The sequence below is a fragment of the Mus caroli genome, unplaced genomic scaffold, assembly GCF_978045245.1.
Source record: "Mus caroli unplaced genomic scaffold, Mus_caroli_1 scaffold_1, whole genome shotgun sequence".
In the NCBI taxonomy this organism is placed as follows: domain Eukaryota; kingdom Metazoa; phylum Chordata; class Mammalia; order Rodentia; family Muridae; genus Mus; species Mus caroli.
This window is the reverse complement of record NW_028227256.1, coordinates 135,836,656-136,117,546: the sequence shown is the minus strand read 5'-3', so window position 1 is coordinate 136,117,546 and position 280,891 is coordinate 135,836,656. Positions and strand designations below refer to the sequence as shown.

General features: G+C 39.7%; 1 protein-coding gene across 1 annotated transcript; it reads left to right on the top strand.

The window, feature by feature from the left end:
- The first annotated feature begins 66,007 nt into the window (after positions 1-66,007).
- Crb1 (crumbs cell polarity complex component 1) lies at positions 66,008-270,120 on the top strand. The gene is made up of 12 exons (XM_021170879.2): positions 66,008-66,077; positions 106,405-106,983; positions 114,459-114,654; positions 121,281-121,420; positions 129,553-129,735; positions 219,324-220,280; positions 224,884-225,431; positions 227,116-227,281; positions 230,341-231,247; positions 233,225-233,353; positions 236,353-236,479; positions 269,905-270,120. The coding sequence occupies exons 1-12, from the start codon at positions 66,008-66,010 to the stop codon at positions 270,118-270,120; spliced, it is 4,218 nt and encodes a 1,405-aa protein (XP_021026538.1).
- The last annotated feature ends 10,771 nt before the right edge of the window (positions 270,121-280,891 follow it).

Here is a 280,891-nt window from a genome sequence, read left to right as displayed (position 1 = left end):
GGCAAACACCCAAGTGCTGGCTGGAAGTAGTTGTATGGCTTTCCGACCTACATATGCGTAAAATGTAAGCACACCTAAAATTGTGGGGTTTGTTTTTATTACCTTACTATGAACAGAAGATGTGCATGTAGATGTGAAGCTGAGAAAAGGACAACCAAACCTCTACGGGAGAATAGCCGAGATAGCAGCTTTATTCATAATAGCAAGAAACTGGAAACAATATCGATGTCCCTCAACTGAAGAATGGATAAAGAAAATGTAGTGTGTCTTTAGAATGGAATATTATTCAGCTATCAAAAAGAAAGACACCATGAAAGACCCGTGTGGTATGTATTCAGTTATAATTAGACATTAGCCATAAAGTGCAGAATAACCATTCTACAATCCACAGACCAAAGAAACTGGGCAATAAGGAGGGCCCAAGAGAGTATGTGTGAATCTCACTCAGAAGGGGACACAAAATAGTTACCAGAGGTGAAAGAAGAGAGGGAATTGGGTTGGAGAGGAGGTAATGAGGGAAATGGGGATGGTGATCAGGAGTCGGGGTGCGGAGCTGGAGGATGCTGGTAGTGAGAATGGAAATCAGTAGGGGGGGCATCTCTGGTGACTCCGGTAGACCTGGGATGGGGAGAGGCTGTGGGGAGTCTATAGGGGTAACCCTAGATGAGATTCCTACCAGCGGTGGATATAGAGACTGTAGCCAGGTCGGACTTCCAGAGGAAGAAGGGGGAAATCAACACGCCTACAAAACCTTCAACCCAAAATGTATCTGCCTATAAGATGTGCAGGGATGAAGATGGAGCAGAGACTGGGGTAACTAATGACTGCCCAACTTGAGACCCATCCCACTTGAGAGAGCCAATACCTAACACTATTAATGACACTCTGCTATGCTTGCAGACAGGAACCTAGCATAACTGTCTCCTGAGAGGCTTCATCCAGCAGCAGATGGAAACAGGTTCAGAGACTCATGACCAAACACTGGGTGTAGCTCAGGGATTCTTATTTATGGAAGAGTGGGAGATAGAACTGAGTGAGCCAGAAAGGTCAAGAACGCCACAAGAACACCCACAGAGTCAATTAACCTGGACACATGAGTGCTCACAGAGACTCAACCACCAACCAAAGTGCATGCAGGGCCTGGTCCTAGACTCCTCAAACACACACATTGGTAGCAGATGTGCATGTTGGTCTTCATTTGGTCCCATAACAATTAGAGTCCAGGCTGTCTCTGACTCTCTTGACTGCCATTGCATCCCCTTCTCCTACCTGGACTGCCTGGGTATGTCTCAGTGGGAAAGGAGGTGCTTAGTCCTGTTGGAACTAGATATACCAGGGTGGGATAGTACCCAAGGGGCTTCCCCTTCTCTGAGAAGAGGGGGTGAGGGTAACAGAGGAAAGAATTTATGAGAGGAACTGGAAGGACAGGAGGGATGAGGAGCTGAGATTGGGATGTAATGTGAATTTTAAAAATAAATTATGTAAAGAAAAAAAGGTGTAGAACTCTTATATCACCCAGCACATGTCTGCCTGCATGATGCCATGCTTCCTACCCACCACGATGTTAATGGACTGAACCTCTGAAACTGTAAGCCAGCCCCAACTAAATGTGTGTCTTTGTAAGAGTTGCCTTGGTCATGGTATTTCTTCACAGCAATGAATCCTAACTAAGACAGAGGGAAACCCAAATTGAGGTTTTGACATTAAGCGACTCATAAGGGCTTATTTCCCACTCTATTCTTATGTGGAAAGATGAACCAGCCAGCCTCCTCCGCCTTAGGCTTAAAATCCAGCTTATAGTAAAGATAAACTAGAATCTTTTCTGTTCATGGTTAAATCTGTTTCTCAAGAATTTGGCTATGCTCCACCTGTGGCTGTAACTACTAATGGTTCTGTACTGCCTATTCCAAGGAAGAGAATCATGTCTTTGTTTCATTAAAAAAAAAAAAAAAGTTCTTTAACTATCTTGAAACCATACCTTTGTTCAATAGGTTGTTATGACTACCTTGTTATAACCATCTTGCACTTATGACTTTGTTTCAGGAAGTCATTATGAATAATTTGTTGTGCTTATATTCTTCTCCAATAACCCTGCCTACTGTGATATTTTGCCTGATATGCCCCCCATTTGGAAAGCCCCTACACTTGAGCTATAAAACGTTGTCTTCACATCCACTATTGACCTCTGGAACTCTGCCTTAAGGGGATGCATACTGTGTATACAAATTAAAGAAAGGCTTGTTTAATTAATTGCTTTACTTAATTTGGTCATGATGATTGTTTTGGTGGTCTTTCTATTCCAATCTTTGGGACTGACAAAAGAGATTATCTCTTGAGATAATGACAGAAAGGCTTTTAAGAAGTCATAAAATATTCCAATCAGCCCTTTTAAGTTATGCTCATTCATGAAGGTAGAGATCTCGGGTCAATCACTGTACTGGAGATATAAGTCTCAGTGCATGAACAAGGGGTGGGGCCTTCACTATAATTATGAAATTAAAATATTGCAAAGATGTTTTTAAATTCCTATAGATTCAAGGACAACAGTAAATTAGACTTCACATTGATCTCCTCCCCATTAGCATATATACATTGTATAAGGCATTGGGTTACATAAGAATATGTTCATACAAATATATAAAGTACTTTGAGCATATTCTTACCAGCACTTGCATGCTCTCCCACTCTTTTCCTCTTCCTCTCTGACAGTACAATCATCTGAAAATATCTCTTATAGTCTAAGAGTTTGGAATTTTCGCTGGACCTCACAGCTAATGTTAATAATACACGTTGAAGTCACATAAAATTGCTAATCAACTGAATACTCAAATTGTTTGTTTCACCTGCCTTTGGGAGTAAGATGTAAAAACAGAACATATTTGCCATAGATTTTGCATGTAATGAGCTTTTACAATCTAAAACTAATGTGTATCTTTAATCTTAGACTAATGCATGTACATAATTTTCAGAAAACAACAAATACAGAAATTGAAAAAATCTCCTTAAAATCTACCAGAAAGAATGAAAAGAATTATTTAAGGATATTGGTTTATAAACAAGGCTGCTGGGGTTAGTTGCAATCAGTGACTCAATTTCTTGTAAAACTCAAAAGTTTTCTTCAAAATATTTCATTCCTTCCCCCATGTGATGCTTTCTGTGCTGTTCAATAAATATAGAGCAAAGATCTTTAATAGACAGGCACAAAGTACACACAGACACAAGACAGGCACAAAGCAACAAAAAGATTCAGAAAGTGACCTTTAGGAAGACACAAGGTCAGGCTCATGCAACAGACATAGGATACAAGACACAGGGAACATGAGACAGAGAATTCAAATCTGGACTCACTCTTGGTTAAATGCCTCCAAGGGGGAAGGGAAGTGCTTTCATTTCTTTTCTTAATGTGCCATTGATGCATTATGACACTGTTTGAAATCTAGGAACCACAAATGAGAGAAGACATACAATGTGTGCCAAAGTCTGACTTAATATCCACTTTCTGCAGATGACCTGCTCATTTACATAGAGAAATCTTTTTATAATGATGGTGAGAATGTAAAATAGTCAGCCACTATTAAACTCAGTATAGTGGTTCTTAAAAAAAAAAAACTGAAATTAGATCTACCACATACCCCTGCTATTCCATGCCCTTATCCAAAAGACACAAATCAGCATGTCACATAGTCAGTTGCACATCATTGTCATTTAATAAAACTATTAGCAGTGGTCAGGTTGTGGAAACAACCTGAGTATCAATCAACTTATTTTTCTTTTTAAATTATGGGTATACCTATATATCTCTATGTGAGTTTGTACTGCATATGGAGGGCAGAAAAGAACACTAGAATCCACAGAGCTGTAGTGACAGACACTTGTGTGCTGGAAACGTAACTAGTGTTCTGCAAGCAGCAATTGCTTTTAGCCACTAATCCATTTCTCAAGCCTAGGTCATCAACAGTTTTAACCTTTTTTTTTCCCAAAAGGCAGTCCATAGATTGAAAAATTCATTTGATAAATAACAAAACATCCATGGAAGGAGTTACAGAGACAAAGTTTGGAGCTGTGACGAAAGGATGAACCATCTAGAGACTGCCATACCCAGGGATCCATCCCATAATCAGCCACCAAACGCTGACACCATTGCATACACTAGCAAGATTTTGCTGAAAGGACCCTGAGATAGCTGTCTCTTGTGAGACTATGCAGGGGCCTAGCAAACACGGAAGTGGATGCTCACAGTCAGCTATTGGATGGATCACAGTGCCCCCAATGGAGGAGCTAGAGAAAATACCCAAGGAGCTGGGGGGATCTGCAACCCTATAGGTGGAACAACAACATGAACTAACCAGTACCCCAGAGCTCATGTCTCTAGCTGCATATGTATCAGAAGATGGCCTAGTCGGCCATCACTGGAAAGAGAGGCCCATAGGACTTGCAAACTTTATATGCCCCAGTACAGGGGAATGCCAGGGCCAAAATGTGGGAATGGGTGGGTAGGGTAGTGGGAGGGGAGTGTATTGGGGACTTTTTGGATAGCATTGGAAATGTAAGTGAAATAAATACCTAATAAAAAAAAAGAAGAATGTACACCTAGAATAGTATAAGGAAAGCTAATGAAAATGATAGAATACTCAAAGCTATAGATTATAAAGTAAGAAAATGTTTGAAAAGACAAGCCCATAGATATTAATTTTTTTGTGTGTGGGTGCAGTGTTATCATCCATCTTCTGGCTCCTACCACCAAGTCTTTCCAGCTGTTGTCATGTGTCAGTGTTCTAAGTTACATGGGACAATCAAAGAAATGGGGTCACTTCCGGGTGAAATATGGCATTGCAGGCAGCAAGGAGGAATGGCCTCAATGAGCTGAACCTCGGACAGCTGTTCAAATGCTGTTTGGGGAGGGGGATAAAACAAGCTCCTCATACAAAAGCTTCTGGTCTAAGCTAGATGTTTCATGAAGGAGAACACCACACCACTGCAACTTTAGTCTTCACTGTGTACTGTTTGCAGTACTCAATACTGTAAGACATTCCAGGTCAGGTCTGCCAGGACAGTCTTGTGACCAAAGTCAGGCAAAGGATGGAAAGCTCCTTCAGACAAAAAAAAAAAAAAAAAAAAAAAAGACTCTATAGAAAAAAAAATCACCATTTTCTACAATGATTTCTTCAAGTTCAAAGTACTTTTAAAAACCATCTATTCATTCTGGTGTTAAACACCCTAGGTCCAGTGAAAAACAGCTATTTTCATTCAAATTTTTACTTTAGATATAATGATTCTACCAAACCCACCACAGTCATGTTGGTCCAACCAAGATGAACTCAATCTCTTTGGAACTATAAGCCAAAATAAATCCTCTCTCTACTAAGTTACGTCTGTAGAGGATTCTATCTAAGTACCAGAAAGGAAACTGATACACCATATAATACGGTTTCTTGTCTATCTCACTCATCAGACAAAAATCATATAGGACAAGTTGTATTAATCTCTTACACTGCTGTATTTTAATAACTAGTAAAATACCCAGAGGCTTCATTGTGATACTCACTATCCCAATGAAGACAATGGATGTAGATTACACACTTACATAAATCAACTTGCCCCATATGGAACTGTCAAATAGATGATGCAAGGCCTATGCCTGTCAGTGAAGAGTACAACTATCCCTCACCCATTTGGATACTATCACAATCCTTTTAGAAGAAATTCCATGCAACACAAACAATGACTGAAGTCCTCATGAATAGTCTTAACCCAATTCAGTATTACTTGTTGCACCAAGAGATAACCGATGTAGTCCTTTCACAAACACTGATGTGAAGAACAGGGCTGATAACAACCAGGTACAATGGTACTTTCAACTGCCATACAACCCTATTATAATCAGATTAGTCTTAAAAGTGCATTATTAAGACTAATAATTATAATTATTATTATTAGATTATAATTAAGATTATAATCTTAAAAGTGCATTATTAAGACTTAAAAGGCTTAAGTGTATAAACATCTTGCACCAATGAAAAAGGAAGAGACCTTTTGAAAAGTGACTATAACACTGTCAAGTAAAAACTCCCATGCAAGAGGTGGTATATGAATTGTTAGCCCTAAAGACCATAAAGACTACTTCTATTGTTGCTGCATGCTAGATCTAGACAGTAAGACTCTGCTACTGATGACATTACACACTCTGGTTGTCGGACACAAAGAAATAAAACTGAATTTAGCTGCAAGTTCCCTCCTCACTGGCTGACACTCATAGTACTGAAAGGTGCTCACAAACATTCCTGCTCAACTATAGATCCTATTTGCTACAGTATTGAAATGCCAGGCAGGATTTGCCTATACAACAGTGGCACAATTATCATAGATACAATCAACTTAAGTCCTGCTCTAAAATACATAGGTTCATGACTTGGACTGTAAACCAAAACAAAAATTCATGGCTTAGAAGGTCACAGGCCCCAGGGAGAAAACCACAGCTACTGTTTTATTAAATGAATGTGATATGTATGTCACAGTGCTTTCAAACATTTGTGTTAAGCCCTTAGATCACCATTGCTGTTAGCCTCAACCAGGAAGGGAAGGAAATTTACTTATGGAGTAGCTAGTGTACATTATATCGGTGCTATAGACAACAAATCTATAAACAGCATTATACAAAATGGAGACAAACTGATATTTTTTCCTCTAAAATAATGAATAAGACAAGGATGCTCACTCTTTTCCCCTTATTTAGTACATTTCATGAGGTCTGAGTTAGAGCAACCATAAAAGGAGATATAAAAGTAATAAAATAAAAAAGGGAAAGGCTGAGTTACTCCTTTTTGGAGATGACATGAGTTGATACTATAAGTTAGACAATAATAGTATATTAGAAGACCTTATAGAATCTACTAGAAAACTTGAGATCCATTAAACATAAGTAGTAGGATGAATATATATAGTCTACCTAGAGCTAGCATGCAGTATGCACACACACACACACACACACACACACACACACACACACACACACTATATCCTTTATATATACTATCAATAATCTCAGAGGAAAAAATTAGTAAAATATATAACACTATCTCCAAAAGGTACCTAGAAATAAACCTAACCAAAGATGTGAAAGACCTCAACAATGAAAACTTCGAGACAATGAAAAGAAAATTCCGAGGAGACAACTAGAAGATAGAAAGATTGCCCATGGTCTTGAATTGGCATAATTAATACAATGAAATGGCTATACTACCAAGATTAGCCTAGATATTTAATATAATACCCTTAAATTTTCAATGGCATATTTTACAAATATAGAAAAAGCAATAAATTCATATGGAGCCACGAGTACTCATGAATATTGAAAGCAATTCTAACAAGAAAGAACACAGTTGCAAGTATTAAAATGCCTGACCTCAATTATACTACACAGCTATGGTGACAAAGACAGGCTGAAACTAATGGAACAGAACAGAAGAACCAACAAATCTATGGCTACTTAATTTAACAAAAGTGGTAAAACTGTGCATTGGAAACAATATCCTATTCAACAAGTGATACTGCAAAAATCAGATATCCACTAGCAGAACAATGAAATTTGATCCATATCTTTCAAATCAATTTAAAGTAGATCAAAAACTTTAAAACCAGAAATTGTTAGAGCAAAAGATAGGAAATGCTCATCAGTGTAAAGTAACCTTTATTTGTTGGATGTAGCTGTCATCTCAGAGCTTATTCCTTAATGAGCTCATCCTTTCTAGCTCTTTCTGAACTCTGGCTGGCTGGTTCTGACTGTTCTAGCTCAAAACTCCTCGCCAAGTTGACTGATTCAAACTGGCTTCTCTTGGTTTCTCACTGAAATATTCTGCTTGGCCTCAGACTAACTGGGGCAGTCTGTTCTAGTCTTCTGGATCCTTCTCATTCTTTCACTCATTTCTCTGTGTCTATAAACCTGTTTCAGTAAAAGTGCCTGCACTGCTCTCTCCAAATTCACCCCTTTGCTCTCTTTTCTTGTGAGACCTGGGTGTGTTCTGTCTTTGACTCATTTTGTCAAATCTTTCTCTGATTCATAATTTTGCTCCTTAATTAGACATCACTTTCAAACTTGACTGCTGCTTTCTACAAACTAACTTTACCTTCGTTGTTTGGTATTAAAGGTGAGTACTAAGGGTGTTTCTGTATTCCAGCCAGAGGGACTAAAGAGGTGTGTCATACCAGCAGGATCACACAGACCTAGAAGGCCTTTAGATGTGATCCCTAACTATAGCAGCCAAGATAACTAGGGTAGATACAAACTTTCTGAACAAGGTTTCAATAGCTTAGGAACTAGCCATAAATCTCAACAGGTAAGACCGGATGATATAAAGTTGCTTCACGACAAGGTAAACAGCAGAGCATACAGAATTGGTCTAAAACTATATTTCACACAGGGAGCTTAAAATCCAGAATTTATAAAGAACTACAGAAATTAAAACCAAAATGAATAATAATAATAAAACTGCCAATCAGAAAACAAGATCATGGAAACAGTTTTAAAAAGAGAAAGCACAAGTGGTCAATAATTATTTTTTAAAGTGTTCACAGCCCTAGTGATCAGGGAAATACAAGTCAATACTACTTGGAAATTTTATCTCTCTTGACTCAGAATAACTCAGAATGACTCAAGAACTCTGACAACAAATGTTGGAGAGGATGTGAGAAAAGAGAAATTGTTATTCACTATGGTAGTGAATATGCAAAATTAATGCAGCTATTATGGAAATTGGTTTAGAGGTGCCTCAAAAATTAAAAATTGAAGCTGTAGAGATGGCTTACTGGATAAGAGCTCTTATTAGCCTTCTAAAGGACACAAGATCAACTCCTAGGAACCCACTGGGCAGCTCAAAACTACCTGTAACTCCGTCTTCAAGGGATCCAGCACCCTCTCTGGCATATAGATGTTACACATTGATTCATGCATGCACATGTGCACACAGATACATACATAAAAATAATAATAAACTTTATAAATTAAAAATAGATCTACTATATGATCCTGCTAATCCACTCCTGAGTAGTTACCCAAAGATCTACAAATTGTACCACAGAGATGTTTGCACCATAACCATTTGTTACCATTTTATTTAAGACAACAAAGAAATGAAACTAACCTAGATGTCCTCCATCAGATGAATGGATAGTGTGCTGATCAGTTTTTTGTCAACCTAACACAAGCTAGTATCATCTGGAAGGAGGAAACTTCCTGAGAGCAAGTGACTTATTGTGGCACAGTGGGCCAAGGCTTAGCTACAGAACAAGAGCCAGAGGAAGAGATCAAATTCTGTATAGTTTCCTGTGGATTGAAATATTCCATCCAGAAGCAAGGCAAGAGTCAAGAGATCATGAACATCAGTAGAAAAACAAACTTCTCATGTATGGGAAAGTTGAAACTTGTAAGGTTCATAAAGGCCCTTTCTCAGCTTTAAGAAGCAGTGAATGACTTCAGGAGAAGACTCTGACCACCAAGCTGCCCAGAGGAGACTTCTCAGACCTGTTGAGACCCTCACAAGTTTTCCAGAGAGATACAGGACTACAGCTATCCTGAATCCTACCTCTGTTGGATTGAGATTTTTTGGTGTTGCAACTGATTTGAGTTACATATGATCCTGTAAAAATGCCCTCATCCATATTTTTGTTGGCAACCCCAATAAAAATTAAGATGGACTTTGGTGCAATAGATATTTTTGTTTCTCATGAGTTTTCTATCTGGCATAAGTGGACATATGTATTATGTTTCCACAGTAAAGACTCACACAAAATGTCCAAAAGCTGTAGGAAGATAGTTCATGCTTGGCATTGAGTATTTCACCCAAACTTTGATGGCTTCTGAGAATGTGGATTTTTTTCTCCTACTGGGTACCTTCATTTAAACTACTTAACTACTGTTTTTTTTTTTTTTTTTTTTTTTTTTTTTTTTTTTTTTTTTTTTTTTTGCTGTATTTGAAACTGCCAGCTCAGAAAGATACTGAGTTACCATTGGTATTATATAACGAGTATCACTTCTTATGAAGGATGCTCAGGATCTCTGGAGACCCATCATTATCTATTCCAAGAAAATACCAATTGGTCTTGGATGGCTAAGGGGAGACTAACAAATAGTAGCAAAGTCCAGTAAAGCATTTTAAAAATCACATCCATCAGATGTTTTGTCCAAAGAGCAATGTCAGTGTCAGCATGTGTTATACATGATTTGAATATCAGCCTAGGGAGTTTCTTCAATCCCTTTACCTTGGTCTTTCCCCCAGTGTGTCCGAGTCTTCTTATGAGTTCAATGTTTTTGGATCCCCTTAAATATTTTATATTCTAATAGATCTAACTTCTACTCACTGTTCCTTGCATTCTGCCAGCCATAAGAAATGGCAAACAAACATCTCCATCTTCTATTTCCTTTTTTGTACTTTCCCCATAAAAATCAAAGCTAAATACCTGTGATGAATATTCCTGGTTGTCAACTTGACTACAATCCAGAAATGGAGGACACATCTGTGACCCAGATCTTGAGGCTGGAAGACACAAGCTTCTGACCTGGATCTTGACACGGGATGACATATGCTTTTGATCCAGATCCTGAGGCATAGGGATCATAAAAAGCTTAGGCCAAGCAAAGTAGTACATGTCTTTAATCCCAGGAGACTGAGGCAAGCAGATCTCTGAATTCAAGGCCAGCCTGGGGCAGAGCAAGTTCCAAATCCAGGCTTGGTGGTATACACCTTTAATCTAGGCCATACCTTCTGTTGGAGGCCTATACAAGGACAGTGGAAGAAGAAAGACTTTCTTCTTCTTCTTCTTCTTCTTCTTCTTCTTCTTCTTCTTCTTCTTCTTCTTCTTCTTCTTCTTCATCTTCTCTTCCTCCTCCTCCTTCGTCTCCCATCTGTCTCCGGTTTCCTGTCTCTTTCTCCTTCTCTTTCTCTTTCTCTTTCTCCTGCTTGCACTTACTTGCCAGCACATCTGTTGGAATTTACTACTTCTTCAGGATTCCAGCTTATGCAGAAGGTCAGCTGAAACACCTAGCTTCATGGGACTACTAGATTCTTGGACTTTCTATTTAAAGCTGCCCATTGTTGGGTTAGTTGGACTTCACACTGTAAGTCATTCCAATAAATTCCCTTAATATATAGAGACATTCCATAAGTTCTGTGATTCTAGGGAACTCTGACTAATACGATTCCTCAGTTGCATGTCTTGTCACACTCAACAGAAGCTGCACAACTGCCACCTCAACCTGCTTACAATTTCATACCTGATATACTGTTAAGGATTACAATGTGTTTCCTAACCCATCCTTCATCTGGGCAGGATCAGTATTCATACATGGCAAAGTATATTCATCAAAAAGGAGAAACAGACAGCCACCCTGACAATCCCATGAAGAACATTCTACTTTGGGATGGCTTTGAAATGGTTGCATGTCTTACCACTCATCACAGGGACCAGGCAATCAGCATCACAGCAAGGACATACACTATCCCATGGGTAGACATGGCCATACCAGGACTGACTCTGTGATGCACCAACACCACCTCAGATAGGCCTCAGTTGGATGTCTTACATTTCAGTGCCAAAGCAACCACTACTCAACTCATCTTTGGTTGCTTTTGTGAGTCCTTTGTCTGGCCCCATTTGTGTTCTGTGACTTTTGCCACAGAAGCATAAACATCTCTTTGTCTCTGATAGAGCACCATCATAAACTATGAAAACCATTGCATCTAAGTCTAGTTTGCTGAGCTAATGAGTTTATTGAGTTACTTATAGGAACATTGTTGACTCAAAGGCATTTGCATGACTGGAATGGCCATCCCCTTATAGGTGAAGACTCATAAAATGTATTGCTAGAGCTCCCAGCACCGCATGCCAGAATATATATTAGACAATGTCTGCATAGTCAAGTGTCTGCTTTTATAACCTGGGAGAAGGGTCCTTATAGATCAGGTTACTTTCTGAGCTTCCTGGACTTGGTAAGTTTCATGAGGTTGTTGAGCTGTGTAATTCTTACTTCCTTCCTGATGAGCCTCAAATGTTTAAACACAGAAGAAATGGCTGCACAGTAAGTGAATTATTCTAAACGTAGTAAGGGGTCATCAGTGTTCAGCCTTACAAACATGCTGAAAGCCACAGAGCTGTACACTTTTACTTGCAGAACTTTAATATAATGAACTAATATAGTTTATTTCAATACAGGTATATTTAAGAAGTTGTAATAGGTTACAAACATTTATATGTGTGGAAAAGAGTACTGTTGTATACATTGAGGCCAGCAGCTAGTTAGATTCCCCACCAGCAATCAGTATGGTGTTGCCCCAGTGAACCTAAACGTTTCCATTACTGTGTGAACAGGCACTTCCTCACCACAGGTCCTGGTTCCTAGAAAAACCACAAAGGCAGATAATCAACATTTCACAACTATTTCCCCATAGGTATCCTCTTTTCTAAAAGCTCTTTTAAAAAACCCCAAACAAAAGGGCAGACAAGGGAAACCTTCCCTTGAGACCACACCTGTTGGGAGCTCTGGAAACCATTGATCGTAGTCACAGAACCTTTGCTCTCAGAAGTTCTCCTTCCCCTGTGGCTGTCCCATAAGCTTTCAATTTGTTTGTTAACATGTCGCCTGAGGGGTTCATTTTCCAGAGTCCATGAGTCTTAAACCTAGTATTGGGGAACTCTATTGGTTATCTAGCACCTTAATGCGCCAAGTCCTTTTTACTCTGTTAACTGGACCCGTGCCAGGGGCCTAGAAAGGGGTGTTCCCCTAGCATGGAGAGGAGAATCAGAGGGATTTTGCTGACAGGGCTTGCATAGAGGAGACAAAGAGTACTTGAGGGAAGGGAATAAGCCAGGTAAGATGGTCAGGGGAATCTCTTAGCTGATTGGCTAGCAATCAGATGCTTCTTTATACAGGTTTCACAGAGCAAAGTCAGACTAATGATTACCCAAGTGGTGCAGAATATGTGCCACGGACTGGGCCCAGTCAGCCCCCCTCAATCCGTGGGGATCAGGGTCTTGGACAAATGGGCATAGAGTCGGCGAAAATGGGGGTGACAAACACAACACTAGAGTGTGTGTTGGATCTGAATGTATTGTCCAAACAAACACCAAACATTTTTATACAGAAGAAAAACATGAAAAGCCAGGTGAACACATCCGCCAAGTTACATTGACACAAAACAAAAAGAATGCATACATAAAAAGATAGGGGGGACCAGGCCCCGTTTACCACTTAAAAATGGAGCCAGGTGAATACTCTGATGCAATGCTAGTCTATTGTTAAACCCACCACCAGGGGTTCTTTAGTAAATACCTGATTATGCTATTCTTCTGGGCCTAGTAAAGAAACATGTACCAGGGGAATTCCCTTCCACTAACTCTTTCATACAACAACCCACCTATTTCCTAGACCATTGTGTATTCCTGTGTTTGGATGTGACGGCTATTGTCCTAAGTAATTACTATGCAGATTAGCCCTGTGCTTTTCCAGCTCTGTTCTTTGTAATGCCTGATTATTTTTACTGTCTCACTAGAAGTTAATTTGAATGTTACTGAATATGTAACATTCTTACTGAATTCCAAGCTCAACATTGGCTTCAAGGATTTTCTAGGAACCATTGGAACACTGGTGGAGGCTTAGCTATATGTCAAAAACCAATCCTTAAAAGCACTTATAATAAAACAATACTGAAAGAGAGCATACACCAGACTAATGCAGGGACAGGGTTTGAGTATACTGGCTATGGGAATGCCAAGGTTCCAGGAGGCAAAGTTTCCTTGAAACTCTTCGCCTCATGACTGCTTTCAGGCCCTTAGGCCTACCAAGCAGACTGCACTGGAGTGGACCTAGCAAATATATATTTGACTTTTCATTACATGCCCAGCATTACAAGTTCAGTTACAATTAGAAAATACAAACCGAACAGATTATTCATGTTATTATTAGCCCCACAGCTTTAATATAAGGAATCTTATGAATGACTCCTCCAAAGCAAACACATTCAACATATGACAGCCTGCTTTTAGGCTTTCAATGTTTGCTGTTTGAAAGCACTCCAGACAAACAGAAAATATCTGAACCAGTCTTTTTATGAATATCCAATACTGATATCTAACTTTTTTCACTATATGTCTCATTATTTATGCTATAAAGTAAGAAAAGTTTATTTTAATCAATCTATCTTATTTACTGAATTCTATTCATCCAGGATGTATGACTCCCTATCTGAAAGCTGGATTTCCAGAGACTTCTAAGCCTATAGTAAAAAAAAAAAATAAATAAATAAATCTGTAACCTATTCTTCTGGCCAGTCAGAGTTTGTCAATTGGCAATTGTTTATCTTGTAGCAGTTATGCTGCTTGAGTTAGCTCAGGGGCAGAAGCTCGGAGCAGATTCCTGGAGCAATGGTCTCATCTAGCTATCTGTGCTTAATGATCCCCAGAATAAAAGGGAAACTTCCAAATAGTAGCCAGATAAAATTAATTTTGGAATTTCCCTAAAAGACTCAGACATATTTTTCTCAAGAAAAGACATAAATTGAATCATAATGAAGAAAGCTCCCAATAATGCAAGAGGCAGAGACCAAAACCCAAGAGTTAGAGATACAAGGACAGTGATTGTAGTGGAAAAAAATGTAACATAAAATCAAAAAGACTAGGCCTTTAAGCACAGGCTTGAGAATGTGACCTTTGTGACTCAATGCTCCAAGGCATGCTAATCATAAAACAGAAAGCAGCATTCCTCCACCCACCTGCTTCCTAGGTTCAAGGAATGTTTATTAAAAAAAATAAAAAGTCACCCTGACCATTCCTGGAACCCACTATGCAAATGTGCTATTATTAGAGGCTCATAGAAACTGTCTTGAGAAGTAACTACACAATTATCAGGTATTTTTCCTTGTGACTTCCCACTTACTTGTGACTCTTAACTGGTATTTTTGGTATTTTCCAATAATGCCCTCCCCACTCCCTTGAGTTGTGGTTTTTTTCCTTTAAATACCCCCTTCCCCAACTACTGAGGGTTCCATTGTCCTCTACCCCTGTGTGGTGTACGACTGTGGGCCCCAGAGTATGCCTGGAATAAAAAGTCCTCTTGTGGTTTGCATTAAGGCCATTTCTTGTGAGTGATTTGGGGTGTCGCCTCTCCTGAGTCAGAACAACGTGAGAGAGTTCTCACTTTGTGGGTCTTTCAGTAGCAATCCTCACAGATTGCTGGAACTGTGTCAAGCAGCTGTGCTGGCTTCATGTCTCTCGCTATTTCCGATGGTTATGACTATACCAGATCCTCCCACCACGGGTGTATGTGTGTGTGTGTGTGTGTGTGTTTGGGGCAGGGAGGGGGGTGGTATTCAGGTTTTCATTGGTGTGAAGAGTCGCCATTACAAAAGCAACTCTTATAAAGGACAGCATTTAACTGGGGCTGACTTACAGTTTCAGAGGTTCAGTTCATTATCATTATATTGGGAAGCATGGCAGCAGCATGCAGGCAGACAGTGTGCTGGAGAAGGAGCTGAGAGTTCTACATCTAGATCTGAAAGCAGCCAGATGGAGACCTTCCACACAAGGTAGAGCTTGAGCACTAGGATTCCTCAAAGCATGCCTACACAGTGACACAGTCCTTCCACCAAGGCCACACCTCCTAATAGTAGTACTACCCATGGGCCAAGTATATTCAAACCACCACAGTGTGTACAGTATGTATGTGTGTGTATGCATATGTATGTATGCCTGTATTATGTATGCATGTATGTATGAATGTAAGCAATGGAGCCTCTCTAAGCTCAGATGGGCTTAACTCAGGGAACTAAGGTGCCAGAAGATCATTCATTGGTCACCAAAGTTACACTTTGCCAGTGGCTTCTGGATTTACTCTCTTGTATCAGTGAGAAATAAATAATGCAAATAGATAAAGGGGATAGCAAAGCAAAAGTGGAATTATTGTAGAAAATTAAAGATCCTCAGGAGTGAGAGAGATCTAAGAGAGGGATACCACTAAGCAGCGTGATACAGTGGCCTTTTATAAAAGTATGGCAGGAATTGAACAAAGGCTGAGGTGATCTTTAATAAGATTCATGAATTTTCTGAGTGTACAAGGATGAACCAGTTGACACTCAAATGCTTCACAAATTTCCCCATATCCTCTTGGCACAACTGCATAAATGGTTGTCACTGTTTAGTCATGAACGGCAGTCAGACATCATGGTCATCCATCTTCATTCCTTTATGATATTGCCTTGATTTGCTAGTTGTCAACGTTGTCCAAGTCTACCAGCAACTATTTAAGTTATATTCCCTTCATTCTGAGATTATGGAGCCAGCTTGTAGTTTACCACGGACAACAGATGGCTGTGAAAAGCTGACTAGGGCCCCAATATGGCATGAGATATAGTCACTAGTGTAGAAAACGACCCACTGAGTAGACCATGGAGATTATATCAAACTACAGACAAAAATTTTTCTCTAGGTAGTGGAACAGTGTAAGGTTTTATTTTATTCACTTCCAAATATTTTTGGCTCCTCTATTATAAAGCAGTATTTTCATGACTATTCTTGGCTGTGATGGGGCAGAATGTGGCTGGGGCAGGAGATACCTTGTTCTTAAAAGGAGACAGGGCAAGAAGAGTGGGGGAGTTAGGAATAACTTCCAGGAGCACTTTCTGATGGCTTTCTTCCTTCATTCAAATCCCCTTCTAAAGTCTACACAACCTTCCAAAACAGCATCATCAGCTGGGGATTAAAGTGTCAAACATATCAGCCTGTGGAGAGCATTTCCCATTAAAACCAAAACATAGGTCAAAGATAACTATATTGGAGATGGCGGTTACACTTTTAAAACAGGGGGAAAGAAATAAAGAACTAAGTAAATTAGCTATATAAACAAGTGATATAAATCTTACAAGAAAGGTTAAGAGCCCAGAAGGAAGAATAAAACAGAACCAGAGACATGAAAACCCTGAACCAGAAAGAAGTCATTTCATGAAAAGTAAGAGCAAATCTCCCTTGAAGGCTGAGTGACTGCCCACGTTAGACAAGGAGAAGAGGCAGCCAAGTGATGCATGAATTAGGCCATGGGTGGTAAGAGTTCTAGGAAGTAAAGGTGAATATTAAAATTTTTTGTGTTTGAGATGATTTACTTCTACTTTGTCAAGATTGGAAAATATTCTGGAAAGTGATCACCTGAGATAAAGAGTTCTTCCTTATCCTACCTAGTTCTCTATGAGGAGGAGGTCACTAAGTCTTCATAAAAAATTATGCTGAGGATGCAAACAAAGCTAGCCTACCTAGACTACATTGGCTTTCTTTTTCTTGAGTGAGTAAGGTATGCAAAGTAGTTCCTGAAGTAGGGAAAGCATGGTAGATATTTTTGGAGGGCACGTTGTGGAAGAGAGAGGAAAGACAAACAAGAATTAGTTTTAGTCTGGAGAAGGGGATGATTGTACTAAGAAACTTGTCATAAGCCTGGTGACCTGAGTTCAATCCCTGGAGCACACATAAAGATGGAAGGAGAGACCAACTTTAAAAGATGCCCTCTGATCTCTCCCTGCACGCCACAGCACCCACTCCCCATACAATACACAGCATGTGCACACATATACACACATGTACACACATACACTCTAGTGCCTTAGGATTTCTATTGCTGTGGTGAAACATCATGAGTAAAAACAAGTTGGGGAGGGAAGGAATTATTTGACTTACACTTTCACATTGTTGTCCATCATTGAAGGAAGCCAGGACAGGAACTCAAACGGGCCAGGAACATGGAGGCAGGAACTGATGCAGAGGTCATGGAGGGGTGCTATTTACTGGCTTGCTCCCCAGGCTTGCTCAGCCTGCTTTCTTATATAACTCAGAAGCACCAGCCCAGGAGTAGCATCACCCACAGTGGCCTGGGCTGTTCCTTACCATCCCTAATTAAGCAAATGCTTGACAGGCTTGCCTGAAGCCTGGCTTTATGAAGGCATTTTCTTGATTGAGTTTCCCTTTAGTTTATGTCAAGTTGACATAAAACTATCTAGCACAAGTAGTAATAAATTCAAAAGTTAAAAAGAGAAAACAATTTCCAAGAGATTGATTCCCATCTGTGCCTGAGATCTATGATATTGTATTTACTCATCAGAAATGGGGACCGAGAAGGGGACAGATAGAGACTGAAAAGGTGACTCACAATCAATAGCAGTGGCTGCTCTTCCAGTGGACCTGACTCCAGTTCCCAGAAATGTAAGATGACTCACACCTTCATATAAATCCAGCAACAGCAGATCCAGCGCCCTCTTCTGGCCTCCAAGGCACTTGCCCTCATATTTGCAGGTACCCATGTAGATTGCAAAAATAGCAGAGAATACTGTGGGTGAATACTTCATTATGACTCTTTGTATCCTGTTAGTGTCAGTTTAAGTTTACATTTCTCAAACTAGAGTGGCGAAAAAGGAGATATTGATAGTATTCCAGTCCCCGCAATCTCTTATATAACCCCTCAACCATGCCCCATCAGCTCAGTCCACGTAACAGCAGTCCATTGGCCAGAATCATCACTCGTCATATGGTCTGATCTTGCATCATGGCGCACCTGCGCAGTTCTCATGATGGTTGTGGCTTATTTTCAGGTGTATGAGGAAGTCAGGTGTAGGTCATAAGACTTGGCTGCAGTCCTGGGCGCCATCTTGGGACTGCTGCCACACCCGCTCCTCACATCTCCCCCTTCTTTACTTACTGGCAGAGAGAATGTCTGTCTTAGCTTGCCCCCTGCAGCAATGCCCCTTACCTGTCCTTGGGAGACAAACAGCATTGGTTTGATCCCTGTCTTAGGTTGGTGACACACCCAGGGAGTCTTACCCATCATTGACTACTTCTCTAGCATGCCAAGCCACACTTAAGGAGATTGTCCTGTTTCCACTGCCGCAAAAGCCTGTATCATCAAGGCTTGGACTCTGCATTCGGCAGGTGCACCAGAAGACCAGGATGCTGATTAATATCAGACACAGGGCAAGTCCATCAATTCCGGCCCACTCTTTCAAGCAGGAGACAGCTGTGAGCAATCCAAAGCTTCTGAAACACCCACGGATAAATTATTCACAGCTGTGGCAGTTTGTAAACAAAGTAGCTTGAACAGGCAAAGGTACAAAGCAAGGCATCCTAGTCACAACAGCCAAATGATATTCAGATGCATTCCAGCACATACTATAATAACAAATATCACTACCACAACTAACAACATTATTCTCATAACTACCATTATCAACAATAAACACAAAAGGAGGCCACATACAAACAGGCATACACTGAAAAGAAACATTCCTTCCTCCAGCAAATTGAAATACAGAAGTTTTAAACACATTAGAATCATTCCAGTAAAAACTTGCATTGCCCCAGGCCCCTCCCGCCACCATGATTAAGGGGGGAAAGATCAGTGCAACTACCATTCACCCCACCTAACAACCATACATTAAAAGGATTACTAGCTCCTACTTGAGCTGGATTTTGATATGTCCAATTATACCCTGAAAAGGAACTATTATGGACTCTACCTATCTATATAAGGAGAAAAGAAAAAATAATTCTTCACTGCCCAAGGTGGAAGAGAATCAGGAACACTCCTACAAAAAGGGGCCCATCTAGGATAGGAGGGTATAGTGTCATTGCCCTTGGATATACTGGCAGGCCACACCCCTCGAACCCAGGTAGCATTAGCTTTAGTAGATACAGCTGAACACAATCACTCATCTGTGAAATATTTTGAATCATCTGAAAACACAACAATCACTTTAGCTGAAGCAGCATAGATTCCTGCACTGGAGATATCTCTCCATCCCATGGTAAAAAAGGCAATTGTAGCGAAGTATTAAATGTAAAGAATCAAGGAAACACTTGCGCTGAATGCGTCAACGGCATGGGTTTCGGGAACACAGACATAATTCCCCAACGTAGCTCATTTGTTCTCACTAGTGGGAGCGTTCCCAGCCACAGGAACATCCACGTCCTCATCGTTCTGCTTGCCCTGAATTGCTCTGGTCAGCTGTTCTGGGACCGACCCACAGCAGTTGTCGGTGATCCTGGGGAAACACACAAACAGACCCCCTCACCAAAACCAATTGAAAGCACTCCTCTCTTACCTGATTCAGCACCTCATTACCTCTCTGGAGTTCTGCACCACATCTTTCTCTATCTTCTATGCAATTTCTCACTAACTTCCAGACCAGCAAAACCCCTTTTGGTAAAACCCCCTTTTCCACTGCAAACCTCAAGACCCCATGGTGCTTGGTGCAACTTGTCCCAAAACCGGGAACTTTAACTTGTCCCAAAACCGGGAACCTTAACTTGTCCCAAAACCGGGAACATTATAGTCTCAATCAGAGAACTTAAATTGTCCCACTTACCTGGGAACCTTACCAGCTAGATGCCCTGACTGCAATGAGTTCTGAACATTCCCCGTACGGGCCACCATTTGTCACCTCTGATTCTGACCAGCAGAAAGGAAAGATGACACTATGTTCTTCTCAAAGCAGTTTATTCAGGAACCTTTCAACATGCATGCAGGAATCTTTCTCCAGAAATCAATCTCTCTAGTAATCTTTTCCTATATATATCTCGCCCCCAATCTCAATCCCTTATATAACCCCTCAACCACGCCCTATGAGCTCAGTCCATGTAACAGCAGTCCATTGGCCAGAATCACTCGTCATATGGTCTGATCTTGCAACATGGTACACCTGCACAGTTCTCACAATGGCCGTGGCTTATTTTCAGGTGTATGAGGAAATCAGGTGAAAGTCATAAGACTTGGCTGCAGTCCTGGGTGCCATCTTGGGATTGCTGCCACACCCGTTCCTCACAGATAGATATACCTAAATATGTAAGTACAACCTGCTTAATCTGATTAGTGTTACATCTATGTATATGATTTCAGACCTGTCCACTTGGTATTGCATAACCAATTAGTAATCTAAACGTAATGTTTTCCTATACATATTTAAGCAATGTTCTTTTGTTCTGGACAGTTACTAATGGCTATGTTTTTATGCTTCCTGTCCATATCAAAATTTTTGTGTCACTGGAAGAATATTAGTTTAAAAAAACCCAACAAATCAAACAAACAAAAACAATCCCAAAAAGCCTGCCTGAACCTGGTTTTATCACTATAAGATTGTTTGTGGAGCTGAAAGATAAGTATGCTTGTCAGAGCTGACCTTAAGATTAGAGGTAGACACAGAAAGTGTCATGTTCTTTTTCTTGATCATCTACTCCATGAGAGAAATATGTGCTTCAGTTTTTATTGACCATTAACATTTTCTCTTTTGATATTGATGAACTGCAAATCCTCCCAACCAAACTCTTTGCTCCAAGAATATCAATGAAAGGTAAAACAGACCCAGGTATCTTGATAAAGGTATGATATCACTAACATATTATCACATTAAATTGATAATTGAGTATAGTATTGGGGGGCTGTTGTTTAATGAACACAGAAATATATGTATAGTTATTTCTTAAATTATTATAAAATTCTTATAAGAACTTTATTTACAATAAAAAACCCTTATAATTCAATTTTAATCTATGAAAAAATATACTCTACTAAAAATGTTCAATATGTGAGGTGTTTCCAATTTATCCTTTCTTTAAAATTTTTTGACTCCCTTTTACCTTTCAAACATTTAACATCTTATCAACACAGTACAGTTTGAAACTCAGAGCCAACTCCTGTGATCCTCAAAAGCATATAAGTGTGGATAGGAATACATTCTTTCAAGTTATTAAAAAATCATATATACTTTTTTTAAATTTAGGCAGAAGTGCAGTTGAGTGTGTTAAAGTTGCAGTATGGAAACACATTTCATTTTTATGGATAAACATTATTTCCACTGGAGGGTGCAATTTGCCAGCATATCAGCATTTCCATAGTTATTGTAATGAGTAAACTTAATAAATAATATCAGAGAAGTGATTATTTCCAAAACACGAATCAAGAATACTGAGCAGATTTCACATACCTCTAAATAAATTAAAATACACCACTTGGAAATTAGGCTTTACTGTACAAAAAAACCTCATGATTTATTTCAGATAAAGTGATTTATAAATTAAATGCAATTGTTAATCTTTTATTATTTTTTGAATGCCATGTTCAGAAATTTCAGTGTCAATACTATAAAATGCAGACAAAATATTCACAATGTTGTTATAATCTCACCTATAATACTATGAAGTTTTGATAGTTGCTGTCTTTAGTGGTCTAGGAATATTTTTTAAAGTCTGTATAAGATATAGATAAATTTTGGCTTATTACACCAATAATATATAGTCCAATAGTAAATGTGAATGTAATAAGCATCAAGCTAATCAGCACATATAATTGAAATTTTAATTCTTATTATATAACTAAAATAGTATTGATATTATTACATGCTGTGGTTAGCCCTGGTGCTGTTTGTAATTTGATGCTAATTCCACTTCCCCAAGAGGGGCTACCTGGGCTGAGGAGTGAATCACATACTCAGGTGACTTCCTGTGAACCTTCCCCTAATGATTAAAGATTTCTAGGAACCAATCACTGGGTGAGGAGTAGGTGAGACTTTTGGGTAAGAGAGAGGAAGAGGGAGACAGGAGCCAGATACTTTTGGTCAAAAAGAGGTTAGAGGACAATATGTAGCTAAGAAGAGGTTCCTGGATTAGATGGCAGATCAACCAGGATTCACCACTGACGGAGTTAAATTTAGTATAGCTTACAAATTAGGATGGTAGTTGCTGTGCCCTACAATTAGTTACTTGTTGATTCTGAACTAAGTTTATGTGGTGTTTTCCTTCACCCGGGGACTCAACTGGGTTCCAGGGAGAAAGGTATGGCAACAAAGTGTGGGTTTGCAAAAAGTGCACCCCAAAAGGTCATGGGAATTTGGAAGCGTGGGGCTGGTGTGGTAGTGACCCACCAGTGGGAACTTAGCAACCTGGTGGAGAGATTTTGGAGCTCTGGGTCAGAGAATCTCCAAGAGATGAGAACAGGCCAATGTCTTGTGGGTGGTACTATCTCTGGGCTGATAGTCTTGGGTTCTATAAGAAAGCAGAAAGAACAAGCCAGAGGAAGCAAGCCAGTAAGGAACATCCCTCCATGGCCTCTGCATCAGCTCCTGCTTCTGTAAGGCCCCAGATGCTGGGCCTCCGCTCAAGTCCCGGGATGAGCTGGCCAGCACCCCAGTGTCCCGAGAGAAAACCACACCTGATGCAAACTGCAAGAGGTTTTATTATCAGCTAGCTGAGGACGAAGTCCCTCCACCCCTCCACCGTGCAGGGCAGGGGAGTTCGACCCCGAGTGGTGACAGTAGGGAGGTTTTTAACAGCTAGCTGAGGAATTGGGAGGAGTTGGGAGGAGATGGGAGGACCTGGGAGGAGAGTTGGAGGAGTTGGGAGGAGAGTTGGCTACAGCTCTTTTCTGGTGAGGGGGGGAGTGAGCTGCAGCCTCCTCTCCAGCGTCTATCTCCATGTCCTTGGCACAGGAAAGCAGGCATCTCCGGTTGTACAGTATAGAAACAAAAAGATCTTTTGCTGGCTATAGAGAACAAAGAGCTTCTTTCTAGCTGTATTTTTAAAGATCAGGGAAAACAAGCTTGGGAAACATTTAGGGGCTTTACCTTCCAGGGAGAAACACTCTAAGTCGGGGTCTCACACTTCCTGACCTGCTTGAGTTCCAGTCCTGACTTCCTTGGTGATGAACAGCAATGTGGAAAGTGTAAGATGAATAAACCCTTTTCTCCCCAACTTGCTTCTTGTTCATGATGTCTATACAGGAATAGAAACCCTGACTAAGACACATGCACAGACTATGAATTTTGCTAATAGTATTTACTGAGCACTGGCTATTAGTGGTTAGTTAGACACTTCTTAACTTTCCAGTTATTTCCTTGCTCCTCACCACAGTCTTATAGAGTAGGTACCATATTCCCCATTTCACAGATGGATAATTAAAAAAAATGTGAAGTGATTTTCCATGTCCATACCAGTGCCACCCAGGGCTCAATTTATGTCCATGGTCCTGGGCCCAGACTTTATCAGCATTTAACAACTGTGTTAACACACTTGATGTCCACTACTATTGCTCAAATGATAATTTTAATGTTTATTTTAGGTATAGAAGGTAGACACTTTCAATTGCAGATTAGTCTTCCAATGATAACCGTTCAAAATAGCATGCATGTCCATGTGTGTGTGTGTGTGGGGGGGATACATGTGTGTGCATTTTCTGCTTGGCCTAAGCTGATTAAACTCATGCAAATAAAGAAGTCATCTAGTGGCATATTATTAACTCATCATTTTTTGTTTGATTCTTTTTTTTTTTTTTTTTTGGTTTTTTATTTTTGTTGTTTTGTTTTTCGAGACAGGGTTTCTCTGTATAGCCCTGGCTGTCCTGGAACTCACTTTGTAGCCCAGGCTGGCCTCGAACTCAGAAATCCTGAGGCCTGCCTCTGCCTCCCGAGTGCTGGGATTAAAGGCGTGCACCACCACGCCCGGCTTGTTTGATACTTAACCAGCAAAAAAAAAAAAAAAAAAAAAAATAGTATGAAAAACTACTGTATATTGTAGCACTACAATATGCCTATTATATAACACTGTAATAAAATCCTTGCATATACCTTTAAGCAGAAGGAAAAATGAAGGAAGTTTCAGGTTACAAAACCCTTCCACTAAGAACAAACATTTAAAAGTCTTTTTTCCTATGTGGGTCACTATGAAGCAGGTGTTCTTTAACTACTCCTGTCTAATTTCTATTCTACTAATGGTTGACAGCATTAAAACAAACCCCCACCTTTCAGTCACTTCTTCAAAAGAATAACACATGGTTTTTATTTTTTCAGAATACAAAGATGGCTCTTGCTGCTTCAGTACACAGAGAACTGAATTTGCATGCCCACCACAAAATAGAATTAACAAAGCATTACCTATGATGAAGTTGAAACTAGAAGAAGGAGTTAGCTTTATGTTCTTTTTCATGGCTCATATATCCTTTGGCCTACACTCCATCCTTCTTACTTTGAACACCAACATTATTATGGCAACCTGTCACGAAAAGTCAAAGAGTAATTTCGCCATCTCAGTTATTCATGACCACATAATCAAGTTGGCAATAAAACGTCCACTGTAAATGTCATGTGGAAGGTCTAGGAAATCTCCTTAAAATATTGTTTGTGCCCCTTAGGTGCTTGCTTCAAATCATCCTTTGTTCCTGCCCTCCAGGAGAGGATGGAGAGCAGCTGGGCTTAGCTGCCATTTTGGTGCTTGGCACAGGAGGACAGAATGACAAAGCAAGATGGGGAAAACATTTCTGCCACACTAATCATCTAAAAGAAGGTTTTCTTTTGTGGGGTTTTGTGCTTTTAATTTTTGTTTGGTCTTGTTTTGGGGAGTGTCTTTCGTTTTTATTTGATGTTACAAGCAGCTGAATCTACTTCTATCAACAGACCTGAATAAGGTTTCAGAGCCTATTTTCTCTTGCTTTATTTCACTAGCACCCTTACCATAGCCTGTCTTCAATGGATGTGATTCTACCACGACATCATAAAATATCTTTAATTTTAATGTTATGAAATAAACAATACTTTCTCATTTTTGCACAATGATTTCTTTAAAGGTTATTTGCATCTATAGCTCAAAATTACTTTTAAAAGTTGTTCTGTAAGAAATGATAACCTGAGTAGTGTGATCAACTATCAAACATCAATTATTAAAATGCTTTAATTCAGGCCAGATTATATTTCTTCTTTTGTCAACAGAAAACTACAATTTTGGATGAGGTTTTTTTCCCCCACCCCTAAATCCATATGGTGATATTTTAGCCTCCAACGGGATAGTATTGTGAGCTGAGGTTTGTTGAAGGTAAAATAATTTTAGATCAGGCCATGACGATGGAATCTCTGGGATGAGATTAGTATTGCTATGAAGGCAGTGTATAGTGATATGGGCCTATAATTCAAATACTTCAAAACTGAGGAAGAATGATTGCTATGAGTTTCAGGCTGGACTGGATTATACAGTTGTCGACTTTCGCTGTGTCTGCAAGAATGGGGTGGACCGTCTCATGCTGTGGACAAATTTATATCAGTTTCAGTGTACTTTCACATACAAATGTAACAAAAAAAGCAACAATCCAAGTAACGTTCTTTGGTTTCAGAAAAAGTCATATAAACGAGCATCAGTAGTACATAGTAAATACTAATAGAACACCTCTTTCTCATTACTTTCTGAGGACTGACCAATTTAAACACATTTTCCTGGCATGCACTATAGATTATATCTGAGAAATCATGAAAGCAAGGCAGAAGGCCATATTCAGAATCCGGGTACACTGACCAGGTTGGCTTCTGACATCCAACAAGAAAAAACCTGTCTTATAAGTTGAATGTAAATGTTTGTCATAGGAGACATGGATTCATTGCCAAGAACAACTGTGGAAAGCCATGCAGCGAGCAATCGCTGTGGAGAGCCGTGCGCATGCCGCGAGCAATCACCATTATAAGATGGCACTGGCCTCCGCTGTGACTAACTAGTAAACAAGCCTTGTGCGCAAGTGCGGGAGTGAACTCACTCCTCGTCACTGCCCATTCTCGGGGTGTAATAGTGGTGTGATGGGCGAGCAACGAATCAAGAGCTGTCACGCCACATCAGGTGCTGAAACGTCATGGCTGAGTGCTATATAAGGGACTCCATTTTCTGGGGTCAGGATCTTCCTGAGAAGTAAGCAATAAAGCTTTGCTGCAGAAGATTCCGGTTGTCCTGAGTGTGTTCTTGCCGGCGGGGACAAAAGCTCGGGATAAGTGGCGCCGAAGACCCGGGAACTACCATCACACCGGCGCAAGGAAGATCCCTCGTTCGCGGGGCGGAATCAGAACTGCGGGACACTACAGCTCTGCAAGGTAAGTATTGTCTTGAAATTTCTCCAGAGTTAGATGCCCTTATGATTGTTTGCACGGCGATCGCACTTTCCCTTTCAGTTTCGTTTTGTTTCCACCGCTGGAACTGCTGACTGGTTCCCAGTCGCAGTCAGGCTCGGACAGCACCTGGACAGTGCCTGGACAGTGATTAGTTTCAGTCACGGTCAGGACTGGATAGCGGCAGTATGGGAATTTCTCACTCTGTAGTAGTGGCGTTAAGGTCGGTCCTGAAGCAGTGTGGCCTAAAAATCGCCACTAAGAGTATAGAGGCATTTGTCAGGGAGGTAGACCGTGTGGCACCATGGTATGCTTGCTCAGGTTCGTTAACTGTCACTTCTTGGGACAAACTGAAAGGAGATCTAGTTAGGGAACAGCAGAACGGCAAACTTAAAGCAGGGATCATGCCGTTATGGAAATTGGTCAGATCGTGCTTAACAGATGAGGATTGTCAGCAAATGGTAGAAGCAGGGCAGAAGATTTTGGACGAAATTCAAGACAGTCTATCAGAGGCAGAGTGGGGAGAGAGATTGAAAGTTGGGACGAAACAAGGTGCACCGAAGAATTTAGGCCTTTCCACGGGCCTTGAGCCCGAGGAAAAGAGATACAAAGGAAAGAATGCCTTGGGAGAGATTAGAAAAAGGGATGTAAAGGGAGAGAAGAAGAGAGAAAGAACTGGAGAGGCACATAAGGAAAGGAGCCTCTACCCGCCATTAGATGAGTTTAAGGCACTAGCTGTCAGTAGCTCAGAATTGGATAAGGAACTTAGCTCCTCTGAGGAGACAGACTTAGAGGAAGAAAGATACCAGCCAGATGAAAGACGAGCTAATCAGTTACAGAATAACATAAAGAAAGCAAAAGTAGCTAGAGACAAATGTCAAATCACTATGCGATCTTCAGATCCGCAACCTCTGGGTCCTAGTACACCTCCGCCCTACGTGCAGAGGTATCAATCAGACTCATTCATTTCAAAAGAGGAACAGAGAAAAGTGCAGCAAGCGTTCCCAGTCTTTGAAGGCACAGAGGGCGGACGCATTCACGCCCCAGTGGAGTATATACAGATTAAAGAACTAGCAGTCAGTTCGTAACTATGGAGTCAATGCCAACTTTACTCTAGCCCAAGTCGAAAGGCTTGCGACTCTGGCAATGACCCCCAGCAATTGGATGACCGTAGTAAAAGCCGCATCTCCTAACATGGGAATGTATTTAGAATTGAAAGCTTTGTGGCAAGACTCCTGCCAAGCACAGGCAAGGGCCAATGCCAATGTTGAAGGGGACCAAGGAACATGGACTTTTGAGTTGCTTACAGGTCAGGGACAACATGCTAATAACCAGACAAATTACCATTGGGGAGCTTATGCTCAGATCTCAGCTACTGCAGTTAAGGCATGGAAGGCACTCTCTAAGAAGGGAGAGGCAAGTGGGCATTTGACCAAGATCACCCAGGGCGCACAGGAGTCATTCTCAGATTTTGTGGCTAGAATGACAGAAGCGGCAGAGAGAATTTTTGGGGACCCAGAGACAGCTATGCCTTTAATTGAACAGTTGATCTATGAACAGGCTACCCAGGAATGCAGGGCAGCTATTACACCTAGAAAGAGCAAGGGACTGCAGGACTGGTTGAAGGTTTGCCGTGAGCTTGGAGGGCCACTCACTAATGCAGGTTTAGCAGCTGCCATTCTACAAGGGCAAAAATGCCCTGACATGGCTGAGTTCAAACTCTGCTATAATTGTGGCAAACCGGGACACTTAAAAAAGGACTGTAGAGCCCTTGTCAAAAGGAGAGCACCAGGACTGTGTACTAAGTGTGGAAAAGGATATCATTGGGCTAGAGATTGTCGTTCAGTCAGGGACATTCGAGGCAGGCCCCTGCAGCCAGGATTCCCTCAAGCAGTAGATAATGAGACCATTCCAAAAAACCAGTACAGGGCCCTCAGGTCTCAGGGCCCGAAAACATATGGGACCTCGACAGGCAAAAGGTGGACCCCACAGTCCGCAGGGCAACAGAAGGATCAGCTGGGTTGGACCTCCGTACCACCACCCGATTCATGCTAATGCCCCAAATGGGGGTACAGCCTATTCCTAGTGATTATAAAGGACCTCTGCCATCCGGGAGTGTTGGCCTAATATTGGGCCGGGCCTCCCTTACCTTACAAGGTCTTATTGTTCACCCTGGAGTCGTAGATCAAGACTATGAAGGGGAACTTCAAGTTCTCTGTTCCTGTCCTCAGGGTGTCTTTTCTATTTCACAAGGGGATAGAATAGCTCAGTTAATAATTTTGCCAAGCCTACATGGCTGTTTTCCTTCCTCTGGTGTCCCTCGAGCTACCAGAGGGATTGGTTCTACTGGAAATGATTCTGCTTACTTAGTGATGCCTCTTGACTCCAGGCCATTCTTAGAATTAGTTATAGAAGGAAAACAATTTAAAGGGATTTTAGACACAGGAGCAGATAAAAGTATCCTGTCTTCCCAATGGTGGCCAAAAACTTGGCCCGTTACTCAGTCATCACGTTCTTTGCAAGGTTTAGGTTATCAGTCCTGTCCCACTATTAGTTCCCGTTCTTTGAGCTGGACAGCTCCTGAAGGTCAAACAGGACGATTCACTCCCTATGTTTTACCACTCCCAGTAAATCTCTGGGGGAGAGACATTTTACAGGCACTAGGACTGACCTTGACTAATGAATACTCGCCACAAGCTGTTCAAATAATGAAGAAAATGGGCTATAAAGAAGGAAGGGGATTAGGGAAAGGAGAGCAGGGTAAACTTGAACCTATCCCTCAAAAAGGTAATAATGGGAGACAAGGTTTGGGTTTTTTCTAGGGGCCGTTGAGGGCTCCATGCCCATACCATGGCTTACAGAGGAAGTTGTATGGGTTCCTCAATGGCCTCTCTCCTCTGAAAAGTTAGAAGCAGCTACAAAACTAATTTCTGAACAGCTACGCTTGGGTCATTTAGAGCCCTCTACCTCACCCTGGAATACACCTATTTTCGTAATTAAGAAAAAATCTGGCAAATGGCGCTTATTACATGATCTTAGAGCTATTAATGCACAAATGCGTCTATTTGGACCAGTTCAGCAAGGGCTACCATTGCTTTCTGCCTTACCCAAAAATTGGGAAATTATAATTATAGATATTAAAGATTGCTTTTTCTCTATACCTTTATGCCCTCAAGATAGGCAAAGATTTGCATTTACCATCCCAGCCATTAATCATTTAGAGCCGGAACAAAGATACCAATGGAAGGTCTTAACTCAGGGGATGGCAAATAGTCCTACCATGTGTCAACTGTATGTGCAATTGGCACTTAAGTCAGTTAGAGAGCATTTTCCATCATTACAGGTGATAATTTATATGGATGACATTTTGATTTGCCATAAAAATTCACAGTTATTGCAAGATGCATACCCTATATTAATAAAAACGTTAGGGCAATGGGGATTGCAGGTGGCCACTGAAAAGGTGCAAGTTGCTCAAATGGGATCCTTCCTAGGGTCACTCATTTATCCTGACAAAATTGTTCCTCAAAAATTAGAGATTCGCAAAGATCAACTACATACCTTGAATGATTTCCAAAAATTGCTAGGAGATATTAATTGGCTAAGACCATTTTTGAAAATTCCATCAGCAGAATTAAAGCCCTTATTTGACATATTAGAGGGAGATACCCACATCTCCTCCCACAGAGCACTTACCCCAGCTGCATGTCAAGCTTTACAAACAATAGAAAAGGCCTTACAAGATGCTCAATTACAACGCATTGAGGAGTCAAAGTCATTTGAATTGTGCATATTAAAAACTGCACAGTTACCAACAGCAGTCTTATGGCAAAAAGGACCCTTATTGTGGGTCCATCCTAATGCTTCCCCTGCAAAAATCATTGAGTGGTATCCTAATGCAGTTGCTCAACTTGCACTTAGGGGGATAAAAGCAGCTATTACTTATTTTGGGAAAGAACCTCATATGCTAATCGTACCTTATACTTCTGCTCAAGTTCAAACCCTGGCAGCAACAACTAATGATTGGGCAGTCTTGGTTGCCTCTTATTCAGGACAAATTGATAATCATTATCCAAAACATCCAATTTTACAATTTGCCTTAAGCCAAGCCATAGTGTTTCCAGTAATAACAGCCAAACACCCACTTCCGGATGGGGTAGTAGTGTATACAGATGGATCCAAATCTGGCATAGGTGCATATGTAGTAAATGGCCAAGTAACATCTAAACAATATAATGAGACATCACCCCAGGTTGTAGAGTGTTTGGTAGTTCTAGAAGTCCTTGAAACTTTTCCGGGACCGCTCAATATTGTATCTGACTCCTCATATGTGGTCAATGCAGTTAATATGCTTGAAGTTGCTGGCTTAATTAGACCCTCTAGCAAGCTTGCTCACATTTTTCAGCAAATTCAGTCAGCCTTGTTACATAGAAGACATCTTGTGTATATTACTCATGTTAGGGCTCATTCTGGCCTTCCTGGCCCCATGTCTCATGGAAATGACTTGGCAGACAAAGCTACTAGAATAGTGGCTGTTGCTCTGTCCTCGCAGTCAGAGGCTGCAAGGGAGTTTCATAAACGCTTCCACGTGACGGCTGAAACATTACGCCGCCGTTTCACTTTAACTAGGAAAGAAGCTCGTGACATTGTCACCCAATGTCAAAACTGTTGTCAATTTCTGCCTACTCCTCATGTAGGGGTAAACCCTCGACATCAGACCATTACAGGTCGGGCAAATGGATGCCACTCATATTTCCTCCTTTGGAAGAAATCAATATTTACATGTTTCCATTGACACCTGCTCTGGTGTTATGTTTGCTACACCTTTAACAGGTGAGAAAGCCTCTCATGTTATACAGCACTGTTTAGAAGCATGGAGTGCTTGGGGCAAGCCCACAATTCTTAAAACTGATAATGGGCCAGCATATACCTCTACTAAATTTCAGCAATTTTGTCATCAAATGGATGTCACTCACTTGACTGGCCTTCCTTATAATCCTCAAGGACAAGGCATTGTGGAACGTGCCCACCGTACACTTAAGTCTTATCTTATAAAACAAAAAGGGGGAGTTGATGAGACTCTGCCCTCAGTGCCAAGAGTAGCTGTATCTATGGCACTCTTTACACTTAATTTTTTGAATCTTGACGAGCAAGGTGGCTCTGCAGCTGATTGACATAGCTCAGACCCTGATAGACCAAAAGAAATGGTCAAATGGAAGGATGTCTTAACTGGTCTGTGGAAAGGCCCGGATCCTATTTTGATAAGATCCAGGGGAGCTATTTGTGTTTTTCCACAGAGTGAAGACAACCCATTTTGGCTGCCGGAACGAGTCACCTGCAAGATATTCATCAAGGATGGTGCAGAAGATGCAGACCTCCCGAGGACTGCTCCTGATCCTGACAATGGTGAACTTGTCTCAGGTTCCTAGTATGAGGGGCGAACAGAGATGGGCCATTCTTTCGACTTTCCCTAAACCAATGCCAGTTCGCCATAATGCTATAGTTTTTCCAAAATTCTTTACTACTAATAAAACATTAGATTTGCCATATCTACCCTATGATCCCACCCGAGCACCATTAGGGGAAAATCGCTCTTTATTAGAACAGGGTTCTTTATGTTTTCAAATTAATGGACCAGGAAAATGTATCAACCTCACAGCTCGAGGTTTGGGGAAGTTTAATGAGCACCGAGGAGGTTGGGTAAGCACAACCCAAGATACTTCCAACGCAGATATAACCTTTACAAATTGGACCTTTTGGCAGGAGGCAATTTGGGTTAATGGTACATTTCTACCACCTAACTTTTCAAACAAAGAACGTCCCCACCAACCAAAAATAGCCCCTCATTGTAGCTTGGAAGATGAAGGGCTGATACTGCCTTGGTCTGATTGTCAATCCTCCATCACTCGTTGGGCAGATCAGAGTAAAACCTTTTCCTTTTCTCCCAACATGATAGATGATCCAGAGAAGGAATTTGTTATGAAAGAGGGACTTTTCATACAGGACTTTAGAATGCATCCCTTTCACAAGTGGGTGCTTTGTGGAGTCAATGGCAGTTGTACAGAACTCAATCCTTTTATCTTTATCCAGGGAGGAGCAGTTGGAAAGGCTTCTTTTACTGGCATCTCAAGATTTGCTCAGTATTGGGGAATACATGCTGCCTCCCAGGACTCTTATGGATATACTAATACCAGTGTAGAGATCACTGGGTTCAATAAAACTTTGGTAAACCAGATTAATTATCCATCTACCCCAGTCTGTGTTTACCCCCCTTTCTTGTTTATTCTTTCAAATGATTCATTTGAAGTCTGTTCCAATGATTCTTGTTGGATTTCTCAATGTTGGGACATAACAAAGAACACCTGTGCCATGGTAGCACGGATCCCACGTTGGATCCCTGGTCCGGTGGAAACACCCTCTACCTTACCTCTGTTTCGACAAAAAAGAGATTTTGGAATTACTGCTGCCGTGATCATAGCAATTTCAGCCAGTGCAACTGCTGCTACAGCTGCAGGGTATGCTATGGCTAGTACGGTTCAATCAGGCACAAAATTAAATCAGCTTTCAGCAGATCTGGCTGATGCCATCACTGTCCAAACTTATGCTAGTACCAAGTTAAAGGGAGGGCTGATGATATTGAATCAGCGCCTTGACCTGGCAGAAGAACAGATAGGAGTTCTATACCAGATGGCCCAGTTGGGTTGTGAAAGAAAACTGGAAGCCCTGTGTATTACCAGTGTCCAATATGAAAATTTTACTTATGCAGCTAATCTGTCTAGACAGCTTTCCTTGTATCTTGCAGGAAATTGGTCTGAGGGATTCAATGAGACTCTTGAGGCCCTGAGGGTGGCAGTTTTAAAGATCAACTCAACGTGAGTGGACCTGTCATTGACAGAGGGCCTCTCCTCCTGGATTTCATCTGCATTTTCTTATTTTAAGGAATGGGTGGGGGTGGGTTTATTTGGTGTTGCCACCTGCTGTGGACTTGTGTTCATGCTCTGGTTGGTTTGCAAGCTCAGAACCCAACAAACACGTGACAAGGTTGTGATAGCTCAAGCACTTGCTGCCATTGAGCAAGGCGCCTCCCCCGAAATCTGGCTATCTATGCTCAAAAATTAGTTGACATTGGTGGCTGGCCTCTTTTGTAGAGTTCGCCCTAGGTCATTTAGTAGTTACTGTCACATAGCACTGCGGTATCCAGGGACGGGCAACTTTCCTCATGCACAGATCATCCTAAGACACGGGGCCCAGTGGCGATAGGGTTACCCTATGACAGGAAAGGCTGTGATATTGGAGGAACGACCTAAGACAGGAGCCACAGCGGATGGGCATAATTACACAGACCTAGTCCAGCCTCAATTTAATAAAATAAAAAGGGGGAGATGTGGAAAGCCATGCAGCGAGCAATCGCTGTGGAGAGCCGTGCGCATGCCGCGAGCAATCACCATTATAAGATGGCACTGGCCTCCGCTGTGACTAACTAGTAAACAAGCCTTGTGCACAAGTGCGAGAGTGAACTCACTCCTCGTCACTGCCCATTCTCGGGGTGTAATAGTGGTGTGATGGGCGAGCAACGAATCAAGAGCTGTCACGCCACATCAGGTGCTGAAACGTCATGGCTGAGTGCTATATAAGGGACTCCATTTTCTGGGGTCAGGATCTTCCTGAGAAGTAAGCAATAAAGCTTTGCTGCAGAAGATTCCGGTTGTCCTGAGTGTGTTCTTGCCGGCGGGGACAAAAGCTCGGGATAAACAACCCAGGAGGAAAATGCATCTGATGTACAAGGCTTTCTGCCTTTTGCCCTGGGGCCTCTCCCACAGGTCTCCAAGGCACTCACTGGGCACCTTGTGCTATTCTTTTGACCGTGTTCTGACATATAGTAAGTTTCATTATGACCTAGGTGAACCTATCTAAAAACACCTACAAAGACACAACAGCAACAAAATTATTATCCAAGGTGCATACCTCATCAAGAACTCTGCCCCTCTGGCAACTTGCTCATGAACTTCCAGCTTCCAGACCTGTAGGAAATAAATGTGTACTGCGTTAGCAGTCCAGATTAGCAGGTAGGTACTGTGATGTTCTCTTCTTAAGGTAAAATATACCACAACATATTTGGGAGGTTAACAGAGGACAATAAAAAGGACTGCGCTTATCTACTATTACCAAGTAAGTATTCGCTGCTATGAATAGATTTTTCTTTCTACGATAGATGACACCTACTATAAAAATAACATTATCGCGAATTTAGAGCTGATTCGGGCACCAAGAAAAGAAGAGATTTGATAGCTCCTTCACAAAAGCATTTCAGGCATCCTCTCAAACACTGAATAACTACATGGAATTTCTACTTTACTATTATTTTTTTTTTATATTTTTATTACATATTTTCCTCAATTACATTTCCAATACTATCCCAAAAGTCCCCCATAGCGCCCCCCACTTCCCTACCCACCCATTCCCATTCTTTTGGCCCTGGCATTCCCCTATATTGGGGCATATAAAGTTTGCAAGTCCAATGGGCCTCTCTTTCCATTGATGGCCGACTAGGCCATCTTTCGATACATATGCAACTAGAGACAAGAGCTCCAGGGTTCTGGTTAGTACATCATGTTGTTCCAACAATAGGGTTGCAGATCCCTTTAGCTCCTTGGGTACTTTCTCTAGCTTCTCCATTGGGAGCCCTGTGATACATCCAATAGCTGACTGTGAACATCCACTCCTGTGTTTGCTAGGCCCCGGCATCGTCTCACAAGAGACAGCTATATTTGGGTCCTTTCAGCAAAATCTTGCTAGTGTATGCAATGGTGTCAGCGTTTATAAGCTGATTATGGGACGGATCCCTGGATACAGCAGTCTCTAAATGGTCCATCCTTTCATCACAGCTACGAACTTTGTCTCTGTAACTCCTTCCCTGGGTGTTTTGTTCCCAATTCTAAGAAGGTGCACAGTGTCCACACTTTGGTCTTCATTCTTCTTGAGTTTCATGCGTTTAGCAAATTGTATCTTATATCTTGGGTATCCTAAGTTTTGGGCTAATATCCACTTATCAATGAATACATATTGTGTGAGTTCTTTTGTGATTGTGTTACTTCACTCAAGATGATGCCCTCCAGGTCCATCCATTTGGCTAGGAATTTCATAAATTCATTCTTTTTAATAGCTGAGTAGTACTCCATTGTGTAAATGTACCATAATTTCTGTATCCATTCCTCTGTTGAGGGACATCTGGGTTCTTTCCAGCTACTGGCTATTATAAATAGGGCTGCTATGAACATAGTGGAGCATGTGTCCTTTTTACCGGTTGGGACATCTTCTGGATATATGCCCAGGAGAGGTATTGCTGGATCCTCCGGTAGTACTATGTCCAATTTTCTGAGGAACCGCCAGACTGATTTCCAGAGTGGTTGTACAAGCTTGCAATCCCACCAACAATGGAGGAGTGTTCCTCTTTCTCCACATCCTCGCCAGCATCTGCTGTCACCTGAATTTTTGATCTTAGCCATTCTGACTGGTGTGAGGTGGAATCTCAGGGTTGTTTTGATTTGCATTTCCCTGATGATTAAGGATGTTGAACATTTCTTCAGGTGCTTCTCTGCCATTCGGTATTCCTCAGGTGAGAATTCTTTGTTCAGTTCTGAGCCCCATTTTTTAATGGGGTTATTTGACTTTCTGGAGTCCACCTTCTTGAGTTCTTTATATATATTGGATATTAGTCCCTTATCTGATTTAGGATAGGTGAAGATCCTTTCCCAATCTGTTGGTGGTTTTTTTGTCTTATTGATGGTGTCTTTAGCCTTGCAGAAGCTTTGTAGTTTCATGAGGTCCCACTTGTCAATTCTCGATCTTACAGCACAAGCCATTACTGTTCTATTCAGGAATTTTTCCCCTGTGCCCATATCTTCAAGGCTTTTCCCCACTTTCTCCTCTATAAGTTTCAGTGTCTCTGGTTTTATGTGAAGTTCCTTGATCCACTTAGACTTGACCTTAGTACAAGGAGATAGGAATGGATCGATTCGCATTCTTCTACATGTTAACAACCAGTTGTGCCAGCACCATTTGTTGAAAATGCTGTCTTTCTTCCACTGGATGTTTTTAGCTCCCTTGTCGAAGATCAAGTGACCATAGGTGTGTGGGTTCATTTCTGGGTCTTCAATTCTATTCCATTGGTCTATTTGTCTGTCACTATACCAGTACCATGCAGTTTTTATCACAATTGCTCTGTAGTAGAGCTTTAGGTCCGGCATGGTGATTCCACCAGAGGTTCTTTTATCCTTGAGAAGAGTTTTTGCTATCCTAGGTTTTTTGTTATTCCAGCTGAATTTGCAGATTGCACTTTCTAATTCATTGAAGAATTGATTTGGAATTTTGATGGGGATTGCATTGAATCTGTAGATTGCTTTTGGCAAGATAGCCATTTTTACAATGTTGATCCTGCCAATCCATGAGCATGGGAGATCTTTCCATCTTCTGAGATCTTCTATAATTTCTTTCTTCAGAGACTTGAAGTTTTTATTATACAGATCTTTCACTTCCTTAGTTAGAGTCACGCCAAGATATTTTATATTATTTGTGACTATTGAGAAGGGTGTTGTTTCCCTAATTTCTTTCTCAGCCTGTTTATTCTTTGTGTAGAGAAAGGCCATTGATTTGTTTGAGTTAATTTTATATCCAGCTACTTCACCGAAGCTGTTTATCAGGCTTAGGAGTTCTCTGGTGGAATTTTTAGGGTCACTTATATATACTATCATATCATCTGCAAAAAGTGATATTTTGACTTCATCTTTTCCAATTTGTATCCCTTTGATCTCCTTTTGTTGTCGAATTGCTCTGGCTAGGACTTCAAGTACAATGTTGAATAGGTATGGAGAAAGTGGACAGCCTTGTCTAGTCCCTGATTTTAGAGGGATTGCTTCAAGCTTCTCACCATTTACTTTGATGTTGGCTACTGGTTTGCTGTAGATTGCTTTTATCATGTTTAGGTATGGGCCTTGAATTCCTGATCTTTCCAAGACTTTTATCATGAATGGGTGTTGGATCTTGTCAAATGCTTTTTCCGCATCTAACGAGATGACCATGTGGTTTTTGTCTTTGAGTTTGTTTATATACTGGATTACGTTGATGGATTTCCGTATATTGAACCATCCCTGCATCCCTGGGATGAAACCTACTTGGTCAGGATAGATGATTGTTTTGATGTGTTCTTGGATTCGGTTAGCAAGAACTTTATTGAGGATTTTTGCATCAATATTCATAAGGGATATTGGTCTGAAGTTTTCTATCTTTGTTGGGTCTTTTTGTGGTTTAGGTATCAGAGTAATTGTGGCTTCACAGAATGAGTTGGGTAGAGTACCTTCTGTTTCTATTTTGTGGAATAGTTTGTGAAGAACTGGGATTAGATCTTCTTTGAAGGTCTGATAGAACTCTGCACTAAACCCATCTGGTCCTGGGCTTTTTTTAGTTGGGAGACTATTAATGACTGCTTCTATTTCTTTGGGGGATATAGGGCTGTTTAGATCATTAACCTGATCTTGATTCAACTTTGGTACCTGGTATCTGTCTAGGAACTTCTCCATTTCATCCAGGTTCTCCAGTTTTGTTGAGTATAGCCTTTGGTAGAAGGATCTGATGGTGTTTTGGATGTCTTCAGGATCTGTTGTTATGTCTCCTTTTTCATTTCTGATTTTGTTAATTAGGATGCTTTCCCTGTGCCCTCTAGTGAGTCTGGCTAAGGGTTTATCTATCTTGTTGATTTTCTCAAAGAACCAGCTCCTTGATTGGTTGATTCTTTGAATAGTTTTTCTTGTTTCCACTTGGTTGATTTCACCCCTGAGTTTGATTATTTCCTGCCGTCTACTCCTCTTGGGTGAATTTGCTTCCTTTTGTTCTAGTGCTTTTAGGTGTGTTGTCAAGCTGCTAATGTGTGCTCTCTCTAGTTTCCTTTTGGAGGCACTCAGAGCTATGAGTTTTCCTCTTAGAAATGCTTTCATTGCGTCCCATAAGTTTGGGTATGTTGTGGCTTCATTTTCATTGAACTCTAAAAAGTCCTTAATTTCTTTCTTTATTCCTTCCTTGACCAAAGTATCATTGAGAAGAGTGTTGTTCAGTTTCCACGTGAAGGTTGGCTTTCTATTATTTATTTTGTTATTGAAGATCAGCCTTAGGCCATGGTGATCTGATAGGATGCATGGGACAATTTCAATATTTTTATATCTGTTGAGGCCTGCTTTGTGACCAATTATGTGGTCAATTTTGGAGAAGGTACCATGAGGTGCTGAGAAGAAGGTATATCCTTTTGTTTTAGGATAGAATGTTCTGTAGATATCTGCCAGATCCATTTGATTCATAATTTCTCTTAGTTTCACTGTGTCCCTGTTTAGTTTCTGTTTCCATGATCTGTCCATTGGTGAAAGTGGTGTGTTGAAGTCTCCCACTATTATTGTATGAGGTGCAATGTGTGCTTTGAGCTTTACTAAAGTTTCTCTAATGAATGTGGCTGCCTTTGTATTTGGAGCATAGATATTCAGGATTGATAGTTCCTCTTGGAGGATTTTACCTTTGATGAGTATGAAGTGTCCCTCCCTGTCTTTTTTAATGACTTTGGGTTGGAAGTCAATCTTATCAGATATTAGAATGGCTACTCCAGCTTGTTTCTTCATGCCATTTGCTTGGAAAATTGTTTTCCAGCCTTTCATTCTGAGGTAGTGTCTATCCTTTTCTCTGAGATGAGTTTCCTGTAAGCAGCAAAATGTTGGGTCTTGTTTGTGTAGCCAGTTTGTTAGTCTATGTCTTTTTATCGGGGAGTTGAGTCCATTGATATTAAGAGATATTAAGGAAAAGTAATTGTTGTTTCCTGTTATTTTTGTTGTTAAAGTTGGCATTTTGTTCTTGTGGCTGTCTTCTTTTAGGTTTGTTGAGGGATTACCTTCTTGTTGTTTCTAGGGCGTGGTTCCTGTCCTTGTATTGTTTTTTTTCTGTTATTATCCTTTGAAGGGCTGGATTCGTGGAGAGATAATGTGTGAATTTGGTTTTGTCGTGGAATACTTTGGTTTCTCCATCTATGTTAATTGAGAGTTTGGCTGGGTATAGTAGCCTGGGCTGGAATTTGTGTTCTTTTAGTGTCTGTATAACATCCGTCCAGGATCTTCTGGCTTTCATAGTCTCTGGTGAAAAATCTGGTGTAATTCTGATAGGCTTGCCTTTATATGTTACTTGGCCTTTTTCTCTTACTGCTTTTAGTATTCTATCTTTATTTAGAGCATTTGTTGCTCTGATTATTATGTGTCGGGAGGTATTTCTTTTCTGGTCCAGTCTATTTGGAGTTCTGTAGGCTTCTTGTATGTTCATGGGCATCTCTTTCTTTACATTTGGGAAGTTTCCTTCTATAATTTTGTTGAAGATGTTTGCTGGTCCTTTGAGTTGAAAATCTTCATTCTCATCCACTCCTATTATCCGTAGGTTTGGTCTTCTCATTGCGTCCTGTATTTCTTGGATGTTTTGAGTTAGGATCTTTTTGCATTTTACATTTTCCTTGATTGTTGTGCCGATGTTCTCTATGGAATCTTCTACACCTGAGATTCTCTCTTCCATCTCTTGTATTCTGTTGCTGATGCTCGTATCTATGGTTCCAGATTTCTTTCCTAGGGTTTCTATCTCCAGTGTTGCCTCATTTTGGGTTTTCTTTATTGTGTCTACTTCCCTTTTTAGGTCTAGTATGGTTTTGTTCATTTCCATCATCTGTTTGGATGTGTTTTCCTGTTTTTCTGTAAGGACTTCTACCTGTTTGATTATGTTATCGTGTTTTTCTTTAAGGATTTGTAACTCTTTAGCAGTGTTCTCCTGCAATTCTTTAAGGGATTTTTGTGCTTTCTCTTTATTGTCTTCTGCCTGTTTAGCAGTGTTCTCCTGCATTTCTTTAAGTGTGTTATTAAAGTCCTTCTTGAAGTTCTCTATCATCATCAGGAGATATGCTTTTAAATCCGTGTCTAGCTTTTCCGGTGTGTTGGGGTGCCCTGGACTGGGCGAAGTGGGGGTGCTGGGTTCTGATGATGGTGAGTGGTCTTGGTTTCTGTTAGTAAGATTATTACGTTTACCTTTCGCCATCTGGTAATCTCTGGGGTTAGTTGTTATCGTTGACACTGTTTAAAGATTGGAGCAGAAGCTGTGTTCCACTCACCAGCAGTCTCTAAATCCTGCGGCGGGGGTCGTGGGTAGCTGATGGTACCCCGGTGCTGGTCCAGCCGGAAGAGGCCTGTGGTCCTACACAGGCCGATTTTCTGCTTCCCTAACTAATGCAGTCTCTGGTCCCGCGTGCAATTGGATTGGAGCAGAAGCTGTGTTCTACTCTCCAGAAGTCTTAAGATCCTGTGGTGGGTGTTGTGGGTAGCTGGTGAGTGTCAGCCGACCCTGCGCCCCAGCTGCCCCGGTGCTTTTCTGACCGGAAGAGGGTTGTGGCCCTATGTAGGCCGGATTTCTCTCTCCCCAACCAGAGCAGTCTCAGGTCCCGAGTGATTGGACTGGAACTGAAGCTGTGTTCCACTCACCAGCAGTCCCAAAATTCTGCGGCGGGGGTCGTGGGTAGCTGGCGGGTGTCAGGCAACCCTGCGCTCAGCTCCCGCTACCCCGGTGCTGATCCGGCCGGATGAGGCCTGTGGCCCTACTCAGGCCGGTTTCTGCTTCCCTAACTAATGCAGTCTCAGGTCCCGCGCAATTGGATTGGAGCAGAAGCTGTGTTCCACTCACCAGCAGTCCCAAAATCCTGCGGCGGGCGCTCCCGCTACCCAGGCGCTGATCTGGCCGGATGTGGCCTGTGGCCCTACTCAGGCCGGTTTCTGCTTCCCTAACTAATGCAGTCTCAGGTCCCGCGCAATTGGATTGGAGCTGAAGCTGTGTTCCACTCACCAGCAGTCCCAAAATCCTGCGGCGGGGGTCGTGGGTAGCTGGCGGGTGTCAGGCAACCCTGCGCTCCCGCTACCCAGGCGCTGATCCAGCCGGATGAGGCCTGTGGTCCTACTCAGGCCGGTTTCTGCTTCCCTAACTAATGCAGTCTCAGGTCCCGCACAATTGGATTGGAGCAGAAGCTGTGCTCCACTCACCAGAAGTCTTAAGATCCTGTGGCGGGTGTTGTGGGTAGCTGGCGAGTGTCAGCAGACCCTGCGCCCCAGCTGCCCCGGTGCTTTTCTGACCGGAAGAGGGTTGTGGCCCTATGTAGGCCGGATTTCTCTCTCCCCAACCAGAGCAGTCTCAGGTCCCGCGTGATTGGACTGGAGCAGAAGCTGTGTTCCACTCACCAGCAGTCCCAAAATCCTGCAGCGGGGGTCGTGGGTAGCTGGCGGGTGTCAGGCAACCCTGCGCTCCCGCTACCCTGGCGCTGATCCGCCGGATGAGCTACTATTATTTTTAAATCATAAAACTCACTAAAACTCAATCTAAAACTCACTAAAACTAGTCTAATAGTTGTTTGAGTCATTTTCAAAACATGAGAAAGGATTTTGACAGAACACTCTTCCCTAAATCTTTAAGGAAAACATTTTAAGTAAAAATCACAATGTTTAATCTAACAGTTTTAACTTACCAATTTCAGTATTTAACTTTCTTAGTGGCTTTTAGGAGATAAGAGGTACCCACTCCACCTCCATGCTAGTAGGTAAATAGCTAAGATTCAGGATTTTTCTCAAATATTATTTTTTAAATTTAACATCGCACATTTGATCTCCCCAACCTCTGTGAACTGGTAACTACAAAATGAATATTAGGTATGATTGCCAGGTGCAACTGTGCTGAAAATATCCAAGTATTTCTCAGGCCTTGAGCAAATTCACGGAGTAGCCTCAATACTCATGTGCACTGGGTGACACGGCCATAGTGCACGAGAAGTGGGAAGTCTTGCCACAACGTCTAAGAGTTCTGAATGCTCACCAATCCAGTCTCTCCTCAAGAGAGAAAGGTCCTTGACTCTTATCTTTATCTAACATCCTCTCTTGCTCCATCCCTTCCTCCAGGCGAGCAGCCCACTTGTGAACTTGCCCTCAAGAGAAAGAGAAATGAAATCCCCTACTCCACTCTTCCGTCGCCTGCCAATCTTCACAGTTCCTTCTTCACAATGGTCTGAAGCAGCAAAGGAGAATCTTCAGATCCAGAAAGCTGAGAGAGCAATGCACCGACAGTGCTTAAGTAGAAAGGAAACCTTGAGGCAAAGTAGTGTGTGGATGAAATAAACTGTGGAAGATGAGCTATCTCTGCTCAGTCTCCCATTGTATCTACAGCCAGACTCTCGTAACTAATGGATCCTGTGTCATCTAAAATGCAGGATCTGAATAAATGACAAAGACCCGTGGGGAGCCTAGCTTCATCACTGCAGCATTTGCCACTGTATGACTTGAATAAGAAAACAGTTTTAGTTAAAAATGGTAAAAGTGAGGATGAAGAAGGGAGTGGCTCGAGCATTTCATATAGAAGCAGAATCCCACACACATAACAGGGTGGTGTGTGAAAGTCACTCAGCAGATCCTCAGACATTACACCCTACAGAGCATTTTAAAAATGTAACGTGCACTAACAAAAATACAGCATGACAAACCAATGTATGAAACACGAGGAATGCTTTATTCTTGTGTGATGTTTCTTGAATGATAGGCCAAAGAAGAGCCTTAAACACTAAAACTTATGGGGCTGGTGGTGTAACTCAACGGCAGAGTTTAAATAAACACATACATTTCCAGTAAGTATTCACAAGACTCTATATCAGATGAGACAACTTTTACACCATGCATGTTGAAGAGTACTACCTCATCTTCATTGGTTTTGATACTTTTCAAGAAATACGTTTAACATTTGAAAAGCACAGCTGTCATTTGTCTGCTACCAGACTCCCTTTAGATGGAATTCTATTGGTCCAGTGCCGGGAAGGTAGGCACGGGGCTAGATTCCAAGGAGACTAGAATCAAAGCAAGATGTATCGCAAAGTTGGACAGAGTACACTATGAAAGCATTCTACCAGTATTTGACAGCTTAGGAAGAACTTTTGGAAATGGTAAAAACCTGCTGATGGATTGGCATTAGTTTCAAGGAGAAAGTACTGATCCAAAGTAAGCTAGATGCATATGTAGCAGAGGATGGCCTTGTCAGGCGCCAATGGGAGGAGAGGTCCATGGTCCTATGAAGGCTGGATTGATGCCCCAGTGTGGGGAATCAAGGGCGGGGAGGTGGGAGTGTGTGGGTGGGTGGAAGAACGCCTTTATAGAAGCAGGGGGAGAGAGGATGGGATAGGGGATTTCAGGGAGAGAGGGAAACAGGGAAAGGGGATAATATTTGAAATGTAAATAAAGAAAATATTCAATAAAACAACAACAACAAAAACAAACAAATAAAACAAAGTAAGCTAGATAGAAACAGAGCAATTAATGTCTAGATGAAAGAATTGACTAAAAGATCAGGTGCAGCATTGGATACACCACAAGACTCCAGTGTCCGTGATGAAGAATGAAATTTTACTATTTGCATTTGTGAATATGTTACTCAGAGTCCCAGAAACATTGAATAGCACCTCTTCTGTAGGTCAGATAGGATAACAGTAGGTGCTATTTGTGGCACAATGGCAGAATAGTTCCAAAGTTGACCTCCTCCTAGTCTCTAAAACCTAAGATTATAAAGCCTTCATGCCAAAATACTCTTTCGGGGCTTTGGATTACCTGGGTGGGCTCAGGGAATGACAGTAGTCTTTAAAACAGTGATTCAGGTGGGTCAGTGTCAAAGGGAGCCTTGGCAATACAAGCTGAGGTTCAATGATGGAAGCCTGGGCCAGGGAATGCAAACTGCCTAGTGGGTGAATGCAAATCAGTCAGCATGTTTGACTAGAGACTCAGAAGGAATATAGTCCCACCAACATTTTCATCTCAGTTCACCAAGACAATTTTGGAGTGTAATTTCTGAGGTATGTGAGAATGTTTTTAAAATTGTTTTAAGCCACCACTTTCAACAGTTTGTAACAGCAGCAACAAGAAATGAACATATATAAGGACCCACTTAACTAATGGAAAGGGCCTTTGGGATTGAGCCTAGTGCCTGTCCTTCAACTTTGTCTCTAATTCTCCTTCTTCTCTTTATCCTCCTCCTTTTCCTCCACTGTTTTGCTATTTAAGGCAGGGTCTGCTTGCAGGCAGACCCACAATAGATTGTCTTGCTCACTGCAGTTTGCCTGGTCACAGTCTCCACCTCTAGCAAAAGTTTTCTTTTTCTATACTGTTGGTAGAAGCTCTCAAGAACCTTCCAAGCTTCTATTTTCCCTGGATACATGACCTTTTCATTACCCTCTATTTACCACCAGCGGTCCCCAAGCCTACTTGTCCTCCTCCTCTTCATCTTTCTCTTCTTCCTTCTCCTCAGAGATACCCAAGTGGTCAGCATAATGGAGACAGAACAGAAATATATGAATACAACTATGAGAGACAGCATACAGCCTGAAGATATTTGTGCTACTCGTATCAATTGTGATTGTGTGTTTAAAGATATGATCTCATATTTGCTTTTCATATTTTTTATTTTGGGGAATTATGATTTAACTAAAAAGCATCCATCTTTTTTATCCCACTCCCCTCTTGCTCTCTTTTAAAAAATACTATGACATCTTTTAATTGGTGTATAGATATATCAATGTATCTATGTATATATAAAATTAAATATATCCCAATCAGCCTTTATAATGTTATCTATATGTATTCAATCTCAGAGCCATCACCTAGTATTAGTTAGCCAACCTTGGGGCAAACCATTTCTCCTGCTCACAGCATTCCTCAGTTGCCACAGTTCTATGATTCAATCCTCTTCAACAAATGAAACTCAAGCCTCCTCTTAATACTAATGAAAATTATAGAAAAAAGACAGTCATGTTTACTTTTAGGGATTCACTTGTAAACAGCACTGTGGCTTCCTGTTCTTGTTTATATAACTTTTTTTCAGGGAATACACCTTGTTGTCACGAGCATACTCATGAAACACTGGACTAACTAACCCATGCTATGACAGATGAAGGCTATCCCAGTGAACTTGAAAAGGACCTCTCAAGTTCTAGACTAACTTCTTCCCTTGATGCCCAACTCCTGAGTGAAACTGATCTATAAGCATCTATTTCTGTTCTGCTGATGATATAATGGTATAAAATAATATTTGTCGTTTCAAGCTGTTAAGTGTGTTGTAAATTTTTTATACCACAAATGATAAGTGTCATATTTCTCAATGGCCACCTTTAAGTATCCACTGCTGAGAAGGCACTGAACAGAGAGAGAGGAACTTGTCACATTCTTGGTCCTTTCCTATTATCAGCTAGTTCAGTAGCAGTACAGTTTGTTTTGTTTTTGTTTTTGTTTTTGTTTTTGTTTTTGTTTTTGTTTTTGTTGTAAGCATGGAGAGACCATGAGGGCAGAGAGAAAAAATATTTACAGTCACAGGAACATGGGTTTTCATCTTCCAAAGCCAGTCAAGCTACCATTGGTCCTAGATGTTCAACCTCCCAAAATTATGGAATAACATTAAAACATCCTATGAGAAAATCAGCAGAACTGTTCTTGGCTGAGACTTGGGTTCAATTCTTCCTTCTGTGGTACAGAATTAGGTTCCTGCTTCAGAAATCTAGTGATTTCCTATTTTATATGCCTGAGGAGGTTTAATATTGACAGAAGAAAGATTCTGTTGAAGCTGTATCTAAGGGACCAGGTCAAATATGATTAGTACCCATGTTTCTGAACCACGGTGCATATTTTAAATCCATAACAACGTGTGCTATTGTGTCCCTACAATTCCGACACAGAGTTGTGTTTGGCATACCTTGTTTTAAGGACGAAATACTTCCACTCAGGTCTCTGTAAGTAAACTACAGTGGACACTTGAGCAGCTTGAAGTCTCTAAGTGGCAATCTAGAAATGAGAAAAGTCAACATTCCAATAAGGATAATTAGACTTGACCATCATGGAAAAGTAGGACCATAGTTGCTTGTAAAATGCTCACACAGAGAGATTTTTCATGCAGGCTTTGTAATCCTCAGGTTATCTTTTAACAGAGTCCATGTCTAACTTGATAGATGAGGGCAGACACAGGGTCTGCCTATCCACGTGCCTTAATGGATAGGCTGCCAAATATTAGTCATATGAGCTGGAGTGTGCTGGGTTGACAGTAACCAGCTAAATCACCCACTGAGTACAGAGGAGGCTTGGGCCAGCTAATCAGCTGAGGTGGTTTAAACACCAAATCTTAAATTAAATGATTGTTGTGAGTATCTAAGTGTCAGAGAGACTTATGAAGAAGAGTGAGTAAGAAGTAAGTAGGAAATGGAGTTTGAAACCATCTAGCACACTGTGACCACCTTTTCTCAAATTGGTATAATCCAAGAACCTTTTCCAAAAAGTGGAATATATTAACAATTAACTGAATGTAGTCCAAATATAGTACTCTGCTCTCATCATCTATTACACCCATAACTTCTCTTACTATCTATCATTTGTGAGTTCTAGATAGTATTTTCTCTCAATAAGTCATCCCTTGATGCAATGTCTCTTTTAGCCAACATTTACTGTGTAAATATTTCTTGTGTACATTCTTTGCAACAGACTCACATTGGAGATTGAAACCAAGTAAATTGTATCATGTATGTGTCAAACACACCTTCTAAATTCTAGGAAACTCACTTTTACAAAACACAAGTGATATCATTCTGAGAAGTATGTTTAATAAGAAATGAATGGACAGAATCTTCACACACACACACAGAGAGAGAGAGAGAGAGAGAGAGAGAGAGAGAGAGAGAGAGAGAGAGAGAGAGAGAGAAAACCTTTCTTAAATCCCTTTTTATCCCCTTTTATTGCTTTTTTTCCTGAACCAAATGCAGTTTCCCAAGTTTCTGTTTTGGAGTCATGGTCTGTTTTATACTGGGACACTCATTTGAGAAAACTAGCTTTTTCTGAAAAAATCTGATAAATACAAACTCACAGTAGTGTTTTCCACTCCATACACAGCAGTCCCATAATGCCAGTGCCTGCTGAGTTTTATCCTCTGGGTACCTTTCTCCTAGTTGTCTCCCAGATAATAGAAATTATAGGAAAAAAACAAAATAAGCTTACTTATGTTGTGTTTTACCTAAAATTAGTTGAATAAAAGAAACATTTGCTTTAAAAGGAGAGACATTCTTTATTTACTATTAGGGATTTAAATCAAAACCTTTCAACATCTGTTAAGAGTGTCCTTGACACAGGACTGAGACCACAGGTAAATCTTGATCTTTTTGTATGCTTTGGGTTAGGCTTGACCCTCCCTTTACCTATGAATAGCCTACTTATATCATCTTTGCCCCAGTGTTGGGTTTGGACAAGCATGAAACTCTGAATCTTATCCCATGGTGCATTCTTATGAGTTCCAGATAAAAAGTATTATGGAAAAAAATAAAACTGTGCTCTGACAACCATAAACATGTGGAGTGACCTTAAGAAGTGTTGCTGTGTCTGGTGTGTTATGGTTTTTAATTCCTTCATTGCCTTCTTGTATTGACTATAAATTTCTGCTCCATGTTAAAAAGGGAGGTGGTTTTAAGATTACAGTTCTCTTTATCAGATAGTAAACATCTTTTCCTAAATTATATCTTAATGACTTAATTTTCTTGTCATCTTTGTGTTATTAAAGTGAAATGCAATAAAATACAAATAAAGTGATATAGCATATGATAAAGAATAAAAGGGCTCACAGTTTAGGAGGTGCAAGCCTGAGGGGCTGTATTCAGTGATGCTCTTTATACTAACACAAGCCGGAAGCTGAGGGAAAGATCACATACACTAAACATACTAAAGCGAGGTGAATGCTTTAGTGTATGTGAATAGATGATTCAGACCACCAGCAAGGTATATTCTGATTATTCAGTATTGTTTGTGTGAGTTCATGAATTCTGAATATGAAGAAATGGACTACTTGATCTATGTTAATGAATTTGGGGGTACAGTTGTTTAAATTCTTCTCTTTATGACTCTTGGGGCCTCTAGCTACAGCTCTCCTTTCCTTTCTACTATTCATATTTGATGTCTTTCTTTTTGTGTTTGAGATCTTAGAGGAGGTTTAACAACTTATCGATCATTTGAAAACTTTATATCTTGTCATCAAATTTCTTTTCTCGATTTCACCGATGTCTGCCTATTTTTTCACATTTCTAATTTTCTTACTATTACTGTGTTTTCAGTATTGAGGCATGAAATTTTCCATGGAATATATTTAGTGCTATTTAGAAAGGGACATTATTAGACATTTTCAGGACCCAGGACCTCACTAGTCCTAGAAACTGACTAGATTCCATGATTTCCCACCTGCTGAATTCTTAATATACTTAAGTCTACAACTAGGTTTTTGCTAGATTTCCCCCCATATTTTCCTCCCTATTTTTTTTCTTGCCTTCCTGTGGGTCACTAGATCTTTTTTCTTATTTATTCACTTCACATCCTGATTGTTGCCCCCATTCCCAGTCACCCCTCCCACAATATCTCCCCTCCTTCTCCTCCAAGAGGGGGGAGGTCCCCCTGGGTGTCCTCCCACCCTGGCACATCAATTCTCTGCAGGGCTAGGCCCATCCTCACCCACTGAGGGCAGACAAGGCAATCCAGCTAGAAGAACATATCCCACAGACAGGCAACAGATTTTTAGGATAGCTCCTGCTCCAGTTGTTCGGGACACATATGAAGACCTAGCTGTACATTTCCTACATATGTTTGTGTGTAGGATTGGGGGTGGTAGGTCCAGCTCAGGTATGTTCTTTGGTTAGTGGTTCAGTCTCTGAGAGCCCCAAGGGCTGAGGTTAGTTGACTCTTTTGGTCTTCCTGTGGAGTTCCTATCCACTTCGGGGTCTGTCATCCTTCTTCATATTCTTCCATAAAAGTCCCCAAGCTCCATCCACTGTTTGGCTATGGTGTCTGCATCTGTCTGAATCAGCTGCTGGGTAAAGCCTATCAGAGGACAACCCTGCTAGACTACTGACTGCAAGCATGGCCGAGTATCATTAATAGTGTCAGGGATTGGTACTTGCCCGTGGGGTTTGGTCTTTAATTGGGCTGATTATTCCTTGGCCATTCCTTCAGTTTCTGCACCATCTAACATCCCTGAATTTCTTGTAGACAGGATAAATTTTGGGTCAAAGTTTTGTGTGTGGGTTGGTGTACCTATTGCTCCAGTGAATTTCCTACCTACCTGGCCACATAGGGTGCCCTCTTCAGGTTCTATATTCCCAATGCTATGAGTCACAGTTAAGGTCACCCCCATTGATTCTTGGATGCCTCCTCTATCCCAAGTCTCCTGCACATTCTCAAGATGCCCTCCTCCTTCCTATCCCCACTAGTTATAGATTTCTATTGATTCTTAAGACTAACTGGCAATCTCTCCTGTCCCTTCTCACATCTGATCCTGAACCCTTCCCATTTTTTACTCCATCCTCTCTCCCACCCAGTTCCCTCCATCTGCCTCCTATTCCCCCACTAAGTAAGATTCAAGCATCCTCATTTGGGCTTTCTTTCTGCTTAGTTTCTTCGGGTCTGTGGAGTTTAGCATGGGTATCCTGTGCATTGAAGCTAATATCCATTTATAAGTGAATAGTTATCATTTATTTCCTTTTGGGACTAGGTTACCTCACTCAGGATGATATTCGCAAGGTCCATACATTTACTGAGAAATTCATGATGTCTTTGTTTTTAATCACTGAATAGTATTCCATTGTGTAGATGAACCACATTTTCTTTATCCATTCTTCAATGAGGGACATATTTATGATTACCCTTTCATGTATGTAAGATGACTTTTAATATATTTCTGAGCTCTTTATAAAGCTTTTTTGGCAACTGTTCAGGTTATTTATAGTATATGAGTACCAATCAAAACTAAAAGGAGGAGGATGTGTAAACTTAGGTAGGTTCTATTCAATTTTAGGCAAATCTTGATGAATGCTGACTTAGTTAAAATATTAGCTGAGAAGGATGGTTCTAGGAGGCTTCCTTTGTTCCTGCTGCTGGGTTACATTTTTAATTGCTAGTTCCTATATCTAAAAAAGAAGTTTTTCACATTTTGACATGTTGACCTCCAATTGGTACCATTCTATATTTTCAGAATAGTTTCCACATTTTATTATGTGAAGCTTCCTTAATGCCTTATTATGTCTTTTTTTTTTTTTGTGGTTTTTCGAGACAGGGTTTCTCTGTGTAGCTCTGGCTGTCCTGGAACTCACTTTGTAGACCAGGCTGGCCTCGAACTCAGAAATCCGCCTGCCTCTGCCTCCCGAGTGCTGGGATTAAAGGCGTGGGCCACCACGCCCGGCTGCCTTATTATGTCTTAATGGATGATAGGTTTCTTTGTTAGCGATGTACAAAATAATGATGTGCGTTTGCAATTGTTTTTATCTTAGAGTTGACAAATATATAACTAATCTGGAATAGTAGTAAATAAGTCCTGGCATGACTAAATGTACAGTGTTTATATTAAGCTAAAGGTCACATTAAATAAATTTATGGTTAAGCATTGGCTTCAATGTTACTTTTCCATGTTTGGTATAAAACAGGAGTTTGAAGAAGGGTAGCGGGGAGGGACTGTAAGATTGAAAGAAACAGGGGAATTGATGTAATTCTGCTACAATTTAAAAAATTAAAAACATAGAAAACTAAAAGCAAACTTCTCACTACTACTTTTTTCCAAAAAAAAATCTGCCATAAATACTCTTACACAGTCTTTTTCTTACTGGCAAAATATTTCTCAGGAAACCTAAGGATTTTAAAATGGACTTTTTATTTCTAACTGTTTCACATACTTATAACTTCTGATTACAATTAGGAATTGTACAACTGAGGTTGGAAGAGTCATAATGCTGACTGGTTGTAATTCTACGAGTCATAAATAGTAAGTCCTAAATAAATGTGAAAGGCATGATCCAGAGAAAAGGGAAAATATAAAAGCTAATGCTATTATTTCCAGCCTATCTAGCCTTCAAGGGCATTTAACAGTTAGTAGAATATTAGCAGCAAAGACAGATTTCATGATTAGAAGGTTCATTAGTAAGAAGGTACAGAATGCTAATCACAAGACTTTCATTTGCACTGACAAGGTCTGACCTAGCTAGCATTCATCAGTGACAGTGGAATTGCTCCCTGGTGGTATCAAGCACAGGCAAGGCAGGGAAAACATGTTCTTCACGGAGGGATTTATCAAAATAAGCAGAACTGTATCACACACCAGTGCTTTCCAGTGCTCCCTGGAGAATGGCTGTGATCTTGTTGGAATCAGCTTGTTTGGACTGTAAAATATAAAATGCCCAGGGGGAGTTTGCATGTTAAAGAAACTTTTAACTTTGTCACCCCAGCACAACTATCACATGAATCTGCACTTTAAATGATGTAATTGACTGTGAATAGGTACCTTAGCAATGCTAACCCAGACTCAGAGAATAAACGCTGATATTAACTAAGAATTACAAATGTTTTTCACATTCATAGTTTTTTTTTATTTTAAAACTTTTTTATAAAAGAATAACTATTAGTATCAATCAAAAACACATATTTTTAAATCTAGAAAAGCATTTTCATATTTTTATTATAAATGTGTATTTAGAGGCTATTTTCCTAGGCGACACAATAGTTAATAAAATGTGTCCTCCTAATCAAAATGTGTGTTGTGAAAAATTATCAAGTCCCTAAAGTTGATGCTATAAAGGGCAAACTGATCACTGCCAGTGTTTGTTTGTTTGTTTGTTTGTTTGTTTGTTTTCATAAAAGCCTTATTGTTAATTTGTCATAAAATTTAAAAACTAAATACAGTAATTAAAAATTATATAAAGCAAAAATATAAATTGAACAAAGAACCCAGACTCCAGGGTCACATAAATTTAAAACAATGAATCTTTACAAGTTCTATTTATTGTATGTACACTTGTGTGTGCCGCATGTTGAAACATACATGTGGAAGGTAGAAGTCAACGTTCAGGAGTCTGTTCTCACCTATCACATGGGACCCAGGGACTGAACTCAAGATAGCAGACATATCGGAGCCCTTCCCCATGGCATGTGTGCTTGTGAATACACACACACACACACACACACACACACACACACACACACACACACACACACATACACACACACACCATGCAATAAAAGACCAAAGAGACAGATTTCTCAGACTAGATGATCAAATGTTTTTTTTTGTGTGTGTTTTAAATTAAAATTAAAAAAAGAAAATTGTCATATTATGAATAGACATCTCTTTATCCTAGATGTCCATTTGCTCATGGAACAGCTAGATAAAATTATTTCTTTTTAAATTCTTATAATATCTCATGCAAATATAAAATGAATGCATAATTATCTCTTCTTTTGCAGCCTGAATGTTCTATACATGCTATGCATACTGTCTTTTCATGCTGCTCTTCTGGTTTGGATAGTTTTTGTCTCATCGAAGGTTTATCACTGGAGGCTTGGTAACTAGGGTCATCATAGGGCAGCTAAGAATGCCTTTAAAGGTAGTGCCTGGTGAGAGGTTGGTGGGTGTGTTGGATAGTTTATGTCAACTTGACACAAATCAAAGTCATCTGAGAGGAGGAAACCTCAATTTAGATCTCCATAAGATTGGGCTAGAGGCAAGCCTGCCTGTGAGGCATTTTCTTAGTGATTGATGGATGAAGACCCAGCCTATTGTGAGTGGTGCCATCCTTAGGCTGGTGGTTCTGGGTTCTATAAGAATTTAAGCTAAGCAAGCCATGGAGGAAGCCAGTAAGCAGCACCCTTCCTTGGCCTCTGCATCAGCTCCTGCCTGCAGGTTCCTGGCCTGTTTGAGTTCCTGGCCTGACTTTTTTCAATAATGAACAGCAATATGGAAGTGTTAAAACAAAACAAAACAAAACAAAACAAACAAAAAACCCACCAACCAATAAACAACACCCCCCCCCACACACACACAAATTGCTTTTGGGCCATGGTGTTTCATCACAACAATAGTAACCCTAAGACAGTAGGTTATTGAGGCTGCTTCCTTTGGAAGGAAATGATGGTCTCCTGAAGAAATGTTTCTTGAGAGTGAAAATTTCAAGAGTAGTTCCACCCCTAATCCTATTCTAGCATCCTGTATGGTAATATGATCTTTTGTTTCCTCGAATGTTCTTGCTATGATACAGTTAGGCCATCATGGGAAGCTGGACCAAATGTGCTGTCTTTCTTGGGCTTTCAGTTTCCATGAACTAAATAAGATACCTTTTCTTATAAGGTTATATAGAGTTAGGTATTTATTATACTGTTTGTGTGTTTTTATTGAAATTCATAAACAGCTTTGTGCACAGTTCCCCATCTGAACTAGATGGTGTGATTTTTACCATGAAGATACTATATTCTTTGGATATGAAACACAGAGAAATAATGCTGGAACTGAACTGGAGGCTTCCTCCCAGCTGTATAGTGTCCATGGTGTTTGAAGATGCTTTGGAGGCTGTTTGGGAGAGAAATAACCAACAGTCTTACCTAGCCCCTTACCCTAAATGCTACAATACAGACTTGATAGGCAACATACACCCACTGCTGCAATAGTGGCATGAATGTTCTGGAGACAACCAACCACTTTTTGATGAACTTAAAAGCCCATCCCACAGGAGTGAATATGTTACTGGTCCTATGAGCTTGGTCAAAAACTCATGGCTGTAGAGCCACAGACTTGAGTGGGGAATCTATTTCATTTGGCTTTTCCTCGGGGATTCTGTCACTTAATTAAATTCTATTTTCATATCTTGAATAGTTCTCATTATTTCATTCTGCTATTTGATTTTTCAGACTTCATTCCTACATTTAGTGATACCCTCTTTGACTTCCTTAATCATGGTTATTATCATTTCTTTTAAATCATTGTTACTTTTCTTGGAGGACATTCCTGTTGGAGGAAAAATTTTAAATCTATTATTTTGGTTATTCATCATTGTGTTTTGTGATAGGACATATGACATTAGAGTTAGTATTAGTATTGTTGACAGTCTTCATGGTGCAGAAATCTTGCCTCTCCTTTGCTGAATCAGTATTTTATCTCTGTTTCATGATTCCTTGGTTGTAGTGCAGATCAATGAGGCTTAGGTTTCAGTCTTGAAGCCTTAGGAGAGATTCTAACACTGACTCATTACTAAATGTACAGGTAGTCTAATTGCAGGCAGTCCAAATATAGGTAGTAATGATGGATCTCACCTTGGTCAGAGAAACTTTTTTTTTTTTAAGTGAACAATGATTAAGACTCAAAGCACTAAAAGTATTGTGACTACTAAGTGCCCATCTCTAAACAGGATACATCTTACCTCCTTCAGTGCCCATGGAACATCACAGAAGAGTAAGTAGAAAAACAAAAGAAGCCAGAGACTGAGATGACTGGGGCAACATTCAATAAAACTCTGTCGTTTTTGTTTTTGTTTTTGTTTTTTTTGTTTTTTGAGACAGGGTTTCTCTGTGTAGCCCTGGCTGTCCTGGAACTCACTCTGTAGACCAGGCTGGCCTTGAACTCAGAAATCTGCCTGTCTCTGCCTCCCAAGTGCTGGGATTAAAAGCGTGTGCCACCACTGCCCAGTTGTCTTTTCTTTATAACATAGTTACCACACTCATGAACACACTGAAAGTGTGATAACCTGCACAAGATCTGTACTTCCCCTCCCAAAAAAAGACATGAAGTTAGGAGGTGACTAGTTGGGAAGAGGGTCCAGATGGACTGAGAAGAGAACAGGACAGAGTAATGGAGGTCCAATATTATCACAATATCTTGTATGAATGTATGAAATTGTCAAAACTATAATAAAATCATTTAAAAGTGTATAAATAGCTGCTCAATTCTATTAAATAATCAAGTCATACATTTAACTTGAACCCCTTTGAAAGACACATTGCTCTCTAAATTTTTATGATTACAATGAAATCATCAATGTCCTACACAGGACATGGAGTTTTAAAGTTAGGAAAGGTGTTTTGTGAATAGTGTATATACAAGCTCTCAACCTAAGTTACCTAAATGAAGGTTAGGAAATAAATGCTTTCAGAGTGGAAGCATCTAAACCACGGGTGTTCTAAATGCATTGAGATAATGACATACAGTAATACCCGTTGATGGTAATGAACAGAGCATTAAAAAAAAATGTTCTAGTGTGCTTTTATTTCTTCTCACCTGGGGTTGTTTGTAGGTTTAAAAGAAAAAAAATGTATTTTCTGGCTAGAGGAAATGTAGAATTATGAAAGATTTAATCAGGTTAGTGCAGACAAAAGTTACAAGAAAGAACTGTAAGAAATCAAAACCTGAATTCTAAGAAATGTACATGGTCCAAAGATACAGGTGAACTTTATGATGGTTGCTAGCTGGAAAAATTCAGAAAGGAAAAATATATCGATGACAGAAATCGCATATTTTGAAATTGATTTTAGGAAACAGGCTGTATGATTTCTGCTCTTTGCCTATATGCTATTCTGGGATTGGTGGCCTTGGGTGCTCACAATTTCTACAAGCAACTCATATTCCTACCTTTTAAAAGAAATCATCTATCCCCTACCCTCCTCCTCCTTTCCCTCCTCCTTCCCCCCCTCCTCCTCCTCATTCTTTCTCCTCTCTTATTTCTCCCCTTCCTCTCCCTCCACTCTCATGTAGCCCAGACTACACTCAACATCTCTAGGAAGCTTGGGATGGACTTCACACTTCTGACTCTCTTATCTTTACTTCCTTAGTGATGGGATTCTGTAATTCATTGAACCCAGGGCCTTTATACATGTTACATAAAGACTTTATCAACTGAGCTACACCCCTAGCCATGCTGTTTGTTTTTTAATCACCTCATACTTATTAGTATTTATATAATGTTTCTTTTGGTTTTGAAGACTGGAGAATTCTGAAATATTTGATGCTATATCATTTATTGATTTTGGATTTTTTTGTTAAATAACTCAAGTGATTTATAATAATAATTCTCCCTTGATTCCTAATCAGAGTAGTGAAAGTCATGTTTTCTTTTGCTTCACTGAGACAAGACTAGGTCTCCTGATGCATCCCAGGACCATTTGGAACTCACTATGTGGCCCAGGCTAGAACACTATGATTGCAAGCATGTGTCAAGCCCACCTCAGGGAAAACTGCTCGAAGCTATTTTTGCATTCTTCTGTGCATACACTTTCATGACTCTCTCTTAGCTTTACTCGAATCTCTCAGGTCTTTTTAAGCATAGTACATAGTTTCTTTATATTCTAAGATACTAGAAAACAGCTTTTATAGGGTAGGTTGTTTTGTCAGTCTCATTTTCCTTTCTTTGTTCTTTTTTTTAAACATGGAAGACTAGTGTTCTCCAAAACTCACTACAATTAGATTCTTTTATGAATTTATTGTACGTTCCTTCCATTCTGTTAATGTCTTCTATTAGGTGTCACACTGGAGCTCTGTCAAAGTAAGTTATATGAGTTGAGTGTCTTCCTCACATTACAGATACTGTGGTGGTTTGAATATGTTTGGCCCAAAGAGTGGCACTATCAGGAGGTGTGACCTTCTTGGAGTAGGTGTGACCTTTTTTGGAGTGGGTGTGTCACTGTGGATGTGAAATTTAAGATCCCCATCCTAGCTGCCTGCAAGCCAGTCTTCTCCTAACTGCCTGCAGAACAAGAGGTGAAACTCTCAGCTTCTCCAGTCCCATGTCTGCCTGGACGCTGCTATGCCCACACCTAGATGATAATGGACTGAAGCTCTGAACCTATAAGGCAATCCCGATTAAATGCTGTCCTTATAACAGTTGCCTTGGTCATTGTGTCTGTTCACAGCAGTAAATCCCTAAGACAGGTACAGATATAAAAAGGAAAGAAATTCTGCTCAGTCCTATGGTGTTTGTTATTATCATGCTGGACACTAACTTTCCTGTCTAGTTTACTTTTGAGCCCAGACTCTATGACATGTGACCCTGATGTCCACTCTATCAGTGAGGCCTTCTCCTCGGGATGTTTCCAGGGCAGAGTTGAGTGGTAGGATATTTGCATGCTGCATTAATTCTAGTTTCTAGTATCAGTTTGAGGGAAGCCAGGCTTAGTTTCCTTTTTTCCCCCCACTGGGTTTGCATTCACTCCCACTATGCAGGAAATAGTTTATTTTATTAATAATATGCTATTATATTTATTTATGTACTAGGAAGTGGAACACAGTGTGTGTCTGTGTGTGTGTGTGTCTCTGTGTGTGTTGTTTGTTTGTGTGTGTGTGTGATGATTTCCTTTCTGTGAAGTCTCCTAACATTGCTTGCTTTGAATACCACTGATCTGCACTCATGTTTCTAGCTGAGTTGAATTCTATTTGTCCTCCATTTTGCTCACTTGGGCAGCTATTCTCTTTTTATTGAAGCTTTAAATACTTTCCATTAATATACACCCATTGTCATAGTTACTAAGTTATAAAAACTTTTTAGAGTTATTTAAAAATCCAAACTTAAAGAAAATGCTGAATTTCATGCTTTATTCTTTTTATTGTGCCTGGAGAGATAGTTAAGTGAAGTGGTTATGGACATAAATTCTATATACAAACTATCTGATTTTCATTATAGAACAATCATAAACTCTGAAATTAGATACAAGTGGTTTAGCATCTCTAAATAATATGAGAATCCAAATGAGCTGTTATCTACAATGCTTAGAGCAATTCTAAATATACAACAAACAATGTAGAAAACTTTTCATCTTTATGGTAGTAAGGGTGATAATGATATTTCTTCTTTGATTTTTCATAGTAGACTTACATGTACTTGTTTAAGGAACATGATCAGTGGGCTGGTGAGATTGCGCAGCAGATAAAAGCTCTTGATGGCAAACCTGATGACCTGAGATTTAGTCTCAGAACCCACATGGGAGGAAGGAGCAAATCGACTTCCACAAGTTCCCTATAGACACACACACACACACACACACACACACACACACACACACACACTGTCATGTGTTCCAGTCTCTCCTGCATACATAAATATAATAAAATATTTTTAATAAAAATGTTCAGAGGTGTTCAGCTCACCCAATGTCTATACAACTAAGTCAATATTAAGTTGGAAATATGATGAGTTAGAATGCATTTTAGACTCGTTCCTGTAGAACATGAGAACTTCGTCACTCAGTACCTTAGCACATTGGGGTCTGGTTGTGATGACTATGAGCTTTGACTCCCTACCAATGTACAGTATCCTGAGAGGGTATCACACCAAATTCTGCTCTCCCTAGTAAACAGCAAAACTAAAAATACATGGTTTCTAAGAGATGCACATCACTTTCACACAATTCTATACTTGGCAGTCATAAATTAAACTATAAGACTATCTGCACTTCCAGAGGTCCTGAGTTCAATTCCCAACAACCACATAGTGACTCACAACCATATATCTGTAATGGGATCTGATGCCCTCCTCTTGTGTGTCTGAAGAAAGCAGCAGTGTACTCACATACATAAAATAAATCTTTTCTTAAAAAGACTATTCTTAGTGTTTGGGCCCTGATTCACAATTGTTCCATCCTTTGTAAACATGGTCGGCTGAATAATTTGTGTTGTATAGGGCCTTAGATGGAATTTTTTATTTTCTTAAAGAAACTTGTCATATATAATTAAAGAACTCTGATTTAAATATGACTCTGGCCCAAGAAAATACTTATCAAGCATTAATGTACCTCAATCACTCAAATGTTCATTGAAAATGAGCATTAGAAATAATAAGAAAGAGTCCACAGTTTAATGCATCTTCATTACTTGAACATAATGCTTACTTTGGAGAACCGAAGATACATCATGGCCTGTCAATCATCTACATTATCCAGATGTTCAGCTGTAGTCACCAAGGAACTGCAGGCTTAGTGTTATACATGTGCCTACATTTTTACCAAAGCATTATGAGCTAGGGATTGAAATACTGTACTAGAATAGTTCTTGCATACTTGTCAATCATCTTTGCTCGTTCACTTTAGGTTTTTTTTGTTCTCCCCTAGGTAGCTAGGAAACTTTATCTGTACCTCTGCCTTACCTTTTTGTGTTCTGATATGTGTGATCCACTCCACATCGCAGGTAGCCTCTCTTGGGGAAGCAGAATTAGCATCAAAATACAAACATCACCAGGGCAATCCAAAACAGTTGTTTATTTTTGAGATTGCATATTTCTTCCCACCAAATCCTTCCACATTACCCACCTAATTCTTCAAATTCATAGCCTTTATTTTCACAAGTTGTTATTGCATGCATATATGTAGTTGTATATGTATTTCTAAATACAACCCATTGAGTCCATATAATGTCACTTGTATGTATGTATGTTTTCAGGGTTGACCATCTGGCACTGAACAATCAATTGGTGAGCTCTTCCCATCTCTCCCCACTTCCAGATTTACTCAGTTGCTGTAGTTCTTTGTGTAGAGTGGAGACCTCATCATTTTTCAATGTTCAGTTTGGTGTGTTTGATGATATCATACTTGTTCAGCTCACATTTGGGCAGACATGTTGGTGAGACTTTGCAGGGGTAGCTTCGATGGTACTAGGAAATATAATCTCAGTAAACTCCCTGACCTTTGGCTCTCACAATTGTTTGCTCACTTCTGCAATATTCTCTCTGCCTTAGGTGTGGGCATGTTCTGTAGATGTATTGATTAGGACTTGGCTTTTCAATTCTGCATTTTGGTTGGTTTTGTTTTTTCTGTAGTGGTCTCTATCCCTTTCCAAGAGATGTTTCCTTGATGAGGAGTGAAGACAGATATGTGTCTGTGGGTATAAGGTATAGTGCTGTTGGGGATTGTGTTGGTTTAGTGAATTAGTGGTTGTGGATTCCCCTCCAATAACCTTGATTTCACTAGCACTGAATACAACAAACCCTCTGGGAAACATGGAAAGCATTTTCATAAGAGGAATTTATAGTTCTAAATGATCACATTAAAAAAATCAGAAGGTACTCAAACAAATGGTTTAATGATAGAAGTCAAAGAGTTAGAAAAACAAGAAGAAACCAAACTTAAACTAAGTGTATGTCAAGACATAATAAAAATTGGAGCAGAAGTCAACAAATTAGAAACAAAGAAAAAAATTAAAACATCTAAAAACTGGTTCTTTGAGAAGATAAAAAAAGACAGACCTTTGGCTCAGCTGAGAGAGAGAGAGAGAGAGAGAGAGAGAGAGAGAGAGAGAAACCTAAATTATCAGAATCAGAAATGACCAAGATAACATTATCACAAACACCAAAGAAATCAAGAGTATAAGGGAATATTTGAAACCCTGTATTCCATCAAGCTGGAATATCTAAATAATCGATTTTCTAGAGGCAGCTAAAACACCATAATTAAACCAAGAAGTCAACACCCTAAACAGACCCACAACAAATGAGATTAAAAAACTAATATAGTAATGAAAGTCCTATAAAAAGCCTTCCAGAAAAAAAGTGTAAAACCAGAAGGAGTCATAGCAGTATTCTACCAGGCATTCAAAGGTCTACAGACAGTTCTTAAACTAGCCAAGAAGAAGAAGAAGAGGAGGAAAAGGAGGAAGAGGAGAAGGAGGAGGAAGAGGAGGAGGAATTTTAAGGGAAACATAAACATTCAGATCATGGTATATTCATATTCATATTTTGTAAAGAATTTCCTAGCTGGCCTCAAGACTGACAAGTTATTCACTCATTTGTTTTATGGCTTAGTCCTTTAATTCTTATTTTTAAATACAACAAGTATAAATTCCTAGAAGCATTCTTTATATATCACATTTCCAGATTAGTTTTAATACTTCTTGTCTTGAAAATGATACCTTCTAATTTTTGTAATTGTGACAGAACTGAAAAAACAACAGAGACTTTTGTTACCATTAGATTCTGTCTGTGCTTCACACCACATATCTTCTTTTTGGATCAGTTGGTTACTCTTCTGGTGGTCTAGTAGTTAAAATTGAGTGCTCTCTGGTGTATTGGCTGGCTTTCCCTGTGACCAGTTCCTTAGATTTCAGGTCTATGGACTAGGATAACAATGCAAGTCTGACATATAGATTTTACACAACGAGATTCCTAGAAAAGACCTAGAGACACAAAATGATGACAGTTCATTTAATAATAATAATTGTTATTATTATTATTATTATAAAAATAATGTTATAGACATAGAATGGTAACAGTTAATTTAATATTAATTATTATAATTATAAAAATAAAGATAAATAATGTTGTAGACAGTAGAGAAACTTTAGGAAAATGGCTATTAAAAAATCAGAATGTAATTCTGCTTACCCTGCATCTTTTATTCCAACTGGAAAAATGTAGATATTAGAGCAAGAAATATATAATACTTCTGCAAAGTCAGGCACAGTGGTGCATCTCTGCAAACACCATTACTCAAGATGTTTCAGCAAAGGGTCAGAAGTTCAAGCTTAGTCTGGACAACATGGGGAGACTCTCATCTCAAGCCAACCACAAACAGCAAAATTACCTGTGTCACTTGAAATCATTTTGAATTAAGCTTTATAAATTAAATTATTTGTGACAAGTAGAAAAGATCTCTTAAAAATACTGACTACCACGAGTGTTGTAGAAATCAATATACATACACATATTATATAATCTAATATCTATGTATATATCTATATCTATCTATCTATCTATCTATCTATCTATCTATCTATCTATCTATCTATCTATCTATCCATCTGTCTGTCTGTCTGTCTGTCTGTCTGTCTGTATATATTAGATGATCTTACTCTGTTGCCTCACCTAGTCTTGAACTCGTGGACTCTTGTGATCTGTCCTACTTCATTCTCTGGTATTTTAAACTACAGATGTATGTCCTGACACAAAACTACAATTTTAAGTGGATCAGTTCTGTTCTAGCAAATAAAATAATCTGAGAGAGATCAGAGAATATCCTTGGTAAAAATTATTAAGTTTGGCATCAGGGGAACAGGAAGACATCCAGAGATCTGTCAATCATGATGCCATGCAGCACAGGCAGGGAAAGAGTGCCCTCCACAGCCCTGTCTGCAGCCACTCTTTGTGGTGCAGGGGTGGGAAGACTTCCATAGGTCTGCCTGCTGCCACACCACATGGACAGGCTGTAAACAACCTAGAGGCCTGCTGCTTGTCACCACACCACATGGTGCTGACAGAGGAGGTCCTCGGGGCACGGGTGAGCCATTCCTGAGTGCAAAACCACAGGAGTACTAACCCTCCCAGTTCATCTGCTGCGGGGTTGATAGAGCTGGCCCTGGGGTCATGAGAGTGGGTATGGTGGCCCTGCCCCTCGCTGGCTCAAGCACTCAGGAGAGCAGACTCTACACCTCACCTGAGCAGCGCAGTAAACCTAGCCCTGAGGGAGGGGGCGCCAGTGAGGCAGCGCTTGTGGCCTAGCTACACTCACTGGCCCATAGCACTCAGGAGAGTAGGCACTGCACTGCGCCTGTGCTACACAGTGGCGTTGGCCCCATCCAATCCTGTGTGAGCTACCCCTGAGGGTGTGAGGAAAAGAGCTGGCCCAGAAAGATCACGTTGCAGAGTGGGCCCCACGACTCAAATGGACGTCATAGTGGAGCTAGCTCTGGAGGTGTGGGCAAGCATGAGAGCAAGAGAGGCTGACACTGCTTCCTGCTGATGGAGGCATTGAGTGGCCAGAGTAGTGCTGCAGAGCTCACCTTGGCATGCTGATCAGGGAAAGCCAGAGGCTGGCCGGCTCTGCTACCACCCTGGCCCAAATCCAGTGCTTTGTGCTGACCCACTCTGAAATCTACAGCATCTGTAAACGGTTGGGGAGTGTGCGGGAGCTGGGGGTGGGGCTGTCTTGCTGATCCAAAGCTGCAGGATCTCCATGACACAGGGCAGCAAGAGGATAATTGGGAGGAGTCCCAGTGAGGATCCAGTATTGATGGTGTGACAGAAGCCTGAGACCTCGAACAATGCCAATGACTCATTGAAATGAACATTTTCAAGTGAAGACAGTGGACAGAGAGATACACTGTAGGACACACTATGACCCACTACAGCTTCCATGACAAGATATTTTATCCTTTGTTTTGCGCTCTCTCTCTCTCTCTCTCTCTCTCTCTCTCTCTCTCTCTCTCTCTCTCTCTCTGTGTGTGTGTGTGTGTGTGTGTGTGTGTGTTTATTTTGGGGGTAAGACTACAGTTGTGGAGGGCAGATATAAGGAGATGGAGAGTTTGAGCAGTATAATGCATTTTTTAATGCCCATTTTAGTTTCTGAATAATAGACATAGACCTGGTATTTTTACTAACAAGCTGCAAACCTAAGCTGGGCAGGCTCTAAGCTATTCTAACCCTCTAAGCCATTTACCTCCCTGTCACAGGCCCCATATTACTTGCAGTTTGAGTCTCTTCCTGGCTTGCTGTGCTCATATGAATCCTCACAGCTGCTCTCTCGCCTTGATCGATCTCATGGCAAATCCTTTGGCGACCTGCTCATCATGACTCCTCCTCGACCTTTTCTCGTGGCCACCTTTCTCCTTTCTCATCGCCCTCTCCTCTCTCTACCTGGGACACACTCACACACTCACACACACACACACACACACACACACACACACACACACACACACACATCCGAAGTCCCACCCTATTCTCTTCTGCCCAGTAAATTGGCTGGCCAGCTCTTTATCGACCAATCAGAAGGTGATGGAGACAGGTGATGCTTCATAAAAATAATATGGAAGTCCAAGTCTGTCCTGTCCTCAACTCTCTCCCTGGTATAAAAACCAGCATTTGAATAATACAACCTTTACACAGTACACAGAAAGATCATTCCTATATTGCAGAACTGAGGTTTATGATGTGAAAAGAATCAATAAAAAGTTTTTAAAAAATGAACAATGCAATTTAAAAGAAAACACAGAGCTCAAATGTCTCACCTTCTGCTAGTTCAGTTTCCATGCAAAAATTGTTTTGTACTACATGTTAATTGGATCTTTTATAACCCAACCAATGAGCATAATTCTCAGACACTGTGGAATATGAAATTCCAAATACATATTTGCCATTTTGTAATATATATATATACACACACATATATACATATACATTATATATGTATACATTATATATACACATATATACGTCATATGTATATATATACACACACACACACACACACACACACATATATATATATATATATATATATATATATATATATATATATATATGGAGAGAGAGAGAGAGAGAGAGAGATTATGGTCTTTCATATGTAAGCAGAAAATATAAAACCTTCAAAAATAGATGCTGCGGCATCATTAAACATCTAGTTGAACTATGAAGATTTACACAGAATCAGTCGTTTTAAGCTACAGAGCCCACACTTGTTATATAAAAAGCATAGACTTGTACTAAGATAAATACCAATCACAGAATTCAGCATTCCATTTTTAGTTAAGGGATTTCTTTTGCTCTATTAATTTGCATAAGTTAATGATGTTAAAAGGTTAATAAATCCTAGAGGATATAACTTCATGAGCAAAGTGTAAACACTTGAAAGAAATATTACCCCCGTGTCTCTATAATTCTAGCCAATGTTATGTGATAGCTTATTTTTTCTTATAATTTTTCTAACCTATCAACAGCAAAAGCACTACTGAACTGTCATTGTAGGGTTTAGAAACAGAAAAGGTTACTAACCTGTAAACAGAGTTTTGAAAGAGAATGTAATTTACAAAAAATATAGTGTTTCTTTAAAAGTAGCCACACCAGAATAATCACGTGCCAATACTGTCACAAGCAATTAATTTCTCTATTAGGAGCAATCAAGGACCCTATCCTAAAATAAAGCCTTTCCAGGAGGCATTGTTCACAGAAGCCTGAGGGGGGCACGAATCCAATCCAGGCTGGAAAAATCTGCTCCAGGATTGACTGGTTACTCGTCTTCCTGTGCCTGTAAGGTGCTATGAAACAGAAGTGCTTTCTGAATCTCTGTCTGTGGAGGAGCCCTGAGAGGGGTGGGACAGAGATGGCATCCTGGCTCTCTGAGGCACCTGCTCTTCTCTGAACCACACAGTAGTCAAGAGCCTAACAGGGATAGCTTCAGCAGCACTTCAGAGGGTGTTCTCTAAGTAAGAACATGAAGCTCAAGAGAACTGCCTACCTTCTCTTCCTGTACCTCAGCTCCTCACTGCTCCTCTGCATAAAGAGTAAGCCCTCCCCAGTTAGCAATGCCCTGCCTCTCTTCCTGGCTTAGTAGATCTCTTGTATATAGTTCCAAGGAAGGGTGTGTTTGTTTCTTGTAGGTGTTAGTAAGTGCTCTTATGGTTAAGACAGCACTTTTGGTCCAGGTTTTAGGATTCACGGTAAATAGGTTCTCAGGCTATCTGTTGACTGAAAAGCATAAAACTGAATGAAATAGCCAGGAGGAAACAGATTTTTTTTTCTTCATTCTTTTTTCTTTTTTGTATTTGCACACTTATGAAATAGTTTGTGGCACTTTATAGTTGGTCTTTGTTAAAGAGATGTTACTAATAAGTTATCTTGGCTCTTATTCTCATATGCTATGAATTTGTTTCCACACGTTAATAATTCTGCATTGCAACACTTGTTTTTGTAATCAGAGGGGCGGTCTCAAGGCTTCCTAAAGGAGAATGGTTAAAACTGTACTTTTTCCCAGCACTAGAGAAATAACCATATAGTTGTGTGCTTCTGCCTGATAAACAAAGGCATCATTTTTACAAACTTCCCCAAATATAAACTGGAGTGACGCCACCCCCCACCCCCACCCCTGATAATCTTGTTATGTTTGTGGCAGTCCCAAGAATCAGGGAGAATGGCCCCAGCTGTGTGTTTATGAAGGACCATAGCTATTGTACTCCTTTAAAAAGAAGACAAGGAGAGTGTGTGCCTGTCAGAGGGGCCCTGTGATTTACGTCTGTTGCATCTGAATATCAATACGGACAAAGTAAGGAGCAGCTGTCTTTGTGTGAGACCACTGGCACCAACACAGTGGTGGGTAATCTGGGTCGTGTTCTGTCACTGCAACAGTGCTATGAGGTTCTAACTGGTATGGTTTACAGCTGGACAAACAGCCGAGATTAGGTGAAGACACAAACAGGTCCTCTTGCTAGGCAGCTGGAACAGCCAGAAAAGCCAGATCAAACTTCAAATAAATTCTAAAACGCTCATCATAAAGCACATGGAGGGAAAAAAATTCAGAGATGTATTGGATAAAGAGTTATAATTTTAAAATTGCTCATCCTCTTTCAAACTTATAATGGGTTCCAAGTAACATGCAGTGGGTGAGAGGTACCTTACGTTGATATACACAATGGGAGGATACACACAGAAGGGAGACATAAAGTGAAAAAATGATGCCATTTTCTTTGTGGCAAAGAACTTTGTCATTTTGTGAAACACTCATTAAATTGTCTACAGTGTTCTTTAGAGCTCATATATGTAACTTCTCAAACATGTAACTGTGTAAAAGAGAACATGCATAGGAGCATACACTCTCTTTGTTTCATTTACTTTACCAGTAGACTCGAAACACATATCTGTAACTACTTCATTTATTCCTCAGCAAACCTTGTTTGTTTGTTTGTTTAAAGTAGTAGATTTGAAGCTTCATTTTATTGAGCTTTTAAGCAGACAGGGAGCCTTTTATCTGTGTTATATTTGTTGCTAGTTTGTAACAGTGTTGCCTTTGTACTCAGAACATTTAGTTTACACTATTTGGGGCAGTAGAGTTTCAGTCAGTGACTTGGGTCTGCTTGGATCCAAACACATTATATAGGTCAGGCTAGCCTCTTACTTGTGACCTCTAGCCTCAGCCTCCTCAGTGCTGCGATTACAGGTACGCACCACCAATGCACCCAGTAAATTAAATTTAACATTAATTTCCTTTTTGTGTGATACCAGAGATCAACTCTAAGCATCCCATAAGTGCTAAGCTGGTGCTCTTCCACTAAATTCCTTCCTCATCTCTTTCAAGTTTTTAATTTTGAACAGGGTTTTACTAAGTTCCAAAATGGCCTTAAACTCACTTTGTAGTGAAGTTGGGCCTTGAACTTTTGATCTTTCTGCTGAAGGTCTGTCTCTAGAGTCTGTATTCTCAGCCGACATGTACTATTCCCATGTGGTAACAGTATACACTCAGCTCAGAACACCACGAGCATGTAGGAAAACTTAGTGATTAGTATCTTACTACTTGAAATCTAGTATCATATTAGTTTTTATTCACATTTTGAAATTTATCCTTTTAAATGTAAGAAAAAAAGGAGCTATTACTGGCTCCAGATTAAATCACTTTTGTAGAGTTGTAGCTTGACTCCTTGTCACACAGATGCTGTTCATTCTTAGCACCCTCCTCTCTTCCCGTCTTGCAGTTAAGACTACACAACACGAGGAATATTAAAACAGACTTCCACGTCGGACACCCACTTCCTGCTCCTCAGTTGGTAGGTAGGCAGCCATTTCCCTGAGCTGGGCCTTCAAGAATCTATTCTCTTAATTGTTCTTATATCTGTACCAGAATCTTGCCAAGTTTATTCAGACATATAGGATCAGGTGTACTTTAATAATTCGAGTAGGGCCTTCTCATTTTGCTTCTGACATATTAAGCGAGAATCTTATTGGTGTGAGACTCTCCTGTGGCCCATTATTTTGTAGCTATATTAAATAATGGGAGCCCATTCTAATAACTATTGTGACCTTGATATTAGCTTGCTATTGAGGCCTTTAAGAAGCTACCATATTAAAGCAGCCTTCAATTACATAACAATTTGTGTCTCCTTTTCATTATTCTGTTATAACTTCAGAGAAAAATGGAATCTTCTCTATGCAGCAGTCATGTCTAGATTAATGTGACTTATTTTAATTTATATTCAGAGCATGACCAGTGCATATAACAGGAATGTAATTTGAGAAAACCATTATTAGGATTATGGGCACAACATAAAAGAAGCTTAAGGAGCATCTTGTGGAAGCTAGCAATTATTAAGTAACTGAATTTGAATAAAGTCCTCATAAAGAGTGTTTCCTAAAGGATAAATAGGGTCTACGAAGATAGGACATGGTCTGATTTATTCAACCTTAGCGCTATTATTAAGAAATAATTGAATTTTCTCAAAAGATCGGAGAGGCCTGATGTAATTTACTATGGAATAGCCACTTATGCTTTAAAATTCTACACTTGCGGAAGATTTAGAATTTTGATAAGTTGGATGCTCATAAAGCAGTGTATGTCACGGTGCTTACAATAATGCCCGTGGGAGAGTGGCGCAGTGTGTGTCACAGTGCTCACCATAATGCCCGTGGGAGAGGAGCTGCGGCTTCTTCATACCTAAGTAATTCCCTCCTCCATTTATAGTAAGTTTTACTTTGTACAAGCCACCCATTGCTTCCCACAACAATGCAGAATTCATTTTCATTTCTCTTTTCGTACACTCATCATAAGCAGACCAGATTTTTCTTGCTTTCTTCATCGTTAGTGGTTTTCAATGATGACCATTTATGATGATATAGTTTCAAAGTTGGCTGTTGAGTGGGCAAGGCCAGCAAGGATGTTTGATTCTCTTTTCAGTTTTCTTGCTGATTCTTAGGAAGTTTCCAAGACAGCCAGTTTTGTTCTTTCAGCAAAAAGATGTCCCTTTTTTACACCACTGCTCCATCACGCTAGATTTAGCTTTACTATTGCTGCTTACATTGCTCTTAACTGTTTTGTTCTATGTCACATACTAAACTGTAAACTCAGTGCATTTTTGATGTATTTATGCTTTCCCATGAGGCTGTTGGTTGGCTGTAGGAGTCATGAGTGTTTTGTTCATGGTTATTGGACATGGAGCTAAGGTTGCTTGTCCTTAGCTTCCAGATGGGCTAGTTGCTAGATTATGAAACTTCATTAGTCACTTCTTAGTCTACTGATTTACATGTTAAATAGTTGAGGTCAAGTCGTTGAGACCAAACATCTCTTTTGAAATATATTGAATAAAAAGACCCTCAATCTCTAAAGTTGTGAAATTTATATTTTCTTCACTAGGATAGACAACAAAAACTAGCTTGCTGCAGTAACCAATTAAATATTTATATTGATCCCAGCCATGGCAGCAGTGTGTTTCTTGATACTTGCCCCAATGTTCTGAGTTCCCGAATACTTACTCTCTCTCTCTCTCTCTCTTTCTCTCTCTCTCTCTCTCTCTCTCTCTCTCTCTCTCTCTCTCTCTCTCTCTTTATATTTTGATGTGCTTTAAACAGCTCAATGGCTAGGCCATTTTCTAATCTCTATGTGGCTAATCTCTTCAACATTCTCTAATTATTACATACTAAAATCTATATTCCATCTTTGCTGCCCTGGACCCAGTTGGGCAGCCCTCTTGGTGCCACTCTTCTCTGGCTCCTACATGGTGGCTATGCTCTCTGTCCTGCACCTTCTTAGGTGTGAAATTTTTCCTTTCCTTCTGGCATGATGGATCTCCTTCTTCCTTCCTCCATAGCCTGGAAATCCCCAAATTCCCACCTCTGTCTGTCCTGCTCAGCCATTGGCTGCTGGCAAGTTTATTTACCAATCAGGAACAACTAGGAGCAACGCTCAATGTCTTACATATGGACTTGCAGATTCTTAAGCAAACAATTTTAGGGACCCAAATTAACATAATACAAGCAGCATTAGACCAAACCCACTACACTAACTAAATAAGGAAAATGTGTACTTATAAGCTAGTGGTACATCTCAGTGGAGAAAAACAAAGAATGAGATAAAAAAAAGAGAACTATGGGATTTATAATGAATAACTTTTTTTTTCTGTAGAATATATCTAATGCAGAAGTCTTGAGGCAGGAGCATGCCTATAGACTTTGAGAGATTGCTGCATGTTCTGCTCAATTTGAGTGGACTGATGGAAAGAGAGGATACTAGTGTAGGTACCAGTGCTGTTACTTATAGTATCTTCAAGTTTAAAAAGCCCTACATAGTAGCCATTATTAAACTCACTAGTAATACTAGTGTATTAGAGTAGTAGAGTAGTAGAGTAGAGTAAACTCACTAGTGTATACTAGTAAAGTAAGATAGATTAAAGGGTATACTCAAAACACAGCTATAAAGTGACTCAAACGAGATTTTCAATCTTTGATCTATCTAGGTCTAAGAAACATGCAAGCTCTCAAAAGCCAAAACATAAATGATCAGGACTTGTGCAGGCTGATATGTGCAGCCTGACACTGTTAGCAAGAAATCAGCTAGCGTGGAGATAACTACAAATATCATCTTCGCAGGATTTGGGAGAATTTGTTTAAAGAAAAACTGGGTCCCAGATAATCAGGTGTCTATTTCTTCTTTATGCTACTCTGAGTTTAAAAAAACATTCACAAATTTAACTGACGCCTCAGCCCTGTGAGTGAAATCTGCAAAACTGGAGCTGCTGGTGTGTGGCCTCTGCTGACCTTGTTATCATCATCTTTTTGGTTCTTCACATTGTCGTACTAATTTCCAGATGAGTGACTCTTTTCTCTGGATTCAAAATCATCGAAACGTTTACATAACTTCACTCAGGCAAATTGGAAAGAGCAGGATGCTAATGAGGCGGAGTTTATGATTTATTCTCTCAGTACAGTTCGCATTGCTTTGCCAAAGACCAGCTCCAGACAAGCAAATGTGTATTAACAAATTAAGCACTGCCGCTTGTAAAAGCAGCTGGGGATAGCACCAGTAACTTTTTCATGCAGATAATTTGTTAATTTGATTTTACATATGCCTATATTTTCAGCTAACTCTTTCCTGTTATGATAGTTGATTTTAATTCTGTAATTTCTCCTAAAGTAATCATGAAATAATTAAAGAATTAATCTTATAAACCTAATAAGTATAGAAATAAAATATTTTCTAGCCTTACTTGTTGAGGTTTGGACTGTTGCTTTATACTGTAATGCTAAATACTGGCTCTCCAAAATCTGGTTGCCCCCAGGAAGAATATTCTCATATAAGCCAAGTGATGCTATCTAACCTTGCTCCTTCATTTTTAATGGTTGTTTGAGTAAAGATTCCTACAGCCTATAGCTGGACAGAAAAGAGGTAGGCAGAGCTTCAGTTTCCCAGGCTAGGTGTCTGAGGCAGAGAGCATGAGGAGGAAAGAGAGGAAAGAGTAAGGAGAAAGGAGAAGACACCATGAGGCAAGGGATTCTGAGAACAGGCCATGAAGGCTGGCCAGTTGGAGGAAGAGTAGCCCAGGCAGAACATGGAAAACCATATCTTGGGGTTATTAATAGGGAGACAACTCTGAAAGCATCATGGCTAAGACCATTACAGCCATCCTTGTGAGGCCATTACCACCATCCCTGTGAGGCCATTACAGCCACCTGGTGATGGGTGCCAGTGAAGGCCTGGAAGTCTGAAACACCCACCAGGAAGAAGCAAGCACCCTGCATGCTCCCAGCTGGCACAGCTAATGGCAGGGATCTCTTTTTTCTTAAATATGAATAGTTTTCACACAGCCATTATTCATGCCGTCAGAATTTGGGAGTGTCAATTTAAATGCCATATAAGCTTTCTAAACAGTGGTAGATTGAACTATTTAAAACTTTGGTCCCCTTGATCCCAGTTCCCTGGTATCAATAAGTATGAGGAGTCGATAACAGACTTCTGGCTTTACGAAGGGAAGCATTTACATGAACATAATAGGCAACTGAAATCATTCAATTGATAGGAGGGATTCAGTGGAAAAGTCGTGAGTCAATTTTGTGACTAGGTTCCACCTGTAGGGAGCAATCCATTGCTCAAGCTAAAGTATTAAAGATTATGTGTCACGTATTCGTCACCAGCAGCATGTGTTATGAGTCAACTTTCAAATTCCACGATGCTTTATACATTTAATGGATAATTTCCTATGTGACTCCAAAGGCCGTGAGCTTTAGGGATAAATGGTTTTCACAACCCAGATATTGTAAAAAATTCTAATTCTCAAAGCCATTTATTATTTATTCTGATGGGCAGTGGTGTGTGCTAGAACTGGACTGCAGATCTTCTCAGCTAGAATTCATCTCACAGGTGGCTGCCGTTCCACAGCTCTCTGTTTTTTCCCATTAGCAAGCTTGTCTTTAAAATCAAGCTGAGTGCCTGTTATGTAATGTTCCTAGGAAACATTTTGTTATTAGTTATGCAAAATTAGTGAATTTATTTATGCACAATCAAAAATTTCCCTTTTAAGTAAATGCGGTTTTGACTGCTATGATATCTATCTGTATATATCTCTCTAAGTTTACCTATGACAGTCAAAACTCTTGGAACCCCTCTAGTTTGACATTTCGCAGATCACGTGGTTTTAGGTCAAGTCCTAGTTGCTTCCTTCAGTCTCTCTTGGAGCTCACCTTAGAATATTTGGGCTCCTACTCTCTCTCTCTTTTGTTGACTTGACTTGCTTATATGTTCTCTAATTTTTCAGCAATTTAGTGTGTTCCTTAATTTATTACCTGAGGTTTGAAGTTTAGTGGCTACATGTTTCCTTTATAACTGATGCTTGCCTTTGAAATCATACCTATATCTGGGGGGATAGTGTTTGCTGCGCCGGTGGATCTCATTGAGTTCTCTAGTACCCATGTGACAGTGGACATGGCTGTAACTCTAAAAAGGGAAAGGCAGAGGAAGCAGGATCCTCAAGAGTTTATCACCCAACTCTTCTAGCCAATAACTCTAGGGAGAGTGAGAGAGCCTGTCTCAAAAAGCAAGGTGAAGGTACCTAACTTTGTCCTCTATACTTTGTATGCACACAACATGGTACACACACAGGCACCACATCTGATACACACACATACACACAAATCACAACACAAAATACGCTTATTTATCTTTGTGAACTACCATATACCTGAATTATAATTTACATTTGTTTAAAAATGAAAATCTTCATTTTTACACAGTTTATATTTTATATGTACTAAATATCTTATTCGATGTGTTTACATATCACTCAGCTATGCTTATAAAATATAGATATTATATATGCTTTCTTGTCATACTTACTTTTCTCATTACATAAAAAGAGTATTTGCCCGTCCAGTATCTCAAGGGTTAGCCATTTAGTCTTTTGTATATTGATTACACAAATTGACCTCTTAATTTTTTTCTTAGTGTAAAATTTTGAAATATATTTTATGTTGTGGTCATGAAAATTATTCTACAAGTATTTTTAAGTGCATTTGGCATTTGGCTCAGAATTAGGTTTTATACTCCTTCCTGGTATGGTGTGCCTCTTCCTGTCCCCATCTCGTGTGTGTGTGTGTGTGTGTGTGTGTGTGTGTGTGTGTGTGTGTGTGTGTGTGTGTTAGAGAGAGGGGCATCTCAGTTTGTACAGACACAGCAAATGGGTGCAGAGTTCTGGTGATTTCTTAGGAAACATATGTGTAAAATCCAGGTGACCATTCGCTGGATCCTTGTTCTTTTATGTCTGCTAATGGAAACACTTTCTTCCAAGATGCTCCCTTTAAGTCCTTCTAGCTCTTCATGCAGATTACTCGGCAATCTTCTAGTGAGCAAATGAATTTGCCCTCCTTCTCTCTTCTGTCAGGACACCAGGCTAATACACATGGACCTCGTGTTCATGTCAGCGCTTCTCTGTGTTACTTGCTAACCTGCTTTTCTTCACTTACATTTTCCAATGATTTTTGTTTTATTCATGACTTTGTTTTAAGAGTATTTTATTTTTTTATTGGATATTTTCTTTATTTACCTTTCAAATGTTATCCCCTTTCCCAGTTTCCCTGCCTCTCAGAAACCCCCTCCCATACTCCCTCCCCCTGCTTCTATGAGGGTGTTTCTCCATTCACCCACCCACTCCCACCTTCCCACCCTTGATTCCCCTATATTGGGGCATCTATTTAGCCTTCATAGGACCAAGGACCTCTCCTCCCATTGATGCCTAACAGGGCCATCCTCAGCTACATATGCAGCTGTACTCCTTGGTTGATGGCTTAGTCCCTGGGAGCTCTGGGGGATCTGGTGGGTTGATATTGTTGTTCTTCCTATGGGGTGGCAACCCGCTTCAACTCCTTCAGTCCTTTCTTTAACTCTTTGATTGGAAACCCCGTGCTCAGTCCAGTGGTTGGCTGTGAGCATCCACCTCTGTATTTGTAAGGCTCTGGCAGAACCTCTCAGGAGACAGCTGTATCAGGCTCCTGTCTGCAAGCACTTCTTGGCATCTACAATAGTGTTTGGGCTTAGAAACTGTATATGGGATGAATCCCCATGTGGGAAAGTCTCTGGATGACCTTTCCTTCAGTCTCTGCTCTATACGTTATCTCCATATTTGCTTCTGTAAGTATTTTGTTTTCCTTCTTCTTGAGCCTCATGTGGTCTGTGAATTGTATCTTTAGAATTTGGAGCTTTGGGGCTAATATCCACTTATTAGTGAGTGCAGATAATGTGTGTTTTTTTGTGATTTGGTTATCTCACTCAGGATGATATTTTCTAGTTTGATCCATTTGCCTAAGAATGTTATGAATTCATCGTTTTTAGTAGCTGAGTAGTACTCCATTGTGTAAATGTACCACATTTTCTGTATCTATTCCTCTGTTGAAGGGCATCTGGGTACTTTCCAACTTCTGTCAATTATAAATAAGGCTGCTATGAACATAGTTGAGCATGTGTCCTTATTACATGTTGGAGCATCTTCTGGGTATATGCCCAGGAGTGGAATTTGTGGGTCCTCAGGTAGTATTATGTTCAGTTTTCTGAGGAACTGCCAAACTGATTTCCAGAGTGGTTGTACCGGCTTGCAATCACACCAGCAATGGAGGAGTGTTCCTTTTTCTCCACATTCTTGCCAGCATCTGCTGTCACCTGAGGTTTTGATTTTAGCCACTCTGACTGGTATGAGGTGGAATCTCAGGGTTGTTTTGATTTGCATTTCTCTGATGACTAGGGATGTTGAACATTTCTTTAAGTGCTTCTCAGCCATTGGATATTCTTGTTGAAAATTCTTTGTTTAGATCTGTATCCCATTTTTCAATAGGGTTATTTGATTCTTGGGAGTATAACTTCATGAGTTCTTTATATATATTGGGTATTAGCCTTCTATCAGATATATGATTGGTAAAGATATGTTACCAATCTGTTGGTTGCCGTTTTGTCTTCTTGACAGTGTCCTTTGTCTTACATAAGCTTTGCAATTTTATAAGGTCCCATTTTTCGATTCTTGATCTTAGAGCATAAGCCATTGGTGTTCTGTTCAGGAGATGTCCCCCTGTGCCCATGTGTTCGAGGCTCTCCCCCATTTTCTCCTCTATAAGTTTCAGTGTATCTGGTTTTATGTGGAGGGCCTTGATCCACTTGGACTTGAGTATTATACAAGGAGATAAGAATGGGTTGATTTGGGCTGGTAAGATGGCTCAGTGGGTAAGAGCACCCGACTGCTCTTCCGAAGGTCCAGACTTCAAATCCCAGCAACCACATGGTGGCTCACAACAATCTGCAACAAGATCTGGCTCCCTCTTCTGGAGTGTCTGAAGACATCTACAGTGTACTTACATATAATAAATAAATAAATATTTAAAAAAAAAAAAAGAATGGGTCGATTTGCACTTTTCCACATGCTGACCGCCAGTTGAACCAGCACCATTTGTTAAAAATGCTGTCTTTTTTCCACTGGATGGTTTTAACTCCTTTGTTAATTACCAAGTGACCATAGGTGTGTGGATTCATTTCTGAGTCTTCAATTCTATCCCATCAATCGTCGTTCCTGTCTCTGTACCCATACCATGCAGGTTTTATCACTATTGCTCTGTAATACAGCTTGAGGTCAGGGATGGTGATTCCCCCAGATGTTCTTTTATTGTTGAGAATTATTATTATTATTATTTTTTGCTATCCTGGGTTTTTTTGTTTTTCCAAATGAATTTGCAAATTTCTCTTTCTAACTCTATGAAGAATTGATTTGGAATTTTGATGGGGATTGCATTGAATCTTTAGATTTCTTTTGGTAAGATGGCCATTTTTACTATATTAATCCTGCCAATCTATGAGCATGGGAGATCGTTCCATTTTCTGAGCTCTTCTTCCATTTCTTTCTTTAGAGAATTGAAGTTCTTGTCATACAGATCTTTCACTTGCTTGGTTAGAGTCACTCCAAAGTATGTAATATTATTTGGACTTTGTGAAGGATGTTGTTTCCCTAATTTATTTCTCAGCCTTTTATCCTTTGAGTAGAGTCTGGCTTCTGGTTTGTTTGAGTTAATTTTATATCCAGCCACTTTGCTGAAGTTGTTTATCAGCTTTAGGAGTTTTCTGGTGGAATTTAAGTACACCAGAATAATACTAATAGTACACTTAAGTATACTATTATATCATCTGCAAATATTGATATTTTGACTTCTTCCTTTGCAATTTGTATCCCTTTGACATTCTCTTGCTCTCTAATTGCTCTAACTAGAACTTCAATTACTATATTAAATAGATAGGGAAAGAGTGGGCACCCTTGTCTAGTCTCTGATTTTAGTGGGATTGCCTCAAGTTTCTCTCCACTTAGTTTGATGTTGGCTACTGGTTTGTTGTACATTGCTTTTACTATGTTTAGGTATGGGCCTTGAATTCCTGATCTTTCTAAGACTTTTAACATGAAGGGATGCTGAATTTTGTCAAAAACTTTTCAGCATCTAATGAAATGATCCTGTGTTGTTTTTTTTTCCTTGAATTTGTTTATGTAGTGGATTACATTGATAGATTTCCGTGTATTGAACCATCCCTGCATCCCTGGGATGAAGTCTACTTGGTTATGGTGAATGATCATTTGATGTGTTCTTGGATTCGGTTGGCAAGAATTTTATTGAATATTTTTATATCAGTGTTCATAAGAGAGATTGGTCTGAAGTTTGCTTTCTTTGTTTGGTCCTTTTGTGATTTAGGTATAAGTGTAATTGTGGCTTAATAGAACAAATTGGGTAGTGTTCCTTCTGTTTATATTTTATGGAATACTTTGAAGAGTATTGGTATTAGATCTTTTTTAAAGGTCTGATAGAATTCTCCACTAAACCCGTCTGGTCCTGTTTTGGTTTGGTTTGGTTGGGAGACTATTAATGACTGTTTCTTTCTCTTTAGGGGTTATGGAACTGTTTAGATGGTTTATCTGATCCTGTTTTAACTTTGGCACCTGGTATGTGTCTAGAAAATGGCCCATTTCTTCCAGATATTCCAATTTTGTTGAGTATAAACTTTTGTAGTAGGATCTGATGATTTTTTGAATTTCCATGGTTTCTGATGTTATGTCTCCCTTTTCATTTCTGATTTTACTAATTTGGATATTGTCTCTGTGCCCTCTGGTTAGTCTGGCTAAGGGTTTATCTATCTTGTTGATTTTCTCAAAGAACCAGCTCCTGGTTTGGTTGATTCTTTGAATAGTTCTTTTTGTTTCCACTTGGTTGATTTCACCCCTGAGTTTGATTATTTCCTGCTTTCTACTCCTCTTGGGTGAATTTGCTTCCTTTTGTTCTAGAGCTTTGAGGTGTGCTGTCAAGCTGCTAGTGTATGCTCTCTCTAGTTTCTTTTTGGAGGCACTCAGAGCTATGGGTTTTCCTTTTCATTGTGTCCCATAAGTTTGGGTATGTTGTGGCTTCATTTTCATTAAACTCTAATTTAGATACTGCCTCTGGCCTCTGGTAAGTCTGGCTAAGCGTTGATCTATCTTGTTGATTTTCTCAAAGAACAGCTCCTAGTTTTGTTGATTCTGTGTATAGTTCTTTTTGTTTCTATTTGGTTGATTTCAACCCTGAGTTTGATTCTTTCCTGCCATCTATTCCTGTTGAGTATATTTGCTTCTTTTAGTTCTAGAGCTTTCAGGTGTGCTGTCAAGCTGTTAGTGTAAGCTTGCTCCAGTTTCTTTTTGGAGACACTTAGAGCTCTTACCACTGCTTTCATTGTGTCCCATAAGTTTCGGCATGATGTGTCTTCATTTTCATTAAATTCTAAAAAGTCTTTAATTTCTTTCTTTATTTTTAAGAGAATTTTAATTCTATACAAGCAAGCCTATTCACTAAAATATAAGTAAACTATATATTCATTAAAGTAAGAATATCTGTTGAAATGACACCTGAGGGAATTGTTTCCTTGTCTCTGGTTCTTTGGTAATAAACATAAATCTGTTTTAATTGAAATGAACTCACATTCTTGTTTAAAATAAATATTTTTCAAATGAGAAATGAAACCTAAGTGTACTTTATCCTATGTTTTTACACTGTTTTCAGTTTTGTAGATTACTGCAAAGTATTAACTTCTATGATATCCCACTTAATTAACTCTAAAACATAAAAATAATAATTACAGGAGATAGAGTGTCCTCATATCTTAATACTGAACTTCAGTTAGTAACACCCATACATTCATACAAAATTATTTATTTCTTAACACTAATCATACAAATTCTATCAAACTCATATGTTGATAATAAAAACATTGAGATTTGCAGGGAGTGGACATGTCTGCCTTTATTAATGTGAGGTAAGAAACATAAGACTTTACAAATTCATTCTAGATTTTAATTGTATTATAGAATTTAATATATAGACATTATCTTCATTTTTAATATTAATTGAGTACCTTATTTATTGTTTATGAACATTGAAGAAATATCCCACTCAAAGTAGCTTCAAATTATATGACATAATTTTATTCAATTGATTGTTATCTCAAATTACTCACCAAAAGTTCATAACGTTGTTGGACATTAATTATAGTACTGTTTTTCTGAAGGAAGGGCAGAATTATCTAGAGATTTTATTTCTATTTTCAGAGAGTTGTATAGTTTATTTTAGTTCCTAGAGTTCTTAGTTGTCATGCATAGTGTAAAACATAGCACATTCTTGTAAAGTTTGTCATTGTTCATTAAACTTTAGATAGCAATTATCCCCAACTGCATCACATATACACATCTGTCTATGTATCTGTATACCTATCCATATATAGAAACTATAACAACTTTCATTAAATGCTAACCTTTCCTCTCTTGCCTGTATTCTGGAAGGACTGTGCTTAGGTCAAGGCTTTGCTTGAGTCTTCATTAGTCTTTGTGATGCTTTCATGAGGTGAGACTGGTATGCTTGAAATTCTCACAAATCATTCCACTTTCCAGCAGGCAATAGGGTACTTTTTGCAATGACTTATGAATACAGACTTTTCCCCCCTAGACTGTAGTTGGCTTACTGTATTGTGTCATTGGAGTCCCCAATGTCTGAGTTATTGACAACCAAAGCTAAAAGCCAGCGTACCATATCCCCAGCTAAAGGCAAGAGCAAAGGTCAGAAGGAATACAGAGAGTGCTGTGACATTCGTTGGCCAGTGAGATGGCTTATTTGAAAAAGATACCATTGGGGCTACAGAACTGTGCTACATGCCTAAGCCTCCCGTGGTGGAAGGATAGAACTGCCCCTGGCAGATTGTTCTCTGACCTCTCTGTGCATGCTCCCAATAAATAAATAAGTAAATACAAATTTAAAGCCTGTCCATCAGTCTGCATAAGCCATCTAGGGCTAAGGAGTACTGTCTCATAGACACGGAAGCAAGGATACATTTAGATTTAAATAATTTAATTTAAACAAATTACCTTAATTCAAAATCTAAATTTGGAGGCTGGAGAGATGGCTCAGTGATTAAGAGCACTGACTGTTCTTCCAGAGGTCCTGAGTTCAATTCCCAGAAACCATATGGCGGCTCATAACCACCTAGAATGGGATCTGATGCCCTCTTCTGGTGTCTCTGGGGACAGCGATGGCATATATATATATATATATATATATATATATATATATATATAAATATATATATATAATTTATATATAAAAAATTGGATTTAAGTTTTGGAATGGTCTCAAGGACTACCTGTGTAGCAGGCCTCATCATGACAGCTTCACCCACTCTTATTTCTCTAGAATAGAATAGTTCAACTCCAATCTTTTGTGTGTTCAGCACTGTGTATTTAATTGCTGCTATATGTTTAAGTATCTGTATTTTAGTTACCCTTCTTCTTTAATGTTTATTAATTGATTGATATTTATTAATTGATATATATGATAGCCAGTTAAACATGGTGAAGTGATGGATTAAGTGTGACAGACAATTGAGGAAACCAAGCTGACTTCTTCTTGAGTCCTAGTGTACCTAGAATAGTACTGACTGAAGTTCTGTCGTATTGAAGATCAGTGTGAGCCTCACTATGATATAACAGATGATTGGAATATAACTGGGCTAGTGGCATATACAACTATGTGCATGAATTAAAATAAACAATCTTGAGTGGAAAAATACCAAATTAAAATAGACTATGGCGTGCTATATTTTTAAACCTCCATATTAAGCAAAAATTCAGCCATGTAAAGAGTTTAAAGTGGCTGAAACCTGGGAGGTAAGCGCACAAGGGGAGTACGGAGGATGCTAATCAGGCTGATTAGCAGAAGGAATCCAGAACACAGGATGAAGTCAGCCAGAGAAGTATACTCGCAACACAGGCCAAGACACACACACACACACACACACACGGAAATTTTTCATGGAACATATTTATAGTAACTTAGGGGAAAAGAGCTGCTTTATGCCTAGTCAAATTAAGATCTTGTAGTATTAGAAAATGACACCCAGTTAAAATCAGAACAGAACTCTTTAATGAAATTGAGGTAGGAGAATATGCTTTGTTGTGACTCTGTGTTAATGTTGGGTTATTGAGACCAAGGCACTCTTGAACTCAATCCTCAGGTCTTTGTCTCCTGGTGCTCAGTTATAGGTGTGCCTGTGTACCATGCCCAACTTCTTACTAATTTAAACTACTTTCACAAAGCATCACAACCACTCTCTAAATTTCTGATCTTCAGTAAGGCTGTACTAAGCTTGAGCATTTTGTGTGTCATTACTTGCTTTCTAGTGTCCTATTTTTTCACTATGAACTGTTGACCAAGATGAACACTGTATCCAAACAAATGGGCTAAGTACCCCAATGAAAAGACCTGGAGTGTGTGTGTGTGTGTGTGTGTGTGTTTATTTTCTGTTAATTTTTACCATGAAGAATTATGATCCTTACTAGTAGAATGTTAAATGACTATAACAGTCCCATTGTTATAGAGAGTTTTTGGTGTTTAAATAACCTTTCAACTGGTTTATTCTTGCATAACCCATTAAATGTGGTAGGATGGGTAGATAGGTATTATCAGCCTAAGGTTGTCTACAATAGAACTAGGACTCTGAGAATAACATTTCTTGTCCTAGTTAAGCTGACAATAAAACAGAATCAAAAGTTAGATGTTGTAAACCATGCTACTTTATACAAGTAATTGTATATTTTTGAGAGCTTTGTAAATGAACATTACCTATGTCACTCCCAACCCAACTCTACCTCGTTTCCTATCTTCCTTGCTGTCCCAAATTCAGGATCTTATCTATAATTATTATTGCCACACATAAATATGCATGCACAGTAGCAAATGCACATGCCCACACCCACACAATGCATGCATGTGCATATGGAGTCCATGTAGCAGTGTTTGCATGTAGAAGTGTCCAGATGAAGATTATTATCTGGTCAAAATGCAGAGAATAAATGACTCCAGAATGCCCAATTCTAACTGGTATACCTGCAATGAAACCCCTACATTTAAAGTTCAGAGAAAGTCATGGAATATCCGGACTAGTGAACAGAAAGATTGTAAGTGCTAGAGGCTAGGAAGTGTCCCCTAGGATCTGACAGGGAAACATGCATGTTAGCAACAGCGTAGATGCCTGAGCAAAAGCAGCATACTGACATCACCAGTTGACATACCAACAAGCACGGGAAACACCACATGGTTTTACCCAACAAGTTGAAAAACAACAGGTGGTCAGTGGCTTCCAAGAAAAGGAGAATCTGTCTTTGAATCATAGACTCCCACATAGGTTGCCAAATCTCAGGTCAGTCATTCCATGTTTCGATAAAATATAAAGAAGTCACGTGATACTGTAACACCTATTTAATATTTATCTGCCAACTGGAACTATTTTTTATTGAAAATAGATTTTTTTCATACAATATATTCAGATTATATTTTCCCCCAACTCCTTCCAGATCCTCCCCTCTCCCATACCCACCCAAATACCCGCCTTTCTCTTTCTCATTAAAATGCACACCAACATCTAAAAAGCAAAATAAAGCCGGGCGTGGTGGCGCACGCCTTTAATCCCAGCACTCGGGAGGCAGGGGCAGGAGGATTTCTGAGTTTGAGGCCAGCCTGGTCTACAGAGTGAATTCCAGGACAGCCAGGGCTACACAGAGAAACCCTGTCTCAAAAAACCAAAAAAAAAAAAAAAAAAAAAAGCAAAATAATAAGATAAACAAACAAAAATATTATATAACAAACAAAAACAAAAAATTCAAGAAACACAAACACAGTGACCACACATTCACATACACACATCCCATAAAAACACAATGTTGGGAATCATACCTATACATAGGACCTGTAAGGTTATTTTTTTTAAGCCATGACAAAACACTGTGAGACAAAGAATCTTCAAATTACATTGAATTCGGGGCCTAATTTTCAGAGTGGTTTATATACTCAGTGAGACTCCACTAGAGAAAACAACCTTTCCTTTACAAGAGTTTAGCAGTTGGAGAGAGCTTCTGGGTTAGGGGTGGGACATTTGTCACCTTCTTCTCTTAGCACTGGGATCTCATCTGGCTCTGACCAGTGCCAGTTTGGGACATGTTGCTTCAACCTTTGAGAGTTCATGTGTGCCTCTGTCCTATGCTTAGAAGGTCTTGCTCTGTCCCCTCTGGCTCTTACAATCTTTCTGCCTCTTCTTCTTCAGATCCAAGAGGCCGTTAGGGAAGAATTTAATGTGGCATCCCATTTAGGACTGAGTTTTCCAAGGTTTATGACTTTCTGTACATTTTTTCAGCTATGGGCCTCTGTATTTGTTGTTATCAACCACAGTGGGAATGAGTAGTTTGCTCTGATGACAGTTGAGCAAAACATTGCTCTATGAGTACAGAAGAATGTCATTAGGACTCATTTTATTGCCACATTCCTTTAGTAGAACTGTAGTATTTGGTTTTCTGCTAGGTCCCTAGCCTATCTCATCTCAGGCTCTTGACAACTCAGTCATGAATGGGTTCCATCCCATGGAGTTGGCCTTAAATCCAATCAGATATTCCAAAACTTTTGTGCTACTACTACGCTAGTATAACTTTCAGGTATGCCACTCTTGTAGATTAAACTATTTGGGGCTAGGTTGGTATTTACCTTTCTTCTTGGATAGCATGCAAAGTACTGGCCAGTACCATGAACTCTAGTCCTTAGGGATGAAAGATGTAGATAGGATCAAGCTCAACTTTTCCATGTTCAATCAGCTTTATGGGTGTTACTTCAACAATAGGCCTTTATCATCAGTTTGTACAGTGTAATCAATAGCCTTACCAATAGTCAGAATTATTTGGGTGTTCCCATGGGGCAGTTTTGGCCAACAACTCAACTAGGTGTAACCCATTCCTGGTACTGGAAGCTTTATGTGGTAACAAAAGATGCCCAGTTGGAGCTCCTTCTTCTTTTTATTTGATGATTCATTTTTATCACCTTCATATATGTACATGTTTTAGGAATCTTCTACTATATTGGGTTTCCATATGAGTCCTCAATGGCCATTATTTTTGCTCTCCCTCTATATTTTCTCTCTCACCCTTTCCATTTAATACCCCCATTCCAGCACCTCTTTCCCACACAGCGATAATTACCTATTCTATTTCTGCTTCCCAGGGTGACTCAATCCCCCGTCTAGTCCCTTATTCTAAACCTAGCTTCTGTGATTAAATAGATTATAGCCAGCTTATCAAAGATTTTAACAGCTTACAACCACATATAATCAAATGCATACCATATTTTTTTTCTCTTTGAGTCTGGGTTACCTCACTCAAAATGATTTCTTTCTAGCTCCATCCATTTACCTGCATATTTCCTGTTTTCAATTTTTAACAACCGAATAATATTCCATACATAAATACATAAACTTTCTTTTTTCTATTCATCCAATGATCTGTCTATAATTTCTCACTACTATGAATAAAGCATCAATGGATGTGGTTAAGCAAATGTCTCTGTAGTATGATGTAGAGTCCTATGGGTATATGCCAAACAGTGGTGAAGCTGGATCTTGAGGTAGATCAATTCCCAGTGTCTTTAGGAACTGGCATATTAATTTATATAGTGGTTGTATAAGTTTATATTCCCACCAGCAATGGATGAGTGTACCCTTGCTACACATCCACACTGACATGAGCTGTCATTTAGTTTATGGATCTTGGCCATTCTGAAAGGTGTAAGATAAAAATCTCATAGTTTCAATTTGCATTCCTGGTGGCTAAGACTGTTGAATATTTCTATAAGTATTCCTCAGAAAGTTGCATTTCTTCTCTTGAGACCTCTCTATTTAGATCTGTACTCATTTTAAGAAGGTTATTATTTGTCTATGCTCAATTTTTTGAATTTTTTAAAAATATATTTTAGAGATTAGTTCTCTATCAGATGTACAGCTGATAAAGTCTTTTTCCATTCTGTAGCATGCTGCTTGGTTCCAGCAATGACTTTCTTTGCTTTACAAGCTTTTCAGCTGGGTGGTGGTGGCACTTGCTTTTAATCCCAGCACTTGGGAGGCAGAGGCAGGTGGATTTCTGAGTTAGAGGCCAGCCTGGTCTACAAAGTGAGTTCCAGGACAGCCAGGGCTATACAGAGAAACCCTGTCTTGAAAAACTGAAAAGAAAAAAAAAAAGCTTTTTCAGTTTCTCAAGGTCTCATTTATTAATGGCTGTTTTTTGTCCATGTTTTATCTTTTCAGAAAGTCTCTTTCTGTGTCAATGAGTTCAAGGCTATTCCTCATTTTCACTTCTATCAGAAGGTTCAATGTATCTAATTTTATGTTGAGTTCCTTGATCCATTTGGAGTTGAGTCTTGTGCAGGGTCATAAAATATGGATTTGGATTCTTCTGCATACAGCCATCCAGTTTTATCAGTACCATTCATTGAAGATGCTGTCTTTCTTCTAGTGTGCCTTTCTGGACTCCTTATCAAAAAATCAAGTTTCCATATGTGTCTAGACTTCTTTCTGGGTCTTCAATCTGATTCTATTGATCAGAGTATGTTTTATGTGCAAATACCATGCTCTTTTTTTATTATTATAGCTCTGTAATACAACTTGAAATCAAGGATGGTAATACCTCCAGCAGTTCATTCATTATTTGGAATTGTTTTACCTATCCTAAGTTTTTGTTTTTCATTTTTTCATATGAAACTGAGAATTGTTCTTTCAACATCTGTGAAGAACCGTGTTAGAATTGTTATGTGGATTTCATTGACTCTGTAGAGTGCTTTTGGTAGGATGATAGTTTTATTATATTAATCTTACCGATTCATGAGCAATGAAAATTGTTCAATCTTCTGATATCTTATTTTTTCTTCATTATCTTATGCTTATTATTATAAAAGCCTTTCCAATTGCCAGGCAGTGGTGGTGCACACTTTTGATCCAGGCAATAGGGAGCAGAGGCAGGTGGATCTCTGTGAATTCAAGGCCAACCTGGTCTATACACTGAGTTCCAAGACAGCCAAGGCTATATAGAGAAACCCTATCACAGAAAACAAAATTTTCTCACTTGTATGGTTACAGTCACCCCAGGATATTTTTTGAGTCTATTTGGAAAGGCATTATTTCCCTGATTTCTTTCTGTATGCTTATCATTTCCATACAGGAGGGTAATGGATTTTTGTGTATTAATTTTGTATTTTTCAGCTACTTTGCTGATAGTGTTTATCAGCTGTAGAATTTTTCTGTTGAAGCTTTTAGGGTCACTTATTTATATACTATCATATACATCTGCAAGTAAAGATGATTTATTTCCATCCTATCTGTATCCTTTTGATCTCTTTCAGTTGTCTTAATGCTCTATCTAACACTTAAAGTACTATATGAAATAGATATGGAAAAAGTGGGCAGCCTTGTCTTATTTCTAATTTTACTGGAAATGATTTGATTTTCTCTCCATATAGGTTCATGGTAGTTGTGGGTTTGGTGTAAATCACCTTTATTATTTTGATTTATGTCCCTTTTATCCCTCTTCTCTTTATGAATTTTATCATAAAATGGTGTTAGATTTTGTCAAATATCTTTCTATATTTAATGTGATGGTAACATCGTTTTATCTCTCAGTCTGTTTTATGGTGGGTTATATTTATAGATTTACACATGTTGGACCATCCTGCATCTGTGGTATGTAGCCTACTTGATCATGGTGGATGTGCTTTTTGATGTATCTTTGGTTTCACCTTGCAAATATTGAGAATCTTGCATCCATGTATATAAGGCCTATTGGTCTGCAATTCTTTTCCTTTGTTAGGTCTTTATATGGTTGTGTATCAGGTAAAACCATGGGCTCATAAAGCAAAGTGTTCTTCTGTGTCTATTTTGTGGAATAATTTAAAGATCATCAGTTTTACTTCTTCTTTCAAAGTCTGGTAGAATTCTGTACTAAAACCATCTGGCCCTGGGGCTTTTTCAGTTGAGGTGCTTTTAATTACTGCTGTCTATTTGACTCTGATAGGTAGCACCTACTGAGGAAATTATTCATTTCTTTTAGACTTTTTTCCAAATTAGTGTAGTACAAGTTTTTAAAGTATGTCCTTAATGATTTCCTGGGTGTTTGTTCTAGTGTCCCCCTTTTGTCTCTAATTCTGTTGATCTGGATCTTTTCCCTTCGTCTTTTAATTTTACTAAGTGTTTGTCAATCCTATTAATTTTTCTCAAAGAACCATTTTTGTTTGTTTCATTAAACCTTTGTATTGTATTGGGTTTTTTGTTGTTGTTGTTGTTGTTGTTGTTGTTGTTTTATTTCATTGATTCCAGCACTGAGTTTGATCATCTCTTGACATTTACTTCTTTTGGGTGTGATTTCTCCTTTTGGTTCTAGAGCTTGAAGTTGTACCATTAAGTTACTATGCTAAGATAGCTCCAGTTGTTTTTATGTAGCCACTCAGTGGTATGAGCTTGTCTCTTAGAATCACCTTCATGTGCCCAAAATTTCAGGTACATTGTGTTCTTATATTCTTTTCTTTTCATAGGTTTTTATTTCTTCGTGTTTTTTTTTCTCCTCCTAATGTCAAAGCCATGACAATGAGTTTGTTTTTCTTTTAATGTGAATTTTTTTCTTTTACTGAAGATAAATTCTCCCCCATACAATATATTTTCATTACAGTTTCCATTTCCCCCTACTTCTCCCAGTTCTGCCCTCCTCCCTCTCACTCAGTTCCACTCCCTTTGTCTTCCATTAGAACATCCTTCTAAGAGATAATAACAAAACATAATAAAATAAATATAATAAGACAAAACAAAGACCATCACATTGAAGTCAGACAAGACAAACAACCAGTAGAAGGAAAGGAGCCCAAGAGAAGACACAAGAATCAGAGACCCACATGCTCACATACTCAGAGGAGTCCCATAAAAGTAGAAAACCAAATGCAATAATATATTAACAGAAGAGCCAGTACAGACTAGTGTGTGCCCTGTGCTTGCTGCTTCAGTCTCCGTGAGTTCATATAAACTTTCCTCAGTTTACTTGGAGAGCTTTTTTCTCCTGGTGTCCTCCATCCCCTCTGGCTCCCATGATCCTTCTACCTTCTCTTCTTCTGGAATCGCAGAGCTTCGAGGGGAGGAATTTGATGGAGACATCCCATTTAGAGCTGTGTGTGCCGAGGTCTCTCCCTGTCTGTGTAATGCCTTGGCTGCAGGTCTCTGCATCTGTTCCCATCTGCTGTAAGAGGAAGAAGCGTCTCTAATGATTCCTCAGTAAGGGCACTGTTCTATGAGTTGAACAAAATATCTCTGGAATAATTTTATTACTGTATATATTTTAAGACCTGTAGGATTTGGTTTTACCCCAGGTCTTTGGTCTATCTCTTCTCTGGTTCTTAGTCACCTAAGCAGTGTTAGCTTTGGGTTCCATCTCCTGGAGTGGGCCTTACGTCAAATCAGATATTGCTTGGTTACACCCTCAAGCTTTGTGCCGTCATTGTCCTAGTATATTTTGCAGGCAGATCAGCAGTTTAGGTCAAAAGGTTTGTAGTTGGTTTGGTACTTACATTTCTCTTTTGGTAGTGTGCAGAGTATCTTTGACAAAGAAACTAGAACAAAAGGGTGAAGGTTCTGTATAGGCACCTGTTAGACTGTTCCATGTTCAATGAGTTGTATAGGTGGTGTCTTCAGCACGAGGCCTTACTATACATTTGTGGAGAGTAACTTATTGTCTTGGCAACAGCCTGGGTTGTTTGGGGATTTCCATAGGACCCCTTTGGCTAACAACTCAGTTGGATGTAACTCAGTTCCAGTAGTGGATGGAAGCTTTGTTTACTGACAAGAAATGGCCAGATGAAACTCCATCTCCACCTACACTCACACACACACACACACACACACACACACACTCATACATACATACACACATGTGCACACTTCTATGTGAGTAAAATAAAAAATACACACACACATATTAGCAATTAGATGGTGATGATCATTTCATAATGAATTCATATATCAAAGAATGATAGTATTCACCTTAGATACATTAATAATTTATTAACTATATCTAAATAAAATAGAAAAAACAGTCAAAATAGTAAAAAATTATACATTTTAAAAATAAAATATGTGACTATTTTGAGTAAGCTTGGAAAAAAGATGCTTTCTTAACCAAGACAACATACTTTGAATTCTTAAGAGAAATGTGCTATCAAACTATTATCTTGCAGGTTCTTTTCCCTGTAAATTTCCAAAACAAAACAAAACAAAACAAAACAAAACCAAAAAGAACTGAAATTTCCTTTGGCAAAAACAGTAGGTGGTGGGTGGGCAGGGAAATTCATTGCTTGTCCAATGTCAATAAATTAATTTCCAACAATAATACATTCTATGTGAAATTCATACTTTATAATACTTCAATAGAACAAATGTCATTTCCTATCAGTTCTCAAACTCCAATTTTGTAAAATCTAAGTTAAAACTCTATACATACAATAAATAAATGTTTCTAAAGCTACTTTCTACTCACCAATTAATATAGTTCTCAACCTACAATGACACCCCACTGCCTACAACACTGAAGACACGCAACCTCCATGCTGACACCAACAACCTTTCAAAGCATCTGTATGTGATTCTTTCTACCAATAATATGTGGAATTTAGCTCAAAACCACTTCTGTACAATGTCAGACCTTGAGAAAAAAGTACTATGTGCATATGAACATCAAAAGTTATAATAAAAGATCCATACATTCTTTCAGCTTTCTGATTTAATATATAGACCGTCTGTTGGGAATCAGGACCAGGAAGCTTCATAAAATATGTTTGGTGTGTGTCAATTAGCAGGAAAGTGAATGACAGGTACAACAATGCCCGGCCAAGGCTTCTGTTTTCCTCCCACTAACAGGCAGCTTCCTTATGTCTTGCCTGTCTATCTCTGTCTTTCAGTTCTGTGTCCCTTAAGCCTATGGTAGCTCATTCTGTAGAGAGCTTGGCTCTGCATGATAAATAACAAAGACAGGTCCTTGCTATTCCATGCTCACGAACATTATTACTTTTAGCATCAAAGGGTCGTGAAGGCATTTCTTTCTGTAGCAACTGTTTATGTGGGTCTTTGCTGAATCTATATTGGTTGTTCTATTGCTGTATTTATATTGGCTGTTTCTAGGGTAAGAAACATCATTTATTAAATATGATTATAAAAACTAGGCTATTAAGTAATTTGGGGCAAATTCATAACATGATTATAATATACTGTGGTGCTTTCCTCTCATCTCGACGTTATTTTTTAATCTAAGCAATACAAATTAAGTATCTCAAACATGATGAGAGAGAGCTCTGACATATTAAATATCTCTGTTGTGATAGAGACATGGGTAAGCACTTTCAACATACTCACTAACTTAATTCTTATATTAATCCCTTGAAAGCTGTGTGTTTATTTCCAATTTACAGATTTAGTCAACAGATCTTGGATACAAAGCCAGAGCTGCCTAATATAAAATGTATTAATGACTTCTGGCAGAATAAGAGTCAGTCTTTCCCAGGAATGAATCCCAGAACTGGTTATCCAATGTCAAGTGGTCAGTCCTAAAAGCATATCTGTGTGAGCAAGGGCTACATGTGACCTAGGGCCACAGCAAGTATGGTCAGGAAAGTTGGTTGGAGCTATCACACAAAAACATGTCACTTGGGTGTTGTAATCAAAATGGATAAAATTAGTTTTGCTTTCACACAAAAATGTGTACTTGCTCATGTGTAGTGTTGATGACTTGATCATAGTAACTATTTTGAAATAATTCTAAGTAGATTTAAAATATAATGTTAATACCCCTCAACAAAAAGCCGTTTTGGAGAATTTCCTTAAAACTATTCCTACACAAAGCAAAAACACGCATATGGGAAGCAAAGTAAACTGAGATGTACAAAACCCCACACATTTCAAGACAAATATCAGAGTCAATATTTAATTTAATATTTATGTAGGTCCTCAATTTGAAATATAAGCCATAAATACAAATCCCTAGACAAAGGCAGCAGCCAAAAAAGGAAGCACTATCTTCAACTGCCTCACATATTTTAGGTTTTTCTGAAGAATGGGATTAATAAAAATGATACTCAAATGCAGTGAGTCAAGTTCCCCATCTTATTCCAAGTATCTCTCTCTTATTTCAGGAATTTCAGAATCTCTTTTATTCTGACTTGAGTAATATAGGTTATTCTTTCTCAAATAAAGTATTCAGAAAATGATGATGGTTGTATCTTTCTGTAGATATTCTATGGTGATTATCTTGGAGGTAAGCTGTGGCTGGATGGTAGCATTTGGTTTTTACCCGGGAATCAAGCATTTGAATATTAGCCTTTGATTTGTAACAATGTTTTCCCATCCATTGTGCTCAGACTGCGGGTTTTAATGTACACAGGGACACTGTCTGTGACCTTTACTGATCTCATATGTCTTACATTTTGTTGGTGTCATTGCAATATCTTCTCCTCAAGTTGTTTTTAAACTTTTCAAAGTCAGAATTGGATATATGTCTACAAATAAAAGATTTGCAACTTAGCAACATATAAGGTGATGTATCATACAAAGAGATGAAGTCCAAAGCAGAGAGAAACATTGAGATAGAAATAGAGATGAGAGATAGATAGACAGACAGACAGACAGACAGATGATAGATGAGGGGGTAGTAGAGATGAAATGGCCATATGTTTATTTTTATTTAACTAAATAATTTTTATACAAGATTACTAAAATTGAACACTGCATTACGTTTTAAACTTTGCATTACTGGGGGAAAATATATGAGTGAGTTAAATATTGGTTGTCAGAAATTGAATTTCAATATGGTACCGTATTAGAACACCATAATATTTTGTGGTAAACTATGATGAGAGATAATCTTATGTATTTGACATGATTTAACTTGGCAAGTTAAACACAGAAGAGACCATATTAGGCAAAGGCATATTATTGGAAAATTATATTTAAAGAATAATTTTAAAATGTAAAAAAATACATTTAATATTTCAAATACTCTGAATTTAAACCCAAATAAATAAAAGAAACAAGCAAGCATGTGATTGGGTGGAAAATTTAAAAGTTCGTTTTAAGAATCATAGGACTCTTTCTCTGAGAAGTGCAGGAAGATTCCCCTGCCCTTGTGATTGCTTAGACTGGGTCCTTTCCACTCGGTTTCTGTCCTCATTAAATTTACTCTTTCTTTTCTGTCTCCAGCACACGTTGAAACAAAACCATCTTGGAAAGGGGATGATGGCAAATGGATGAAAGACTAGCTTCTTGTCATTTAGTGGTTACTATAGCAATAATCATGATGGGGGATTTCCAGCTGCAAGTGGTTTCTATAACAACATGATAGGGTGCTTTTGAAATGGACCAGAGGCAAATGGATTCTTCATGGGTTGTTGTTTTTTTTTTTTAACCCTTTTATACCTAGGATTGGCATTTTCTTGGAACACATGGTTTATTTAACAGAACCTTGAAATTATTGCTTTAATGCTTTGAGGATTAAACAATCAATTATTTTATACAGTCCTGGCTTGAGCTGATGGTATTTTGGGGTCCTTTACTTCTGGATACCTATAGCATCTGTATTTTTTGTTTGTTTGTTTGTTTGTTTCAAGACAGGGTTTCTCTATATTTAGCCCGGGCTGTCCTGGAACTCACTTTGTAGACCAGGCTGGCCTCTAACTCAGAAATCCGCCTGCCTCTGCCTCCCAAGTGCTGGGATTAAAGGCTTGTGCTTCAGGTGCTTCTCTGCCATTCGGTATTCCTCAGGTGAGAATTCTTTGTTCAGTTCTGAGCCCCATTTTTGAATGGGGTTATTTGACTTTCTGGAGTCCACCTTCTTGAGTTCTTTATATATATTGGATATTAGTCCCTTATCTGATTTAGGATAGGTGAAGATCCTTTCCCAATCTGTTGGTGGTTTTTTTGTCTTATTGATGGTGTCTTTAGCCTTGCAGAAGCTTTGCAGTTTCATGAGGTCCCACTTGTCAATTCTCGATCTTACAGCACAAGCCATTACTGTTCTATTCAGGAATTTTTCCCCTGTGCCCATATCTTCAAGGCTTTTCCCCACTTTCTCCTCTATAAGTTTCAGTGTCTCTGGTTTTATGTGAAGTTCCTTGATCCACTTAGACTTGACCTTAGTACAAGGAGATAGGAATGGATCGATTCGCATTCTTCTACATGTTAACAACCAGTTGTGCCAGCACCATTTGTTGAAAATGCTGTCTTTCTTCCACTGGATGTTTTTAGCTCCCTTGTCGAAGATCAAGTGACCATAGGTGTGTGGGTTCATTTCTGGGTCTTCAATTCTATTCCATTGGTCTATTTGTCTGTCACTATACCAGTACCATGCAGTTTTTATCACAATTGCTCTGTAGTAGAGCTTTAGGTCCGGCATGGTGATTCCACCAGAGGTTCTTTTATCCTTGAGAAGAGTTTTTGCTATCCTAGGTTTTTTGTTATTCCAGATGAATTTGCAGATTGCACTTTCTAATTCGTTGAAGAATTGATTTGGAATTTTGATGGGGATTGCATTGAATCTGTAGATTGCTTTTGGCAAGATAGCCATTTTTACAATGTTGATCCTGCCAATCCATGAGCATGGGAGATCTTTCCATCTTCTGAGATCTTCTAGAATTTCTTTCTTCAGAGACTTGAAGTTTTTATTATACAGATCTTTCACTTCCTTAGTTAGAGTCACGCCAAGATATTTTATATTCTTTGTGACTATTGAGAAGGGTGTTGTTTCCCTAATTTCTTTCTCAGCCTGTTTATTCTTTGTGTAGAGAAAGGCCATTGATTTGTTTGAGTTAATTTTATATCCAGCTACTTCACCGAAGCTGTTTATCAGGCTTAGGAGTTCTCTGGTGGAATTTTTAGGGTCACTTATATATACTATCATATCATCTGCAAAAAGTGATATTTTGACTTCATCTTTTCCAATTTGTATCCCTTTGATCTCCTTTTGTTGTCGAATTGCTCTGGCTAGGACTTCAAGTACCGAATGGCAGAGAAGCACCTGAAAAAATGTTCAACATCCTTAATCATCAGGGAAATGCAAATCAAAACAACCCTGAGATTCCACCTCACACCAGTCAGAATGGCTAAGATCAAAAATTCAGGTGACAGCAGATGCTGGCGAGGATGTGGAGAAAGAGGAACACTCCTCCATTGTTGGTGGGATTGCAAGCTTGTACAACCACTCTGGAAATCAGTCTGGCGGTTCCTCAGAAAATTGGACATAGTACTACCGGAGGATCCAGCAATACCTCTCCTGGGCATATATCCAGAAGATGTCCCAACCGGTAAAAAGGACACATGCTCCACTATGTTCATAGCAGCCCTATTTATAATAGCCAGAAGCTGGAAAGAACCCAGATGTCCCTCAACAGAGGAATGGATACAGAAATTATGGTACATTTACACAATGGAGTACTACTCAGCTATTAAAAAGAATGAATTTATGAAATTCCTAGCCAAATGGATGGACCTGGAGGGCATCATCTTGAGTGAAGTAACACAATCACAAAAGAACTCACACAATATGTATTCATTGATAAGTGGATATTAGCCCAAAACTTAGGATACCCAAGATATAAGATACAATTTGCTAAACACATGAAACTCAAGAAGAATGAAGACCAAAGTGTGGACACTGTGCACCTTCTTAGAATTGGGAACAAAACACCCAGGGAAGGAGCTACAGAGACAAAGTTCGTAGCTGTGATGAAAGGATGGGCCATTTAGAGACTGCTGTATCCAGGGATCCGTCCCATAATCAGCTTCTAAACGCTGACACCATTGCATACACTAGCAAGATCTTGCTGAAAGGACCCAAATATAGCTGTCTCTTGTGAGACGATGCCGGGGCCTAGCAAACACAGGAGTGGATGTTCACAGTCAGCTATTGGATGTATCACAGGGCTCCCAATGGAGAAGCTAGAGAAAGTACCCAAGGAGCTAAAGGGATCTGCAACCCTATTGTTGGAACAACATGATGTACTAACCGGAACCCTGGAGCTCTTGTCTCTAGCTGCATATGTATCGAAAGATGGCCTAGTCGGCCATCAATGGAAAGAGAGGCCCATTGGACTTGCAAACTTTATATGCCCCAATATAGGGGAATGCCAGGGCCAAAAGAATGGGAATGGGTGGGTAGGGAAGTGGGGGGCGCTATGGGGGACTTTTGGGATAGTATTGGAAATGTAATTGAGGAAATTATGTAATAAAAATATAAAAAAAAAATAATAAAAAAAAAAAAAAAAAAAGAAAAAAAAAAAAAAGAAGCTGGGAAAAAAAAAAAAAAAAAAAAAAAAAAAAAAAAAAAAAGAAAACATGGGTATGGAAATGTCCACAAAGAGATTTTTCTAAAAAAAAAAAAAAAAAAAAAAAAAAAAAAAAAAAAAAAAAAAAAAAAAAGGCTTGTGCTTCACTGCCCGGGGCATCTGTATTTCTACAAATAAAACTGAGATCAAATGTAGAAAATATCTTTAAAACATACAGAATATTTGTGAAAGATACAAATTTTCACTACATATTCATTCACTTATTTGTGATTTATGTGAGTGTGGCATGCCTCTGGAGATCAGAAGTCAGTTTGTGACAGTTTTGTCTGTCCATTGCGTGAGTGTTCCAGATTGACCTAAGGTGGTTAGGCTGAGATGCTAGCACCTTACCCACTGAGCCATCCCACTAGACCCATTTTATAGTATTCACTAACACAGGGAAAACTTCTAATAGCCTTTATAGAAAAACCTTCTAACTCTCACATAGATTGTCCAAAGGTGGTTGATGTGGTGGAAAAACACACCAATGACTGTGCTAGTGTACTCTGCCATAGGTGGAGAGACTTCTGCTCTATGCAGATTAACTTTGCAAATTTTGTTATACCATCCAAAATGCTCTAAGTCATGGATGATCCATCTCGATTTGACTAATAACTCAGGAAAATGTTATAAAAGGAAGTTTAGTACCTTGCCCAAAGTTATCTTAGTGTGGGAAAATAAGACAGAACAGAACAAAGGAACTGTCTCACTCATAAATAAGCACCATTGAAGAGCTTCTAAGTGAGTGTTCAAAGGATGGATAACTGGCACAAGGCACAGGACTGCTGCTTCGTGGTGAGTTGGATACAATTTTTAAGAGAAATAATGACATAAGGCTTAAATGTAATCATCCTATCAGTTAAAGAAGATGAGAATTAGGCTTGCTTCTTTCAGTTCAATGGGTCAGTTAGGAGGTATACACAGTGATGGGTAATGTGTGGGCTTCATTTTCAAAACATCACTTTAAATACTAGCATTAGACAAAACTTCCATAAATATATTCAGTTTACAGATATGGAATTTGCTGGACTTTATCCTTCTTTTCCCATCAACTCAAAAAACATATTAAATACAAAGGCATGCCCTCGAAACAGAGGTGGTCATGGCCACAGTGTTTAAGATCAGGCGCTTTTGTGGTATGTGACTCCTTATGCACACCCCCGAATGGAGCCTTTATGCTTTCTATTCAGTTAAGCTGCCAATCCCATGTATGAGACAATCTCTTCCAGCTCTCAGAAGGATGCCAGTACCCCTACATTTCCCTGGGAGTTTTCAAACATCAGCATTTTCTTTTCCCTGGTGTTTCATGCTAAGCAACACAGCCTCAGAATTCATTACTTATGCACTTGCCTTCCCCTTCTGGATAGAGTCTGCCAAACCGGTCCCTGTGAGCTCAAGCCCTGTTTTGCATGTATACTGTGACATTGTGCAGAAGAGCCAAGGCATGTCCATGTGCACCAAGGCCCTGCTTAGAAGAGGATGTGCCAGAGCACACCAGGCAGGGAGCCCCTCAAACACCTCCAAATTGTATCCAGACCAGAGGCACTGCGGCTTTGCAGCTGTTGTGCTCAGTGCCAGAGAGCTCTTAGCTGAATAAAGAAAAAGAAATCTATTCAGGGTGGCTTCCAAGTTAGCTGGTAGCCACAGTAACCTGGGTTTTCCCCAGATGCCAACCACAACTTGGAGAGATCTGAGTGAAGCAAATCAGCCTTTCTCTGTTCAAGTGTAGTGAGCCATAGAGTGAGCAAAACCAATTTCCCCAGGGAAACCAATTAGCCAGAAGAGCAAAACAATCAGTATGTATTCTCCAAGCTATTCAAGACACATGGGAGCGTGCAAAATGCATAATCGGGGACTGGGGAAACAACACAGTGGTCAAAGCACTTGTGACCCAAACAGTTAACATGAGGACTGCAGTTCAGATCCCCAGAAACCTAGTGGAAATCTGGTGGGTAAATTTAGGCCTCTGTAAACACATGCATTCATGTATGCATACACCATTACAGATCTGTGCTCACATACATGTGATCAATGCATGTACACACTCATGTAACACACACACACACACGGGACAATAAAATAACGTGCTCAATCTGAACTGAATACGTAGGTCATATATACAGACACACTGAAAAGGCCTAATACTTGAACTTATAGAGCTAATATTTTAGTTGCAAAGAAAAGAAGAACCATTGAGGATAGGTAGATGACTGTTACTTAGCAACAGTAAGTCCTGGGACTGCTCTGGCTGGAGATCCACAAGACTGCAGCAATATGGGAGATGTGACCACAGCATGCCTTGCCCAGGGCTTCTGAGGATGTACACTATTTGAAGATACCTTACAAATGTTTCTCATGGGGCACACTGAGATGCCTTAATTGTAGTTACAACAATAATGAAGTAACACATTTAAATTACAGAGAAAAACATCTTATGCACAGTCATTACAGTGCATGACTCTTCTAGGGCTTAGTTGCTTCTACAAACACATGAGAGCATCAAGAGCTGCCCTGTCTGCAGCATCCACCATTAGTCACATGTGGCTTTGATAGCTGGAGTGTGCTGAAAGTATAAAGCACACTTTCAAAGAAAATACAAATGGTACTGTTTGATCTAAGTAATTTTGTAGTAATTATATATTGAAATGAAAATATTTTAGGTATACTTGGCTACACTAAATATATTAAAATTATTTTTGACAATTGGTGTTTTACATTATTCATTTACTTTGTGTGTGTGTGTGTGTGTGTGTGCGTGTGTGTGCACGCATGTGCCAAGGCTTGCAAAAATAGTTTTTGGGAGTTGGTTCTCTCATCGCACCATGTGTGTGTCAGAGAAAGACCTCATCGTCAGGCTTAGCATCAGGTGCCTTCCTCGCCTGCTGAGGCATTCCCACAGCACTGTGGTTTGCTTTTAATGTAGTGGGTAGAACGCTCACTGCATACGTGGCTCACATGTGATAGAGAGAGGTAGAATAAGCATGTGCTGCTGCAGTGTAGTTCTCCACCAACAGCAGCAGCTGGATGTTTTTTGACCCAACCATGCTAAAGCTCTGGCTTTACCAACACTTTCTGTGCTTCAGAGGACCACAGATGTTTGGAAGAACAGGTGGAAATAACCTTTTCAGTGTTTCTTTTCATGATTCTTCCTCCTCTCTGAGGTTTTTTTTTTGTTTGTTTTGTTTTTTTCAGATAAATGTCTTGAAGTCTCTTGGCATTCGGTCCTACTACATATTAGATGCACAAAACCAGTGAAGTACTTTAACATTCCAGAAAATTCCCCATTTATAAGATGAATGTAATAGCTCCATATCCCATAATCTTTCCATAGAAAGTAAATGAAGTGGTAGATTTATTCATTGATCCTAAGGAACCAGAAAATTAGAGACACTTTATGTTAATAATAAAATTTAAGTTTAACTTTTATATGTGTATATATCCTGACATCTACTTTTCTCTCGTAGCATCTTGTACTCTCTCCTAAAAAAAAAAAAAAAAAAGCACTTCATTCACATAGTTCTGCCTTATATGTATGGGTGTATGGGTGTAGAACCAGCTATTGGAGCATAGGTAGCCTTCCTAGAGCCATGTCCCAAAATAAAATTTACTATTCCATCCCCAACAACCATCAACTACCAATAACTTTTCAGCTGGGGGTAAAGCTTCATGGGTCCTTCTCCCATCCATGCTCTGGTTTTGGCCAGTTTGATCCTGTGCTGGTTTACCTTTTGCAGTCACAGCTGCTCTGTGTTCATGGGTGCAGTCATCCTGCCCAGTCCAACAAATACTATTGTCGATGTTTTGTTGGCTACAGTGACAATCCACACTTTGGTTTACTAGAAGTAATGGTGATAATAAAGTTCAAGTCTATTCTGTTAGTGAAACTATTATTAAAGTATACACTGGTTATAATAAGATCAGAGCCCAGGCCTGATGGCAAAGAAACATGATTGAACCTTATTAAAGTGTTCATTGACTCACATTTAGTAAAAAAATGATGTTCACGCTTTGCATTACTTAATCATTTTCTGAAGTTAATAGAAGTAGGAAGGCATCTCAGGGGAGGTGGGCATGATGGATGCCCAAGACAAGAACCATGTGATGCACAGTGACCAAGATCCAGTCCAACCCTATTCTTAGGTGTCCAAGCTACATAGTGGGGATCTTAGATGCTTTTATTGTCCAGGGAATCTTGATATCTTTGGATTGAAAGGGACTTGACTTCATCTATGGTGGTGTTAATAATCAGAAAGTACATATAAAAAACTAGCAAAATGCTTATTGTATGCAAAGCATTCAAATTTATATTTAAAATATATTCATAGGAAAGTTTTTAAACTTTCCTATGGGCCCTTGAAAGAAGTGATAATAGAATAGGATTCTGAGGTGCAGATACCACCAGTGAATTCTGGCCACAGTCTCCCCAGCTGGAGCAATGAAGTTGCACATCAGAGTTTGCCTGTGAATTAGCAGTAGTGAGTTTGGAGGTTCCAGCCTCTGCCTAGATAGAATACGCTGTTTGGTTTTCAGGGGATAACAGTAGCAATAAGCCTGTACCTCTTAGAACTCTCAAAACACAGAATGCTCTTTTGCATATCATAAAGTCACCTTTCTTGAATTTGTTCCTTGAAGTGTGATTTATCAGGCACCAACTATGTAAATTGAATTTCTTTCATTAACAGAGGGGATCCTAAGGTGTTTGGACTTTGGACCTTGCATGGTCAAGTAAATGGTACTGATTAAAAACTATTTAGTGGTTAACATTTTTTCAAGGACCTTCATGTATATCATTAATTCTGTTCTTTGGGATTAAAAACAGCAAGAATATTAATAACATTTTTACTATTAGTAAGATATAGATAATGCTCATTTATGCCAAGCACTGTTAGCGGTTTGATATTATGGAATAGTGCCATTTTTACAGAAATGAAACCTGAGGCATATTAGTATTTCTATGAGAAACCCCATAGAGGTCAGTAAGTAGCAGAGCCGACATGTAATTCTACGATCCAAAACCCATTTGGCCACCTGCTGTGCACATGACTATTAGTTATCCCTATTAAAAATAAAGAAACTGAGGCACTGTGATGATGACCAGTTTACTTAGAGTCACAGAGATGAATGTTGATTGAACCAATACTCTTCCCATTACATTATATTGGTCTCAGGCTGGTATTTGAGACCATGAACATGTATAGAGATAACAGCATATATGAAAGTGACTGCCTAGCATTTTAGGATGCAGCAGAAATTCAGGGGGAAGGGACTGTCTTCAAAGAATCCATCTACATCTTAGTTCAACTATTCCATGTGGATTCTGCCACACCGTGGATCAAAGTGAGTGGTTTTCTTCTGCTGATTTGTTCTGCTTCATTTTACCAAAAGAGGTCAAAGTAAGAATTTCATAGCAAGCCTTAAATGAGAATTCAGCTATTTTTACACTCATTCATTATTCAATAGTTTTCTACTCACTACGTACCATGTGCAAGCCATTTGAACTACGTCCTGAATAAAGATGTGGTTCCCTCCTGTACCAACCCCTACCCAGCCCAGACCAGAATAGAATTTCATTCTCTGCAGAAAGCCAGGCTAAGGAGAATTCAGTAAATGTCCTCATTTTCATAAATTAAAATGCTTAGACCTGTTGATGTAGGCTTGACTCTGCTAACATGTTTAAACTTCCCAGTTCATTTTAGCAGCATCTCATTAGTAAATATTTAATCTTCTTTATTTAAAAAAAACACCAAATACTGTTCGTTGCCTGCTGTTGGGATAATCACACTTTGGAATCATAAATCCTGTGTTTATCTCCTCTTTAGGTGTGGTTAAATGTGAGATAAAATTAAAATAGAAAGCACTGCCTTGTCATGTTTCCAAAGTTATTCTACAGCAAGCCCAGAGCATCCTTTAGAAATGAGTTCTCTAGATCTTTGGCACATGTCCCACTACTCTGAGAATGAACAAACAAACAAACAAACAAACAAACAAACCTGGGAAACGTTCATGCCTCTGAGCGATGAACCCAAATAAGTGTGCATATACTGCGGGGAGAGTAGGAAGGGGTGTTTAGTTTGGCTAAATATGGACACATTAAAATTGCTATTTTTGACGCAGATATGATACTTAGGAGTTCATCCATTCATCCTTTCCATCTTTCTAGTGGCACAGAGTGAATCTGATGCTCAGTTCAGTAGCAATAAAACAGACATGATTAGAGAGTTTTGTGGAGAGAATTGGGTTAGTAAATCCTGAGAAAAAACTGAGAAATTCATAATAACAGAATACTTAAATGGAAAAAGCTTTTTTTTTTTTTTGCTTTTTTTAATGAGTATTTGTGATTACTTCTTTACATATGGATAGTATGTAGTAATTGTAGCTGTCCATGTACATGTGCATACCTGGCATAAAGAAACATTGTTAAGGAACCTTGGCTTGGGTGATTCATACTCAGGAAAGTTCCGTGTGTATTAGGATAAACAGGTACTGAGGACAACATGAGACACACCAGTGTCCTCAGTACAGTTAGTTAGGTTATTATTACAACATCATTACATGTTATTTTCGGAGGCAAGCATTTAAATAAACACTTAAATTTATAGTTTAGAGTTAAAGATATGTTTTTGCAAAAAATGAAAACTGTTAAGAGCAGACATTTTCTAATCTATTGCACTCCTTATTTTGCCTGGTTCCAACCCATCCCAGGTCTTTCATGAGAAGGATGTATCTAGCACACTGCTTAGTGCTCTCACAGCCTCTCTATGGAAAGGTATACCCGAGTCTACCATTTTATGAATACAATCCCTGCAGTGGGAATTAACACTTTTTAGTGAACAATAATGTTAATTTTGTATTACACTGGTAAATTTTGTTAGGAATTCAAAACCTAGAAATTAAAAAAAGATCATATATATGTGTTGACACAGGGAGGGAAAAGGAGGAGGGAGGGAGGGAGGGAGGGAGGGAGGGAGGGAGGAAGGAAGGAAGGAAGGAAGGAAGGAAGGGAAAGTTTAAAGCTCTGTAAGGAAAATCTTATGACTGCCAGTAGATGGCGAACTTTACTGCAAGGAGAAGGTGTTGTAGTCTCTGACTTGTTCTGAACATTAAACAACCAGTGAAATTTCACACTCTCAGTTAGAAAGCTCATATGAAAAACAAATTCTCCATGCCCATTTTTCCTGGGACCTAAATCCCAATAATAAATTTAAGTCTTATTCTATTAATGATAAAATTAATATTTAATTCTAAAGCATAATAATTATTAAAGCCACTTTCTTTTTCATTGAGAGAATGTAGTATGCCAGGCATAACACATGTGACTTTTTTTCCTGGCATTTTGGAAATGTTGGAATGGCCATGATCCTTAAGTCATGGCCACCCATCATGTGTTTGTGCCTCTGTTCTGTTTTCCCTAGCGGCTTATTTAATTATTTAATCAGTTTTTTTCATCCTATGCCTATAGTCCTAGGATTGTGGCAGTGAAGACAGAAAGAGTCTGAGTCCAGGGCCTGCCTAGGCGAGATCCTGTCAAACAACATTTAGTAAATTGAAGTTATTTTATAAATTTGAAAAGTGGAACTTTCATTCTGACAGATAATTTGGTCTCATCGGTCAGCGCACATATGTTGAACTATACCTAAGAGAAGGCCTGTTAGCATCTAGGCACACATTCACAAATTCACAGATATGTCCTTCACTATGTCAGAGACCATGCCAATGGCACCAGGAAGGTGTGAGGCTTGTACACATACTACAAGCACTTAAAAATATACAGAGAAACAGAACAATGGAAGACAGGGTGTGGATTTAAATACACCTGGCTTGCTTTGCAAACACTTTATTAAATCTATCTTCAGTAATCCTCTCCAAATCCCTAGGGTTCTGGTGAAGCGCACACCTACCTGCTTCTCACGCCCGAGGTGCACACACCAGCAAAAGCTCCCTGAAGGGCTTTCTAACAAATTTGTTTTCATTTATTTCCTAAATGTTTATTTCATCTTTAGGTACTTACACTAGCAAGATTTTGCTGAAAGGACCCAAAGATAGCTGTCTCTTGTGAGACTATGCAGGGGCCTAGCAAACACAGGAGTGGATGCTCACAGTCAGCTATTGGATGGATCACAGGGTTCCCAATGGAGAAGCTAGAGAAAGTACCCAAGGAGCTAAAGGGATCTGCAACCCTATTGTTGGAACAACATGATGTACTAACCAGTACCCCGGAGCTCTTGTCTCTAGCTGCATATGTATCGAAAGATGGCCTAGTCGGCCATCACTGGAAAGAGAGGCCCATTGGACTTGCAAACTTTATATGCCCCAATATAGGGGAATGCCAGGGCCAAAAGAATGGGAATGGGAGGGTAGGGAAGTGGGGGGCGGTATGGGGACTTTTGGGATAGCATTGGAAATGTAATTGAGGAAAATATGTAATAAAAAAAAACAGTGAAAAAAATATTGATATCCTAGCTAGGTGTGTTTTACACACCTTTAATCCCAGCACTCAAGAAGCAGAGACAGGTGGATCTCTGTGAGTTTGAGGCCAGCCTCAAACTAGCAAGTTCCTGGTCAGCCAGGGCTGTATAGAGAGTCCTTGTCACAAAACTAAACTAAACTAAATTAAACTAAACTAAACTAAACTAAACTAAACTAAACTAAATTAAGCTAAACAAAACATTGTCATCCTACTGTGGCAAAAATGGAGTTAATTATTTAGCAGGTTACACACACACACACACACACACACACACACCTCTATTACTCCTAATATCTGTTACAGTTTATATTATTTTATAGTAAAGGATTATTCTCCTACATGAGAGCTTTATTTTCTCTTTTGTGTATTGATTTCACTTACCGACCTACCCTGACTTCATTTTCTTTCTTGTGCAGCTTTTAGTGTTCTCCAAAATTAACAGCAGTAAAAGTTGCTTTGGGTTTTAGAGTTGGTGTGTTTCTCTGCTGTCCCCCTACACAGAACTCCACATTTTTCTTCTCTGACATATCCCTCTTGAGGCTACACTTTTCGCTCTGCTTAATGTTGATACTGGTGGCACATCTGGGGTTCTGGGATTTCTCTTTTAGTAAAATCTGCTTGTCGTTACCTTGTTAGATTACTGACAAGCTTCCTAGCATAAATGTCTTCTTTCTTGATTTCATTGCCATTTTCATTCATGGTCCCCTAAAATCTTCTTAAAAATGGAGGAAAAAAGTAAGCACACAGATGTTTTCCTCTGTTTAAATTGAATAAGTAATACAGCTAGGCATATAATTCTGATTTATAACTGAGTTCCTCTTGAATGTGTGTGTGTGTTGTGTATCTGTGTGTGTCTGTGTGTGTATGACAGAATCTTACTACATACTACAGGCTGGTTTTAAATCAAGACCTGCCTCCATCTACTGAGAACTGGAGTTACAGGCATCCTCACACACAGTCTTCTTGGGAGTTCTAAGATGTTCTAATAGCCTCCAGAATGCAATGCTTCAGAGTATAAAATAGAAATATATCCAATTGATTTAGAGAAAGCCTTAGAATTATTGCTCTCTTGGGACCATTATTCCAATTATATTTTCAAAGATAGATCCCTAGAACAGTTTCAGGAAAATAAAGTTTGAAGCCTTTGACTTCAATATATCCACAGTGGGACCTTGTCTGTTTTAACCTGTGAGATGACCATAACTATTTGAGAAATGCTGTGTGTGAAGTCCTTGGATGGTCAGCACAGTGGAACCCACTGGATGACTAGGGCTTTATTGATTGTGTGTGTGTGTGTGTGTGTGTGTGTGTGTGTGTGTGTGTGTGCATGCGCGCTTTGCTTTTTGGAGCATAAACTAGAGATGTTGAAAAAACACTCAATCATAAATCAAGAAATAGGGTTCATTTCAATAGGCGTTTCAGTTAGGCAACTTTTCCACAGATGGCTTTGTAAATGACCTCTTAGTATTTCCTAAAGTTTTACACAAGAGAAGATGGGTGTCAGAATTCTCAGTAGCCGGGCAGATTGACAGCATTCTCATTATCTGACTGCACTTAGGACAGAGGAAAGGAAGATGTGGAAGAATCCTGCTGTAGTTAGTTTTGCTGCGCGCACATGTCTGTGTGTGTGTGTGTGTGTGTGTGTTTGTGTGTGTGTGTGTGTTTTTGCACTGTGTATTTATTTATGTGCCTGTGTGCAGCAAGTGTGGATGTGGGCAAAGACAACTTCCAATGTCCTTCCTGACATATCTATCCTTCATCCTTTGTTGAGACAGTTTTCTCTTCATCCTCATACTCACCATTAGGCTAGGATGACTGGCCCGTGAGTCACTTCCAAGAATCCAGCTGCCCAGTGCTGGAATTTTAAGTGTCTGCTACCCAACCTGACCTTTTAGCTATGTGCTCTGGACACTAGACTCGGATGCTCTTGCTTGCAAGGCAGGCATTTTACTGGATTAGGCATCGCCTTAGCTCCTATCTTAGTTTATTAATCATAAGTATAAAAAACTTCTGGATAAGTGAAGAATTAAAAATCAGTATTTCAGCATATTCCATAATGTGTTTCACTAATGAGTACATTTGAATTTTTCTAAAATTTTATCCTCAACCTATTTGCAAATTTAATCTTGATATTTTCTATTTTGTTTTAGATTCATTTTGCAATAAAAACAATACCAGGTGTCTCTCAGGTTCTTGCCAAAACAATTCTACGTGCAAGCATTTTCCACAAGACAACAATTGTTGCTTAGACACAGCCAATAATTTGGACAAAGACTGTGAAGATCTGAAAGACCCTTGCTTCTCCAGTCCCTGCCAAGGAATTGCCACTTGTGTGAAAATCCCAGGGGAAGGGAGCTTCCTGTGTCAGTGTCCTCCTGGGTACAGCGGGCTGAACTGTGAAACTGCCACCAATTCCTGTGGAGGGAACCTCTGCCAACATGGAGGCACCTGCCGTAAAGACCCTGAGCACCCTGTCTGTGTCTGCCCTCCTGGATATGCTGGAAGGTTCTGTGAGAGGGATCACAATGAGTGTGCTTCTAGCCCTTGCCACAATGGGGCTATGTGCCAGGATGGAATCAATGGCTACTCCTGCTTCTGTGTGCCTGGATACCAAGGCAGGCATTGTGACTTGGAAGTGGATGAATGTATTTCTGATCCCTGCAAGAATGAGGCTGTGTGCCTCAATGAGATAGGAAGATACACTTGTGTCTGTCCTCAAGAGTTTTCTGGTAAGTGCAATTACATCTGCACCCTGTACATTTGTTTCATATTTAAAAATATATATGTACTCTTCTTTTCACTTTCAATATAATATATGTCTAGTCACTTATAAAAATAGCCAAGTTCTAGAACATACTAGTAACTAGAGAGCAAGCTTTAGCTAAAATCTCTGGGACTCTACGGAATTCGCTGAATCTGTGAGCAGGTATGTACCATCAGTACTGCTACTTCATTAGGAGGTCTACATAACTGCAAGCTTAGACTTGGGTTTTAACAAACATTAAATAGTACCCTTTGTGTACAGATGCCATATTTAAATAAAACCTATCACTTGATGGATGCTGGCTGCTACCATATCCCAAGGTATGGTATTATGAATAGTGCTTTAGTGAATGATGGAAGGCAATAGGTATTTTTAAAATACCTATTTTTTGTAGCTATATATTCAGTAGTAGTGCCACTAGATCACATGGTAAATCAATTGCCAGGGTTTTCTGAGGATCTTCCATAGTGTTTCCCAAAATATATCCATAAAATAAGTTCCATTTCCCCCAAAACTTCCCCGGCACCTACTATTATTCATAATTTTGAACACCACCAATATCACAGTTATAAGATCACAGTTTGCATTTCTCTGGTGATCAGAAATGTTGATAAACATTTCGTGTATCTCTTGGGCACCTGTATTTTGCACTTGCAGCATCATGGATGAGTCTAGAAGACATTATATTAAGTGAATTAAGCCAGGCATGAAGAGCCAATCTCATAAGTGGAATCCAAAATAGCTTACACGACAAATAGGGTATACAATGGTGGCTTCCATGGACTGGCAAAGGGTGGAGCATGGATAAGGAAGGAGGAGATGCTGGGAAATGAGTACAAGGTGAGATGGGAAGAGAAATAAGTTTTATGGTGTTGTTGCATGGGAACTTGATAATAGTGAATACTTGAATCAACCATAAAAAGAATTTTAAGTGTTCTCATATCCAGAAAAAAAGACAGTAAATACGTGTCTTGATGGATAAGGTGACAAATACCTTTGGATTTGGTCCATGGACTTCAAGGAGCCACTTTCAGGACCAGACAGTTCTGGTTTTCAGTCCTTTGTATTTCTTCAAATCTGAATTAGGTCTTCCATTATTTGCCCCCAATATATCATGTAGTCTATTAGGAAGAAGGCAGGCTACAAATCGGTGGGTTCTAATACTGACATGTGCTCTAACAGATAAACAGCAGCAAAAGCCAGTACCTATTTCGTCTCTTAGAAAGAGAAGATAATGGTACGACAGTCACATTGATAGCTTATGTGCCAATGGTATTGTCTACATTTTCCAGAATTAATACAATTTTAATGGTTTCATACAAAAGCATTCTGACTACCCTCTCCAACCAGCCATTTTTGTTTCTCTCCCATCCCTATCATTCCTTCCTTCTCCCTACCATGCCCCTTTCAGGATTCATGACTTTTTGTTTGGTTTGTGGCCAATTTAGTGTAACTAAGGCTATGTCAGGGTACATTGGAGCTGAACTATTCATTGGCATCTGGTGGGGTCATTACTGGGCACACAAATGAAGAAAATGACCCCCACTCTTGCTGTATTGGGAGCAAATAGCTCGGCAGTGAGGCATAAGGCCACCCTAGTCCCTGCCTGGCTGCTGACATGGTAAAAGCTTTCCCAACAATTGTGAGTCCAAAATTGCAATGGTTCTGTCACCAGAAGGTGACATTTTGCATCCCTTCTCCTTATCTTCCAGAAACTACTTGCTTTCTAACCCTCCAGCATGCTCCCTGAGTATTTAAAATGAATGAAATAAACTTCCTATTTAGGGCTGAACATTAATTGAAATCTTTTCTACAGACAAAATGTAGAAATAACCTATGTCAAGGGTGTATTCAAAATACTGAGATGTTAAACAACAATGCACTTCTCTTCACAATTAATGTATTATTACTGTGGGTTACAAGGTGTCTGCTCTAGGCTCAAAAGAGCCAATGTTCTTTTCCGGGTAAAACACTGAAATGCAACCATAAGTCCACTCATAACATGATGTTGCTCCCATAAGGCTAAGCAACCAGGCAAAGTCTCATACCTTGACTTTCTATAAGCCATATTTAAAGTGTAATTACAAAATAGAGTTTACATGAAATAAACATAAGGCCACAAGAATCAGGACTGCCATTATTGGGCTAGGCTTGCTCAGCTCCCAGGATAGGGTCAAAGGCTCCTTCATCAATCACCTGCAGAAATACAACAGCCTGTGTTCTAGTAGCCTATCTTGGTTCTCATCCCTGAGTACAAATTACCCAGAAATATGTGAAACAGAAATTTCAGACCCTTCCTTCAGAGGGTCAAATTTAATTGGTAATTTAAAAAATGTCCAAGGATGGGAGCCAGAAATTAAACTCATAAGAACTTAATTTAGAGACCTTTGTGGTTGATTTACTTCATAGATATCCCTACAATATCAGAGCTTATAGCAGTCCATGCCAATTACTCACAGTCCCAGTGAAGATGGGTAAAATCAAGGGGAAAGCCAGAGATGATGAGGGAAAGGAAGAGCCTGACAATGAGCATGGATGCTCTTGAGGTCCCTGACTCTAGACCATCTAACAAATCTTGGAAAGTGTTACAGCTGCTCCATGCCACATCTGAATTTAGAGTGATCAGAAAGCACTGGGTTTACAGGGTAGAAAAAAGGCCCGTGTGCTTCTGAGTAGCAAAAGCAAGAAATGGAAATAAATTTAGAAAGAGAGAGAGTCACTGCATGTGGAGAGGGTTCACACTACATGAATCCTCTGTGCACCCTGTTGTACTTCATGAGCTGAGACTCATTCATTGCAAAAAAACGAGCTCAACCCATGCCAGCGAATCTCCAGGTGAGAGTCTGCGTACGCAACAGCGACAACTGAAGTTCAAAGTAAGTCTTTGAAAGCTTTCATAGTGAAAGGGACAATAACTTGGAGCATTTGTCTCTTTTTAGTTCAAGTTTATGCACTAGATACTTATGTAATTGAGATCTTCCTTAAAATTAACCAGATTAATAGTGTATACCTTTTCCGTTAAGATGCTTGCAATATTAGAAAACTGGCTTGTAGTATGGCAAGAAAAGGCCAAATGGATAAGAAAAATCTAATTAAAATGTGTTGGAATTTCCAGCGAAAGGCATCTATAGGAAAATATTCAGTTCCTTCATTTTAAAATAAATCTTTGAAGGGCAGGGGAGATAGCTCAGTTGATAAAGTGCCTATCAGAGCAAGCATGAAGACCTGAGTTTGGATTCGTAGCAACCCAGTTATAAGTCTGTGTAGTTCATAGTTCTTGTCTTTAGTCCTAATCTCCTTATACCTCATTGGTGGGCATAGATAGCCAATTGGTAATTTTTAGATGTAGTTAGAGACCCTGTCTCAAAAAATATAAAGAGGCCTTCAGGAAAGTACTCCGTGTTGATTTCTGGCGTTAATACACCTACACATTATAGATACAGGTATATAAAAACCACTTACATATGCCACAACCATAAACACAAAAATAAATTATGAAAGGATGGACAAATGAATAAATTAAAATAGATCTTCAGTATATAAATTAATTTGAAGTAAGAAAACACATATTTAATTTTCATATGTAAGACACACATTAAACATCTTTTAAGCATAAGTTATGTTTTTATTTTAGAAATAAAAAATATACAAACTATCATGTTTTAAAAAACTGAATTTAGTTCATAGTTTAAAAGGCTAAGGTCAGAGGTTAGGGCCTCACTGAATTTAGTTCATAGTTTAAAAGGCTAAGGTCAGAGGTTAGGACCTCACCTAGAAGAGATATCATGGGCATAAGAGGAAAAGGCCATCGTGCTACTGATTAGGAAGAAGGGTCACCATTTTTCGAAGAATATTTTCACACTTATTTTATTCAGAGAAACTTTGATACCTTTAAGAAAAACATGTAATTTCCAGAGATAGTTCCAACTTAATGAACTTACAATGTGTACCTATGACTCTCAAACTTTAGTACTTTAGCTGAAGAGCTGGTCATAGAAATTCAACCTTTGATTCCAGTGATCTGAGACAAGGCTCTAGAATGTGCACCTGCCACAAGTTCCCACAAGATGCTGGTGTTGCTGGTACATTGTCAACTCGACAGAATCTGGAATCACCTAATATACACGTTTTTATTTGGGTTAGATTAACCTCAGGCCATGCTTATGAGGGAATTTACTGATTAGGGTATTGAGGTTGGACGATCCATTATAAAAGTGTATGGTACCATTTTCTGGGTTTGGGTCCTGGGTGTCGTTAAAAGGACAAAGCTAAGTGAACTCAATTACATCATCACTCTCTGCTTCCTGACTGCATGGGTAATGTCACTAGCCACTTCAAGCTTCTGCCACCATGATGTGCAAAAACATTTTCTGCAGTAGGTTTCCACATCACATTTGCAAAAAAGCTTTAGTGTTATATATCCCTCCCGTATTTCCTCCTCTACCCTGCCCTATCATTCCCATTCCTGTTCCGTTATTCTCATTTAACCCTTTATTCTGTGTTCTATCTCCCTTTGACAGCTTGCTCCCTATGACTGTTAAGTAATTTCATGACCTCTAGGAATAGCCCAAATGAAATATGATAATTTGAATATCCAAATGTAATATCAATAAATGAAGGAAAACGTGAAATATTTGTTGTTCTGTGTCTGGGTTACCTAACTCAGAATGATCATTTCCATCTCTTTTCATTTACCCATACGTTGTATGATTCCATTTTTCTTAATAGCTGAATGTTATTGCACTATGTACTATGCTACACTTTTTTGCATCATTCATTCATCAGTTGGTAGGAATCTAAGCTGTTTCCATTCCCTGGCTACTGTGATCATGACAGCAATGGACATGGATGAGCAGATATCTCTGTAGTAGGATGTGGAGTTCACTGAGTGTATGCATGAGAGTGATATAGCAGAATCATAAAGTAGATCTATCTTTTTGGAGAATTTACATACTAACTTCTGAGAAATCTGCACCAGTTTGCACACCCACTGCTAGTGAAAAAGTGCACCCTTTCCTCACACCCACTTGTTATCACTTCTTTTATCTTAGCTACTCTGAGTGTGTTTAAGTGACATCTCAAATTAATTTTAGTTTTAATTTCCACGACAGCCGAAGATGTTAAATGTGTTTAAACTTTCTCTTAGCCATTTGTATTTCATCTTTTGATAACTCCCTGATGCCCACATCCCTGTCTCATTCAACACAGTACTTTAAGTCTTAGCTGGGACAAAGTGAAGTGGGACACGTGATACGTATATGATGGATACATTGATATTACAGGGTATGTTGAGAGGGTGGAGGGACACCATCAGAGGATTATAGGAGATTAAGTGTAATTTCCAGAATCTTGTTCTACTCAACCACACTTGGCTTTGAAACTTGAAGTCTTAGATAGGACAACACAAGTGAAGGAGATAAAGGAGCTGTAACTAAAAAGAAGAAGAAAGCCAAGTAAACTTTCTTTGAATTCTGGTTAGTGGAACAAACTGTTCATAGCAACAACAGAGCTGAGCGCTGCCTCTCTTCTATGCACAGATACATACACATTACAGACGTGCGTTAATAACTGTATAATGGATTTACAGAAGGAGCCTCTAACTAGCAAGATTCTTATTCGAAAGAAACATAGTGCATTGGGAATAATCACTTTTATTACCTGGAATCTGAAATTTAGGATCATAAACTTGGAGCACAATTATTTGTAAAGCATGGGCTATGTAGATAATGGACAAGGTATTCAGAGTGTATTGTCATGGCTGCCCTGCCTGTGTCCTGTGCTCTCTGCCTGTTGCAGTGGGTGATGGGGACAGCATCTGGTGTGAGACCTGCTCCATACTGATAGCACATGATGTCTATTATCTAGCGGCACAGAATGTTAACACAGAACTCCAACTGTCAAAAGCTACATAATAAGGGACAAATATCTGCAAATGTGTACCAGAAGTTTAGGATAGTCCTTGAGAAAACATGATTTGTTGCAAATATCTCTTGAAGCCATAAATTGACTTCACTGTTTCTGTGGGACAGTAGACCCTGCATTACTGTCACACTGAGAAACATTTCCCAGGCTTACCAGCTCATTGTTCAGGGGGAAGGAATAGAGTAACACAAAGTTACAACAATCATTCATTCAAAGTTAATTGATCATGTACTTTGTTCAAGAAAATATGCTCAATGCCACAGAAAATAGCAAGCACTGACATCAAAGACATCGAAAGAGGAACAAATAAGAAATATGATAAATACACTGATATTACAGGTTATGTTGAGGAATGGAGGGACAGCATCAGAGGATTATAGGAGAATTTAAGTGTAATTTCCAGAATCCTGTTCTGCTCAACCCCACTCTTTGAAAGTGGAGAGTGATGGATAAGGGATAAGGCATTAGTCAAGGGCATATCCATGTGGGGTGAGAGACAGGCCATATAGTTGCAAGCACACACAGCAGACAGTGTTAGCTTCAATCTTTTAGAAGGTCCTACTGAATTCTAAAGATAATTTGTTTTATTCTAGAGAGATTGGGAGAAGCTACTTAAAATGTTTCAGCAAATATTAACATAATCATGTTTGTATTTTTAGAGATCACACATTAAGTGGTTTTGAGGAGACAGGTTGGGTAAGGAGACATGATGGCGAATGCTGAAGGTCATGAAGGAAATAATAGTCAATGAGGGTAGGGCCTAATGATATTGGACAAGTTTCAAGTTTTACTGATAGAATGTTCTCCTTCTTAAAGGGGAGGGGATGACATTTTAATTTTGATATTTATAGAATCCAGTGACAGTTATAAATAGCATATGCTGTTGGAACACTTCTACTGCAACTTAGATCAAGAAAAGAGAACAAAGTCACACTTAGTACTATTGCTGAACCACTTTGGAATCTGTCAATGTTTTAATACATGGTTTATTATCTTGGGTTAGAATCACAGTAATAAAGGATGTATGAGCACAGGCAGCCCATTTCTGGGCCTTTAAAGTGTCTTTACCAACCGACCAGAACACAGGGCTAGTAGCTGGTTTTGCTAAGACACCAAACCAGCCTGTCTAAGCTTTTACCACTATTCTGTATGCAGCCTAACTAAACTGTTATGAAGGAATAAAATAACGAAGAAAAAAACCCACATTGACCAGTGCATTTAGTCTTCCAACAAAAGTACAGTTAACAATAATTTTGTCCTAAAAATAACTTATTTGTTTCCACAGACAGCAAAGTCACAAGCTGTTGTAGGCAGCGATCCTCACAAGCAGCAGCTGCCCCACTCTGTGCGCCTTCCCACAAGCACACCGAGTGAATAGCAATTAGAGTAGAGGAGGAGAATTATTTTGGGAAACATAACATTTGACAAGTGCTTTAGTAAATAAAATATTGCCAAACAGCTAAAATATTTTCACTTTGCTAAAACTTTTCTGGCTTTCTGTGTTGGCTTTTCTCAAAGGCGTGAACTGTGAGTTGGAAATTGATGAATGCAGATCCCAGCCTTGTCTCCATGGTGCCACGTGTCAGGACGCTCCAGGGGGTTACTCCTGTGACTGTGCACCTGGATTCCTTGGAGACCACTGTGAACTCAGCGTTAATGAATGTGAAAGTCAGCCATGTCTCCATGGAGGTCTATGTGTAGATGGAAGAAACAGGTATGTGTTGTGTAGATGACTGATAGGCTTACAGAGACCAAGGTCTACTGTACAACTGTCGTGAACTTCAAGCTCTCCTAGCCTTCATTTGAGTCGTGAATTGGATTTTGCTTTAAGTAATGAAAAGTTACAGCATTCTGAGTTTACTTAAGAATATTTTTTGGTTGACATCTGTCCTGAGTGAAGGTTTTCCAATGCATTCTTGTAATGGTTGAGAACTGTATATATCATAGAAAAGTACCAACATCCAAAACCCATGTAATAACCCTGTAATAAACATCCTGATACAGAAGTTGCAAAAGCAATGCTATCAATTGTTTAAATTGTGAACATAATGTTTATATTTATGAAAGTAAGCAAACCAATCAAATGGAAAAATAAATCCTTCGAATTTGTCGATAAATACTCCTCTAAGGGCAATAGTATTAAATCGACATATCTTGGCTTTTTAACTATTTGGAGAATTGGGTGAATATATTTGACAAGGCATAATACCACCAAGTATAACTCAATGCTGATCCAAATCAGAGTCTCTCATTGGTTTCAGGGGAAAAGGGCAGCTCTGCATTGTAGTATTTATCTTTATGTGATAAATATAATGAATTTATATAGTGAGAGCCAAGTTCACATCAAATAATATATCCCTGTAAAGAACATTGTCATATTTGCTTAGACTGTGAATATTGCATTATGGAGTGCAGAAAAATGTTTCATAGCATTGAACTTAAAATTCCTTCCTTTGATACTTGCTCAGTGTGAAGCATGCTGAGAATTATTGTTCTAAAGCTGTAATATATACAGTTCCTCAATTGTAATAATGAATGTGTAGTAAACAGAGGTTTCCAAGAATTCACATCATTAATGTTTTCCAAAAGTAGAAACAAAATGACTTTTCCTCTATTTAATAAATCAGATATGTGGCTGAGGATTAAGTTCAGTGGTAGAGTACATGCTTAGTGTGTGCAAGGCCATGAGTTCAATTCCCAATAGTGCATGTGTACACAACCTCCTTCCCCCACCCACACACACACAAAGAAACTCATAACTTCAAATCTAATTTCAAAATTACTGAAACTCAAAGAGTGCAACGAAAGGCATGTGTGCTTCAGATATATCCATAAGCTACTTAATAAGATAATAATATTTTTAAATAGAGTAATAAAGTTGCACATTTCTTTCTTAAAAATATGAAATGCCATTTTAAATCACAGCCCATAATTTGATCTGACTTTTCCTAGCACTCAAATAATATGCCTGTGCTGGGAGTCTACACTCATGGGGACAGCTAACTGGACACTTAGAGACAGAAGGGTTGGAATGGCTGAAACTTCCAAGGAAATGAAAACCCTCTGCAGTGCATACTGTTCTCTCTATAGAGCATCACAGCAGATAACACAGGGGTTTGGGTTCTTGTGGGAAGGCAAACAGACTGGAAACTTGTGCCCTTCCTTCCTTCCTTCCTTCCTTCCTTCCTTCCTTCCTTCCTTCCTTCCTTCCTTCCTTCCTTCCTTCCTTCCTTCCTCTCTCTCTCTCTCTCTCTCTCTCTCTCTCTCTCTCTCTCTCTCTCTCTCTCTCTCTCTTTCTTTCTTTTTAATTTACATTTAAAATGTTATCGCCTTTCCTGGTTTTCCCTCCAAAAACCCCCTATCCCCTCCCCCTCCTCACACCCCTCCCCACCAACCCACCCAAGAGGGAGTGCCTTTCATTCTCTACTCTTAAAGGTGAAATGACTTATTTCTTAATATTATTGTTATATCTCCTAATAACTAACTTGGGAGAAGATTGAGATTATTTTTACACAATTAAAAATTAACATCTTTCCTATAATTCATGTGAGCAAATGGATGCTTGTATACCAAAGGAGCTTTTATTTTTTCATTTTTTTTTAATTTTTAATATTTTTTATTACATATTTTCCTCAATTACATTTCCAATGCTATCCCAAAAGTCCCCCATAGCGCCCCCCACTTCCCTACCCACCCATTCCCATTCTTTTGGCCCTGGCATTCCCCTATATTGGGGCATATAAAGTTTGCAAGTCCAATGGGCCTCTCTTTCCAGTGATGGCCGAATAGGCCATCTTTCGATACATATGCAGCTAGAGACAAGAGCTCCGGGGTACTGGTTAGTTCATAATGTTGTTCCAACTATAGGGTTGCAGATCCCTTTAGCTCCTTGGGTACTTTCTCTAGCTTCTCGATTGGGAGCCCTGTGATACATCCAATAGCTGACTGTGAGCATCCACTCCTGTGTTTGCTAGGCCCCTGCATAGTCTCACAAGAGACAGCTATCTTTGGGTCCTTTCAGCAAAATCTTGCTAGTGTATGCAATGGTGTCAGCGTTTAGAAGCTGCTTATGGGATGGATCCCTGGATACGGCAGTCTCTAGATGGTCCATCCTTTCATCACAGCTCCAAGCTTTGTCTCTGTAACTCCTGCCATGGGTGTTTTGTTCCCAATTCTAAGAAGGGGCACAGTGTCCACATTTTGGTCTTCATTCTTCTTGAGTTTCATGCGTTTAGCAAATTGTATCTTATATCTTGGATATCCTAAGTTTTGGGCTAATATCCACTTATCAGTGAATACATATTGTGTGAGTTCCTTTGTGATTGTGTTACCTCACTCAAGATGATGCCCTCCAGGTCCATCCATTTGGCTAGGAATTTCATAAATTCATTCTTTTTAATAGCTGAGTAGTACTCCATTGTGTAGATGTACCATAATTTCTGTATCCATTCCTCTGTTGAGGGACATCTGGGTTCTTTCCAGCTTCTGGCTATTATAAATAGGGCTGCTATGAACATAGTGGAGCATGTGTCCTTCTTACCGGTTGGGACATCTTCTGGATATATGCCCAGGAGAGGTATTGCTGGATCCTCCGGTAGTACTATGTCCAATTTTCTGAGGAACCGCCAGACTGATTTCCAGAGTGGTTGTACAAGCTTGCAATCCCACCAACAATGGAGGAGTGTTCCTCTTTCTCCACATCCTCGCCAGCATCTGCTGTCACCTGAATTTTTGATCTTAGCCATTCTGACTGGAGTGAAGTGGAATCTCAGGGTTGTTTTGATTTGCATTTCCCTGATGATTAAGGATGTTGAACAATTTTTCAGGTGCTTCTCTGCCATTTGGTATTCTTCAGGTGAGAATTCTTTGTTCAGTTCTGAGCCCCATTTTTTAATGGGGTTATTTGACTTTCTGGAGTCCACCTTCTTGAGTTCCTTATATATATTGGATATTAGTCCCCTATCTGATTTAGGATAGGTAAAGATCCTTTCCCAATCTGTTGGTGGTTCCAATGGAATATAATTGAAGACCCAGATATGAACCCACACACCTACGGTCACTTGATCTTCGACAAGGGAGCTAAAAACATCCAGTGGAAGAAAGACAGCATTTTCAACAAGTGGTGCTGGCACAACTGGTTGTTAACATGTAGAAGAATGCGAATCGATCCATTCCTATCTCCTTGTACTAAGGTCAAGTCTAAGTGGATCAAAGAACTTCACATAAAACCAGAGACACTGAAACTTATAGAGGAGAAAGTGGGGAAAAGCCTTGAAGATATGGGCACAGGGGAAAAATTCTTGAATAGAACAGCAATGGCTTGTGCTGTAAGATCGAGAATTGACAAGTGGGACCTCATGAAACTGCAAAGCTTCTGCAAGGCAAAAGACACCATCAATAAGCCAAAGGAGCTTTTAAATGGAATCTTTAATTCTGTGAACTTAGATGTGTTCCTTTAATATAGAACATGTGTCTGCAATACCTCACATAAAGTAGAGTTTAATATTTTAATCCTTATGATTGTTTATGGGCATTCACGTGTGTGTGTGTGTGTGTGTCTGTGTCTGTGTGTCTGTGTGTGTCTCTATGTGTGTGTGTGTCTGTGTGTCTGTGTGTGTGTGTGTGTGTGTGTCTGTGTCTGTGTGTGTGTAGGTTTGGGGATTAAACTCAACCCCCCCCCCAGGCTTGCACAGCAAGCAACTTCATGTGCTAAACATTCTTTCTAGTCCTAGTTTTTAGTATTTCTAATTACACAAAAGCTATGAGCAGATTTTTTAAAACTAATTGAGACATAAAAACCTTGTCCCTGCAACATCTGTCATTTCCAGATCCTTAAATAGTCCACTATCAGTGCTTGGTGGTAAATATCCACAGCCACAGAGACTGGATTGTAAGTGTTCTGTGCTTGAAGCATCCCCTCAAGGCCCTTTCTACCTCACGTAAGTTTGCAGGCCCAGTTTTAATTTTTACAACCCTCAATTCTTGAAGAAAGAGGCATCACCTCAATTTAGAGCCACCTTAAATTAAAAACTCAACAATTATCCCCCAGTGGGTTGATTTGTGACACTGTGAGATAGATTTAGTCAATGAATGATTAGAAGTAGAAAGACCCCTCTCTCACTACCACCACCATGGGAAAAGAGACAGCTTGTGGATGGTGGTGTTCTTGCATCAGTCAGGGGCAGAGCAGATGCCTTTGTTCATCCTAGTTTAGTCTCTGCCTTGGTGGCCAAAGCAATGCCTAAGATTCATAAAAATCAAATCAAGCCCAGGCAGCACAGTGTGGAAAGAGAAAGACAGAGACCTGTGCACCATACTGCCATGCTACCCAAAGACCTACATTCCAATGAGTGATACAGGCAGGGCATAGACCCCTGCTTGCTGACACATCATGTACCACAGATGGAGGAAGTTACCCAGGGGCCTGCTAGCTACACACCTCAGGCTGCAGTGGGAGCAACCACAATGTGCGAGTGTGTGGTGGTCAGAGGTGAGAGTTAAAGTAGTGGAACAGCTTGAGCATCATGAAGACAGATGGAACTGGAAACTTGAGGGTGGAGAGGAGTAGCCTGTTGTCAGTTGACAGCCCCGCCACCTGGGGCCATGATGAGGACCCAGCCAGAGCTGCCTCTGAGAACCAGGTCTGAATCCATGGCTACACAGCAGCAGAAGTCGGGGGTCTATAATAATGTCTGAGGCTCATGCATGAAAATGTATGAAGCTCAAACATGGAAATGTCTCTGGTTAGGACAGCTGCCAGCAATCACATGGATGTCTAGGGACTTCACACAACTAGCCCTGCCTCTCACTGCATGAAGGTCTCTGGAGAGCTGGCCCCATCTCTCACAAGCTGAAAACTCTGGCTAGTGGGCCCTGCACTTTACCTGAACAACACAGTAGAGTTGCTCCTGGTGGCTGAGGTGTGGTTGAGTCAGCCTTAGGGTTATGAGAACAGGAGAGCTGACATCACTCTCCATTCCTACATACCATGCAGTAGAGAGTTGGTTCTGTGGTCATGAAAGCAGGAGACTTAGACCTCTCCCCTCTTTGGCTGTAACACTCAGAAGAGCAGGCCCTGCACTTCCCTGTGCAACAGAGTGGAGGTGGCCTTGATGGCCAAGGCACGGGTGAGCCCAGCTCTTCACAGGCTGCAGAACTTGGGAGAATGGGCATTGCACCTTGCATCTCAACTGGGCAGCACAGTAGAGCTGGCTCTTAGAGGCATGGATACTGGTGAGCCAGTCCCAAGGGCATGTAAACAGAAGAGCTGACCCTGCCACCTGCTTATTGCCAGCATTGGGTGGCCTAGACAGAGCAGTGCTGGAGAGCTTACCCTGGTGGTACCAATAAAGTAGAGCCAGAGGTTTGACCAGCTCAGCTACTACCCAGGCCCAGATCCAGGGCTCTGAGTTGGCCCACCCCAAAATCTATATCATCTATGGATGGTTGAGATGCATGAAAAGATCAGTCCTGTTATTCCAAAGCTGCAGGATCTCCATGGCAACAAGAGGATAACCAGGAGGAGTCCCAGTGAGGATTCAATATTGGTGGTATCACAGAAGCCAAAGATCTGGAACCAGACAAATGACTCATTGCAATGAACATTTGCATGTGAAGATGTGTGGTTAGAGGGATATATGGTGGGACACACTGACATACTACAACTTCCACCATAATATGTTTTCCATGCTTTGATTGTTTTGTTGTTGTTGTTGGTGGTGGTGGTGGTGGTGGTGGTGGTGCTGGGGTGTGTGTGTGTATGTGTGTGTGTGTGTGTGTGTGTGTGTGTGTTATTTTGAGGAGGATGGGCAGATATGAAGGAACAGTGAGATGTGCCGATGAGTGGGACTGGGGTGCATGATGTGAAACTCACAAAGAGTCAATAAAAGGTTAAAAAAAGGAAATAGATTAAAATATTCATGTAATAAAAAAATAACACCGTAATCATAATATACTTAATTATGAGTACTTATATTTATTATACCATTCAATTGTAACCCAGTATCCTGATATACAAGGGATGATGCAAGAGATGGTGTTTCTATCCTTTATACATATTTAATTACCATAATAATCTTGCAAGTCTTATTTATGCCCGAAAAAAGTTTCCAAATAGTATTACATGAATCTTTTCATGTCACTTTTCAAGTCAATAATACTAAGGTGTTGATGTGAAAACACATAACCATGTAGGTCTACAGAGATAACTCCATGGTGCTTTTGAGGTAAGTATGAACGCTCCACCATCTGTGTCAGGTTAATGGATAAATGGAGACAGGATAAAGAAGGTTGATCTCAAGATGACCAAGAGTTGATGTGAAAATTTCATTTGCTCTCCAGTTACCACTGTGACTGCACGGGCAGTGGATTCACAGGGATGCACTGTGAGTCCTTGATTCCTCTTTGTTGGTCAAAGCCTTGTCACAATGACGCAACATGTGAAGACACTGTTGACAGCTATATTTGTCACTGCTGGCCTGGTAAGTGACAAATACTTTATCGGGTTTTTGTTTTTTGTTTGTTGTTGTTGTTGTTGTTTTTTATTTTTACTGACAGTAGAAACAAGTTGCTCATAGAAAGCAAAGTGAAAATTATTGTCATTAAAGGCACTAAGCCAACACTTTCTTCCGCTTTACTCATTGAGTGGCACTCGTCATTGTCCACATAGTATTGATATTATACTATACACTGTATAAGGCAGACAACCACAGCACCAGTAATGACTGGACCCCTCTAGGTTCAGAAACATGACAGTGGAAGCCTGAACTCCACATAGCTTTCCTGAAGAATCATTCGCCAGGATTGTTTTCATTATCTACCTATTTCCCAGACACCAGAAATAAATAGAAGCAATGTGTTAACCTTTTAAGAGTTGCTCTTGTAATTCATGAAGTTAGTCAAGCTTATAATTATGCTGCCCAGACAATGTTATCAGATGCTTCCCCCAATATATAAAGAATACAATGGGCATTCTTATAAGATCAACAAGAATATAGGTTAAGCACATAAAAAACCCCATAAACCTAGAGAAATAAACATCTACCTAGAGAGTAGAGATGTTACAAGAACCATCATAAAGCAGATGGTAGTACTTGAGAAATATTTTTTGATACCCTCCCTCCAATTACTGAGAAATATTATTGGTAAGTGGAAAATATTTTATTTATTCTGGACAACAATTTGATGTATTTTTAAATTTAATTTTCTTAATAAGATTTTGTCAATAGAAATGGCAACTATAGTATTTTCCCTCTATTCTCTTTTAATCCACTAAGAAAAATTGAAAACTTATGAATACTCCATATTGTATAAAATAGACTAACTGTGTATCTAACACTGTTTCCACTGAGTTTTTATTCTTGTCAAAAAAAAAGAGTTAACCCTGTATTGGAAAGCAGTCATGGGATGAACCAATCCAGTTAGTAATAGCTTCTGGTTAAGAAATGTTTATTGTCTAGGGAATATTGAATAATACTTTTGATCAATGTACAAAAAGGAGTTTTGAATTCCCTGGTTTGCAAATTTCAGTATGCTATGTTTTCCTGTTTCAGAAAATGAATAGAAGATACCTGCTGTCCTCTGGTCATTGTTACGTTATCAAATACTGGTTTAATAAAAAACTATATCATTCTGTATTCTCATCACAATAAATTCAGTGTGAATGACACATTTAAAAGTATCTGGGAGTCAATAGGGCATATGTAATTCTGACAGGAGTATAGTATGCTAAAATAGAAGTTGGGTACATTAAGGAGTTATCATGAAATTATATTAAAGAAAATATTACCATTTAGAAAATATGATTGAACATATATCATAAATGGACTCACTGACTCAAAGGCTTTGAACAAGTTACACAGCTACCCTTCAGTATGATAGTTCACTCATTAAAAAGGCATTGACAAAAGTGTTCACCCCCTTGAGTTGTTTTAGAAAAAAAAATCCAGTAATGAAATGTACGAATCTTAGCTCAGCTTAGAACATAGAGATCATTCAACAAACACTAACTAGTTAGTAAAATGGGATTGATCACTCTATGCCATATGATTAGCATCAAGCAGCATGCTATTTATTTTAGGAAGGAAGTGAGGGAGGGAAGGGGAAATGGAAAGGAAGAAATGTTGTAGGCACACATTGAAGGGGCCTTGTCCCACTATAGAACTTTGGATGACTGTTGAAGATCATTTGACTGTGTTGGCTGGTGGTGGGGAAGTGAGGATGAGGAGAACAGCAGCCAGAGCTCAGAGACACTTGTGTACACTGCAAACATGGGTCAGGAGAGTCACATACCCTGACCTGTTGATTTACAAAGAGTTCTCTTACTGCTTAGTGTAAGCTAGTTGAGTGAAATAAAACTAAAGAAGTGAGAGATTTTTAAACAGAACTGAGTAACTTCTCAGAACTAAGACATCAGTGGTAGGACATGGATGAGCAGATGAGCTGCTATTATGGCTTGAATATAAAATATCCTCCACAGCACAAAATCAGGGAACCATTTCAAAGGTGGGGCCCAGCTGGCAGAATTGGGGCACTAGAGGTAGTTCTTTGAAGATTATTTCTAACATTTAGTCCTTCCCACTACAGGTTTCTGCCACCTCTAAATGAGCCTCCCCCCCACCCCCAAGCCTTCCCTATTGTGATGGTCTCTAGGATACAAAACTATTTGTTTCTCTGTTATGGTATTTTTTTTATCAAATGTATGAAAAAATACCTAACAGTGGCCAGAAAATACACTACATGGGTATATTTAGCACTAATCCAAATCCGGGTATCTGTCTGAGATCAGTGTGTGGATGGTGTGTTACCCTAGATAGAAAAGTAAGGATGCCTTTGTACCCTTGTTCGCTGTTGTATATAATGAGATTCAGTGCTACAAACCTCTTTAGAAGTAGGAAAAAAATTATTGCTCTGATGGTAAAAACGGTCCTAAAACCATGTTGGCAGGAATCACAGCTGGATTTGTCTAAAGTCCTTATTTCAAAAGTAAATAATTTTTGAGAAGTATCTCAAAACTTTATCACAGATGCTCAGATGGAATTGAATATGAAACAAAACAAAACAAAACAAAACAAAACAAACAATCCACATGCCCAGAGGATCTGATCCAGTCTCGTGGTGTTTCTATGTACAGAGATTTATAGGGAAACTTGTTAAAAATATTGACTGCGGTCTTGACTGAGGGAGTCTATTTATATCTGGTTAAAGAGAACAGCAACTAAAATTCCCTCCAGAGCCTCGATGGTGTGGACAGAACCGGCAAACACATAAATCAGGACTCCCCCCATGTTCCCTATTGAATGAGATAATGCACAAGCCGGAAAAGCAGGGAAGGATTTATTATAGTTCTAAATCTCTTCCTAACCTGCCTGGTGTGTGAGTCTTGAGTCTTAGAACCAAAAGAAAATTACAAGCAGCCTGTGCGTCGTTCTTTCTTAATTTATCTCTCTCTCTCTCTTTCTTTTCTTCCTTCTTTCCATCTTTCTTCCCCTCTTTCTTTCTTTCTTTCTTTCTTTCTTTCTTTCTTTCTTTCTTTCTTTCTTTCTTTCTTTCTTTCTTTCTTTCTTTCTTTCTCTCTCTCTCTCTCTCTCTCTCTCTCTCTCTCTCTCTTTCTTTCTTTCTTTCTTTCTTTCTTTCTTTCTTCCTTCCTTCCTTCCTTCCTTCCTTCCTTCCTTCCTTTCTTTCTTCCTTCCTTCCTTTCTCTCTCTCTTTTTCTTCCTTCATTCTCTCTCTTTCTCTTCCTTCCTTCCTCCCTTCCTTCCTTCCTTCCTTTTTAAAGAAAGTCCACTATATCAAACAAATCCTAATACATAGCAACCTACTATGAAGACTATTGTTTAGTAGTAGTTTATAAGTATGTAAGTATGAAGTGAAAGTGTTTTAAAAGCAGGCACTCTCATTGAAGACATACGAAGGGTTCTTTGGGGAGCTCACCATAAAGAACTGTGAGAGCTCTATCTGACATGTTTCTTAGTTCCTTTATCCAATGCTTGAGTTTCTTCTTCAGATTGTTGAGAAAGGCCCCATGGGTTACATAAAATAAATATACTATGGTGAAAGAAGATTTATGCCGTAGTTATTATTTGAAATAGGATCCACTCAAGAGTTTATTAGGGTTACAAAATGAGCAATCGTATTGTTTTCTCATTACTGGCTCATTAATAGTTAATTCTCTAGTTATGCACTGAGCAGGTTTTAATTCAGTTGTTGTCATTTTAACCATTAATTAGTACTATTTATTCTCACTCAGCCATTGATTGAAGGTCAACTATTTATGTATTGCTGGGTAGTGAAGTGTTGAATAAAATACACACAGTCCTATTTATGTGGAGCTGACAATCTGTTGAAGCAGGCAACTATACACGCAAATAAACACATCATTAAAAGTTGTCAAAAGAGCAATGGAAGAAAAAGACTGAGAAAACTGACAGGAAACCAAGGCATTCTATTGTGTTGTGATCTGAGTAAGAGAGAAAAGTAACGTGAGGCAAAGTCTGAAAATTGAGGAAGAGTTGGCCAAGAAAAGGCTTGGAAGGGAATTTCCCAGGAGGGGAGAGAGAAGTTGTTAAGTCTGTGGGTAGGAAGCATTCTTGGGGAGAGTGGAAAGAGTGGGCTGGGGTGGAAAGAACCCATCCAAGGGAGCTCTTAGGTTATATTAAGAATTGAATGTTACCCTATGTGAAAACAGGAAACAATTTTTATTATTTTAAACTAAAAGAAAAGGCTATGGTTTGATCTCCAAGTTTTGTGAGTTAGGGCTATGAATTTTACCGTAACAATAAGTTTCTCGGTGAACTTAAGTCAACATTCCAGATGTTATTGGGCTGTAGGTCTGTGTCCCTTGAAAGACTCCCTGCATTTGTTGTACCGGCTTACAGAGTAGCTGATGCTATTCAGTGTCCACCATCATAATGTCAGTATCCTGATTCATTTATATTTGGGGGTTCACACTACACACAGCACAAGAAAACAAGACAATCCTCGTAATGGATAAAACATGAAAATGATAGAAAACATTTTGGGAACCAAATCTATTAACCTTGGTAGTAACTAGGGAAAATAACTAAAACAACGAGAGAAACTTACATTTGGTGATAGCAAATGTCCAGTAAGTATTTAGATCTACTTTTGGGTGATATGACAGTGGTGCTGCCTTGGTGGCATCTGTCAATCTTGGCTACAATGACAAATATGTATAACCTAAAACACAGAAGCTCCACTTTCAGGCTTCAACTTCAAGGTTTTACCAAGACACACACTATTTCACTGTATACCTTGCTTCAACCTGCAAATGAATGCTTACACAGTCACACATTTTGGGACTCCTAGTGATGAAGTATGAGTTAGATCTGTCATAGGAACTTAGAGTGAACAGGGAGTAAACACAGTAAGTTGTGAAAGGTAACATGGGAAACAATTCATTTATATTAAAGCCCTTCCTACACACTAAAACCATATTTTTATAGACATATGAGTGTAAAGACATGGAAGCAGATTGCACAGGGAAATTTATTTTTGTGTTTGATATTTTAGTTTCTTATAAAATGGTAAGCCATTTATTTTTAAATTCTTAGCTGTAATTAAATTACCTAGCTAAATATAGGAAGGTTTAAAATAATCTAATCTACTTCTGCATGCTGGGTGGTAACGTTGACCTTACTCTGACCTTTAAGGGAAATCTTGGGGTTTCTATTGGTGTGGTGACACAACATGACCAAGGCAACTTAGGGAATAAAGGGTTTATTTTGTTTATATTTCCACATCTAGTTCATCACTAAAGAGACAATCTCTAACAGGGCACCAAACTGGAGGCAGAACCCATGGTGGAAAACTGCTTACTTGCCTGTTCCATCCTCAATGACGTATCTAGCTTGCAGCAAATTGACATAAAACTAGTCAGCACAAACTGACCTCTTGTCAGCTTGACATACATTCATGTCACTTGCTAAGAACCAGTCTCAGCTTGGAGAAGGGTTCTAAAACAAGGGGCATTTGAGAGCAGCGAAACAAACAACTCAAAGTCAAATCAAGTGTTACCAGCTGATGGCTGTGTTCTGCTTGAGATGGCTTCCAGACTGTTCTCTCTATGTTCTCCTTTCTCTGGAGATCCCCAGCTAGCTCTTTGCTTCAGACAGCATTTTTTGCAAATCTAAAACCTCTCTGGATTACTCGTTTCTTGCAGATCAAAAGTCCAGTCTTTTATTTACATAGCAACTCAGTCTTTATTCCAGGTTCCTTTTTGATTACTCCATGAATCAACACCCCATGACACCAGCCCCTTGATTCTTAGAAAGAGAGAGCAAGTATAAGCACAGACAATAAGATAGCTGGGTGGGAGCCTGTCCTGAAATTACCATTCCTACCATGTCTGGGCCTGGACCTAAACTCCCTCTGTTCTAGGTTGACCTTGAATTCAGAAATCTGTCTGCCTTTTGTCTGCCTGTCTTTGTATCCTTATGACATAGTGCAGCTGCCTCTGTTCCTTTAGATCTGCGAAGCAGTTCCTTATAAATTCATATTGTATCCTTATATTTTGCATAGTTGGGAAGTTATATATTTTCAAACTCATGTTTTCAGTGTTCTTTCTCACAGCTTTAAGGGGTGTCCTGAAGGTCACAGCATTCTCCATTTTGCTGAGACATAGTGTCTTCACCTCCTGGTCTCTTGCTGTCTCTAATTATCATAGTGATTATCATAGTGTCATTAACCTTGACAGAGAGGACATTCCTCAAAGGAGGAATGTGAAAATATGTACATTATTATAAAACAAACCTTTCATCCACAGCAACCAACTACACTAGTGGAGGCCTACTCTCTGCTGGCTCTATTCAAGGGGAACAAGCTAACATCCCTTATATATGGTCAAGCAGGACATGGCAACCACTGTTAAGCTGTATCTTTGCCTTTCTTGTTCATCCCCCAAATCACACATTAGTATAAACACAATATGAAACATTTTTACAAATGTAAAAAGTCCTACAGTCTCTTTTAAAATCTAAATTCACTCAGGTGTTCATTCTATAAAATTAAAACAAATTAAGTTAAATACTTTCCTATTTCAAGAGGTAAGAATAAGTGAGTAGTCACAATAATATCAAAGCAAGACAGTACAAATCACTCAATATTTAGTATCTGGGATGTGCTCATGATTTTCTGGGCTCCTTCAAAGGGCTATAACTTCTTTGGCTCTACCCTCTGCAAAACACACAGAATATGTCCTAGGCTCCTGCTGGCTCCACTCCATACCTGCTGCTATCCTTGGTGGCTATCCAAGAACTGACAACTCTAAAATGCTGGGGTCCTTTGCTGCAACTGTGAAGTACTCTCACCAATACCCTCTCCTGGGCTTTCCTTCAAGGATACCATCCCTGAGACATGGTGCCAGAACTCAGCTGCTCTCCATGACCCCTTCATGCCTTCAAAACCAGTACCACTTGGGTGACCCTTATGCTACCAAATTAGGCTCCAGGCATAAAGTATAACCTTGGCCAGCTCTGGAACACAACTTGAATGTGTTGACTCTAAGGAAATAAATACTTCTCAGAAGATTCCACTTCAATACTGCTGGTCTCTTGTTTAATCACCACTATATATATATATATATATATATATATATATATATATATATATATCAAAGATTTTACTTCAGTTGTTCTGGTATCTTGTTAACCACAGCTGATTTTTCTGCCCCAGATAAACAGAACCATAGAGTCTTAACTTAAAATAGCACACAGCCATGATAGAGCCATTAAGAGACTTTCAAACTTCCTTCTGAAACTTTACAAGGCAGGCTCCAATGTGTGCATTTCTTTCAGTTCTATTATCTTCCAAACTCCCACACAACAGTCCACCAAACTTTGAATGCCCAACAGCTTTTCAAGCCCAAAGGTCCAAAGTCTTTCCATCGTCCTCCCTAAAACAAGGTGGTCAGATCTGTCACAAAAATACTCCACTATACTGGTACCAATTTCTGTCTTACTCTAACCTTTAAGGGTACCTTAGGGTTTCTGATGCTGTGATAAAATACAGTGACCAAAGCAACTTGTGGAGGGGAGGGTTTGCTTAGCTAATACTTCCATATCTAGTCCACCAATGAAGAAAGACAGGGCAGGAACTCAAACAGAGCAGGGACCTGGAGGTGGGAGCTAATATCAAGGCCATGGAGCAGTGCTTGCTGATTTCCTTCTTCCTCTCTGATGACTCAAAAGGGACTTGGGGTTGGCTATGCGGACACTGCTGCCTTTTCAGATATTCTCTTTAAAAGTTTCATTTTAAAAATGATAAATTGAAGTTAATGGTTTTCCGTTTTATGCAATGTTCAGATTAAATCATACCTACCTTGAAATTCTACTATATTTCAAGCCTTATAGGTTAAACCTTTCTAAAAAAGTATTGACCAAAATCATACATTTTTTAAAAATTTATTATGTATCCCTTATCCATTGCTACTAGAATCTGGTTCCATGTAGTATCCTGTTATTGGCTTCTCCTGCTAGCTTTTTGAGGGTGGGCACCTTGCTAATTGGCACCGGCACAGTGGTCAGCCTCTTCTAAGACATGTGCCTGGCATTCCTGAGCTTTGACTAAGCAGCTTCTCTAAACTTTTATCCTGCAGGATACACAGGTGCCCTGTGTGAGACAGACATAAATGAATGCAGTAGCAACCCCTGCCAATTTGGGGGGGAATGTGTCGAGCTGTCCTCAGAGGATCTATATGGAAACACTGCTGGCCTGCCTTCCTCCTTCAGCTACGTTGGAGCCTCGGGCTATGTGTGTATCTGTCAGCCTGGATTCACAGGTGAGGCAAATGAAGTGGGAAATGACTCCTTGTGTTTTATAGCAGAGAAGAGATAATTAGAAGGAAAACCTGTGCTGTGTAAACTCTGGTGCCATGGCACAAAGGGTCCCCCTTGTGGGCATGAGAAATAACTTGGACCACATGTAACTCCTTAGCTTATAGGGAAAATGTAAAGAATGGGGATGGAAATGGATAAAATGGGACACATTTTATTGAGAATTGCTGTCTACCTCAAAGTCTTCAGCCTAGAAGTAAACGCTATCAGTAATTTCGTGTGACCAAATTTGAGAATGTTTAGTCTTATGGTCTATTCACATTTGCTAGAAATGTTATAGTTATGAATATGTGCATGAAGAACAATTATCTAGTTTCAAATAATCTTGCTAATCTATTCTGCAGCTAAAGTCAATGAAAACATCAAATTTCAGTGGCTTCTCTTCCTTTTGAAGCACCGTCTCTAAAACCGAAGGTTCTTGCATGTCTATTTTCCACTGAAAAGAGGCATTTGTATCTAGTGTGTGCTCTGAAACTTCCAGAACTTTTGAAACAGCCCCTCAAAGTGTTAATAAGTAGTAATTTACCCACAACTGCTAGATACCAAAGAGAAAGATAATGGAAATCTAGTCTTCTACCCTATCTTTTTCTCCATAAATTAAACACGTACTTCAGGAAATACCCTAGTTGTTGCTGGGAACGTCTAGGAAAAGATAACGATGAAAAAAGACCTAGGATTCCCTTGATTTTCCTATTTCCTATTTGAAGATAACAAATTTTGATTTGTGATGGTTTTGTCTAGTTCCTGTAGGAGCCTTGTCTGGAGGCTGCATCAGGATAAAACATGTAATCTCTGACCAGATTTTAACACACATGCTTTTGCTGTGCCACGAAGCATTTGTGAACCTGATGCAATCATAGTAGGGTCTCTTTATCACAAACTAGAGTTTGGGCTTACTCACTGTTTGAACGTAGGACAGTTTAGTGAAGCAGCCCCAAACTCTCATCGGGACAAGGTTTTATAAGAACTGGAAATAAGTGAGGGGATGTCTATCCTGGCAAGCATCTAACTGAATATCTGTTGTAAGCTGACAGGTGGATGCTCTGAAGCAAGACCATATACAATCACAAGTGGTCTGAAAGTACATCTGAAACAATCAGACTAATCCTTGATTAACTGTTGCTAGGAAGTAGCTATGGGGTAACTCTGGCCAAGGACAAGCTATGAGGTCCTTCCTGGTACCTGGGTACCGTGGATTCAGCTGTGGGCCACGTTCTCAAGCTTTTTGTCTTTGTTTTTCTTTTCTTTTAAGACAGAGGCCAGTTCCAAGATGGAATAAGTTTGGCCTCTCACTCTGACCTTAATTTTTAGATTAATCTTGTAATATGTCTTATTTTCTAATCATGTTGACCTGTAGGAATCGATATGAGCTGTGAACATATAGGTTTGTCTGTAACATATTTGTGTAGTTACCTCACCCATAAGAATAGTTCATTATTCCATTTCTATTTCATACTCTTATCTCCTTTCTTCTTTTGAAGTTATTTGAATTGGGTATATTGATGCATTTTATACAGCTACTTGGCATTTTCCTGGGAACAGAGTGGAGAATATATTCCAGTATCCCCTAATATTAAGTTTGGGATTATACAAAGGAAATTCAATCAAAGTGAGAAGCCATTGTTTTTGTGCCTTGACAGAAACCAATATGGCTGTTCAACAAGAGGTATAATGTTTCAGAAAAGCCAGAACTGATGGAAAGCTGACAAGAATGACTATGTTAGTTAAAACACCTGCCTATGGCTTAATGAATTAGTATCTTTGTTTATGTGGAATTCCAAAATTGTGTTCCAGTCATCAACCTTTACCCAGTGATGATTCCATGATAAAGTTATCATACTCTTCCACACGTCCCCCAAGGAACCCCTTCGTACTTCCCCCCAGCAATGTATAAGTGATTGATTTCTTCAGATTTCATTTGTCTTGGCAGTCTCTGTGTTGTTGATTGAGATTTTCCATGTATATCCACTAGGTCTCATTGAATGTGTTACCCACGTATTCTGTGCCTTTACCAATTTTCTGTCTGGACAGCTTTCTATTCACTTAGAAGAGACTTGAAATCCCTGCCTACAGCGTCAGACTCATTTCTTCTTTCTGCTCTATCAAGTTTTGGTTTATCTATTTTTTAGGCTCTGTTATTTGAAGCACATTTTATAGTTATTGTATCTCCCCAGGGGTTGATCCTTCTGCCATTATACAATAACCCTGTCTCTGTATGAATTTACTTTGACATCTACTTTATGTAATGTTACTGTAACCACCCTGAAATTTTACAAATTAGGTTTCCATGTCATATCTTTCCCTTTCTCATCTATCCTCTACCTACCTGTGCCACTGAATTTGAGATTCATTGTAAAAGCACATTAAGCAGCATATTATTGAGTTGATTTTATATTTTTATTCTGCTAACCTTTGCCTTGTGTATTTAGATAATTTTACGATTTTGTATATTAGAGATAATCTATTCTTTGCTTTCTGTTTGATTGGTGGTTTTATTCAGGAGTTCCTGTGAGTTACTTGGCTCATTTTTAAAATTCTATCTTGATTTTATTTATCATATGTTATATAAATTTCATAGTGGTTATTTTGTGCTTGTCTTACCAATCTTCCACCACTCTAAGGTGAAGTATGTAAACTTGATATCTACTTAGGCCTCCCTCTAGGGTATCATTGTTTTGAAGATTACATGATGTTGTGATTTTTATTTTAATGACTAATGTGATTTTTTAAAAATAATATTACCTATATTTTGCTCTATATTTTTTCTTTCATCCTATGGTCTCATTTTTTAAAAAATTTTCTTTCTACTCATTAAAGAGCTTCTAAGTTTAGGGGTGACTCAGAGTTAGCAACGACTTCTTTTATTTTTCTTGTCTGAGAAAGAACTTATTGTCCACTCATCCTAGAAGGAGATTTTGCTAAATATAGAACTTGTTTATGACAGTTAATTTTATTTAGAAATGTATGCTACATTCCTCTGTACACCATAGTTTCCTTTTAATATAATGCTTTATCATTTTTTCAGAATTTTTTTTACATGTATACGATGTATTTCGATCATTTTCATCCTCCCATTCCAATTCTTCCTGGAGCCCTTTCCCAACAGGTCCCAGCTGATTTTATGCCCTGCCTCTGTTAAATCACTGAGTAAATTAACGCTGCCCATATGCATGTTGGTATGAAGCTACCAACTTAAGTATGGTTATTCAACCAGAGGCCATGCTCCTATGGAAATCTGACTCTTTCCACTAGAAGCCATAGGTTGTCGATAGCTCTTCAACAATGGATTGGGGCTCACTACTCCTTTTCCATCAATGATATGGTGTTAACTGGCTTGGTCATCTGCAAGTCTTGTTCAGGTGACCACAACTCTGGTGGATTCATGAGTGACACAATCTTTTCTTATCCAGAAGATAGAATTTCACCCCAGTCTACCTCTGAATCTAATCTTTTTGTCCCCTCATTTGTGATATTCCCAGAGTCTTGAGGGAAGAGTGAGTGAAATGCATGTCTCATTTGGCTCAGACTCTATTGAATTGATACTTGTTTACACTTTGATCACCTGTGAATCTCTGTATTCGTTACCCTCCACCACAGAAAGATTATCAGATGAGGACCAATAGCCACATTATTGTGTAGCTATAGTCTAGAGAGATCCATATTTTTAAGACACTTTGCTGTTGTATGCGTTTAGCAAAATGGCAGTAGTAGTAGTTCCACACGTAAGAATTCTTGTCCAGAAGGACAGTGCTAAACATGTTGCCTTCTATGAATAGGCCTTAAGTCTTAAATCAGAAATCAATTGCTTACCTTCATCACATTTACGTCATTATTTTACCCATTGCCCTTATCTTGCCAGGCTGTTCAACATAGCTTACAAAGTCTGCAGCTGTGTAAGATTGCTGATGACTATTCTTCCTCGGCATCCTACATAGTACCTTCTTGAACTATGAAAGCTAACCAAAGAGCAGAACCTTCCATAGCAGTACTAGCTTTACTCTACATGTCATATGACCAAAGTGTGTAGCATCTTCTAATTCTAAAGGTGGAACTGGAGCCTCAACCGCACTGAGGAACAGGCAACCTGTGCACCTACCTGAGGCGGTGGTGAGGTTCTGACCTGGACTGCTGCCCAGGGCCATGTCTGACTCCTTAGACTTGCTGCAGTTAGGATCTGTGTTGATGTCTGTAACCCGGGTTACCACCAAAGGCAAAGTGGATGTCCATGGTCTGCACTGCCATCAAAGACCAGGTGGACATCTGAGAGCAGTATATGCTGATCTCGGTGGCTTCTGCTGCCACCCAAAGCCACTGGGATATTCAAGTCCATTCTGCTGTCAGAAACTGGGTCTGGGTCTGTGGTCAGTCCTATTGCAGTTGATGTCCCAGGCCATTTTACAACCAAAGGCTATACAGATGTCCCTGGTCTGGACTGCCACCCAAGGCACTGTGCTGAGCTGGTCCTGTCCCTCATCTGGGCAGCACCACAGAGCTGACCCTGGCGGTATGTAGGCAGGTGAGTTGGCCCCAAAGGCAGGAGAGCAAAAGAGCTAATAATTCTGCCCCTTGCTGGCTGTGGCATTGAGTAAGCTATCCTAGACAGTGCTAAAGAGCTCACCCTAATAGTATGGGCAGAAAAGCTGGCAGGCTAACCAAATCAGCTACCACACAGGCCCAGATCCAGGGCTTTGGGTTGCTCCACCCCAATATCTACCCTACATGAACTGCTGGAGCATGTGAAAAGGCTGGTCCTGCAGATTAAAATCTCAAAACTCATCTCGATGAACATTTGCAAGTAAAGATGTGTAGAAAAAAGGATATATTGTGTGACACACTACAGTTTCCACGATGCAATTTTTAAAAATTATTATTCTTATTTTATATTCTTTTCATGGGGGGTGCTGCAAAGGCAGAGAGGAAATACAGAGGGACAAGGAGATGAGTGAGATTGGGATGCATGATATGCATTGGTTCACAGAGAATCAATTAAAAACAGAAAATTCAAATGGAGCTACCACACACTAGGAATCAATGCTCCTCCTAGAAGTTAACTAAAAACCAATGCCAGGTATGGGATGCCTCCTCTTAAGTTGTTAGTGAAGATTTTCTCAGAAATTCTCCTCAATATAATCTATTGTAGTCAGTCTTGTTTGAGACAAAAGAGACACCCTCTACCACTGAGGTGGTGTGGTTTCTTTCTTTATCTTTAGTTTTTCGTTTTGTCTTATCTTCCCTTTTCTTTTAGTTTTCAGAAGTTAATTTATAATGTACTTTCATGTTCCTTTGCATTTGAGTTTATCCTCCCAGTGATGTACTCAGTAAGTCAAAAAGCTTTTTTTTTGTTGCTATGACAACCAGCTGTGATTAATCTGTTCCGTAAGAAGGCTTATTTTGTTTTGTAGTTTTAAGTCTGTGATGACTTGATGCCACTGTCTTTGCCATTGTAATGAAGGGAGACATTATGCTGGACAGTGTGTAGCAGAGGAGGTTACCTTACTGTACGGTAGCAAAAAATAAGAAAGAAAGGGAATAGGAGACACTGGAATCCTAATTCAAAGCAGTGCACCAAATTTAGCTTCACTAAGCTCCATCCTCGAAGATTTCTCCACATCCCAAGGGGCCACGGAACAGTGACTGGTAGGACTAAAGTTAAAGATCCATGGGAGTAAAGAGGCTTCTGGCTAAGCGTTGTGATAGGCTTCTCCTTACCACTGAAAGACAGAGAACATGAAACTATAGTATAGTCCCCTTTGCTGAGGTCTTCCAGGCTGAGGGTGCAAGCATTCCACGGGTTGTTGAGGGAGAAAAAGACAAAGTCAAGTAGTACAGAGATGTATTTGTGCTCACAATGCCAGACAGAATTTAATGGAAATTATAGGAACCTAAATAGTTCAATAAATTAGTATTTTATGCAAGTGTATTTGCTGTGTATGAAAACTGAAAAGAAGTTCTGATGACCTGTATTTTGTCCTTGAACTATCCTCTCCAACATGAATCTAAAACTCCCGAATTATATTTAAGGATTAAAGCTTCCACTTGATTCCTCAAAATATTGTTATATGAATAGCTTTAACAAGTTTCTAAACCATTTCATAATAAAGTCCCACTTTCAACTCTAACTGTGTCTCTTCAACTCCAATTAGCATCTATTCCAACACTGGCATCTCTGTAAAGCTACATTGTCACTTCTGGGGCTGCTTCACCCATCTGCTCTCTGTGTGGAAAGACTGAGGTGGGCAGCAGGGGATCCTGAATGTACTGGCTTCAAACCTATAAGCAGGGTTCCTCACAAAACACCCGATGAGAGCCACCTGGCACAGTGGCTACACACAGAGCACCGGTCCTCAGGTTCAACTGTTTTAAGCAGTTGCTAAAAATGTATCCATTTTTTTCCTAAAAAATTAAAGCCTGTGCCATGCAAGAATTAATTTCTGTTTTTTTAAACCTAAATCCAACTAAAATAGCCATATAGGACCAAACATCATCCAGAGCTTCACATAGGCAGGAAGCAAAGAAGCTTATGACATAATCAACATCTTCTGGTAAAGTGAAATTTCCAATAGAATTTTTCCAACATCATCCTAGGCTCATTGTTCTAGAAATATATTTTTTTCTTAAAATTCAAAATTGGTGACATAGATGCTAAGTAACTTGAATAAACTTTTTTTTTTGAGGTAAGGCTTCATTATGCAGCCCTGGTTCACCAAAACTCACTATGTCCTATGTAGACGAGGGCCATCTTGAACAAAAAGATACACCTGTTGCTGCCTCCCAACTGCTGGGCTTAAAGTGTGAGCCACCACAATTGGTCCTACTGAACAGATATTTCATACATGTAAAATAAACCCTGGCTCTAAATATCGAACATTACAGGCAAGAGTATAAATGAGTCATGAAAGAAGACCTAAAGCTGTTTTTTTTCTAGTTTCAACTTTATCAAAGTTTTTCTTTCTTTTCTTTAACTGTGTGTGTGTTTGTGTGTGTGTGTTTGTGTGTGTAGGCATGTGTGTGTAGGTGTGTGTGTGTAGGTATATATGTATATGTGTAGGTGTGTGTGCATGTGCCCATGTGTGTTTTAAATTTCTATGTTTTCTGTAAAGATTAATGTAGGTATACCATCTCTTTGTAGAAAGATTAATTTGAAAAATCTACTTATTAAATGATTACCACTCTTTATGAAAATATGAAAGTAACAGGAGAAATGGAGTGAGCATGATTGTGAGTAAATAATCATCAGACAACTCTGAGATCTGTGTATTGACCAACAAATCTAATTAAATAATTATATTACTAAGACAAAAGAACATAGCCATGGCCAACCCTTCAGCAGGAAGTTCATAACTGAAGTCTCAGCCATCCACATCATCATACTACAGGCACTGACTTCAAGATTCAAAACCTGACCTGGGGATATTTTATACAAAGGTCTTGTTTTCTTTTTAAAATTTAAAAAAAATTGTATTGACAGATAGCATATGCTAATCATTTGGAAATTTAAAAATTCATTTTAGGAAAGTACACAGGAAATAAGTAAATTAAGTTTTATCAGCAAATTTGGAGAAACTGTTAAATATATTCTTCCTTAAAATAGCATTCTAAGTCATCATAACATCCAATGTATATTCATGTGTATTTAAAATGAAGTATACTTTTTTTTAAGAAACATTTTTTGGGGAAATGCTTTCCATGCAGCATGCTGCCACCTTCTTCTTCTTCTTCTTCTTCTTCTTCTTCTTCTTCTTCTTCTTCTTCTTCTTCTTCTTCTTCTTCTTCTTCTTCTTCTTCTTCTTCTTCTTCCTCTTTTTCTTCTTCTTCTTCTTATTATTATTATTATTAGATATTTTCTTTATTTACATTTCAAATGTTATCCCCTTTCCTAGTTTCCCCTCCAAAAATCCCCTATCCCCTTCCTTCCTCCCCCTGCTCCCCAACCCACCTACTCCAGCTTCCTAGCCCTGGCATTCCCCTATACTGGGGCATAGAACCTTCATAGGACCAAGGACCTCTCCTTCCCATTGATGACTGATTAGGCCATTCTCTGCTACATATGCAGCTAGAGCCATGAGTCCCACCATGTGTTTTCTTTGATTGGTGGTTTAGTCTCAGGGAGCTCTGGGAATACTGGTTAGTTCATATTGTTGTTCCTCCTATGCAAAGCAATTTGGTAGTTCCTCAGAAAATTGGACATAGTACTACGGAAGATCCAGAAATACCACTCCTGGACATATGCCCAGAAGATGCTCCAACATGTAATAAGGAGATTCTTAGACAAATGGACAGATCTGGAGTATATCATCCTAAGTGAAGTAACCCCATCACAAAAGAACACACATGATATGAACTCACTGATACGTGGATATTAGCCCCAGAAGCTCAGAATACCCAGATACATATGCAAAACACATGAAACTCAAGAAGAAGGACGAGCAAAGTGTGGATACTTCAATCCTTCTTAGAAGGGGGAACAAAATACCCATGGAAGGATTTACAGAGACAAAGTTCAGAGCAGAGACTGAAGGAATGACCATGCACAGACTGCCCCACCTGGGATCCATCCCATGAACAATCACCAAACCCAGACACTATTGCTGATGCCAACAAGTGCCTGCTGACAGAAGCCTGATCTAGCTGTCTCTTGAAAGGCTCTGCCAGTACCTGACAAATACAGAAATGGATGCTCACAGCCATCCATTAGATGGGGAGTCTGTGCATTGAAGAATGCTGAAGCATTCCTCAATGCACAGAGTCCCCAATGAAGGATCTAGAGAAAGTACCCAAGGCCTTGTTTTCATGCAACAGATGGGGTCACCCACACTTCAAGAACTTGAAGGAAGGTGGTACTTTCTAACACCAGCAAGATGCTTGTTAGAGTGAAATGAAACTTTTTAAAGACAAGTCTGAGGATCATGGAAGTTGTGCTTTAAGCAGATCACACTACAAGCCCTCATTAACTAAATTTGCTTCTCAGAATCCATCTTGCTATCTCTCAAAGTTGTCTTTATCATGTTAGTTATGTGTAGGAACACTATTAGTGGGTACTGTTTGACCTTACCATCAGTTCTAGATAGCCATTTTGTAGCAACTGTTTGCTAGTAGAATTTTTCTGACGTTAACAGAGGGCAGGATTTCAGGCAAGGCATCTTAGAAGCACCTGCCTCATACTGCATACTCTCCAAACTGCAATGTATGTGTCAGCAGGTCTCAGTTCAAGCATAAGTTTTTAAAATCTTGGGATGACTGATTCTCTTATTGAGTTATTAGATATCTCTTTCCTTTTTTTTCATTTTTCAGTTCTTTGAGAATTTTATTTTTTTTAATTTTTAGTATTTTTATTACATATTTTCCTCAGTTACATTTCCAATGCTATCCCAAAACTCCCCCATAGCGCCCCCCACTTCCCTACCCACCCATTCCCATTCTTTTGGCCCTGGCATTCCCCTATATTGGGGCATATAAAGTTTGCAAGTTCAATGGGCCTCTCTTTCCAGTGATGGCCGAATAGGCCATCTTTCGATACATATGCAGCTAGAGACAAGAGCTCCGGGGTTCTGGTTAGTACATCATGTTGTTCCAATAATAGGGTTGCAGATCCCTTTAGCTCCTTGGGTACTTTCTCTAGCTTCTCCATTGGGAGCTCTGTGATACATCCAATAGCTGACTGTGAACATCCACTCCTGTGTTTGCTAGGCCCCGGCATCATCTCACAAGAGACAGCTATATTTGGGTCCTTTCAGCAAAATCTTGCTAGTGTATGCAATGGTGTCAGCGTTTAGAAGCTGCTTATGGGATGGATCCCTGGATACGGCAGTCTCTAAATGGTCCATCCTTTAATCACAGCTACGAACTTTGTCTCTGTAACTCCTTCCCTGGGTGTTTTGTTCCCAATTCTAAGAAGGGGCACAGTGTCCACACTTTGGTCTTCATTCTTCTTGAGTTTCATGCGTTTAGCAAATTGTATCTTATATCTTGGGTATCCTAAGTTTTGGGCTAATATCCACTTATCAGTGAATACATATTGTGTGAGTTCTTTTGTGATTGTGTTACTTCACTCAAGATGATGCCCTCCAGGTCCATCCATTTGGCTAGGAATTTCATAAATTCATTCTTTTTAATAGCTGAGTAGTACTCCATTGTGTAAATGTACCATAGTTTCTGTATCCATTCCTCTGTTGAGGGACATCTGGGTTGTTTCCAGCTTCTGGCTATTATAAATAAGGCTGCTATGAACATAGTGGAGCATGTGTCCTTCTTACCGGTTGGGACATCTTCTGGATATATGCCCAGGAGAGGTATTGCTGGATCCTCCGGTAGTACTATGTCCAAATTTCTGAGGAACCGCCAGACTGATTTCCAGAGTGGTTGTACAAGCTTGCAATCCCTCCAACAATGGAGGAGTGTTCCTCTTTCTCCACATCCTCGCCAGCATCTGCTGTCACCTGAATTTTTGATCTTAGCCATTCTGACTGGTGTGAGGTGGAATCTCAGGGTTATTTTGATTTGCATTTCCCTGATGATTAAGGATGTTGAACATTTTTTCAGGTGCTTCTCTGCCATTCGGTATTCCTCAGGTGAGAATTCTTTGTTCAGTTCTGAGCCCCATTTCTTAATGGGGTTATTTGACTTTCTGGAGTCCACCTTCTTGAGTTCTTTATATATATTGGATATTAGTCCCTTATCTGATTTAGGATAGGTGAAGATCCTTTCCCAATCTGTTGGTGGTTTTTTTGTCTTATGGATGGTGTCTTTAGCCATGCAGAAGCTTTGCAGTTTCATGAGGTCCCACTTGTCAATTCTCGATCTTACAGCACAAGCCATTACTGTTCTATTCAAGAATTTTCCCCCTGTACCCATATCTTCAAGGCTTTTCCCCACTTTCCCCTCTATAAGTTTCAGTGTCTCTGGTTTTATGTGAAGTTCCTTGATCCATTTAGACTTGACCTTAGTACAAGGAGATAGGAATGGATCGATTCGCATTCTTCTACATGTTAACAACCAGTTGTGCCAGCACCATTTGTTGAAAATGCTGTCTTTCTTCCACTGGATGTTTTTAGCTCCCTTGTCCAAGATCAAGTGACCGTAGGTGTGTGGGTTCATTTCTGGGTCTTCAATTCTATTCCATTGGTCTATTTGTCTGTCACTACACCAGTACCATGCAGTTTTTATCACAATTGCTCTGTAGTAAAGCTTTAGGTCCGGCATGGTGATTCCACCAGAGGTTCTTTTATCCTTGAGAAGAAAGAGTTTTTGCTATCCTAGGTTTTTTGTTATTCCAGATGAATTTGCAGATTGCACTTTCTAATTCGTTGAAGAATTGATTTAGAATTTTGATGGGGATTGCATTGAATCTGTAGATTGCTTTTGGCAAGATAGCCATTTTTACAATGTTGATCCTGCCAATCCATGAGCATGGGAGATCTTTCCATCTTCTGAGACCTTCTATAATTTCTTTCTTCAGAGACTTGAAGTTTTTATTATACAGATCTTTCACTTCCTTAGTTAGAGTCACGCCAAGATATTTTATATTATTTGTGACTATTGAGAAGGGTGTTGTTTCCCTAATTTCTTTCTCAGCCTGTTTATTCTTTGTGTAGAGAAAGGCCATAGATTTGTTTGAGTTAATTTTATATCCAGCTACTTCACCGAAGCTGTTTATCAGGCTTAGGAGTTCTCTGGTGGAATTTTTAGGGTCACTTATATATACTATCATATTATCTGCAAAAAGTGATATTTTGACTTCATCTTTACCAATTTGTATCCCTTTGATCTCCTTTTGTTGTTGAATTGCTCTGGCTACGACTTCAAGTACAATGTTGAATAGGTATGGAGAAAGTGGACAGCCTTGTCTAGTCCCTGATTTTAGAGCGATTGCTTCAAGCTTCTCACCATTTACTTTGATGTTGGCTACTGGTTTGCTGTAGATTGCTTTTATCATGTTTAGGTATGGGCCTTGAATTCCTGATCTTTCCAAGACTTTTATCATGAATGGGTGTTGGATCTTGTCAAATGCTTTTTCCGCATCTAACGAGATGACCATGTGATTTTTGTCTTTGAGTTTGTTTATATACTGGATTACGTTGATGGATTTCCGTATATTGAACCATCCCTGCATCCCTGGGATGAAACCTACTTGGTCAGGATGGATGATTGTTTTGATGTGTTCTTGGATTCGGTTAGCAAGAACTTTATTGAGGATTTTTGCATCAATATTCATAAGGGATATTGGTCTGAAGTTTTCTATCTTTGTTGGGTCTTTTTGTGGTTTAGGTATCAGAGTAACTGTGGCTTCATAGAATGAGTTGGGTAGAGTACCTTCTGTTTCTATTTTGTGGAATAGTTTGTGAAGAACTGGGATTAGATCTTCTTTGAAGGTCTGATAGAACTCTGTACTAAACCCATCTGGTCCTGGGCTTTTTTTAGTTGGGAGACTATTAATGACTGCTTCTATTTCTTTGGGGGATATAGGGCTGTTTAGATCATTAACCTGATCTTGATTCAACTTTGGTACCTGGTATCTGTCTAGGAACTTCTCCATTTCATCCAGGTTCTCCAGTTTTGTTGAGTATAGCCTTTGGTAGAAGGATCTGATGGTGTTTTGGATGTCTTCAGGATCTGTTGTTATGTCTCCTTTTTCATTTCTGATTTTGTTAATTAGGATGCTTTCCCTGTGCCCTCTAGTGAGTCTGGCTAAGGGTTTATCTATCTTGTTGATTTTCTCAAAGAACCAGCTCCTTGATTGGTTGATTCTTTGAATAGTTTTTCTTGTTTCCACTTGGTTGATTTCGCCCCTGAGTTTGATTATTTCCTGCCGTCTACTCCTCTTGGGTGAATTTGCTTCCTTTTGTTCTAGTGCTTTTAGGTATGTTGTCAAGCTGCTAATGTGTGCTCTCTCTAGTTTCCTTTTGGAGGCACTCAGAGCTATGAGTTTTCCTCTTAGAAATGCTTTCATTGCGTCCCATAAGTTTTGGTATGTTGTGGCTTCATTTTCATTGAACTCTAAAAAGTCCTTAATTTCTTTCTTTATTCCTTCCTTGACCAAGGTATCATTGAGAAGAGTGTTGTTCAGTTTCCACGTGAAGGTTAGCTTTTTATTATTTATTTTGTTATTGAAGACCAGCCTTAGTCCATGGTGATCTGATAGGATGCATGGGACAATTTCAATATTTTTGTATCTGTTGAGGCCTGTTTTGTGACCAATTATGTGGTCAATTTTGGAGAAGGTACCATGAGGTGCTGAAAAGAAGGTATAGCCTTTTGTTTTAGGATAGAATGTTCTGTAGATATCTGCCAGATCCATTTGATTCATAACTTCTGTTAGTTTCACTGTGTCCCTGTTTAGTTTCTGTTTCCAGGATCTGTCCTTTGGTGAAAGTGGTGTGTTGAAGTCTCCCACTATTATTGTATGAGGTGCAATGTGTGCTTTGAGCTTTACTAAAGTTTCTTTAATGAATGTGGCTGCCTTTGTATTTGGAGCATAGATATTCAGGATTGATAGTTCCTCTTGGAGGATTTTACCTTTGATGAGTATGAAGTGTCCCTCCCTGTCTTTTTTAATGACTTTGGGTTGGAAGTCAATCTTATCAGATATTAGAATGGCTACTCCAGCTTGTTTCTTCATACCATTTGCTTGGAAAATTGTTTTCCAGCCTTTCATTCTGAGGTAGTGTCTATCTTTTTCTCTGAGATGAGTTTCCTGTAAGCAGCAAAATGTTGGGTCTTGTTTGTGTAGCCAGTTTGTTAGTCTATGTCTTTTTATCGGGGAGTTGAGTCCATTGATATTAAGAGATATTAAGGAAAAGTAATTGTTGTTTCCTGTTATTTTTGTTGTTAAAGTTGGCATTTTGTTCTTGTGGCTGTCTTCTTTTAGGTTTGTTGAGGGATTACCTTCTTGTTGTTTCTAGGGCGTGGTTCCTGTCCTTTTATTGGTTTTTTTCTGTTATTATCCTTTGAAGGGCTGGATTCGTGGAGAGATAATGTGTGAATCTGGTTTTGTCGTGGAATACTTTGGTTTCTCCATCTATGTTAATTGAGAGTTTGGCTGGGTATAGTAGCCTGGGCTGGAGTTTGTGTTCTTTTAGTGTCTGTATAACATCCGTCCAGGATCTTCTGGCTTTCATAGTCTCTGGTGAGAAATATGGTGTAATTCTGATAGGCTTGCCTTTATATGTTACTTGGCCTTTTTCTCTTACTGCTTTTAGTATTCTATCTTTATTTAGAGCAGTTGTTGTTCTGATTATTATGTGTCGGGAGGTATTTCTTTTCTGGTCAAGTCTATTTGGAGTTCTGTAGGCTTCTTGTATGTTCATGGGCATCTCTTTCTTTAGATTTGGGAAGTTTTCTTCTATAATTTTGTTGAAGATGTTTGCTGGTCCTTTGAGTTGAAAATCTTCATTCTCATCCACTCCTATTATCCGTAGGTTTGGTCTTTTCATTGTGTCCTGTATTTCTTGGATGTTTTGAGTTAGGATCTTTTTGCATTTTACATTTTCCTTGATTGTTGTGCCGATGTTCTCTATGGAATCTTCTGCACCTGAGATTCTCTCTTCCATCTCTTGTATTCTGTTGCTGATGCTGGTATCTATGATTCCAGATTTCTTTCCTAGGGTTTCTATCTCCAGTGTTGCCTCATTTTGGGTTTTCTTTATTGTGTCTTCTTCCCTTTTTAGGTCTGGTATGGTTTTGTTCATTTCCATCATCTGTTTGGATGTGTTTTCCTGTTTTTCATTAAGGACTTCTACCTGTTTGATTATGTTATCCTGTTTTTCTTTAAGGATTTGTAACTCTTTAGCAGTGTTCTCCTGCAATTCTTTAAGGGATTTTTGTGCTTCCTCTTTAATGTCTTCTGCCTGTTTAGCAGTGTTCTCCTGTATTTCTTTAAGTGTGTTATTAAAGTCCTTCTTGAAGTCCTCTACCATCATCAGGAGATATGCTTTTAGATCCGTGTCTAGCTTTTCCGGTGTGTTGGGGTGCCCTGGACTGGGCGAAGTGGGAGTGCTGGGTTCTGATGATGGTGAGTGGTCTTGGTTTCTGTTAGTAAGATTATTACGTTTACCTTTCGCCATCTGGTAATCTCTGGGGTTAGTTGTTGTTGTTGTCACTGTTTAAAGATTGGAGCAGAAGCTGTGTTCCACTCACCAGAAGTCTCAAAATCCTGTGGCGGGGGTCATGGGTAGCTCGCGGGTGTCAGCCGACCCTGCGCTCTAGCTACCCTGGTGCTGGTCTGGCAGGAAGAGGCCTGTGGCCCTACTCAGGCCGGTTTTCTGCTTCCCTAACTAATGCAGTCTCAGGTCCCACGTGCAATTGGATTGGAGCGGAAGCTGTGTTCCACTCACCAGAAGTCTTAAGATTCTGTGGCGGGTGTTGTGGGTAGCTGGCGAGTGTCAGCCGACCCTGCACCCTAGCTACCCTGGCGCTTTTCTGACCAGAGAGGCTTGTGGCCCTACTCAGGCCGGATTTCTGCCTCCCCAACCAAAGCAGTCTCAGGTCCCGCGTGATTGGACTGGAGCAGAAGCTGTGTTCCACTCACCAGCAGTCTCAAAATCCTGTGGCAGGCGTCGTGGGTAGCTGGCAGGTGTCAGCAGACCCTGCGCTCTAGCTACCCTGGTGCTGGTCCGGCCGGAAGAGGCCTGTGGTCCTACTCAGGCCGGTTTTCTGCTTCCCTAACTAATGCAGTCTCAGGTCCCGTGCGCAATTGGATTGGAGCAGAAGCTGTGTTCCACTCACCAGAAGTCTTAAGATCCTGTGGCGGGTGTTGTGGGTAGCTGGCGAGTGTCAGCTGACCCTGCGCCCTAGCTACCCTGGCGCTTTTCTGACTGGAAGAGCTAGATATCTCTTTCCTAAACCATGTTTTGTTAGACCTTGTGTTAGTTATCTTTAATAAGAAATCTTGCATTAAAAATAAAAGAAAGGAAAAAAAAGAAATAGCAAAGATACTCAACTTGTAGTAGGCAAGATTTATTTTAGTTCCTAGTTTGAGAGATTTCAGTTCATGATTGATTGGCCTTTTTTTTTTTTATTTTGTCCTCAGTCAAGCAAGCATCATGTCATTGCTTCCACATTCTTCAAGACTGTTCACCTTAGAACCAGCACATGAAGAAAGCAAAAGAGGACATAGATGTCCAGCCCTATAACAATTTCATTGTGTTCAGGGCCAACTTCACCAGCTTTGTCTCTCCAATGTGTTACTGAGCAGGACAATACTTGTTAATCTTATCCTTCCAACTTCTCTACACTTGCAAACAATTTGAATGTGGCTGTAGAAAGTTTCAAAGGCCATATAATAAACCATGGGTCACTTTCTTTGTTGTTGTTGTTGTTGTTGGGGTTTTTTGTTTCATTTTATTAGGTATTTTCTTCATTTACATTTCCAATGCTATCCCAAAAGTCCCCTATGCCCTCCCCCCCAATTCTCCCCCTCCACTCCCACTTCTTGGCCCTGGTGTTCCCCTGTACTTAGGCATATAAAGTTTGCAAGACCAATGGGCCTCTCTTTCCACTGATGTTCGACTAGGTCATCTTCTGATACATATGCAGCTAGAGACACAAGCTGGGGGCGGGGGAGGTACTGGTTAGTTCATATTGTTGTTCCACCTATAGGGTTGCAGATCCCTTTAGCTCCTTGAGTACTTTCTCTAGCTCCTCCGTTGGGGACCCTGTGTTCCATCCAATAGCTGACTGTGAGCATCCACTTTTATGTTTGCTAGGACCAAGAATCACCTCACAAGAGACAGCTATATTAGGGTCCTTTCAGCAAAATCTTGCTAGTGTATGCAATGGTGTTCAGCGTTTGGAGGCTGATTATGGGATGGATCCCCAGGTATGGCAGTCTCTAGATGGTCCATCCTTTCATCTCAGCTCCAAACTTTGTCTCTGTAACTCCTTCCATGAGTGTTTTGTTCCCAATTCTAAGAAGGGGCAAAGTGTCCACACTTTGGTCTTCATGTGTTTTACAAATTGTTTCTTATATTTTGGGTATTCTAAGACTTTCAATGTATGACCCCAAAGCACCAATGGATGTTTGTCATCAGACGACAACCTTTGTAGACTTCTCCTTTTAAAGATGTTCTTTATATAATGTGTCCTTAAATTTCTGACATTTCTTCCCTCTCTATTACTCTAAATTGATTAGTGTTTCTAATTTTACAGAATAAAAACAAGCACATGGTTTTTTTCTCCAAAAAAATGCATCAATCATTTATTTTTTTCTCTTTATGAGCCTGAAAGTCATCCTGTTACTATTTTGTGAATGTTGGCAAAGCAAATCAGACTTAGATCAGAAAACCAGGCATAGCCCAGAACATAAGCACTGTATTAATTCCTCTTCTCCTTGCTGTGGCAAAATACCTGATAAAATTAACTTATGGGAAGAAAGAGTTATTTTAGTTATGGCTCATAGATACAGACCATCATAGCAGAGCAGACATGGTGACTACTGGCTTTCTTTAGGATCCTGAAGCTGGCAGCATGACTTGTGGAATACCCACACTTTTGAAAGAAAGAACTCTCATGAAAATGAATTGGGAAATAAGACACTCAGGGGCCATGCACCAGAGAACCTCTACTCCAAGCTAGACTTCCTCCTAAAGCCTCCCAAAGAGCACCACAAACTAGAGACTTTCTGTTTAAATTTGTGAACCTGACATTTCATAGTCAACCTATAGCATGTATCCATTTATGTAAATTACTCAAGTTCCACAATACTGACAAACAAGGCTTTTCTCTACATTAAAAGCAATTTTTTACTAATACAATTTATTTTAAAATATGCAACTCAGTATTGATAGTTTTCAGTCATCAAAATAATTTACAATAGTTAAGTGCCTCTTAAATATACTTGATATCTTCTGAAGCTAAAAGTAATATGCACTCAACCAGTTTTTAAAATCTCTTTGGAACATTAAACATGATAGAAGTAGACAAAAACCTCTTATGAAGTCCTCTATGAAAGGAAATTGTGGGAGACAAGATCACAGCAGACGGATCAGCGCCAGGGTAGCGGGAGCGCAGGGTTGCCTGACACCCGCCAGCTACCCACGACCCCTGCCGCAGGATTTTGGGACTGCTGGTGAGTGGAACACAGCTTCTGCTCCAATCCAATTGCGCGGGACCTGAGACTGCATTAGTTAGGGAAGCAGAAACCGGCCTGAGTAGGGCCACAGGCCTCATCCAGCCGGATCAGCGCCTGGGTAGCGGGAGCGCAGGGTTGCCTGACACCCGCCAGCTACCCACGACCCCCGTCGCAGGATTTTGGGACTGCTGGTGAGTGGAACACAGCTTCTGCTCCAATCCAATTGCGCGGGACCTGAGACTGCATTAGTTAGGGAAGCAGAAACCGGCCTGAGTAGGGCCACAGGCCTCATCCAGCCGGATCAGCGCCTGGGTAGCGGGAGCGCAGGGTTGCCTGACACCCGCCAGCTACCCACGACCCCCGCCGCAGGATTTTGGGACTGCTGGTGAGTGGAACACAGCTTCTGCTCCAATCCAATTGCGCGGGACCTGAGACTGCATTAGTTAGGGAAGCAGAAACTGGCCTGAGTAGGGCCACAGGCCTCATCCAGCCGGATCAGGGCCTGGGTAGCGGGAGCGCAGGGTTGCCTGACACCCGCCAGCTACCCACGACCCCCGCCGCAGGATTTTGGGACTGCTGGTGAGTGGAACACAGCTTCTGCTCCAATACAATTGCACGGGACCTGAGACTGCATTAGTTAGGGAAGCAGAAACCGGCCTGAGTAGGGCCACAGGCCTCATCCGGCCGGATCAGCGCCGGGGTAGCGGGAGCACAGGGTTGCCTGACACCCGCCAGCTACCCACGACCCCCGCCGCAGGATTTTGGGACTGCTGGTGAGTGGAACACAGCTTCTGCTCCAATCCAATTGCGCGGGACCTGAGACTGCATTAGTTAGGGAAGCAGAAACCGGCCTGAGTAGGGCCACAGGCCTCATCCAGCCGGATCAGCGCCGGGGTAGCGGGAGCGCAGGGTTGCCTGACACCCGCCAGCTACCCACGACCCCCGCCGCAGGATTTTGGGACTGCTGGTGAGTGGAACACAGCTTCTGTTCCAGTCCAATCTCGAGGGACCTGAGACTGCTCTGGTTGGGGAGAGAGAAATCCGGCCTACATAGGGCCACAACCCTCTTCCAGTCAGAAAAGCACCAGGGCAGCTGGGGCACAGGGTCGGCTGACACTCACCAGCTACCCACAACACCTGCCACAGGATCTTAAGACTTCTGGTGAGTGGAACACAGCTTCTGCTCCAATCCAATTGCGCGCAGGAACTGAGACTGCATTAGTTAGGGAAGCAGAAAACCGGCCTGAGTAGGACCACAGGCCTCTTCCGGCTGGACCAGCACCGGGGTACCGTCAGCTACCCACGACCCCCGCCGCAGGATTTAGAGACTGCTGGTGAGTGGAACACAGCTTCTGCTCCAATCTTTAAACAGTGACAACGATAACAACTAACCCCAGAGATTACCAGATGGCGAAAGGTAAACGTAATAATCTTACTAACAGAAACCAAGACCACTCACCATCATCAGAACCCAGCACCCCCACTTCGCCCAGTCCAGGGCACCCCAACACACCGGAAAAGCTAGACACGGATTTAAAAGCATATCTCCTGATGATGATAGAGAACTTCAAGAAGGACTTTAATAACACACTTAAAGAAATGCAGGAGAACACTGCTAAACAGGCAGAAGACAATAAAGAGAAAGCACAAAAATCCCTTAAAGAATGGCAGGAGAACACTGCTAAAGAGTTACAAATCCTTAAAGAAAAACACGATAACATAATCAAACAGGTAGAAGTCCTTACAGAAAAACAGAAAAACACATCCAAACAGATGATGGAAATGAACAAAACCATACTAGACCTAAAAAGGGAAGTAGACACAATAAAGAAAACCCAAAATGAGGCAACACTGGAGATAGAAACCCTAGGAAAGAAATCTGGAACCATAGATACGAGCATCAGCAACAGAATACAAAAGATGGAAGAGAGAATCTCAGGTGCAGAAGATTCCATAGAGAACATCGGCACAACAATCAAGGAAAATGTAAAATGCAAAAAGATCCTAACTCAAAACATCCAAGAAATACAGGACACAATGAGAAGACCAAACCTACGGATAATAGGAGTGGATGAGAATGAAGATTTTCAACTCAAAGGACCAGCAAACATCTTCAACAAAATTATAGAAGAAAACATCCCAAATCTAAAGAAAGAGATTCCCATGAACATACAAGAAGCCTACAGAACTCCAAATAGACTGGACCAGAAAAGAAATACCTCCCGACACATAATAATCAGAGCAACAAATGCTCTAAATAAAGATAGAATACTAAAAGCAGTAAGAGAAAAAGGCCAAGTAACATATAAAGGCAAGCCTATCAGAATTACACCAGATTTTTCACCAGAGACTATGAAAGCCAGAAGATCCTGGACGGATGTTATACAGACACTAAAAGAACACAAATTCCAGCCCAGGCTACTATAACCAGCCAAACTCTCAATTAACATAGATGGAGAAACCAAAGTATTCCACGACAAAACCAAATTCACACATTATCTCTCCACGAATCCAGCCCTTCAAAGGATAATAACAGAAAAAAACCAATACAAGGACAGGAACCACGCCCTAGAAACAACAAGAAGGTAATCCCTCAACAAACCTAAAAGAAGACAGCCACAAGAACAAAATGCCAACTTTAACAACAAAAATAACAGGAAACAACAATTACTTTTCCTTAATATCTCTTAATATCAATGGACTCAACTCCCCAATAAAAAGACATAGACTAACAAACTGGCTACACAAACAAGACCCAACATTTTGCTGCTTACAGGAAACTCATCTCAGAGAAAAGGATAGACACTACCTCAGAATGAAAGGCTGGAAAACAATTTTCCAAGCAAATGGCATGAAGAAACAAGCTGGAGTAGCCATTCTAATATCTGATAAGATGGACTTCCAACCCAAAGTCATTAAAAAAGACAGGGAGGGACACTTCATACTCATCAAAGGTAAAATCCTCCAAGAGGAACTATCAATCCTGAATATCTATGCTCCAAATACAAAGGCAGCCACATTCATTAAAGAAACTTTAGTAAAGCTCAAAGCACACATTGCACCTCATACAATAATAGTGGGAGACTTCAACACACCACTTTCACCAATGGACAGATCATGGAAACAGAAACTAAACAGGGACACAGTGAAACTAAGAGAAATTATGAATCAAATGGATCTGGCAGATATCTACAGAACATTCTATCCTAAAACAAAAGGATATACCTTCTTCTCAGCACCTCATGGTACCTTCTCCAAAATTGACCACATAATTGGTCACAAAGCAGGCCTCAACAGATATAAAAATATTGAAATTGTCCCATGCATCCTATCAGATCACCATGGCCTAAGGCTGATCTTCAATAACAAAATAAATAATAGAAAGCCAACCTTCACGTGGAAACTGAACAACACTCTTCTCAATGATACCTTGGTCAAGGAAGGAATAAAGAAAGAAATTAAGGACTTTTTAGAGTTCAATGAAAATGAAGCCACAACATACCCAAACTTATGGGACGCAATGAAAGCATTTCTAAGAGGAAAACTCATAGCTCTGAGTGCCTCCAAAAGGAAACTAGAGAGAGCACACATTAGCAGCTTGACAAAACACCTAAAAGCACTAGAACAAAAGGAAGCAAATTCACCCAAGAGGAGTAGACGGCAGGAAATAATCAAACTCAGGGGTGAAATCAACCAAGTGGAAACAAGAAAAACTATTCAAAGAATCAACCAATCAAGGAGCTGGTTCTTTGAGAAAATCAACAAGATAGATAAACCCTTAGCCAGACTCACTAGAGGGCACAGGGAAAGCATCCTAATTAACAAAATCAGAAATGAAAAAGGAGACATAACAACAGATCCTGAAGACATCCAAAACACCATCAGATCCTTCTACCAAAGGCTATACTCAACAAAACTGGAGAACCTGGATGAAATGGAGAAGTTCCTAGACAGATACCAGGTACCAAAGTTGAATCAAGATCAGGTTAATGATCTAAACAGCCCTATATCCCCCAAAGAAATAGAAGCAGTCATTAATAGTCTCCCAACTAAAAAAAGCCCAGGACCAGATGGGTTTAGTGCAGAGTTCTATCAGACCTTCAAAGAAGATCTAATCCCAGTTCTTCACAAACTATTCCACAAAATAGAAACAGAAGGTACTCTACCCAACTCATTCTATGAAGCCACAATTACTCTGATACCTAAACCACAAAAAGACCCAACAAAGATAGAAAACTTCAGACCAATATCCCTTATGAATATTGATGCAAAAATCCTCAATAAAGTTCTTGCTAACCGAATCCAAGAACACATCATAACAATCATCCATCCTGACCAAGTAGGTTTCATCCCAGGGATGCAGGGATGGTTCAATATACGGAAATCCATCAACGTAATCCAGTATATAAACAAACTCAAAGACAAAAACCACATGGTCATCTCGTTAGATGCGGAAAAAGCATTTGACAAGATCCAACACCCATTCATGATAAAAGTCTTGGAAAGATCAGGAATTCAAGGCCCATACCTAAACATGATAAAAGCAATCTACAGCAAACCAGTAGCCAACATCAAAGTAAATGGTCAGAAGCTTGAAGCAATCCCTCTAAAATCAGGGACTAGACAAGGCTGTCCACTTTCTCCATACCTATTCAACATTGTACTTGAAGTCCTAGCCAGAGCAATTCGACAACAAAAGGAGATCAAAGGGATACAAATTGGAAAAGATGAAGTCAAAATATCACTTTTTGCAGATGATATGATAGTATATATAAGTGACCCTACAAATTCCACCAGAGAACTCCTAAGCCTGATAAACAGCTTCGGTGAAGTAGCTGGATATAAAATTAACTCAAACAAATCAATGGCCTTTCTCTACACAAAGAATAAACAGGCTGAGAAAGAAATTAGGGAAACAACACCCTTCTCAATAGTCACAAATAATATAAAATATCTTGGCGTGACTCTAACTAAGGAAGTGAAAGATCTGTATAATAAAAACTTCAAGTCTCTGAAGAAAGAAATTATAGAAGATCTCAGAAGATGGAAAGATCTCCCATGCTCATGGATTGGCAGGATCAACATTGTAAAAATGGCTATCTTGCCAAAAGCAATCTACAGATTCAATGCAATCCCCATCAAAATTCCAAATCAATTCTTCAACGAATTAGAAAGTGCAATCTGCAAATTCATCTGGAATAACAAAAAACCTAGGATAGCAAAAACTCTTCTCAAGGATAAAAGAACCTCTGGTGGAATCACCATGCCTGACCTAAAGCTCTACTACAGAGCAATTGTGATAAAAACTGCATGGTACTGGTATAGTGACAGACAAATAGACCAATGGAATAGAATTGAAGACCCAGAAATGAACCCACACACCTATGGTCACTTGATCTTGGACAAGGGAGCTAAAAACATCCAGTGGAAGAAAGACAGCATTTTCAACAAATGGTGCTGGCACAACTGGTTGTTAACATGTAGAAGAATGCGAATCGATCCATTCCTATCTCCTTGTACTAAGGTCAAGTCTAAGTGGATCAAGGAACTTCACATAAAACCAGAGACACTGAAACTTATAGAGGAGAAAGTGGGGAAAAGCCTTGAAGATATGGGCACAGGGGAAAAATTCCTGAATAGAACAGTAATGGCTTGTGCTTTAAGATCGAGAATTGACAAGTGGGACCTCATGAAACTACAAAGCTTCTGCAAGGCTAAAGACACCATCAATAAGACAAAAAAACCACCAACAGATTGGGAAAGGATCTTCACCTATCCTAAATCAGATAAGGGACTAATATCCAATATATATAAAGAACTCAAGAAGGTGGACTCCAGAAAGTCAAATAACCCCATTAAAAAATGGGGCTCAGAACTGAACAAAGAATTCTCACCTGAGGAATACCGAATGGCAGAGAAACACCTGAAAAAATGTTCAACATCCTTAATCATCAGGGAAATGCAAATCAAAACAACCCTGAGATTCCACCTCACACCAGTCAGAATGGCTAAGATCAAAAATTCAGGTGACAGCAGATGCTGGCGAGGATGTGGAGAAAGAGGAACACTCCTCCATTGTTGGTGGGATTGCAAGCTTGTACAACCACTCTGGAAATCAGTCTGGCGGTTCCTCAGAAAATTGGACATAGTACTACCGGAGGATCCAGCAATACCTCTCCTGGGCATATATCCAGAAGATGTCCCAACCGGTAAAAAGGACACATGCTCCACTATGTTCATAGCAGCCCTATTTATAATAGCCAGAAGCTGGAAAGAACCCAGATGTCCCTCAACAGAGGAATGGATACAGAAATTATGGTACATTTACACAATGGAGTACTACTCAGCTATTAAAAAGAATGAATTTATGAAATTCCTAGCCAAATGGATGGACCTGGAGGGCATCATCTTGAGTGAAGTAACACAATCACAAAAGAACTCACACAATATGTATTCATTGATAAGTGGATATTAGCCCAAAACTTAGGATACCCAAGATATAAGATACAATTTGATAAATGCATGAAACTCAAGAAGAATGAAGACCAAAGTGTGGACACTGTGCACCTTCTTAGAATTGGGAACAAAACACCCAGGGAAGGAGTTACAGAGACAAAGTTCGTAGCTGTGATGAAAGGATGGACCATTTAGAGACTGCTGTATCCAGGGATCCGTCCCATAATCAGCTTCTAAACGCTGACACCATTGCATACACTAGCAATATTTTGCTGAAAGGACCCAAATATAGCTGTCTCTTGTGAGACGATGCCGGGGCCTAGCAAACACAGGAGTGGATGTTCACAGTCAGCTATTGGATGTATCACAGGGCTCCCAATGGAGAAGCTAGAGAAAGTACCCAAGGAGCTAAAGGGATCTGCAACCCTATTGTTGGAACAACATGATGTACTAACCAGAACCCTGGAGCTCTTGTCTCTAGCTGCATATGTATCGAAAGATGGCCTAGTCGGCCATCAATGGAAAGAGAGGCCCATTGGACTTGCAAACATTATATGCCCCAATATAGGGGAATGCCAGGGCCAAAAGAATGGGAATGGGTGGGTAGGGAAGTGGGGGGCGCTATGGGGGACTTTTGGGATAGTATTGGAAATGTAATTGAGGAAAATATGTAATAAAAATATATAAAAAAAAAAAAAGAAAGGAAATTGTGACAAGGTCCTGATTAGACAGGAACTGTTCCATCTCCAAGGGAGAATATGCAGCTTAACTGGCTTCATAGAATGAACTGGGTAGTGTTCCTTCTGTTTCTATGTTGTGCAATAGTTTGAAGAGTATAGGTATTAGGTCTTCGTTGAAGGTCTGATAGAATTCTGCACTAAACCCTGGGCTCTTTTTGGTTGGGAGACTTTTAATGACTGCTTCTATATCTTTAGGAAGTATGGGACTGTTTAGTTGGTTTATCTGATCCTGATATAAGAAAGGAATTTATTGAATAACCTGGTGATCTTTGTTATCTGTAAGGGTATTATATTTATCTCAGACTCCCTGTGCATTGTTTCTCAGACAATAGAGCTCATTCTTATGAAGAATGTCTTATGTGCTTTGCATAATGCTTGTTCAAGTCTCTTCCCCACTAGGCCTTTATCTTCAGCATTATTTCTCAGTCAGTAGAACTCATTCTTATGGAAGAGGCCACAGTTACTTTGCAAAAAAGCATTAAAGTTTTGATGTAGTCATGCCCTAAACTTAATTGTGACAATTGTTACGAGGAAATTTTTTTTCAAAGCTGTACCATGGTTAGATAATAAATAAATCTCTTAGTCAAAATCAAACTACTCAGGGTCAGACTCTAGAGTCAGCATTAGTTGAGTCACGCTGAACTGGATTTCTTTCTTGCCTCACGCAGATTATTATCTGCCAGCATTGGCATTTTCAAGGACATCCACAACACAAAGGAGAGCTGCTACCCAAACACACAACACAAAGGGGAATACTTTACTCCTTGTTGGAATTGGTTGTTAGGCTTGATTCATGGAGCAATCCCACTGAATAGGGGTAGGACCAACCAAAACCCAAAACCTAAATCTGCTCAGGCATCAGAAGACATGCATTCATTATGTTACTAAGACTGACATGAGCTTTTAGAGGTCTGTCTGCACACATACACAGTTGAAAAGAAGGCAGATCCAGGAGCTATTGTAGATGGTGTTTAGCTTGGCAGCATAACTTATGGTCAGCCAGCTTGAAAAAGAGCATGTTTTGTTCCTTTAATGCGAGGAGGTAGATGGCAGTCCTATGGCATGTTTAACTTGACAATTCCGGCTGCTGCTAGATTTACCTAGACAGTGTCATTTTTAGCCAGAATGAAAAGAATCTAACTTTCCTTTTCTAAAGTTTCTAGGCTCTGAAGTGTTTATCCCCTGCCGCTGGGCCAGGTATTCTCCTTGCACAGCGAAGAATTCACTGCATTCTAGTTTCCTTAACTTTGAATTTTTGCCAATCATTTACCCTGTCCTCTGTCTTTCAGCCAGAAAAGACAAATGTCAGTGAGAAAGCACTTACAGTGCCTGGGGATATATAACCTAAAGGTAGATCACTTGCCTACCATAAGTGGGGCACTGCAAAAATTAAAACACACCAACAAAAGATAAAGGAGAGATCCAATATGATTCCTGCTTTAGCAACTTGAGCCACTTGGTTAAAGTATATTCAACCAAATGTTCATTATTTTTATGATGTGGAATCATGCTGACTCAAGAGTAACTTCCAAGTTGTTAGGTTTGTGTCTCTTAATCTCTATACATTGTGGGATTGCTACATCAAATTACTGTCAGTTTATCCTTCAGGGCAAAAAGACCTTCAGGCTCTTGACTGGTCAAAACAGAATAATATGCTTTTAAGATAAATATGTATAACCCTTTGCTCTTCTTATCTTGATCATTTATTGGTTATTGGAAGTGGAAATAGAGAAATCATTCTTGGCAGTAGCCACATTTAATTCGATCTCTCAACAGTTTGGGTCTATCTTAAATCCATAGTGTCTTAGAATCACTTCTCTATTAGCACCCTTTGTTACACTCCTGAGTACTTCCTGATTCGACCACTGCAGACATTGTCTGCTGAATGAAGCCCTAAGGACTGCTGTGTATTTCTAGCTTCATACCTCTCCCACTGAGAACAGCATGAACAAAACCAATACTAGCTGACTCCTACCCTCTGTCTGTCATTTCACTCAGATTGACAAGTAGTACAATGGAGTCCCTTGCTTCCCTCACTGTCACCGAACTTTGGGAATTGGGATGTAGCTTGAATTAGAGTCCACAGAGTCTTATTTTGTCCACCCCAAAAGTTGCCTTTTGTTTGCTTGTTTGTTGAAAAAAAAAAAAAGCCGTAGCTCAATATTTTATCTTTGTTGCTAGAACTGTTGGGTTTAAATTTTAATTTTATCTCGTTTATAAGCAAATCAGCCTGTTGCTGTTTCTGAATTTGTGGTCATAGACAAGGGACATTATTAGATTATTCAGCATAAGCATCATCACTAAGAAAATTCTTATTGCTTGTGGGGGTGGAGGGAGGAGGATCAGAAATTCAAGGTCATACTTAGCTACATAGTGAGTCTGAGGCTAGCCTGAATTCTATGAGACCTTGATTAAAATTAAAAGGGGCATATGACCCTATGCCTACACCTTAAAATTGCCCCATACCCATGAGCATATGGACAGAACAAATGACACTTTCGGTTATTAATATCAAGAGCAACAAAGAAGTGAAGTGGGAGGGAGATGGGCTGGGCACTAGGTGCAGCTGGGAAAAGGGTTTTGTGGGTGAATAGGATCAAAGCACCTGATATAATGAACCAGCCTGCGTCCATCTTAGGCTCAAAAGACATCTTATAGTGAAGACATACTAGTTTCACTCCTGCTTTTAATTAAACCTCTGTTTCTCAAGGATTGGGCTATACCAAACCTGCAACCTTAACTACAAATAGTTCTGTATGGCGATCATACCTTTGTTTCAAACAGTTCTTTATAACCATCTTGCAAGCCTGCCTTTGTTTCAAAAGGTAGGTTTGACCACCTATGGCTATCTGAATATGACTATAACTATCTTGTTATGCCCACCATGCAACCATGTCTTTGAAGAGGTACTTAGGACTAACTTATTTATCTTGTGACTATAATCCTGCCTTATGAGGAGGCATCTATAGTACAGGAATAAAAAGCTTACTTTGGTCATGATAAATTTGGGTCAGTGGTCTTTCTTCTCCTATCTTTGAAATTAACAATAAGTGCAGGAAAACTTCAAAGAATGCATTGAAACTACTTAATAGAGGCTTCACCTACATCTTGGGACTCTTGGTGGCGAATATTAGCCAAGCTTACAATGTCAAGAGAGTTTTGCCCCATAACAGTTAAAACTTTATCACATTTTAGGAAGAGTCCTTCATCCTTGTAAGCCAGATATAATTAGTTGGAGTGCAGAATTGTTGCTCCAATTATAGTCTATGCCAATTTTGATAAATTAAATTTTCTATCGCAGTAGACACATCACAATTTGAAAAATGTGTTCCTTGTATATCTGATTGATCCTCCATTTTCAGAAGCATGTAACACCTTAGGTTTCTTGGGTTACTTTCTTCCAATCAAGAACTTAAAGATTTGTAAGGAAAAAAACCCAAATGTAATATAAATGCTTCTATTTTTGGAAAAGCTTTAGGTTAAAATTAAAGTTTGTCAAGACCTGACTGAACCAGTTTTATGATTCTATGACTGTGGCTTTTAATGGGTTGCTTTACAGCTGCAGAAGTTAGTGTGGAGGACGTGATTAGTATCGTTTGTGCAATAAAACACTTCATACTTTATTTATACACTTGCTGCTACCTGCTGGCACTAGTTTTCAGCCTAGTGTATATTTCTAGTTCATTGCTTGTGATAAAACTCATTTTACTCTGGGCGTGGTGGTACACACCTTTAATCACAGCACTCGGTTGGCAGAGGTAGGCAGATTTCCGAGTTCGAGGCCAGCCTGGACCACAAAGTGAGTTCCAGGACAGCCAGGGCTATACAGAGAAGCCCTGTCTCGAAAAAAACAAACAAACAACAAAAAACAACAACACATTTTACTCATTGACTGTATTAGGAGAGCTCACCTTGTTGAATTAACCTCTTAAGGTAAGGTCTTAAGATTCTGTTAACTATAATGAAGTTATTTGCTTGTTTTTTTCCATATTGACATTCTTTTTTAATTGACCTATTGTCTGTACAAGAAGGAAGGGAGATAAATAGAATTGGCTTGTGCAGGCAGGCCTTGTGGACACATGCGAAACTACCAATATCCTTAAAGTATCACATAGTGGTGATACAAATCCCACCCAATCTGGAAATATATTTCAAGTTGGACCGAGGAAAAATTGCTGCTCTCCACAAAGAAGCTCATATCTTAATTGAACTCACATTTAGGTCAATATATGTTTATTATTGAAATTTCTGATAGTATCCTTGATATAAATTAGGTTGATTACTCTGCCTTGGTGCTTTGTTTCTGGTTTTCTTATGTGCTTGCTTACTCGTATTTGCTATTCTCTCCCAGGTACAGTGGCTCTTAATAACTGGATGGAGTGAGTAACCCTGAGATCCAAACCTTTTTCTGAGAAAGAGAGAGAGAGAGAGAGAGAGAGAGAGAGAGAGAGAGAGAGAGAGAGAGAGAGAGAGAATAAAATTGCTTGTTAATTCTCTGAGCTTCAGCCATTTATACTCCAGGCCTCATTTTAACCACTTCCCTCAATGAGGAATATCTGATGAAACATTCAATAAGTGACACACAGCATTCTACTGAAGATAAGTGATACACACTCTTCTGCCTGAGGCTATGAATGTTGATTTCCTTTGCTTTATTTATAATTACCCCTCTCAAAATAGCGGTTTTCCTTACACTGACAAAACGACACAAATATGAGAAGCCCTCATCTTGGTTTTTGGTTTTTATTCTTTTACAGTTGTTTTGATTTTCATATCATACACATATATAAGTTTGGGCTTGTGGCTGGAGAGGTAGCTCAACTGGATCAATATGCTATAAAGGAAACACAGTGTATAGCTAGTACCCAGTCAAGGCTGTAATGGTACCATCTTTTGAAGGCAACAACTGGATCAACTTAGGATCATAAGAGGTTATATTCAGTTTGAGCCCACATTTTTTAACAATATTTTAATTAGGTATTTTCCTCATTTACATTTCCAGTGCTATCCCAAAAGTCCCCCATAACCTCCCCCCCACTCCCCTACACACCCACTCCCCCTTTTTGGCCCTGGAGTTCCCCTGTACTGGGACATATAAAGTTTGCAAGTCCAATGCGCCTCTCTTTCCAGTGATGGCCAACTAGGCCATCTTTTGATACATATGCAGCTAGAGTCAAGAGCTCCGGGGTACTGGTTAGTTCATATTGTTGTTCCACCTATAGGGTTGCAGATCCCTTTAGCTCCTTGGGTAATTTCTCTAGCTCCTCCATTGGGAGCCCTGTGATCCATCCAATAGCTGACTGTGAGCATCCGCTTATGTGTTTGCTAGGCTCCGGTGTAGTCTCACAAGAGACAGCTATATCTGGGTCCTTTCAGCAAAATCTTGCTAGTGTATGCAATGGTGTCAGCGTTTGGAGGCTGATTATGGGATGGATCCCTGGATATGGCAGTCTCTAGATGGTCCATCCTTTTGTCTCAGCTCCAAATGTTGTCTCTGTAACTCCTTCCATGGGTGTTCTGTTCCCAATTCTAAGAAGGGGCAAAGTGTCCACACTTTGGTCTTCATTCTTCTTGAGTTTCATGTGTTTTGTAAATTGTAACTTATATCTTGGGTATTCTAAGTTTCTGGGCTAATATCTACTTATCAGTGAGTACATATCATTTGAGTTCTTTTGTGATTGGGTTATCTCACTCAGGATAATGCCCTCCAGGCCCAACCATTTGCCTAGGAATTTCATAAATTAATTCTTTTTAATAGCTGAGTAGTACTCCATTGTATAAATGTACCACATTTATTTTTGTATCCATTCCTCTGTTGAGGGGCATCTGGGTTCTTTCCACCTTCTGACTATTATAAATAAGGCTGCTATGAACATAGTGGAGCATTTTTCTTTCTTACTAGTTGGAACATCTTCTGGATATATGCCCAGGAGAGGTATTGCGGGATCATCTGGTAGTACTCTGTCCAATTTTCTGAGGAACCACCAGACTGATTTCCAGAGTGGTTGTACAAGCTTGCAATCCCACCAACAATGGAGGAGTGTTCCTTTGTCTCCACATCCTCGCCAGCATCTGCTGTCACCTGAATTTTTGATCTTAGCCATTCTGACTGGTGTGAGATGGAATTTCAGGGTTGTTTTGATTTGCATTTCCCTGATGATTAAGGATGCTGAACATTTTTTCAGGTGTTTCGGAGCCATTCGGTATTCCTCAGGTGAGAATTCTTTGTTTAGCTCTGAGCCCCATTTTTTTAAATGGGGTTATTTGATTTTCTAGAGTCAACCTTCTTGAGTTCTTTTTATATATTGGATATTAGTCCTCTATCTGATTTAGGATAGGTAAAGATGCTTTCCCAATCTGTTGGTGGCCTTTTTGTCTTATTGATGGTGTCTTTTGCCTTTCAGAAGCTTTGCAGTTTCATGAGATCCCATTTCTCAATTCTCGATCTTACAGCACAAGCCATTGCTGTTCTATTCAGGAATGTTTCCCCTGTGCCCATATCTTCGAGGCTTTCCCCCAATTTCTCCTCTATAAGTTTCAGTGTCTCTGGTTTTATGTGGAGCTCCTTGATCCACTTAGATTTGACCTTAGTACAAGGAGATAGGAATGGATCAATTCGCATTCTTCTACATGATAACCACCAGTTGTGACAGCACCAATTGTTGAAAATGCTGTCTTTATTCCACTGAATGGTTTTAGCTCCCTTGTCAAAGATCAAGTGACCATAGGTGTGTGGGTTCATTTCTGGGTCTTCAATTCTATTCCATTGATCTACTTGTTGGTCACTATACCAGTACCATGCCATTTTTATCACAATTGCTCTGTAGTAAAGCTTTAGGTCAGGCATGGTGATTTCACCAGAGGTTCTTTTATCCTTGAGAAGAGTTTTTGCTATCCTAGGTTTTTTGTTATTCCAGATGAATTTGCAGATTGGTCTTTCTAATTCTTTGAAGAATTAAGTTGGAATTTTGATGGGGATTGCATTGAAAATGTAGATTGCTTTTGGCAAGATAGCCATTTTTACAATGTTGATCCTGCCAATCCATGAGCATGGGAGATCTTTCCATCTTCTGAGATCCTCTTTAATTTCTTTCTTCAGAGACATGAAGTTCTTATCATACAGATCTTTCACTTCCTTAGTTAGAGTCACGCCAAGGTATTTTATATTATTTGTGAATATTGAGAAGGGTGTTGTTTCCCTAATTTCTTTCTCTGCCTGTTTATCCTTTGTATAGAGAAAGGCTATTGACTTGTTTGAGTTAATTTTATATTAACTACTTCATTGAAGCTGTTTATCAGGCTTAGGAGTTCTCTGGTGGAATTTGTAGGGTCACTTATATATACTATCATATCATCTGCAAAAAGTGATATTTTGACTTCTTCCTTTCCAATTTGTATCCCCTTGATCTCCTTTTGTTGTTGAATTGCTCTGGCTAGGACTTCAAGTACAATGGTGAATAGGTAGGGAGAGAGTGGGCAGCCTTGTCTAGTCCCTGATTTTAGTGGGATTGCTTCCAGCTTCTCACCATTTACTTTGATGTTGGCTACTGGTTTGCTGTAGATTGCTTTTATCATGTTTAGGTATGGGCCTTGAATTCCTGATCTTTCCAAGACTTTTATCATGAATGGGTATTGGATTTTGTCAAATGCTTTCTCTGCATCTAACGAGATGATCATGTGGTTTTTGTCTTTGAGTTTGTTTATATAATGGATTACATTGATGGATTTCCATATATTAAACCATCCCTGCATCCCTGGAATAAAACCTACTTGGTCAGGATGGATGATTGCTTTAATGTGTTCTTGGATTCGGTTAGTGAGAATTTTATTGAGTATTTTTGCATCGATATTCATAAGGAAAATTGGTCTGAAGTTCTCTATCTTTGTTGGATCTTTCTGTGGTTTAGGTATCAGAGTAATTGTGGCTTCATAGAATGAATTGGGTAGAATTTCCTCTACTTCTATTTTGTGGAATAGTTTGTGCAGAACTGGAATTAGATCTTCTTTGAAGGTCTGATAGAACTCTGCACTAAACCCATCTGGTCCTGGGCTTTTTTTTTGGTTGGGAGACTAGTAATGACTGCTTCTATTTCTTTAGGGGATATGGGACTGTTTAGATCGTTAACTTGATCTTGGTTTAACTTTGGTACCTGGTATCTGTCTAGAAATTTGTCCATTTCGTCCAGGTTTTCCAGTTTGGTTGAGTATAACCTTTTGTAGAAGGATCTGAGGGTGTTTTGGATTGCTTCTGGATCAGTTGTTATGTCTCCCTTTTCATTTCTGAATTTGTTAATTAGGATGCTGTCCCTGTGCCCTCTAGTGACTCTGGCTAAGGGTTTATCTATCTCGTTGATTTTCTCAAAGAACCACCTCATTGATTGGTTGATTCTTTGAATAGTTCTTCTTGTTTCCACTTGGTTGATTTCGCCCCTGAGTTTGATTATTTCCTGCCATCTACTCCTCTTGGGTGAATTTGCTTCCTTTTGTTCTAGTGCTTTTAGGTATGTTGTCAAGCTGCTAATGTGTGCTCTCTCTAGTTTCTTTTTGGAGGCACTCAGAGCTATGAGTTTTCCTCTTAGAAATGCTTTCATTGTGTCCCATAAGTTTGGGTATGTTGTGGCTTCATTTTCATTAAACTCTAAAAAGTCTTTCATTTCTTTCTTTATTCCTTCCTTGACCAAGGTATCTTTGAGAAGAGTGTTGTTCATTTTCCACGTGAATGTTGGCTTTCCATTATTTATGTTGTTATTGAAGATCAGCCTTAGTCCATGGTGGTCTGATAGGATGCATGGGATGATTTCAATATTTTTTTATCTGTTGAGGCCTGTTTTGTGACCAATTATGTGGTCAATTTTGGAGAAGGTACCATGAGGTGCTGAGAAGAAGGTATATCCTTTTGTTTTAGGATAAAATGTTCTGTAAATATCTGTTAAGTCCATTTGTTTCATCACTTCGGTTAGTTTCACTGTGTCCCTGTTTAGTTTCTGTTTCCACAATCTGTCCATTGATCAAAGTGGTGTGTTGAAGTCTCCCACTATTATTGTATGAGGTGCAATGTGTGCTTTGAGCTTTACTAAAGTGTCTTTAATGAATGTGGCTATCCTTGCATTTGGAGCATAGATATTCAGAATTGAGAGTTCCTCTTGGAAGATTTTACCTTTGATGAGTATGAAGTGCCCCTCCTTGTCCTTTTTGATAACTTTGGGTTGGAAGTCGATTTTATTCGATATTAGAATGGCTACTCCAGCTTGTTTCTTCAGACCATTTGCTTGGAAAATTGTTTTCCAGCCTTTTACTCTGAGGTAGTGTCTGTCTTTTTCCCTGAGATGGGTTTCCTGTAAGCAGCAGAATTTTGGGTCCTGTTTGTGTAGCTAGTCTGTTAGTCTATGTATTTTTATTGGGGAATTGAGTCCATTGATATTAAGAGATATTAAAGAAAAGTAATTGTTACTTCCTATTATTTTTGTCTTTAGAGTTGGCATTCTGTTCTTGTGGCTGTCTTCTTTTTTGGTTTGTTGAGGGATTACTTTCTTGCTTTTACTAGGGCGTGGTTTCCATCCTTGTATTGGTTTTTTTCTGTTATTATCCTTTGAAGGGCTGGATTTGTGGAAAGATAATGTGTGCATTTGGTTTTGTTGTGGAATACTGGCGGGGACTGGAAGGGACTTGTGCCCCTGATCAGGCTGAGTTTTCTGCTTCCCTAATTAATGCAGTCTCAGGTCCCGTACGATTGGGTTGGAGCAGCAGCTGTGTTCCACACACCAGAGGTCTTAAGATCCCGTGGAGGCTCTTGTGGGTAGCTTGCGGGTGTCAGCAGACTCAGCGCCCAAGCTAACCCCGAGCCCAATTTTTAATTCATTATACTTTAGTTTTATGTCCATGGATATTTTGTCTGAATGAACATCTGTGTACAACATGAATGCTTGCTCCCTGCATAAACTAGAAGATGGTGTCATATCTGGAGGTACAGGCTGTTGAGAGCTGCTGTGAACCAACCAGTGTCGTGTGGAAGCAAAGTCAGTGCTCTTAACTGCTGAGCCATCTCTCTAGCCCCTGAGCAACAATTTTTAAGTAGTTAAAATGATCAGAAAATAGAACAAATCATTTTTACAAAGAAGAGAGATTCTGTGTGGCTGGGCTGGTGTTTGGAATTCTAAAGATCAAATTCTGCAGAGGTGGTGCCTGGGAAAACTGGGACTTCTTAAAACTTTTCCACTCTACACTCCCTATTGCCCAAGAACTTTTTTTGGAACATATAGAAATATGGAAATATCTATACATGTCAAAATTTACTGGTAACAAAAAATGTATTTTAAGACAATTTCTTGATATACGTATAATTTACCATTTATCAAGAACAAAGCAAATTTATATATCAATAAGATGGATTTGTGTCTGTGTTAACATAAAAAGTTGAGTCTCGGCTGAACATTTAATAGTGCAGGACACTAGTCATCTTCAGTGCTTTTCAGAGTTGATCAATATTTTGATTTTATGACCATATCATTAATACTGAGGATGACACATAAATGGATAAAATTAAATGTCAGAAGCATGTTCAGGGCCATTCCAGACAGTGCAGGAGATTCTACTCTAATTCCAAACCAAAATTATTTAACAATTTTTTTGAAACTTGGCTAAGTGACTTGGGCTGTGGGGAGGGTGCTTGTATCAACCTTGGCAGACCTTCATGTAAATGAAAGCTTCCAGCTGTGCCTGGGGAAATGCTTCCTTCTGAGCTGAGATAAAATGGCCATCTACTCTTCACCAAGGCACAGAAAGGCAATAATAATAATAATATTAATAATAATATTAATAATAATAATAATATTCAGTGCAAGCTGTTTTCAATAGGTATTGATAGGTGTGGCTGGGATGGTACCTTCTAGAATGAATAATATGCTTCAACTGCAAGCACCTATGGCTATAGGATAGCTCCTCAAGTTGTCTGTGGGGTGTTCAAGGTGCTGGCAAGATAATCTGTTTGGCTTCTTGGCTCACAGTCCTTTGCTCAAGGCAATCCAGAACACTAAGAAGAGACTTAATTTAATCTTCTAAATTAAGACTGGCATTTAAGGAGTCAAACTGACTTGTCACTCAATATCATAGCCTACAGGAAAAATAAGTGCTTAAAGCAATGTCTAAAATACAATCTTAACCTTAGCAGTGATTTACCAGTGCTCTAACTGGGTCTAATTCCTGCCATAGTGACACAAGAAGTGGAGCCTTCTCATCTGCCTCCCATGTGCTGGAGACTTGCTCCCTAGCAAAGGCTGGAGAGGTAGAAGCCCTAAGAAGGGGGTGGGGGTATTAGGAGGTCTTCCAGTCATTTGGAAGGGTATAAGACACTGGGCACTTTTACCCCATCTATTTATTTATTTACTTATTTGTTTATTCACTCACTTTGCATCCAGATTGAGTCCCCAAGTCCCACCCCCTGTTACATAGCACCTCTCTCTATTCCTCCCTTCTCTTCTCCTTTGAGAAGGGAGAGACGTCCTCTTGGTACCAAGCCACCCTGACACATCAAGTCACTTCAAAACTAGGCACATCCTTTCCCACTGATGCCAGACAAGGCAGACCAGTTCGGGGAACAGGATCCACAGGCAGGCAACAGAGTCAGGGACAACCCCTGCTCCCGTTGTTGAGGGATCTGCATGAAGACCAAGGTGAACATCTGCTACATATGTACTGGGACCTAGGTGCAGCCTATGTATGTTCTTTGGTTGGTGGTTTAGTCTCTGGGAACACCCAAGGGTCCAACACTGGATACGCCATGGTCAGGAGAGATACGGAACAACTCTGTGTAAATTGGTGAAGTAAGGCATTTATTATACCAAGAGTAAAGGCAACTACCATGGATTCCTGGTGGTAGCATCGAGGCAACTAGGCACATAGATAATGAAATTCTATTTTCTACTAATCAGTGGAAATGACTTATCCTTGGAAATGAGCTTCCAAGCTCACAGACCGAAACCATTCAGAGTGCAAGATCAGGCTCTTTGTTTTTTATTTTATTTTTTATATAAAGTCTAGGATGAAAAGTTAGATTGAAAAGTAAGCCTTTTCTTCACGCTTAGTGAATGGCGGCAATTAAGAGAGTTGTCTGTGTCTTCCTTCTTTGTGAAAACACATTTTAACAAAAAAAGTGTTGCCCTGCAGGTGACGAGAACACACTTCTGTAACCATGAGTACAAAGTTCAGCTTCAGAATTACTTCATCTGTATGCACCTTTTTTGTGGGAAAGTTTTCTTCATTTCCTGCCATATACAACAATCTCATTTTGTGATTTAGACATTTTAATCACTTCAATGATTTAATAACTAGAAAAAGAATCAAATAAGGTGACCGATTTTTCTACTTAACAATTATGCCTCACAGGACCTGGAGTGATTAAATTGAGGGCAACATTCACTTTGAGTCACCTATGAAATAAACAATCTGGAATACCATCAAAAGTTTTTGAGTAGAATTGTTTTCTGAGCACTGGGGTGGGAGTTTGAACACTGGCCAGGATTTTCTCTCTATCTGTTTCTGTGAGTGAGTTTTAACACCACTGACCTGGCCAAACTCCAACACCATTCATTAAATCTCGCCTGTCTCAATCAACCTTGAAACTTTAATAAGGCCCTATATTTCATATCCTAACCTACTTTTATAACATCTCCTGGAGCAGTCACCCAGCTGTGGCCATTCATGTTGGAGCTAGCTAGATTTGTCTAGCAGCTGAGGGTACCCCCTCCATCCTGCTCTCATTCCACCCCCAGAAGCAGGAAGAAGCTCGGTGATTTGTTCCAATAAAACGATTCAAATGGCTTAAACAGATAAGTAGGAGAATCCAAATACTAAATCAATTTCTCAAGCATTTCTCATAGTACGTTCATTGGAAAGATTATCAAAGTACAAGCTGAGAACTTAACTTCAACCAAGTAAAATGTTACAAGAAATTAAAACACTAGGAATCTTTATACCAAGATGCTCTCCGGACTCTCTGAAGCCTTTCTGCTTTTGAATTCTCACTATTGGCTCTGGCACGCTTTGATGCAGCCTGTCTGAACACATCACTATATCAAGCTGCACAAAGCAGCCCAGCAGGGCTGATGAGGCCCCAAAGACAGCACAAGTATGTGTCTGGCACATCCATTCTCTCCTCCTGAACTCTTCTTATTGGTGAGAATTCTTTAACACACAATGCCTGCTCCTAAAATCAGTGGGGAAGGGGAGGGATTCCTCAGACCCTCCCCATGTATAGTGAGGGCTGCCTCTTTTTTTGACCTTAATATCTCCCTGGAACATAGTTTACCGTTCCTGCTGGACATAATTGACAAACAGATTCACCCAATAGGTAAGACAGGAAACACAAAGATACTTCTCTGAAAAAATGTCTTGCCATCATGAAATAATTGCCTCAGTATCTTTTCTGAGATCTACCTTCACTCTCCAGCAAGAATAAAATCTACTAAACAAACCAGTAGATCTGATATTTGAGTTATCACTCTTAAACCCTGAGAAACCATAAGTTAATGTCAGCTTTTTGGGTGTTCATATAAGTGATACCTTGTGACAGTCCTGGAAAATTTCTAATAGGTAGGCACCTGCTTCCTCTGGTTTACTCTCATCCGACTTTTAAGATGTTAATGAGTTGAATACTCAGTATTGGCTCTGGCTTGCCTTGATGCAGCCTGTCGGGGAACATCACCTGGACAGCAATGCTGTCCCAGCATTCTACACTGGAGAAGTGGGAGGAGTTTCCTGTGATTTAATATCATTTAATAGGGAACTGAGAGGAGACTAAACTATTCCTATATATTCCTCAGTCAATCGTTTTCTTCAGTGACACTACTTCATCTGTATTTTATAAGGTCACTTAAGACATAATAAAGACACTGGCATAAATGTCAATAAGTAGTCGGCTTTCATCCATAAGGTATTAACTTTAGGTCAGGATTTTTCCACGATAGCTGAAAGTTTCATCTCCATGGAAAATTCAGGCAAACCTTAATCTGTGTTCAACTTAAAATGTTTTCTCGTTAAGGTTACTTAGTCTTGTCCCGTGAAATAAATCCTGCCAGTGTAATACTGTTTGATTTGGTCAAACCAAGAACCTATATAAAATGAGTGAAGACATAAGAGTATATAAATAAATGTGGATTTCCAGGTGACAACATAACTCATTGCAATAGCAATAAAGAATACTATTTCTTTTTTTAAGTGCAAAACTTTCCATAGCCACTTATCTAACATTAGAAATTTACACACTGATTGGCAAAGTCCACACATACCAACCAGTGAGATAATTGAACTCCTTAAAATTGTTCTCTTTAATATGAAGAAGGCCAATAATTTATGGGCTTTGGGGAGGACTCATCTACAGATGTGTTTGATGCTTCCCAACTGGTCTTCCCTCTTCTAGCCATAAGATGTTTCATTTAATATCTAATTTTTAGTATGCCTAGCACTGTACTGGGCACTCCTTTATTGACCAAGGTAAAGCCATATGGATATAGGAGTAATCGGTAGGTGGTTGTCAACAGAGTAAATTAGTCAATATATCCGAATACCTAGAAAGGCACCTAGTACAGAGACAGTCCACTAGAATCGCCATGGTTATATGTGCCCCTTGAGACAAGGTACAAAAGAAGGTACCTTTGAGCAGCCTAGGACAGACTTGGTAACCAATAAAGTTTATAATACATAAGTGAAGGATTAATGGATTCATAAATTAATTAGAAAAACCCTTAATTCTTTCAACAGTATTTACTCATTGAATTTGCTGATTTGTTTAGTAATTATGTTCTTACTGGAATAAGAAAGTAAGTCTTATAAAAGATACTACAGTGATTACACAAAAGTGGCAAGGCATATTTCAGAGAAAAGTGTTGATGTAGACTGTCTTTAATATTAAATGAACATATTTATCAATTATGTCTGGCAGAAACTATAAAATAGAAAATAGCCCAAACTAAAACTGACATTGAAAAAAATCAAGTACATTTCTGTGTATTTGAATGTGTTCAGCTGTATAATTACCAAAATGTGCTCAGAAAAAGAGCTATTAGATGCAGACTTGGCACTAGTCACTGTTTCGTGGCCTAGAAATGATTTAGAGAAAATAATTATTGCCCTTGTTATCATCTTACATTCTTTGGAGAACGACAAGAAGGTATGTTCACAAGGACATTAATCAGAGTGCAGTGTACAGCTCTTCAAATTGTCTGGATCACTAAGTTTGCAGACCTGCTCCAGTCTCTCTGCAGGAAGAGTAGTGTTTCTCTAGAAGAAGAAACTCAGTAGCTTCCCTTAAGTATGTGAAGGCTAAGATATTAGTAATCTATTTTTTTTTATCTAGGAACATAGACTTCTGTTCTAAATTTGAATGGGCTCAAAGGTAATGGATCTGCCTTTATTTATTCAGTGCCTGAGCTGGCAAAAATAGCTACAGGGATTTGTATGGGAAGCAATGCCATCTTAAGGGGCAGCTAACCTAGATGTGTACTAACACGTGTTTTCTCCAAGTTTTCCAAGCTTCATCCCATCTTGAGCTTCACCAGAAAATGTCAGAAAAGAAGCACCCAGAACCAGTATCTTCTCCACTTCCTGCTTTTTGAAAATGCCTTTTCAGGACTTAGTCCTGAAATATTATTAAAAGATGTGGATAAATATTATATAATATTACACATGGATATAGAATATGTATGGGTGTAGAATATATGGATATGTATTTTTTCTAATTTTCCAATAGCATTTGTCACTTGACATGCTCTGTTAAATGTGTTATGCAAATATTCCCTTTAGAAATTCCAGAGTGTAAATTTGAAAGAGATCTATTTTGACAATGCTCCTTCTTGCTGCTGAGAAACGTGACCCTCACAAACAGGTTTTTTTTTTCTACTTTGTAGTGTTTGTAGGTTTTCTGAGCTTAGTTCTTTTGTAACATTTACTCTTTATATGACTTCACTCTAGCAAGTTGCCCTTATGCTTTGAAATTTCTGTTACTTATTACTCAGAGACCGTGCCTTTTCATAGAAGCTACCAAAAGTCCTTTGTGCAAATAGAAAGCAAATATACCAGATGAGCAATTCAATAACTGTGAACAATGGACACTGTGCTTTAAAACTGATGAAAGTCACAAGAGTCGCAAGTAAACTCATGCAGCAGTCACAAATGAGGTCACTGAGCCAGGCTCACCTATCATTTGACCCAAGAATTTTTAAAATCAATACTAACATTTAGGATTTGTCATATTTCCAATGTGCATGTACCTCCTGGCCTTTCATAAATGATGATAATGGCTTATAGGAATGAAGTGCTATGACAGACTTTCATCTAATATTTAATCCTCTCCAAAATCATCTGACCTATCCTAATTCTTAGTCCATGAGTTTCTCAAGTGAGGAAACTACAGAGGCTTAGACACCTAATTTCCAGGATCACATAACTGGCTGATGGCAAAGCTGGCATCAAACTTGGACTATCAGGTTCCAAGAACTCCCATGTGGGCAGCGCCATTATTGGAAAAACTCACCTGAAGGCCCAGAGTCTCATTCCCAACTAGCATCGGTGGGCCTGCTTTCCCCTGGGCATCAGTGTGAACTGAAACAGCTTGCATCTTGACACAGACACCTGATGTAGGCATTTCAGTTTATGACCCTCGCCCTAAATCTAAGGTTAGAACACATTTTCTTGAGATAGGAGTTGCATACTAAATATCTTTTCTACATTCCATAGATTTAGTCTTTGCTTGAAGTTAATGCCAGAAGCCCCGCAAGCATAGATAGTGCCTTTTGAAGTCCTCAACGCTGACAGTGGAAAGAGCAAATGAGAGCTGAAATCTACAAGCTGCTGTACCGCTAGCAGCAGCAGTTTTACATATAGCATTTTCCAATGCATTTCAGGCTTAATTGTTTGCCTTTGGGTAATAAGAACACGCATGAACACCTGCTCAAACTTGGATTGCTCCTTAGTCCCGAGTGTGGTCCACACGCCTTTGGAAAGATTTGTGCCCCACCTATTCACCGGGAGTTATCTCTGCTCCGTAGTAAGGATTCACAGAATAAATAGAATTAATCTCCTTCATTAGAAGGTGGAGAGTCTTTTAATAAAATGACCCTTACTCTGCACCTCAGAGGGGAGGCAGAACGCTTTGAAGGCTTTTCTGTCTGAGGAGTTTCCAGGGAGGAGCAGCTGTGATTTAGTTAACTAGTCATTAATTCAGGTAACTTGTTTCTCTACAGGACGTTCTCTGAAATGCCACTGTGGTATACCTTCCGTTTGTCTTCCCCCATATCATGTCTACAGGCTCCTGTGGCAGGCCTGGCACTTCTAAGTAGTTTTATAAGTGTATGCATGCTATTATCTGATTAAACTGTGTTTACTGTGTCTCAAAGTGTAAGTATTTTTGAAAGCTGAAGATTCTTTTTCCTTCAAATAATATTTAGAATATAGATAAGTCTGGACAGACAGACAGAGAGGAAGTAATAGAAACTGCCTTCTTCTACTTCCATTGATATTCTCTCTGGAAGTGTTTATAAAGACATTATACTGTGGGACAGGAAGGAATTTTTCATGTTCTCTCCTTCCCACCGGGCTGTCTTTCATCCCACTGATAATCAGAGAGCAAATTCTACAGGTTATAAGTCATGGAATAACTAGAATATGCATGTTTTAATAAATATGCCATTGTTGATGTTTGCTGTATAGCCTAGGCAATCCTGGAAAATGAAACCTTCCTTAGACTACACAACAAACACTAACAATGGCATTTTTATAGTAACATGTACATTCTAGTTATTCTTATGACACATAAGCAAGAGCTGGAAAGGATTGCTTGACCACAATGGAGCAGCGCTGACCATCCCAAAAGCTCCTATGAGCTGATACTTACAAGAATACCTTCAAATATTAAAAAAGGTAACTCTAAAGGTTTCCTTTAAAATTGCCCAAAGAATAGATCAGAGATGTTTAGTACAGTATTATAAAAATCACCAATATTTAGAAAAATAAAAGTTTCAGGAATTGAAGTTATAATTCAATTATATTTAATAATCTGGAAATGCTTTGAAGGGGACTATTCCCCTGGAACCTTTGACACGATGGATTTTCACATTGTCATCTTGTGTTATATTACTTCCAAGTCAGACATTGTTTTCAGAGCATGGACTACTCTACAATGTCAAATTTTGTCTTCAAACACCAAGTGCCTGTCCCATACCCTACTGTGTGATAAAAAACTAGTTAATTCACTATCTTGTGCTAACAGTATTTCTAATTACAAAGAATCAAATGCTATGATACCCACAACACACTGAGAATACTTCTGAACTGTAGTAAGGGCTTAGTAAATGCTTGTTATTATAATTCAACAGACTTGTTTTTCTCTCCAGATCTTTAGGGTTTTCACAGTACATTTAATCATGTCTATAAGGCTTGGTTATCAAGTTTGTATCACTTAAAAGTTCCTAGAACGGAGACTGCATTAGCTAGGGAAGCAGAAACCGGCCTGAGTAGGGCCACAGGCCTCATCCAGCCGGACCAGCACCGGGGTAGCCAGAGCGCAGGGTCGGCTGACACCCGCCAGCTACCCATGACCCCCGCCACAGGATTTTGAGACTGCTGGTGAGTGGAACACAGCTTCTGCTCCAGTCCAATCACGCGGGACCTGAGACTGCTTTGGTTGGGGAGGCAGAAATCCGGCCTACATAGGGCCACAAGCCTCTTCCAGTCAGAAAAGCACCGGGGTAGCTAGGGCGCAGGGTCTGCTGACACTCGCCAGCTACCCACAACACCCGCCACAGAATCTTAAGACTTCTGGTGAGTGGAACACAGCTTCTGCTCCAATCCAATTGCGCACGGGAACTGAGACTGCATTAGTTAGGGAAGCAGAAACCGGCCTGAGTAGGGCCACAGGCCTCATCCGGCCAGACCAGCACCGGGGTAGCCAGAGCGCAGGGTCGGCTGACACCCGCCAGCTACCCACGACCCCCGCCACAGGATTTTGAGACTGCTGATGAGTGGAACACAGCTTCTGCTCCAATCTTTAAAGAGTGACAACAACAACAACTAACCCCAGAGATTACCAGATGGCGAAAGGTAAACGTAATAATCTTACTAACAGAAACCAAGACCACTCACCATCATCAGAACCCAGCACTCCCACTTCGCCCAGTCCAGGGCACCCCAACACACCGGAAAAGCTAGACACGGATCTAAAAGCATATCTCCTGATGATGGTAGAGGACTTCAAGAAGGACTTTAATAACACACTTAAAGAAATGCAGGAGAACACTGCTAAACAGGCAGAAGACAATAAAGAGAAAGCACAAAAATCCCTTAAAGAATTGCAGGAGAACAATGCTAAAGAGTTACAAATCCTTAAAGAAAAACAGGATAACATAATCAAACAGGTAGAAGTCCTTAATGAAAAAGAGGAAAACACATCCAAACAGATGATGGAAATGAACAAAACCATACCAGACCTAAAAAGGGAAGTAGACACAATAAAGAAAACCCAAAATGAGGCAACACTGGAGATAGAAACCCTAGGAAAGAAATCTGGAATCATAGATACCAGCATCAGCAACAGAATACAAGAGATGGAAGAGAGAATCTCAGGTGCAGAAGATTCCATAGAGAACATCGGCACAACAATCAAGGAAAATGTAAAATGCAAAAAGATCCTAACTCAAAACATCCAAGAAATACAGGACACAATGAGAAGACCAAACCTACGGATAATAGGAGTGGATGAGAATGAAGATTTTCAACTCAAAGGACCAGCAAACATCTTCAACAAAATTATAGAAGAAAACTTCCCAAATCTAAAGAAAGAGATGCCCATGAACATACAAGAAGCCTACAGAACCCCAAATAGACTGGACCAGAAAAGAAATACCTCCGGACACATAATAATCAGAACAACAAATGCTCTAAATAAAGATAAAATACTAAAAGCAGTAAGAGAAAAAGGCCAAGTAACATATAAAGGCAAGCCTATCAGAATTACACCATATTTCTCACCAGAGACTATGAAAGCCAGAAGATCCTGGACGGATGTTATACAGACACTAAAAGAACACAAATTCCAGCCCAGGCTACTATACCCAGCCAAACTCTCAATTAACATAGATGGAGAAACCAAAGTATTCCACGACAAAACCAAATTCACACATTATCTCTCCACGAATCCAGCCCTTCAAAGGATAATAACAGAAAAAAACCAATACAAGGACAGGAATCATGCCCTAGAAACAACAAGAAGGTAATCCCTCAACAAACCTAAAAGAAGACAGCCACAAGAACAGAATGCCAACTTTAACAACAAAAATAACAGGAAACAACAATTACTTTTCCTTAATATCTCTTAATATCAATGGACTCAACTCCCCGATAAAAAGACATAGACTAACAAACTGGCTACACAAACAAGACCCAACATTTTGCTGCTTACAGGAAACTCATCTCAGAGAAAAAGATAGACACTACCTCAGAATGAAAGGCTGGAAAACAATTTTCCAAGCAAATGGTATGAAGAAACAAGCTGGAGTAGCCATTCTAATATCTGATAAGATTTACTTCCAACCCAAAGTCATTAAAAAAGACAGGGAGGGACACTTCATACTCATCAAAGGTAAAATCCTCCAAGAGGAACTATCAATCCTGAATATCTATGCTCCAAATACAAAGGCAGCCACATTCATTAAAGAAACTTTAGTAAATCTCAAAGCACACATTGCACCTCATACAATAATAGTGGGAGACTTCAACACACCACTTTCACCAATGGACAGATCGTGGAAACAGAAACTAAACAGGGACACAGTGAAACTAACAGAAGTTATGAATCAAATGGATCTGGCAGATATCTACAGAACATTCTATCCTAAAACAAAAGGATATACCTTCTTTTCAGCACCTCATGGTACCTTCTCCAAAATTGACCACATAATTGGTCACAAAACAGGCCTCAACAGATACAAAAATATTGAAATTTTCCCATGCATCCTATCAGATCACCATGGACTAAGGCTGATCTTCAATAACAAAATAAATAATAGAAAGCCAACCTTCACGTGGAAACTGAACAACACTCTTCTCAATGATACCTTGGTCAAGGAAGGAATAAAGAAAGAAATTAAGGACTTTTTAGAGTTCAATGAAAATGAAGCCACAACATACCCAAACTTATGGGATGTAATGAAAGCATTTCTAAGAGGAAAACTCATAGCTCTGAGTGCCTCCAAAAGGAAACTAGAGAAAGCACACATTAGCAGCTTGACAACATACCTAAAAGCACTAGAACAAAAGGAAGCAAATTCACCCAAGAGGAGTAGACGGCAGGAAATAATCAAACTCAGGGGCGAAATCAACCAAGTGGAAACAAGAAGAACTATTCAAAGAATCAACCAATCAAGGAGCTGGTTCTTTGAGAAAATCAACAAGATAGATAAACCCTTAGCCAGACTCACTAGAGGGCACAGGGAAAGCATCCTAATTAACAAAATCAGAAATGAAAAAGGAGACATAACAACAGATCCTGAAGACATCCAAAACACCATCAGATCCTTCTACCAAAGGCTATACTCAACAAAACTGGAGAACCTGGATGAAATGGAGAAGTTCCTAGACAGATACCAGGTACCAAAGTTGAATCAAGATCAGGTTAATGATCTAAACAACCCTATATCCCCCAAAGAAATAGAAGCAGTCATTATTAGTCTCCCAACTAAAAAAAGCCCAGGACCAGATGGGTTTAGTACAGAGTTCTATCAGACCTTCAAAGAAGATCTAATCCCAGTTCTTCACAAACTATTCCACAAAATAGAAACAGAAGGTACTCTACCCACCTCATTCTATGAAGCCACAGTTACTCTGATACCTAAACCACAAAAAGACCCAACAAAGATAGAAAACTTCAGACCAATATCCCTTATGAATATTGATGCAAAAATCCTCAATAAAGTTCTTGCTAACCGAATCCAAGAACACATCAAAACAATCATCCATCCTGACCAAGTAGGTTTCATCCCAGGGATGCAGGGATGGTTCAATATACGGAAATCCATCAACGTAATCCAGTATATAAACAAACTCAAAGACAAAAACCACATGGTCATCTCGTTAGATGCGGAAAAAGCATTTGACAAGATCCAACACCCATTCATGATAAAAGTCTTGGAAAGATCAGGAATTCAAGGCCCATACCTAAACATGATAAAAGCAATCTACAGCAAACCAGTAGCCAACATCAAAGTAAATGGTGAGAAGCTGGAAGCAATCCCACTAAAATCAGGGACTAGACAAGGCTGTCCACTTTCTCCATACCTATTCACCATTGTACTTGAAGTCCTAGCCAGAGCAATTCGACAACAAAAGGAGATCAAAGGGATACAAATTGGAAAAGATGAAGTCAAAATATCACTTTTTGCAGATGATATGATAGTATACATAAGTGACCCTAAAAATTCCACCAGAGAACTCCTAAACCTGATAAACAGCTTCGGAGAAGTAGCTGGATATAAAATTAACTCAAGCAAATGAATGGCCTTTCACTACACAAAGAATAAACAGGCTGAGAAAGAAATTAGGGAAACAACACCCTTCTCAATAGTCACAAATAATATAAAATATCTTGGCGTGATTCTAACTAAGGAAGTGAAAAATCTGTATAATAAAAACTTCAAGTCTCTGAAGAAAGAAATTATAGAAGATCTCAGAAGATGGAAAGATCTCCCATGCTCATGGATTGGCAGGATCAACATTGTAAAAATGGCTATCTTGCCAAAAGCAATCTACAGATTCAATGCAATCCCCATCAAAATTCCAAATCAATTCTTCAACGAATTAGAAAGTGCAATCTGCAAATTCATCTGGAATAACAAAAAACCTAGGATAGCAAAAACTCTTCTCAAGGATAAAAGAACCTCTGGTGGAATCACCATTCCGGACCTACTGCTTTACTACAGAGCAATTGTGATAAAAAACTGCGTGGTACTGGTATAGTGACAGACAAATAGACCAATGGAATAGAATTGAAGACCCAGAAATGAACCCACACACCTACGGTCACTTGATCTTGGACAAGGGAGCTAAAAACATCCAGTGGAAGAAAGACAGTATTTTCAACAAATGGTGCTGGCACAACTGGTTGTTAACATGTAGAAGAATGCGAATTGATCCATTCCTATATCCTTGTACTAAGGTCAAGTCTAAGTGGATCAAGGGACTTCATATGAAACCAGAGACACTGAAACTTATAGAGGAGAAAGTGTGGAAAAGCCTTGAAGATATGGGCACAGGGGAAAAATTCTTGAATAAAACAACAATGGCTTGTGCTGTAAGATCGAGAATTGACAAGTGGGACCTCATGAAACTGCAAAGCTTCTGTAAGGCTAAAGACACCATCCATAAGACAAAAAAAACACCAACAGATTGGGAAAGGATCTTCACCTATCCTAAATCAGATAAGGGACTAATATCCAATATATATAAAGAACTCAAGAAGGTGGACTCCAGAAAGTCAAATAACCCCATTAAAAAATGGGGCTCAGAACTGAACAAAGAATTCTCACCTGAGGAATACCGAATGGCAGAGAAGCACCTGAAAAAATGTTCAACATCCTTCATCATCAGGGAAATGCAAATCAAAACAACCCTGAGATTCCACCTCACACCAGTCAGACTGGCTAAGATCAAAAATTCAGGTGACAGCAGATGTTGGCGAGGATGTGGAGACAAAGGAACACTCCTCCATTGTTGGTGGGATTGCAAGCTTGTACAACCACTCTGGAAATCAGTCTGGCGGTTCCTCAGAAAATTGGACATAGTACTACAGGAGGATCCAGCAATACCTCTCCTGGGCATATATCCAGAAGATGTCCCAACCGGTAAAAAAGACACATGCTCCACTATGTTCATAGCAGCCCTATTTATAATAGCCAGAAGCTGGAAAGAACCCAGATGTCCCTCAACAGAGGAATGGATACAGAAATTATGGTACATTTACACAATGGAGTACTACTCAGCTATTAAAAAGAATGAATTTATGAAATTCCTAGCCAAATGGATGGACCTGGAGGGCATCATCTTGAGTGAAGTAACACAATCACAAAGGAACTCACACAATATGTATTCACTGATAAGTGGATATTAGCCCAAAACTTAGGATACCCAATATATAAGATACAATTTGCTAAACGCATGAAACTCAAGAAGAATGAAGACCAAAGTGTGGACACTGTGCCCCTTCTTAGAATTGGGAACAAAACACCCATGGAAGGAGTTACAGAGACAAAGTGTGGAGCTGTGATGAAAGGATGGACCATCTAGATACTGCCGTATCCAGGGATCCATCCCATAATCAGCTTCTAAACGCGGACACCATTGCATACACTAGCAAGATTTTGCTGAAAGGACCCAAATATAGCTGTCTCTTGTGAGACGATGCCGGGGCCTAGCAAACACAGGAGTGGATGTTCACAGTCAGCTATTGGATGTATCACAGGGCTCCCAATGGAGAAGCTAGAGAAAGTACCCAAGGAGCTAAAGGGATCTGCAACCCTATAGTTTGAACAACATGATGAACTAACCAGTACCCCGGAGCTCTTGTCTCTAGCTGCATATGTATCGAAAGATGGCCTAGTCGGCCATCAATGGAAAGAGAGGCCTATTGGACTTGCAAACTTTATATGCCCCAATATAGGGGAATGCCAGGGCCAAAAGAATGGGAATGGGTGGGTAGGGAAGTGGGGGGCGCTATGGGGGACTTTTGGGATAGCATTGGAAATGTAATTGAGGAAAATACGTAATAAAAATATTAAAAATTTAAAAAAAATAAATAAATCATAAATTAAAAAATAAAGTTCCTAGAACTTCATCACCAAGGATAACTTAAGCAAGTAAAGATTTATCTTGGCTCGTAATTTCAGAGTGTTTCAGTCTATCTTAGTGGAGAAGACATGAGAAAATGGGTCTGTCTGTGATAGTGATGGTGGCTTACTCACAATAGAATAGGAATAGAATAGAATAGAATAGAATAGAATAGAATAGAATAGAATAGAATAGAATAGAATAGAACAGAACAGAACAGAATCAGACTAGAAAGGACAGGGCTGTGGATCCTAAGGGTAACACAGACCTCCAGAGGTCCACTCATTATGCCACTTTTACCAGCCAGTAATCTCCTCCTAACATTCCCATAGCCCCCTCAAGTAGTGCCCAGATAAAATCAATCATTCCAAACATGAGCTTGTGGGGCACTAATTTTTAAATCACTAAGATTCAAGGCTTGTGATCATCCTATAAAAGTAAATGTATTTAATGCAATCTAAAAGATCTCAATTACACAGACCCAACACTGTTCAAAAGTCCAGTTTGAAGTCTATTTTGAGATCCAGGGCAAACTATTATAATGAGTCTTTATAAAATTAAGAAGGTTACATTCTTCCAATATAGACTGACATAAAGCAAGCAATCGCATATTAAAAAAGAAGAGTCAAATCAAAGCAAGGGAAGAAAGCAATAAATCCCATGGCTGAGTGTCAGACATCTTCATGTGAAATCATTCTGTACAGTAATGTAGGCTTGCTGGTACCACCTGGATGGCCTTTCAGTTTGCCACTCACATGGTCTCTTTCACAAGCTGGCTCCATTCGGAGCATGAAGCTTTCCTCAGCAGATATTTCATGTTCCTGACATCAGGAAATACCTTATGGTCTCTATTTCAACTTGGGCATTTTCTTACAGTTTCCTCCTAGCCTTCCAGAGATATTCCTTGGGGAATCTGACTCTGTGTACATTGACTGGCATCTGAGGACTTCCTTTAAAAAGAATCTGTGTAAAAGCTGGAACTGAGATGGATGCTTCTTCCACATTGGATAGCTTTTATAGCACCAAAAAGTGGTACTTCTATTGGAGAAAAACTATGGAGTCTCATTCAGCGGTGGACCCTGCATGCTGTACCACCAATATGTCAAACAGGATGTGCCCAGCACTATAATAGAGGCATGGTTGTGGCTAATCACCATTTGGTAGAAGTTGTGGCTCATTACATAGGAGGAAACTCATGCTTCATACTCTAAACCTGGTGAAAATCTCATGGCTAGGGAGAGCATAGGCTCTCATGGGAAGGCACTGCTTTTGTTTCACTAACTGTACATGTTGTGCCCATAAATTTGCTTTCTAAATGTTGATATTTGTACACAGGGTTGTCCTGCTTACATCTTTGCTCAAACAAAGTATCTTTTTACAGTGGGAGATGCTTATTACAGAGATCTGTAACTGGTTCAAGTGCTGAGAGTAAGAGATTTCTCAATGCTTAGCCCTAAATGAGACATTTGTAACATGTCCCCAAGTCTCTGGTAATGTCATGGAAGAAAATACAGAAGTAATGTAAGAACAAGAGGAAGGAATGATGTCCTCTGGGCATGACATAGCCATTGTATGCATTAACTTACAGCAACTGTGATTACCTATACAAGTCCTACACAATACTGTACCTGCCCGTCTCTTATTATAGCATGTGTAAAGGGTTCATGAGGCACCGTCCCTTTCACTGAGGACATATACATAGTTTGGCTGCTGAGAAAGGGAGGAACATCACTAGACAGTTGCTTATGTTGTCCTAAAAATAACTTCTCACACATACTTCTATAAGCAATCCTCACTACACTTATCAGATCACTAAAAATACATAAATGAAGGCATGTAGATGGATATAACAGGGACTAATTGGGAAGAGGAGGGTGAGAGCTAGGAGTGTCAACGATGGAGAAAAAGTGAGGTAGGGTTTTAAATGATAAGATTAAATAAATAAGTCTAGACCCAAGCTTCCATCATGTCATAGCACTTGCAGTCTGCAAGCCTGAAATGCCAGAACCAAAGGTTCTGGATGATGCAATGGTTTATAGCCAGCTGAAAAAGTATCCAGGTGCCATTGGACCATGACGTCAGCAGTGCCAGGGCCTTAGATGCTGAAACCAGACAGCACTTTTCTAGACAGGTGCTCTCTGGATGCTATCTCTTTTCTGATAAAATTCTTTCTAAATAATCAGTTTTATGTCCTGGAAGCTGTTATGAGTGAGGTCTTATGTTCAAAACACCCTCCCTAGTTTTCTAATATAAATGATGTTAATTTTTGAAACAACCATGGTTATTTTGTCTTGTCTGCAACTTTAAATGTGTTCCCATTTCTTTCTTTTTTTTTTTGATACACTATATTTTTAAATGTTTCCTCTCTTCCTTTTGATCCTGATTATCAATGTAAACACAACTAAAAGAAGCTAACAGTAACCATGCTACAACCTGAATGCCATGCTGTCCTAAATTTCCTGGTACAGACATTAGTGCATTGGTTTTTAATTTAGCTCTGGTCTAGTACTCAAGACATGGTAAAATACAGATCCGCTGTTTGGAGATTCATTTTTCTTGGCAGTGTGCCACATGGTTGGCCTCTACTCCAGTTGTAAATGGAGTCCTCCCTTTCTTCTGAAATATCATACCCGTGGCTTTACTATTTACACTTCCCTCACAGTTCTGTTCCTCTGAATCACTAAGCTCTGATTATATCATTTAAGGCTTCTATAGCCTACATCTCCAACCATTTTCATAGTCCTTCCACAAACACATCGCAAAGGTGAACGAACCACAAAGCAAGTTTTACCAGAGAAATAATCTCTCAATACTTCTTTTCTATAATATTTACTTATGTCCTGATAAGACCACAATCCCTGACAAAGACAGCTTGAACATAGAAAAATCTGTTTGGTTTACAATTCCAGAGCATTATAGTCCCATGTAATTGGGAAGGAAAGCAGAGAAGTCCAGTCCATAGTACCAAAAGTATCACCTGGTCACATATCAGGAAGTAGACAGTATGGCAAGAACTATGGAGAGTTATCTAACCTCCTGCTCCAAGTACCTCACTCTACCAGCCGTGTTCCCCTCCTACATTTTCTACAGCCTCTGAAATTAGAGACACGGGATTTGAAACATGATTTTCTAGGACATGTTTCAGGATCGAACTGTAAAAAAAGCTCTCAATCAATTCTGTACATAAAGGATCTCTACTCGCAGGCTTAAAAGTCCTGATATTAAAAGTATCCCTGGTACAATGTTAATTTAAGACAACACCGCCCAGGGGTTGTAACATTCAGCTAAGGGAAATAAGTGATTGTTTTATTTCTGTTAGTTGCGTTCATTACTTTATAGGATTTAAAAACTATCTAAAATACATTTCCATAGATATGAAAGTACTATACTTAAATTTTATTACAAATAGAATGCAAACTCACTGAAATGAAAATTAGAAACCTACCTCAAGAGTATGGTATCAGGGCTGGAGCAATGGCTCAGCCATTAAATGCTAGGCTCACAACCCAAATATATAAGGGAATGGTATAAAAGACATTGAAGATGAGGTTATACAGATGCGATCACTCATTCATCATACTCATATATTTTGGAGTTAAAAATAAAATCTTAAAATAGTTTAAATACTTTCCCAAGAAGCTATTTCTCTAGACAGGAGTTAGACAGCAGAAATAGTTTCATAGCAGACACCCCAAAGCAGTAGATGCCAATTGCAATTAGAACAAGAAAATTCACCTGGTGAGCAGACACACAATTCCTTTTATAGCATATTAGGGACATCCCAGTCTCTCTCTCTATGGTGATATTCATCAGAAAGCTAACATTCTGAAATTCCCATAAGAGTATGTTAGGGTGCAAGCAATTTTTTTCCTGTTGTAGTGTCTTCAGAAAAGAAACCTTATAAAGTCCCATGCCTTGCTGTCCTGTCCACCTGCTACAATAACTATCAATTCCACAGACTAATTTCAACACACCCTGACTGAGGGGCAAAGGGCCTAGGGCTAGACTGAGCCTCATAAATTTCTATGGTTTTGTAGCATCCTTTCAGAAGAGTTTTTAATGATATCATTTTGAAGAGTCTGAAAAAAAATTAAACCAAGTTTCTGCTGTGAAGTTGTCACCGTAATGGAAGATGATTACATCTGAAGAAGCTCAAATGGAAAAAAAATGATTGGAGTTGCCTTGTAGTCTCCGGTTAACAAGCAAAGAGAGCACCATACATAACTCCACAAGCTGGCAGGCACCTTTGTCTCTGATAGCTACATCCAGAAAGTTTCTAATAAATTCCACTCCTGGGTTTTGCACATCTAAAGTGACCAACTTTTTTTTTTTTTGAGTTGAACTTCAGTAGTTTTTAGAAGTATATTGCAATAATTGAAAGACTTTCTAAGAGCTGTTGGTGAATCACACTGTAGTAGAGAAAATAAGAAATCAGAAAAAAATGTCATGAAGGAAGCAGCAGTCTTTTCTAAAATAGTCTATTCTAGGGTGGCCATTCGGGTTTTCATCTACAATATAGTTAGTATAGGAAAAAAGTCCAGTTCTGAGATTGGGAGGGATTTACCTATAGAGTTTGCAACTGAAACCTCAGAGTCCCAGTGCAGGCATGGGTTTTAATTGGCTGAGTTTGTGTGTTTTGTTTTCGCTTTTTTTATGTGTTTATTCTGTAGGTGTTTTTGTTGTTGTTGTTGTTCATTGGTTGGTTTGGTTTTTTTCTTGGTTGTTTTTGGATTTAGCCAATTTCATGCTATGTAGCCCAGGCTTACATAAAACTCATTACATAGATCACTAAGTCTTAACCTTATGATGCCTCTGCCCTTGCAAGTGTGGGAATGACAGGCAGTGCTGGAATTTAAAGCGCTATGAGAAATAAGGTATGAGGCCAGCACATGATTTGTAAGGCTGGAATGGAATACAGTAACTCCATGTAAGACTCTCATCACATGCAATGGGAAGTACCCAGGTGCTGCTGCTAGCTCCTGGGGTCTTTTCTCTACTCTTCCTCTATAGCTGAGAGGCTAAGTTTTTTTTTTAATATAGTGACAAAGCCAATACCCTAAACTACATACGGTCATTGCTCAAATCTGCAGAGCATTGGATCTAAGACACTTGCAGATATACAAATCCTACCTTAGTACTGAGATGCATCCTCCATAAATCTACCTGTATAGTTAAACCATTTCCAGGTCACCAATAATAACAATCACAGCCTGGGTGCTATGAAAATAAATACTGCTGTGTTGTAAGGAAATGATCAGAAAGAAGTCTGTACTTATTAAATACAGAACTTTTTCAGCATATTGTTGATCTGAGGTTGTTGAACCAGGAATGTGGAATTCATAGATATAAAAGACCAAATGTGCATGTGCATGTGTGTATGTGTTTGTGTGTGTGTGTGTGTGTGTGTGTGTGTGGTGTGTAATATGACACAGAGATGTCTGTATAATACTTATACCCATACAACACATGGGCATAAACACATTCACAATTTCCTACTTGCAAGTGAGGACAATCCTTCCAAATATCACTGTTGAGCAGAGGCCTGGCTGGGGAAGAAAACCTGCAGGTTAAAAAGATTGTAATAATTGCATCTGGAGTAAGGCTGTTGTTAGATAGAAACTGATCCTTTGATGCTAGCTCTGAAAATGTGTTTTTCATGGCTTTTATGTCTCAATAGTTATTCCTGAACATGACCGGATCACTAAAGAAATGGGACAGTCAGTAAAAAACAGAATTATTTGCCGTCGTGATATAAAAGTAATATAATTAAAACCTGACTGGATTACAAATGTTCATTGACTCTTTGAAAAAGTTCCAATGGAGACCAGTACATTTTGTGCTGATATTTGTGGTTATGGCTTTTTTAATCCAACGGTCATAGCAATGGCTTCTCTTGTTACTGCTGCTGAGGATTCATTTCCCAAATTCTGATAAAAGTGTTTATGTTGTTGTATGCCAAAAAAGGACGACTGGCACTCTAAGAGGAAAGGGAAAGGGAACATTGTTTGATGGAGCTGTTATTTTATAAAACATGGGACATAAAACTACACCTAACTGAACTGACTTAATCACAGAGAGCTGGTAATGAAATATAACTTAAATATTCCATAACTCAATGAGACTTACAAAACTGGACAGACAATGGGGGCATCTTCAGTGGACCACAGAAGCTGTCCTTGAAAAGAAATTGAATTCTATTGGCAAGGAAAAAGCAAAATTGCAGGTTTGGAATTTTAGTCTCTGGAGCTGTCTTAACAGAAGCAATTTAGGGAACTGTGCTGCAAATGCAGGTGTTTCTAACCTTAGAATCTGATGGGAGACTAGTCAGTGAATGGTAGATCTTGTTTCCTGCAAACACCATCAGTAGGGGCAAATCAGCCAGCAGAATATCAGATTATGTATCTCTTCTATGATATGTCCTTAGTTTTATGAATATATCTATAAGGTAAATTTTCTATCAAGTTGAAAGTACAAGCAGATTGAAAAGGGGGGGGCGGTTAAAAATTACAATTAAAGCGCACATTCAGGAGCCTAGCAACAGCAGTGTGAGACGACTATGCCTGCTATTTCTAAGTGAGTGTTTACAGTTGCATAGCCAGGCTGTTTGTAGTTTTTCTTTGCAAAATTAGGTCCTCTAAATTTAATTTATCTCTCTCAAGCTTCATTTAATACTTGAAAAGTGGTCTGTTTTTTCAAAGAATAAGAAATTCCTTATTTAAAATCTGAGGGAGGGAGGGACTTGGGTGTGAGAGGGGAGTGCGAAAGGAAAAGAGGAACATGATCAGGTATGGGGAGGGGGGAGACTGGAGAGAAGCCCTGAGAGCCAGCAGAATGAATGGACATATGCAACTTCAGGGGTTGTGGGTGGGAGGTAGGGGGACCCTCTAGAAAGTACCAGAGACCTGGGAGGTGAGAGACTCTTAGAACTCAAAGGGAGAGACCTTAGATGAAATGCCCAACAGTGGGGAGATAGGACTTGTAGAGTCCACCTCCAGTAGAGAGACAGCACATCAAGTAGAGAGATGGAGTTGCCATCCCAAAGTCAAAAACTCTGACTCAGAATTGTTCCTGTCCAAAAGAACTGCAAAAATGGAGAAGAGACTGAGAGAAAGGCAGTCCAGTGAACAGCCCAACTTGGGATTCATCTCAAGGGGAGGCTCTAAGACCTGACACTATTACTGATGCTATGGTGTGCTTAAAGATAGGGGCCTAGTATAGCTGTCCTCTGAGAGGCTCAACAAGCAGCTGACAGACAGAGGCAGATACCTACATCCAACCATTAGACTGAAGTTGGGGACCCCTGTGGTTGAATTAGAGAAAGGCTAGAAAAAGCTGAGGATAAGGGTGATCCCATAGGAAGACCAGCAGTCTCAACTAACCGAGACCCCTGATATCTCTCAGACATTGAGCTGCCAATTAGGCAGCATACACGAGCTGGTCTGAGTCCCCTTCCCCTCCCCTCCGGACACATACACAGCAGAGGACTTCCTGATATGGCCTCAATGGGAGACTTGAGGCTCCAGGGAGTGAGGAGGCCTGGCAAGGGGTGGGGGGAACATCCTCTTGAAGACAAGGGGGAGGAGGAATGAGATGAGTAACTATAGGAGGGCAGACCAGGAGCTGGGCAGTAACTGGGCTGTAAAAAAATAAAAGTAATTAAAACATCTGAAACCAATGTGGAAAAATTATACTATTTTTACAAGAAAAGATCTATGATTGAAAGAATTTGAACCATAAAATGCTTAAAGCAACAACAAAAGAAATGGACAGATAGCTTAAATGACCACCCTAGTTCACATTTCATGCAGTGTGATTTGAGAGGTTTAGTTAGAATAGATTAGTACATCATAGCCAATCACACAGTCTTTTTCCATGACTAAGAATAAAGACTTGATAAAGGCTGTCAAACTCCTCTGTTTTTCTATTCAATTTCCAAACATCTTAACTCTATAAAATGCACAGCATAAATCTCTAAAAATACAACAAACACAAACATATCAAGTTGCTCCCATTAATATTTTTCTCAATATCCACAATCGTCATCTCAACAACAACTTCTAAATCCTACTGCACATAAGATGTACTTAGCCTAAAAAAAAAAAACAAAAACAAAAACAAACAAACAAATAGAATCTGGGCGGTGGTGGTGCACACCTTTAATCCCAGCACTTGGGAGGCAGAGGCAGGTGGACTTCTGAGTTTGAGGCCAGCCTGGTCTACAGAGTGAGTTCCAGGGCAGCCAAGGCTATATAGAGACACCCTGTCTGGATAAATCCAAAAAAAAAAAAAAAAAAAGATGTACTTAGCCTTTCTTTAAATTTCCACAAAATGTATGGTTTGAGTCATGGAAATCGATAATACCTATATACTATAAATATGATGAAAATACTTATATTCATACTGCCTGATAAGTTACAATCACCTATTAATGTACATAATTATAATGTAAACTAGTTCTATACTTATTAATTTATTTTGTCAGAAAATCCTTATGACTTTGATAGTTTTGAAGCAGTTTCCTTTTCAAATTTCAGTATTTTCTATTTGTGTGTGTGTCTATGTGAGTGTGTGTCGTAAGCATATGGCCGTCTATGTTGGCCAGAAGCATGCGTGAGACCTCCCTAGGCTGCAGTGATAAGTGGTTTGGGAGGCAGCCTCTAGAAGGGCATCCAGCAACTCTTTGAGTCATGCTGAGTCATCTCTCCAGCCCCAACTTCAATGCCTTCCTTGGTTATTGCCCTTCTCTTTCAAGAAGTACCTCCTGATCACATTTTGTTACAGTTGTTCTAACACAGGGATACTATTTCTAATATCCTACAAGAGTAACTGTCCATCTCCACTTCTCCTGAATAGAGATACTATTCTCATCCAACAGGGGTATAACCCATTCAAAAAAATCACCTTTTACACCAGAGAGGCAAACATAATTGGCTGAAAGGAGGGTGGTTCTCTCCAAGTCCTAGTTCCATGGTGTATGCTCGGGTTAGTGCCTAAGCTTCTAGAGAAATAACACTTGCTAGGTCAGCAAGGAGCACTACTTGCATCATTTAGATTTTTTGGTCAGCCCTGGGATGGAGTTGCTAATACCATCCTCATACAGAGAAGGAAAATTATCTCCCAGAGATTAAATAGCTACCCGAGGTTACAGTTTCCAAGAGAAGCTGGAATTGAAGTGCAGCTGTTAGTGGATGTCTTCAGAGCATGCGCAGCAGTAAAGAGTATTTGAAAAGTAATTCTATCCTTTCATTGAAAGTTACCTAGTAATGTTATATAATCCAACATTGTTCATTGTTAAATGAAATAAAGTTTCAACAGGAAGTTCTGAACTGATGGAGTTACTGAAAAGAGTAAACATCACATCTGAAACTATTTGGGGTTCTGACATTTTTCTGTACTAAAAAGAAAGAAACAAATTATTAAGAAGCACTTATTTTCTCACTTTGCATGCATGCCTTTGGTGGGCTACCTAGATGATCATGTGATATACACTAAAAATGTATAATAAATATTTTTAGTGAGTTACCCTGAAATAAAGTTGTAAGCAGAAAATGAGAAAAATACTGGATAAAAAGTTCAATGGCAATTTTACCTCACCTCCATTTATTTTAATTGACACATAATTATAATTATTGTACATATAAACGGATACAGCGTGTTTATCAGCCTGTGCATATAGTGTATAATGATCAATTGAAGGTAATTAGTATTTAAACTCCTTAAATACATCATTTTTGTACTGAGATTCTTTGAACTCCTATACCATTGTTACATATAGAATACATGATAAATTGGCCATCCTCTGTGCTTTAATTTTCAAGAAATCCAGGATTCCTTTGTATTTCAAGCCTCCTTTCTCAAGACCTCAAGTTAACAACCTTTCTCTTATGGTATCAATTCACATACACACACACACACACACACACACACATACACAGAGAGAGAGACAGAGACAGAGAAACAGAGACAGAGAGCTAGTATGAACTGTTTATTTAGAGAGACAGAGACAGAGAGCTGGTATGAACTGTTTATTCTGTGAGTAATCTCAAATCACTGCCTTGCCTTGTGTAAAGCAGGATATTGCTGCTCCAAAGTAAAGGAATCCTGTGTGTCTGCTTCCTCCAGTCAGAACGTGGAAAAACAATGCAGGAGAGCAAGGAGATTGAGTGTTCCTTTCTTTCCCATTGTGGTACAGGCTGAGGGTGATAGTACTGAGTTTTGAAATGTAGTCGGTCATCTACAGAGAGCTAGTAATACAGGTGAATCCAGAAAAGTTAACAAATCAGACAAAACTTGAAGGCTCAGAGATTATTTAAGAGGAGTAGCTAGAAGCCAAGCTGTCTACTCAGAACGATAGTCTGTGAAGTTATGTACAGACAGGTGGGTTGAATGAGTGGATGACACTGGGCCAGCATTTTGTCAAGAACCATTACGTTCCTCAGGCTGGGACGTCCCAGAATGTCTTCCTACAGCAGCCTTCCCAGTGCCAGTTTAGTTTGATTTCATCAGAGGGCTGCATGCATGGAAATGTGCCTACTTGTATCCCAAGAGGCTAGTTAAGCACTCTATCAGATTATATCGCTTCTATGACCTAAGGCCAGCTAGGCTTCAAGATACTTTGTGTTTGGGGGACTAATTTATTGTTACTGGAGCTTTTAATATTTGGTATACATGGTAAAGAGTTTGGTCAGAGAATATTGAAAGACGATTTTCATATTTATACCTGGAAAGTAAGAGTAAACAGTTAATACACAGACAATCAGCTTTGCATTAAATTCTTTTTTTTTTTTAATTGTTAAGATTTTTTTATTTGTTTCTGTACAAAGGCATGGATCAAATTAGTAACTTAAGTTTCTGTGTACGTTTATTGAACATCTGTTGAGTTCTGAGATTAAAAGATGAGGAAGGGAAACTCCCTTCCTCTACAGAAGTTTCATATAAGGGAGACACAGCATATGCAGTGTAAAATGAATATTCAAATAACCGTTTAGAGCTGCGTTGCTGAGCATGGCGTGGACGTTAGTGCTCGCTGTCCACAACCGTAGACTCATGTCTGAATGGAACATGAGCAGCCGTAGGATGAACACCCCTGCCTCACTGGAAATAGCGAGTGCCTTTAATTTTCATTCATTTTAAACCAAAATGCTCCCTTGAACATTCTGAGTCTTCGAGTATTTCCCAGAAAGTAGAGTATGAGACATGGTGCCTGCCCTCTTTGTTCTGAGGTGTTTCTGTGTTAGGTTGTGTTTCAGCACAGGTGTTGACAGCTGGGACATGGAAAGTCCCGTTCTCTTCTTGAGTCAGTTTTCCTTCACACAGCAAGCAAGCCATGTGTGCAGCTCTACTCCATGTTACAAATACTCGTTTCCCCAAAACCTGGTCTCTGTCATTATTGGGGAACAGTTTTCTTAGTGTCAGCCCATTTCTTCAAGTGTGGTTTGAATATTGACAACACATCTTCATCTTTGGTAGAGTTACATTATTTATTTGTCTGAATATTTATCTTTATTTTTTTTGGAGGTTTTGTTGTTTTGTGTAATATTTTTTTTTATTTTTAATATTTTTATTACATATTTTCCTCAATTACATTTCCAATGCTATCCCAAAAGTCCCCCATAGCGCCCCCAACTTCCCTACCCACACATTCCCATTCTTTTGGCCCTGGCATTCCCCTATATTGGGGCATATAAAGTTTGCAAGTCCAATGGGCCTCTCTTTCCATTGATGGCCGACTAGGCCATCTTTCGATACATATGCAGCTAGAGACAAGAGCTCCAGGGTTCTGGTTAGTACATCATGTTGTTCCAACAATAGGGTTGCAGATCCCTTTAGCTCCTTGGGTACTTTCTCTAGCTTCTCCATTGGGAGCCCTGTGATACATCCAATAGCTGACTGTAAACATCCACTCCTGTGTTTGCTAGGCCCCGGCATCGTCTCACAAGAGACAGCTATCTTTGGGTCCTTTCAGCAAGATCTTGCTAGTGTATGCAATGGTGTCAGCGTTTAGAAGCTGATTATGGGACGGATCCCTGGATACAGCAGTCTCTAAATGGTCCATCCTTTCATCACAGCTACGAACTTTGTCTCTGTAACTCCTTCCCTGGGTGTTTTGTTCCCAATTCTAAGAAGGTGCACAGTGTCCACACTTTGGTCTTCATTCTTCTTGAGTTTCATGCGTTTAGCAAATTGTATCTTATATATTGGGTATCCTAAGTTTTGGGCTAATATCCACTTATCAATGAATACATATTGTGTGAGTTCTTTTGTGATTGTGTTACTTCACTCAAGATGATGCCCTCCAGGTCCATCCATTTGGCTAGGAATTTCATAAATTCATTCTTTTTAATAGCTGAGTAGTACTCCATTGTGTAAATGTACCATAATTTCTGTATCCATTCCTCTGTTGAGGGACATCTGGGTTCTTTCCAGCTTCTGGCTATTATAAATAGGGCTGCTATGAACATAGTGGAGCATGTGTCCTTTTTACCGGTTGGGACATCTTCTGGATATATGCCCAGGAGAGGTATTGCTGGATCCTCCTGTAGTACTATGTCCAATTTTCTGAGGAACCGCCAGACTGATTTCCAGAGTGGTTGTACAAGCTTGCAATCCCACCAACAATGGAGGAGTGTTCCACTTTCTCCACATCCTCGCCAGCATCTGCTGTCAACCTGAATTTTTGATCTTAGCCATTCTGACTGGTGTGAGGTGGAATCTCAGGGTTGTTTTGATTTGCATTTCCCTGATGATTAAGGATGTTGAACATTTTTTCAGGTGCTTCTCTGCCATTCGGTATTCCTCAGGTGAGAATTCTTTGTTCAGTTCTGAGCCCCATTTTTTAATGGGGTTATTTGACTTTCTGGAGTCCACCTTCTTGAGTTCTTTATATATATTGGATATTAGTCCCTTATCTGATTTAGGATAGGTGAAGATCCTTTCCCAATCTGTTGGTGGTTTTTTTGTCTTATTGATGGTGTCTTTAGCCTTGCAGAAGCTTTGTAGTTTCATGAGGTCCCACTTGTCAATTCTCGATCTTACAGCACAAGCCATTACTGTTCTATTCAGGAATTTTTCCCCTGTGCCCATATCTTCAAGGCTTTTCCCCACTTTCTCCTCTATAAGTTTCAGTGTCTCTGGTTTTATGTGAAGTTCCTTGATCCACTTAGACTTGACCTTAGTACAAGGAGATAGGAATGGATCGATTCGCATTCTTCTACATGTTAACAACCAGTTGTGCCAGCACCATTTGTTGAAAATGCTGTCTTTCTTCCACTGGATGTTTTTAGCTCCCTTGTCGAAGATCAAGTGACCATAGGTGTGTGGGTTCATTTCTGGGTCTTCAATTCTATTCCATTGGTCTATTTGTCTGTCACTATACCAGTACCATGCAGTTTTTATCACAATTGCTCTGTAGTAGAGCTTTAGGTCCGGCATGGTGATTCCACCAGAGGTTCTTTTATCCTTGAGAAGAGTTTTTGCTATCCTAGGTTTTTTGTTATTCCAGATGAATTTGCAGATTGCACTTTCTAATTCGTTGAAGAATTGATTTGGAATTTTGATGGGGATTGCATTGAATCTGTAGATTGCTTTTGGCAAGATAGCCATTTTTACAATGTTGATCCTGCCAATCCATGAGCATGGGAGATCTTTCCATCTTCTGAGATCTTCTATAATTTCTTTCTTCAGAGACTTGAAGTTTTTATTATACAGATCTTTCACTTCCTTAGTTAGAGTCACGCCAAGATATTTTATATTATTTGTGACTATTGAGAAGGGTGTTGTTTCCCTAATTTCTTTCTCAGCCTGTTTATTCTTTGTGTAGAGAAAGGCCATTGATTTGTTTGAGTTAATTTTATATCCAGCTACTTCACCGAAGCTGTTTATCAGGCTTAGGAGTTCTCTGGTGGAATTTTTAGGGTCACTTATATATACTATCATATCATCTGCAAAAAGTGATGTTTTGACTTCATCTTTTCCAATTCGTATCCCTTTGATCTCCTTTTGTTGTCGAATTGCTCTGGCTAGGACTTCAAGTACAATGTTGAATAGGTATGGAGAAAGTGGACAGCCTTGTCTAGTCCCTGATTTTAGAGGGATTGCTTCAAGCTTCTCACCATTTACTTTGATGTTGGCTACTGGTTTGCTGTAGATTGCTTTTATCATGTTTAGGTATGGGCCTTGAATTCCTGATCTTTCCAAGACTTTTATCATGAATGGGTGTTGGATCTTGTCAAATGCTTTTTCCGCATCTAACGAGATGACCATGTGGTTTTTGTCTTTGAGTTTGTTTATATACTGGATTACGTTGATGGATTTCCGTATATTGAACCATCCCTGCATCCCTGGGATGAAACCTACTTGGTCAGGATGGATGATTGTTTTGATGTGTTCTTGGATTCGGTTAGCAAGAACTTTATTGAGGATTTTTGCATCAATATTCATAAGGGATATTGGTGTGAAGTTTTCTATCTTTGTTGGGTCTTTTTGTGGTTTAGGTATCAGAGTAATTGTGGCTTCATAGAATGAGTTGGGTAGAGTACCTTCTGTTTCTATTTTGTGGAATAGTTTGTGAAGAACTGGGATTAGATCTTCTTTGAAGGTCTGATAGAACTCTGCACTAAACCCATCTGGTCCTGGGCTATTTTTAGTTGGGAGACTATTAATGACTGCTTCTATTTCTTTGGGGGATATAGGGCTGTTTAGATCATTAACCTGATCTTGATTCAACTTTGGTACCTGGTATCTGTCTAGGAACTTCTCCATTTCATCCAGGTTCTCCAGTTTTGTTGAGTATAGCCTTTGGTAGAAGGATCTGATGGTGTTTTGGATGTCTTCAGGATCTGTTGTTATGTCTCCTTTTTCATTTCTGATTTTGTTAATTAGGATGCTTTCCCTGTGCCCTCTAGTGAGTCTGGCTAAGGGTTTATCTATCTTGTTGATTTTCTCAAAGAACCAGCTCCTTGATTGGTTGATTCTTTGAATAGTTTTTCTTGTTTCCACTTGGTTGATTTCACCCCTGAGTTTGATTATTTCCTGCCGTCTACTCCTCTTGGATGAATTTGCTTCCTTTTGTTCTAGTGCTTTTAGGTGTGTTGTCAAGCTGCTAATGTGTGCTCTCTCTAGTTTCCTTTTGGAGGCACTCAGAGCTATGAGTTTTCCTCTTAAAAATGCTTTCATTGCGTCCCATAAGTTTGGGTATGTTGTGGCTTCATTTTCATTGAACTCTAAAAAGTCCTTAATTTCTTTCTTTATTCCTTCCTTGACCAAGGTATCATTGAGAAGAGTGTTGTTCAGTTTCCACGTGAAGGTTGGCTTTCTATTATTTATTTTGTTATTGATGATCAGCCTTAGTCCATGGTGATCTGATAGGATGCATGGGAAAATTTCAATATTTTTGTATCTGTTGAGGCCTGTTTTGTGACCAATTATGTGGTCAATTTTGGAGAAGGTACCATGAGGTGCTGAGAAGAAGGTATATCCTTTTGTTTTAGGATAGAATGTTCTGTAGATATCTGCCAGATCCATTTGATTCATAATTTCTGTTAGTTTCACTGTGTCCCTGTTTAGTTTCTGTTTCCATGATCTGTCCATTGGTGAAAGTGGTGTGTTGAAGTCTCCCACTATTATTGTATGAGGTGCAATGTGTGCTTTGAGCTTTACTAAAGTTTCTTTAATGAATGTGGCTGCCTTTGTATTTGGAGCATAGATATTCAGGATTGATAGTTCCTCTTGGAGGATTTTACCTTTGATGAGTATGAAGTGTCCCTCCCTGTCTTTTTTAATGACTTTGGGTTGGAAGTCAATCTTATCAGATATTAGAATGGCTACTCCAGCTTGTTTCTTCATACCATTTGCTTGGAAAATTGTTTTCCAGCCTTTCATTCTGAGGTAGTGTCTATCCTTTTCTCTGAGATGAGTTTCCTGTAAGCAGCAAAATGTTGGGTCTTGTTTGTGTAGCCAGTTTGTTAGTCTATGTCTTTTTATCGGGGAGTTGAGTCCATTGATATTAAGAGATATTAAGGAAAAGTAATTGTTGTTTCCTGTTATTTTTGTTGTTAAAGTTGGCATTCTGTTCTTGTGGCTGTCTTCTTTTAGGTTTGTTGAGGGATTACCTTCTTGTTGTTTCTAGGGCGTGGTTCCTGTCCTTGTATTGGTTTTTTTCTGTTATTATCCTTTGAAGGGCTGGATTCGTGGAGAGATAATGTGTGAATTTGGTTTTGTCGTGGAATACTTTGGTTTCTCCATCTATGTTAATTGAGAGTTTGGCTGGGTATAGTAGCCTGGGCTGGAGTTTGTGTTCTTTTAGTGTCTGTATAACATCCGTCCAGGATCTTTTGACTTTCATAGTCTCTGGTGAAAAGTCTGGTGTAATTCTGATAGGCTTGCCTTTATATGTTACTTGGCCTTTTTCTCTTACTGCTTTTAGTATTCTATCTTTATTTAGAGCATTTGTTGCTCTGATTATTATGTGTCGGGAGGTATTTCTTTTCTGGTCCAGTCTATTTCGAGTTCTGTAGGCTTCTTGTATGTTCATGGGCATCTCTTTCTTTAGATTTGGGAAGTTTTCTTCTATAATTTTGTTGAAGATGTTTGCTGGTCCTTTGAGTTGAAAATCTTCATTCTCATCCACTCCTATTATCCGTAGGTTTGGTCTTCTCATTATGTCCTGTATTTCTTGGATGTTTTGAGTTAGGATCTTTTTGCATTTTACATTTTCCTTGATTGTTGTACCGATGTTCTCTATGGAATCTTCTGCACCTGAGATTCTCTCTTCCATCTCTTGTATTCTGTTGCTGATGCTCGTATCTATGGTTCCAGATTTCTTTCCTAGGGTTTCTATCTCCAGTGTTGCCTCATTTTGGGTTTTCTTTATTGTGTCTACTTCCCTTTTTAGGTCTAGTATGGTTTTGTTCATTTCCATCATCTGTTTGGATGTGTTTTCCTGTTTTTCTGTAAGGACTTCTACCTGTTTGATTATGTTATCATGTTTTTCTTTAAGGATTTGTAACTCTTTAGCAGTGTTCTCCTGCAATTCTTTAAGCGATTTTTGTGCTTCCTCTTTATTGTCTTCTGCCTTTTTAGCAGTGTTCTCCTGCATTTCTTTAAGTGTGTTATTAAAGTCCTTCTTGAAGTCCTCTATCATCATCAGGAGATATGCTTTTAAATCCGTGTCTAGCTTTTCCGGTGTGTTGGGGTGCCCTGGACTGGGCGAAGTGGGGGTGCTGGGTTCTGATGATGGTGAGTGGTCTTTGTTTCTGTTATTAAGATTATTACGTTTACCTTTCGCCATCTGGTAATCTCTGGGGTTAGTTGTTATCGTTGTCACTCTTTAAAGATTGGAGCAGAAGCTGTGTTCCACTCACCAGCAGTCTCTAAATCCTGCGGCGGGGGTCGTGGGTAGCTGACGGTACCCCGGTGCTGGTCCAGCCGGAAGAGGCCTGTGGTCCTACTCAGGCAGTTTTTCTGCTTCCCTAACTAATGCAGTCTCTGGTCCCGCGTGCAATTGGATTGGAGCAGAAGCTGTGTTCCACTCTCCAGAAGTCTTAAGATCCTGTGGTGGGTGTTGTGGGTAGCTGGTGAGTGTCAGCCGACCCTGCGCCCCAGCTGCCCCGGTGCTTTTCTGACCGGAAGAGGGTTGTGGCCCTATGTAGGCCTGATTTCTCTCTCCCCAACCAGAGCAGTCTCAGGTCCCGCGTGATTGGACTGGAGCAGAAGCTGTGTTCCACTCACCAGCAGTCCCAAAATCCTGCGGCGGGGGTCGTGGGTAGCTGGCGGGTGTCAGGCAACCCTGCGCTCCCGCTACCCTGGCGCTGATCAGGCCGGGTGAGGCCTGTGGCCCTACTCAGGCCGGTTTCTGCTTCCCTAACTAATACAGTCTCAGGTCCCGCGCAATTGGATTGGAGCAGAAGTTGTGTTCCACTCACCAGCAGTCCCAAAATCCTGCAGTGGGGGTCGTGGGTAGCTGGCGGGTGTCAGGCAACCCTGCGCTCCCGCTACCCCGGCGCTGATCCAGCCGGATGAGGCCTGTGGCCCTACTCAGGCCGGTTTCTGCTTCCCTAACTAATACAGTCTCAGGTCCCGCGCAATTGGATTGGAGCAGAAGTTGTGTTCCACTCACCAGCAGTCCCAAAATCCTGCAGCGGGGGTCGTGGGTAGCTGGCGGGTGTCAGGCAACCCTGCGCTCCCACTACCCCGGCGCTGATCCAGCCGGATGAGGCCTGTGGCCTTACTCAGGCTGGTTTCTGCTTCCCTAACTAATGCAGTCTCAGGTCCCGTACAATTGGATTGGAGCAGAAGCTGTGCTCCACTCACCAGAAGTCTTAAGATCCTGTGGCGGGTGTTGTGGGTAGCTGGTGGGTGTCAGCAGACCCTGCGCCCCAGCTGCCCTGGTGCTTTTCTGACCGGAAGAGGGTTGTGGCCCTATGTAGGCCTGATTTCTCTCTCCCCAACCAGAGCAGTCTCAGGTCCCGCGTGATTGGACTGGAGCAGAAGCTGTGTTCCACTCACCAGCAGTCCCAAAATCCTGTGGCGGGGGTCGTGGGTAGCTGGCGGGTGTCAGGCAACCCTGCGCTCCCGCTACCCTGGCGCTGATCAGGCCGGGTGAGGCCTGTGGCCCTACTCAGGCCGGTTTCTGCTTCCCTAACTAATACAGTCTCAGGTCCCGCGCAATTGGATTGGAGCAGAAGTTGTGTTCCACTCACCAGCAGTCCCAAAATCCTGCAGTGGGGGTCGTGGGTAGCTGGTGGGTGTCAGGCAACCCTGCGCTCCCGCTACCCCGGCGCTGATCCAGCCGGATGAGGCCTGTGGTCCTACTCAGGCCGGTTTCTGCTTCCCTAACTAATCGACTTTTTTTATTAAATTCATTTATTCACTTTTTATCCCAATATCAGCACCCCCTCTCCTCCCAGTGCGCCCTGATGCAGATCCCTCCCCCATTCCGCTTTCATCTTTTCCTTTGCAAAGAGGGAGTTCCCCTCTGCGTGTTAGCCCCCAACACTACACACACACACACACACACACACACACACACACACACACACCCTGCACATTAAATCACTGAAGGCCTAAGCACATCCTCTTCCACTGAGCCCAAACAAGAGGGACCATTACGGGATCCACAGGCAGGTAGGCAATAGACTCAGGGACAGTCGGTCCCTGCTTTAGTTGTTGGGGGACCCACATGAAGACCAAGCTGCTCATCTGCTACATATGTGCAGGGGGCCTAGGTCCAGCTCGTGCTTGTCTTTGCTTGATGATTCAGTCTCTGGGAACCCCCCCAAGGGTCCAGATTAGTTAACTCTGAAGGTCTTCCTGTGTAGTCTCTGTCCCCTTCAGGTCCTTCAATCCTTCCCCCAACTTTTCCACAAGATTCCCCGAGCTCCATCTAATGTTTAGCTGTGGGTCTCTGCCTCTCTTTCCCTTGGCTGCTGGGTGGGGCCTCTCAAAGGACAATTATGCTGAGTTCCTGAATGTAAGCATAACAGAATATCATTAATAGTGTCAGGAATTTGGTTCTTGCCCATGGAATGAGTCTCAATTTGGGGCAGTCATTGGTTAGTTATTCCCTCATTCTCTGCTCTGTCTTTGTCTCTTCTCTTCTTGTAAGAAGGACACATTTTTTGTCAAAGGTTTTGTGGGTGAGTTACTCTCCAAATCCCTCTATTGGGAGTCCTGTCTGGCTAGAGGAAGTGGGCACTTTTGGATCCATATCCCCCCACTGCTAGGAGTCTCAGCTAGAGTTGCCTCCAAATACCCTCTGTGGTGCCTACCCATCCCAGTTTCCCCGCATATCCTAGAGATTCCTCCCTACTCCCAACATTGCTTTCCCTTCTCTCTCCACTGCTTTCCCCACTTCTGATCCCTGCCATCCCTGCAGTGCTCCGCTCTCCATCTTCTCTCCCAACCAGTTCCCTCCTCCCATTGACCTCCAATATCTATTTTTTCCCCTTCTGAAATAGATTCAACCATCCATCTTTGGGCCCTCCTTGTTTTTTGGCTTCCTTGGGTCTATTTGATTATAATATGGTTATCTTGTGTTTTATGGCTAATATTCACTTATACGTGAGTACATACAAAGCATGTCCCTTGGGGGTTACCTCACTCAGGACGATATTTTCTATCTGCCTGTGAAATTCATATCCTTGTTTTTAATGGCCGAGTAGTGTTCTATTTAGTAAATGAACCACATTTTCTTTATCCATTCTTCAGTTGAGGGACATCTGGGTTATTCTCAGTCTCTGGCTATTATGAATAAGGCTGTCATAAGTATAGGTAAGCAAGTGCGGCCTTGTGGGATGCTGGAGCATCTTTTGGGCATACGCCCAAGAGTGGTATAGCTGGGTCTTGAGGTAGAACTACTTCCAATTTTCTGAGAAACCACAAAATTAATTTCAGAATAGCTGTATAAGTTTGTACTCCCACCAGTAGAAGAGGAGCATTTCCCTTGCTCCACAGCCTCGCCAGCTTGTGCTGTGCCTTGCATTTTGATCTTAGCCATTCTGATGGGTGCACGGTAGAACCTCAGAATCATTTTGATTTGCTTTTCTATTTGTAGCCCTAGAGCTTTTTCAGTGTGTGGCTCATGGTAAATGTTTAAGCAAGATGAAAGGCTTGCAGAGATGGTAAGAATACAGTTTTGGAAAACAAACATCTGAGTTTAAACTCTGACCTTTCTGCCTACCACTCTATATGCTTGATTCGATTTTATTAATGGGTCTGTAGAATGGAGGTTACTAAGCCATTTTTCTTATACTTACTTCTATGTATATATTCTTCCTAACAGTGTGCCCCAAAACACTTCAGCTTAAAATGGCACCCAGTTAGTGTCTCTCTCACAGTTTCTGTGGGACTTGGCTTAGCTGCGTTCTCCATCTCACCATGATTTGAGTAGCTGAGATAAAGGAGTAGCCATGACTGTGGGATCCTCTGCAGGTGTCTGTCACCAGCAAGTTCCACTTCAAAGCCCTTTGGTGAGTTTGAGGGAATGTTTAAATCCCTTAAGAAAGGTTGGACTGATGGTCTCAGTTCCTCCAGTAGTAAATGTTTTCCACAAAAAGCAATGTGAGAAAAGTCATCAGAGCATATTCTCAGAAGTTGGACGTCGTGGTCTGTGTGGCACAAACACCGATGTGGCATCTGCTTGCTTTTGTCATGTTTTACTAGTTAGAAACATGTCATTAGTTCCAGTAAATGGGGAAAAAGTGGGGAACTGATAAAATTTGTCTACAACGTATGAGTACAAATAAAGTACAACGTATGAGTACAAATATGAGTAAATAAAGCAGACGGTTCAGTGAAACTTCTGCTACATAATAAATAAGCAAACGGCTATTGCTAAGCAAGGAGTAAAAGCTATGCAGGTAACTAGAATTACCGCTAGATGGTGGTAGATCCTTCGGAGCCTTCTCTTTGTAAAGGGTCAAGAGAATTTGAGCATAAGCAAAAGAACATGTTCAGAATGAAGAAATAAACAAAGATATATCCAAAAACATAGCCCCCAAGCACCTGAAACTTTGAAATTTCAGTGTTATTTACAGAGTGTAATCTACCTTTTTACTCCAAAGCGTGAACCATGAAGACAATAAAACCACTGCCCATTTTCATATACAAGATTTCTTAGCTACACACCCGGCATTCACTTCTTTTTTATCTTAGAGACTAAGAAGCCCTGTGTTTACATTTTACATATAATATTCATTATACTATTATATAAAACACAGTAAACCTCACTGTTTAAAATTTAGAAACTGCAGAAAGCACGAAGAAAAGTAATACTGTTTTGAGCCCCTAGAATTGCAATGTATCTTTCTTCCATTCCTCCCCACCCCCGTCTTTATTAGTTTCTCTCTGCATGCATCTTCCCCATTCCCATACACATGCACATGTTGAAACTTAATTCCTATTGTACACAAAGCTTGGCCTCCTGTTTTTATCACATAGCATACTATGACCATTTTTTTACATCTTCCACACTGTTTTACGAAGTATAATATCTAGTTTTATAAAGCTTGGAGCGTCTTGATGTCTCATGACCAAGGTGGAATCCACAGAGAACACAGCGAGGGTTCTACCACTTAGCAGATGTGTGGACTTGACTGTACCAAGACTCCATTTTTTTCATCTTCACATGTGCTTACCTTGTGAGAGGGGCAAAATGACCTGATAATATTCAGGGCCTAGGAAAGTGACTCAGCTTTTAATGTTGCAGAAAACCTTTTAATGTCACATTTAGTGTGCAGATAGCTTTTTTTCCATGTTAGCAGTTTTATTACACACTTACAAAATTGAACAAATCTCATGGTGCACTTAAATGGGATTGCATGTCAAGATAAAGAACCTGTGTTAGGTTCCTGCCCATCATCAGCAAGAACACATTTGGAAAGAAAGAGATGCCCTCTATCAAGAAGGCTGAGTATTGAGACCACTATTTATTTTGAGAGAATTTCATTTTCTAGAAATAGGACCAAATTTCGTGTCAATGATTCTTAACATCTACTAAAAGGATTACATTGTTGTTGTTATATGTACTGATATGTGCTATTGTCAAATCTAGTAGCAAATCGTGTTTGTAGTTCGGGAATAATCCAACTTTGAGGCATTACCTGTTGCATGTTTGAAAATGGGTTTTCTCATCTTTTATCTTTTTAAATTGTCCTGTTAAATACATATAAGATTTACCTTCTTAGCCAATAATTGTACCATTCAGTAACGTGAGGCCTGCTCATATTGTATGGCCAATCGTCCAAGATCTTCATCTAGCACAGCTGAGGGTCTGCACATTCCTCCCTTTCCTCATCTCCAGGAAAGCACTATTCTCCTCTGGCTCTGCCAAGTGACTTATGGACCTTATATAGGGGAAATCATATAGTATTTATCATTGGATTGTGTGGCTGCTTTGTTTCTTTTAGCATAATAGCATCAGGATTGATCCATACTGTATTATGTGACAAAATGTCCCTTTTTAAAGATTATTATTAGCTGGAATGCACACATACACATATATGAAATTTATCTATCCATCAGTGGACATTTGGATTGCCCCCATATTTTCCACTATTACAGATGATGCAGTCATTAATCCTGATGTAAAAAATACCTCTCTTCCCCATCTCTTTTGTTCCTTCTTTCCACAAAACTGAAAGACAAGCACTCAACCATTGAGTGACACCCCAAACTTCCCAACTCTTAAAAACCATGCTTTCTCTCATTGCGTTGTCTAGAGAGAAGAGGGATTGTTGGATTTTAAGGCAAAAAACAAAAAACAAACAAAAGCACACACACACACAATAAGCCTTTTCTCTGTTCTTACACTACAGTGATCAGCAAACAATAACTATGTGACCCCGGAAGGTGTGGGCATTTTGCCTCACCAGCAAACAAGCCATCAACAGTAAACACAAGCTGGGTGTCTTCTAATTCTGTTCTACCTTCAGCATTCTAGTGAGCTTTCTCCATCCTAAAGTTACTAGTTCCGAGTCAACCCTTTATCTTCCAAAACATTACAGCTTTGGAGAACCCAGGAAGTTTGAAAATTGGATACTAAGTAACAAGGAAGAAACTCAACAGAGGAATGGATACAGAAAATGTGGTACATTTACACAATGGAGTACTACTCAGCTATTAAAAAGAATGAATTTATGAAATTCCTAGGCAAATGGATGGACCGGGAGGGCATCATCCTCAGTGAGGTTACCCAATCACAAAGGAACTCCCACAATATGTACTCACTGATAAGTGGATATTAGCCCAGAAACTTAGGATACCCAAGATATAAGATACAATTTGCTAAACCCATGAAACTCAAGAAGAACAAAGACCAAAGTGTGGACACTGTGCCCCTTCTTAGAATTGGGAACAAAACACTCGTGGAAGGAGTTACAGAGACAAAGTTTGAAGCTGTGACGAAAGGGTGGACCATCTAGAGACAGCCATATCTGGGGATCCATCCCATAATCAGCTTCCAAACGCTGACACTATTGCATACACTAGCAAGATTTTGCTGAAAGGACCCAGATAGAGTTGTCTCTTCTGAGACTATGCCGGGGCCTAGCAAACACAGAAGTGGATGCTCACAGTCAGCTATTGGATGGATCATAGGGCCCCCAATGGAGGAGCTAGAGAAAGTACCCAAGGAGCTAAAGGGATCTGCAATCCTATAGGTGGAACAACAATATGAACTAACCAGTACCCCCCCCTCCGAGCTCGTGTCTCTAGCTGCATATGAATCAGAAAATGGCCTAGTCGGCCATCAGTGGAAAGAGAGGCCCATTGGTCTTGCAAACTTTATCTGCCTCAGTACAGGGGAACGCCAGAGCCAAGAAGTGGGAGTGGGTGGGTGGGAGAGTGGGTGGGTGGGGGAGTGTGTGGGGGAGTGTGTGGGGGACTTTTGGGATAGCATTGCAAATGTAAATGAAATAAATACCCAATTAAAATAAATAAATAAATAAAAATAAATTTTAAAAATGTACACACTAACAGAAAAAAAAGAAGTAAATTTCTCTTAGGAAAGATCATAATCACTATGCCTATCAGGTTCTCTAATTCTAAAATTTAAATGTTCATCAATATTGGGAAATTCTTGGCCTTTTCATCTTTCAAAATCTTTTTTTATTGGCTGCTCTTGTAGATGGTTAGATGGCAATGCTCTTTGTCCTTTATCTTCTGTGATCCTGAGCTGCAATTTCCTCCCTGTTTCTGCTTGCCACATACGGAGCTCAAGTCTAGATTCTCCCTTCCAGTAACTGTGATCTGTGTCCAGTCCATTATTTAATTCGCAGTGGGATTCTTATGCCAGTTATCTGTTTCTAGAAGGTTCTACCCCTTTAATTATTTTAAAATCTTTGACCTCTTCCATTTTAAGATCCATTTATATTTTCAATTTTCTTAAATAATCCACTATCATTGTAAATTTTTGCATCTCTTATTCTCAGTTCACAATCACAATTCTTTGCTTCTTATTTATTCATTTATTTTTAGCGTGATCTCTTATCCCTTGAAATTTTCGTTGGACCTATTTGTTGCCTGGGCTTAAAAGATTTCTCCCCAGAGTTTTTGGGTTTCTTTTGTGTCTACTTTTGAGCCTATCCGAGTTTCTAACTGTGGCTTTTATGTTGCACAGCACCGTGAATTCAGAATCCACACAAGAAAGCAGATGAGTAATTAGGAATTCTCCGGGAAATTTATTTTTCAGTTGAACAAAGCCTGTCAAAGTTGAGCTAATGCCTGCTACACACATTTGTCTCTTCTGATCCACTCAAAAGATATCCTTCCTTACAGCTTCAATTTGGGTATACTATTATCAGGAAGGATTGTATTCGTTTTCCTCAAGCTATGGCCCATCCAACTGTCAGCAGTCAAAGTCCTATCTTTATCTTGAAGTTTTGTCAAGATAAGTTTCTTCTTGTTCCAAACTTTCCATTGTCTACTTCGCCTAAGATAACCATTTCCATCCTAGAGTTTTATGTTTGCCAAACATATTGCCGCCTCCTTCTAGTTTTGAACTCAGTGCTTACAAAACATTTTTAAAGCCCCTGCCCATTGCTGGTGAGTTTAACCTTGCTTATTCTTTTTGCTCTCTGCCTTGTTGGGTTTTATTGTTAGGTCTACATCTTTTTTTTTATCTGCTTGTGGATTTTTATCTCCATTAATGCTTGATATTCCATGATTTAGTCCACTTACATAACTTTGACAAGGAAGTTCTTTAAAAAAACCATTTTAACCTGTTTCTTTTATTATGAAAATGAAAGTGAAAGCATATCATCTTGGGTTTTCTACCTTTAAGTTAAAAACCTCCCCATGCTTTTCCTAAGTCCTCAGCTCTCTGTGGGCAGCACAGTCTTTGTTAATGGAGTCATCACTTGGGGGACAGATGTTTCAAAACTTTTGGTTTTACACTTTTTAAGAATGACTGTCATAATTATGAGCTTTATTCTATTTTGTGGAATGATTTAAACAAGCATGCAAATTGAACTGATCACAATGAATTAATTCAAAAAGAAAAAAACAATTCTATTATCTTTTAGCATTAATTCTATTCAATCCTTTTCATTTCTCTCAGAAATATTTCAATTTTTAAGGTCTAATTTCTGTTCTCTAGTCCTTCTGTTCTCTAGATTAAACTCTGGGGCAATTTTTGATTTTCCTTTTAAACACTGATATAATTTTTAAACTATTAATTGCATTCTAGCCAGGGGGAAACACTGAGAACATTTAGCCTGGGGATGCTCTTGCACTAAGCATCTCTCCCAGGTCGTAGGTTTTAGTCAGGTTGTATGGCACTTACACCTCCAGTGTAGATTTGTACAGCGCTGCAGCAGAGCTTGCTTGAATGGTGCCTCATCATGTCCAGTGTCTTCTTTCCTCCCGCAGTCTTTAACCTCATCCTCTTGTCTGTGATCTGGCCATTTTCTTTTCCTATTTTTTCACTTTATTTTCCTAGGAACCAAGTTTTCATGCATTCTAAAAGTTTCTGTGTGTTCCTTTGTAAATTCAATTTTAGCTTTTTTTCCCCCTTTAGCTTTTTGGAGTTTTATCTCCTTTCTTTTATGGAACATTAGAGATGGACAAAGGAGATAGATTTATTCTTATTCCAGAAGCACTCTAACTTTGCAAGTCCACACAAACCCATATATTTATCCAATTACCATGTGCTTTCTCTTTCTACCTTAAAACAAGCAAAACAAAACAGAAAAAAAAGATTTCTCTAATAAGCTTGGGCGGTAATGAAGCTCTAATTAGTGTGGCTGAGGACAATGAGTTGCTATAGCTGTTCTGAATGTTGAATTTGAGGTTAAACAACTGTAAAGATGTCTTTCCTTGAACTTATTTTTTATATGAGCCAATAAAAGCTGTTGTTACATAGCCAGATTTCATTTGAGTTTCTTGTTGATAGATCTCAAATCATCCTGACAATCTGACATTGACCTGAAGAGTTTCTACCAAGTAGAGAATAAGTGTACCATCAGCCCTGTGTATTGAGTAGGATAGGCAGTCCTCAGACCCCACATGGCTCTCTTCAGGACAACGGAGCTCCTCATAGATGTCTGGTAGCTGGTGAACATCTGTTTGAACACCACTAATCTGAAATGGGAGCTCGCATGTTTGATAGCTACTTCAAGTCAATACTAGCAAATACCAAATCCGCCAGGATTGTTTTCCTTTAGCCTGGTATCTTCTTTATCGCCATTTTGCATTGCATAGAGTACTCTGTCTTTTCTCTTGTTAGTCCCATATGTTACTGTTTCTAAAGGCACATAGGAAGATGGAGTATAAAGACGGAGGTGAGTAATATGCCTCTAATGACCTCTAACCAGCAGCTATTGGCAGTTGGTCTGTCCTCTTATCCTGGCTGATGTGGGACTCTGAGCTTAGCTTCTATTGGGTGTGGCTATGCTTCTGTGCTGTGCCCTAAGGGTGGAATGAGTTTCTGTATGTTTAATTCAGTACCTTCAGACATTTTCACAGTAAACTATCTTTTAATAGCATTTGTAAAATTATATCAGTTGTCATCTTTCTTGTGTCTTCAAAATATGTTTTAATGGATGTAGACAGAAGATACTGAATAGACAATGTTCTAAACTGGCCTTTAAAAAGCAAGTTATTGCTGTTCACACTTATCATTCTTTATTCTAGGTATGTATGTGTATATGTGTGTATGTGTGTCTATGACAACTGAAATTGTTTTGGGACACAACCACAACACATCTGGCTCTGCCACTTTATAATTGGCTTTTGGAAGGTATGTGTGTGCATGTGTGTGTGTGTGTGTGTGTGTGTGTGTGTGTGTGTGTTCTAGAAGCCCTTTTGTTTATAATATGTATTTGCTTATGAATATGGGGAGCATCTGAGAGACAGAAGTTACCCTTGAATGTTGTCTTCAACTACTTCTCACCTTACCTTTTTGATACAGAGTCTCTCACTGAACGTGAACTTACTGATTTCTTTAGGCTTGCTGGGCATGGACCTCCATGGATCTGCCTGCCTCTGCTCTTCCAGCTGCAGGGATACAGACCCAAGTCCATGTACACAGTTTTTGCATGATATCTGTGTATCTAAACTAAAGGTTTCATGTTTGTGTAGCAGGTATTTTACAGATGAGCCAGTCCCATAAACATTTTAAAAATCTTGTAAGACAGTTTATTCAACTTACTGTCTACATCACGTTAAGGTTGATAGAAGCAAATAATACCATATTTCCACAAAACCTACTTAGTAGCTAAAGCTATCACTAATAATGTGTTCATATATTTTACATATTTTGATATTGCTGAGGTTATAATGAAAGGTTTCATAAATATTCACATATTCATATTCATATAACCTGAATATTTTAATGAAATAGATATTAATTCCTAACAGATATGTTTCTAAACAGTAGACATTGCAAATGGTTCTTTTAATGAGTGACTTCTCAAGATAGAGGAACTTTAAACTTTTAAAATAATAGTCAATTTCAGAAACATTACAAGAAATATCTTGCTTTGTAGAACTTCCTGTTTTCCAAAATTATTTACAAAGTAATTAATATATTTAGTGCCCACAGTACACAACTAGACAGAGGTGAAATATTCACTCTCATTCTAATATTGACAAAAATAGGAACTGAAAACTCCTCGAAAGACCACATATTTACTTAGAGCCATTGCTGGAACATTTCAGCTTAGAAAATCTCCTCCCTATTCCATAGCTGAACATTCTAGTCAATTAATATATAGAGAAGTATGAAAATGCAAGTCAGGCTACATAATCAATATAGCCAATATTTTCATGTCAATTTCATAAGTATATGGTTAGAATGAAGATAAAATGTGGAGAGAAACTCCTTGTTGCAGTTTACTAGATTCTGTTTATTTTATGAAGGGCACTCTAAATTCTTAAAACGTTGAAGAACAGTACAGGATCTGATCACAAGAAGCTGGAAGTCTGGGCTATGAAGTAATTTCAAACACGTATTTTAGTAAAGCAGTCCCAGATTTTTAACAACAATCCTGAATCCATTAGCTTGTTTTCTGAATATCTCTGTCACTGGTTAGTTTTGCAGAACTAAAACATTAATACATTTAATACATTTTAGATGGCCGCCCAAAGTCTATTTTCCGGAATGAGTACATTTACACACAGAGGTAAAGTATCTTCCAGACATTTTACTTTCCTTTAACTGCAGCTTTCTTGGCAGTCTTTATATTGTGTTTATCTTTGAAAACTTGGTGATATTCTAGAGCGTCTCTCTGATGAAGCACTGTGAGAGTTGCTTAGAAGCACCTGTAAGCACTCAATGTGTACTGCTGGAGAGTTTGCAAGGATGTGCTTGCAAAGGACCTGAGTTCAGTTCTCAGCACCCAGTGGTGGCTCACAACCATCTGTAACTCTAGTCTCTCTCCGGGATTTAGGCATACATGAAGTGCACACACATATATGCAGGCAAAACAATCATACACATAAAATAATAAAATAAGTAAATCTATTTTAAAGGAAGTATCCTTGCTCAGTCCATATTTACAAAGCTAGATGTCAAGAAAAGTGTCCTGATAATCTGTAGTTTGAAGTATAATCTACATCAAGCATTCTTATATTAAAATGTAAAGACTCACCATATCAATTATCTCCTCAAATAGGACAATATCACAAAATGACACTTGAATGTTCTGGTGATGGATAATCCTGTAAGGTACCTTTATATTCATAGTAGACATCTGTGGATACCAGATTTATAAGCCTTACACTGGCATGTTACTAGCATTAGGTAGTGCTAAGTAATGCTGAGAGATAAAAAACAAAAAAAACAAAACCTGTGGAAGACCGTGAACATCAAGCAGGTCAGTCATTCACTTGGCTTTGACACGGTTTTTCTAGTTTTGCAGAACTAAAACACTAACACGCTTTTGAAAAATGACAAACAGTGCTACTGAAGAATCCGAACACAGTACCTATTCCAGCAGAGGAAGCAAACACTAGGAGAAACTGCAGTGCATACAACCCGACACAAAGCACCTTTCTGTAAGAACTCCGTTTATATTCATCATTCACGTCTGACAACAAGTCAGGGATAAAGGCTTAAACAATGGCAGAGCCGTCGATGATGACTTACTGACCAAAGCCTATGAAGAAAGCTCTGGTTGAACTGGGCTGAGTTTCTCTGAAATTACCCTTCAAAGTAACATCAACAGAAGTGAGCACGGGCAACGTTGAACTTTCTATGTTAGTCCAAAAATGTAACTAAAACATCACTTAGCTGTCTCCACTGAGGGGCACAGTAACTTTTGAAGGATAAAATCAAGTGAAATGTGGAGGTGGTGGTGTCCAGAGCTTTTTGCAATTTTGCTTTTCATCTGAAGATAGTAGAATTTTTCTTTCACACAATGGATTGAATAAAATCTTTCTCTGGGTTCAGTATATTTTATCTGCGGTTCAGTAGAGTTCTGAACAAATATCAGTGCCAGAGAATGTATTTATGTGTATTATACCTTCAAATACCATAACAATAAAGAAAAATATATGGAAAAACAGAAATGCTCCCTATCTCTATATATACCCAAAATAAAATCTTACACAGAATAAATCAACAATAGTAATAGCACATTCTTCTGGAGCCAATAAGGTTTTAGTGGCCCACAGAAAAGAGCCTTTAACATATTTTTGTAATTATTAGGGAAAATGTTTTACTTTAATCATTTCCCATTACAGTATTTTAGATATATTTTTCCTTGCATCTGTAGTTTAAAATGTAGCCAACTGTGTGTGTTGTTAATGACTACTGATTGTTGATTGTCCTATGCTATTCATATGATTTTGTCTCTTAATTAATTTATTATTTTACTCCTTCCCTTCCTTCCTTCCTTCCTTCCTTCCTTCCTTCCTTCCTTCCTTCCTTCCTTCCTTCCTTCCTTTTGTTCTTTGTGTGTGTGTGTTGGAGGGCATTGTGGGAATGCAAGTGCTTATGGGTATGGAGGTCATTGAAAAACTTTTGGGAGTCAGTTCCCTTCTTCTACTGCAGGACATGGGGATTGAACTGAGACCATCAGGGTTTTGTAGCAAGCTCTTTTACCAACTGTGACATCTTGTCAGCCTTTGGTCCTATTTTCAATGCCCCTACATGTTTATATTTTTAATACTTTTGGTGTTTGGGTTGATGGTTTATTTCATTTGTGTGTGTGAGGACCTGCACGCATACATGTATACTTAGTGAAGGTCTAGTACCTGAAGAGTCCAGAACAGAGTTTGGTGTTACAGGTACTGTAAGCCACCTGGTATAGAACTGAACCCTGATCCTCTGTGGGAACAGCAGATGATATTAACAACTGACCCATTGCTCTAGCCAGTAAATATCAGTTTATGCCACCATTTCAGATTCTTCTCCTGAGAACATCTCACAATAGAGACGTCTCAAACCAGAAGCCAGTCAGAGTGTGAATCAACCTGGCTCAGTGCTAGCTCCTGTGAGCTGATAGCTTCCTGTATTCACTTCAGCATTTATAGCAGGAAGCACATATAAACACTCACCATGACCCATAAGCTAGAACCGTATGTCTTAGACAGTTTCTCCCTTTAAGATTTATAGCAGGCTGCTGTCACAAAATAGGGATGTTATAGGATCTTAATATATTCAGTATAGTCTTCAAAAAGAAATCAATCTTTAAACAGAAATTATCACAAACTCAGAGGACCGAAAGAATCAATAGAGGCTACTGAACCCCATCACCGGCCCTCTCTTACGTCTCTACTATTACACCCATGCTAAATGGCTATCCTTCCGGAATCTGCACACAATTTCTTGGCCAGGAAACCTGCTGTCTCTCTAGATAGATACCAATGCTTGCTTTACTTCAATCCTTGAAGATTACACCTAGTGAACATAAACACAGTATCCCAGGAGCATTCCTCCTGGATTAGATGTCTTTCAATTCTTTGGATTCAAGTAAAACATTCTCATATTGTATCTGGAGTCGGAGATGCCGATACTCTTGATTCCGGAAACTGTCCAGTCCATGAACAAGACACCCAGGACCAAGTCACTTTTGGTGAAGAGACAAAAACCAAAGCATCTTATTCCCCAAAAGACTCAGGGGGAAGCTGCTCATAATATAATGTCTCAGACAAAAGACTAGAGAAGAATTAAGTTTTGCACATAAGAATTGCATATGAGATACATAGATAGATAGATAGATAGATAGATAGATAGATAGATAGATAGATAGATAGATAGATATAGATATAGATATAGATATAGATTATATAGATGATATAGATGATATAAATGATACAAAGCTATTGTCAGAGATTCATGACAAGCTAAAACTATCACCACTGTCAGGATATTTGGACATATCTTATGAGCCTGAATTTTCCCTGTGTGTATACAGGCACTGGTTGGCTGGTTCAATAATAAACATACAATATCTCTATTTGCAAGACGAATAAGTATCCGTTCCTTGTGGCCTACCCCCCCCCTACAGTCACAACAGTGAAAGCCTTACTGCTTTCTCTCATCTGTCTCTCCTTTTCATTCCCTACTGGATTCAAGACCTGAAGTTAGTGTGAGCAGCATTTTATTTATTTGTTTACTTTTGGTTTTTTGAAACAGGGTTTCTTTATGTAGCCTTGGCTCTCTGGAACTTGATACTTAATAGACCAGGCTGGCCTTAACTCAGAGATTCACCTTCCTCTGCCTCTGGGGTGCTGTGATTAGAGTAGTGCTGTCAACTCAATCACACCCTGTTGTTTGGGGGAGGTTGATTTGTTTCAGGGATATCAATTGAACTAAACCAAAAATCAACAAGGTTTGAAGGCACTGGAGAGGGTGAGGCAGGAATATCCAACAGTTAGAAGCCAGCCAGGACTGCATAGCAAGACCCCAATCTCCCCCAAAAACAAAACAAAATGATGGAAAGACCAACAGAGCTCAGGCAATGGTTTTCCATAGTCAAAAGTTTCTTTGAACCGTGGTCTGTATGAGCATCTCCAGTTTCCATAATAATATCATTTAATATTGAGAGCATCTTCACCTCACTAGTGAGCCTTACAGAAGGGAGGCACTGTGTCTCCTGCAGGGTAGGAGCTAAGAATATAGCAAAGCTGCTTGGGAAGTGGCACAGCTGACTCTTACATTAAGCCCCACTGATCCAGCTTGAAGTGGAGTGAGGCAAAGCTGAAACCTCCCACTCTCCTCGACAAGTGCAAGCCCACACTTTTGGAAAAAAGCACAAAGACGTCAGAAACGGTTCCTGTCGACCTACTAGACTTTGGATGGCTAAGTGTTTTTTACTTTGTATGGAAATATGTTTGGACACAGGACACAAAGTTTTCACATTTTAATGGCAGTACTCATAGGTAACTTGCTTTCTTTTTATTACTTAGATAATTGGTATTGTTGCTACAGTTTTAAGGTATTTATTTCCACTAATATTTAATGCTATAACAGATACTATTGTTATATGAAAAGTATAACTCTGAGAGAGGGAAAGTGGACCAATTTATATATCAGGCCCTGGTTTTACATTTAATTTCTTCTTGAATTTATTGTTTTTGAACAAAGTAATTAAAATGGATAAAAAGTGTAACTTGTTTTTCTTTTCATAGAAACGATTTTTCTACAAGATATTCCATTAACAACATAACTGACAGTGAAAAACATGGCAAAAACCATTTTAAAGAGGGTTTCATGGGGTTTCATGATGTAGTTCACAGAGACCTTAAATTCAGCAACCTCCTAATTGAACTTTCCAAGTGTTTGCATGACAGGTGTGCACCACCATGCCTGGATCCCTTTCTATCCACAGATGTTATGTATAGTATTTGCAGTGTGCCAGGAAGTAAACATTTCCAGATCATGATTATTTTTAAATGTGGTGCTATCATGGAATCATATGCTATGTTAGAAGAATTTTAGAAAAATAAGTAGTAAGAGTTTAAGTTAACTGAATTGATTCAAAATAATAGTAAACTTAGCAATCCTCATTATTCATCGACACCTGGACCCAAGCAATCAAATCAGGGCTGCTAAAATACCCGGGGAAAGACTGACTGGCAAGTATAATCCCTGGGCATCACCTAATCTGTTTATTTTGATAGACAGCAGACCTTTCCTTTTGCCCAGTCAGTGAGATAACCAATGAAGAAAATTTCTTTTTGTTGTTGTTGTTGTTTTTAATTTTTCTATCTTTTATTTTACTTTTATTGTATGATTGTTTTGCCTTGAATGTATGTTTACTCACTAATATGTGCCTGGTCTTTCTGAAAGTCAGAAGAGGGCATCAGGTCCACTGGAACAGGAATTACAGGCATATAACTCATATATGTATGTATGTGTGGGGGGGAATATTTTGCCGTTATTGGTATCTTGTGAAAGATCATATCTGTGTATTCTATGGGGTAATAAAAAATAGAGTAACAGTTGTAAAGAAAGCTCTGTCATAAGTATTCATACGATGAACAACTCCAAATGAAGGCAGCTCAAACTGAAGGAAATAAACACCCTGTTTCAGGCTTTGATAGATTTGCTTGTGGAGTTTTAAAGGCTCCTCCATGTCTTCCTGTCCCTAGTTTTTTCCCTTCACTTTTACACAACCCTATGGGACTGATCTTTGGAAGGGACTTCCAAAGCTGGACTTCCCGTCCATGTTTACCCCATCAGTTCCCACTGCCAAAATGCAAATAAGTAAATAAGTAAAACAATAAAAGCTTTGTAAGTTCTAGCTCCCTGGTCTGAGTGCAATGGCTTAACATTTCTTTTTTTTTTTAATATTTTTTTTACTACGTATTTTCCTCAATTACATTTCCAATGCTATCCCAAAAGTTCCCCATACCCTCCCTCCCACTTCCCTACCCACCCATTCCCATTTTTTGGCCCTGGCATTCCCCTGTACTGGGGCATATGAAGTTTGCATGTCCAATGGGCCTCTCTTTCCAGTGATGGCCAACTAGGCCATCTTTTGATACATATGCAGCTAGAGTCAAGAGCTCCGGGGTACTGGTTAGTTCATAATGTTGTCCCACCTATAGGGTTGCAGATCTCTTTAGCTCCTTGGATACTTTCTCGAGCTCCTCCACTGGGGACCCTGTGATCCATCCAATAGTGAAAGAACCCAGATGCCCCTCAACAGAGGAATGGATACAAAAAAAATGTGGTACATTTACACAATGGAGTACTACTCAGCTATTAAAAAGAATGAATTTATGAAATTCCTAGGCAAATGGTTGGACCTGGAGGGCATCATCCTGAGTGAGGTAACACAATCACAAAAGAACTCAAATGATATGTGCTCACTGTTAAGTGGATATTAGTCCAGAAACCTTGTATAGCGAGATATAAGATACAATTTGCAAAACACATGAAACTGAAGAAGAACGAAGACCAAAGTGGGGCTTAACATTTCTAACTTGATCTTCCTTCATGAATCTTCCTGGCAGTCAGATTCCCAAACACATCATGGCTTCAGAAAGTCTTCAGATTTTCCGTCAGGGGTGTTTTGTTTCTTTGCTAATTTGTGCACACAATGTTTTGTTGTTTGTTTGTTTGTTTGTTTGTTTAACTCTGATTTATTCCTGAAATGTAGAATCATTTACACTTAGTTTCCCTAAAACTTTCCGGGACATCCTTACATGAGGTTGCTAGGACTGCAATTGGTTTTGCCTGTGCAGATCACTAGGATTTGTCCGGTGCTGCCCTTTGGCATGCAATGACTCACACTGACACTTTCTTTTGCCACGTTGGTCCTACCTCCAGTAAACTCAGAAGACCTGATTGCCATTTCAGGATACCCCCAGAACTTTGTGCATGGTCAATATGACATCAGTATTTGTTTATTTGATTTTAATTATTAGTTTTAATATCTCAAGATTATTCACTGTCCCTGAATCAAAGCCTTCACCAGAAATTTTCTAAATATGGTCTGGTGGTGCCTGAGTTTGCACTTTACAGATTATCTGCAACCACTGGAAACCAGCTATGTACAATGTATTTCCAGAAATGTCATAGCATTAAACACATTTATGCCTCACATTATACTCACATCAAAGCCACGTCTTTGACTTCCATATCCATCTACTTCCCACATAGCCTGTAGGAATAAGGCACAGATTATTACTTTGCCCATTTTAAAGAATTGTAAATTAATTAATTAATAGTCAAGATATTTTTGCGATGGGTACCAAACTAAATTCTGGGAGATATTAGAATGCAGACTATCATAATAATAGGCCTCAGGCTTTTAGAGAGTTGGACGAATTTCAAGGACATTCTTGAGAAATAGTTTGAAGTACTACGTCTATAAACAAATTTCTTGTTTGCATCTGAAATCTGTAACAGGGATGTGTCTGTGTGTGTGTGTGTGTGTGTGTGTGTGTGTAGCTGAGGCTATTCTGATCCTCACTGTATAGCTCAAGATAGCATCAATCTCCTAAATGCTGGGATTCGAAACCTGTACCACCAGGTGCAACAGAAATTTGTCTTGATGATTTGTCGCTCAAATATGTGAAGATCAAATTTAAGGAAAATTCCTTCTAAGACAAAAGTTCAAACTTGTTGTAGTTAAAATGTCTTTAGAATATTCCTTTAGAATTAACTTTTACTTAGAATGTTATATTCATTCTCTACATTCACAAAGTAGATCAATTTCACCCTGTTCTACTCTTCATATTATGAGAGCATTTAGAACATGGGCCCCCAGCACTGTGCAGGCACTGTGGGGGACTTCAAGAAAATTTACGGCATGTCACCATTCTCACAGAACTTAAAATATGTTTGAATTACCAGAACGTTTATGAAATTGATCCAAGTTGGGTAAAATATAAATATGATGGAAACCTTCCAATCAAATGCATAGTGTCTGATACATGAGTGGTGATGCATAGAGAAAAATCATCATTTCCTAAATTAATAAGCATACCCAGAAAGTACACCTTAGGTTTCTAAAAAGATTGAACACTTTATAAAATATCTGTTACTTTAGGAATACTGTGTTATTATAAATTAATAAGCATACCCAGAAAATACAACTTAGGTTTTAGATAAGACTTAATGCTTTATAAATATTTGTTACTTTAGGAAGATCTTTAATTTATCCATTCAAAAGATTAATTGTAAAATGATTCTTTGGTTTTAGGGATTCTTGGGATTTTAAAATATGAGCCACATATTAAGCTCAGGCCTAGACACTGATTGATGAATAAAACATATTTCTTTCCCTCATGGAATTTACAGTCTAATGAGATTCCAGAGTAACATACTGTGTAAATCTCACATTTACTTTTTATTATTATTTCGAGACTTTTCTTTTTGTATGGCAGCATAAATAACCACATTCTGTAAATTATCTTTCAGTGAACAAGAACTATTTGAATTTTGTCACTATGGGTAATTCTTCCAGTTATTACTTTTTAGTAAATGGCCAACATCTATTGCAAAATTACATAATAAAGTAGATAGATTGACAATCATTTTCATGACTTAAATCAGACTGTGGGGAAGCTTTGTCTATAAATTCCATTTTTATTCCCATTTCATTGATGAGGAAATAGGACTCTGAAAACAAAACCTGCTGAAGATCACACATGCAATACTATCAAGATGACAACCTTTGTATGACAAAGGGGTCATACAAAGAAAGAGCAAGTTAGCAAGGAGAAGAGTCCTTGAGGAAAGAGTCTGTATTTGTATCTAGGATTATTGCCAATCATTCTGTTTTCAAACTATTAATATTATAATTACAAAATAAAAATAAAATTAAAATTTTAAGTATAGGCCTAAATGGGAAGAGTATACACAGAATAGTAACTATCATAACCAGAATAATTAGCAGCACAGCATTATTAGGTAAGACCATTTCAGACTAGATGTAAAACATGATTTAGGGTCAGACTATGGAAACATTTTAGAACTTAGACTTTGGATTTTCTAAACATCAGTTTTCTTCTGCAAAAAGAGTTAAGAATGTATGCCTCGAAACCTGGAGATGACTGTGGACTACAGAGATGTGATATGGATGAGCTTACTGGGGAGAGATCATAAAGTGTTCTGCATATGTCAATTTGTATTTGCTTGTGTGCATTCATAGTCACTCCCAACAACTGTCTATCCTAGTTCCATGGCTGCAACTGAGAAAAAAAATACTTACCAAAAGCAAATTGGAGGAGGAAAAAAAAGTTGATTTTAACTCATAGTTTATTGTCCATTATTGAGGGAATCCAGGGCCGAAGCTCAAGGCAGGAACATGGAGGAACTAAAACAGAGACCAGGGCAGACAGCTGCATGCTGGCTTGCTCTTCATGGTTTGCTCAATCTGCTTCCTTATACCACCCTAGACCACCTACTAGGGATGGTACCACCCACAGTGGGCTGGGCCCTCTCACATCAATTGTGAATCAAGAAAATGTCCCCATAGACTAGCCTACAGGCCATTCTGATGGAGGCAATTCCTCAAATGAAATTTCTTCTTCCCAGGTGACGCTTGCTTGTGCCAAGTTGACAAAAACTAACAAGCACAGTGTCATGTTCTTGTCCCCTTGATCAAAATAGTTCGAATCATTCTTTATGGACACTGTTCCATGTGTCTCAAAATCAAGAGCCAGATTTTATCAGAGTGAAATAAAAATTATCAACGGGAACTTGTCGAATGGATGTCTTGTTTTATATGGGAATTCAGGGAGAAGATGAACTCTTCCATCTTGGAGCTTTCTGTGGTGAGGGATGTCTAGGTCTAGGTCTATATGTCAAGCAAACTTGGATTCTAGAGGTTGTAGGATGGTGTAAACATGAGAGAAAGCAATCATTCTTTCCCAGTAGAAGAAAGTAAAATAAGAGGGTAAATTAGGAACTAAAAAAGACATCTGCAAATCAATCATTTTTTTCGTAAACATTTTTATTAGATATTTTTTCATTTACATTTCAAATGCTATCCCGAAAGCTCCCTATACCCTCCCCCTGCCCTGCTCCCCTACCCACCCACTTCCACTTCTTGGCTCTGGCATTCCCCTGTACTGGGGCATATAAAGTTTGCAAGACCTAGGGGCCTCTTCTGCTACATATGCAGCTAGAGACACGAGCTCTCAAATCAATCACTTTAAAATCTAGGACCACTGCCAAAACCAGAGTTTCCCCCGTTTTTTGTTATGTTTTCATATCTATGCCATATGTATACTTGACAATGGTAACTTGAGATGATCACTACATTGACAAATGGTCTATTTCTACAAGAATTCTAAGGCTGTCACGGTTGCTCTTTTCACAGCACATGTAGAATAGTACAACTGATGTTAGTTTTCTTCCCGAACTGTATTTTATTCCATCACAGTTCTAAGCCTAAACTTGATCTGAACTTCTTTATCATGTATAAAATGTATATGAAACTTCTAGTAATGATGTGCTCATATATGTCTATGTGAGTGTGTATACATTTAACTGATGTTTATTATTTAACAGGAATTCACTGTGAAGAAGACATTGATGAATGTTTACTGTACCCTTGCCTAAATGGTGGTACTTGTGAGAACCTGCCTGGGAATTATGCCTGTCACTGTCCCTTTGATGACACTTCTAGGACATTTTATGGAGGAGAAAACTGCTCTGAAATTCTCCTGGGCTGCACTCATCACCAGTGTCTGAACAATGGAAAATGTATCCCTCATTTCCAAAATGGCCAGCATGGATTCACTTGCCAGTGTCCTTCTGGCTATGCTGGGCCGCTGTGTGAAACTGTCACCACACTTTCATTTGGGAACAATGGCTTCCTATGGGTCACAAGTGGCTCCCATACAGGCATAGGGTCAGAATGTAACATATCCTTGAGGTTTCAGACTGTTCAACCAAACGCACTTCTCCTCATCCGAGGCAACAAGGATATGTCTATGAAGCTGGAGTTGCTGAATGGTTGTGTTCATTTATCAATTGAAGTCTGGAATCAGTTAAAGGTGCTCCTGTATATTTCTCACAACACCAGTGATGGAGAATGGCATTTCGTGGAGGTAACAATCGCAGAAACTCTAACCCTTGCCCTAGTTGGCGGCTTCTGCAAGGAGAAGTGCACCACCAAGTCTTCTGTTCCAGTTGAGAATCATCAATCAATATGTGCTTTGCAGGACTCTTTTTTGGGTGGCTTACCAATGGGGACAGCCAGCAACAGTGTGTCTGTGCTTAACATCTATAATGTGCCGTCCACACCTTCCTTTGTAGGCTGTCTCCAAGATATTAGATTTGATTTGAGTCACATTACTCTGGAGAACGTTTCATCTGGCCTGTCATCAAATGTTAAAGCAGGCTGCCTGGGAAAGGACTGGTGTGAAAGTCAACCCTGTCAAAACAGAGGACGCTGCATCAACTTGTGGCAGGGTTATCAGTGTGAATGTGACAGGCCCTATACAGGCTCCAACTGCCTGAAAGGTGAGAGGAGTGGGGTGCCCCAGAGTGCTGTGCCTCTGAGCAGAGCCATCTCTAATCACCCAGGGTGCCGTCCCCTGTTAGGAAACATAAGGACCCCTCAGGACTTATGCTGGTATTTGTTCACTAATGAGATAAAATGACACAGCCATGATATGTATTAATTATGAGTGGTTTCATAGGATAGCTGAGCTTTTTTGGGTTGAAAAGTAAAATTAATAATAATAACAATAAGCAAATAACTCCAATTAATGTGGCATTTTATCTAGTTAGCAAAATGCTCTTAGCAATTTGCCATTCATTGTGTAGCAGAAATGTATAGAAAACTTTTGTTCTTTGTACAAGATGTAATCTTTTAGAGAAAGGGGAGTTTTGGACAGAAAAACTAGTTACTGCCACGTACTAATACCACATCTTGTGCTTGCTAGAGAATCAGTGAATAAACCCTTTCCTGATCTCTCTGTGTAACTCATACTTCCGTAAGAATCATGGTTAAGATTAGCAAGTTGACAAGCCATCAGTTCTAGTCAAAACTGTCTCTTAAAAGGTCTTGTTTTCTAAAGAGGATAGATGTCTTCAGTAGGAAAAAGAAAGAAGACATGAAACGTATTATCAGGAAAACTTGGTAGTTGTCACACACAGATCCATGATTCTTCTCGTGAATCAGTTTGAAGTGGATTTCCAATCCCTCACTTCTGACACCACTCTGAAGGCTGCCATCAATAGCGATCAATACATACCTGCTCACTTTTATTATTATTATCATGTATTGAGAGGGCTGAAAGGGAACTCTAACAGACTGCTTTGAAGTTCAGCTGCATTTACTCTAGCATTTTAGAATGAGTCCAAGAAGGACAACATATGGTAAATAGTCTACGCTGTTCTGTATGAAGGAAAATTAAAACCAGCCGTAGCCTATACTCTACTCCATGTTCAATGGCTAAGAATTATTAGAAACTATTCGCAGGTTTTCCCCTAACCACAATATTCATTACAATCATGGACCTGCTTGACAATGAGGCATGGCATCTGCTGCTCCGCGCAATATTTTAAATGGCGTGGCAAGTTGTTTTGTGATTATTTTTAAAGGTGAAATTGTGCCGAGGCAATGGTTCACGTTTTGAAGAAAAATCTAATTGACCCAAAGCAATATTTTTACTACATATACAAAATAACAAACAGATGCGGACTCATTTTGACTGGCTTCCAGATGCGGTGACCCTTGAGGTTAGCACTGACCTGGGGATGCTGACTGTCCTAGGAAATAGATTCGAGAGATGCCAAGCCAGCAGGTTCTGGTTTTCTTTAGATTTTTTTTTTCCAACTTGGAAAATAATGAACTTTTGAAACAAAATTCCTGATTTGGTTACACTTTCCATATTCCCCCAAATAGTGTGATTACACCCCTCTACTCACACCGAGTGTAATTGTATCCCCTGCACTTAGACAAAGTGTGATTAAATCCTCTATTTTCACCGTTTGAAACTGTTTAGCCCAACATTTGACATCAAATGATTATAGGGCAGGAATTTCATAAAACCCTTCACTTCTGAAAATTTAGGAGGGGAATTTTAAAAGAAAGTTATATTTTTCATATGACCCTGAGATCATAAAGTTGTATTCTGTATTGCTGAGATCCATAAGGAAGTGTTTTCTGTATTTTATTCCTTAAACACACACACACACTTAAGACTACAAATGAGACTCTATATACATATAGAGCCATTCTATATGCATATTCAGGATGAGGCACACTAAAAATCAAGAGGGGAAGCCATCAAAATAACAATTTTTTAAAGATGTATTTTATTGTTCTATGTGTGTGGGTCTGAGTGTATGCTTCTGTACCACGTGAGGGGAGATTCCCCTGGAACAGGAGTTAATGACAGTTTTGAACTGCCTGATGTGGGTATTGGGATCAAACCTTGGTCCTCTACAAGGACAGCTCATACTTTTAACCACTGAGTCACCCCTCCAGTTCTCAAACAATGATTTTGGAACCGAGTGTTAAACCCAATGAAAGAAGAAGGCATGTTGAATAGAGGGTGGGGTTAGCTGAATGATACAAAATGCAGATAGACATTGCCAATATCGTGAAAGTGATCTCAAGTCATTTATGCCCCCATAAGGTTTCTGTAACAACCTGAACTGCCCGCAGTGGTAACATTGTATGTCTTGCGTTATGTGTCAGAAGAAGGTCTTCTGGGATATTGGTCTAAAGCAGTTGTTCTCAGCCTTCCTAATGCTGTGACCCTTTAATACAGCTCCTTGTGTTGTGCTGACCTCCCAACCATAAAGTTATTTTGTTGCTACTTCACAACTGTAATTTTTGCTACTTTTATGAATTATAATATAAATGTCTGTGTTTTCCAATGGTCTTAAACAAGCCCTGTGACAGGGTCATTCATCTCCAAAGGCTTACGGCCCACAGGTCCTAAGAGAACATGTAATGTGCCTCTTTCTATGTTTGGAAAGTCTCTAATTTAAAAAAAACAATTTATATATGCTTGTCTTCCTTCGTACACCCAGACTTTTAGAACGCTATTATATTAGAATCGGTGATTGTTAGGTTTGACAGAGCCTCATCAGCAGCTGGATTTCTTATGGAACCCTCTGCTTTGAACCCACTTCAGGAATCAAGAAGTCACTATCCCATCTGGCCCCAAATTTTGAAACAATTATTTCTGATGATGATTTAACCCAACTTCCCTTTTCCCACACAGTTACCACTGCGGATATTCTCACTTAGGGCTTTAACATCCCCTCTTGAAAATTCCTAAATATTTGAAGAAAAATATTCCATGCATAGCAGCCACTCCCAGCATCCTACACACATTCCTTACCTCTAGTCTCTCTGGAAGGCACGTCCCGGTGGGACATCATTAGCTGCCTTACATGCTCCTTTGCCATACATTTGCCTCTTTCTAACAGGTGGTATCTAAATGTGCTTGATGATGCACTGACATGGAACCACAACTTCCCTCTTTCTATATAATAGGCTCTCATTTATCATGTTAGCACTACATCTAATTTTTGGGACAGTTTACACACTGTCTTTTGTCAGTCATTGTCGTTGTGAAGCTAGAGAGTCCTCTTCTATTGTATACTGATAAGTCACATTTAATATCAATGCCTCCTATTAACCTCTCACTAAACTTCACCTTATAGTCCATCAGCATTAAAATCTGTCAAATTAAATTTTTTCTCCATACATCTTTAGAACATATCCACTACCTGCATTAGCTTCAAATCGTCCATGTGTAGAGTTGGGCCCTTCCTATGTGGCTTACCATGTTTCTAAAATCAAGTAACACATCACACACTCTGACTACCTGCTTGTGATTTCTGAAGAATAGGCTTACTGGAGAGTCAAGTTTCTAAGGAAAAAAAAGAACCCCATCCCTGTATCCTGTCTTTTATTCTGATCCACAAAGTGATGCTGCAGGCATCCTAGGATGACCAGCAGGGACCTGGCCCCCTGAGCTTGAGGGATTTTTGTGTCTATCCTCAAAACTCAAGGGCTTCAAGAGCCCCATTTTCTTATTAAGCATTTTATCCCATACAAAAGTGCCGCAGCATGTGCAGAGATGTTAACCTGTTCAAAGAGGCTATTTTATCTGACAGTACCTTTGAAAGCTACCTGTAGTTGCCTGGAGCCGGTGGTGTCCAAATGCAGATTCACAATGCAGTGTTCCTATAGGAATCAAGTCAGAGTTCTGAAAATGTAGCCTTTTATGCAGAAGGTCTTCAAACACAGATGGTTGTCTAAGCAAGACTCGCTGTGGTTCCGCTACACTAAAATATGTCTTACTTTCGCACAAAATTCAATTGGTGATGATATCTAACTATGATAGGGTATGGTCTCCCCCTGTGCTCTCCCCCCACCCCATTACAACTGAGATGGAAAAAGCCAAAGCAGCAATATCTTCATGACAGTGTTGTCAAGCTCAGCAATAATTTCTGCATTGCAGATTCAAAAGGAACCACTCGGCCCTCCCTATACTTGACCTCCTTCAGTTAACAAACTGAACACTACACCCTCCTAAAATCTCTTTCCCCAAGAGATTCCTACTACATGGAGTGACTTCCCCAACCTGAGCTGGATAATCTTGGTATTGATCTGTCTTCCTAAGAAGCAGCTCAACTTCACAACATGTCTGCTTCAGCAGGCCTTCACACTCACAGCAGAGATGAACTGGGCAGTGTGCCCCAAGGGTACACGGTGTGCTTACGGCCACACCTTTCTTTCACCAAGATCAAACACAGAGGTGTCTGGATTTCATTGTCTGGATTTTAGAGAGGAGACAGGGATGCTTACTTGATCATTTCAGAAGCCTCGTTTTTTTTTTTGTTTTTTTTTTCCCCTTTTTTCTCTTTTGTAACTGACAGGTGCCTATTATAACACAAAATATAGTGATTTTCATGATAATCTCAGGAGCTCAGAAAAATGAGGAAACTTCACTCTTTTAATGATTAAGACTGTCTGGGACTTGGGAAAGTGTCTGGTTGTGTATATGCCTGTGACAGTTCTATCTCCCATTTCTTCTTACATTTTGAATATAAAGACATTTTTTTTTCTTTCTCCTTCCCTCTTTGGACATTGCAGAGTCTGTAGCGGGAAGATTTGGCCAAGATGACTCCACCGGATATGCAGCCTTTAGTGTTAATGATGATTATGGGCAGAACTTCAGTCTTTCAATGTTTGTCCGAACACGTCAACCCCTGGGTTTACTTCTGGCTTTGGAAAATAGTACTTACCAGTATGTCAGTGTCTGGCTAGAGCACGGCAGCCTAGCACTGCAGACTCCAGGCTCTCCCAAGTTCATGGTAAAATTTTTTCTCAGTGATGGAAATGTTCACTTAATATCTTTGAGAATCAAACCAAATGAAATTGAACTGTATCAGTCTTCACAAAACCTAGGATTCATTTCTGTTCCTGCATGGAAAATTCAAAGAGGAGATGTCATCTTCATTGGTGGCCTACCTGACAGAGAGAAGACTGAAGTTTATGGTGGCTTCTTCAAAGGCTGTGTTCAAGATGTCAGATTAAACAACCAGAATCTGGAATTCTTTCCCAATTCAACAAACAATGCATACCATGACCCAATTCTTGTCAATGTGACTCAAGGCTGTCCCGGAGACAACACATGTAAGGTAGGGTCATTCATGTCAACTATATACTTAGTGCATACTCAGGTTGTATTTATTAAATGATTTATTATAATCACTCTGCTTTTTTCTTGGGTTGTTGTTGGGGAGAGTTGTGTTTTTGTTTTTGATTGTCTGTTTGTTTGTTTTTGAGATGGTAGACTAACTAACACTATGTAGCCCAGAATGGATTTGAATTTGAGATCTTCCTTCCTGACCTTCTCAAGTGTGGGTGGGGATTACAGGTGTATGCTACCACACCTGACTGAAACATTTTATATGTAAACAAAATGCTGATGCCCTACCAGTCATGGAACATTTTTTAATCTATGTATCTTAAGAAAGCCTGGTAGAATCTCAAAGAACCATGAAAAAGTGACGTTTGTTTTTATTGATGTTATAAATATGTAACAGCCGACATAACTCTAGTCACATGTTTTTCTTGCTTCCAAGACAATCAACTTCCCTAAGAATATTAGTATTTAAATCCACAAGTTCTTAACAATGTTCTATAGATTTAGCCCAACTAGTTTCTTCTAGAAGACCTCCACTAAATTTAATATCAATGCCCAGATACTTCTGTTCAGTCAACAACAAAATTTCAGTTTCTTTTTAGTAGTTGGATTTGAAATCTTTGACAGATGATTTCTCAAAGCCAATGCTCTTTTTCAGAGAAGACTTTCCATGTCTTCTCAACAGCTTTAAACATGCGGGATGGTTATCTCTTTATAAGCTTTTGAAGAACTAGGAGAAACATCACAGGCATGACTTGAACATCTATGAGCCCCAATAATTACTGTATGTGAGACTCAGTTCTAAATATATGTGAATAAAACACTGTAATATTCTTATACTAATACTTTTACTATCATTGAAATTATATTACATGTATTAATTCATTTAGTTATATTGATAAACTACTATAGAAAAGGAGCATAGCTCATTTACATATTTACAGATGAAAAATTAAAGTTTATAAAATTATGTAATGTGCTGGGGGGGGGGTGTAGCTCAGTGGAAGAGTATAGGATTAGCAAGCTCGAGGACTATGATCTATCTTCAGAAGTGTAAAGAAGAAAAAGGGGAAAACTATGGTAATAATAGACCTTGGATAAATGCAGTGCAGGATCTGAGCAAATACTTTAAAAATATTTGTGTTTTGACTACTCTCTGAGTGACCTTGAATACTGAAATAGTACTGTGTCCCTGGTAATTGGGAGGCAGGGGAACGGGAACTTAGAGTATCAAGGACCAGTCTGCACTATTTCACCTTGTTGTGGATCTTAGGCAATTGGAAGTACCCAGAAGTAACAATCTTCACAACCAATGATAATAGATGTGTGTAAAGTGCCTGGTAACTTGTAAATTATGGAGAATATCATTCTATTTCAATAATCCCTCTCATGTCATAAATGAGTTTTCTATTTTCTCTTTTCTTCTTTTATTCTGTTCTTCCTTTCCTTTTTATCTCCCCCACACCTCTGCCTATTGCTCATTCCTCTGTTCTTTTAGTAAGCAATTGGAAATGGTAGTAGTCATCTCTATTCTATACTATTAACAATGTACAAAATGTCTAAAATGCAAAGATGTAGAAGAATTGGCATTTTAAAGTAACAGATGATCTCACCTTTCACATTGCCGTATTTCACTGTCCTTGCTTTTTATCCCTTTGATTTTCTTTCTTTCTCAGTCCAACCCCTGTCATAATGGAGGTGTCTGCCACTCCCTGTGGGATGACTTCTCCTGCTCCTGCCCTACAAACACAGCGGGGAGAGCCTGCGAGCAAGTTCAGTGGTGTCAACTCAGCCCATGTCCTCCCACTGCAGAGTGCCAGCTGCTCCCTCAAGGGTTTGAATGTAGGTAGCATTCAAAGCTGTCATCCATCCAGGTTCGTTGGTACATTTCAATTGTCCCAACAAGAAACAGTGAACAAAGAATTCAGGCATAGCCAACTTAGAGAAAACTACGTGAAAAGTTTAATAGTCCTGGTGTGACCAAGATCATGACCAGAATGACCGCTGGGATGCATATTAGCCTGAGTTTCTGAGTGAGAAAATGAGCCATCGCAATAATAAACCTAACTCTTTATTTCAAGCTAATTTGTGAAGGACAAGACAAACGATACCTGCCTTTGCTTTCTCAATACTGAGAATATGCAGTAAATGTGCACACATCTGGCTCACTGCCATTGATTCTCGATTTATTGATCATGTTCATGGCCACCATAATCAAAATCTCCCTCACATGTCAAACAGAGAGAACAACACCCATTTCACATGTTTCATTGTGTATGATTTTATGTGTATCATGATGTGTAATAGGTACAGGCTTATTGTGTGTATGTAACTGTTCCCCTCCTTATTAACTGTTTTCCAGTTTCAATATTATAGTCATGACTTTGAACTAAATATTCGGGGTTATGTGCTCCCTTAGATCAAACAATGCACAATCCAAAATAGTAAATGCTCTATGTTTGAATTAAATTAGAATCTCTTCTCATTATTCAATAAAGTATATATCTAAAGATGTGCTCCAAAGTCCTCTGCCCTCCAATGTCAACAGGAAAGTGTTCTGGGAAGACAGAGCCTACTAAAGCAACATAGTCTTGAGGATACAGCTCATAGTTTACCTTGGGTTTACTTGAGTTCCTTGTCATAGCAAGATTTAAAACAAGACTTAAAATTTTGCTCTCTCTAGGTATAAGCGTATTTATTGAAGCAAAGCTCCCTAAGGAAAGGCAATACATAGACGTGCATTGAACACTTTACCCAGATCACAGCTCATGGTTTCACTATCTTTCTAGATAAATATACACAGCATTACAGACAATAAAGAGTGAATTAGATTGGTCATTTTAGCATTTGTTTAAGAATATATAAGATGTTTGTTTATGCCCCTTCCCTCCAGAATCCCTTCCCCAAACATGGTAACAGTCAAATAACAATGAAATTAAATGAGATCTTTAAATCTACTCAAACACTCTATTTAAATCATAACACTTGTATTATTCACTTATTTCTCCTGCTGTGGCTGTTAATATTATTGCACGTTCCAAAGCAAAAGGTAATTTCCTAGACTATCCACTTAGTAATGTTCAATGAACTCTTTCTACAGACCAGGCAATATTCTCCGCAAAGAGACAGAGGAAACAAACACGTCTACATAACAGATGCCTGGTCCCATCCAGCTCGTGCAGTAGAGCAGAAAGAGTTAAGAAACAAGCCCAGTTTCAGATGACAACAGGAGGTAGAAAAAAATCAGTAATGGGAGAATCCAAGGAAGGCCTATTTTAACTTGGACAGTCAGGTGAAGATGACATATCAGCAGAGGGCGACCTTGAGGAAGTGCTGAGCACAGGGAACTCTGGAGAAAGAATATCCCAGGTTGAAGTTTCAGCAAATATTAAAAGCCCGTTTGGGACAAGCTCTTTGTTTTTATGACTGTGGCATGTGAATAAGGGAGAGATTGTTGTGACCTGGAACTGGACAGTTAAACAGGGTTAGATCCCATAGACTTGAAAGGTGGCATTTAAAATTTATGTCTTAAACTAAGAAGTGGTTGTTAAGGCCATCTTCAGAATCCACAGAAGTAGGGAAACTAGGAAGCAATCTTCTGTATAACCAATGATGGTGGCTGGAACAGAGCCTGGTGATGAACCATGTTCTCAGGTCAATTGCTGCAGAAAGGTAAGAAAAAAAAAATGAGAATAGAAAATTGACCACTGGATTAAGGTCATTGTGACCTCGACAGAAGCAGTTTCAGTGAAGTGATAGGGACCACATCAGAGAAAATGAGAGATGAGAAAATTAAAGTGAGTTTACAAAGTATTAAGTTTTTGTGGTAACAGGAACAGAGAAATAAGGCATCAGGATAGCGGTCAAAGTAATACTTCAGGGGTTTTGTGGGCTCTTTTTAAACAATTTTTAGCAATCATAGCATATTTGTACAGCAGTGTGGTGGGGGGGGACCAAAAATGGAAGGGAAATGTTGGTGCAGAGCAAAGAAAAAATGGGTGCACATAAGAAAATGTCCAAAAATAGTGAAAATGAACAGAACCCAACACGACTTAACAACCTGACCTCCGAAAGGAATAAGGACAGTGTGTCAGTTGTAATGTTGCAAAGAGGGCCGGCAAAGACACTATTAATTAGGTTGACAGGTCTGGTAGAAGGTAGGGGGTAGCACTTCTATTTCCTCTCTTCTCTCAAGGTTGCATGTAGATCATAAGCAGATATGGAGTCAGATATTTTAGGAGATAGGTGTTATAATTATAAAATTATAGCAATTTTAATAGAGGAATGCAGTAAGATTATCAAAAGGTCTATATTCACTGAAACAGGTAAACTTAAAATGCTATTATTTTCTATTTTTCTGACCGTATGAAGGTACTGGGTTATAGATGGCTAGTTGGTACTTTGGCATATAGTTGGAGTTTTTTATGGCATAAATCAATCCATCACTTGTGAATGTTTCTATTAACTGCATGGTGAGGAGCTCAATCAGAAGCCAGGGCCATTGTTAACTAATTGGCATGTTACCAAGTCTAAGTTTGTGATTTTTATGTATTTAGTTTATGTTTTAAATGGATAATCAAGGCTTCCCTAATACAAACCAATGGAAAACAATAATTGGCATTCCTGGAGATTTGAAATAAAAAAAAAAAAGGTGTGAGTTGAATTCTGGTATTACAATAGACAGATGTGACCTTCTAGTTTGGTGATTTTTTTTTAATGACCAAGTTACTCAGCTTTTGCAAATTTTGAGTTATTCTCTTGTAAAACAAGGACAATAATAGCATCTGTATAAGACACAGCTTGACAGCAACTAACACAGTACATAATGTGTCAAACAACTTATGCAAACATCAGGGATACAGTAAATGAAGTTGACAATCAGTTTCCCCTCTCCACCTTAGGTATTGCAAATGCTGTTTTCAGCGGATTAAGCAGAGAAATGCTGTTCAGAAGCAATGGGAATATTACCAGAGAACTCACCAATATCACATTTGGTTTCAGAACACATGATACAAATGTGATGATATTGCATGCAGAAAAAGAACCAGAGTTTCTTAATATTAGCATTCAAGATGCCAGATTACTCTTTCAATTGCGAAGTGGCAACAGCTTTTATACGCTGCATCTGATGGGTTCCCAATTGGTGAATGATGGCACATGGCACCAAGTGACTTTCTCCATGATAGACCCAGTGGCCCAGACCTCCCGGTGGCAAATGGAGATGAACGACCAGACACCCTTTGTGATAAGTGCAGTTGCTACTGGAAGCCTGAACTTTTTGAAGGACAATACAGACATCTATGTGGGTGACCAATCTGTTGACAATCCGAAAGGCCTGCAGGGCTGTCTGAGCACAATAGAGATTGGAGGCATATATCTTTCTTACTTTGAAAATCTTCATGGTTTCCCTGGTAAGCCTCAGGAAGAGCAATTTCTCAAAGTTTCTACAAATATGGTACTTACTGGCTGTTTGCCATCAAATGCCTGCCACTCCAGCCCCTGTTTGCATGGAGGAAACTGTGAAGACAGCTACAGTTCTTATCGGTGTGCCTGTCTCTCGGGATGGTCAGGGACACACTGTGAAATCAACATTGATGAGTGCTTTTCTAGTCCCTGTATCCATGGCAACTGCTCTGATGGAGTTGCAGCCTACCACTGCAGGTGTGAGCCTGGATACACTGGTGTGAACTGTGAGGTGGATGTAGACAATTGCAAGAGTCATCAGTGTGCAAATGGGGCCACCTGTGTTCCTGGAGCTCATGGCTACTCTTGCCTCTGCTTTGGAAATTTTACCGGGAGATTTTGCAGGTGAGCACAAAGTCCACTCGGAGCTCAGTCTGTGGGGCTATGCTCTGCATTTTCATTGTCAGTCTGCGAAGCTTTCCCTCTTAAATGTCTGTTCATATGTGCTAAACAAGGCTGGTTTTGAGCACTCCTATCATGATTTAGTCATGGAAAGATGCAATGATATTGTGGAATATCCTACATCATGTGTTTTGTATAGTGTGCAGAGTTATAACACAGCGTAATAAAGAAAATTTAGGGTATATACCAATGCCAAGTGCCCTTTATGTAATATTCAGCATGCCACTGAAAGAATATCTGTTCAACTTACCCATTTTAAAGAATTTCACATTTTTTTTCTAAAAATGCTCTTGTGACCACCTGACTTTTATGCTATGAAAACAGAGATAAAAAAAAGAATCTTTTAATCATGTTACTGTCATTGTTTTTGCCTTCCACTTATTATGTGTCATTCTAGGGAGGTGAGAGGTGTCATTAATGAATACTATATTCCAGGACATGGGCAAGAACACCCGGAGTGGAGTAAATTGGCCGCCTGTAAACATCACTTTTATTCAGACGTAGAGCATCTTGGCAGACATTATGTGCAGCCATGCCTGTGAGAAATTGTGTTCATCTTCCGCAGCATCTAATATTGTTCAGAGCTTCAATGCAAGGCACAGTGAGAAATGCTAAGTGTTCAGGTTATTTAATATATGTTATTTCTTGCAAGTTAACAAAATCATTTGTCCACGAGTAGCCTGACTGGTTAAAACCAAAATTTGGGATACAAATTAGGAGTTTTATACAGTGACTATAGATAATGAGTTCTCTGAAACCTTTTTCTGTCTGATTCATCAAAGTCAAGTTTTAAAGAATAAAGTTCTCAAAAGTCCCTTCTAATGAACTTTTCAGATGCTATTAAGCCAAGGTGTGTATAAAGCTGGCGATTTGCATTGCGAATGACTCTTAGAAATGACTCTTTTCAGTTGACATTCTTAACATTTTTGAAATGTCCTTATGACATTTTCTTTTTGAAGTAGAGTTATTAGACTCTTTTGAAAAGACACACGTTTATACCATCATTCATTCAGGTGGGCTTCTCCATGTTAGCTTCAGGGCACGGCAGGACAAATGTGAATTTGCTTTCCACTCCCAGAATACTCATTCTGTATCACACACACACACACACACACACACACACACACACACACACGAGAGAGAGAGAGAGAGAGAGAGAGAGAGAGAGAGAGAGAGAGAGAGAGATGACCAAAGTTCCTGAGCAACAATTTTAAAATCAGCTTTAAGATCAGCCCTTTCAAGTCTAGGGATTTGTGACTAGCAGTGTTTTCTTAGCTTTTAACAATCTGTTCTGCCTTTTATAAGGATTCTGCCGTGTGTCCAGCTTTGCGGCTGTACAAAGAGCCCCATGCTGAACTCACATGTAGTCACATTGAGTATTATACACAAACCTCCTGGACAGCCCTTGGCTTGCGCTGTGCAAAGCTATGAATTATGAGAGAGGGAGCAGGCAAGTCTTGGCAGGGCAACTGTAGTTCAGCTCTGAAAGCCAACAGAGAAATCACACCAAGGCCTGAAGACCAGAGTGGTCTCCTTGTTTTCCTGCCCTTTATAGAGATGCAATTTTCCTATGGCCTCTGTTGATTTATTGGAAAAGCAGCTGCAGTCCTAGCTACAGTGAGCTCCTTCCCAGCCTTAAATTTACTGCCACCCCATGGCATAGATCTTATCTCATGCACAAAAGCTGTGGAGAACAGAAGATGGATGACCATGTTGGTTGCGGTAGGCTCCAGCAGGGGCTTTTTGCTGAAGAACATGGTGTTTGTACAATGCAGAAAAATCCAGCATTAGTTGTTCCTCAGCCTCAGAGCTTAATTAGCCTAACATTGACTACATATATGAACTTTTCCAAAGAAGATTTTTTTTCTTGAATGGAATGAACAAGATAAACAGCTGTGGCCATTACTTTTATCTCTCTAGACACAGCAGATTACCCTCAACAGTCTGTGGGAATGAGAAGAGAAACTTCACTTGCTACAATGGAGGCAGCTGCTCCGTGTTCCAGGAGGACTGGCAATGTGTGTGCTGGCCAGGTTTCACTGGAGAGTGGTGAGTTACACTGGAACTTGATGGATAAAAGTTCTGAGCTAACGAACAGACAGATTGCCCAGAGTTCATTTTCTCCTCCAATTTTTCATCTCAGTTCCCACAGGAAAAAATCTATGTTGAAATATAGGTCCAGACAGAATCAAGCAATAAAAAAGAAGAAAAATGACAGGGTAGGTCAAAGTATAGAATATTTTACCAGCCAAGACTCCAAATAAGAAAATACGATTTTTAAAATATATAATGTCTTATTTATTCTTTCCTATAAGTACTTCTAGATTCATAGAGTTCGCTCCTCCCCACACTAACTTGAATATATGATTTCAATATGGTTGCTTTTGAAGTAAAATAAAACATACCTAAATGTTACCTTATATCATTAACTTCAAACCAAAGTATATGTACTCCATACCCAGGGAATTATTTCTCTCACAGAGAATCCCTTTAACTATTCACCTAGTCAGAGTTGGCCACTGGAATCAGATCATCTGTGACCAGCTATAGATTCAGGTAAGTTGTGTATGCATTTGATTGGCTGGGGTGTGGTCCAGGGGAAGAGAGATCATTCTCCCTGCTTTGATTAGATCCCTCAAGAGCTCTCCATCCCCAAACACCAGGACTCTAGGTGCACAGGCATTAGGTAGACAGATAAAATGTAACCTTTTGTTTAGCACTAATCTACCCACGTACCTACATCTCAGAGCTCTGTAAGCGAGATTTTGTTGTTTTTAGTGTGTGTGTGTGTGTGTGTGTGTGTGTGTGTGTGTGTGTGTGTGAATGAAGGTGAATGAAGGTTACGCGACAGATTGATGCTGAGTTAAATGTATGCAACAATGAAAGTTGAGCTGCCATCAAAGCTGGTGTTGCTCTGCTGGGAAAGCTGCCATGAATTCATGAGTGTTTGCTCAGCACAATTAAAACAAAATATGAAATGTGTTTTTGCCACCTCCTAGAATAAGGTACAGGCAGTTGAGATACATATGTGTGCAGAGGAATTAGAGGAGTCACATCCATGTTCCAGTTTATCACACCATGACATGCCTCTGATTTCATATCTTCAAAATACTACAAATAAATCCAGATAACTCTCTACTGTCTTTCAATGCTCAACACCTCCTTATCTCCCATTGCTAGCACAATGAATAGTGTTCATCAATACCTTCAATTATCTTTCTTTGCAGTAAATATTTTATGTCCTCTGATAGATAGATAGATAGATAGATAGATAGATAGATAGATAGATATCAGTTTTGAAATTCATACTTGCCATTTAAATTATTGAGTAAAATAGGTGTAGGATTACTAATTTTCTTTCCTTCCCATGGAAGATTTTCTCCAAATAAACTTCACTGATGCAAAAATATTTTAAACAGTGAATGTGTGTTTCATATATTCTAGTTTTGCGAACACATTAAGCATCATTAATTCAGAAGAGCCTAATGGCTTTACTTTGACTTTCCATATATTAATTATCATCTTTTTTGTTTATTTTTACCTTGTATATTCTTTGGGGACAGGATCCCATTTGTAGCTCTGGCTTGTCTAAAACTTGCTACATCAAGCAGGCTGGCCTCGAACTTGCTGCCATTCTTCTCCCTGTCTTGTCTCCCTGCTGGGATCTGGGGAATTAGGCACCACATTCAGTCCTATTATTTTCTAATAAGAGCTCCCCTGTTGTTTGCCATGCATATAGAGTATCAACTGTTTTGCTCAAAATAGAGATTGGTAAGGAAATGAAAGAAGGCAGGAGGAAGGGCAGGAAATGTTTAGGCAGTCTCCCAAGGTCTAGAGCAGCACAGTGGAGGATACTGAGAAGCTATTGCGCCTGCTTAAGCTTCCAGCTTCATGTTGTCAGTCCAGCAAGTTCAGGTGATGGATGGTGTGAATGCTGGCCACCCAGGACACAGAATGCTTGGCAAGCTCCTGAGAGTTGTCAAGTTTGGCTGGGATCTAATCAGAGAAGCCTCCTTTCCAGCCCAGAAGCCTGGGCCATAAAAGGAAAACAGAGTGTCTCAGCTGTGCTCGGTATCCCATGGATAAAGAGCTGTTTTCCTTGGAATGAATCTCCATTTCCCATCACTCCAGGGATCTCACAGCTCCTCCACCTCAGCCCTTGCATTAGAGCCTGATGAGAAAGCTCTGCACACAGAGAAGTTCTACTTTGGGGGGAAGTGGAGATTTAAAGCAGTTTATATCATAAATAGTTCTGCAGAGAGTTTCCTAAAGTAGTATAAATGCCTTCACCACTGCTCCACCCCTGAGGTCTTAGCAGAATATCTGCTACATAGCAGAACTAACCCATGGAGGGCCTGACCAAGGAGTTGACACTAAACATAATAATATTCTAAAAACCTAGAACCAATTTGAAAGCACTGATAGAAGGATATGCCATTTGATTAATCCAACCTCATTTGAACATTACACCATTGTATACAAAGTATTAACATCACACACACACACACACACACACACTCTCTCTCTCTCTCTCTCTCTCTCTCTCTCTCTCTCTCTCTCTCTCTCTCTCTCCACACAGGTCTGCCATTTTTGGGTTTATATATCAGTTTTTTAAAAAATCAAAAGAAAAAAAAAACATTGGTAGAAAAGGAGGCAAGCAGTACTCAAATACTTTAGAGTGGATGTTGCTTTTTTTTTTTCCAGAAAAGTCATATAGGAAAACACTTACCAGTACATTTAGAGTTTCTTGTCACTACTAGATTGTGGATTTGTTAAACTGGTTTCTTACTTATTTTTGTTTGTGTTTTAAAAAAATGAATTTTAAGGGAAACTAATTCAACATCTCCTAGAATTTGTGCACAAATTTCCACAAAACCCAAAATGCATTAAAGGTGTCTTAAGGCATCAATGAAATTACTAGTGTGTTTTGTTGAGTAGAGTAGGTGATAACTCTGTGCCATGTTAGGAAGAAAGACAAACCATTGCTCCATCTAACAGACCACTTACTTACCCGACCCAGAGTGTCTGCTTTTCTATTCATTTTCAAGGTGTGAAGAGGACATCAACGAGTGTGCCTCCAATCCCTGCATCAACGGAGGACTGTGCAGGGACTTGGTCAACAGGTTCCTGTGCATCTGTGATGTGGCCTTCGCTGGCGAGCGCTGTGAGCTGGACGTAAGCGGCCTTTCCTTTTATGTGTCCCTCTTACTGTGGCAAAATCTCTTTCAGCTCCTGTCCTATCTCGTACTGCGCATGAATGATGAGCCAGTTGTAGAGTGGGGGGCACAGGAAAATGATTAATGTGCACGGGAGCATTCACAAGTGTAAAACATTGACTTGCAAGAAACATCTTGTCTCAGTGTAGGTCTCTAGGAAAGACAATGGGAACATTAGGGAATAGACTCCATCTAGAGCACTGGTTCTCAGTCTTCCTAATGCTGTGACCCTTTAGTACAGCTCTTCCTGTTGTAGTGATCGCAACCATAACATTATTTTCATTGCTACTTCATAACTGTAATCCTTCTACTGCTGTGAATCATAATGGAAATATTTATGTTTTCTGATGGTCTTAAGCAACACCTCTGAAAAAGTCATTGATGCCCCAAAGGGGCCGTGATCCACAGGTTGAGAAATGCTCTTCTGGAAGCTAACCATGCATTTAAGTATACCTCTAGTAGTTTGGGTCTATAGAAGATATTTTCCTATTCTACATTTTTAGACACACCAGAAGAGGGCATCTGATCCCATTAAAGATGATAGGGAGCCCCCATGTGGTTCCTGAGAACTGTACTCAGGCCCTTTGGAAGAGCAATCAGTGCTCTTTCCAGCCCCTAAGAATATTTTTAATACAGCCAGAAAGGTCTCATTACCCAGTGTACTGAGCCCTAAGGCACTTTCATCCTCAACCGTTCCATGTTGAATTGTTTTCATTACATTTAGAAAATGTTTTCTCTCCACTCTACCTTTACATGTTCCTATTTTCCTATTGACAGTTTGCCCCCTTCACTGTGATTCTAATTTGGTGTGGTCCTTCTTCTCATCAGTTTATATGTGACATGAACATTTAAAAATATCTATGAATATTTTATAGGCACGTGTGTCTTTCTGCAAAGCTATTCAAATGAACTATGGACAGTTCTTTTCTATACGAAGAAGAGATGAGTTTAATCCCCAGTAATGTGAGAAAAAGATGAGTGAGGGACAGTGCTCACAGTATCCCTCACCAGCATCATTTGTGATTCCATGGGCCATTCTTTCCACCAGCAAATAGCAGAGTGCCCTTTCCCTATTCATTTCTCTTACACTCCCCCCTTTTCTGTTACAACTGAACACTTTACATTAGCTACTCCTTTGTAGGGGGCTTGGCTTTTCCACCATTTTCCCTGGTTCACTATTTATGCTAAGTATCTGTGCAGGGCGGGTATATCAGTCCAACAGAGGTGTCATTAGTGTTCATTGAGGACGAAATACTTTGCATGAATTCATGACACCATTGAAGTGTCATAGCAGTGGCCAGAAAGATACCCTTCTGCGAATGTGTCTGTGTCTTCAGAAGCTGCCCTGGTTAGAAAACATGTGGGTCACTTTTCCTTTGCATGTTACCAGGGCTCACTGAGTCATGATTGTTTTAAGCCAGAGCTTTTGCTGTGGCAATGACCAAGGTGAATCCAGAGGTGCAGATCAGACAAAGGACAAGACAATGTACTATCTGAGTAAAACCCTGCCTTGACTTACTCCTCAGTTCTTAGACTTTACATAACAACCTCCACCCTGTGGCAACCCTTTCACACTAGCAGTGCTGCTGAGATCTGCCCTTCCTTCTCATCATCTTCCTCACATCCAAAGCATTGTGTCCACACTGCTGTTTCAGATAACTGTTTCTAAAGTGGGATTGTTGTAGCCAAAAAGGTAGGGAAAATGTTCCCCAAAATATTTGCATTCTTAAGTATGTGAAGTAAGTAGATTATATCAGAGACAATATGTAAGGTTTCAGGTTCACCCCCTTCTACACATATCTTCAATGTGTATTTGCAGAACATTCTGAATGTGACAAACTCCCAACAGAATATATTTAAGGAGTATTTATCCACAGTATCATTCTCTGTCCAGTTCTAGTGCTTCTACTGTCACTGCAATTGTCAATTGTTTTTCTGCTTTCCAACTGTCTTATTATCATTTAATAGCATCTTGCTAAATGTCCTCCTTCTATTCTCCTTATTTCTCCATAGTTCAAGTGTGTCTGTGTGACTAAGGATTCTCCTCATTTTCACAGAAAAATAAAATCTTTTCTTCTTTATGTCCTGCTTGTCATTCTCTGGTGACACATGTCTTGCTTACTTGGACTGAGGGTTGTACAGTAAATGACACAGAAGCAGGCTCACTCACACAGACAGAGACACACCACCACCACCAGTAGCAGCACCACCACCACCATCAGAAACCAGTATGAGTACTCATGTCTTGATTACTCCTTCCCCATACATGTCACTGCAAGTAAGCACCATGACACCGAGAGCCAGGTTCCATGGACTTTCTCTGTTAGGCACGTGATTCTTTAGCTGACCTTTGAGAACAGACTCCAACAACCTCACTTATTTTTACTGTTGACTTATATCATCTCTGACAACGCTGGACTTAGTTTGAGCTAGTCAAGAGGAAAGACCATGACACCTAAGGGACAGAAATTCACACACTCGGTTTTTCATAATTCACACACATATTCCTATGTATCAAATCTCTGTAATAGATGACATTTACTTGAATAAAAACTCATTTCCCTTTGCTGATGTTTCATCTTTAACATCTGTATCACACCGGACGTCCTCCTTTGTGAGTATATACACGGGAATGGATTTAAGCGCTCTCTCTCTCTCTCTCTCTCTCTCTCTCTCACTCTCTCTCTCTCTCTCTCTCTCTCTCTCTCTCTCTCTCTCTCTCTCTCTCCCTCTCCTGAAGGAAAAAGAAGTAGGGGAAACTTGGAGAAACACCATGTTTTGATTGTAAAGAGAAAAGTAAATTTAGCTAGTGCTAGTTCAGAAATCTGGGTCAGAATTGGGAGGAGCCATTTTAAGTACATCATTTTTTTCCAACTACACTTTTTCAATACTATATCAATAAAAGTCCCTCCCATCCCAACTTTTTTTTTTTTTTAACTAAGTTTTTCTGGGAGATCACTAAAGTAGAAGCTATTGAGTTCAATACTTCCAAATGAAAGCTCTTTCTGGAAGTTCGAGTTTAGTAATTTAGAGAATTCTGTTTTAACTACTAATGTCCTTTCCAATACATTTATACTGTTCAGCATGACCTTTAGTACTTACTCAACAAACGATGTAATGAGGACTTACAATATACCACTCCGTAGTCATTCTTGGGCCAACAGCCATGAATTAAACATGATGCTTACCCACATAAAGCCAAAAGGAACAGTAGGTAAGGAAGGAAGATAAATCAAGTTGGGCAATTCTTCAGAAAGTGTGGTGATAGAAGTAGGTGTGCACTGTGCAGCCTGGGAAGCAAGGAGTTTTTATCCAAAATTAAAACTGGAGGTAGAGGGTCAGGAAGACAAGCTTCACAAAGAGTCTGCTGAGATTTGAAGGTAAGTAGAAACCTGGCTGGAAAGGAGAGATGGGGAAGACAACAATATTCCAAGCAGGAAGAGCTGTGAAGTTTGCATGGTATGGCTAGAAAACAAGGGGGAACATGGTGAGCTACCCTGTAGAAGTAAGCGGGGAAATGAGGAGAAGTCATGGAAAGACTATGGCTTTCCTCCCTAAGAACACTGGGAGCCTTGAAATGCTTTTACATAAAAGTAACAATCACACTTAATACTCTCAAAGATCACTTGAACTTCTATATAGAAATGGATTAAGGACAGACAGGCCCCCACTAATGAATATGTAATTAAGAGACTACTACGGTAACAAGGACAAAGGAAAGGAGATTTTTGGATTACCAAGTGTAGTGCCAAGTTCAGAGAAGGGTGTCCGTGAGCCAAGTCTGAAGTTGTATGACCTAATATCTGTTTGCACCGTCATAGTGTCATTCTAGAATGACAGTTCAATACAGTGAAAGCCTTTTGAAAGACTGATCCACTGAAGAAATGAATGACTATAAAGCTGTGGCAGACAACTGTAATATGATTTATATGTGTCACTGTTTCAGAGTTGATATCAAAAATAAGATTTAATTAATAAGAGATTAATGTATAAATGAGAGTCATATATATACGTGTGTGTGTGTGTGTATGTGTGTGTGTGTGTGTGTATTGAAGTTTATGGTTTCAAGGATGCCCGTGTTCAAGCCATGTGTAGCATTTGTCTGTTGCTCTACAGTTGCCCACTGAAAGTATAAGCAGTACATACTTGTTACCCTGATGCTATCTTTAGGGTCTCATTCTCTGACCTTCACTACATTCCATGGATTAGAAGCCTGAGAGCTCTCATCTCCACACAGAGGGAATGGACCAAAGAATGTATGCAAGGAGTAGTGTGCTGGGTATACCTCAAGAGTTAATCTGCCATGCCCTTACTGGTTGCTAGTACTGAGTTACAGTGTGCATATTTTTTTAATATTTTTTTTATTAATCATCCCATTCATTTACATCTCAAATGATATCCCCCTTCCTGGTTACCTCTCCACAACACCCCCATCCAAACTCTCCCACCTCCCCTTTGCCTCTATGAGGATGCTCCCCCACCAACCCACCCTCTCCTGCCCCACTGCTCCAGCATCCCCCTACACTGGGCCAAGGGACTCTCCTCCCATTCATGTCAGAGAGGCCATCCTCAGCTACATATATATCTAGAGCCATGGGTCACTCCCTGTATACTCCTTTGTTGGTGGTCTAGTCCCTGGGAGCACTAGGTGGTCCAGCCAGCCTACATTGCTCTTTCTATGGGGTTGTAATCCCCTTAGGCTCCTCCAGTCCTTCTGCCAGCTCCCACACCAGGATCCCCAACCAGTGTGAGCATCCCCATCTGTACTGATTAGGTCCTTTTATAGTGATAATCCATTTGTTAAAAAACAAAAACAAAAACAAAAAAAACTGGTGGTTTCCTATATTTCAGTTACTTCTGCAATTTCTGTACATTTTATTTTCTTACAAGTCAACTGTTTCTTCTGTTAGTGTTTTAATGTTTTTCACTGTATTACTACTGTTTATTTTACTTTACAATGATTATGAACCTGTGTATTAGGCTGTTACAGGCTGTTCTAACATTATAAGCTCTTCAAGTGTTCATCCACTTGTTTTTGTTTCTGTTCAATTTTACACATGACAGAGTTTGTCTTCCAGTGGCTTGTAATTGTTATTGGTGACCACAGCTCATGAGGGTTCCCTTCACCCCTGCCCCAGAGTGAGTCTTGCACAGCAAGTCATACACAGGTCTTAATCTGGACCTTTTGCTGGGAACTTGAGTTTCATATCTCTAATTTAGCCTACATTCATATCTTTGGTTTAGATAGTCTCACAGCATCAGGGTCATGAATTTGGCTTCCACAACTAAGTTTGGTGGGAACTCTTCATAAATTATTACTTAGCTGCCTCTTGGACCTTAGTCCTTTGTCACTCTCTCATAACTATTTCATAGCTATGTAGAGATTCCCCATCTTCAGCTTTCTGGTGTTTGAACAGTTATCTCTTTACACTCTCTGTTCCTTCTCTTTCTTTCTCTGACAAATTCCTACCCTTTCTGAAATGTGGGGTCTACTAAAACTTCTCGAGGACCCTGCCCCAGCAAGAGTTCTTGTATTCTTTACATCTTTGTCACTTCACTTTGGGCTTCTTTTTAGTGACCATAATGTGATCATCTAAGCATATGCCCCCACACACACGCACACACACGAACAACACTCAACAACAGACTTCTCTAGATCAAGGACCATCTAACACATCTGCCACAATGATAAGAGAATTATCATTTTACAATAACCATGGATCTTGAGAAGTAATATTACTTTCTTTTCTTGATAGTTTGATTTTTTTTAATGTGGATACATGCTTTTTCTAAAATGAACCTTGCCATGATATTGTAGCAAGTGAGAACACTGAACAGCTTGATAATGCAAGTAAAGAGCTTTGCTTAAAGGCTTAACAATCGCACAAGGGCAGTAATTTTGTCAGTTGTGCTTGCTTATCTTTTAGTTGTATATTGTAATAGCTGACCCCAAAGTTGGCTAATTCCTGCACCTGAGTTATGTTTAACTTGTCTCCTCAGTTAAATATCTTCCTACATGTGGCAATGGGTGTTCTGTTTTTATTTTTTACTTTTTTTGCCTTGTAATTTGGGGTTAAACATTGAGTATTCTAACCTTGGGTGTTCTAACTCAGGGTGTAAGAGACTAAGAATTATTTTTATACTCCTCCAAAAACAACATTTTGATTTAGCAAGCAGTCAACTAGCTAAATAAAAGACCCAATACTGGGGTAGTGCTGTCTTTGGGATGCACAGTACAAATCTCTGCTCATCTCTCCCTGCAGCAGGACAGCTTGCAGTCTGCTTACACTTTTCCTGGTCTGCCTGGCAAAGTGAGAGGAAGCAACCTTTTTCCAGAATTAGACAGTATTTCTATGGTGCTCTTCTTTCAAGCGTTTTCTGATTCCATTTTCAGTTTCTGCCATAAACCTCTTTAATCTTATTCTCTAAGGCTTTAAGGTGGCAAAATTCACTTCGGTCTTAGTGAACTGGGGACTGTATTGAGAAAACAAGCTGAACAAAATGAAAATCACCAGTGTCCTCTGCCCTCTGAGCTCAGCTCCCCTATAGCCCATGTATACTTCTGTTAGCAGTGCTCTACGGGTTGCTCTTTGTCATTCTGTCCACATCTTAATAGTTAGTGCCCAAAGGTTGGTGTAATAGAAATTATTTTACCATCACCTGGAGGGGAAACTGAAATCTTAAGTAGGTCATATTAAATCCCCTCCTGTCTGTGCTGTCAGGTTACCTCTGAGGTCCAGGTTGGCCTTTTGGGCATCACATTCAAAAGACAGCATTGGGGATGTCTAGGACTGAGCAAAGGCCATCTTAGAAATAATAGGAGGATAAAGGAACAGTTTGTCCAGAAAGCACAGGCTGAAGGGAAGCACAAACATCACTTTTGGCTTCTAGGTGTTACCAATCAAGTATAAACAGTAGGCTTTCACTACATCCAAACAGAGAGAAGAAAGAAGTCACAGGAATATCACTTATAGGAAGACTTGGAGTCAGCATTAACAAAAATGAACAAACATTAGAATTCTTCAGCAACGTTCTGAATTGATTTGCAGCAGCGCCAACTCCCACCCTAGAAACCGTCAAACAGAAACTGAGTAATGAGGCGGTGGGGGTGGGGGTGTCTTGTCGAGAATACTTGTACACTGCCTGGGAGAGCTACATAGACTTGGCAGGCTCATAAGCACCAACCACAAACCAATTCAACACTATTAGGGCACTTGCATCTTAAAAATCTGTGAAGGTTGCATCGTGTGTTATCTACGACAGCAGAATGATGTAGTTGGATGAGAACAGAAAATTGTACTCAACTAAAATTTGAGGGAAAGTATAGCTTGCTAGGCCAAATAGCCAACCCAAATCTCCTGACCCTTAGGGAAAAGGGAAGGTTGGGAAAGATACATCTGTGAATTTCGGATCATTAACACATTGGATCAGGTTATAGTGAAGAAATGTTTCAGAATGAGGACTCTCCTTTAGAATGTATTTTTAGGTACACTGATTTATTATGCTGGTTTCTTTGAAATCGAAACCCACCAGCTTTGTCCATTTAACACCCCAAAGGCACCTTTATTCAGAGAAAAACCAGACTGAGCTGTGATGCTTCGTATGCACAGAGGAGGTTTGCTGAGCAAGGCTTGAGGGCTGCACTGTTCCACAATCAATCATTTTCAGGCAGGATCTACGGTAGAACCAGGGCCTGGGGCCAGGAAAGTATAGAGCCATTGGGAAAGTTTATTTGAATGTTCTTTCTTTCTTAAATCAATAAGTAAAATAATGCTGTTAGAAAGATATTCCATTGTAAAGTATACGAGAGATCCTGTTAGAAGATTAAGTTAATGCTCACTCAGCCATTATTGAAATACATATCCTTAAAATATTGACATTATGAATATGAGCATTTCATATGGCTCAGTCCACTGCATATGTTTCTGATATCTGCTAGAATGCTGTTTCTCCTGAATTTTGAGTTATTAATGAGAAATATTATACTAAAGAGTTTCAAAGGATTTTTTAGCAGCTATCAAATCCATCTCATTTTTATATAAAAGAAGCTAAGTAAGGAGAGGGAGTGCCTGGATTAAGTTATAAAATATCAAATAGTAAGGCTGAGGGGCTGGCACAGTGGTTAAAAACAGTTCCTTTTCTTTCATGGGACAAGAGCTCTGTCCCAAGACCTATATATGATGGCTCATAACTACAGCTCCAGGGCAGCTAGTGTTTTTTCTGGCTTCTACCAGCACCCCAACACATGTGAACATATGTACACACACACATACACACACACACACACACACACACACACTTACACACAAATCTTTGTAATGTTGGGTTTCCCAGTCCACTATTCAATATTCTTTCCTTCCCTGTGCTGACACAATAAATCATTTTTTTCTAGGCAGGTGGCAAATAGGGTTCTCCTTGTAGCCTAGAACACTGCACTATGTCTACATACTGGACTAATCTTAAAGAATAAAAATGCATAAAACCCAATCAACATTAAATCTATGTCCACAAAAATATAGCCAGTCTAAAGATATCAAAACATCATGAAGATTGATATCTATCATTATTTAATGATGACCATCATTATTTAATATTTTGGAGGGTATTTTTTACATTTTACCTATGAGCAGTGTACATTTAACCCAGTTAAATGAACCTGAGGTCCCACACCTGCTAAATACTCAACCTCTAAGATATATCCCAGAGTCCTTTTTTAGTTTTTATTTCTTTTGAAAGAGGGTCTCACTAAGTTTCTCAGATTGGCCTTTAATTCACGCTGTAGCTCAGACAGACCTTAAACTTACAATCCTCCTGCCAGTCAATTTGTGATCCTCTTTGCCTGTAAGTGTCTGAAACCCCAGACCTAAACTACTAAGCTGGCTTTGCCACACAACTCTATAGATTGATTTCTCGGTAAGTTACTCCTATAAACTTGTTAATTTACCATTAATTTGTATTAAATAACTAAAGCATAAAAGAGGAAAGCATAGTTAGCCACAAACTTTATAACTTAGAATTGAGAAAGGCATAAACGGGGTTAGTAGATGGAAAATTTTGAAGTATTCCACTTTCTTCCACTAAAACATGCTGCAAAAATGTAGAAATGGGAGAGAGTCTGCTGAAATTTGAAATAATCAATATATACACCTACCACAAACTGTTTTCAGTTTAAGAAAAATTGAATTTGTAACTCCCCAAATATTTCCTTCTTACAATGATCTCGAGAGTGGTTTTCATCCTCATTTTACAATGAACAAATGGAATATAAGGGAAATGTTACCTTTCTCACATTTGTGCAATTGGGGACAGTACGCCGTGGGGTAATCACACTTTCATTTCCAAACTTCATGTTCAAGAAAGAATTGTGATCTCTGAGCCGAGAGCCAGGAAACGGAGCACTGTGGGATGAGTACAGATTTCACTGACACTATGATGCAGACAGGGCAGCAATGCTCAGCCCTTATCAGTACAGCCCCAAAGCTTTGTCCCTGTGCTATCTGTTGTCAGATTTCCAGAAAGCACAAGTAAAAAGAATATATATATGGAAGAGAGTGCCAAGGAAAGCAAAATGGAAGAGATGTAAGGAGTGAACAGGCACATCTAGTCGCGAAGTCCATCTTTATCCTAGCTGCACGAAGGATAAGACATACTTAGAAATTAATGCACAGGTTAATCAGAGGAAACTTTGGAAGCCTCAGAATCTGAAGATGTGGGCCTCACGGGGACCCAAGAAGCACAGAGAGTGGTAGGAAAATCTCATTCACATAGTAAAAATAAGCTCACAGAAGACATTAACCCTCGAGAATGAGGCAGAAAATAAAAATAAATGCAGCAAGGACACGGAACCATTTATGAGTGACAGAATCATAAATCGTTTCTGAGAGGCTAGAGTTGTGCTTAATTGCTAAGGCTGATGTCAAGGGCAATGCTGACTGGCCCACATCCTCAGGCTCTCCCTGCAAACAGAGCCCTGGCCAGTGGCACCGCGATCTTAGGCTGCATGGCGATGTCTTGTGCTCTAAATTTGGCCTGCAGAAAGAAACACCCAGAATGACATTCTCTTCAAATTATAATTTAAAAGAGGCACTGTCACTTATCCCAGAGTTTTCACTAATTAGTATTCAGAAGCAAGTAAATATAGCAGTATATATTTGTCCACAGAGGATACACGGCCAGCAGGTATATAACAAGATGTTTAGCTTCACTGACCATAAATCAGTACCACAGTGGGATATCACCTTATACATGCTAAGTTGGCTATTACTAACAAACAAAGGATATAGCATGTGCTAGTTAGAATGGAAAGAACCTGAAAGCCTTGAACTTGTATGTCTGAGAATATAAAATGGTACAGCCACCACAAAACATTACAAATATAATTATCACTATGTATTAATTAATTAAAGGGATGCTCCCCTATAATTCTGCCTTTATCCCCACCAACACCTCTTCCTCACAACTTCAGGCAATTGTGTTTCAAACCCGGTGAATCCATTGAGTGTAACCGGTCTGTGCATGATTGAAATACAACCTATCAGGGCATGGTTAGTCTCTCAAGGCCTGCATCTTCTAAGGAAACCAACTCTTCTTCTCCAAATAGCCAGTAGCTCCTCAGGTAGGGGCGGGACATCGTAAGTCCCTCCTCTGTCCAAACTGGTATTTGGGGTGGCTTGATCTTGTGCAGGTCTTGTGTACACAGTCTCAATCACTGTGAGTTCATTGCAACGGCATTGTCAGACCTGGCAAGTTCTATTTTGCTGCAGATGTCTGCTCCCTTTGGCTTTTACAATCTTTCTGTCTGCTCTTCCTCAATCATCCCTGAGCCTTATGGGAAGATGGCATAACATAAATGTCCCATTCAGAGCTAAATACTCCACAATCTTTTATTCTCTGTAGGTTGGCAGATGTGGGTGTCTGTATTAATCAACACCTACTGCAAAAATAAACTTTGATGAAGATTAAGGGATGCATTAATAGATGGTTATACATATAATAATTTAGGATAGAGTTTATTGCTGTGCCCATTTAGGAGAATAAAAGTATTATGCTCTCTCCTCTTGCCAATGACCTAGCAGGTAGAGGTCTCTTACCCAGTTATCAATACCAGACAAGAGTTTCCATGTGAAGGTCAAAAGGCAACTTGCAGGACACTGTTCTTTCTATTCATCATGCGGACTCCAGGGGCTGAACACAGGTGGTCAGAATAGGTAGCAAGTGTCTACCTGCTCGCCATCCTTCCAACCCTACTCCCCTTATTTGTTGCTTTATGAGAAATGTTGGCATTGGTATTATCACTCAAAATAGAGTTGTGATCAATCAACCTGGAACCTTACTAGTATGCAACAGGTTAATGCCATGGTTTTATATAATGGACACAGAATGGCCTTTGCTTATCTTAATTTTAAGTTTGAAAAAGGAACTATAATTTTTTCTTTGTCAGTTTTATACATTTATAGTGAATTTTAGTCTTTTTCATACCTCTTCCCCTCTCTTACACTGCTTTTCTCTCCTGCTGAAACCCTTGTATTTCCCAACAAGGCACCTCCTGCTCTCACATACTATTTGGGTGGTAACCCACCGAGTAGGTTACTTGCATGAGCATGGGTGAGAGGTTATTTACTGGAGTGTGGACAACTGATCAGTTGGCTCTCCCACCAAAGATGAGTATACAACATTTCTCCCAGTGAACAATAACTTCCAATAGACCCTCAGGGAGCACTGGGGCCTTATAAGCTCCTCCTCCATTTATGACGATATGTTGAAGGGCTCAGTCTGTGCAAGCCTTGTTTGTAACACATTAACTATACCATGAGTGCAACAGTTTTGTCATATTTAACAGATGTCTATTTGATGTATGTCTCCCCATTCTCTGGTTCATAATTCTTTCTATCGTGTCTTCTGTGATGTTCCCTGTGCCTTAAAGGGAGAGACATAAATGTCCCCTTTGGGCATTCCTCCATCACTTATACTTTTACATTTTGACAAGTAATGATCTCTGCATTAACCACCAATTGCTAAGAGAAGGAGCTTCCATAATGAGGACAGAGTGCAGCGCTAATCTAGGAACATAAAGATGAGTATTCATAAGATACTTTAAGATGAGCATTTAGAAAAACAATAAGAGTGGATTATTCTGGGATCGATGATCCTAGTAACCATGGACTCTCGACAAGATTGACAGTCCCAAGCATGAAATCCTTCCTTTGGAGCAGGTCTCAAATGGAATCAGAAAGAAATGGACTGTCTCCATAAGACTCATGACACTACTATACCTAAGACACAGTTTTCCTGCTTAGAGTTTGGCCTTATGCAATTCTAAACCCTCATAGCTCTTAGGGATTAGAGTCAGATATGAACATTGATAACTTTTTTCCCCAGTGACCTGCATGGCACTCTCTGGTACCATGAACATTAGCCTGCAATGAAGAAAGAATTTCCATCATAGTACCAACTGATTTATCTATGTCTTATCACCAAAGTAGTATCTTCAGTGTTAGGGTCTTATCATCAAGGTCTGGTGGGCAACCAAGAGCAATAGGCAAAGTTTGAATATTGTTTGGTAGAATCTTTGAGGTCTCCCTGGGAGCCATTAATGTTATGTAGTGTGAACTTTAAAACATGACTTATATTGACTTTAGGAAATGAAGCCAAAGAGATTTAATCCTGCTTTGATCATTTTTGTTCAGAAGAAATTGGATAGAAAATTAGATATGTGGTAAGAATTTAGCATTTCAGCCAGGCAGTGGTGCCGCACACCTTTAATCACAGCACTTGGGAGGCAGAGGCAGGTGGATTTCTGAATTCGAGGCCAGCCTGGTCTACAGAGTGAGTTCCAGGACAGCCAGGGCTACACAGAGAAACCCTGTCTCGAAAAACCAAAAAAAAAAAAAAAAAAAAAAACAAACAAAAAAAGAATTTAGCATTTCAACAATTATAAATACCAAAAGAACTGATTTCTGGGGATGGAGAAAAGGCTCAGTAGTTAAGACCTTTACTCCTTTTGTCCTTCAGAGATCCTAAGATCATTTTCCAAAACTTAATGTTACCCAAATTCCAAGGGATCCGACACTCAGCTGTGGCTTCTGCAGGCATCTACACTCAAATGTGTGCATGTACATGGGCATGCTCGCACACAAACACACACACACACACACACACATTCTAAAGTAAAATAATTTTTTAAAATGCAACTGATTTAAGATTGGTAATCGTCTTATTGTAATCATTTAAAGCCTTTATGCTTGTAATAATTATTTATAGAATAGAATAAATGTTTATATATATGATCTTCCTAATCTTCATAAACTTTGAAAGAAATTGTTACTTAAAAGGCCAATCATTCTATGACGATTATCTGTTCCACTTAAATGGAAATTGAGTACAGATTATTTTCATTTGAACTGCATTCATCTATTTAAAAATAATTACAAGTTCTATTTATGCCTTATAATTATGGCACCAGAAGAATCACAGGCTTAAGACCATATTGAACTACAGGCTGTTCAGGCTGTAGAGCAAGACCATCTAAATAGTAAGTAAAAAAGAATAAAAATAGGAAGAAGAAAAAGCCATTAAAAGACCAACTTTATGCAGAGAAGGAGCAATATATAGATGTATAACATCTAAAAACACAAGAGAGATGTTTGTATTTAATTGTTATTATTTTTGTAAGAACAAATAGGGTTTTTCTTACAGAAATTGCATTTAAAAATGCTTTTATTTAAGAAGTCTACTCATGACAGTTCCACTATGTAGTTGGAATCAGAGCCATGATTACAGCTACTTCCATGTATGTGTAGCATTTCCTTAATCATTCTATTTGACTAAATTATAGAGGAAAATTAGTTTATATATATATATATATATATATATATATATGTCTTTTTCAATTTGACAAAGTTCATATTGGTGCCTGATAAATGAATAAGATCAATTCTAGTTGATACCTAACACTTGGGGAAATGTATTTTGGAATTAGGGCTGGTGAGATGGCTCAGTGACTAAACTGTTTGGCATGCAAGGAAGAGATCAGGGGTTTGGATCCCCAGGACTCTCATAAATGCCTGACTGGCTTGGCCACCTGCCTATAACTCTGGCCTCAGAAGGACAGGGGCTCCATGAAACAAACTATCAAGACTAGCCATACACATTTAACGAGCTCTGCTTTTGGCTAAGAGATGTTGCCTCAAGGAACAAGGCCATAAGAAACGGAGGAAGATTCCAGCATCAACTTTGGGCCTACACACTCACACACATACATGTGCCCATATACATAAACAGGCATGCACACATTCATGCTCACATCACACACATTCACTTGTAGCAAAGTAAAGAACAAACAAACAAAAAACACCAATATGTTCCTTTGAATTTTCAACAGCCAACCTGAGATTGGGAACACAGTAAATTCTAATAAATAATTAGCTAGTTGATAAAATGAGTGCTTTTGTAGTTCAAACTTCAGTTTCTAGCCTTAACATCTCTTTCTTTGTGTTGAGATCCCTCACTGTTATTAAATTAAGGTGGAAATAATAATATATAATACATGCAGAACAGTGATCCACTTTCTTTTCCAGAAAAAGGCAAGGTTTGATCGGGAGTGGCCACTGTACTATCACAGTGCCTTGGGAATCAGTGAAGCAACACTGCCCATCAGAGTATCATTGCAACCAAAGACTTAAGTTCTCAGAAATTACATTGCTCATGCTGAATTGAAATTTCTTATAGATGTTTTCTTTTTCCCAAAAACCAATCCCAGAGGAAGTTTAGATCTATAAGGCACAGCTTGTGACATAATTACAGATATCCAAGATCCCTTCAGACATCTGACTCAATTTTCTCTATATTTATAAGAGCATTTCATCATATCAATAGATGGAGTTGCTGGAAATCTTGGGGATTTGGAGAGAGAAAGCTCATTTCTCCTCATAGTTATATATCACGAATATACATATGTATCCCTTTTAATCCACCTGCTGTAAACCAGGAAGAGCCAAGGAGGCACCTTTGAGAGCTCATGGTGCCCACTGCTGTTCATAAAATCTTTGTTTCATTCTTCTCTGCCTAGTGAAACATATTTGTCCTCAAAACCTTCCAATAAAAGTATTCTTCACTCCACTCCTGCCATCCCCATTTGTAGTGTCTGCTCCTCAAGCAACCTAAACACTCTGCTGTTGTGCGTTTGATGGTCAGAGATGCCTCAACTTTAAAGAGTGTTTACTCTGAACCATTATGTACATTTATTTTATTATCTACAAAAGTCTTAGGGATTATCCATCCCTTTTTACTGATAGGAACCCAAGGACACAATGAAATGTTTTCTTTATCCTTGAAAATTTAGATCAGTCAATCATGCCTGCAAAACAGCATATTAGAGTTGTCGAAATGAGTAGAGAGGGATGACAGGAATGTGGTATCTTGGAAGAAAAATGTGTAGCCTTGGTAGGGTAGGAGAGCAGAAAAACCTCACATGGAGGATATTTAGTCCAGGATTTCAATAATGAAGAAGCATTTTCTTTACAAAATAAAAGCACTTAATATGCATTTTTTGTCTTGGATGATTCTCTGTTTTCAAAGTGTGAATTTAAATTGTTTTTCACTGGAAAAATTAAGTTGCAAATAAAATCCTGCTCCCGTTATCAGAGAGAACTCAGAATGCCTTCAGTACTGGGGCCTCATAATGTTTATAATGGGGCTTTGCCAGGATTGGTGGTTTCGTCCTCTCTATAACTGTGTTTTATTTCCAAGTTTAGGGAAGGGAAAGCCTGGGAGACAACCGTTAATGCCACTGATTTCCTTAGGGATCATGGAACAGGCTTTATAGCGTGGAGCGAAGGACTGAACTTTAGAGCACTCAGCTGAACTCCCTCAGCAGCAGGACAGAGTGACATGCCAAGGGAACAAAAGTGGCTCTGGTCGGGAAAAGCTGGTTGTGTTCATGGGCAGAAAGAGCATCTGCGTCTCAGGATCTGGGGGCTGTGGCTGGGGACTTCTGCCTCTGCTCAGAATGTGCCTTCGTAAGCCCACCGCTGGCAGTATTTCCCAAATCTCATGATCAGGAAAGGCCCACACAACCTCTCCCAAGTGCCCTCTCCTTTCCAGATTCAGCAAATCTTCAAGGCACTGTACCATCCTCTCCCATCTCCTCCCTCCAAGCCGTCCTCATTCTTAGCGGCCTCTGTCCACATTTACTGTTCCCTGGGGGACTCGCTGACATTCTGGGCTGCAAGGCAGGAAGTCCAATGTCCTGTCCTTTCATGTGGCCCATGACAATGCTGGGAGTGGCTGGAGTCTGCTCCTTCTCTGTTTTCCCCAAAACCTAAAGAATAAAGCATCTTCGCAAAGTAACCATTCCAGCATGTTTGTCTCTTCAGTCCCTCTGGTAACGGGCATCACATGGGGAGAGAGGAAGGAAGACAGAGAGCGTGGGTGAAATATAATACACGATCTTTATCATAGTAGTCTCAAGGAAAGTAAAATCTCTCTTCAGAGAAAAAAAAAAAGTAACTACACAACATACCTCCAAACAATCCCTAATTTGTGTTTCTGAGTCGAAGCACAATAGAAATTCGCAAAAGCCCAACCAATGAGAGCGGCTGCCTCAGGAGACATTTTCATAAAGGATCGGGGAATTAAGTTAGAACATAAACTAGGAGAAAGAACTTTATAGGACAGAAAGTAGGACCACATTCAAGAGAGGGGGAAATGTCCTCAGTAAAGAGATCCTGGGGATAATGTGAGGAACAGGGTTGGACAGGCATGAGTGGAATAGCAACGCTGGGCAATGAGTGGATGTAAACTCAAATAAGCAAAGGGTTGGACCAGATGAGGCTGTTACTGCTCGAGCTTCTGTGACCATCAGGTCCCCCAAGAAGGATCTTCACATACCCCTGCCATTTAAGCTGGGGCCATGTCTCTCTATAAATATTCCTTGGGTTTCTGATTTTTTTTTTGATGGCTGCCAATCACTTTCTAATTAGAAGGGGTCCCTCTGTGCTGGAAAGATGGCTCATCAGTTAAGAGCACAGGCTGTTCTTGCAGAATACCTGGGTTTGATTCCCCGCACCCACATGGTGCTTCCTGACCATCTGTAACCAGGCAATCTGACTCCCATTTCTAGCTTCCACTGGCACCAGAACATGCATGGTGAATAGATATATAACAAGCAAAACAGCCACGTGTAATAGATAGATAGATAGATAGATAGATAGATAGATAGATAGATAGACAGATACTACTTTAGAAGGGATCTCTCTTGGTCTCTGCTATATAGTGGGTTACTTAGTATGGGGAGACATTACCTAGAGTTCTGGCAGGTAGAGAGTCCAAGGTCAGGGCATCAGAAACTTCAGTGTGTGATGAAGTCCAGCTTTCTTGTCATACCTGACAGTGTCATCCCTTGGGACACTGTTTCACACCATGAAAGGGGCCTCCAGGCAGTCTGCACACCAAAGTGTAACTGTCTTCCAAAGGTCCCATCTAATACCCTGACCTTCGGGTTTGTTCAGGTTTCAGCACATAAGCTTTAAGGACAAGTGAACACATATCACAACAGGACCTCCCCAGACCGAATTTTAATTTTGCTGAGGAAAAAAAATTTTTTGCCATAATTTTGTTACTAGGTCTTACTTTAAACCTTCTTTTAAAAGTTTCATGTGGACACTCTGTAAGGTTATTATTCGTTAAAGTTTTAGGACATGATGGCTGTCTATTTTTCTCAAAGGACCCAAACCAGTTTTGGCTTGGGAAGTTTTAAATATAATCAGATTAAGTCTTCAGGAAAAAAATAAATGAGCAAATTTCCTGTATCCAACCACTAAATAGAGTCTCCAGGGTAATATACTAATGCACGTTTACCCACTACCCTAAAGAGTACAATAGTGAGAATGTACATTTACTTGCTTGAGAAAAGGGCCCCTTTGGATACTAAGCAGAGGGTGATTTGCGCACATCTATTTTCAGAGCCTAGAGAACCAGAGATTACGAAGCCGAACCTTGGCTGCCCAAGGAGAGTTAGCCCAGGCACAGGCAACCCTGCTGTCTCCAGAACCAGGGGTCTAGGGTTCTTCTGATTATGCTTTCCTGCAAAGAGATTGGCATGATGCTTTTTCAGTGCCAAGAGGTGTCCACCATTTGGTCTCTCCTTTAACACTAGGCATGGGGTGCCTGTGTGCTTTCAGCTTTATGTGCAAAACCAAGGCTCAAAAAACTTGAGTAATTTTCTCCACCTCATATAGCACATCTAACCCTAAACTTGCTTATATCTACCCCTGGCTTCTAACTTATAAGATGAAACATTTAGAGGCTGTTGCAAGTAGAGTGCCGTAGTAGAAATTTATCAAACAGTTGACATTTCTTAAGTGCAGAGTGAGTTTTTAAGTATATGTCCCTATATATACAAAACCCATGTGTATTTCATGAGGCCAGCAATGTGCAGGGAAGTCTGTGAAGCCTTCTGAAGAAGAGCTCGAGACACAAATAAGCAGCCTAAATGTGAACGAAATTGTGGAGTTTGTTCTATGCCTTAATGGGATCTGGTATCTATTTATTTTTACCATTAAGTCCTGTGTATACAAAAGCTAATTACCATTGGCAGCATGTAAATTATCCTAATTTGCAGTTTCTTAAGGTTGAAGGTTGTGTTTGTTTGGCGGCTTTAGCTGCTCTACCACTTCGTTACAAATATAAATACTCTCAAATGGTAGAAACTGAAACAGGCACCTGAACTTAAAATTTTATTCTCAGAATCCTTAGTAATGACACTGCATCAGACTCACCTTGGGAGGCGAGCTGAAGAAACATGTGTGATTGTTTAGCTGGTGACCTAACACAAGTGGAGCATCTCACAGGATCCCACCATGGCTAGGGAGGACAGTCAGTCTCCTTCTGACGGGAAAACTATTTGAAGGAAGAGGCATTCTGACATGGGTGGAAAGAGTGCCACATGGATGCTGTTCACATGGATGAATTCTGTGAGTGAAGAATTGGACCACGTCTGGGTGTTAGTGTACACAGTACTGTTGGTAATCCAGAATATAGCAAAGACACCCTCGTCTATCCCACGCCCTCCCTCTTCAGGATTTGTCCAGCACAGGACTACAGATTTTAGTCATAGTCTTCGTTCAGGGGTAGCCATAGATCAGGTCCTACACAGAGCTCAGAGAAACCCTCGCCTTTCCCTGGCCAGAGAGAGCTTCTCCCCATGTATCAGGAACTGCTCTTTGTTTATTCTGTTCCACTTGGGTTTACAAAGCCATCTCCTTTGTCAGCTCAGTTCAAAGTCTCTTGAATGACTTCAAAGGAGCACAAGAGACATGACTCCTGTGTGACATAAGCAGAAGGAATTAAAGAGTGGGACAGTCCAGCATGGCGCATGTCTGCAGCCTCAGCACCAGGAGGGTCAAGAATTCAAGGCCAGCCTGAGTGTCATGGCGAAAGTAAAAACTTAAAAAGTATGTTGTTTGCTATAGGTTTCCAAATATAACTGCATATAGATCTTGAAAATATATTGTCGAAAGTGTCCTGTGAAAAAAATTGTCGAAGCTCGAGGATAGAATTTAAAGTTTTTTGCTACAGACATTTAAGTGTTTTCTTCTGAATGAAGCAGTTAGGCCCTTACATATTTTCTACATCCGATACTATCTTCCTTGATTCTATAAAGGATGATATAAAATAACCTTATTTTATCTTTCCATGGCAACAACATTACTGTTGCAGTGAGGTCGCTTAAGTATATTGTAGTGTGCACTGTGCCAGCATCCTTATCAAATGGTATTCATCATCTTTTACATACCATATATACCTGATGGATAATAATGCTTCTAGACATTATATACTTAATAACACTGGTACACTTTACATACTTTATAAATAATAAGACATATTTTACATGTAATGAAATGTGTTCATGTTTTCCCATAAATAATATTCCAGTCTCCTTTGTAACATTCCAGTTATAAGAAAATGGGAACTCCTTTATAATGGTTTTGAAACTCTACTGACTGTCTCAAAGGGAATATAACAGCACTGCCCTTCTCCCATGATCTTGGAAACCTTAAATCTTTTCCACATTGGGTCAAGTGTCAAAGGCATTCTTAGTTTGCCCTAAATGTGCTTCTTTGTCCTAAAACCATAGTAAAGCCCTGTAGGCAGTCAGAGGCAAAGGAGCCATGTGTTTTGAGGAATCAGATATAAATACTATGACATCCAAGAGGATTAATTGCCTTTCTCGGGAACATTAGGAAATGGATGTATAATTTTTAATTATGCATACATTTCAAACTTTCCATCAAAGTCAAATTATGCTGATGTTAGTCAAAGCTACTATCAGCATTGATTCAAGAACCTGCTGATGGAGTGAAAATACAGAGCAACTTGTTAACAAGAGGTACAATTATCTGCAGCTCAGCAAATAGTGCCAGAGTGGCATGTAATATGCTGAGCTCAGACAGCCATGGCGAATGGAGATCTCTTTTCTTCGCTTCCCTGTTAGTATTTACAGTTGGAAGCAATACATGGCTGCAATCTAAGTGCTGCACCTAAAATGTGAGCTGATGGCTTGATACTTTGTTTCCTGACACTGTGAATCGCTACCTTCTTAACCACCGCCTGCTAGGCTCAACTAAGACTGCAAGCAGCACAGAGCTGTTGTCTATGAGCAGCAACCCTGGAAGATTTTCTGCATTGTTTAGTTGTTTTGTTTCTTGAGAGACATGCTGGGTGTTAAAAACAGAGGACTGAATGTTGTGAATTATGGGTCTCTTTCTTTGTTCTTCCGCTAAGTATTTCAGTGCACAACATACACGAGCACACACACACATACACACACAGAGACACAGACACACACACACACACACACACACACACACACTATAGACACCTTCCTTCTCAGTCACAGCTGTATACTAGGCATCTTCCTAGGACTCATAAAGAAAACCTCCCCAACCCACTAGCTTGTTCTATTGAAGCTTGCTCTCTTATGAAAAACCCTAAAAGAATTAAGGGAACATTGACAAGCCAGGAAACATGACTAACTATGGAAGTATTCCACATAAGAAGAAACTTGAACAACCAACCATGTCACCGTGTAAATATGCCACGCACTACCAACAACTGAAATTACAGGGTAGATTTGGCCTTATATTCATTTGGTTTCCTCCAGAGGATGCAGCTGTGTGTGAGTGAACACACGCTGTAACTTGAATACCAGGTTTTCAGATTGCCAGCTGTGTGACTCTGGATAAACTGTTTAGATAACCTTTAAACAGAGTCTGCATTATTAAATAGTGAAAATTTAGATGTGATGGCATGCAGTAACTCCAGAACATATTAAAACCTTAGTGTGTAATTAATTTCCCCTTTTCTTTATACCACCCTTTAGTTCTGAAGTATTTCATGGGTAACTCCATTGTCAATAATGAGCTGTATGTTAGAAAGATGAATCACCTGGACTGAATGTACTAGTAATCAAAGACATAGATGTTATTTTTGTAGTAGAAAGGACACACTTATTCTAGGCTCCGGAAACTAGGAAAATGATCCTTAAAATAGTAACAATTGAATATTAGTAAAAGTGGGCAATGAAACTGAGTAACCAGGGACCAGCGAGTAAAACCCACTGAAATATAAAAATTTCTTTTTACATCACGGTGGTTTCATCATGTGGACCACACAAAGACGAGGACTTGAGCTGAGTTGTGCCGTGCCGCAGCTTGCTTTCTCCTGTGGAGACAGCAGCTATCCAATCCCACTGTTGTTAAATCATGGCAGATGGCTTCCTTTGACACCCAGTGCTGTCACTGGAATGTAAATGTGTCTCCTCACAACACTGAAAATACCAAGGCTGTGTGTTTAATCTGTGCTGTGCAGGCAGAGTGACCCTGAAAAGAACATGAGCTTCCAGCACGTTTGGAGAGTTGGCACGAATCCTGGTAAACAGAATTGGGGAGGATTTTTCAAGGTGGTGACTAATCACGGATTTCTTCCTGGGGTTCCTAGGCCAGCCACATCCCCAAGATGAATAATCTAAATGGTGACTGAAGTGAACAATTACAGGTCCCAGGGAAACTCGTTCTAAAGGGGTAAATGGGTGTTATCTAAGGTACAGGAATCATTCAGAGCATGAATTCATTCTAAATCCTCCTGGGAGACTTAAAACAAAAGCTTCCCCAGATTTCAGATCATTTAACATAGGGAAGGTAATATTGTTTCTAACAATTACTTCAAAATCCGGGAGGGATGGAGGAGAGTGTCAAATATTGGCATTCTGCAGATAGGAGAAAAATGTCCTTAGCAATAAAATTGTCTGGAAAGAAAATCCTGTTTTGAGAATATTACTAGCAAACTGGACAAGCAAACTATAATGACATGCTCTAGGGGCATTATTTAATTTTCGTAAATAGGTCTCAGCTGAAGAGAAAGCAATGGCTCTGATCTTCATTTTATTAAAGCAGCTCTTGAAAATTGATCATTGGTAAAGAGGTGATTTTTGTAACTTGTCCTTGACATTTTGTCATGAAGGGACAGGGGTCTTCCACTCCTCACACTCTATTGACCAAGTGTCAGATATATTATTTCAAAAGATGATGATGATGATGCTTTAAATACTCCAATCACTGTACATATCACATAGACTTAGAGACTCGGAAATGTCAAATGGAATTTCAGCTACATTATCAGATCTAATATTTAGTAGTCTATTATAATTTGGCTCAAGTTTACAGTTAAAGATCTGTTGAAATTCGACAATATTTTTATGTTCGTAGGAAATGCTGTTAGATTTTGCCTTTGCTCTCCTCCAAGAAGAAATGCTTAAGACTCCTCAGTACTAATATAAACAAATTATGTACCCAGTTGGGCATTTGGTCAATGGGAAAAACTTTTAGAAAACTCAGACATATTTTTTTTCCAATTCTGCTAATTTTAGACTTTTACCAATTTGAAATACCAACTTTGGGAAGGACTCTTTATTTCTAATACTGAGTACAACTTTAAGAACTCCTCACAATGTGAAGATTTCTATCTTTGCTGACTGGGAATGCAGACCTACCCCACCTTCAGGAGCACAGTGCCCTCTGTTCAAATGTACCAAGTTTACTTGGAAAAGCAATGTCTGGGCTGTGGAAAGCTTCCCGTCATAGCATCATACACATCCTTTGTCTTCCACAAGGCAGAGCTTAAACCTGAAAGTGTGATAATTTGATGACAGTGACAATAGAAATAGCCACTCCCAAGATTATTTAAAGGGAGGTGCAATGTACAGACATCCATCAATGAAACAGATGCAGAATGGGTTTTAGTTCTATGTCTTCTCTTTAAAATAAGAATAGACTAAATGGCACAATAGATTATATAAACAAGGACTTCAATGACAGGCTGTCAAAGTTAAAGTTATACATTTTACATGGGTGACTTGACACCATACTTTATCACCTACACAAGGGGAAGCCAATTTGATTCTGGTCAATAAAATACAACCCTTAGAGCTGAGTTGGGGCCAAGCTGACACGGAGTGGCAGATTCTGGCTATCCAACATCCACTTATTCTGGGAGGGGACACAACTGGAATTGGCACTTGCTGCCATCTGGGGTGTGTCCCATAGTTAAGTCCAATTTGATTAATAAACACTTAATTATGTCAAAGGGACGATGCAGCCTCCTGAGCACCAACGCATTCGTGCCCCGGTAATTTAGTGCAGGTCTGAGTATAAGTGGGACTAGTGATTCAAAAGCTGAATTTACTGCAGTCTCACAACTGTTGAAAATTAAACTACATGTGCTGCAAGTTAGGGGTTACCAGGCTATCTCATTATAGGAGGCTGTCACCCCCCCCACACACACACCCCAGAGGTTGGAATCTTTGCTGAATTACTGAGGGATTTATTTGAATGTAGACTTGGACCAAATAATTTTCTGCTAAGTTGGCCATAAATCCTCAGTAAAATAAGCTTGGTGTTCTGAGCGTATCTATTGGCTTTTTGATCATTTTTATGGCTTTCCTTTTACTGGTCAAATGATCCTTATATGCTCCTACAGCTCCTCTGACACGGATTAAGTCCGCACAAACCAATAGACCTTCATTACTTTTGCAACTGGTTTTGATTTGGGGGCAATAAATACAATGACACAGACTAGATTACCTTTGCGGAAGGAATATGTGATAAGCCACGAGGATGCCAGAGATTTCTCTCTCTCTCTCTCTCTCTCTCTCTCTCTCTCTCTCTCTCTCTCTTTCTCGTAAAAAAAAAAGAATTAATAGCAGCTTTCAGCCTGCTGAATAAAAGTGGAAGAAAGATGTACGAGAAAAGAATAAGGTACAGGTTTTATTATAAGAAGGGCAACTGACATGCAAGGCGATCCATACTTGACTGCCCAGAGGAAAATTGTCCATCAGTGGGAACAACTTTCCCTGTGGAATGAAAGCACAGAGGAGAGGGCGTCGAGCAAGAACAAGGGCTAGAACAGCTAGGGGCAGGGCAATGGGAGAAACATGAACTCAAGGTGGAGGTACAATCTCCATCTTAAAATTAATTTTTAAAATATTACATTTTCAATTTGGGAGTGTGAGCAGAAAAAGGAATCAAAAGAAAATCAGAAGGAAATGGGGGGGGGGATCGGGGGCAAAACAGCCTCCACTGAGATAAAGCGAGTTTATGGGATTTTGCCACCTTTGTCAAGTTTTCTCTGCTCGCCTCCATCTCATTTTCAAGCAGTGTCAGTTCAGGCTTCATACTTTTCCACCTGGATTTTCAGCAAGTATCTTTTATGATGGAGGGCTTCCTTCTTCAACTATAACACTGGTCTTTCATCCAAGAAATTTAAATTTTCATACACACTTCCTATTTTGATATCTACAGTTGCCTAATGATGGTTTTCTTAAGTCTCCTCCTCCCATAATCCAGAGTAAAATTAATTGCACTTAGCTGTCAGTTTTCGAGCACCTTAGTATTACTTAATTTCAAAGAGTCTCTCTGCCTTTTAAATTTATTTGCCACTGAATATGGCCTAACTCTTGAGCTTATGGATAAAATAAATTGGCATAATTATTGATCACTTCCTAAAATTTTTATACTATGGCAGATGTAGTTTATAAAGAAAATCAATTTTAAGAGAAGACTTCTTGGCATACACAGACACACAGACACACACACACAGACACACACACACTGGAGTAATGAAGCCAGTGTTTCAAATAACTGGTATAGACAGTATAGATTAGGAAATAAAACAGGAGAAAATGTACAGGAAGTTACTCTCTACTTCACCGTGGAAAAGCAAATAGAGCTGACTGTAATATCTACCAGTTGTTCTATGCCTAGGATGGGGAAATGTCTTTCTAGTAAACAAGGGGCCACTCTGCTCCATTCCACATTTGTGGCTCTACAGAGGGACTTGCCTCACTTTGGCACCGTTTTTTTTTCACTGACAAGAAATAAATGTTCCTTGTTCTCCTTACGGGAACAGGATCATGGTATTTCTCTCTGCTTTAAAGGGTTTTACCTCATTCTCTCAGCAACTGCCTCTGAGAAGACAAAGCCACGCCATGAGCTCAATCTCCCTCCTCAGCATCCTTTACAGGGACCTCCAGGCTAGCATTTGCCTTGCAGAACACTAATTGCTTGTGGATTTGTCCCTCAACCCCCACCCCCAACCCCCGACACACACTACTATGGAACAGTGAGGACCTTGTTTAGACAATGATTATTACAACTTCATTCTCTGTCTCCAGTATCTTACATGACCTCTGCTGTGTAGGAGATATTCAGTAAAAAGGCAAAAGAGTGACTGTATGGCCAGAGGAGTAAATGACCCCACCCGTAAACATTGTGAGCGCTGTAGAGCTTTCCTTACACACAAAACAATAATTTAATAATGCATCAAGCAGAGTGGTGAGCATTACAGCTACGAGTCGATATTGAGTGATCGACCGCTTTGTGCAAAGCTCTGCAGTTTGTATTATTGGAAAGTTCCAGAGTAAATAGATACCCTCGCCGCATAGTCGTCTGGGATAGACTGTTGCCTGTGAGCAGTAGAACAAATGAGTAGTAATGTTCTAAAAGCAGAGAGGAGAGGGATTGACTGAAATCATGTCATGCTGTGCTCTCTGGTTAAACTGGAAATGGCACAGCAGATGACCCCTGATTCTGATGTGACAGCTATACAGAGTTGCTTTGCTATGAAAGAGGGTGCTAGCTAGGCTATAGCCTGAAACGGTGATCCTCCAAAACTAAAAAAAAAAAAAAAAAAAAAAAAAAAAAAAAAAAGACTCATCTACGGAGAAACTAGATTTTAAAATTAGCAATTTAGATTTGCTACACTAAGGTGTGGTGTGGGTTAATTCTCACAGGCACCTGAGTCTGGTTAGATCTGGGTTTTGTTTTGTTTTGTTTTTCAGTATTTCTTTTCTTTTTTCTTTCTTTGGGCTATAGGGATGACAATTGGCATGGAAGAGAAAGCGGTGGAGGATAGAGGATAAACTACTCAGCTAGGTTAAGGATAGCACTTACTAAGCCAGGTCTACGACTATGGGAATGAAGAAGAGACAGAAGCAGAGTGGGGAGGAGTCGGCTATGGATGGGTCTGACCACAGAAAACTGAAGAGAAGGAGTCTCTGGGTAGAGCCCTCTAAGTGTTAGCAGCTCGTAGTGCTGCATCTTTCACAGGCTGGATCATTCAGCAGCAAACGCGACCTTTCTAAAAGGACGCACAAGAGAGGAAGCTTTTCCGAGACCAACACGGGCCAATGTAATGGTTTGAGAGATAGCCTAATGGAGATGAAAAGGAATATCCAGATCTCGAAAACTGTTGCTGGTGGTAGCTTCCTTATTTTTTAATCTTCAGTAGGAGTTCCTACTTGTGTCACCTGGAAAGGGAGGAGCAGGAAAAATAAAGCTAAATAGAAAGCAGGCGCCGGCTCTCACAAAGACAACAGTCTCTTTATCATCTCCTTCCTTTTTTGCCACTCCCCTGCCACCAGCACCCCAAGAATTAATTACCTGAAATCTCCACTGGGAGCCAAAGCAAACTGTCTCCACCCTCTGCAGAGCACATGCTCATGCGCATGCTAAGGTTTTGGTTAGATTTAAATCTGAAGAGAAAGATTCTGTGCTTGAGAAGTGAGTAGCTCAAGATGTGATGCTAGACGGGTACTTTGTTCCCTCCTGCCACGTGACCAGATCAGAGCGTGAGATAGACACTGTTCCAAGAGCATCAAGGAGAGACATGGAAGAGAAGGAGAGCAAAGTCAGACAAGCATCTGCACCTCAGCGGAGTTCCTGGGGCAGCAGGATATGTAGACAGTGAATAGACGCCATAGCACTTGAGAGATGAAAGCTAACTTTAGGTAAAGATGGTGACCCCAGGAAAGGCCTCCCTTGGAGGGTAACAGAAAATAGGCACACCTCCATCATCCATTGGCATATTGGGAGAATTGAGGCTGTTTTTGTGGAGGAAATATCTGGCAAGCCCCCAACTCAAGGTCAAAAGAAATGGCGAGCTATTCTCTCTGGCCAATACATTTATAAAGCATATTGCAACCTAAGTGAGTTTGGAGGGCTGAACTTGGTTTTTGCACGAGAGAAGGAGAGATAATTTTTATTCACGAGGTCTTGCGTTCCAAGGCAAACAATGATATTGCTCATACCACCTGTTTCCAGAGAGTAAAACGGGAAAGCCATGTTCTTCAGACTTCTAGCCGCTTTTAGCTTTTGCCCAATTTCTGTGTCTAAAGTTGAAAAGAGGCAGGAACTAGCACAAGAACTTCAGTCATACTGATTAGCCCTGAAACACCAGGCAGTCCTGTGCTTACAGGGAGCTCAGGCATAATCTGTCTGCTGAATTCAGGAAGAATTGTGTCACTTTCTGGTCACCATCACAGTACATCTTAAATCAGCAAGTGTGAGTTTTATGTTTTTCCCTGAAAAGTCCCCAGGACTCAACAGGCCACCGTTGGGCTAATGTGTGTGTAAGATAACTTAATGCTGGATCAGTTCCTGTCTTTCTTATTGATTCCCAGTGTTTTCATACAGGCTCTAATATAGACCCATCGGTTAATGCCTGGCATTGCAACTGTGTAGTAAGTAAGAAAATAGGCACTTTTTATGAGAAATATTACATTCCAGGACTTTGAAGGCTGCCAGTTTGCACTCTTACACAGTTCTGTGGGGAAAGGAATGTCACTGTTTAGATGTTCTCAACAATCCCGGGGAGAACTCTGTTTTAGGGAGCAGCAGACACACCTGGGGAAGATATGAGTACAGCTTAAGTGTCATCCCTCCTCAGCTGCCAACTGTCCACCATAGCTGCTCCTGGGGAGAGGTGTGTGAGCTCTCTGGGGCCACTGTTTCTTCTCTTTCCTAAGTCTTACGTTCTGTAGAAGGAACATCTGGCTAAATCCCCTCCTTGCTGTTTGAGGACACTTCCCAATTCTCTTCCTTTAAATTTTCAGTACCTTATTCCCACCACCACCACTCCCAGCCCCCAAACTGTAAAGTGAACAGTATATTTATGGTTGAAAATTGGCAGCTGTCACAATAATAATTTTAAAAACAAAGCTCTGGCACCGTCAGCATTACCATGGAAACGCCTGTTTCTAGCAACTCGCTGATAAGATACAGTTCAAGGATTCAGGCCTGCGTGGGAGTGTTTTACCATCCATAAAGTGAGGATCTAATTATTACAGTAGGGATTCCCAGGAGCTGCTCTCTCACATCTTAAAGCTGGATTCTTTTCTCTTCCTTTAATTTGGCAGGAGAGTTGAAGTGATGCCTTTATATTGCTTTTGATTTGCAGATACAAGTAAATATTCTTTTTTATTAGATTTTTTTATTTACATTTCAAATTTGATCCTCTTTCCTCATTTCCCCTCCAACCCTTCTCCCATCTCATTCCCTCTCTCCATGCTCACTAACCTGCCCACCCCTGCTTCACAGTGCTGGCATTCCCCTACACTGGGGCATCGAGCCTTTACAAGGCCAAGAGCCTCCCCTCTCATTGATGTCCCACAAGGCCATCCTCTGCTACATATGCATCTGAAGCCTTGAGTTCCTCCTCATGTACTCTTTGGTTGGTGGTTTAGTCCCTGGGAGCTCTGGGGGTACTGGTTGGTTCATATTGTCCTTCCTCCTATGGGGCTGCAAACCCCGTCAGCTCCTTGGGTACTTTCTCTAGCTCCTTCATTGGGGACCCTGTGCTCAGTCCAATGGATGGCTGTGAGCCTCTGCTTTTGTATTTGCCAGGCACTGACAGAGCCTCTCAGGAAACAGCTACATCAGGCTCCTGTCAGCAAGCACTTGTTGGCATCCACAATAGTGCCTGGGTTTGGTAACTGTGTATGGGATGGATCCTCAGGTGGGAAAGTCACTGGATGGCCTTTCCTTCAGATTCTGCTCTAAATAAATAAATAAATAAATAAATAAATAAATAAATAAATATTCTAAGTGGTGTTTGAAAACACTTGTTGAAAGTAATTTCTCCATTAATCACCAATTCACCTAATAATGTTTTATGGTTATTTATTTAACATTTCAATACATCTGTCACACACACCAAAGGAAGAAGCTGTACATTGATTCTGTTTTAGCACACAAACCCCTCAGCTCATTCACTGTTTCTGCACGGTCCTACTTCCTTGATATGTAACTGAGTTTTAAGAAGAATTTGAGTGAATTAAATCCACTATAGCCTTTTCCAGAAGCGAAAATAGCACCACTATTTTTAACCACAATGTTTATTTAAAAAAAAAAATCACCACTCAGTAGCAGTACGTGGGGGCGGGAACAAATTCACAAGCAGTCCCTGGGTGGCAGATGTCAGGTTAGAGGTGAGGGCAAAGGAGGCTAGGAAGGAGCTGGAACTCGAGGTTGTTTTTGCAAGTTCCACAGTTTTGGAGAACAACCTGCATGGTAACAGCATTCATTTGCGATTCTCTTCATTTTGAATAAATGCTTGGAAGTTTTTACTTCCAGCACCTTGAAAGTATGAAGTAAGTCTTCATATAAATCCTTATGGCTTCATAGTTTTTCAAGGCTGCTTCTAATATATTTATTGTGCTTCCTAATGCTTTGGCTACAACTAAGCCAAAACATTCAGAACCAAAACAAAACATTTCTTCACTTGGTTCTGAAGGCAAGGAGTTCAAGATAATCACAGTTTAGTCATAAATAACATGCACATGTACATTTTAAAGATACCCAACATGAGAATGGGCTATAGGCTGATGAAAATCTTTTAGAAAAATAATCTTTATTATATAGTCTTTTTAAATGTATTGTTAACTTGAACATACCATTTCTAGGAAATGTCGACAAGCCCAGTGTTAGAACATAGCCTGTCCCTGCCATTCGGGTCCTATCTTTTGACAACTCTATCATGAGTTCTTGTGTCAGTGCAGTTTGAGTTATCATAAGATCCTTTTCAGTTCTATATTTGTAAAGAATTGTTGAAGAATAACAGAGCAAAAAGTAATCCTTCAGCCATGGAAACTCAAAAGTAAAAAGTCTTCAAAGTAATTTGAAAATGCCATTCACTTCCGCCCCAAGCTTAATGCCATGGTTTGACAGAGTCAGGGGGATTGTTTCATCAAAACTATTTACAGGAGGCCTAGCATGGCAGCTCAGTTCGTAGATGGTCTTCATGGTTAAGTGGCAAGATGCTCCTTTAAAAATTAATAGAACTGGAGATCATGGCCAATAATATTTATGAATATAGAGAACATGCAGCCATGCTTTGTATAGACATATAGGCTTGTTGTATTGACATTTAATCCCAATCCTTTTAAGTCACTAGCAACACCCACCCTGAGAGGTGAATAAGTAGCTCTCCAACTGTGAAATAAGTTGCTGATATTCAGATCTATAAGAGGCAGAGCCAGGAATCCAAGCCTATCCTCTTCCTCTTAACCATGTCACTGTTCAGCCTAGAGTGACAGAGGTGTAGCCAGAGTTCAGCTCTTGACACTGCACCCTCTTTTCTCAGACTGGTGAGAGAGCTACAAAGTCCTGATTGATCACAGGCCGCAAAGTAAAGGAAACAGGTCAGTTCTCTGTTCGCACTGTAAAGCCTGGGTACCACCATTGAGGTCTCAGCCCTCGCTCCCTGTTGCCCTCGCCAGCTACACTGTGCTAGGGTGTAGGGCTTCCTCTTCTCCAGTGTAATCAGCCTCTGTAGTGACACACCAAAAAAGTCTAGAAATGTTCAAAAACCAGAAGAAAGCAAAGTGATTTGTCTCCTGCCTGCGTGGCTATGAGCATCCTATCTCATTCATCTAGGCAACAGCTACTTACTCCCTAATGGCCACAACTGAGTGGAGACAGTAATAGCAACCCCTTTGAAGGCAGTGCTTTGTCTTAAATCCCCAGGGAATACTATCAGGGTTGCAAGCTGACCTACAGGTGCTTCTGATTTTTTCTCTAATCTCCTCTACCTTCTACCTCCCATCCTCTGCTCTCTCGCTCTCCCTCTCCCTCTCCCTGTCCCTCTCCCTCTCCCTGTCCCTGTCCCTCTCCCTGTCCCTGTCCCTCTCCCTCTCCCTCTCCCTCTCCCTCTCCCTCCCCCTCTCCTTCTCTCTCCCTCTCCCTCCCCCTCCCCCTCCCCCTCCCCTCCCCTCCCCTCCCCTCCCCCTCCCTCTCCCCCTCTCTCTCTCTACAGGCCTACAGGTGCTTCTGATTTTTTCTCTAATCTCCTCTACCTTCTACCTCCCATCCTCTGCTCTCTTGCTCTCCCTCTCCCTGTCCCTCTCCCTCTCCCTGTCCCTCTCCTTCTCCCTCTCCCTCCCCCCCTCTCTCTTTCTAGCTCTCTCGCTCTCCCTCTCCCTCCCCTCCCCTCCCCCTCCCCCTCCCCCTCCCACTTCCCTCCTCTATCATGGAGGTCACACCAGTGAGACACAGGTCCAGACCTGCCAAGCTCTTGCTTGAAGATCATTAGTCAGTGGCTCCTCTGTGACCACAGGACAAACACAGACTTTGGGTGGCATTTGGATGGCTTGAGAGACGATTTATCTCCTTGTAATTTTATAATCTCATCTGTCTGACATATAACTGTATGTGCAATCTTTGCTCTCCCTGGAGTCCCCTCAATTCCAAAGACTTTTTAAGTCCCCCTTTTAAATTTCAATCCAAGTTGTTTCATTTAAATGAAACTCCTTACTTACAATAGTTGAATACTCCCTCATCCTTCAAAGAACAACTATATAAGTAGGCTACACTTAATATCCATGACACTCATAAATACACATTTGCAATGTACTGTAATCATATGTACATATGAGTGAATGTGGTTCTTTTCTCCTACCCTCAAAAATGAAGATTTGGATTCAGCTTTGATACATTTGTATTTTTATATCCTAGCTTATAGATGCCTCTATAACTGTGATATACTGATGAGTGTGTGAAAGCTAGTAAACCACATAGGAGCATGGTAACATCTGAGTAACCAGATCAAGGTAACAGCATGGGGGCATATGGTGTTACTGTGTGGTATTAGTTGTATGATTATTGAACCAAACTCTCAAGGAACAATAGCAACAATAAAAATGATTAAAGGCAGTAAGGGTATTAAATTGCCCAGCATGTTAAAACAATGTTTTCATAGGTAACATTCTGTTGTTTTGGTAATGAGACAAGCATCATACAGATAAATAACTAAATGAAAAGTGAGAAGGCAAAACAGCTTATTCTTGCTTTTATGCTGCCAGAAAGAGTACTCTGAACACATCATTTAAACAATCCACACAGTGCTGCCTCTCTCCTTAATATTTCTATGCATATTCCTATAACCTATTGCTAAGCCAAAAAGGCTGCTGCTTTTCTAAAGAGACAAAGCACATGGCAGCGGACGTTAAATGAACCTCTGCGTACTTGGAAAGTCTCATTGCTTTCCCAAACATCAGTTGTTACATCACATCCCAATCAAAATGATGACCCAGAAGCTGACTTTGAAAGTAGCCCATCAGTCTTCCTTCTCTAGGATGTGCTCTTCAAGAGACAGCTAATTTAATCTTTCTCCCAAAGACTTTAAAGCAATCACATTGTTGGTTCAACATCATGCGCTTGAACGAGGAAGGGGGAAAATCATGACTGTCACAGTCCAATAAATTTAGGATGGTTTTGCACATATATGGCTCCATCTTTTTTTCTTTAAATGAAGGATGTTAGTCGTCGAGACAATAGCACTGAGTCAATACAATAAATATTTCACACACGTTTTCTCACAACAGACCTAGGCAGGGCACCATTTGCGCATGACTTGTGAATCAGAAAAGTCTGAAACTCCTTGGTCTTGTTATACTGCTGAAAGGTACCAACTCAATTTCCTTGGTACCCATCTCAAAGTACCAAGGTCCTAGCAGGAACCTTTGCTCTAGAACTCACATCCCTTCAATCCTTACAGCTGGCTGATGACAGGCTCCTGAGCATTTTCACCGCTGTTGGCTCCGGAACTTTGGCCCTGTTCTTCATCCTCTTGCTTGCTGCGGTTGCTTCTCTTATTGCCTCCAACAAAAGGGCGACTCAAGGAACCTACAGCCCCAGCGGTCAGGAGAAGGCTGGCCCTCGAGTGGAAATGTGGATCAGGATGCCTCCCCCGGCACTGGAAAGGCTCATCTAGGAGCCTGCTGCTCTTCTCAGAACAGAGAAGAACATGATGAGTACCGGGTCGTGACCGAGTGAAGATGGCTTTACATCACTAGAGATACATACAGCTGGGACTGTGGGAAGGACCTTCCTGTGGGTTCACTGAGTAGTTATGTCATCCATTCACAGAAGAGTGTCCCTCTGTCTGCCTGTCAGCCTCAGAATTAGCAAAACATCTAGCAGACAGAGAACACAGTATTTCAGAAGAACTCCAGAGGCTGCCCCTTAAACTCTTTACTGGGTGATCCACATAAAGTGCTTAGTAGCCAAGTGCCATTAATTATACAGAACCAGGAAGAAAAATTAGAATACAACTTTCACTTTTTATTTTGTAGGGAAGGTTTTATGTTTTAGTTTGTTGTTGTTGTTGTTGTTGTGACGGTGACTCATTACATAGACCAAGCTGGCCTCAAAATCACATGGACCTTCAGGATTACATGTGTCCGACCATGTTCATCTTATTTTTGAATCTTCTATCATATGGTAAAAGATTCCAGTGGGACCTGAGGAGTGACAAGCTAGGTAAAGTAAGGGCTGTGTAAGTGTCAGAACTGGTGTTTGTGTCCTCATTATCCACATAAGTGCCAAGTGAGTGTGGCCCCTGCCTGTCATCCTAGGCCTCAGGAGATATCACTGCTCACTGGAGCAAGCCGGTTAAACTGTTAGGGCAGGTAAGTTCTGACTTCAAGTGAGAGACCCTGACTCAATATGAAAGGCAATTGTGAGTCAAGATGACCCTGTATGTTAACCTCTTGCCTATACATGCATATACACACATTTACATGTGTGCCCAAACATGAGGACACATACACACACACACACACACACACACACACACGTCTAATTGTGTGTAGGGATAACAGTACACTTTCCTCCTTCGATTGCAGATTTAGAGAAAGCCATGAGAAGCGTGTATGGTTTAAACCATGACCCAAGCATAACAAATAAAGTTGAAATAGAGCTGTTCTCCTGTTCAAGCTTGTCTTTATTGTTGTGCATTCTGTAAGCTGGTTGCTTGGTTGGCTGGTGGATGGCTTCTGTTTGTTTGCTTGTTGTTTTTTTGTTTGTCTGGGGTATTACATGTAAGAAAAATAACTGGTAAGAACAATCAAAGAACTGTGTTATGAATTAAATCTTTTGTTTAAGTCATTTAGAGTCATTATTCTTTATGTAGATTTGCTTCCAGTCAGGACATTTCCTAGACAGAATTTAAGACAGTAAGAAAATGATTTGTCAAGACTGAAAGAGGCTCTTTACTTTCAGGGACTTTTGATAATGCCCAACAGAGATGGCATTGAAAGAGGAGCTCATAGCAAGATGGACATTTGTGCATCCTCAAGGAGAAAATATTATACCTTCTGTTTGTATATTGTCTATTCTGTGATGGCTGTATCTTACATATGTTTTGATGCATGTAACACTAGTATCATATGAAATAAATAAAATGGATATATATGACACAAGATAAAAATTGAAATGACATAAACTTTAAATCTAAAAGAAGAAATCTATCCTTCCCAAGTATTATCAGTGCAGTCACCGAGCTTTTTTTTGTTTTTTGTTTTTGTATTAGTCATTTTTTCATAATACAGGAAGTCCTATAACTTCAAATATGGTATCATAGGATCAATTCTTGGATTCTCTCCCCTGAGCTATTGCTTCCTTTAAAACCTCCCATTCTTCAGCTTCTGCTGTCAGCTACCTATGGAAGAGTTTTCCTGCTTCCTGTCTTTCTTTCTTCCTCCTCACCCTCAGAGTCTTGCTTCCCCTTCCCATTGCCGGACACTTGATGCCTTCAAACACAGCAACAGTCTGACCTCTGGCTTCCCTGAGTTTTCAGATTAGAATTGGAAACAACTATCATGGAACACTTGGGATCTTGGCCTTCCTCTTGCCTCTCTCCTCAGCCTTGCAGACCCTTTTCTGCTTTGCCCCAGTCAGCCCCAACTCTCCTTTGTTTGCTCCCTCCCCCACAGCATCTTCTCTCTCTCTCTCTCTCTCTCTCTCTCTCTCTCTCCTCTCATTAGATTGTAGTTGATTGGGGAAATACTTTTTGTTTTATGGGGTTTGTTGTCACAGCAACATGCATCATCTTGAAGAGATTTAACTCAGTGAAAGTGTGACCAGTGTTTTCTGAATACATGGACAGGTGACAGTGTCAATGCCCTTAAGTTTGTAGTGCCAGGAGCAAAGTCCAAGTGAACTCAAGATGTCTGTCTTCTAGCTTAGTGATCTCTCTCCAGATACCTGCCTTCTAGCTCTATAGCTGACCCAGGGTCCTAACCTCTGACTTCCCCTCAATATTCAAGGCTGAGTTAAGCATAAAAGTTCCAGAAGACAGATGTCTGGGGATGTCTACATGAGAAGTAGGACAACAGATACATTTATTTTTGCATCTCACTAGGGCTATAACTTCTTAATAGAGGGTTCATGAGGAAAAGACAAAAGGATTTATTACTTAAAAAAATCAAGTTTCTCAATTTTTAAAAATACAGGATATAAATTGGCCTGATTGGTATTAGCACCAGTAGGGAAAAATAGAGCTAACTCCAAAGGTAATGAAATACATTTAGGAAAGATGTTAAATAACCCAGTTTTTAACTTTCCGTTAGAATAGCTTAATGTCAACAGTTCAGTGCCTACATACACACACACACACACACACACACACACACACACACGAACACATGCAAATGGCCATAAATTATGAATGATTCCATATTGAAAATGTCCCAATACATAACACAGTGATTTCTCACAAGCTGCCCTAGCTCACCAAATATTTGCATCTGACACAAGCAAGATAGTTAAAATACTCAATGCTGGCAGAGCTGATGAATTAGTCTTATAAGCATTTGCCCCAAATGGTCTTTTAGAAGGCAGACCTCACCTTAAACCCAGAAGTCCAACACTAACATCGAAAGTGGTGTGCCCTTCAGCTCACATTGCCTCTTTTTTTTTTAATTAGATTTTTTTGAATTTACATTTCATTTTTTTAAATTGGCATTTCATTTTTTTTATTTACATTTATCCCCTTTCCTGGTTTTGCCTTTGAAACTCCCCTATTCCCCTCCCCCCTCCCCCTGCTCACCAACCCACCCACTCCTGCTTCCTGGTCTCTTTTGCAATTCATAATTAGGATGGTAGGTTCCATTCACTCATCTCCCGCTGGCCCTGAGGGGTGGAGCCTGTCATCCTCCTGTGAATTTACACTGGGTCTGCGATCTGTTCTACTGCTCTAGCCAACAGAATACCTGGGCATGATGCTGTGGTCCTGAACCACCTTCAGGTCAGGCACCAGAGCCTTGCAGCTTGTTCCAAAGACTGCCTTGTGGCAAAGAAGTCTGGAGAGAGAGAGAAAGAAAAAGGGGGTGGGGGTGAGGGTGGGGGAAGGGATTGGAGCCATGCTGGTTAAGCTTGCTGCCTGCTGTGTTAAGTCAGAAACTAAACCAGTCATTACAGATTCCTAAGAAGCAGCCATTGTTTAAAGCAACATCTTAAAGGTTCCAGGGGTGTGTTGTGCCTGTAATAGATAACTGAGACACAATCACTCCTATCAGTGAAGCAACTAAGACATATGTAAGTGCTTCTGTGATCGATTTGTTTTGAGTAGTCTGTATTTATTTGCATAGCGACAACAGTTAGTATATTACTAAAGTACCTCATAATTATGCTCAATTTCCCTCTGAGTGGTGAATTCCCTCTCAGGTCCAGGTGATGCCAAGGGTCACAGAGGCTCCAGTACCGCTATGTGCAGGCATTTGCTTTATGGTATAAAGAGAACACTACCAGCCTACTTCCTGTCCAGAGGAACTATGGCCCTGGGACAGCCCATGTGAAAGACACATCTGGTGCGTGTTTACAAGGAGTGACAGAAAAGCTCCTGCCAGCAGCCTCTCATGTGGCTTCTATAATCACCATGAGGACAAAGGGCATCCGGAAATGACAAGTGACTGTCATTTAAATCAGCTGTCAAGCTTGCCCCTACTAAACTCTTAACATGACTACTGTTCAGCCAGCCCTCTTTCCTATTAAATAGAGAGGGAAATGGTCCCAGAGGCTAACTCTGTTCAGTCACTGTTATCATTAGAATTAGTATCAGGTGCAGTAATTGAAGAACAACAGTGGTGGTACACAGGGACAAAACTGGAAGGCATCACCATTGTGAGAAGGATTTTGAGGATAGGAAGAGATCCTGGCTGATGTCGCTGTGATGCTAGTGTGGTGCCAGGCCTGTGTTAACAAACAGGTTGTGTCTCATCTAAGCAGGAAACGACATTGAAAAGAAGACCTCGAGCTTTATTTTGGACAGTTTAGGGGTTTAAGACACAGGTTTCAGTTGATAATTGGTCCTACCCAGGTGAATTGGACGAACCTGTAAAATGAGAACCATGTCTCCATTGCACAGATACACTGCAATGATTATAACTGAAATGTGCCTAACTACAGTAAGCACTCAAGGTACATTGAGTACCCGCTGTCACTGTGGCTAAGGATACTGAACACTTCAAAATACATTTATTCGCCATTTCTGTTTCTTTTTCAGGGAAACTTCAAGTCAGTTCATACTGTATTTGTTTGCTGTGGCATTTTGGTGTTTAATTTTTGTAGTTTTTAAATATATTCTAGATATTAATACCTGTCTGAAATGTACTTGCTAGATTTTCCTATTCTGTAGGCTATTTGTGCACTCTGCTGACAGTTTCCTTTGCTGTACAGAAGCCTTTTAATTTTGTGTGAATCTCATTTGTCCACTCTTGGAGTTATTTCTTGAGCTATTGGCATCATTTTCAGAAGAGTCTTGTCTATCCCTATGCTTTGAACTGTTTCCCAGAGGACAGTCGGTTTGGCTGTTGTATAGGTGTGATGCTGCTGTGGCTGACAGTGACTATTGGGACTTCTAGAATTTCTAAGGGCATCAACGAAAAATATTGATTCATCTATCCTACTTTCTTGATCTTCCTCATATTTATTCCAGTTCTGACTGGATTTGTACTCTGTAGTGTTTGACTCAAGCAATGAAATTCTCAACTCTGAAGTGAATATGACTTCTAATTTCAACCTATTTCCAGTAAAAGTGAATTTTTTCAGTGCTTTGAATTTTATTGAACAGTGATGACAAAGAATGCATGTTTTTAATTTTAGCCCATTCTTCTGTGATTTGATACCCAGGCTGGAACATTTTATGTGGTTCCAGAAGCTTGGGAACAACACCTGTCAAATGTACTTGGCAGGGCTTGCCTGAGGCGAGCTGCTTTAGGAAACAGACACGGGGACTCTCCTTATGTTGGGCAGCAGCCTCCCTTCAAAAATTGCCTCCCAGTCTGTATCTTCCATCGCTAAATGAAAATGTCTTGTTGTTGTTCATGGTTTGCCACTTGAAGCTCCTTGCTCAAAATGATTGAAATAATGCAGACCCTAAATAGAAACATTCATGTGGGGGTTAGGAGTCTCCAAAAACATTTTCCAGACCTCCATTTCAACCCGGCCCTCTGGGTCACATATTTGCATACAACATAGCTCCATTCACTCTGCTGCCTGCTCACTGGCCACTGGAGAGTGTCCAGGTTAGCTTTTCTACAGCAGAGCTAATGGATAATGTCCAGCATTTGAATTATTGATGGATGTTTTGTCTTTTAAAAAAAGAAGCCACAAGTTATATTAACCCCATTATCAAGAACATTTTTGTGTGGATCATATACCTACAGAGCATAAAACCATGTGTATGCTTTAATTATTTATTTCTATTGTCACTACTTTTTTTTTTATTTTACTGGGTTTTCTAAGGCTAAATTTTTATGCAAGTATATAATACTGTTTAGGCATGTCCCCTCATACCCTGTACCTTCACTTTCTTTTCTGGTCCTCTCTCTGTCTTTTTATAAGTCTTCTTGGTCTCCCTGGACAGGCTCACTTCTACTTTCATACCATCTGTATATGAAATCTAGGAGCTGTAAGTGACATAAAACACATAACATTTGTCTTTTTGAGACTGACATAATTCATTTAACATGGTTCTCTCCAATCGTATTCATTTTCTTGCAAATATCAAAAACATTCCTCCTCTTTATAGCTGAAAAAATGCATCCTATGCACAAGCCACACTTTCTTCATTGATTCCTCTGCAGATAGGTTGGTTCCATAATTTAGCTAGTGTGACTAGTTCTGCAATATATATTGATATTCAATAAGTATCTCTGTGGAATGTTGACTGGAGTCTTTGGAGTAAACATCTAATAAAGTGCGTGGGGCTGTATGGGAGGGCTCTTTGGTAAGGAACCTCTATGGTGGTTTCCACTCTGACTGACTAGTTTGTATTCCACTTTCAGAATAAAGAGGCTCTCTTCTGCCTACATCATTACCAGCATTTGTTGCTATTTTTCTTGATGATTGCCATTCTGACTGATGTAAGATGGCGTTCCAATGTAGCATAGACTTACGTTTCTCTGATAGTTAATAACATTTATCATTTTTCACGTGTTTAATGCCCATTTGTAGTTCATATTTTGAGAACTGTTTCATTAACTCATTGACTGATTGGGCTGTTTGGTTTGTTATTTGTCCCTCTGTCAGAATTCTTTAAAAGGAAATGTCTCTACATTCAAATGTTGAGGATACATCTAAAACCACGAGGAGTAGGTTTAATTTGAAATTTTTAATAAAAAATATGCAGCTTAGTCTAACTTAACTTTAATTAAGGGATTTGACCTTAATGAATGATTTTTAGGTTTTATATATATATATATATATATATATATATATATATATATATATAGAGAGAGAGAGAGAGAGAGAGAGAGAGAGAGAGATCAATGTCTCCCCATGTGAAGCCAGGCTCCATTTTTCCTAAAAGTATTTGACATATTTTTCCAAATTCATTGATAGTTACTCCTGTGAAAGAGAATAATGGAAAACTGTCTTGGTTGGTGATTAGAATAATGTATAAGTTTTAATTCAGTGTCCTTCCACTGACAAACACTCATTGAATAAATCTTAAATAATAGGATTTAAGTGTCTCAAATAGAACAGAGAGAGAGAAGGATAGGATAGGATAGAAGGGACAGGATAGTTCCCTGTGAACTCGTTGGCTAAAGAGACCCCTGGGTCACAGAAAATAATACAGATAATTGATACAGCTGTTGGTTGTCCAATAGGATGAGTTGGTAAGGCTTTATTAGTGAAGACACTACATGGCTCCGTTCCAGAACACAGAAAAATCATACTAAAGCTGAGATGAGGGCTGCCAACCTACTGGTTCAGTCTCAGGAGTGCCAGAAGGCGTTCTGTAGGCTGCTGGAGGGGAACTGGTATCTCGCTAGTCTTACTTAGCTGTGGACACAGTACTGACTGGTCAGGTAATATAAACCCACTGAGGAGATAACTATTCTCTAAAAATTTGGATCTTACACAGGAAGAAAATTGTAATCTGGAACTGTAAATTAGTAAAAACAAACAAACAAACAAACAAAAACTCATGACTTTGGAGATCTTAGATTCTGGTGGGGAAGCTGTTATTAATATTTTAACAAATGAACATGATGTGATGGTCAAATTCTAAATAATGATAGTGCTATTGTAAATTTTGGTAGGAGAACTTTTTTTTTTTAATACAGTGGTCAAGGGTGACTGCTGAGTTACATAAGTGGTCAGTGGACAGAAAATAAATGAGCATTGAATGATCAGACATAAGTGGGCTATCTGTAACACTCCAAGGTTCTGGAAATATCACAGAAGTGTCAGGAAGCACCCAAGAGCAAGACAATGGGGGTCAATGGGGGATGGGAATGTCCAGGGAAAGCATGGTGATAGGATTCATGAAGTCCTTGCAGCTGTCATTATCGGTCTAAGATCTCCACAAACTTGAGCCTGTTGACACCCTGTCATGAAAGAGGAAGCTTGGGGGGTCCCACTCCTTTCTGTGAATTTATAAGCAGCTAATGGTAAATGAGGGGGGAGAGGCATTTTCTTTGGTGGTGTAGCCACTGGTAAGGTAAATATTGTCGTACAAACAAACTGTTACCTATGTCACCATAAAAAGCACTAATGAAACTCATTGGATCTCAAAAAGACATAACAGTATAAGGGGGCTAGTTGGGAAGAGAAATAGAATGAAGAAGAGAATCAGAAAAACAGGAAACAGGAGAAGGCAACAGGATAAATGTGAATGAAATATGCTATGTACACATGTGACAGTCCACAGTGAAACAATTATTATGTGTGCTTAACATATAATAACATTTTAAAATGAATCAGAGACCTTCTTATAGAAGGGAAACATGAAGAAAATTCCATTAATAATCAAATATTGTCCCCCTTCCTAGTTTCCTCTCCTCAAGTCCCCAATCCCAACTCCCTCCCCTTTGCCTCTAAAGTGTTCCTCCACCTGCCCACATTGGGTCACTCCCCAGAAAGAATGGAAGCCCTGTCTCACTCTGACTTCTCATTTGGTGATGGAAGTTCTTTCCCTACACAGTATAATGTGCTGCTATGCACTACTCTTGACAGTCGACTAAGCCCCCACACTGTGAGCAAATTAAAATTTTCACTTTTTATAGAAAACTGGCTGTCTCTGGTATTTCATTATAGTAATGAAAAAGCTAATTAATGCAGGTCTTAAAGTCGACTTCTTTATCCCCAAACTCAAGTATTTGTGATAATGAAATATTTAAAGCAATAATTGATGAGAGTACATAGGCACAAGTATGAACTTTCTAAAAAACTATATTTGATATCTGTGAAATTTAATCCAACGAGGTTATAATTTATGTGATAAGGGCTTTCTTTATAAAGTTTGTTTCCAAAGTGGAGCAATGACAAGGTGTCAAGTTAGAAATTTAAAGCTTAACAGGTGACCAGGTGGGATTAATGTACTTATCATGGAGCTGAGTTCATTCTATTTTTCCTTTTTAAAAATGGGCTCTCGCTATGTATTCCTGGCTGGCCTAGAACTTTGGCTTCACCCTCAGAGATCCTCTTATCTCTGCCTTTCGAGTGCTGGGATTAAAGTAGTGCAATACCACGCCCAGCTAAGTTGGTGGGCCAAGATGAGAAAAACCTTATAAAAGGCTTGTCTGAGCCTTGTATCCCCCAAGGGCTCATATCTCCTGGCATGATAATTTCTGCTTGCATTCTTACCATTTAAATGCCATCAGCCATGAATCTTCACCAAAACCATATTCTCTAACTCACAAATTAAATAAACCTCTTTCCTCTATATATTGCCTATTTCTGTGAATTTTCTGATAGCAAATATAAAATGGTCTAATAAACTGGTATCAATGAATAAGACAGTTGCAACTATGATGAAAATGTGAAATCAGCTTTGGAGCAGGGTAAAGAGGCATCCTACAAACTACAACGGAGGCCGTGTAAGCACTTCTTGCTTAACCCCTTCATCACACTCACCTGACCTCAGATCCTCTTTGGCCCACAAGCCTTTCCCACTGACAGGCAAAGATGGGAGAGATTCCAGAAGAGTTCTCTACATGTTGCTAATGGGCACAATTCTAGACACACCATGACCTTGCTGCCCCAGGAGTCCCAATGTGAATAAGTACTCATTGCTCTAACTGGTCCCTTACACAGTAGGTGAATGAATGATGAAAGGTAAGTAAAATCTATGTCCTTTCTGTGTTTCCTGGATGGGGGTTAAGTGTCTCAGCTAATTCTCTCTTATTTTAATATGGTCACCATTTGACATATATACAGAATCGTGTCCTAAATTTTTCTTATTATTTGTGCTCCAGAGTATTCTGTTTTAAATTTTTATTTCTATTTATTAAAATATTTTTATATAATATAATCTGATCATTCCCTTTCCCTAAGTCCTCCCAATCTTCCTACCCATCAAACTCTGAACCACAGTAAAAATAAACACATACACACACATATAAAACCCATAAAAGCACAAAATAAGAAACCGTGAGATACAAGCAAAAGACCAGTGATGCAAAAACTGCTTCAACAAAGTAATAGAAGATAAAAAGTCTACAAAAACACCATTAAATTTGTTTTGTGTTAGCCATATGCTGCTGGGCCTGAGGCCTGGGGCCTACCCTTAAGTATGGTTTATATACATAGACTACATTGGAAAAAAGGTGATTTTGCTTTGTAAGCAGACATTAATTTGAGATAGCTTCTTTGCGAAGGTTGGGAGCCAGTGTCCAGTTCCCCCTCTCATTACAAGGACCCCTATCCAGCTTGAGCCTGTGTATGACTGCTAGTCTCTGAGAGTTCATATTTGTATCAGTCTAGAAAACACTGTTTCAATAGTGTTATCTATCTCCTCTAGCTCATACATACCTTTTTTCCTTCTGTTCTACATAGTTCCCTGAACCCCGAGGGGAGGGGGTAATGAAGACACCCTATTTAGGACAGAATGATCTGAAGTCTGTCATCTCTCCACATTGTCCAGTTGTAGGTCTCTATGTTGATTCTCATCTACTGCATGAGGAAGCTTCTCTGATCATGGCTGAGCAGGTGAGACACAGATCTACAGGCATAGTAGGAAGTCCCTAGGAGTCACTTTACTGCTATATCCCTTTAGCAGAACAATAGTATGTGGCTGTCCCCATGGGCCATGTTCTATCTAGTCTCAGGTTCTTGGTCACCTTCAAAGTGTCAGCAAACACTCCTAGCTAGCAGCCTTTGGACATCTCCCCTAATTTCTATAACTCTCATGTTCTATATATCAGATTGCTGAAGCTGAGTCAGCTGTGGGGCTTTGGTGGTCTAGGAAAAATTTC

Bases quoted from the DNA above. Each gene is read 5' to 3' on its own strand.
- Crb1 (XM_021170879.2), top strand. From the start codon at position 66,008: ATGAAGCTCAAGAGAACTGCCTACCTTCTCTTCCTGTACCTCAGCTCC. The intron at 220,281-224,883 runs GTGAGAGGAGTG...TGGACATTGCAG, and splicing joins AGGCTCCAACTGCCTGAAAG to AGTCTGTAGCGGGAAGATTT. The intron at 227,282-230,340 runs GTAGGTAGCATT...TCTCCACCTTAG, and splicing joins GCTCCCTCAAGGGTTTGAAT to GTATTGCAAATGCTGTTTTC.